Source organism: Lolium perenne, chromosome 1 (assembly GCF_019359855.2).
Source record: "Lolium perenne isolate Kyuss_39 chromosome 1, Kyuss_2.0, whole genome shotgun sequence".
Classification (NCBI taxonomy): domain Eukaryota; kingdom Viridiplantae; phylum Streptophyta; class Magnoliopsida; order Poales; family Poaceae; genus Lolium; species Lolium perenne.
The window spans coordinates 84,625,636-84,913,993 of record NC_067244.2 but is presented as its reverse complement, the minus strand read 5'-3'; the positions used below and the strand labels follow the sequence as shown (position 1 = coordinate 84,913,993).

The following is a 288,358-nucleotide window of genomic DNA, read 5'->3' as shown; positions in this document are numbered from 1 at the left end:
CGTGCAGCCTCTCAAACGGTGATACCGCTGCTGCAAAATGGGACCCGCATGTCATCTTCTATGTACAATCAAGTTTCTTTTCTTGAATATTTTTGGCTCCTAATATTTGGTTACTTGCCTTTTTCTTGCGATCTCATGCCACGTTTGAAACGTTGAGGAACCTGCAGGCTCATGGGACCCGCATGTCATCCTCTATGTACTATAAAACTTTCTTTTCTTGGATTTTTTTGGCACCTCATATTTGGTCACTTGCCTTTTTCTTTCGATCCCCTGCCGCCTCTCAAACGGTGATACCGCTGCTGCAAAATGGGACCCGCATGTCATCCTCTATGTACAATCAAGTTTCTGTTCTTGAATTATTTTTGGATCCTGATATTTGGTCACTTGCCTTTTTATTTCGATCTCATGCCACGTTTGAAACGTTGAGGAACCTGCTGGCTCATAGGTCCCACATGTTAGCCTGTATGAACGATGAAGCTTTCCTTTTTTGGAGTTTTTTTACCCCCAATTTCTAGATACTTTCTTTTTCTTTTGATCTCAAGCCGCATTTCAACATTGAGACCGCTGCTGCAAAATGGGACCCGCATGTCATCCTCTATGTACAATAAATCTTGGATTGTTTTTGGCACCTCATATTTGGTCACTTGCCTTTTCTTTCGATCTCATGCCTCCTTTGAAACGCTGAGTAAGCTGCTGGCTCATGGGTCCCGCATGTCATCCTCTACGAGCAATAAAAGTTTCCTTTCTTGGAGTTATTTTTGACCCCTAATTTCTGGCTATTTGCCTTTTTCTTTTGATCCCCTGCCCCCTTTTTAAACGTTGAGGACTCTGTCGGTAGGTCGGTCCCACATGTCATCCTCTATGAACAATACAAGTTTCCTTTGGTGGATTTATTTTTGACCCCTAATTAATATCTGGCTATTTCCTTTTTTTTCTTTTGATCCCCTGCCGCCTTGGAAACGTTGAGGATGCTGCTACCTCATGGGTCCCGCATGTCATCCTCTCAGAACGGTAAATGTTTTCTTTTCCTGGATTTTTTTACCAACTGATTTTTGGTTTTTTTTTCGATCCCCTGCCGCCTTTGAAACGTTGACGACGCTGTTGGCTCATGGGTCCCCGATGTCAGCCTCCCCGTACAACAAACCTGTGATATCTTGAGTATTTTGCAGACAATAAACAGTGTATTTCGCTCTGAGCTATTGCAAACGGATAAATTAAATCTTTATTTTTACAAATTATATGTTGAATCTCCTTGTTTTTTTGTTTTTGCGAAGCATAGGACTTTCCTGTTTTTTTTTGAGAAAAATCCGAACTTTCATGTTTTGGAGTGGGCTGAAATTGTACGAGTCAAAAGGCCCAGCAGGATAGTTCGAAGGCCCAGATGTCCAGATGCAGCCCAATTGAAATCTTTCTTTTCTTTGATTTTTTTCACCCCCTGATTTCTGGCTACTTCATTTTTCTCTTGGTCCTGTGCCGCCTTGGAAACGTTGAGGCTGCTGCTGCAAAATGGGACCCGCGTTTCATCCTCTATGTACAATAAAGTTTCTTTTCTTGGATTATTTTTGGCTCCTGATATTTGGTCACTTGCCTTTTTCTTTCGATCTCATGCCACGTTTGAAACGTTGAGGAACCTGCTGGCTCATGGGACCCGCATGTCATCCTCTATGTACAATAAAAGTTTAATTTCTTGGATTTTTTTTCACCCTCTGATTTTTGGCTATTTCCTTTTTCTTTTGATCCCCTGCCGCCTTTGAAACGTTGAGTAAGTGATACGTCTCAAACGTATCTATAATTTCTTATGTTCCATGCTACTTTTATGATGATACTCACATGTTTTATACACACTTTATATCATTATTATGCATTTTCCGGAACTAACCTATTAACAAGATGCCACAGTGCCAGTTCCTGTTTTCTGTTGTTTTTGGTTCCAGAAAGGTTGTTCGGGCAATATTCTCGGAATTCGACGAAACAAAGACCAAACATCTTATTTCACCGGGAAGGTTCCAGAAGTCCGAAGGGGAGACGAAGATGGGCCAGGGGGCCCCACACCACACCTGGGCGCGGGTCCAGGCCTGGCCACGCCACCAGGTGGGGAGGGCGCCCTGGTGCCCTTCCGACTCCGCCTCTTCGCCTATAAGATCCCTCGTGACCTAAAAACTCGATACCAATTGACGAAACTCCAGAAAGACTCCAGGGACGCCGCCGCCATCGCGAAACTCCGTTTCGGGGGACAGAAGTCTCTGTTCCGGCACCCTGCCGGGACGGGGAATTGCCCCCAGAGCCATCTCCATCGACACCACCGCCATCTTCATCGCCGTTGCTGTCTCCTATGATGAGGAGGGAGTAGTTCTCCCCCGAGGCTGAGGGCTCTACCGGTAGCTATGTGGTTCATCTCTCTCTCTCCCATGTACTTCAATACAATGATCTCATGAGCTGCCTTACATGATTGAGATCCATATGATGATCTTTGTAATCTAGATGTCATATGCAATTCAAGTGCTTAATTTTGTGAACTTTGGGGTTACTGTGACCTCGGTGTAATGGTGACAGTGTGTGCGCCGTGTGTAACTCCCTTATGAATTGTGGTGTGTTAGTACCTCCTATGAATGCTCACGGTGATGGTGTGGGGTGTTTATTAGTACTTGGAAATACGCCTTTGAGGTGTGCTTTTGCACACTTGCCCAATGAATTTGAGTTCTCTATCCAATAAGAGAGTAGTATGATGAAGTGCTTATATTTATATTCAATTATGATTGCAATGTTGAGAGTGTCCACTAGTGAAAGTATGATCCCTAGGCCTTGTTTCTAAGCATTGAAACACCGTTTATTTACTGTACTACTGCATGTTTACTTGCTGCCATATTTATTTCAGATTGTTATTACCACTCATAATCATCCATATCACTTGCATCTTACTATCTCTTCGCCGAACTAGTGCACCTATGCATCTGACAAATGTATTAGGTGTGTTGGGGACACAAGAGACTTCTTGTATCGTGATTGCAGGGTTGCTTGAGAGGGATATCTTTGACCTCTACCTCCCTGGGTTCGATAAACCTTGGGTGATTCACTTAAGGGAAACTTGCTGCTGTTCTACAAACCTCTGCTCTTGGAGGCCCAACACTGTCTATAGGAAAAGAAGCGTGCGTAGACATCAGTAAGCTGCTGGCTCATAGGTCCCACATGTCAGCCTGTATGAACGATAAAGCTTTCCTTTCTTGGAGTTTTTTACCCCCTAATTTCTGGCTACTTTCTTTTTTCTTTTGATCTCAAGCCGCATTTGAAACGATGGGACCGCTGCTGCAAAATGGGACCCGCATGTCATCCTCTATGTACAATCAAGTTTCTTTTCTTGGATTATTTTTGGCTCCTGATATTTGGTCACTTGCCTTTTTCTTTCGATCTCATTCCACGTTTGAAACGTTGAGGAACCTGCTAGCTCATGGGACCCGCATGTCATCCTCTATGTACTATAAAAGTTTCTTTTCTTGGATTTTTTTCACCCTATGATTTTTGGCTATTTCCTTTTCTTTTGATCCCCTGCCGCCTTGGAAACGTTGAGACCGCTGCTGCTAAATGGGACCCGCATGTCATCCTCTATGTACAATAAAGTTTCTTTTTTCTTGGATTATCTTTGGCTCCTGATATTTTGTCACTTGCCTTTTTCTTTCGATCTCATGCCGCCTTTGAAACGTTGAGTAAGCTGCTGGCTCATGGGTCCTGCATGTCATCCTCTACGAACAATAAAAGTTTCCTTTCTTGGAGTTATTTTTTACCCCTAATTTCTGGCTACTTCCATTTTCTTTTGATCCCCTGCCGCCTTTGAAACATTGAGGATTCTGCTGGCTCATGGGTCCCACATGTCAGCCTATATGAACAATAAACCTTTCCTCTCAGAACGAAAAATGTTTCTTTTTTTGGATTTTTTACCAACTGATTTTTGGTTTATTTTTTCTTTCGATCCTCTGCCGTCTTTAAAACGTTGACGGCCCGGCTGGCTCATGGGTCCCCGATGTCAGCCTCCCCATACAAGAAACATGTGATATCTTGATTATTTTGCAGACAATAAACAGTGTATTTCAATCTGAGCTGTTGCAAACGGAAAAAATAAATCTTTATTATTAAATAAACAAACTTATATGTTGAATCTCCTTGTTTTTGTTTTTGCGAAGCATAAGACTTTCCTGTTTTGGAGTGGGCTAAAATTGTACGAGTCCAAAGGCGTCCAGCAGGATAGTTCGAAGGCCCAGACGGCCAGATGCAGCCCAATTGAAATCTTTCTTTTCTTGAATTTTATTGACCCCCTGATTTCTGGCTACTTCCTCTTTTTTTGTTGGTCCTGTGTTGCCATGGAAACGTTGAGTATGCTGCTACCTCATGGGTCCCGCATGTCAACCTCTATGTACAATCAAGTATCTTTTCTTCGATTTTTTTACCCCCTTATTTTTGGTCACTTGCCTTTTTCTTTCGATCTCATGCAGCCTCTGAAACGTTGAGGAAGCTGCTGGCTCATGGGACCCACATGTCATCATCTGTACTATAAAAGTTTCTTTTCTTGGATTTTTTTCACCCTCTTATTTTTGGCTATTTCCTTTTTCTTTTGATCCCCTGCCGCCCTCGAAACGTTGAGTAAGATGCGGACTCATGGGACCCGCATGCCATCCTCTATGTACAATCAACTTTCTTTTCTTGGAGTTTTTTTACCCCTTAATTTCTGGCTACTCTTTTTCTTTTGATCTCAAGCCGCATTTGAAACGTTGACACCGCTGCTGCAAAATGGGACCCGCATGTCATCTTTTATGTACAATAAAGTTTCTTTCTTGGATTATTTTTGGCTCCTGATATTTGGTCTCTTGTCTTTTTCTTTCGATCTCATGCCGCCTTTGAAACGGTGAGGAGGCTGCTAGCGCATGGGTCCCGCATGTCATCCTCTATGAACAATAAAAGTTTCCTTTCTTGGAGTTATTTTTGACCGCTAATTTCTGGCTACTTCCTTTTTCTTTTGATCCCCTGCCGCCTTGGAAACGTTGAGTAAGCTGCTGACACAAGGGGCCCGCATGTCATCCTCTATGTACAATCAACTTGCAAGATCTTGGAGCGAAAGAGCTTGTATAAGTGGGACCCATATGTCATCCTCTATGTACAATAAAAGTTTCTTTTCTTGGATTATTTTTTTCTCTTGATATTTGGTCACTTTCCTTTTTCTTTCGATCTCATGCCGCCTCTGAAACGTTGAGTAAGGTGCTGGCTCATGGGACCCGCATGTCATCCTCTATGTACAATAAAGTTTCTTTTCTTAGATTTTTTTACCCCCTGATTTTTGGTCACTTGCCTTTTTCTTTCGATCATATGCCGCCTTTGAAATTGAGGTCGCAGGTGGCTCATGGGTCCCACATGTTAGCATCTATGAACAATAAACCATTCCTTTGTTGGATTTATTTTTACCCCCAATTTCTGGCTATCTGCCTTTTCTTTTGATCCCCTGCCCCCTTTGAAACGCTGCAGGCAGGTCGGTCCCACATGTCATCCTCTATGAAGAATAAAAGTTTCTTTTTTTGGATTTATTTTTGACCCCTAATTTCTGGCTATTTGCCTTTTTATCTGATCCCTGCCGACTTCGAAATGATGAGGATGCTGCTGGCAGATCGGTCCCACATGTCAGCCTCTATGAACTATAAATGTTTCCTTTCTAGGATTTATTTTTTACCCCTATTTTCGGGCTACTTGACTTTTTCTTTGAAACGTTGAGGACGCTACTGTCTCATGGGTCCCACATGTTGGGGGATGACCCCCGGTATGCCAAAGGCATGCCAAACCGGATGGTTTAGGCCATCAAAGTACCGGTTTAAAGGTTGTTCCGGATAGCGAAGGTTGATTCAGGGAATCATACCGGTATCCCAAGAAGGGGGATACCGGAACTAGCTAAGAGCGTACCGGAATACCGAAACAGGCTACACTGTAGCACATCGGCAAAGATCATTCAAAGATGCTCTCCAGAGCTAGAAGACAAAGATGAGCGAAGCACTTCAGCTTTAATCGAAGCCATGACGCCAAAGGTAGAGGATGACGTAAAAGGTGCCGGAGGATGTCACGGCTTCTGATTAAAGGCGTACCGGCATCACCGGTAGCTAAAGTAGCTTTGTAAAGTAGTTTGTCTAGTCAAAGATCCCATTAGGGTTTCTAGGGTTCCTTCCCTTGTAAGCCACCCTCTCCCCTATATAAGGAGAGGGGGCACAACCCTTCGCGGACACGACGATGAGAGGTATGATTAAACATGTATGCACTTGTGATGAAGAAATAGAGAGATCTAGTGCTGTCCTTGTTCTTGAGTTCATCATATTCTTCCTTCGGCCAAGGCCAAGTTCTTGAGGAATCCATCCGGAAACCTCACCATCCACATCAAAAACCCTCCCCCGAATCCTCTAGCGTCCATTCGGCCCCAAGATAAGCCATCCCATGGCATCTGTCTGTTCACCACGACGACAGTTGGCGCCCACCGTGGGGCCAGCAGCGGCGCTTGCTGGAGTTCATATTCGGGTGGGCCTCCTCACCGTCGGCGGCGAGCGTGTCATCACCGCGCTCGTCAACCGCATCCGCGACATGCGCTTCATCAACGACAACACGGGCTGCTTCTCCAACGGAGGTAAGTTCCCCAAGAACGGCCGCGTCATTGAGTTCGGGAGCATCCTCGTCTACTACGACACCGTCCCCGAGCACCAGTGCCTCTCGCCGGTGCTGGTGGCTCCGGACCCGCCAAGATCTGCGCTTCGCAGCGACCGCGCCGCCGGCAACATCGAGGTGCTGGTCATTGGCGCGGGCGACGCCGGCAAGGGAGCTGCGGCGGAAGGCGCTGGCCGGACGAAGTCCGCGCGCATGGCCAAGCCGCCGACCGAGCGCGACCAGGAAGCTGCGGGAGCTTCCACACCACCATCGGAGACTCCACTCCAAGCGGCCATGAGTGTCCTCGCTACGCCCATCGCGCAGAACATCGACCCAGCAGTGGCTCAGGCGGAGCTGGAGGCGCAACGCCAGAAGCTGCTCGCGAACGGCGCCGATATCGTCCGGGCGCAGCGTGAGCTGAACCTAACCCTACGTGAGTATAACGCTGCCCATGGCTTTGCTTCTGTTAGCGCTCAGGCTGCAAGGATACCGGAAAATCGGCTTAGAGCTCGCAACCTAGATCAGGATCTGCGTAAGGATATTCTTACCGGAAAGAGCACTTCTGCATCATTGAGCATGGTAGAGAAACCTAAGTATAGCAGTCCGGATAAAACCATAAAAGCTGCTAAGGCTGCAGTAGAGCTGTGTGAATTTCTTTCCGGAGATGCTTTGGCAAAACAGCAAGAGCGTGTCAGGGAGTTGCTTGATACCATCGAGCAGCAAAATGCTGAGCAGCTGGCCAAGTTGAACAAGGCTACGGCTTCAAAATCTGTGCGTTCAACAAAGAATGCCAGAAGCAAGTCCCAGGGGCAGGCATCGTCCCCCCATCCGGACAAAAGAAAAGAAAAAGAGGTGAATGCGCAGCAGATGACTGTGTACGATCCGGTTCTTGCCGGAAAACAACAAGCTGGGCGACATGAGGCCGGTAGAAAAAGCCAAGGGGCAGATCGTGGCTACGCCAGATACGGCTATGCCAGAGATGAGTATGCCGGTAAAGGTGAAACCGGGCAAAATTATCGCGTACCAAGAACTGCTTATGCACAGGAGGAAATGCCTCCACCAAGGTACCGGCAGGCAAGGGCCGCGGTACCGGAAAGATACGATGAAGCTGATTCAGTAACCGAAAGAGTCGGAGCCGACCGGAACCCTTTAGGGGAAAGGCTGGGAGAAAGGTGCCTACCAGACCGGGATGCGAGGCACAGGCTGGATAGGATGTATTTGTCTGAGATGGTTGAGGCAGAAGGTCCTCCGGGTCCCAAGTGTTTTGGCCCGCGGATCATGAAAGAGGAACCACCGGTTCGCAACTTCACGTTGCCCCGCGATACAAAAACATACGATGTTAGCACTAAGCCGGAAGACTGGCTTGCGGATTACGTGACCGCGGTGTACGTTGCCGGCGGCGGAGGAACCGTCGCTGGTGGAGGAAACCGGCGTTGGGCCATGAGAATTGTACCGTCTTTCCTGGTAGGACCAGCGCGCATCTGGCTAAACAACTTGCCGGCAGGAAGCATAAACGGCTGGTTAGACTTTGAGGAAGCTTTTGTGAGCAACTTCAGCAGTACCTACCGGAGGCCAAACAGGCCACAAGAGCTTGCCCTATGCACGCAGCGTTCGAACGAAACAGACCGGGATTACCTGACCCGATGGAACTCCACAAGGAATTCCTGTGAAGGGGTAATCGAAGCGCAAGCCATAGCTTGGTTTTGCAACGGGTGCAGAAGAGGTTCACCTTTGTGGCAAAAGCTACAGAGGAACATGCCGGCAACTTTGTCGGAAATGATACGTGTGGTGGATAGCTACGCATTGGGAGACTGATGTCTACGGGAGCTTCTATTCTTGTAGACAGTGTTGGGCCTCCAAGAGCAGAGGTTTGTAGAACAGCAGCAAGTTTCTCTTAAGTGGATCACCCAAGGTTTATCGATCTCAGGGAGGAAGAGGTCAAAGATATCCCTCTCAAGCAACCCTGCAACCACAAAGCAAGAAGTCTCTTGTGTCCCCAACACACCTAATAGGTGCACTAGTTCGGCGAAGAGATAGTGAAATACAGGTGGTATGAATAAGTGTGAGCAGTAGTAACGGTGCCAGAAAAGTGCTTTGCTGCCCAGGACTGGCGTGTGGTTGATGGTGGTAATATAGCGGACAGTACAGATGCAGTAGAATAGTAAACAAGCAGCGATAGCAGTATTTAGGAACAAGGCCTAGGGATCATACTTTCACTAGTGGACACTCTCAACATTGATCACTTAACAGAATAAATAAATAGATGCTAGACTCTACACTCTCTTGTTGGATGATGAACACCACTAACTGTGTAGGGCTACAAGAACCCTCAATGCCGGAGTTAACAAGCTCCACAATATTCGATGTTCATATTTAAATAACCTTAGAGTGCACGACAGATCAACACAACCAAACCAAGTACTAACATAGCATGCACATTGTCACCTTCACGCTACGAAAGGAGGAATAGATCACATCAATACCATCATAGTAATAGTTAACTTCATAATCTACAAGAGATCACAATCATAATCTACGCCAAGTACTACACGATGCACACACTGTCACCATTACACCGTGCAGGAGGAATAGACTACTTTAATAACATCACTAGAGTAGCACACAGATAAATTGTGATACAAAACACATTGCAATCATAAAGAGATATAAATAAGCACTTCACTATGCTCTTCATAACAGTGAATAAGTATTCTGTGAAATATAGCCTAAGAGACCCACACGGTGCACACACTGTCACCTTTACACACGTGGGACAAGGAGTCTTCGGAGATCACATAAGTAAAATCCACTTGACTAGCATAATGACATCTAGATTACAAGCATCATCATATGAATCTCAATCATGTAAGGTAGCTCATGAGATTATTGTATTGAAGTACATAGGAGAGAGATGAACCACATAGCTACCGGTACAGCCCTTAGCCTCGATGGAGAACTACTCCCTCCTCATGGGAGACAACAGCGTTGATGAAGATGGCGGTGGAGATGGCAGCAGTGTCGATGGAGAAGCCTTCCGGGGGCACTTCCCCGTCCCGACGGCGTGCCGGAACAGAGACTCCTGTCCCCCAGATCTTGGCTTCGCGATGGCGGCGGCTCTGGAAGGTTTCTCGTACCGTGCCTTTTTCGTCTCGAAGTTTTAGGTCGAGGACCCTTAAATAGGTGAAGAGGCGGCGTCGGAGGGTCAACGAGGCGACGACACCACAGGGGGCACGGGCCACCCCTGGGCCGCGCCGGCCTACCTCCTGGGGGGCCTGTGTCCCCTCTCTGGCGGCTCTCGGGTGTTCTGGATGCTTCCGGGGATTCTAAGATGCTGGGCGTTGATTTCGTCCGATTCCGAGAATATTTCCTTACTAGGATTTCTGAAACCAAAAACAGCAGAAAACAGCAACTGGCCCTTCGGCATCTCGTCAATAGGTTAGTTCCGGAAAACGCATAAATATGACATAAAGTATACATAAAACATGTAGATATCATCAATAATGTTGCATGGAACATAAGAAATTATCGATACGTCGGAGACGTATCAGCATCCCCAAGCTTAGTTTCTGCTCGTCCCGAGCAGGTAAATGATAACAAAGATAATTTCTGGAGTGACATGCCATCATAACCTTGATCATACTATTGTAAGCATATGTAATGAATGCAGCGATCCAAACAATGGTAAATGACATGAGTAAACAAATGAACCATATAGCAATGACTTTTCATGAATAGTACTTTCAAGACAAGCATCAATAAGTCTTGCATAAGAGTTAACTCATAAAGCAATAATTCAAAGTAAAGGTATTGAAGCAACACAAAGGAAGATTAAGTTTCAGCGGTTGCTTTCAACTTGTAACATGTATATCTCATGGATAGTTGTCAACATAGAGTAATATAACAAGTGCAATATGCAAGTATGTAGGAATCAATGCACAGTTCACACAAGTGTTTGCTTCTTGAGGTGGAGAGAGATAGGTGAACTGACTCAACAATAAAAGTAAAAGAAAGGTCCTTCAAAGAGGAAAGCATCGATTGCTATATTTGTGCTAGAGCTTTGATTTTGAAAACATATAGAGAGCAATAAAAGTAAAATTTTGAGAGGTGTTTGTTGTTGTCAACGAATGGTAGTGGGTACTCTAACCCCCTTGCCAGACAAACCTTCAAAGAGCGGCTCCCATTTTATTTTTATTTTTGGGTGGCACTCCTTCCAACCTTTCTTTCACAAACCATGGCTAACCGAATCCTCGGGTGCCTGCCAACAATCTCATACCATGAAGGAGTGCCTTTTTATTTTAGTTTTATTATGATGACACTCCTCCCCACCTTTGCTTTCTCAAGCCATGGCTAACCGAATCCTTCGGGTGCCGTCCAACAATCACATACCATGGAGGAGTGTCTATTTTTGTTAATTAATTTGGGACTGGGAATCCCATTGCCAGCTCTTTTTGCAAAATTATTGGATAAGCGGATGAAGCCACTAGTCCATTGGTGAAAGTTTCCCAACAAGATTGAAAGATAAACACCACATACTTCCTCATGAGCTATAAAACATTGACACAAATCAGAGGTGATAAATTTTGAATTGTTTAAAGGTAGCACTCAAGCAATTTACTTTGGAATGGCGGAGAAATACCATGTAGTAGGTAGGTATGGTGGACACAAATGGCATAGTGGTTGGCTCAAGGATTTTGGATGCATGAGAAGTATTCCCTCTCGATACAAGGCTTAGGCTAGCAAGGCTATTTGAAACAAACACAAGGATGAACCGGTGCAGCAAAACTCACATAAAGGACATATTGTAAACATTATAAGACTCTACACCGTCTTCCTTGTTGTTCAAACTCAATACGAGAAATTATCTAGACCTTAGAGAGACCAATTATGCAAACCAAATTTTAGCAAGCTCTATGTATTTCTTCATTAATAGGTGCAAAGTATATGATGCAAGAGCTTAATCATGAGCACAACAATTGCCAAGTATCAAATTATCCAAGACATTTTAGCAATTACTACATGTATCATTTTCCGTTTCCAACCATATAACAATTAACGAAGCAGTTTCAACCTTCGCCATGAACATTAAAAGCTAAGAACACATGTGTTCATACGAACCAGCGGAGCGTGTCTCTCTCCCACAAAAGCATGAATTTATTCAAACAAAAAACAAAAACAAAAATAGACGCTCCAAGTAAAGTACATAAGATGTGACCGAATAAAAATATAGTTTCAATGGAGGAACCTGATAAATTGTCGATGAAGAAGGGGATGCCCAAGGCATCCCCAAGCTTAGATGCTTGAGTCTTCTTGAAATATGCAGGGATGAACCAACGGGGCATCCCCAAGCTTAGAGCTTTCACTCTCCTTGATCATAGTATATCATCCTCCTCTCTTGACCCTTGAAAACTTCTTCCACACCAAACTCGAAACAAACTCATTAGAGGGTTAGTGCATAATCAAAAACTCACATGTTCAGAGGTGACACAATCATTCTTAACACTTCTGGACATTGCCTAAAGCTTCTGAAAGTTAATGGAACAAAGAAATCCATCCAACATAGCAAAAGAGGCAATGCGAAATAAAAGGCAGAATCTGTCAAAACAGAACAGTCCGTAAAGACGAATTTTATTGAGGCACCAGACTTGCTCAAATGAAAATGCTCAAATTTAATGAAAGTTGCGTACATATCTGAGGATCACTCACGTAAATTGGCATAATTTTATGAGTTACCTACAGAGAATTAGGCCCAGATTCGTGACAGTAATAAATCTGTTTCTGCGCAGTAATCCAAATCTAGTATGAACCTTACTATCAAAGACTTTACTTGGCACAACAATGCACAAAACTAAGATAAGGAGAGGTTGGTACAGTAGTAAACAACTTCCAAGACACAAATAAAAAACAAAGGTACTGTAGCAAAATAAACACATGGGTTATCTCCCAAGAAGTTCTTTCTTTATAGCCATTAAGATGGGCTTAACAGATTTAATGATGCACTCGTAAGAAATAGTATTTGAAGCAAAAGAGAGCATCAAGAAGCAAATTCAAACACATTTAAGCCTAACATGCTTCCTATGCATAGGAATCTTGTAAATAAACAAGTTCAAGAAGCATAATGTAACAAGCATAGAAAGATAAAACAAGTGTAGCTTCAAAAATTTCAGCACATAGAGAGGTGTTTTAGTAACATGAAAATTTCTACAACCATATTTTACTCTCTCATAATAATATCCAGTAGCATCATGAGCAAACTCAACAATATAACTATCACATAAAGCATTCTTATCATGAGTCTCATGCATAAAATAATTTCTACTCCCAACATAAGCATAATCAATTTTATTAGTAATAGTGGGAGCAAATTCAACCAAGTAGCTATCATCAAATATAGGAGGCATATTGTAATCATAATCAAATTTATCCTCCATAACAGGCGGTACCAAGAGGCTACTATCATTATAATCATCATAAATAGGAGGTAAATTATCATCAAAGAAAATTTTCTCCTCAATGCTTGGGGGACTAAAAAGATCATGCTCATCAAAACCAGCTTCCCCAAGCTTAGAATTTTCCATATCATTAGCAACAATGGTGTTCAAAGTGTTCATACTAATATGTTCCATGGGTTTTTTAATTTTCGGATCAAACCATCCATGTCTTAAATCAGGAAATAGAATAAGAAGCTCATTGTTGTCCATTATGCCTAACTAGTGTAAACAAGAAACAAAAAGATGCAATTGCAGGATCTAAAGGAAATAGCTTCGAGTACTTACAACGGCGGAAAATAGCTTGGTAGCCGAGATCCGGAGTGTGAGTACCTTTTACCTTTCCTCCCCGGCAACGGCGCAAGAAAAATGCTTGATGTCTACGGGAGCTTCTATTCTTGTAGACAGTGTTGGGCCTCCAAGAGCAGAGGTTTGTAGAACAGCAGCAAGTTTCCCTTAAGTGGATCACCCAAGGTTTATCGATCTCAGGGAGGAAGAGGTCAAAGATATCCCTCTCAAGAAACCCTGCAACCACAAAGCAAGAAGTCTCTTGTGTCCCCAACACACCTAATAGGTGCACTAGTTCGGCGAAGAGATAGTGAAATACAGGTGGTATGAATAAGTGTGAGCAGTAGTAACGGTGCCAGAAAAGTGCTTTGCTGCCCAGGACTGGCGTGTGGTTGATGGTGGTAATATAGCGGACAGTACAGATGCAGTAGAACAGTAAACAAGCAGCGATAGCAGTATTTAGGAACAAGGCCTAGGGATCATACTTTCACTAGTGGACACTCTAGACATTGATCACATAACAGAATAAATAAATAGATGCTAGACTCTACACTCTCTTGTTGGATGATGAACACCACTAACTGTGTAGGGCTACAAGAACCCTCAATGCCGGAGTTAACAAGCTCCACAATATTCGATGTTCATATTTAAATAACCTTAGAGTGCACGACAGATCAACACAACCAAACCAAGTACTAACATAGCATGCACACTGTCACCTTCACGCTACGAAAGGAGGAATAGATCACATCAATACCATCATAGTAATAGTTAACTTCATAATCTACAAGAGATCACAATCATAATCTACGCCAAGTACTACACGATGCACACACTGTCACCATTACACCGTGCATGAGGAATAGACTACTTTAATAACATCACTAGAGTAGCACACAGATAAATTGTGATACAAAACACATTGCAATCATAAAGAGATATAAATAAGCACTTCACTATGCTCTTCATAACAGTGAATAAGTATTCTGTGAAATATAGCCTAAGAGACCCACACGGTGCACACACTGTCACCTTTACACATGTGGGACAAGGAGTCTCCGGAGATCACATAAGTAAAATCCACTTGACTAGCATAATGACATCTAGATTACAAGCATCATCATATGAATCTCAATCATGTAAGGCAGCTCATGAGATTATTGTATTGAAGTACATAGGAGAGAGATGAACCACATAGCTACCGGTACAGCCCTTAGCCTCGATGGAGAACTACTCCCTCCTCATGGGAGACTGCAGCGTTGATGAAGATGGCGGTGGAGATGGCAGCGGTGTCGATGGAGAAGCCTTCCGGGGGCACTTCCCCGTCCTGGTGGCGTGCCGGAACAGAGACTCCTGTCCCCCAGATCTTGGCTTCGCGATGGCGGCGGCTCTGGAAGGTTTCTCGTACCGTGGCTTTTTCGTCTCGAAGTTTTAGGTCGAGGACCCTTAAATAGGCGAAGAGGCGGCGTCGGAGGGTCAACGAGGCGAAGACACCACAGGGGGGCGCGGGCCACCCCTGGGCGGCGCCGGCCTATCTCCTGGGGGGCCTGTGTCCCCTCTCTGGCGGCTCTCGGGTGTTCTGGATGCTTCCGGGGATTCTAAGATGCTGGGCGTTGATTTCGTCCGATTCCGAGAATATTTCCTTACTAGGATTTCTGAAACCAAAAACAGCAGAAAACAACAACTGGCCCTTCGGCATCTCGTCAATAGGTTAGTTCCGGAAAACGCATAAATATGACATAAAGTATACATAAAACATGTAGATATCATCAATAATGTGGCATGGAACATAAGAAATTATCGATACGTCGGAGACGTATCAGAGACCCAATGCAACCGGAAGTGCAGGCAGAGCCAGCACAAACAAGCCAACCACGCCAAGATCAGTACCGGGATAACCGGCACAACAAAAGAAGGGAGGAATTCCCGGATCAAAGGTACGGTTCGCAGCAAGTTGCTGCTGTGCAAGATAACTCTGGGGCCAGCGGCAGCCAGAGGGAAAAAACCGGATCGCAGCCGTGGGCGGGTCCTAAAAGACAATGGGTCGAAAAGAAACCTTGGGGACAGAAAAAGAACTAGCAAGAACATGCGAAGTACACCATGGAAGCAGCTATGGACCAACCATGCCGGTGGCACACACCGAATCCGGCTAATCCGTCTAACCATTTAACGAAGGATTGTTCTTGGACTAAGTACCTGATGCTAAAAGGTGCGGTAAAAGATGCGCAAGCACAAGGCTGTACCACGATACTACCACCATCGCAAGATATGCTGCATCAGCATCCCTTACCACCACCACCACCGCTTACCGAAGCAAATGCTCTACCGGTACAGCCTCAGCCAAACCGGCAGCAGCACCAGCAAGTTCATCAGGTGGGTGATGGCAATGGCCAACCGCCACCGCCGGCACCTTTGGGCCGGAATGTTTACCAAGATTCGGACTTGTGCTGTGTTGTGTTCGTTACTGAGCCAACTGACAAAAAAATCTTGTACCGCCGTTCCATGGAAGTGAAAGCAGTGATGCCGGCAGTACCAAGGTACATGCTGTGGTCAGATCAGGAAATCACCTGGTCGTTCAAGGATCATCCGAAAATCATGCCCAATCCGGGTGGTTATGCTCTTGTTGTGGACCCTATCATGCATGGGCCAACGGCTCGAGTGCGGTTCAGCAAGGTGCTGATTGACAATGGAAGCAGCATAAACATTATGTACCGGAACACCATGCGTACGCTGGGGATCACTGAAAACATGCTGCAACCAACTCACACTACGTTCCATGGAATCGTTCCGGGCTTGTCCTGCTCGCCCATGGGAAAGGTCCGGGTGGATGTGCCGTTTGGTGGATGCGACAATTGCCGGGTGGAAAACGTTCTGTTCGAAGTGGTGGACTTAGACAGTCCTTACCATGCGTTGCTGGGGAGACCGGCGTTGGCATCGTTTATGGCCTCAACTCATACGGCGTATCTCAAGATGAAGATGCCGGCACCATCTGGACCCTTGACCGTAGTGGGAAACTACAAGGTCTCGCTGGAAACCGCTTCCGTCGGATCAAATCTGGCTGAATCGCTGGTGATTGCAGAAGAAAAAAGGAGAATGCAAACTGCCGTTGCACTGGCTCAGTCCTCACAGTTGAGCTTAGCTGCAATGAGTGGCAACCTTGGCACACCGGCATTCAAGCCAACCAACATGCTGGACCCGGCTTACCCTGAGCGCACCGTTCGTATCGGTGCCGGTCTTAGTGAGGCATAGGAAAGCGCGCTCATCAACTGCCTCCGTGAGAATTGGAATATCTTTGCCTGGTCTACTGATGACTTGGTAGGTGTTCCGAGGGAGTTGGCTGAGCACTCTCTGAACGTCCGGAAGGATGCAAAGCCGGTAAGGCAACCATTGCGCCGGTTTGCTGAAGACAGGAGAAAAATTATTGGAGAAGAGGTGACAAAGTTGTTAGTTGCCGGATTCATTGTGGAGGTACTGCATACTGAGTGGCTAGCCAATCCGGTGCTGGTCGAGAAGAAAAAAGAGGAGAACCTTGAAGCAAAAGGTCCAAAGGTGTGGCGCATGTGCATTGACTACACCAACCTGAACAAGGCTTGCCCGAAAGATCCTTTCCCTTTACCCCGGATCGATCAAGTGATTGATTCCACTGCTGGATGTGAACTGCTGTCATTCCTGGATGCCTATTCCGGTTTCCACCAAATTCCCTTGAAAAAGGAAGATCAAATAAAAACTGCGTTTATCACCCCGCACGGGGCTTATTGCTATCTTACTATGCCTTTCGGTTTGCGCAACGCTGGTGCAACGTACCAGCGCTGCATACAAAAGTGTTTGTTTGATCAAATCGGTAAGAATGTGCAAGTCTATGTGGATGACATTGTGATAAAAACAAAGGTCAAGGAAACCTTGATCGATGATTTGAGGCAAACGTTTGATAACCTAAGAAGGTTCCGGATGAAACTCAATCCGGCAAAATGCACCTTCGGTGTGCCAGCCGGCAAATTGCTTGGCTTTCTTGTGTCTAGTCGGGGCATTGAGGTTAATCCGGTAAAGATCCGGGCCATAGAAAGAATGGCAATACCACAAGAGCTCAAAGATGTGCAAAAGTTTACCGGAAGCTTGGCATCGCTAAGCCGGTTCATAAGCAGGTTGGAGGAAAAGGCCCTACCGCTCTATGCTTTGATGAAAAAGTCCGATACCTTTGTCTGGACTCCTCAGGCAGACGCAACGTTCAAAGAGCTAAAAACAATGCTAGAAATTGCGCCGATATTGGCTTCGCCTCTAGAAAGAGAGCCCATGCTGTTGTACATAGCAGCAACGAACCGGGTTGTGAGTGTGGTAGTTGTCGTTGAAGGAGAAGAGGAAGGAAAAACCGTGCAGAGACCGGTATACTACCTGAGCGAGGTGCTCTCCCTCTCAAAACAAAACTACCCTCACTTCCAGAAAATGACTTACGGCGTGTTCATGGCTGCCACAAAGCTTAAGCACTAATTTGAAGAGCATCCCATGAAGGTAGTGAGCGAGGCACCAATTTCTGATATCATGGGAAACAAGGATGCTAGCGGCAGGATTGCCAAGTGGGCAATTCAGGTATCACCATATGTACTGGAGTACGAAAGAAGGGACGCCATAAAATCACAAGCTTTAGCTGATTTCTTGGTTGATTGGGCGGAAATGCAATACAAACCGCCAGAACACAAGGTAGAGTACTCGAAGATGCACTTTGATGGATCCAAACTCAAGGAGGGTCTGGGCGCCGGAGTGGTGCTTACTTCGCCTAAGGGAGATCATCTCCGATATGTTTTACAAGTGCACTTCAGAGCATCGAACAATGTTGCTGAGTACGAAGCTCTGATCCACGGGCTCAAGGTTGCAAAAGAAATCGGTGCCCACCGGATCATTTGCTATGGAGATTCAGATCTTGTGGTGCAGTAGTGTTCCGGAGATTGGGACGCAAAAGATGCCAACATGGCCTCATACCGGTTTCACGTGCAAAAGATTGCCGGCTTCTTCGAAGGTTGTGAGTTTCACCATGTGCCGCGCGCGGAAAACGAAGCCGCGGATACTCTCTCTAAGCTAGGTTCCTCCCGGAGTGGCTTTGGCTCACCTAAGGACTCCATCGATCAAACCAAGTCCGGAATCAGAGTCAATTTTTGTACCGTAATCACACGTGGTGCCAATGGACATTGATGAAGGAAACCCGGGGACTGCAGTGTCAAAACCGGAAGAAGCTATGCTGGTGGATAGTATGGAGATAGACGTACCGGTATTCCTAGTCCGGGAAGCACCAACTTGGGTTGAACCTATTAAGGAATTCCTGATCAATGGTACCTTGCCGGTTGATGAAAACGAATCGAGAAGGATCCAGAGAAGGTACAAGGCCTACACTATCATCAATGGAGAAGTATAGAAAAGAAGTGTTACCGGTGTCCTCCAGAGATGCGTGGAACCGGAAGAGGGAAAAGAGATGTTGGTAGAAATTCACCAAGGAGAGTGTGGACACCATGCTTCATCAAGGGCCCTGGTGGCAAAAGCCTTCCGGCATGGGTTCTATTGGCCCACAACTCAGGAAAACGCTGAGGACTTGGTACGAAAGTGCAACGGATGCCAGCGGTACGCCAAGCAAAATCATACCCCAGCGTCCGGCCTCAAAACTATACCATTGACGTGGCCATTTGCTGTTTGGTGCCTTGATATGGTTGGTCCATTTAAAACCGCAAGGGCCAACATGACACATGTACTAGTAATGGTGGATAAGTTCACCAAATGGTTGGAAGTGAAGCCTATCGCAAAGTGTGATGGGCATACGGCTGTGAAATTCTTAAAAGATGTGATCTTGCGGTATGGATACCCGCATAGCATCATCACTGACAATGGCACAAACTTTGCTGAAGGTGAGTTCAAAAGGTTTTGTGAGGATAATAATATTCGGTTGGATTTGTGCTCCGTCGCACACCCGCAAGGCAATGGCCAGGTTGAAAGGACAAATGCTCTGGTGCTTTCCGGTATCAAGCCAAGGCTGATCGAACCGCTTGAAAAGTCACCAGGATGTTGGCTAGACGAGCTACCATCCGTGCTATGGAGCATCCGAACGACGCCGAACCGGTCTACCGGATACACCCCGTTCTTCATGGTTTATGGGGCGAAAGCCGTAATCCCAACCGATATCATACATGATTCACCAAGGGTTCAACTCTATACCGAAGAAGAGGTAAAAGAGGCCCGAGAAAATGATGTGGACTAGCTAGAAGAAGCAAGAGAGCTGGCTTTGGCAAGAACAGCCATATACCAGCAGAACCTCAGACGCTATCATAGCCGGAAGGTTAACCCGAGGGTTTTCCGGGAAGGAGATCTGGTGTTACGCCTAGTGCAGCGCACTGAGGGACGCCACAAGCTCTCACCCCCGTGGGAAGGACCTTTCATTGTGAGCAAGGCTCTGCACAATGATGCCTACTACTTAATCGATGCACATGAATCAAAGAAGGGCAAGGCGGATAGGTCCGGAGAGGAAACCAAGCGCCCATGGAACATAGCACTGCTGCGTCCTTTCTATTCCTGAAGTTGTGCTGTAAGAAGTTCCTTTTTGTACCTTAATAGTTAATACTATGAATAAAGATGCCGGCACCTCGAATGAAGCTCGGGGACTGCCTCTACCGAAAATTGCATGTAATATGTTTATTTTTTCAGTTTACCGGTTGCTTGGTGAACATTTTTTCTTTCCGGTTTAGTAACGTGCTAAACCTACCGGAGTCTTCGACTATGCTGTTGTCCGCAGACCGACTTCATGGCAAGCAAGATAAACCGGTAGGAACTATGCACGTGAAACACGAAGAGGATGAATGGGAACAATCAATCCGGAAAAGTTTAACTAACCCCGGTTATACCGGTTTTTTGTGAAAAATTTCGAATTTTTTCTAAGTTCAAGAAAATGCTTGCTTGGCAAAAGAACTTTGTGACTCATACGCCAAAAAACCTAGAGAGGTAGGCAGAGGCAAAGCAAAAGAACCAAGTGTGCATCGGATTGGATGCCGAAACAATTCCGGAATCTTCACAGTGCAAGATCAAAGCAAAAGATATGCAAAATGCTAAGTTAGCACGTAAAACTTAACTTAAATAGTTACCGGTACAGAGATATCGGCACAATTGTTGTAGCACAGCAAAAGGCATGATTGTTTTAACTTACATCTCAAACCCCGGCATTCCGGTGTAGAATTTAACAAGCTGAAGTTTTGAAGCAACAGATATAAAGGGGCACAAGATAAGAGGTTCAGGCAATGGGAGGCTGCTCGCCAGCCGCAGGAGCTTCCGGAGGAGCGTCGTCTTCTTCCGGATCAGCCGCGTCCTCTTCGACATCCTCATCCTCCTCGTCCTCGATGGCTCCTTCGTCATCGGAAATTGCATCCTTGACATCGGGAGGAGGAGGGATGAAGGTGCGCACGTGAGCGAACTCGGCAATGCGGTAGGCACGGTCCTGGCGCTTGGCGACGCGAATCGGATCCTTGTCAGCTGGCGAGTCGCCACGGAGGGCGTGGAAGGCGTCCAGGTCCAGGTCATCATACCAGGAGCATGCGATGCGCAGCGCCGCATCCGCTCCGACACGAGCAGCTGAGCACCTCCACTCGCGGATCCTCCAGCCTGCGTCCTTCAGGCGCTCAGCAACAAGCGTGACGTTGTCAGGCACCGGCTCCCCAGGCCACATCACTTTGAAAATTTGGAGCGCAGCATCCGGAAGATCGTTCATGTGCTGGTCGACGGAGCGCATGTGCTGGATCCAGGCGGAGAGCGCAACCAGATAGTCGTAGCCGTCCCAGGGCGCATCCGTGCTTGGCAAAGTTTGCTTGGCCCTGTGCTCTGTGACCTTGGCAACCGCATGCGTCTGGGAGTCCGGGAAGATCCCTACAAAGAAAAAAGAGAAGAAAGAGCAGCCGGTGTAAGAACATACCGGTATAAACTAAAAGCTTCTAAGCAAGAGAAAAAAAGAGAGGAATCACTTACTGCAGGCGAGGGAGTCGATCTGCATCACCATCTGATCATAGTCAGCTTTATCAGCGCTGAGCTGGGCGATCTTGTCCTGCGCAGCCTTCCGCGCGGCCGCCTCCTCCTCCAGCTCCTTCCGCAGCCCAGCAGTGGAGTCTGTATACTCCTTCAGAGTTTAGTCCAGTTTGACCTCTGCTGCGGCTTTGGCCTCCTTGAGCTCACGCGCATGCCGGAGCTCAGCCTGCATGGCCTGCTCCTTCAACTCGCGGTGCGCGGAGGTGAGCTGCTCCTTTTCAGCTGAATCGGGAAAAGTTTTGTTAACAAACGGAAAACCGATACGATGAAACATGAAAAACGAGTAAAAAAAAGAAGAGATAGTACCTTTGAGGGCGGCGAGCTCGGCGGAAAGATCCTCAAAGGAGACTTCCAGAAGCGCTGAAATGCAAAAAGTTATGCAAGTGCTGGAAAGCAAAAGCAACCGGTAAAAAGAAGCCGGAGGAGCAAGGACTAACCTTGGCACTTGCTGTGCGCTTCAGACAACTCCCGGTGCTCCCACAACAGCTCCTCAAAGAGCTGCTTCCGGGTGTCCGCCGTGCTCTGTTCAAGTTGAGAAGGTTTTCGGTAAAAAAGATGCCGGCAAGGAGAACAAAGTTTCGCGCTAAGTGCTGCGCTCTCAACCCGAAACTCGGGGACTTGCTATGCCGGTTTTTTTCATTTTTAACAAAGTTTCGCGCTAAGTGCTGCGCTCTCAACCCGAAACTCGGGGACTGGCAATGCCGGTTTTTTGCATTTTTAACAAAGTTTCGCGCTAAGTGCTGTGCTCTCAACCCGAAACTCGGGGACTGGCTATGCCGATTTTTTGCATTTCTAACAGAGTTTCACGCTAAGAACTACGTTCTCAACCCGAAACTCGGGGACTGGGAGGATATACATAATCTTCATATTTTGGGAAAGAAAACCGACAAGGATGTAAAAAAGTTAAGGTTGTGTGGCTTACCGTCACGTTGCTGCTGGCATCGTGCCAAGCGTTGTCAAACTCCTTAGCCGCACGCCGCAGTCGGCCAAAGTGTTGGACGGTGCTGCGGGGGCCGGAGGGGTCGACCGCTGGAAGCTTGTCCTTGCCAAGGCCCCGCATCGCCGGCGTCAGATCCGCCCGATTCCACTTCTCAGCGTAATCGAGCAAATGGCCCAGTTCGGCTCCTTGGCGTTGGAACTCCGTCATCCGGCCAATCTGGGCGGAGGCCGCCTCGGAGGCCACCACGGCGGCACGCCCGGTATGCAGGACCATCGTCCGCGAACCGGAAGAGGGATCCGTAGCCGCAGTCACCACCGCAGCAGGTTGCTGGGCAATAAGCTTACCGCTCTCTGGCGGCGTGGGCTTGGCAGAAGCCGGCTTCTCGATGGAGGTTGCCGGAGGAGGGGTTGGCGTAGCCTTGGCAGGCTCGGGAGCTTCTAGAGCGTCCTTCGCCGGAGAGGAGCTGGCCGGCCCGGAAGAATCCGGCACGGCCTTGGAGGGGGAGGAAGAGGTCTTCTTCTTCTTCTGGGCAGGAGGAACAAGAGGTTCCGCCTGCCCGGCGTCTTCGGTGCTGGCGCCGGTGTTGCTGGCGCCGGTGTCTTTGGTCTCTGGAGGGGTGATACGTCTCCAACATATCTATAATTTCTGATGTTCCATGCTTGTTTTATGATAATACCTACATGTTTTGTTCACACTTTATGATAATTTTATGCGTTTTCCGGAACTAACCTATTGACGAGATGCCGAAGTGCCAGTTCCTGTTTTCTGCTGTTTTTGGTTTCAGAAATCCTAGTAAGGAAATATTCTCGAAATTGGATGAAATCAACGCCCAGCATCTTATAATTCCACGAAGCTTCCAGAACACCCGAGAGGGACCAGAGGAGGGCCCTGTGGGCCCCACACGTGTGGCCGGCGCGGCCAAGAGGGGGGCCGCGCCCCCCTACTGTGTGGCGGCTCTGTAACCCTTCCGACTCCGCCTCTTCGCCTATAAGAAGCCCCTTGACCTAAATCTTTGATACGAATAAGCCACGGTACGAGAAACCTTCCAGAGCCGCTGCCATCGCGAAGCCAAGATCTGGGGGACAGGAGTCTCTGTTCCGGCACGCCGCCAGGACGGGGAAGTGCCCCCGGAAGGCATCTCCATCGACACCACCGCCATCTTCATCACCGCAGCTGTCTCCCATGAGGAGGGAGTAGTTCTCCCTCGAGGCTAAGGGGCTGTACCGGTAGCTATGTGGTTAATCTCTCTCCTATGTACTTCAATACAATGATCTCATGAGCTGCCTTACATGATTGAGATTCATATGAGTTTTGTATCACTATTCATCTATGTGCTACTCTAGTGATGTTATTTAAGTAGTCTATTCCTCCTCCATGATGTAATGTTGACAGTGTGTGCATCATGTAGTACTTGGTATATGCTATGATTGTGATCTCTTGTAGATTATGAAGTTAACTATTACTATGATTGTCAACACCAGGATTTTTAAGTCCGGATGCCTATTATGTCATACATCGCAATCACAGGAATATTGTTGTTGCGAGACATAATAGTTAAGTATCACAGTCATCATTCATCACAAACCATATTGTCTTACAATTTGGAATCACATCATCCATATTACACGAATAGTTGATCTATTGATCAACGAACAAACACAAGTTCATAGCGGAAGCGTAAGATACAAGGACTCTCTAGTCCACAGGCCAACGCTTGACGTCGGAAGACTCCTAGTTGTCGTAGGCGTCCTGCTGGTCATCTCCTTGTTCATCTTCATACTCTGGCCATTTGAATAGCCAGGGACAAAGCCGTGAGTACTTCAATTACTCGCAAACTAATACTAGTGTAAGTGCTAGACAATTCTAGTAATGTTTGCTAAGCTCTAGTTTATTTGCATAAATCCAATTTTAGTTCACAAGTATTTGAGAAAAGCTTATTCAAGTGCTAACTAACTCAAGTGGGAACATTAGTGTCATTCCCACCATTCAAGTGGTGATTTCAATTCAATTCACCACTTCACCATTCCTTTCACCCATTTCATTTCAACATCATTTTCAAGAATTTGACATCGGAAACTGTATGGCCTTTCCAACCGTCCGTAACTGTGGACGCGGCTATTCGAATAGATTGACACTCTGCAGAGGTTGCACACTTGTGCCACAACATTTGATTTCATCCGTCGGGATTACCCCGAATCATCGTAACACAGTACGCGGATCATCAACCATAACCTTTCACTTACAAATCCTAGTATGAGCACCTCTCCCCATGAGCTTGGCCTCCCAGTGAAGACCAACTGTCAACCTGGGAACTGCACAGGGCTTGGCCGTACAATTCACCTCAATTCACATCATTTCTCAACAACGGAGGCAGCCTCAAGCATAACCCCTATGATGTGTGTTCAGAGGGAACCCGTACTAAGATGCATAAACTTCCAGTTAAGCCCTACCCATAATCAGGTATTGTGGGGGTACTCAATATTGGAAAGGTATCGCATTCAAACCAATATCATTTTTATCAAAAATCACCATCTTCTCTTTGTCATATTCACCTTCAAAAATCATTCAATGGAATGCTTCCTCATTCCAAGGTTTCAAAATTCAGTTCAAGTCACATTGTTCCCATCTAGAGTAGTCAAGTTTTAAATAATTAGCACTAGCTCTAATCATGCGGGGTGCTATCTTGCTTTGCTAGTTTGAGACTAACTTTGCTACTCTAGTAACCATTTTAACTTAGACCAAAGTTAACTATAAAAGTCACTCTTTGAATAAACAAGTAAAAACTTGTAAGGTAGAAACTTGGTATAGGCTTATGGTAAGAAAGGTAAGACTATGGTGCCTTGCCCCAAAGGGGCTTTGCACTTTGCAAGAATATTAGCTTGCCTTGGTAGTTCTCAAAGTTCTCCTCCTCCTCTTCTTGGTAGCAACTTTCTTCTTCCGGGTATTCTCCGGTGCTAGCGTCTAAATTTGAATACGAGTATAATTACTCAACTAATTCAATGGCTATTCCATACATCACATATATTCACACAAACTATTCTAAGCACACAATTAATCTAATTGGGGTGCATTGGTGGTGTTTCTTGAGGAGAAATAATTTCCTCTCATTTAATATGTAAATGATAGTTTCCATAGGATTCTTGAGAAATAATTTCCTCTCATTGAAATCTTCTTAAGATTTAATTTCTCAAACAATCATGCATGAATTTATGTTGACCTAAGTCAACCATTCATTATCATCATTTGAGAAAATGATTTAAATGAGGTAGACCACCTCATACTATTTAATAACTCTACAAATGATTTAAATCTCCAAGTATTTCATATAAGAGTGTTTGGACCAGGGGTTCAAACATCACATGAATTCATTTGGGACAAGATTTAAATGAAGTAAAATACTTCATATGATTTACATAATAGTTTTGGACAATATCAATTAAACTAGCCTTATTGTCCATTAATTAAACTAGGGCATGATCATGCAAAGTGACCACACCATTTTCTTGCAGAAACAATTAGTGTAAGTCAAATGTGAGCTATTGGAGTTGGAATTAACTTAATATCCATTTTGGTTGATTTTTAATAATTATTTGAATATGAAAAAGTCTCTGCCTCCATCTTTTTATCAGATTAATTCTACAACAGATCTTGAGATGGGACCAGTGGCATATTGTAGATCTTTTCATTGGCTTTCTAACAACATCAAATTTGCTAAATTTGGCCCAGCCCAACAAATTCTATTTAATTTCAAAGTCAGGGCCAGTATTGAAATTTAAATGGATTTGGAAAATCGAGTTTGAATTAAAAGGGCCGGCGGGAAACGAAACTGGGCCGAAACGGTTTGAATTAATGAAACACGGCCCAGCAACGCATCCAGTGCGCATGGGCTTGCTGACAAGGTGGGGGCCACCCGTCAGCGTCTATTTAAAACCCAAAACTGTACGGGGGCTAACAGGCGTTGGATTAGATCCAGATCGGACGGCGCACAGGCGTCGTCTTCTCCAGCGAGAACCCGAGGGTCTGGCGGCGAGCCTAGGGGGTCGGAGGGCTCACCGAGGCTCCAGCAAGGGTTGGCAGTGTGCGCGAGGAAGTTGTAGTCGACGGCGATGCTCCTGGTACCGGCGGCAGCTCCAGGGGCGGCTCCAATCTACGGCGGCGAGATGAGGTACTGGCGGGCTCCGGCGGCTAAATTGGTGAGCTACGGTGGTGAATCGAGAAGGTGGAGTGGTCGAGGAGATCGAGGGGAGAGTGGGGATGCTGCTGGTGTGCTTCGTTTGGTCCGGGGAGCTCTCTATTTATAGAGGCGCAAGGGTGCTGCGGGGCAGTGAAGAAGTCGACATGCTCGCGGCGATTCCGGTGAGCGGTTGGGCTAGGCGAGGGTGCAGCGACGTTCTCCTCGTCCAGGCGAAGCTAGAGGTAGCGACAGCATGGTCGGGCGGCGTCTGTGGCGCTCGCATTGCTTCTGTGTCTGCGGGCGGCATCTACGGGATCGCGTCGTCGTCTCCGGTGGTGGCGGTCCAGGGTCGCGGTTCCGAGTGTGTCTGGTGGCATCGTGGTGTCACGGCGGTGCTCAACGCGTTGCTAGCGGGGCCATAGCGAGAGGGAGACGGTGGGGTGGCGCGTGGCCAGGGTGTGTCCGCGGCGTGTCCACGCGCGACGCGAGCGGCATCACTGCGCCTACTGGACGCGCGTTCTCCGGCGTTGGTCTGCGTCGAGCTGGACCGTGGCTTGGCTAGGGAGGTGTAGGGGAGTGCGGTGGCGACGTTCGGCACCAGGGCCAGAGCTGGCGAGGAAGGGAGAGAGGGGAGGTGCGTCGGGGTGGCGCCATGGCCGACATGGTGTGCATGCTTGCTATGCATGGCCATCCCTAGGGTTGCTGTGGGGCATTAAGTGTGAGAGGGAACCAGGGGACCAAGTAGAGGGGTTTAGGGCAGGTTAGGGTAGTGTAGATCACTATTTGACATAGTGTCAAATAGTTCCATATTTGGAATTTGTAATTTTTGTCCAAATTTGAGTGAGTTCAAAAGGTTGCACAATTTGAAATGTGTGTGTTTAGTTTAGTTGTAAATGACCAGAGAAGATGAGAGGTGGTGGTGGCATTGTCAAATTCAAAGAAATGCAAAAATGGCTAAGTGTGAGATTGTTCCACTTAATAAAAAGTTGCAACTTTACATGAGCATAGCATCTGATCCAAAATGAATTTGGCATGGTGATCTTTACAAAAGTTGTTCACCTTGATGTGCTCTTGGATGAGGTGCAAAGAGTTGACAAAGTTTAGTTTGAAAATTTTGAATTGCAAGGGCTCAAAGTAGTGACCAGACTAAAAATGGCAGATTTGACCATTATCATATGTGATCCAAATTTGAGTTTGAAATTCATTTGATTTGTGTTTCTTTGATTACAAAAGTTGTAATAAGTGTTTAGTAACATTTTTCAACTAATGGTGAAGACCAAAATGGTCTAGGGTCAAAATTTATAAAAAATGGCATAAGCCATATGTGAGGGTTTTAGGGTTTTTCTTTTATTTGATTTCTTTCTCTTTTTGATTTATTGGGTTGGTGATCTTCACATGATCACATTAGGGTTTTAAAGTATAGCACATACACATAATAACAATCATCATGGCATATCACTCAAATGCACAAGTCCTATGCATGGCACTATATGCAATTTAAAAGTTTTTGTTGGTTTGAAATTTTGCTCTCTGGAATTCTTCTAACTTTCTTTTTATTGAAATTTGGGATGTTACAATGATGTTATTGATGCAATCTATCCCCCTTTCATAGTCTGTCGGTGACGGTGTGCATGCTATGTTAGTACTCGGTATAATTGCGTTGGTCTATCATGCACTCTAAGGTTATTTAAATATGAATATCGAATGTTGTGGAGCTTGTTAACTCCGGCATTGAGGTGCTCTTGTAGCCCTACACAATTAGTGGTGTTCATCATCCAACAAGAGAGTGTAGAGTGGTTTTATTATGTGATCAATGTTGAGAGTGTCCACTAGTGAAAGTATGATCCCTAGGCCTTGTTTCCAAATACTGCAATCACTGCTGGTTTACTGTTTTACTGCATCTCTACTTCCTGAAATATTACTACTGCACGCCAGCAAGCTATTTTCTGTCGCCGTAGACAGTCAAGTATTTTCTGGCACCGTTACTACTGCTCATATACATTCATACCACCTGTATTTCACTATCTCTTCGCCGAACTAGTGCACCTATACATCTGACAAGTGTATTAGGTGTGTTGGGGACACAAGAGACTTCTTGTATTGTGGTTGCAGGGTTGCTTGAGAGGGATATCTTTGTCCTCTTCCTCCCTGAGTTCGATAAACCTTGGGTGATCCACTTAAGGGAAAACTTGCTGCTGTTCTACAAACCTCTGCTCTTGGAGGCCCAACACTGTCTACAGGAAAAGAAGCGTGAGTAGACATCAAGGGGAGACAAAGTCCCCCTCCGCGTGGTGATCAGAAGGTTTTGGGGCCGCGCGCCCCAAATTTGTGTTGCCCCCCAGGGGGGAGGCAGAAAGGTTGCCGGCACCAGATGGTACCGGACTTTGCTGAGGAGGAGGGGAGCCCCTGGCGACGTCCCTTGAGGTCTCCGGCTTCATGCCAGAGGCGCTCTTGGAGATCTTCAAGGGAGGCCTGGAAAGATGAAAAAGGAAAAAAGTTCAGAAAGGCAACCGGAAAAAGAGAGTCCAGAAACAAAAGAAAATCCGGAAACAAAAAGAGTCAAGAGACAAAAAAGTGAAAGCGGAAACTCACCCGGTAGCCACCGGCATCTCCCGTTTCCGGTAGCGCTTGGTGGTCACCGTCTTCCTGGCGATCTCAATCCGGGAGCGCTTGGCCGGAGGGATCTCGCTGGAGCTGGCCTCAGGCGTGGTCGCCTTCTTCTTGCGGCCCTCGGAGGCGAGCTTCTCCATAAACTCGGCCCCGCATTCGGCCTGAAGTGGGGTGGCGCGCTCCACAACCTGTGGGTTGGCGTTGGCTGAAGGAGAGGCTACAGAAAGATGTGATACATGAGAAAACGGAAAGAGAAAGATACCTCAAGTATAGTAACCTCATCATCGGAACCGGAGTCCTTGCCAGAAAAGTTACCGGGACGCGGAGTTTGGGAGCGGCTCATCTTGCTCTTGGTCTAGATCACGTAAGGATCCGAATCAACCTTGTCCAGATCGCGCCTCCGGAAAGGAGCACGCACCTCCTCAGCGATGCGAGGGAAGCGCTCGCAGGCCTGAAAAAGAGAAGAATCGGTTAGTTATGCGTTGAAAAGTTACCGAAAAACAACCCGGATTACTCGAGTTCTTACATCAGCTGTTGGAGGGTTCATGGCGCTAAGAGGAAGGAGGTCCCATTTCCAATCCGAGGGCATGTCCGTATTACAAATTTGCCTGGCCTTGAGCGCTACATCCTCTGTGCTCAGGGCCAAGCCGGTGATTTTCGTGGGATCACGGGGGCCGCACATCTGGCTCATCTTATGAGCTCGGCGCTGGAGAGGAAGCATCCGGCGTGAGATAAACGCACGGATGATATCGTCGGAGCAGATCCTCGTATCTTTCTTGAGGCTCTCCAGGAACCGGACTATCCGGTTAGTCTCGATATGATTGGTCCCCAGATGGTAGCCCCAGTTGGTCTTTGTGGGCGTCGCCGGATTGTAAGCCGGCAAGTTGATAAAATCCGAGCAACCTCTGTTCCTGATAAGGGCTAAGCCCAAGGTTGTGCCCGATCTTCACGGATTTGGGTGGAATTCGTGGGGGAGGTGGATGAACGCGATGAACACGAGGAACACGGTGGGGAATCGTGGGGATACAACACACACACGCACACAAATCGGTTTTCCCTCGTTGGCCCGAACCACCAACTCGATAGAGGTTGCGAGAAAAGACCTTCCGGTAGAAGTCCCGCAAAGAGATCGACAAATCGAAGCTCGAGAGATCTAGAAGGGTGAAAAGACCGGAAGGTTGATAGAAGTGCAAGCAAAAGACCAAATAGGTAGAAGTGCAAGCAAAAGATCAAACAAACAGTAGAAGTCACCAAAGTGATCTTCATGAGTCGATAAGGAGCCCGGGTGGGTACAAGATCAAAGATCTAGGTAGGGTTCCCACAAGGGTGAGCTAAGCTCAGGTTTAATTTCACATCAAGTCTAATCTCAGTCTGAGCCAACAATGCTATTTATAGGTGGGGGGCGAAGGGATAAGTTACACGCTGAAAAGTGCTATTGTGCTGAAGTTCAATGGGGCGGAAGTTCCGGTCATCTTGGGCGGAAGTTCCGGTCAGGGGCGGAAGTTCCGGTCTTGTGCGGCGGAAGTTCCGGTCGGGGCGGAAGTTCCGGCCAACTTCCGGCCTTGTTCCGGAAATTGGCGATTTCCTTGCAGCACTATCCAGTGTTGTTTTCGCGCATTTCCGGAAGTAGAGCGGAACTTGGGCGGAAGTTCCGGTGGGCAGAAGTTCTGGTCCCTCGGGGCGGAAGTTCCGGCCTGATCCATTTCTCTGGGCGCTGGAAGGCATCTGGAAGGCATCTGGCCGGAAGTTCCGGTCCTGGGGAGCGGAAGTTCCGGCCTGGGCGTTGTAGCTCCATCTTCATCATTTCCAGCTCCCTCTCCATTGGCTTGGTCTCCATGGCTCGCGTCTTGGTCGATGTACCTGATTGAACATAGGGTATTTGCATGAAGTAGCAAGCCATCCAAAGGGGTATCAAAAGCATACGTGGAGAGGAGCGAATTCACCTCTTGGTGTAGGGCTTGGGCTCGAGCTCGTGTCATTGGACCACGAGGAGGGCTTGTCGGTCTTGAGGCGGCGGTGTCCGAAGGCCACCCCGTATCATCTCCCCCCTTGGGAAAGAGTCGTCCTCGACTCGATGTTCTCTTCATCGCCATGATAGGGTGAGAGGTCGGACACATTGAATGTGTTGCTCACCAAGTACTTGGATGTTGGTATGTTGATGACGTAGGCGTTGTCGTTGATACGCTTGAGGACCTTGAATGGACCATCGCCTCGGGGCTTGAGCTTGGAGTTCCTTTCTTGAGGGAAACGGTCCTTGCGAAGATGTATCCACACTAGGTCTCCTTCATTGAAGATCCGTGCCTTTTTCATCATGTTGAGGCGTGTTGCTTGGCGAAGAACTTGTTGCTCGATTGTTGCCCTTGTATCTTCATGTAGCTTCTTCATGTATTGTGCTCGCTTGTCGATGTTCATGTTTACTTGCTTGTGTAGCGGGAGAGGAAGGAGATCAATCTCCGTAGGTGGTTCAAACGCGTAGATAACCATGAATGGGCTTCTCATTGTTGTAGAGTGCTTGGCGCGGTTGTAGGCAAACTCCGCATGCGGAATGCAATCTTCCCATGACTTCAAATTCTTCTTGACAAGGAAGCGGAGTAGTGTGGAGAGGCTTCGATTCACCACTTCGGTTTGCCCAACGGTTTGTGGGTGCGAGGATGACGAGAACAAAAGCTTGACGTTGAACTTGGCCATTAGTGTCTTCCAAAGGTAACTCATGAACTTGACATCTCGATCCGACACAATGCTTCTTGGTACACCGTGGAGTCTCACAATTTCCCTAAAAAACAAGGAGGCAATGTGTGAAGCATCATCCGTTCGGGAGCATGGTATGAAATGAGCCATTTTAGAGAATCGATCAACCACTACAAAAATTGAATCATGCCCATATTTGGTTCTAGGCAATCCTAGTACAAAATCCATACTTATATCAGACCAAGGAGCATGAGGAATAGGCAATGGTGTATAAAGACCATAGGGGTTGGAAGTTGATTTAGCTTGTAAGCATGTTGTACACCGTCGGCAAAGGCGCTCCACGTCGCGGTACATTCTTGGCCAATAATAGTGAGTGGAGAGCATGGCATATGTCTTCTCTCGTCCAAAGTGTCCCATAAGACCACCACCATGTGATTCTTGTAAGAGCAAAAGGCGAAGCGAAGACATGGGAATACAAAGTTTGTTGCCCTTGAACAAGAATCCTTGGTGCAAATAGAAATCATCGATGCCCTTCTCACTAGAACACTTTGCAAAGATTGGGCCAAAGAAAGTATCGGAGGCATATAAGTCTTTGATTTCATCAAGACCCAAACATGGACATCCAAACGAGTGAGTAAAAGGGTGAGCTTGCGGGAAAGAGCATCCGCAACTACATTGTCCTTGCCCTTCTTGTATTTGATTACATATGGAAAGGACTCAATGAACTCAACCCATTTTGCATGACGTTTGTTCAAATTGTGTTGACTTTTCAAATATTTCAAAGACTCATGGTCGGAGTGGATAACAAACTCTTTTGGCCAAAGATAGTGTTGCCAAACTTCAAGAACACGAACCAAAGCATAAAGTTCCTTATCATATATAGGATAGTTGAGGCATACGCCATCCAACTTCTCGCTATAGTATGCCACGGGTTTTCCATCTTGCATAAGAACTCCACCAATACCGAGTCCACTCGCATCACATTCAATCTCCAAAGTTTTGGAAAAGTTCGGAAGAACAAGGAGTGGAGCCTCGGTAAGTCTCTTCTTCAACTCATCAAAAGCTTTTTGTTGGGCCTTGCCCCACACAAATGGAACATTCTTTTTGGTAAGTTCATTCAAAGGGCAAGCAATGGTGCTAAAATCTTTCACAAAGCGGCGGTAGAAACCGGCAAGTCCATGAAAACATCGAACTTGACCAACATTGGTAGGAGTGGGCCAATTGTGGATGGCCTCAACCTTGGAAGAATCAACTTCAATACCATTAGCGGAAACCACAAATCCAAGGAAAACCAACTTGTTTTGTGCAAAGGTGCACTTTGGAAGATTTGCATAAAGCTTCTCATGACGCAAGATGCATAAGACTTCTCTCACACGTTGCACATGGTCCTCGAGATTTTTGCTATAAATGAGAATATCATCGAAATAGACAACCACACTCTTTCCAATGAGAGGTCGCAAGATGTGATTCATGAGTCGCATGAAAGTAGATGGAGCTTTTGAAAGACCAAATGGCATGACAAGCCATTCATAGAGACCAGGTTTGGTCTTGAATGCCGTCTTCCATTCATCACGTATTGCCATGCGAATTTGGTGGTAGCCACTACGCAAATCAATCTTAGAGAAAATCGTGGCACCACTCAATTCGTCAAGCATGTCATCTAAACACGGAATGGGATGGCGGTATCGAACGGTAATGGCATTGATGGGGCGACAATCCATACACATTCGTTGCGTCTCATCCGGTTTAGGAACAAGAATCACGGGAACCGCACAAGGGCTTAAGCTTTCACGAACATACCCTTTTTCGAGGAGGTCTTGTATTTGGCGTTGGATCTCCTTTGTGTCTTCGGGGTTGGTGCGGTAGGCGGCGCGGTTTGGTAGAGGGGCACCCGGTATGAGGTCGATGCGGTGCTCAATTCCTCTAAGCTGTGGGAGTCCATGAGGAAGCTCGTCGGGGAAGACATCTTGGAACTCCTTCAAAAGAGTTTGCTTCGTAGCTTTGCTCAACACACGCACACCCTCACGGTCGGGACGCTTGCTGATACGTCTCCAACGTATCGATAATTTCTTATGTTCCATGCTTGTTTTATGACAATACCTACATGTTTTGTTCACACTTTATAATGTTTTTTATGCATTTTCCAGAACTAACCTATTGACGAGATGCCGAAGTGCCAGTTCTTGTTTTCTGCTGTTTTTGGTTTCAGAAATCCTAGTAAGGAAATATTCTCGGAATTGGACGAAATCAACGCCCATCATCTTATAATTCCACGAAGCTTCCAGAACACCGGAGAGGCACCAGAGGGGAGCCCACACGTGTGGGCGGCGCGGCCCAGGGGGGGCATGCCCCCCTATTGTGTGGAGCCACCAGACCCCCTCCGACTCCGATTCTCCGCCTATTTAAGCCGTCCTGACCTAAAAACTTCGGGGGAATAAGCCACGGTACGAGAAACCTTCCAGAGCCGCCGCCATCGCGAAGCCAAGATCTGGGGAACAGAAGTCTCTGTTCCGGCACGCCGCCGGGACGGGGAAGTGCCCCCGGAAGGCATCTCCATCGACACCACCACCATCTTCATCACCGCTGCTGTCTCCCATGAGGAGGGAGTAGTTCTCCATCGAGGCTAAGGGTTGTACCGGTAGCTATGTGGTTAATCTCTCTCCTATGTACTTCAATACAATGATCTCATAAGCTGCTTTACATGATTTAGATTCATATGAGCTTTGTATCACTATTCATCTATGTGCTACTCTAGTGATGTTATTAAAGTACTCTATTCCTCCTCCATGGAGTAATGGTGACAGTGTGTGCATCATGTAGTACTTGGCGTAGTTTATGATTGTGATCTCTTGTAGATTATGAAGTTAACTATTACTATGATGGTATTGATGTGATCTATTCCTCCTTTCATAGCTTGATGGTGACAGTGTGCATGCTATGTTAGTACTCGATATAATTGCGTTGGTCTATCATGCACTCTAAGGTTATTTAAATATGAACATCGAATGTTGTGGAGCTTGTTAACTCCGGCATTGAGGTGCTCTTGTAGCCCTACACAATTAATGGTGTTCATCATCCAACAAGAGAGTGTAGAGTGGTTTTATTATGTGATCAATGTTGAGAGTGTCCACTAGTGAAAGTATGATCCCTAGGCCTTGTTTCCAAATACTGCAATCACCGTTTATTTATTGTCTTACTGCATCTTTACTTCCTGCAATATTACTACCATCAACTGCACGCCAGCAAGCTATTTTCTGGCGCCGTAGACAGTCAAGTATTTTCTGGCACCGTTACTACTGCTCATATTCATTCATACCACCTGTATTTCACTATCTCTTCGCCGAACTAGTGCACCTATACATCTGACAACTGTATTGCGTGTGTTGGGGACACAAGAGACTTCTTGTATCGTGATTGCAGGGTTGCTTGAGAGGGATATCTTTGACCTCTTCCTCCCTGAGTTCGATAAACCTTGGGTGATCCACTTAAGGGAAAACTTGCTGATGTTCTACAAACCTCTGCTCTTGGAGGCCCAACACTGTCTACAGGAAAAGAAGCGTGAGTAGACATCAAGCTATTTTCTGGCGCCGTTGCCGGGGAGGAAAGGTAAAAGGCACTCACACTTCGGTCCCAGGTAACTAAGTTATTTTCTGGTTTCATTGTAAGTGCTCGAAGCTATTTCCTTTAGATCCTGCAATTGCATCTTTTTGTTTCTTGTTTTTATTTTTCACTAGTTAGGCATAATGGAAAGCAACATGGAGCTTTTTAATCTATTTCCTGATAAGACATGGATTGTTTGCTGCGAAAATTAAAAAACCTATGGAACCTTATTTGCATGCTAGTAGCAATGATATTAGTATGAACGCTTTGAACACCATTGTTGCTAATGATATGGAAAATTCTAAGCTTGGGGAAGCTGGTTTTGATGCGCTTGATATTTTTAGTCCCCCAAGCATTGAGGAGAAAATTTTCTTTGATGATACTTTGCCTCCTATTTATGATGATTATAATGATAGTAGTCTTTTGGTGCCACCTACTATGGAGAGTAAATTTGATTATGATTACAATATGCCTCCTATATTTGATGATAGCTACTTTGTTGAATTTGCTCCCACTACAATTAATAAGAATGACTATGCTTATGTTGGGAATAGTAATAATTTTATGCATGAGAATCATGATAAGAATGCTTTATGTGATAATTATATTGTTGAGTTTCCTCATGATTCTACTGGATATTATTATGAGAGAGGAAAATATGGTTGTAGAAATTTTCATGTTACTAAAACACCTCTCTATATGCTTAAGATCTTGAAGTTGCGCTTGTCTAGTTTTCCTATGCTTGTTGCATTATGATTACATGACTTGTTTATTTACAAGATTCCTTTTCATAGGAAGCATGTTAGGCTTAAATTTGTTTTGAATTTGCCTCTTGATGCTCTCTTTTGCTTCAAATACTATTTCTTGCGAGTGCATCATTAAAACTGTTGAGCCCATCTTAATGGCTATAAAGAAAGGACTTCTTGGGAGATAACCCATGTTTTTATTTTACTACAGTAATTTTGTTTTATATTTGAGTCTTGGAAGTTGTTACTACTGTAGCAACCTCTCCTTATCTTTATTTTATTGCATTGTTGTGCCAAGTAAAGTCTTTGATAGTAAGGTTGATACTAGATTTGGATTACTGCGCAGAAACAGATTTCTTGCTGTCACGAATTTGGGCAGTGTTCTCTGTAGCTAACTCAGAAAAATCTGCCAATTTACGTAAGTGATCCTCAGATACGTACGCAACTTTCATTCAATTTGATCATTTTCATCTGAGCAAGTCCGGTGCCTCTAAAAAATTCATCTTTACGGACTGTTCTGTTTTGACAGATTCTGCCTTTTATTTCGCATTGCTTCTTTTGCTATGTTGGATGGATTTGTTTGTTTCATTGACTTCCAGTAGACTTGGGCAATGTCCAGAAGTGTTAAGAATGATTGTGTCACCTCTGAACATGTGAATTTTTATTATCCACTAACTCTCTAATGAGTTTGTTTTGAGTTTGGTGTGGAGGAATTTTTCAAGGGTCAAGAGAGGAGGATGATATATGATCAAGAAGAGTGAAAAGTCTAAGATTGGGATGCCCCGGTGGATCATCCCTGCATATTTCAAGAAGACTCAAGCGTATAAGCTTGGGGATGCCCAAGGCATCCCCTTCTTCATCAACAATTTATTAGGTTTCTTCTCTTGAAACTATATTTTTATTCGGTCACATCTTATGTACTTTACTTGGAGCGTCTGTTTATTTTTATTTTTGTTTTGTTTGAATAAGCTCATCCTTGTGTGGGAGAGAGACACGCTCCGCTGGTTCATATGAACACATGTGCTCTTAGCTTTTAATGTTCATGGCGAAGGTTGAAACTACTTCGTTAATTGTTATATGGTTGGAAACAGAAAATGCTACATGTGGTAATTGGTATGATGTCTTGAATAACTTGATACTTGGCAATTGCTGTGCTCATATAGATTATGTTTAAGCTCTTGCATCATATACCTTGCACCTATTAGTGAAGAAATACATAGAGCTTGCTAAAATTTGGTTTGCATGATTGGTCTCTCTAAGGTCTAGATATTTTCTAGTAAGGGTTTGAACAACAAGGAAGACAGTGTAGAGTCTTATAATGCTTGCAATATGTTCTTATGTAAGTTTTGTTGTACCGGTTCATACTTGTGTTTGTTTCAAATAACCTTGCTAGCCTAAGCCTTGTATTGAGAGGGATTACTTCTCGTGCATCCAAATCCTTGAGCCAAAAAATATGCCATTTGTGTCCACCATACCTACCTACTACATGGTATTTCTCCGCCATTCCAAAGTAAATTGCATGAGTGCTACCTTTAAATTTCTATCCTTTATCCTTGCAATATATAGCTCATGGGACAAATAGCCTAAAAACTATTGTGGTATTGAATATGTACTTATGTATCTTATTTCTTATTAAGTTGCTTGTTGAGCGATAACCATGTTCCTGAGGACGCCATCAACTACCCTTTGTTGAATATCATGTGAGTTGCTATGCATGTTCATCTTGTCTGAAGTAAGGGTGATTTATCATGAGTTGAATGGTTTGAGTATGCATATTGTTAGAGAAGAACATTGGGCCGCTAACTAAAGCCATGATCCATGGTGGAAGTTTCAGTTTTGGACAACTATCCTCAATCTCTTATGAGAATATTATTTGTTGTTGAATGCTTATGCATTAAAGAGGAGTCCATTATCTGTTGTCTATGTTGTCCCGGTATGGATGTCTAAGTTGAGAATAATCAAAAGCGAGAAATCCAATGCGAGCTTTCTCCTTAGACCTTTGTACAGGCGGCATAGAGGTACCCCTTTGTGATACTTGGTTAAAACATATGTATTGCGATGATAATCCATGAAAATCCGAGCTAATTAGGACAAGGTGCGGGCACTATTGGTAATCTATGCATGAAGCTTGCAACTTGTAGGATATAATTTACATAATGCATATGCTTTATTACTACCGTTGACAAAATTGTTTCTTGTTTCCAAAATAAAAGCTCTAGCACAAACATAGCAATCCGTGCTTCCCTCTGCGAAGGGCCATTCTTCTACTTTTATGTTGAGTCAGTTTACCTATTTCCTTCTATCCTAGAAGCAAACACTTGTGTTAACTGTGCATTGATTCTTACATGCTTGCTTATTGCACTTATTATTTTACTTTATGTTGACAATTATCCATGAGATATGCATGTTGAAAGTTGAAAGCAACCGCTGAAATTTAATCTTCCTTTGTGTTGCTTCAATGCCTTTATTTAGAATCTATTGCTTTATGAGTTAACTCTTATGCAAGACTTATTGATGCTTGTCTTGAAAGTACTATTCATGAAAAGTCTTTGCTATATGATTCAGTTGTTTAATCATTGTCTTTACCATTGCTTTGAATCGCTGCATTCATCTCATATGCTTTACAATAGTATGATCAAGATTATGTTGGTAGCATGTCACTTCAGAAATTATTCTTTTATCGTTTACCTACTCGAGGACGAGTAGGAACTAAGCTTGGGGATGCTGATACGTCTCCAACGTATCGATAATTTCTTATGTTCCATGCTTGTTTTATGACAATACCTACATGTTTTGTTCACACTTTATAATGTTTTTATGCATTTTCCGGAACTAACCTATTGACGAGATGCCGAAGTGCCAGTTCCTGTTTTCTGCTGTTTTTGGTTTCAGAAATCCTAGTAAGGAAATATTCTCGGAATTGGACGAAATCAATGCCCAGCATCTTATAATTCCACGAAGCTTCCAGAACACCGGAGAGGCACCAGAGGGGAGCCCTGGGGGGCCCACATGTGTGGGCGGCGCGGCCCAGGGGGGCGCGCCCCCTATTGTGTGGAGCCACCAGACCCCCTCCGACTCCGATTCTCCGCCTATTTAAGCCGTCCTGACCTAAAAACTTCGGGGGAATAAGCCACGGTACGAGAAACCTTCCAGAGCCGCCGCCATCGCGAAGCCAAGATCTGGGGGACAGAAGTCTCTGTTCCGGCGCGCCGCCGGGACGGGGAAGTGCCCCCAGAAGGCATCTCCATCGACACCACCGCCATCTTCATCACCGCTGCTGTCTCCCATGAGGAGGGAGTAGTTCTCCATCGAGGCTAAGGGTTATACCGGTAGCTATGTGGTTAATCTCTCTCCTATGTACTTGACATAGGCATCCCAAATGGGCCTGCCGAAGATGGTACCCGGGGTTTACTGGAGGCCCAATACCCGAAGAATAAGAAGATTCGGGAGCCCAAGATTTACTAAGGAAAGATAGAGTTGTAATAGGAAGTGTTGTTTGTAATCTGGCGGGATGAGTTAGAAACCGTCCCGGACTCTGTAAACTTGTATAGCACGAATCCCTCGGCTCCACCTCCTATATAAAGGGGGGGTCGAGGGACGAAGAATCAATCAAATCATTGTCTGCAAACCCTAGTTTTCATATTCATCGAGTACTTTCCGGCTGAAACCTTCGAGATCTACTTACCCTCTACTTCCAACTAAACCCTAGCCTACAATCCATAGGCATTGACAAGTTGATACCTTGTCAATTGGCGCCGTCTGTGGGAACTAGAGGCGTAAGGAGCTGATCTCGATGGCACGCTCAAGATCTTCGACATCGTCAACCGCAAGCAACACAATGGATCGAGGTAAACAGATCGCTGCTGGTCTTGTCGATTTTGTTCCTCACCCACCCTCCCGTTTGGATGCATATGCGTATCTGGCGGAGCCCATGGAGATGACGTTCGGAAGGTTTCACTTTCGCGTCGAGAAGGAAGGATCGTATCGTGTCGAGATTCCGATTTCGTCGGGATCGTCGGTGGTCGATTCCGATTTTTCAAACTATGCATCGTCAACCGAGTCAGGAGAAGAAGAAACCTCGGCGACACGTTACGTCAGCACCAGAGCAAGAGAGAAACTCGCCAAGATCTTCAACGACATGTCGTTCGAGTCATCTGCGGACTCATATATAAGCGATGGCTCAAGCGATGTCGACAGTTACGACTTCATCGACAAATCTCTCACAGTGGGCAAGGTCTTCATCAATCTCAACGATGATGTCACCAAACCCAACGTAGATCTGAGTACAAAGTATCATCAGATTTACGCCATTGAAGATCAAGAGGAGACATCCGAGGCTTTCGACGCTTTGGGAAATCCATACGTCGATCCCTCCAATCTGCGACAAGGCCTGGGCAACAAATACGTCGGGCCGAGCCGCGAGATAGAGTTCAACTTTCACAAGCAGCGTGGGACAGAGCCGCGAGAGCTATGAACGGCACAGAACCAATGGCTACCACAGCCACACCAGAAGAATTGCAAGCATATCAATATAGGCTCGCACGAGCTGCCAGGGAATTGGAAAAACAGACAGCTGAGTTGAACAGGAGAAAGGAGGCAGCTTCTGCATCCAGCAGGAGAAGGGCAGATCTAAGTCGACAATCTAGAACTACGGGTGATAGCCACCGGGAGGCGCGGAACAGAGCAAGATCAAGGCTGCAACATATACCCGAAGCAGAAAGAGAGCACTTGGTCCAGAACCTCGACATGTCCTTCATGTCGATAGATACAAGAGGAAACATCATCCCTAAGACACCAGAGGCTGGGTATATGGCGACACATGCTTTTATCCTTGCGTCTAAACCACCTCCAGGTGATCCAAGGGAAACATTGTACAATATGGCGGTAGCAGGAGTTGGAGCTATGGGGACAGCGTTTGTATCAACGCCTCCCGAAGGAGTGGCAAGGCAAAATAGTCCACGACCTGCAGCGACAACAGCCGGCAGCACTCGAAGGGGCCAAGTGGAGCAAGAGACACGAAGCAGCACGAGGCAAGAGTCGACGAGAGCGCGGCAAAGCAGAAGGGATCATCGGCAATCTCCGGAATTGACCGACGAAGATATGTGTGGCTTGCCATGCTTTACGAGGAGAGTCCGGAAAACTCGAGTCCCCTCAGGATTCAAGTTACCCGACAATTTCAAGAAGTTCGACGGCCTTCAAGATCCAGAGGATTGGCTAGTCGACTATCCTGGAGACGGTGAAGCTCACAGAGGAACTAGGGCAACAGCCATGCAAAGTATCCAGGTGCATTTGAGTGGAGCCGCACGATCTTGGATAAAGAAACTCGCTCCAGGATCCATCGACAGCTGGGAAAGTTTCGAGGATGTGTTCGTCAAGAACTTTAGATCCACGTGTAAAAAACCCGCATCGTTAGAGGAGTTGAGAGCGTGTCGACAGAAGCCAGATGAGCCAATGAGGAAGTACATCCAGAGGTGGAATATCATTAAAAACTCAGCGTAAAATATATCCGACGAGAGAGCAATAGATGCGTTTGTCGCGAGAGTCGCGTGGAGATTTCGTCGAAGATTTGGGAAGGACCAATCCAAAGACAGTATCCGCGTTAATGGAGATAGCAAATAAATGGGCAGACGGAGAAGACGCCGTCCACAACAAACGACACAGGTCGCCAGAGGAGGACCGCGGTCGAAACTATCAACCGAGGCGAAGATTTCCTCGGACGTACCAGAACTACGACGCTCCAGGACAAATTTCGGCAGGTTTTCGGACAAACACAGGAGGAAGCAACAGAGATGATTACCAGAGAAGCAGTGAGCAGCGAGGTGATAACAGGGATGATTCACGCAACAGGCAAAATAGCGGGCCTAGGTTCCCAAGACCTTTCGTGTCCCCTGAAGAGATGATGAACGGACCGTGCCAGATGCATTTTTTCCTCGACAGCAACGGAAAAAGACAGTCAGGGCACTTGCAGAAGGATTGTCGAAATTTTCAAGCAATGTTGCGGTATGCAGAGAACGCTAATGCGCGGGCAGCACAGAGAAATCCTCGAGAACCCAGAAGCGAGATTCACTTGCCGCCTCCTCCCGCGATTACGAGACGACAATCGGCATCAGCTCGAGAATAGCGGCAGCTTTGCACCACCACCTTATGTTGATCCTAATTCCAATGGAGCAGTGTTGATGATTCAGAAGGGAAGGCCGTCCAATAGAGCTCAGAAAGTAATCTCACGACAGGTGTTTATGGCAGAGAAAATGCCGCCACCAACAGTTGAGTACCTTAATTGGTCAGGACAAGATATCGGCTTCACAATAGCAGATCATCCGTAGCAAGTTCCTCGACCAGGGCAGTCAGCACTTATTCTGCCAGCAGTTATCGCGGGATTTGATGTCTCTCGAGTGTTCATAGACGGCGGCAGCAGCTTAAACCTTATGTATGCGGATACATTGAGGAAGATGAACATATCCTTAGCAAACTTGAAACCAATACACAAGGTTCCACGGCATCACACCGGAGAAACCAAGTTATCCATTGGGAAAGATCAATCTCGACGTTCAGTTTGGGACCCGAGAAAATTATAGAATCGAGAGGCTCGAGTTTGAAGTCGTGGATTTTCCGTCGCAATATCACGCTCTGTTGGGACGACCAGCATATGCTAGATTTATGGCGGTGCCACACTATACATACTTGTTGTGGAGGTTGCCTGGACCAAAGGGACCAATCACGCTTAAAGGAAGCTTTGCCTTAGCAGATAAGTGCGACAAGGATTTCCACCGGTTGTCAGAAACCTTCGGGATGCAAGCTGAGTACTTGGCGTCAAAAAGCATGACTGATTACGACGTACTGCCAGACGTTGGAAGGCCAAACAAAGAATCAACTTTCAGTACCGAGAAAAATTCAAAAGAGGTGCAGATTCACCCGACAGACCCAAAAAAGACGACATCTATCGCAAACGACATGGATATCGCATAGGAAAGCGCGCTCGTCGAGTTCCTCCGTGAGCACTGGAAAATCTTCGCATGGTGTCCAGCTGACATGCCAGGAGTACCCAGGGAACTTGCCGAGCACCACCTAAACTTGGATCCACTAGCGAGACCAATCAAACAACCTTTGCGACGTTTTTCGGAACCAAACCGCAAAGCCATGCTGTCAGAAATTAATCGACTACAAGAAGCTGGTTTTATCAAAGAGATATTCACAGAAGCCACATGGGTAGCAAATCCCGTGCTGGTGCCGAAGAAAAACACTAAGGTCCTTCGCATGTGCGTCGACTTTACGTGTGTCAATAAACATTGTCCAAAGGATCACTTTCCCCTCCCGAGGATCGATCAAATTATCGACTCCACGGCTGGATGTGAACGTCTTTCCTTCCTGGATGCATATTCTGGTTATAACCAGATCAGATTGAAAGAAGATGATGAAGTAAAGACCGCGTTTATTACACCTTACGGCGTGTTTTGCTACAGAACAATGCCCTTTGGTCTAAAAAATGCGGGAGCAACATATCAAAGGATGATGCAGAAGTGTTTGGCGACACAGATTGGGAAGAACGTGCAAGTATACATTGATGATGTCGTCATAACATCAAAAAAGGGGGCAACGCTGATCGAGGATCTCAAGGAAACCTTCGACAACCTTGATAAATTCTGCCTCAAACTGAACCCGACGAAGTGTTCCTTTGGCGTCCCAGCAGGAGAACTTTTGGGGTTTCTAGTATCAGCAAGAGGGATTGAAGCAAATCCCGACAAAATACAGGCTATCGTAACAATGAGGAAACCAACAAAGTTGAAGGAGATACAATAGCTAATGGGGCGAGTCGCAGCTTTGAGTAGATTCGTCGCTAGGCTGGGAGAAAAGGCACTGCCGTTCTACGCTTTGATAAAACAAGGAGATAAATTTCAGTGGAACGAAGAAGCCGACAGAGCTTTCGAGGATTTGAAGCGCACAATTTCGACACCGCCAATTCTGGTGGCACCAAAAGAAAGGGAACCCCTCCTGCTATATATCGCAGCCACACCCCAAGTGGTGAGCACGGTGCTAGTTGTCGAAAGGGAAGAAGAAGGAAAACTCCACGGCGTGCGAGAGGCGATATACTTCGTCAGCGAAGTTCTATCACCATCTAAACAAAGGTATCCGCAGTACCAAAAGATAGCATATGGAGTATTCACGACAGCACGAAAATTGCGCCACTATTTTTCGGCACATCCGATCATAGTGGTCAATGAAGCTCCCTTGTCAAATATACTGAACAACCCAGAAGCTACGGGTCGTGTCTCCCTTTGGGGAATAGAACTTTCCCTCGGGACATCACGTATGAAAAAAGAAAAGCAATAAAATCGCAAATCTTGCCGGACTTCATCGCAGAGTGGATGGAGTTGCAAAATACAGGACCTCCGGATTTATCGAGAACTTGGACCATGAACTTCGACGGGTCCAAAAGATCGGAAGGAGTCAGCGCAGAGTAGTACTCATATCACCCGAAGGCGACAAGTTGAAGTACATCCTCCGGATGACGTTCCCTAACGCATCTAACAATGAAGCTAATACGAGGCTCTCATACATGGAATGAAGATGGCGAAAGCCTGCGGAGCAACTCGACTAAAAATCTTTGGCGACTCACAGCTGGTGGCACAGCAAGTTATGAACCAATGTGATGCAGTCAATGATAGCATGATGGCATACAAGGAGGTATACAACGAACTCGAGAAGTTGTTCGATGGATGCGAAGTAAACCATATTAGCAGATTGAGCAACGACGAAGCCGATGTTCTTGCAAACATCGGGTCGCAATGCCTTGCAGTCCCGCCAGGTGTATTCTGGGAAGAAATAACAGAGAGATCCACTAAGTCGACAAAATCAAAAAAGAAGGAGAAGAAACCCTCGGGGGCTACCAAGGAAAAGCAAGAGGACGAAGAAGAAGATCGGGACCTGGTCATGGTGATACGGATACCGTGGATGCAGCCGTACATATCATACATCCCGAGGAAAGAAATACCCGACGATCCAGCTTGAGGCAAGGCGAGTAATTCGACGCTCCAAAGCTTTCACGGTGGTCAAGGGAGAATTGTATAAGCGAAGTATTTCAGGCGTCTTGCAAAGGTGCGTCACACCGAGAGGAAGGAAGAATAATTCTGAAGGATGTACACGAGGGAATATGTGGCCACCACGCAAGTAGTCGAGCTATCGCAGCCAAAGTTTTTCGAGCAGGATTCTCTTGGTTGACAGCAATCGAAGACGCCAAGGACATAGTAAGAACTTGCGACGCGTGTCAAAGGTTTGCCGCAAAACCTCACTCTCCAGCAGCAGAGCTAGCACCAATACCATTGTCATGGCCCTTTGCTCAATGGGGACTTGATATGGTGGGTAAGTTACACAAATCCTGGCCAGGAGGAAAGGAGTACATGCTAGTAGTCACGACAAGTTTACAAAATGGATAGAAGCGAAGCCGATAAATTCACCAGATGGAGCATCCGCAGTAAAATTCGTAAAAGGCCTCGTCTTCAGATTTGGAGTGCCCCATAGCATCGTCACAGACAACGGCAGTAACTTCACATCCCATGAATTCAAAGATTATTGCGAAGAGGTGGGTATCAAGCTGAACTTTGCGTCGCTTGCACATCCTCAAACCAATGGGCAAGTCGAGAAAGCCAATGGTATCATCTGCAATGGCATTAAGAAGCGCTTGTTAGGACCACTGGAAAAAGCTCGACATACCTGGCCAGAAGAACTACCAAGCGTGTTGTGGAGCATCCGAACAACACCAAACACAGCAACACAGGAAACTCCGTTTTTTCTGGTTCATGGAGCAGAAGCAGTACTACCAATCGAGATAGAGCACAACTCTCCACGTGTCGCTGAATATGATGAAGAAACGTCGAGAAGAGCGCTAGAGGACGACGTCGACGCACTTGATGAAGCTCGAGATGAAGTATTATCTCGGGTAACCAAATATCAACAGGACTTGAAGAATTACCACAGTCGACGTTTGCGGCCAAGATCTTTTCAGGTGGGCGACCTAGTTCTTCGGCTCACGCAAAAAAGTCATGAAAAACTCGAGTCACCATGGCTTGGCCCTTACATCGTCACGGAAGTAATCGGAGGAGGAGCATATAGGATAAAGGACAAGAAGACAGGGGTGGAGGAGCCAAACCCCTGGAACGTGGCGCAACTTAGGCGGTTCTACGCCTAGAGTCGAAATATAGTCCTTGTAAAACTTCAATGTACCGAAACGCCCGCGAGTTTTCAGACGCACTCTTTTCCTTTTTCGGGGCACCGAGTGGGGCCGGAGAAGGTTTTTAATGAGGCGGGCTCGCGGTGCTGCAATATAATAAAGATAGTGACAATATAACTTTTCTTCTTTATCGACACGACCAAAATCTTTGCTTCGACGAATTTCAATATAGTTCATCGACAAAAGAAAAACCTTGCCTTGGTATTCAAATACCTCGTGAGTCAATAAAAATACAAAATAGTACTCAGTAAAAAGCTCGGGGGCTCATATTCACCTTAAGTATATATATGCCTTGGTTTAAAACCTCGCAAATATACAAATATAATAAAGAGTCACCGAAACACTCGGGGGCTAGACAAACAGAGAAATATAATGATTGCTTTACAATATAGTCATGGATTACAAAGAAGAAGTATCTACAAGAAGAAAATAACTAGTCTTGATTCAGTATGTCATCAAGAGTAACTCTGTTTTCCTCAGGAGCAGCACCAAGAAAATCGGCATAATGGCCATCGGCAAAAAAGTCGGCATCCATCCGAAGCAGGTCCTCAATCATTTCTTCGGCTATGGGCGTAACCTTCGTGTTAATCCTGTCAACACCAACTCTCCGACGTTTTACCTTTTGGTGAACCTTCTCGACAACCTGGGTAAGGTCAAGTTTCGAGTGGCAGATCTGGAGCATGATAAGAGCAAATCTGGCGCCAGCTACTAGTTGAGCTCTGACAAAGTCATGGATACTGCGAGCATCCTTAAACCTTTCCATCAATTCAGGAAGAGTTTTTGGTTGGACGTTCCGAGGAAACATGGAGTTGTAAACCATGGACAAGGTCTTGGTACAGAAGTCAAGGAAATCACGAGTCTGAGAGGTGCGATCTTGAAATCTGACAATTTGGCGGGTCCTCTCCGGGGTAGCCCAAAACAAAGAACCATGGTCCAGGGAAAGATTAACAAGGAGGTTTGTCCTAGCACTTACTCTCTCTTCCTCGGCAGCAGCATCAGTAAAGGCACCTATCAGAACAAAGACGTGGAAACCTTTAAGAGACAATAGCATGAAGATGAAAGATATCAGAGGATGAAACGAGGCATACCCGACATATATCGCACTGGCTTCATTCATTAATTCGAGCATGAAATTTTCTCGAGTAGTCGCCTTTTCAGCCTCGGAAGCAGCAAACTCCTTGGCAGCCACGGCCTCGCGAGCTTGCCGGAGAGCAACTTTTTGGCTTCAGATGACTTGCGAGATTGTTCCATCATCACAAGTGTTTGCTTCTTTGCATACCGAAGCTGTCGAAGTTCGTCCAGTTCTTGCGACAAGGTATCGTCGACAGTGCGATATCAGCAAAAGTTCTCCTCGCGTGAGCAGAAGAAGGCGACACATTGGAAGGAGCGGAAGTTGGAGTATAATTATCAAATATCAACTGAAATATAAACAGGATAAAATCAAACGACAAGCAAAGATAGAATTTTTCATTAATCTCTTGGAATAATTACAAGGGCATTACAGTGGAGCTAAGGAAATACGTGTCGCTAAACGACTACTTTGGCGACAAAAGCAAAAGAAACAAAGAAAAAGAGGCATGCAACTAGACCTCCGGCCTTGACGAGCTAGGAGTCGACGCTGGCTTAATCCCGAGATAGGCCAAGATCTTCTTCGTGTTGGGCTTGGCTGCCTTGATCAGCGACTTCTACCTTGATTGTTCTATTTGCTCGGTGTCGCCAGCTTTCATCCGATCGATAGTCCTGTCGACTGTCAGCAACCAAGGCGACAGTGTTTTCAACGGCAACCTTCATATTCTCTTGGCGCATCTTCAGTCCAAGGTCTTCCGGTGTATTGAACATCTTGGCAAGGTTGAGGAAAGTCGCAGGCTCTTCCTTCTTCGGGAAGAAGTAGGGGAACAATGCCGACAATACTGCATTAGCATTCGATACACCTTCCCGAATCTCGGACCCATGAAGCTCCAGATAGGAAAGTGCGTCAAGGACCGGATCATCGACAGGATTCGTCAGGTCAAAATCCTGGTTTGTTTGGACTGTCAAGGAAACAAAGTATTAGTGAAAAGACAAGAAACAAAGATTCTCCTAAAAATAGAAGGGAGCAGTAAAAATTACCGAAAGTACGGCGACTCTGAGTCTTCAGGCGCTTGAGGATTCCTTCTTCACGAGAAGCTTGCGCAGCTTTGTGCTCATCTAAAGCAGCTGTAGCATCCTTAAGCTTTTTCTGCAGTTCCTCGACACCAGCAGCTTTCGCCTTGGCTTCATCAGCTTCGGTCTTGGCTTTGCTAGCAGCGAGGTCCGCTTTCTTGCGAGCCGCCTCACTTTGCTCAAGTTTTCGAGAAAGTGCGTCGACGCGTTCGTTAGCCTCTGCAAGTTTCTCTGTCGAGATATGAAAAAAGAGAGGAGAAAGATCAAAAATCGCGACAAGCACCAAGAGTAAAAAATCAAGGAAAAACAGCAAGTACAAAAGTCGTTACCTTCGGCTCTATTAGCATATTCACGGTACCCAACAAATTGGGAACCGATGCGGAGAAGATCCTTGATCATAGGCTGTTCAACGTGAACACAGAAAGAAAAACATCGGCATGAAAAAGAGAAAAGGTGTGAAAAAACAAAATAAGGAAAATATAGATGTCGACAAGCTTACATCATCTAGGAGCAGAGTCGACGAACTGCCCAACTGAGGGGCAGGTTCAATAATCTTTTCAACCCTTGTCCTTTTTGGCGAAGGAGCAAGGGGGCTTGATGGCGGAGTAGTGGTGACGACGTTTTGTTGAGGAGGCGAGGTTTCTTCTCCTTCAACTAGCGTGTCTGAGGCAAGTACAGTACGTGACGTGCTTGTCCGAGGAGCCACGTCAATAGTTGGAACTTCTTCCTCGTCATCGCTAATACTCAAAAAATCGGCAGCATGAAAAGCAAGACAAGCTAAATATTTCGAGTACAAAAATAGAGAGAAATAAAGACGACTTACGAGCTGATGAGGGATTCAGCATAAAGATCGTAAGTTGCCTTCGGATGAGAAGGAACAACTTCTTCAGCCTTAGAGGTGCCAGAATCTTCAACATCAGTCCTCTTCCTTTTGTTCTTGGGAGAAACAGCAGGAGGAAGGGATTGCGTCGATTCACTGGCTTCAGACTCAACTTCTTTTTCATGAGAAGCCACAGATTTGTGAGAACCCGCGATTTCACTTCCACGAATAGAAGAAGCTTGAGTATCTTCGGCAACGATGGCCTGTTCTTCGACTTCTCCACCCTCCGGAAGAGGAGGAAGGGAAATCATGGTAGGATGGTTCTGTAAAAATTAGTGACCAGAAGGAACATTAAAAGAGATGACAATATAATGAGGTGCAGAGAAAGTGCAAAATAAGGTAAAAGCTCGGCAAGACAAAATACCTTGGGGAGTGGATTGGCGGCGCTGTACGGTTCCACGCGACAAGAGGAAGGAATTGGGTCTTTACCCAGACGAGAAAGTCTTCGAATCAACTTCTCCAAGTCCTTGGTAGAAAGATCACCGGAGATTCTGTTGGCGTCATTTTTACCACAATACGTCCAAAGGGGATTTTTGCGAGCCTGAAGAGGCTGCACTCTAATCCTAAGGAAGTAGGCTGTGATTTGAACACCAGACAGCTCTTGGCCTCGAGTGTTTTGAAGTTGGCGAATACGGGACATGAGTGCCTCTGTCGCCTTTTTCTCTTCCTCGGAAGCTTCGGCATCCCAGGAGCGGCGGCGCTGGATTCTGGCACTTCCGTCAAAAGGAACTATGTTGTGCTCAACAGAGTTGGCGCTTTCTTCGTGAATATAGAGCCACTTTTTGCGCCATCCTTGGACAGAATCAGGAAATTTGACGTCGAAATAGTCAACGTCAGTACGAACACAGATAACAACGCCACCTATGTTATAAGTGACGTTGTGGGAGCCATTGCGGCGGAGGCAGAAAATACGTTTCCACAGAGCCCAATTGGGAGGGATTCCGAGGAAACATTCGCAAAGAGTGATGAAGATGGAAATGTGAAGGATGGAATTGGGGGTCAACTGGTGCAGTTGAATCCCATAAACAAAAAGAAGACCGCGGAGGAAATCATGGATTGGGGTCGAGAGGCCGCAGATGAGATGATCAACAAAACTAACCCGATACTCCATTGGAGGCTTGGGGTAGCTTTCTTCGCTAGGAAAGCGGATGGCGTCCTCCTTCTTCATGAGGCCAAGCCTCTTCAGCATATTGGTGTCTTGATTGGAGATTTTGGATCTCTCCCACTCAAGATCCTCGGCGGCCATCTTGGATTCCGGAGTGCTGTGGCGAGTCAGACGCGTGCGCGGTGGCATCAACGGCAATGGCAGAGTAATGTGTGTGCGTGCGGAAGATCAGAGAAAGATTGGGCGCAGGAGAGGTTTTGCGAAGAGGAACAGGTGAGCGGCGCAAGCAAGGGGATGAACGGAGGTTGAAGAAAGGTTTATATAAGAATCGGGTGAAGCAGTGTGCCGTTGGATGAAGAGATCGTGTGGTGAGAATAGATCTTCTAGATACAAGGGTAAAAAGGTATTTTTACTGAGATAGGCGTTACTGTACGTGCGCCAGAAAAAGCGGAGGACGTGTGTCCCCCACTTGTACGACGTGTCAACATGGTGGAAGCAATGGACCCACAGGGCAGAAAAATCACGACTATTCGAGAAGGATGAAGTAAATTTGGTTAAGGGAAGCATGTCGACAAGAAAAGTTAAAAAAGATTGGCGACAGGAAGAATTATTCAATACTTCGGAAGCCTTTGATCAAAAACAAGTTTTTCCCCAAATGCTCGGGGGCTACTTCGACAAAAAGTAAAATTTCGACTATGGCAATATAGAAATTGCGGGAGCCTACAACCAAGCACAAGTTCTTGGCTGTAGCCTCGGGGGCTACTCCCATCGGGAGCGCTGTTCGCGCACCCGAGAGATAAAAAAAGAGAGAGAAGAAGAAAGAGATCATATTGGGAAGTAATGAAAATATAGCGACAAGGTGGATTAAAATGTTGAGCCTACAACCAAGCACAAGTTCTTGGTTGTAGCCTCGGGGGCTACTCCCATCGGGAACGCTGTTCGCGTGCCCGATGAAATTAACAAAGGAAAAATAGAAAAAGCAAGAGAGTATATTTCGAGTTATAGTTAACTCTACATATACTCCCATCGGGATAGCAATATAAGTCATATTTGACTCGATAAAATGTGCCATTCCAGCAGCCGGAAAAGCACTCGACAATATATTCTCAGAACGCCGAAGTTGCGATCAATTTCTGAATGCCGCAAAATTGCGAAGGTAAGACCCCAGATCCGTTCTGCTGGGCGTGGCATCGCCAAAGACTGCGCTCTGCTGCTTTTATCCGTATCAACAGATGCGAAGAAAAATCCTAACGGACGCGTTAGGTACCCGATAAATTCGACTGGGACTCGACAGAATGGTAAGACCTTAAGCGGCACCTGTCGAAGTTTACACCAGTATCCCGAGATCATGTCCAGGGACGTGATTTTGAAGTAGGTTTTTGCGGATTGCCACTAGAGCAGTTAACTAGTACCTGATCCGTCAGATGAACTAGCCCCAACTACCATTATCCCTGTACAATATAGAATTTTATGTGAAGAAGTATAAGAAAGTTAAAGCTTCCGAATAAAAGTAAACAGTGGAGATTTTCCCTGACTCTACGATTCAAGCAAAATCTCGGGGGCTACTGACATAGGCATCCCAAATGGGCCTGCCGAAGATGGTACCCGGGGTTTACTGGAGGCCCAATACCCGAAGAATAAGAAGATTCGGGAGCCCAAGATTTACTAAGGAAAGATAGAGTTGTAATAGGAAGTGTTGTTTGTAATCTGGCGGGATGAGTTAGAAACCGTCCCGGACTCTGTAAACTTGTATAGCACGAATCCCTCGGCTCCACCTCCTATATAAAGGGGGGGTCGAGGGACGAAGAATCAATCGAATCATTGTCTGCAAACCCTAGTTTTCATATTCGTCGAGTACTTTCCGGCTGAAACCTTCGAGATCTACTTACCCTCTACTTCCAACTAAACCCTAGCCTACAATCCATAGGCATTGACAAGTTGATACCTTGTCAGTACTTCAATACAATGATCTCATGAACTGCTTTACATGATTGAGATTCATATGAGCTTTATATCACTATTCATCTATGTGCTACTCTAGTGATGTTATTAAAGTACTCTATTCCTCCTCCATGGTGTAATGGTGACAGTGTGTGCATCATGTAGTACTTGGCGTAGTTTATGATTGTGATCTCTTGTAGATTATGAAGTTAACTATTACTATGATGGTATTGATGTGATCTAGTCCTCCTTTCATAGCTTGATGGTGACAGTGTGCATGCTATGTTAGTACTCGGTATAATTGCGTTGGTCTATCATGCACTCTAAGGTTATTTAAATATGAACATCGAATGTTGTGGAGCTTGTTAACTCCGGCATTGAGGTGCTCTTGTAGCCCTACACAATTAATGGTGTTCATCATCCAACAAGAGAGTGTAGAGTGGTTTTATTATGTGATCAATGTTGAGAGTGTCCACTAGTGAAAGTATGATCCCTAGGCCTTGTTTCCAAATACTGCAATCACCGCTTATTTACTGTTTTACTGCATCTTTACTTCCTGCAATATTACTACCATCAACTGCACGCCAGCAAGCTATTTTCTGGCGCCGTAGACAGTCAAGTATTTTCTGGCACCGTTACAACTGCTCATATTCTTTCATACCACCTGTATTTCACTATCTCTTCGCCGAACTAGTGCACCTATACATCTGACAAGTGTATTGGGTGTGTTGGGGACCCAAGAGACTTCTTGTATCGTGATTGCAGGGTTGCTTGAGAGGGATATCTTTGACCTCTTCCTCCTTGAGTTCGATAAACCTTGGGTGATCCACTTAAGGGAAAACTTGCTGCTGTTCTACAAACCTCTGCTCTTGGAGGCCCAACACTGTCTACAGGAAAAGAAGCGTGAGTAGACATCACTTGCGCAATGCTTCGCAACACTAGAAAGCCACCCTCGATAGGAAAGGTACGCAAAAGAGGCTAGGGTTACAAGTTAGGAGCAAGTTATACCACTTGATGATGGTGGCCGACGATCTGGAACTTGCTATGGTGGTGGAAGGTGTCAAATGAACCACTTGGATCCTCGGGGTGCCGTCGTCGTTGTCGATGTTGCGGAAGCTTTGTGGTAGCTGAAATGGCACTCAAACCGAAGTCCAAACACAAGGGGGTTAGTGCCAAAACGAAAAATGAAGGTAGCTGTGAAAAATTCGGCCAGCCGGAACTTCCGGTCCTGAGGGGCGATACTTCCGGTCCCGGGCGGAACTTCCGGTCCTGCCGGGCGGAACTTCCGGTCGCAATCAGATCTGCGGGCTGTTCATCGATTTGGGCGGAAATCCGGTCCGAAATCCTTCGAATTCGAGGAAAATCATGAAGGTAGCTGTGGGAAGGTGGGGGAATTGCAGATCAACACCTAAGACAAGTTTCTATTGGAGCAAAACCACCAAAAACTCAACAAATCGCGAGATCGATCCAAGGCCAATTTGGGGCTATTTTTTGGGAAAAAAATTTGGATTTTTTTGGGCGAAATTGGTGGAATTGGGTGATTTGGGGGTCAAATCCGTGGCAACCAAAGAGCTGATGATACCATATGATAAGGGCTAAGCCCAAGGATGTGCCCGATCTTCACAGATTTGGGTGGAATTCGTGGGGGAGGTGGATGAACGCGATGAACACGAGGAACGCGGTGGGGAATCGTGGGGATACAACACACACACGCACACAAATCGGTTTTCCCTCGTTGGCCCGAACCACCAACTCGATAGAGGTTGCGAGAAAAGACCTTCCGGTAGAAGTCCCGCAAAGAGATCGACAAATCGAATCTCGAGAGATCTAGAAGGGTGAAAAGACCGGAAGGTTGATAGAAGTGCAAGCAAAAGACCAAATAGGTAGAAGTGCAAGCAAAAGATCAAACAAACGGTAGAAGTCACCAAAGAGATCTTCACGAGTCGATAAGGAGCCCGGGTGGGTACAAGATCAAAGATCTAGGTAGGGTTCCCACAAGGGTGAGCTAAGCTCAGGTTTAATTTCACATCAAGTCTAATCTCAGATCTGAGCCAACAAGGCTATTTATAGGTGGGGGCGAAGGGATAAGTTACACGCTGAAAAGTGTTGTTGTGCTGAAGTTCGATGGGGTGGAAGTTCCGGTCATCTTGGGCGGAAGTTCCGGTCAGGGGCGGAAGTTCCAGTCTTGTGGGGCGGAAGTTCCGGCCAACTTCCGGCCTTGTTCCGGAAATTGGCGATTTCCTTGCAGCACTATCCAGTGTTGTTTTCGCGCATTTCCGGAAGTAGAGCGGAACTTGGGCGGAAGTTCCGGTGGGCGGAAGTTCCGGTCCCTCGGGGCGGAAGTTCCGGCCTGATCCATTTCTCTGGGCGCTGGAAGGCATCTGGCCGGAAGTCCCGGTCCTGGGGGGCGGAAGTTCCGGCCTGGGCGCTGTAGCTCCATCTTCATCATTTCCAGCTCCCTCTCCATTGGCTTGGTCTCCATGGCTCGCGTCTTGGTCGATGTACCTGATTGAACATAGGGTATTTGCATGAAGTAGCAAGCCATCCAAAGGGGTATCAAAAGCATACGTGGAGAGGAGTGAATTCACCTCTTGGTGTAGGGCTTGGGCTCGAGCTCGTGTCATTGGACCACGAGGAGGGCTTGTCGGTCTTGAGGCGGCGGTGTCCGAAGGCCACCCCGTATCAGTTCCTCACATAGAAGAAAGTCTCCTGCCAGGCCCGGCAAGAATCCAGGCCGGAGAACTTGAAAAAGGGGCTCCCTTGGCGGGAACCCACGATGCAGGACCCGCACTGCACCAGAGGTTTTGGCTTGGGGATGTCTTTGCCTTGGACCGAGTTGATCTGAAGGCAGAAGAAGCGGGTGAAAGCTTCTTTGGTGGGAAGGAGGCCAACGTAGGCCTCCATGAAAGAAACATAGCAGGAGAGGTAGAAGATGGCGTTGCCAGGAAGGTGATGAGGTTGGAGTTTATAAAAGTCAAGGAACTGACGAAAGAAATCGGAGGCAGGAAGGCCGAAGCCGCGCTCAAAATGAGAGACGAAAACAACAAACTCTCCGGGCTCGGGCTTGGGTTCCACCTCCTCACGTGGAATCCGGCAAGATACCCGTGCCGGTATCCTCCGGGAGCGGTACAGCCAATCAATGTCTTTTTGGGTTACGTCAGAGCCTTTCCAAGCTCCCCGAGTGATGCTGGCCAAGTCCACACCGGAAGCTTGGCGGGAGCTGCTGGCTTCCTGGCCCCTCCTAGAGCTAGAATCCGGAACGGATGAGGAACCTCCCATCCAGTCCAGCTCAGCTTCAAGCTCGCCGGAAGCCTGACTGTGGCGGCTGCTGGAAGCCGAATCGGAAAGATAAAGGTCGGTAGACATGCGTCTCGATAGATGTCGGAATCTACCTATAAACAAATTTCCCAAGATCAAGCCCCTCTCGAAGATCTACGAGTAAGAGGAAAATCGAAAGAAAAGAGGAAGTAAATACCCTACCGGCCCAAGAACTGAAAAGCGAAAGGAAGAGGGGCAAACGTGCATCGGGGCTAACGTGAGGCGGCGGAGGCGCTGACGAAGAAGGTCGCCGAAGGAGCGACGGGCTCGAGGTCGATGGAGAAGGCCGGTGTTGACGCGTAAAGCACACGCCCGTTGGGAACCCCAAGTGGAAGGTGTGATGCGTACAGCAGCAAGTTTCCCTCAGTAAGAAACCAAGGTTTATCGAACCAGTAGGAGCCAAGAAGCACGTTGAAGGTTGATGGTGGCGGAGTGTAGTGCGGCGCAACACCAGGGATTCCGGCGCCAACGTGGAACTTGCACAACACAACCAAAATACTTTGCCCCAACTTAACAGTGAGGTTGTAAATCTCACTGGCTTGCTGTAACAAAGGATTAGATGTATAGTGTGGATGATGATGTTTGCAGAAAACAGTAAGAACGAGTATTGCAGTAGATTGTATTCGATGTAAAGAATGGACCGGGGTCCACAGTTCACTAGTGGTGTCTCTCCAATAAGAAATAGCATGTTGGGTGAACAAATTACAGTTGGGCAATTGACAAATAAAGATGGCATGACAATGCACATACATGTTATGATGAGTAGTGTGAAATTCAATTGGGCATTACGACAAAGTACATAGACCGCTATCCAGCATGCATCTATGCCTAAAAAGTCCACCTTCGGGTTAGCGTCCGCACCCCTTCCAGTATTAAGTTGCAAACAACAGACAATTGCATTAAGTATGGTGCGTAATGTAATCAACACAAATATCCTTAGACAAAGCATTGATGTTTTATCCCTAGTGGCAACAACACATCCACAACCTTAGAACTTTCTGTCACTGTCCCAGATTTAATGGAGGCATGAACCCATTATCGAGCATAAATACTCCCTCTTGGAGTTACAAGTAACGACTTGGCCAGAGCCTCTACTAATAACAGAGAGCATGCAAGATCATAAACAACACATAGATGATAGATTGATAATCAACATAACATAGCATTCCATATTCATCGGATCCCAACAAACGCAACATGTAGCATTACAAATAGATGATCTTGATCATGTTAAGCAGCTCACAAGATTGAACAATGATAGCACATGAGGAGAAGACAACCATCTAGCTACTGCTATGGACCCATAGTCCAGGGGTGAACTACTCACACATCACTCCGGAGTCGACCATGGCGGTGAAGAGTCCTCCGGGAGATGATTCCCCTCTCCGGCAGGGTGCCGAAGGCGATCTCCTGAATCGCCCGAGATGGGATTGGCGGCGGCGGCATCTCTGGAAGGTTTTCCGTATCGTGGCTCTCGGTACTGGAGTTATTATCGACGAAGGCTTCTTATAGGCGGAAGGGTAGGTTTAGGGGCGACGCGAGGGACCCACACACCAGGGCCGCGCGGCCAAGGGGTGGGCCGCGCCGCCCTGTTGTGTGGCCACCTCGTCGCCCCACTTCGTTTCCCTTTCGGACTTCTGGAAGCTTCGTGGAAAAATAAGACCCTGGGCGTTGATTTCGTCCAATTCCGAGAATATTTCCTTACTAGGATTTCTGAAACCAAAAACAGCAGAAAACAGCAACTGGCTCTTCGGCATCTTGTTAATAGGTTAGTGCCGGAAAATGCATAAATATGACATAAAGTATGTATAAAACATGTAGGTATTGTCATAAAACAAGCATGGAACATAAGAAATTATCGATACGTTGGAGATGTATCAGCATCCCCAAGCTTAGTTCCTACTCGTCCTCGAGTAGGTAAACGATAACAAAGATAATTTCTGAAGTGACATGCTATCATAATCTTGATCAATACTATTGTAAGTACATGTAATGAATGCAGCGATTCGAAGCAATGGTAAAGACAATGAGTAAACAACTGAATCATATAGCAAAGACTTTTCATGAATAGTACTTTGAAGACAAGCATCAATAAGTCTTGCATAAGAGTTAACTCATAAAGCAATAAATTCAAAGTAAAGGCATTGAAGCAACACAAAGGGAGATTAAGTTTCAGCGGTTGCTTTCAAGTTGTAACATGTATATCTCATGGATAGTTGTCAATGCAGAGTAATATGATGAATGCAAATATGCAAGCATGTAAGAATCAATGCACAGTTAACACAAGTGTTTGCTTCTAAGATGGAAGGAAATAGGTAAACTGACTCAACATAAAAGTAAAAGAATGGCCCTTCGAAGAGGGAAGCATTGATTGTTATATTTGTGCTAGAGCTTTTATTTTGAAAACAAAGAAACAATTTTGTCAACGGTAGTAATAAAGCATATGTATTATGTATAAGATATCCTACAAGTTGCAAGCCTCATGCATAGATTACCAATAGTGCCCGCACCTTGTCCTAATTAGCTCGGATTTACATGGATTATCATTGCATACATATGTTTTAACCAAGTATCACAAAGGGGTACCTCTATGCCGCCTGTACAAAGGTCTAAGGAGAAAGCTCGCATTGGATTTCTCGCTTTTGATTATTCTCAACTTAGACATCCATACCGGGACAACATAGACAACAGATAATGGACTCCTCTTTAATGCATAAGCATTCAACAACAAATAATATTCTCATAAGAGATTGAGGATTGTTGTCCAAAACTGAAACTTCCACCATGGATCATGGCTTTAGTTAGCGGCCCAATGTTCTTCTCTAACAATATGCATGCTTAACCATAAGGTGGTAGATCTCTCTTACTTCAGACAAGATGGACATGCATAGCAACTCACATGATATTCAACAAAGAATAGTTGATGGCATCCCCAGGAACATGGTTATCGCTCAACAAGCAACTTAATAAGAAATAAGATACATAAGTACATATTCAATACCACAATAGTTTTTAGGCTATTTTTCCCATGAGCTATATATTGCAAAGACAAAAAATGGAATTTTAAAGGTAGCACTCAAGCAATTTACTTTGGAATGGCAGAGAAATACCATGTAGTAGGTAGGTATGGTGGACACAAATGGCATAGTTTTTGGCTTTAGGATTTTGGATGCACGAGAAGTAATCCCTCTCAATACAAGGCTTAGGCTAGCAAGGTTGTTTGAAGCAAACACAAGTATGAACCGGTACAGCAAAACTCACATAAAAACATATTGCAAGCATTATAAGACTCTACACTGTCTTCCTTGTTGCACAAACCCTTACTAGAAAATATCTAGACCTTAGAGAGACCAATCATGCAAACCAAATTTTAGCAAGCTCTATGTATTTCTTCACTAATAGGTGCAGAGTATATGATGCAAGAGCTTAATCATGATCTATTTGAGCACAACAATTGCCAAGTATCAAATTATTCAAGACATTATACCAATTACCACATGTAGCATTTTCTGTTTCCAACCATATAACAATTAACGAAGCAGTTTCAACCTTCGCCATGAACATTATGAGTAAAGCTAAGGACATATTTGTCCATATGCAACAGCGGAGCGTGTCTCTCTCCCACACAATGAATGCTAGGATCCAATTTTATTCAGACAAAACAAAAACAAAAACATACAGACGCTCCAAGTAAAGCACATAAGATGTGATGGAATAAAAATATAGTTTCACTAGAGGAACCTGATAATGTTGTCGATGAAGAAGGGGATGCCTTGGGCATCCCCAAGCTTAGATGCTTGAGTCTTCTTGAAATATGCAGGGATGAACCACGGGGGCATCCCCAAGCTTAGAGCTTTCACTCTCCTTAATCATATTGTATCATCCTCCTCTCTTGATCCTTGAAAACTTCCTCCACACAAAACTCAAAACAACTCATTAGAGGGTTAGTGCATAATCAAAATTCACATGTTCAGAGGTGACATAATCATTCTTAACACTTCTGGACATTGCACAAAGCTACTGAAAGTTAATGGAATAAAGAAATCCATCAAACATAGCAAAACAGGCAATGCGAAATAAAAGGCAGAATCTGTCAAAACAGAACAGTCCGTAAAGACGAATTTTTTAGGTGCACCAGACATGCTCAAATGAAAATTCTCAAATTGAATGAAAGTTGCGTACATATCTGAGGATTACTCACGTAAATTGGCAGATTTTTCTGAGTTACCTACAGAGAATACTGCTCAAATTCGCGACAGCAAGAAATCTGTTTCTGCGCAGTAATCCAAATCTAGTATGAACCTTACTATCAAAGACTTTACTTGGCACAACAATGCAATAAAATAAAAATAAGGAGAGGTTGCTACAGTAGTAACAACTTCCAAGACTCAAATATAAAATAAAAGTGCAGAAGTAAAATCATGGGTTGTCTCCCATAAGCGCTTTTCTTTAACGCCTTTCAGCTAGGCGCAGAAAGTGTGTATCAAGTGTTATCAAGAGATGAAGCATTGGCATTCTTACCAGGGGCTTTGCGCCTTCCCTTCTTACTCTTATTCTTACTCTTTGGTTTAGAGAATATATGACCACATCCAGGTATGGAGGAATTTAGAGTGCCTTTCCCCACATCTATGGTTACTCCCAAGAGCTTCAGCAGGGATCTTCCAAGTGTGATTTGTCCTGTCCCTACACATTCAATAACGAGATAATCAGTGGATGCCGTTCTTCCAAGAAAGGTTGTGAATACTCCTTCAGCTATTCCTTTAGGAATTATAACAGAGTTATCAGTGAGAGTTATTCCTTCTCCACCTTCAGTATGTCCCCAGAGTGTCAAAGATTCATAAATACTTTCAGGCATAAGGCAAAATTCAGTCATAATATCACAACGAGCATCAAAAAATTTACCATCAATAGTAACTTTAATAGTGGGGTCCCACATTAAAGGTTCAGAGTTTATTGGAACATAATCAAAATGCTCATGAATCCGACCATATCCTTCTTTTAAGCAAGATACACTTGTCTCAAGAGTGTTCAATCTATTATAAATACTAACAAGGGATGGATCAAAATTATTAGTGGAGCTAGATGATGTAACCAATTTTTTTATAGCATTAAAAGCTTGATCCCCATCATAGTGAAGGAAATCTCCTCCCACTACAGCATCTAAGGCATATCTATAACGAAGAATAAGCCCAAAATAAAAATTACTAAGAAGCAAACTTAGCGTCATTTTAGGTTTAGTTTTACTATAAGAATCAAAAACTCTAGACCAGGCTTCTTTAAAACTCTCCTCACCCCCTTGTTTAAAAGTAAAGATTGATTCCTCGGGTGATAGAGTAACAACTACGGGACTAGTCATGATAACAAAAATAAAGTAAATGCAATTAACTAATTTTTGTGTGTTTTTAATATAGAGAACGCAAACAAGATAGTAAATAAAGTAAAACAAGTAACTAATTTTTTTGTATTTTGATATAATGCAGCAAACAAAGCAGTAAATAAAGTAAAGCAAGACAAAAACAAAGTAAAGAGATTGGAAGTGGAGACTCCCCTTGCAGTGTGTCTTGATCTCCCCGGCAACGGCGCCAGAAATTTAGCTTGTTGACGCGTAAAGCACACGCCCATTGGGAACCCCAAGTGGAAAGTGTGATGCGTACAGCAACAAGTTTCCCTCAGTAAGAAACCAAGGTTTATCGAACCAGTAGGAGCCAAGAAGCACGTTGAAGGTTGATGGTGGCGGAGTGTAGTGCGGCGCAACACCAGGGATTCCGGCGCCAACGTGGAACCTGCACAACACAACCAAAATACTTTGCCCCAACTAAACAGTGAGGTTGTCAATCTCACCGGCTTGCTGTAACAAAGGATTAGATGTATAGTGTGGATGATGATGTTTGCAGAAAACAGTAAGAACGAGTATTGCAGTAGATTGTATTCGATGTAAAGAATGGACCGGGGTCCACAGTTCACTAGTGGTGTCTCTCCAATAAGAAATAGCATGTTGGGTGAACAAATTACAGTTGGGCAATTGACAAATAAATATGGCATGACAATGCACATACATGTTATGATGAGTAGTGTGAAATTCAATTTTGCATTACGACAAAGTACATAGACCACTATCCATCATGCATCTATGCCTAAAAAGTCCACCTTCGGGTTAGCGTCCGCACCCCTTCCAGTATTAAGTTGCAAACAACAGACAATTGCATTAAGTATGGTGCGTAATGTAATCAACACAAATATCCTTAGACAAAGCATTGATGTTTTATCCCTAGTGGCAACATCACATCCACAACCTTAGAACTTTCTGTCACTGTCCCAGATTTAATGGAGGCATGAGCCCACTATCGAGCATAAATACTCCCTCTTGGAGTTACAAGTAACGACTTGGCCAGAGCCTCTACTAATAACGGAGAGCATGCAAGATCATAAACAACACATAGATGATAGATTGATAATCAACATAACATAGCATTCCATATTCATCGGATCCCAACAAACGCAACATGTAGCATTACAAATAGATGATCTTGATCATGTTAAGAAGCTCACAAGATCGAACAATGATAGCACATGAGGAGAAGACAACCATCTAGCTACTGCTATGGACCCATAGTCCAGGGGTGAACTACTCACACATCACTCCGGAGGCAACCATGGCGGTGAAGAGTCCTCCGGGAGATGATTCCCCTCTCCGGCAGGGTGCCGGAGGCGATCTCCTGAATCCCCAGAGATGGGATTGGCGGCGGCGGCGTCTCTGGAAGGTTTTCCATATCGTGGCTCTCGGTACTGGAGTTATTATCAACGAAGGCTTCTTATAGGCGGAAGGGTAGGTTTAGGGGCGACGCGAGGGGCCCACATGCCAGGGCCGCGCGGCCAAGGGGTGGGCCGCACCACCCTGTTGTGTGGCCGCCTCGTCGCCCCACTTCGTTTCCCTTTCGGACTTCTGGAAGCTTCGTGGAAAAATAAGACCCTGGGCATCGATTTCGTCCAATTCTGAGAATATTTCCTTACTAGGATTTCTGAAACCAAAAACAGTAGAAAACAGCAACTGGCTCTTCGGCATCTTGTTAATAGGTTATTGCCGGAAAATGCATAAATATGACATAAAGTATGTATAAAACATGTAGGTATTGTCATAAAACAAGCATGGAACATAAGAAATTACAGATACGTTGGAGACGTATCAGCCGGCGGCGTAGATGAGCAGAAGGTGCCTGTGGGAACCCGATGCAGCAGCGCAGAAGGGGCTTCGAAGATCCTCAGCGCGGCGGAGAGTCCCGATGCAGTGCGAGGAACGGCTGGACTTCGTCGGAGCAGCAACTCGGCGGAGAATGGCGGCGACGGGAGCGCAACGGGCGAGATGGCTTAGAGCGCAGGGAAGGGGGCAAATGCGGAGAAGAGACGAAGAGGAACCGCACCCCCCTTATATAGGAAAGAAGAGAAGTGGGCCGGAAACCGCTGGGCCGCGGCGGTTCAGATCGTGGGCCGCCACGTGGCCCGAAGATACACGCGCCAAAAATACAAAGACACAGGGAGGCCACACGGATCCGGAACGGCAGCGTGGATCCGGTGCGGCGCCATAAATGCTGGCACAGAAGACGAACCGAAGTGACCACTGACACTATCGTGCGCCAGGAATAGTGCGCATGTCACTGACAGGCACGGTACTCGAGATATTCTCGACTTCATCGAGGAGAGGTTTAATGACAAGAGATGCCGGAGAAAACCGGTACAGAGACATAAATTCGGCAAGGACGCCGAAGAGTTTGATCCAGATTCCGGAAGGGTTAAACCGGTACCTTGAGAAAGGAAAACCTGGCATGGTCCGTTGGATAGGATCCACCGGACTATACCAGCTTCGGGGACTAATGTTGGGGGGATGACCCTCGGTATGCCAAAGGCATGCCAAACCGGATGGTTTAGGCCATCAAAGTACTGGTTTAAAGGTTGTTCCGGATAGCGAAGGTTGATTCAGGGAATCATACCGGTATCCCAAGAAGGGGGATATCGGAACTAGCTAAGAGCGTACCGGAATACCGGAACAGGCTACACTGTAGCACGTCGGCAAAGACCAGTCAAAGATGCTCTCCAGACCTAGAAGACAAAGATGAGCGAAGCACTTCAGCTTTAATCGAAGCCATGACGCCAAAGGCAGAGGATGACGTAAAAGGTGCCGGAGGATGTCACGGCTTCTGATTAAAGGCATACCGGCATCACCGGTAGCTAAAGTAGCTTTGTAAAGTAGTTTGTCTAGTCAAAGATCCCATTAGGGTTTCTAGGGTTCCTTCCCTTGTAAGCCACCCTCTCCCCTATATAAGGAGAGGGGGCACAGCCCTTTGCGGGCACGGCGATGAGAGGTACGATTAAACCTGTATGCACTTGTGATGAAGAAATAGAGAGATCTAGTGCTGTCCTTGTTCTTGAGTTCATCATCTTCTTCCTTCGGCCAAGGCCAAGTTCTTGAGGAATCCATCCGGAAACCTCACCATCGACATCAAAAACCCTCCCCCGAATCCTCTAGCATCCATTCGGCCCCAAGATAAGCCATCCCATGGCAGGTCGGTCCCACATGTCATCCTCTATGAAGAATAAAAGTTTCTTTTTTTGGATTTATTTTTGACCCCTAATTTCTGGCTATTTGCCTTTTTCTTCTGATCCCTACCGACTTCGAAATGATGAGGATGCTACTGGCAGATCGGTCCCACATGTCAGCCTCTATGAACTATAAATGTTTCCTTTCTAGGATTTATTTTTTACCCCTATTTTCGGGCTACTTGCCTTTTTCTTTGAAACGTTGAGGACGCTACTGTCTCATGGGTCCCACATGGCATGGAGCGATCTAGGATATGTTTTAAATTTCAAATCCACTTTATGAATTTTTAAAAATACCGTTATCCATGTGGGTATGGAGCGATCAAGGATTTTCATATTGGGCATGAGCAGTTTCAAAAATTGGAACCCAATAATCCAAAATAAATAAAAACAACTTTTATGTAGAATCTCCGTGTTTTTTTGCCAATCATAGGATCTGTGTTTCATTAGAAAAGGGGCCAAAATTGCATGAGCAGAAAGGCCCATTTGTAGTTATTGGGCTTCGACAGCCGGAGCAAGTAGATCGATAACAATTACCATGTAGATGTTCGTTGGCAACCCAAAAGTGAAATATTGGGCCCAACAGGGGAAGGTTGAACAGTACTTTTTCCATTGGGAAGGTGGTACATGGGGTTATCCTGACAAAAAAATGGAACATGGGTTACTGAAGGTTGCTCATTTATGCCTAATATGTTTGTCAGCAGGAGCTTTACCTTCCGCCGCCGCCGCTCCGCTTCCGCCGCCGCTCCGCTTCCGCCGCCGCTCCGCTTCCGCCGCCGCCGCCATGGTCGAGCTAGCGGTACGGCGGCGTCTCAAGCTCGGGGTAGCGTAGCGTCCGTGCGCGCCCCAAATTAAGGTACCTATTAAGCGGAGATACGTACCAGCGACGAGCACATCGGCCTCGCGACGACACCTACGATAGGCTCGGCTGGCATTGGGGAATTTACCCCTAGCCTCTTCCATGCTCAAGTTTTAGAAATGTTTCTGGCTCTGTTCAACACTGGATCAAATTTGTCAACATGACCATTTTTATGGAGTAGCAACGAGTTGAATCTCTCAAAACTCTTTAAGTTCTGCAATATAACGACTAATTGGTACTATCTTATACAAAATGATTACATATCCTTATTTTGGAAGCAAGCAATCACACACTTATAGTTTGCTAGTCAGCTGCACGTAACGTTAAAAATCGGCAATTATAATGAATAAACCTGTAATTTTCACTTAAAAATGCATTAAGGAGCATCAAATTTGACAAATCAAACCATGTCTTACTGAAAATTGACATGTCTTTCTTATGCAGAAATGTAAAATTATCCATGCATGTGCGTTTATACAGGTTAAGTTTTGCACGTATTATTTTTGTAACTTTTCTGACTACCTTCAAAGCTCCAATCCTTCTTCATCATCTTTGTTGTACCGCACTGATGCAAGTGAATGCGAGCTGCTCGCCAGACACGACTTCGTGTCCGATATGTGTACTATGCCTTCTCCATCTAGTGCTAGTTACACCTCTGTGCTAATTAATTCTAGGGATTTCTATTTTCGTGCCCCTGCTTCGTTAGTTGTACTCAGTTTTCCCCAGCTCGTTAGTTTTTCCTCAGCTTTCCCCTCCCTCTAGTTTGAAACCCCTCGAAGACGCGGGTTGCCGTCAGGTCAGAGGCCTTACCGTTACCGTTAATCTGACGGGTGGGGCTGCACAGAGGTGGGGCTGCATAGAGGGCAATTCCTCTCTGACCGTCTCGTGCTGACGGGTAGCCATCCATCTACCGTTGACGCGTGGATCATTTTATTTCCTGATTGTATACACGGTGCTGCCAATGACAAATGGGGCCGCTCTATGGGGCTGCCGCAGCCAATGACCAGTGGGTCGTCTATTTATTTATAGAAAATTATATTGCCGCTCTGTGGGGCCTCCGCAGCCAATGACCGCTGTGGCAGGTGACTATTTTCGCAGCTTAATCTAAAGTGACTCTTATGCTAAACATTGTGCATCCCGACGTTGACCTAGCAGTGGCGGCGAGCATAGCCATTCTGACCATGCCGATATCGGCATCGGCATCGGCATCGTTTGGAGGATGTGGTGCTCGAATAATAGTGGAAATGCGACATTATCTTTTACATGTGCATAATATATAGAAAATAGTTAGATCTCTAAATCGATGCATATGAAGCTACATATATATTCTTGGTCATAATCCCCTTATCTAAAGGGGATGGATGCATGGCTTCACGTCGTCGTCGCTTTCATCGTCAGTATCTTCGTCGTCCGAGTAGTAGTACTTCCTGCACATTGTTCCGTCGAGCACCTTCACTGTGAGCACATCATCACCTTCATATTTGAAGTGTACGAAGCAGCCAAAATCCACACCGTGCGCGATGGCAAATTTCTCCCAGCCCTTGTCGAGGTACATCCGACCTTGACCGTCAAATAGGACCTCCACGGTCCAGAGACGAGGACCACAGTCAGCTGCTCGCAGATACACCTTAGCTGGCTCCTGGCCGTCAAGATAGTCCGCAAACTTTTTTGGGAGAGCCTGCAAAGAGATCGAGCACCGATCGTTTGAAATTAAAGGTTTTTTAGAACATGCCCATAATTAATCACATGCATCATATATGTGGGAACGCGTACGTACCTTCTTGACCAAAGGGTCTTCATAGACGACGATGAAGAACTCCTCTATGATCAATGGCAGTGTTGACGGTGGTGGTGGCAATGATGATGATCCACTTCCCCTTCCCCTTCCCCTTCCGGTCCGCGTCCGAGACGTGGAAGCCATGGCAATGGATCAAGTGTATGTGAACGAAGAAGAGAGAGGCAGAACCTATTGACAGAAGGGATGGCCGTGTGGGTGTTTATAAGGGAGAGATGACCGTTGTAGGGGTTTACACAATAAAATAAGGAGGAGGTGAACGTTGGTGGGGGTTTACACAATAAATTAAGGAGGAGATGACCGTTGTGGGGGTTTACACAATAAATTAAGGAGGAGACGACCGTTGTGGGGGTATATATCTCAACAAAATTAAAAAGTAATGCGGACTATCTTGATGGAAATGGAACTTCGTGATATAGTTTATCATTTTACCGTGAAAAATAATGCCTAAAAGAAATGGTAATTTGTGATAGTTTATCATTTACCGTAATGGCTACAACAAATCGTTGATGGTTTATCATTTTTTGCGTGAAAAGTAAAGGCTACAAGAAATGGGTGATGGTGTATCATTTTTTGCGTGACAAGTAATGGCTACAACAAAATCGGTGATGGTTTATCGATTTTTGCGTGAAAAGTAATGGCTACAAGAAATGTGTGATGGTGTATCATTTTTTGCGTGAAAAGTAATGTCTACAACAAAATCGGTGATGGTTTATCTTTTTTTGCGTGAAAAGTAATGGCTACAAGAAATGGGTGATGGTGTATTATTTTGCGTGAAAAGTAATGGCTACAACAAAATCGGTGATGGTTTATCGTTTTTTGCGTGAAAAGTAATGGCTACAAGAAATGGGTGATGGTGTATCATTTTTTGCGTGAAAAGTAATGGCTACAACAAAATCGGTGATGATTTATCGTTTTTTGCGTGAAAAGTAATGGCTACAACAAATCGGTGATGGTGTATCATTTTTTTGCGTGAAAAGTAATGGCTACAACAAATCGGTGATGGTTTATCATTTTTTGCGTGAAACGTAATGCCTAAAAAGAGTTTATAATTTAGCTCGTGAAAAATAATGCAGAAAACCAAACTTTGCGTGAAGCTAACCGACGACAGAGAGAGAGAGGGTGGTGGCCCCGACCAGAGAGAGATAGGGGTTATCCTGCCCGTTAGATCATACGATCAACGGTCGGCGGGCACGATCCGCGTGACATGGGCTAGACCAATCAGGGCAATGTTGGGCGTCTGTGAGAGTTTGTGAAGGGAGAGGGCAAAACTGAGTAGTATCAAGAAACCAAGGGCAAGTGAGTAGTAAACAGACTAAGGGATTCAAATATGAGATTTAAAAAATGGAAAATGCGTGTTTTGTACAATGAAACCCATCTTGGCCTACCTCAAACTATTTTCAATACAAATCTACATGAGTGTGAAAATTATGGCCTCATTCAGACAAAGTATGTTTTGGGGAAAGCTGTTTTGGGTAGGGCTTATTATGGAAAACCATGCACCTTCATAGCTACTAGGTGATTTGAGAAGTGGCAATTTGTGGTGAAACTTGATTTATCTATGATTTGAGAAGTGGCAATTTGTGGTAAAGACTCAATGAGTAAGTGCCACTCTTTTTCGGAATTTTTTGCACATTAAATAACTCATTTAACTAGTTAATCCCATTTGTTGACTCTCTGTTGACCAGCCACTTGAGGGTAAAACTGAGTATATTGCACTAGCCAGTATTAGCACTCAAGGGGAAAACTGAGCACACAAAAAATGCTAGTATAAGACTCGAGGGTATACCTGAGTATATCTAAATTTCCAGGGTTAGACCCGAGGACGCGTGTTGCGATGCAGAAGTGGAAGACGTGCCATTGTTGACGCGTGTCGCGGTGCAGACGTGCAAATAGTGGACGCGTAGGACGCGTGTCGCATTTAGGACGCGTAAGCCCCTCCCTCCCTCCCTCTGCACACAGTCGTCTCATTCTCGCTCACGCACGAAACCACCCCTCTCACGTCCCATCAACTTCTCCAAATCGAAAAAACCCCAACCGCCGTACGCACGCTACCCTGCCGGCGATGGAGAAGAAGAATGCGCCGGCGGTCGTCGCCTCCGAGCCCGTCGCCTCCGCGCCCGTCGCCTCCGAGCCCGTCGCCGCCGAGCCCGTCGCCGCCGAGCGCGGCGCATCCAAGCGAGGCGCCTCCGTGAACTGGGCCTCTCTCTCGGCTGATGGACCACTTCACAAGATCGGCGAATGCCATCGGCGAACGAGGAGTACGCCGACACCTACTCTGCTATGAGGCAAGTCTGCAGAAATTGGCGCTCAGGTTTGCACGAGCCCGACGTGCACCTGGATGAATGGATCATGCTAGACCACGCCCTTCCACGCGTCGCTGAGTTCACCTTCCTCCAACTCGGCACATCACGCTACGTCACCATAGATCTATCGGAAGTTCATACAAGGTTCAAATTCCTCCATATCTACCTTTTTATTTTCAATCTTAAACATCTTAGTGCTGAATGTTATCTTCATCAATATATTTTAGATACTACTTCGTCGGCTTTTGCCGTGGCGTCATCGTGCTTGCCCAGAAGAACCCGCCGCACAAGATACGGCTGCTGAACCCACTCACAAAGAAATCGAACACTATGTTTGAGGCGCAGATGCCATCTGTTTTTCTGAAATCAGTCGCTGTTATCAAATCCCCGACTATGGTCTTCGTTGCCGCACATTACCCGCCGGAAATTGGTTGGGTCGATGAGAGCACTCCAACTAAGGATATAAATGAAGATTGGGGAGAAGGAAGATTTTCGATCAAGAACCATTGTTTGCGTTGCATTACCCCGTTCAATGGTGAACTGTATGCAATAGCTGCGGACAATTTTGAGATCGGAAGAATAGTGTGCACCAATGTACAGTTGCAGCAGCGCGCGAGCACTGTCAAGATGGAGACACTAATTTCATTTCCAGAACTTGGACGTCAGAAGTTCTACCTTGTGAAGTCGGATGGTGATCTGCTGCTTGTGTTGTTGGTCAGCGAGGCTTTGGCGGGCAAACCATTGGTGTACCGTGTGGACACTCAGAGCCGCTCTCTCCATCCGGTCAGTAACATTGGCAGTAATGCCTTCTTCGTGAATTATATCCGGTGTATCTTCGTCGACACCAGAGTGTACCCGACACTTCAACCTGGCAGCATCTACTACACGGATTTGGGTTATATCAGAGAGTACTCTCATGATACAAATGCCTGGGATGAGTGGCCACTACGTGTGGATAGAATAGGACTCTACGGTTTGAGAAATGAACACAGGCCATACCGTTTGGAGGATGTATTGGCCTCACACTGCAGACGGAAGGAGTTCAATGCATATTTCCTTGTGGTAATGCACGAATGGAGGGAGGAAGAAATATATGGGGAGGAATGAAGAACAAATTCATTCATCCTGGGGTCCCTATCCTAATCTTCTTGTTGTCCATACATTGCGTGCGTCTTGTATATTTTTCAGTTTAGTTTGTCGTTAGCATTAACAACGTTATTGGCTGCTTTTGGCTGCTGTATGCAGTTTATGTATTATACTTAGTTTTCTGATTATGCTGTTGTGAATTTATCATATACTAGCTTCTAGATTTGCTGCCATATTGGGCAAAAAACGAGGGCCAAAAGGCATAAATAACCCCAGAGATTTGCTACTAGATTTGCTGCCATATTGAAGAAAGACAGAAATAGAAGCTTCTCTAGATTTGATACTAATTTAGTGAAAAATACAGAGAGAGAAAGAGGGGAAAAGGTGCTCTTAAAAATGCCAATTTGGGCTGAGAGAGACAAAACCCAGCTCCTGCTCACGTGCAACCAAACGCTTCTCGTCCTGTCCCACGCGGTCCCTTTCTACCAGCCCCACGCGACGCGGCCCCATGCGGCCCCACAGACGACGTGGCGCAACACGTCAGCACAGAACGTCCAAATAGACGGATTCCTTCCGTCTGAGCTCCTTCTGCGGGTTTCAGACATAGGCTTGGGGAAAACTCAGGAAAAACTAAGGGGCTGGGGAAAACTGAGTACAACTAACGAAGCGGGGGCACGAAAATAGAAATCCCTTAATTCTATCCCAGTGCCTACATCCAGCACAAACCTCTGTCATTGCAGCTGTGACTCACCTCGACCATTGGAGCCCAATCACAAGAGCGAGCTCAGTTATCTCAACCAGAGAGGCATGTGTCTCATGGTTAGCTATCTACAACTTGTTGTCTTACTAAAACCGTGCCCATCATAGAGATCACCTCGCTGGTGTAGCAATGGCTGCAAGTAGCTGCTAGCATGAGCGAAGGGGATAAGGAAGAAAAGATTAAAAAAATGGGGTGGGGCCAACAAGCAGGAAAGCTATCTACAACTTTATGGATGTTTCTGGAATTGGGTAGAAAATAGTAGATGACACTGTAGAGGCGAATCCCAGAGACCAAGGCCGTTGGATGATGTCTAATGAACGGCAGAACTGTGTTCAAGAAAAAAATGGCAGAACAAAATAGGCGAAATTAGCTTGAATTTTGATAATAAATCTTGGGCATTTTCCCTCGAACATGATGTACTACTACTACTGTACTCAACTTTGGGTAGTCTCTGGACTGGACTAGTCTCCCTCATCCACCAATTATTATTATTATACTACTGCGGAAAGTTGAGGGGAGTTCCTAGTCCCGAGCACTTCGCCCACTTCCCTGGCCTCATCCCAGAGATCTCACACCAACCACCTCACCGTCGACTAGCCGCCAGTCTACACCCCTCCGAAGAATCCCCAATGGCGGCGACGCCCCTACTAGAGCGCTCCTCACGCGAGCGCATCATCGAGTCTAGCCCACATGTCTTCCGTGTCTGCCGTGTGTCGGCAAGCACGACCGACTTCTCCGTCGGCGAGCCGCCGGCCGTGGGCGAGGGCGAGGCGTCCCCGTACACTATGACAGTGCACATCTTCTTCTCGAGGACGTACGAGCTCAGGAGGATGGCCGGCCCCCTCCCTGCCCCACTGGATGAGGATGATATCACCACTACACCCTGCGAAGAGGTGGTGCTGGATCTTTGCTTGCCTCCGAGGGAGCTGCGTAGTGGGGGCTATGTCGTGCGAACTATGCGCGAGATTCTTGCCCGTGTATGGCTGCTCAAGAACCTGAACCTCACGGAGGAGGAGTGGGACATCATCATGCCTTATGATGTTATGCACCTGATGTGGCAGCAGGCGTGTCGTCGGGTCGGTGGCCTCCACTTCGACCTCACCCTTAGGGTGGACCACCGGCTCATCGTCAACTTGCCGGCGCTGCAAGACAGTTGGGTCCTAGTTGCGCCGGAGGACGGCCACTGCAGCATATGCATGCTGGGGCTGTCGCGGCACACAACGGTGCGTCTCCGGGGATGCAAACACCCGTTCCATAGGAAGTGCATCTTCTCCTGGTTTGTAACGAATGCCAGCTGCCCTATCTGCCGCGATAAAGTGCTGACCCATCTTATTTTCGATTTGTAGCATAGTATGAATAAAAACCTTGTATGATAGGGATGCCATGCCAACTTGAATCCTATGTCAAGAGAAATTCTATTTGATTGTGGTTATAAGATATTTTGCATTAGTTTGATCTATTATCATTCTATTTTCCTATGGGATATGACCCTATGAATCAAACAGCCTGGGATTACTTCCACACAATTAAGTTTGACCAACTTTTAGTAGGACAACAAACATAAATAATTAGTCACAATGGGATTACAATCCAATAGATAATTGTCTTCAGGACTCATACATTTTCCAAATAGAAAAATCAAAACAAATCATGGTTCTTCATATCACAGCATGATACAGAGACAAGAGTCTAATCATCATCATCATCAGCATCATCATCACCTCCATCTTCATTCTGATATTCGTGCATGGTCTCATCCTGCTCATCGTGTCCATTCTCTTCCTGAGATTCACCAGGTAGCTTCAGTTTATCCATCTCTTTGTCGACTATACTAACCTTAACAGTGAAATCTACTTCTCCATCATGTCCAGGGATACCTGTATCCAACGAGGTTTCATCAATGTCAGTAACTTTAGTTTGCCTAGAACCAGCGAAATCATCTTGTTGGACTCCAATTATTGGATCTGCATTATCATCCAAATCATATATGTTCCTTGCCACAAACTTTTGCACATACTGCCATCCTTTTCTAGATCTGTCTTCCAAGAAAAGTACCTTGGCTGCTTGAGGTACCAAAATATAAGGATCATCCTTGTACCACTGAGCAGTAGTATTGACTGATATGAAATACCCATCATTTATGGCACCTTTTCCCTTGTTTGGATCTTGGTTGTACCAGTAACACTTAAATAGAACCACAGATCGGACAGTAACCTTATCACTATAGAACAACTGAATAACCTCTTCTATGTGACCATAATGGTCAAATGACTCTGATCTCTTCTTTCTGGTTGTCAAGTGATCTCCACTGGTTGTGATGCCACTATTTCGTGTCTTCAAATGTTGTTCACGCTCATAGGAGCTGTAATGGACACCATTGGCATTGCAAGCTGCAGCTACCAACACCCTCTTATCTGGACCACGTGATAGGACAAGGAGATCAGCACTAACAGCGCCTGGATTCTCCGCATGGAGTTTCGAGATCTACGATTACAAAATAGACAAGAGGTCATCTCATGTGAAAACACATAGACAAGTCAGAGTGCAATTCAACATCTTACATGTTTCTCAAACTAGTCCTGAAACCCACTCCCACGTGCCGATAGCTTTCCATTCGTTTCCATGTACAACCTGCAAAACATAGCCAAGTCAGCTGAATATATTTCATTTTGATACAAGTTCATAGTATATGCGAGGAACTGAGGATTTCGTGTGCATAGTACTAACTTAACATATTCATCAGCCTCTGCAGCATTATTCAGCACATACCAAGACAGCTGTTCAAATTCAGACTGCTCTAATGTTTTTTCGGTCCTCTTTCCTATTAGCTCAACACCATGATTAAAAATAGATCCTCCAACTTCCAAAATTCTACGACCCCGATTGAATTTGGTCTCAATATCAGGAATATATCTTGATGCAAATGTATATGCTTCAGCAGCAATATACGCCACTGCAATGCAAGCCTCCGGTCTAGCTTTGTTCCTAACTGTATTCTTGAAAGTGCACAATCGACGTTCTATAGGGTACATCCATCCATACTGTACCGGACCTCTTAAAAGTGCCTCATCAGGTAGATGAACAGCCAAATGCACCATCACATCAAAGAACGCTGGGGGATATATCAGCTCCAGCTTGCACAGGATTACTGCTATGTCCACCACTAGTAGGAAAAGCCTCATCAGTGGCGCACCAAAAATGGATTCTATGGCGCATGGGAGCTGCGCCACAGAAACGTCGCCACAAAAATAAGGTTTCTGTGGCGCACCTTCCCGTGCGCCACAGAATTAAGGTTTCTGTGGCGCACTTGTTCTTAGGTGCGCCACAGAAACGCGTGCGCCACAGAATTGGTTTTTAGTGCGCCACAGAATTTGCTTGTATTATACACGATTTTGTTCTGCCTGCTATACACATGCAGTTTATAGACAGCAATACAGATACACAGGTTATATACAGCAACATTCAGATATAATATAAATATCATGTACATTGCACAGATATAACATAGACATCATCATCACATTACTTAGAACCCGATCGAGATACATATATAGTGGCAAGTGTCAAATGTTTTGCATACAACTCTTAATTCATACAAAATTCACAATTTCAAGATACAAAGTAGTCTTCATCCGGTTCCTCCTTTGCTCCGTCATCTCTACCCACCAGGCTCGCTTGCATCGGGGTCCTTCATCCAGTTCCTACTATGATGAAAATGGAAGAAAGTGAGACCAACAAGTCCGATGCACAAGAGAAATGGAATAAATGCCTCATACATTGTTGGTCAACACAAATATTAACATTCAGGGACGGTGTAAGTGAGACCAAGTCCGATGCACAATAGATTGATATTTGTGCTATCTTACCAGGCTCACTTACGCCGCCCCCGAGTGTACGGTGACCAAACATTTTAATCATCGGCATTTTGAAAATCTCAAAGCAAATGGAATGACAAAATGGAATAAGTGCCTCATACATTGTTGGTCAACACAAATATTAACATTTAGAGATGGCGTTAGTGAGACCAAGTCCGATGCACAAGAGATTGATATTTGTGCTATCTTACCAGGCTCACTTACGCCACCCCAAGTGTACGGTGACCAAACATTTTAATCATCGGCATTTTGAAAATCTCAAAGCAAATGGAATGACAAAATGGAATAAGTGCCTCATACATTGTTGGTCAACACAAATATTAACATTTAGGGATGGGGTAAGCGAGGCCAGGTAGGATGCACAAGAGATTGATATTTGTGCTATCTTACCAGGCTCACTTACGCCACCCCCAAGTGTACGGTGACCAAACATTTTAATCATCGGCATTTTGAAAATCTCAAAGCAAATGGAATGACAAAATGGAATAAGTGCCTCATACATTGTTGGTCAACACAAATACTATGGTCAGAAACCATAGTTGCAGTATACACCGCCGTATACTTTGCAGAAGGGCCCCCTTTCCCCGGTTGGCGTTCCGTCAACGGGTGCTTGACGACACAACAACGCCGATCTGCATCTCCGGCGCAGAACCACGCCGGGCCTCGCTGTCCAAAGACGTGAACGAGTCCTTGATGCAAAGACCGTGCCGGCCTGCCCAGCATTATGCCGGGCCGTGTTGCCGCGCTTCAAACCGTGTGTCCACGGATCGACACGGCCTGAAGCACGACAACAGGGGTCGGCATGATGCTAGGGAGGCTGGCACCGTCTTCGCATTACGGAGTCGTTCACGCACTGACGGCGAGAGAAGAAAAGTGGTGCTGCGCCGGAGAGGCATGTCGGCGTTGTTGTCTCGTCAAGGACTCATTCACGGAACGGCGGCTAGGGAAAGGGGAGCTCGTCTACAAAGTATATTGCGGCGTATAGGTGACCAAAGAAATATTAACATTCCGGGATGGGGTCAGTGAGGCCAGGTAGGATGCACAAGAGATTGATATTTGTGCCATCGCACCAGGCTCACTTGCCCCCACCCGAGTGTACAAGTGACCAAACAATTTAATCATCGGCACTAGCTAGAATGGAAGAAAGGCCAATGCAATTAAGAAGTAGCTAGTATGAACTAAATGGAATGCCTCATACTTTGTTGGTCGAAACAAATATGAACATCCCGGGATGGCGTTAGTGAGGCCAGGTAGGATGCACAAGAGATTGATATTTGTGCCATCACACCAGGCTCACTAGCGACACTCCAGTGTACAGATTGACCGAACATTCTAATCATCGGCACTAAAATGGAAGAAAGAGCCAAGTGGTATCAACTAAATGGAATGCCTCATACTTTGTTGGTCGAAACAAATATTAACATCCAGGGATGGAGTAAGTGAGGCCAGGTAGGATGCACAAGATATTGATATTTGTGCCATCACACCAAGCCTCACTTGCTCCACCCCCGAGTGTACGAGTGATCGACCAACCATCTAATCATCGACAAGTAAATCACTTGGGGTAATGTTAAAATGTTTGTCTCCATATTTGGGAGACATTTTTAATATTGGAGTCTAGCTAATGGAAATCAAGAACTAGTCTTGATCTCCAAATGGTGATTAGAGGGAATTTATTCATCTTAAGCAACATTAGGGACAAATGGGATCATGCAAGGGACTTGGGTCATTTGGATCATAAGGCATCAATTAAGGAGGCAACCAGGGACAAAGGGAAACATTTGATGATCCATTATCATAGGCAACAAAGCAGCAACTTTTTCCCCTCTAATCTAGCTAGAGTCCTTAAAAGAAATCCATCATAAGCATGGTCAAATACACATATATAGCAGGGCGAGATGCTCCAAAGGGATTATATATTCATCACTTGGTAATTTGGAGAGCAAACAAGCAGTAGCCATATCACTCAATCCAATAATATAGTAATTTGGATCATAAGGCATCAATTAAGGAGGCAACCAGGGGACAAAGGGAAACATTTTATGATCCATTATCATAGGCAACAAAGCAGCAACTTTTTCCCCTCTAATCTAGCTAGAGTCCTTAAAAGAAATCCATCATAAGCATGGTCAAATACACATATATAGCATGGGGCAGATGCAGCCAAACAGCTCACCGGGCGGTGTGCATGCCCAACAAAGACACACAAAGCCGGTGAGTCACCACATGCTTGCCAGGCCAAAATGGGTAGAATACCCGGTTGTATCATCATCTGGCTACTAAGCCATTTGGTGGAAGCAAACCGAAGATCAGCCAGAAGGAAATCACCAAGGGAACATTGGTATGTCGGTATGGTGACACTACCAGAGAAATCCAACATGGATTAATCCCTAACTAGCCATCCAAACTCACCTAGCACCACACAACTAGTTATACCATCGAGAATATAGACATTTAAATGTCTATTTTGTTTTCAACGGCAAAAGCTACTGGTAATCTAGTCATGGATCAACCAGATAGCATGAGAGAGTCACAACAACAGCCACAGTAAAGGGGAGCCACCCTTGGACAACATAAAGGCTGTCAGGGCTACCTCAAACCCATAGGAACATTCACTAAGCCACTGCATCATAACCCAATAGGGCTCAGCATGAGCTAGGGTACCCAATCAATGATTGGCAACCCTCTAGCTACATCCGATCCATCCATGAGATCATTATCGCTCAGCGAGTTCATCTCATTTATCTAATCAGTCAAGTTAAACTAACCAGATAAATGAAATGCATAATTAACGATTGCACCAGACTATTGCAAATGATCCGGAGGATACCACGGTAGCATACCATAGTAGCATTTCATGCATTTAAATTAACCAGTATCATCAATACCAACCAAATGTCCAACTAGCAAGCAATACCAAGTGAGCAAGTCTTCATTACCTTGTACGAGATTCAGACAAGGATTTATAGAACAAGTACAGAGAGGCAGAGGCAGAGGCATAGACAATTTCTATAAGCATATAGAACACTCCAATTTCTATAAGCATAGACAATTTCATTGTCACATCTTTCTATAAGCATCACTAGCAGCAGCAGCAATGCATATGAACACCATATACAGGTACGGTTCAGAACAATTTCATTGTCACATTGTACAGGTTCAGAACAACATATAGAACACTCCAATAAGCATCACTAGCAGCAGCAGCAATGCATATGAACACCATATGAAGCAAAACGATTAGGGGCAATGCATCCAGAGCAACAGCAGCAATACATCCAGAGCGAGCATTTCGTCGAGCACGTTGTGCTCGCGCGGGGGAGGAAGAGGGAGGGGAGGGGAGGAAGAGGGAGGGAGCTCACCGACGACAACAACAGTTGTGGAGGAGCTCACCGACGACGACGGCAAGGGTGGAGGTCGCGGCGGCTCCTCCACCTTGACGCGACGGCGGCCCCTCCTCGCGGCGGCCCCTCCTCGCCGTAGCGGCAGCTTGTGCTGCAGGTGGCGGGGATGGGAGGAGCGTGGCGGCAGGCGGCCCTCGCGTAGGAAGGCGGCGGCGACGGCGACGGCGATGGCGACGACCATGGCGGCGCGCGGTGAGGAGAGGGGAGAGGGGAGAGGCGCGCGGTACGGATCAGAGGTGAACAGGCGTGGGCGGGGGAGGGCACAGGATGATATAGCTAAGTTCCCTTAGTTCTGTGGCGCACCAGAACAAGTGCGCCACAGAATCAAATACTTCTGTGGCGCACCAAAGAAAGTGCGCCACAGAAACAGTAATTTCTGTGGCGCAGCGCACCGCGTGCGCCACAGAAATACGTACACTGATAATTGGGGGTGACAGGTTGTGGGGCCCGCCAAGTTTTTGTGGCGCATGGTCGGCTGCTGCGCCACAAAATTAAGCTATTTCTGTGGCGCACCTTGCTTGGTGCGCCACAAAAACAGTTTCTGTGGCGCATTTTTAGTGGTGCGCCACAGAACTAAGCTTTTGCCTATAAGGGTTTTCCTACTAGTGCACCTTAAGACGTTTCACAATAGCTCTGCTTAGAGTTTTACTACATATTTCCCTAAAGAACCTTCCCAACTCTGCAATCACGTTGTACATATTTGGCTTCACTAAATCTTTAATGCCAATAGCTAAAAGCCTTTGCAGCAGGATGTGACAAACGTGAGTTTTCAACCCTTGGAGCTTGTTTCCTTCAGCATTGAGACAATTTGCAATGTTGGAAGCAAATCCGAACGGGAACATCACACCTCGGAGGTACTCACAAAATAATCTCCTTTTAGGCATCGGCAATGTGAATTCCGCGCTTCAAAATTTATAATGTTTTTCCTTGCCTTTGTTCACTTTGTCATTACGATCCAGTTGCAAGTGCCTGTTAACATTCAATGTTGCACAATCAATCCTAGCATTTGAGCTATCTTTTGTCTTGGATGGAATGTTGAGTAATGTGCCAACAATGCTGTCACATATATTTTTCTCCATGTGCATGATATCAATATTATGCCGAAGCTTCTTACCATCCCAATACGGCAAGTCCCAAAGAGTGGCCCTGCGCTTATAAAATATTCTCGGTCTATCATTTTCCATTTCCTTCCTCTTGGTACATGATGCTATTTCACCTCCCATCTTCCTTTTGGTAGCTGCTAGACTCAGTTCATCTCCTCTCTTCTTCCTTTTTCTACCTGCTACTACTGCTGCTGCATCTTCTGTATTCTTCTCTGCTGTACCTGCTGTGGTGGCTGGTGGTTTTCCTGGTTTAACATTTCTGACCGCTTCTAGGTGCGCCTCCAACTCGTGACTCGTAAAGTGCTGCGGTTCAGTCTTTGCACAGGCCTGATCACCAATAAATTGCAATTTTTTATTATTTTTTCGGAAACTGTGACCTATTGGAAGGAAACGGCGATGGCCCATATAGCATATCTTGTTTATTATCCTCACTGCCAGCTGATTTGTATCACAGTGAACACATGCATTATAACCTGATGTTACTCTGCCTAACATAGTGCCCAAAGCTGGATAATCATGGGTGCAATACAGTACAGCAACACGTAATAGAAATTTTTTTTCTTTAGGTTGACACACATCCCGTGTAGGGACACCCTCCCATAATGTTTGCAAGTCTCTAATAAGAGGCTGCATGAACACATCAAAATCCTTCCCAGGAGATTTGGGACCTGGGATGAGTAAGGCCATCATACAGTTCGACTGATCGGTGCATGTCCAGGGAGCCTGGTTGTATGGTGTAACTAGTACTGGCCACATGCTATACGAGTTGCTCATGTTGCCAAATGGGTTGAATCCATCTGTAGCAAGGCCAAGTCTCAGGTTCCTTGGATCTGCAGCAAAATCTGGATGATCCAGGTCGAATTGCTTCCATTCATCGCCATCAGCCTGATGCCTCAGTAAATCAGGGTCGGGCGTGAGAATCTCTTTGTGCCATCTTGTTTCCCGAGATGTTTGTTCTGAAGCAAACAACCTCTGCAATCTTTGTACAAGTGGAAAGTATCTCAGAACCTTCCAAGGAATCTTTTTCTTACCACCAGCTCCATCATGTTTCCATCTTGATTCATTACATACTGGACATTCATCGAGGTCATTATACTCCATCCAAAACAGTGCACAGTTATTTTTGCAAAAATCAATCTTCTCATATCCAAGTCCCGGTACCTTGATGTACTGCTTCACCTCATAAAAGGATTTTGGCAGTCCAGCCCCAAGGAGTGCATCGCTGTATGTCTTCGCCACTGCATTGAAGGCTTTATTGGTAATCCCCTGGTATGACTTATCATGAAGTAATTTCACAATTAATTCGAATCTTGACACAACAGAACCAGGGGCCACTAAGCGCTTAGCATCTTCTATCAGGTCATGGAAAAGAGGCTTTTTGTGATAACCATGGGGCTGTTGGCTTGCATATGGATACAAATCCCGTAACAAATTAGCAGTAGCCTCATCCTGGACGAGATCTTCAGGCTGATAACCATCAGAATAAAGAGGATCAATAATCTCAGGCTGATCATAGTGTTCACCATGGTTAATCCACCTGATATATGTCTGGTCCATCCCATAAACGAATAAATGATCTGAGACTACATGTTGAGGCTTGGACCCAATATTCAAACATACTCGGCATGGACAAATCACTTCCTTTGTTGAGTCGCCGTCAGTAAAATCACTAACTTGCTTCATGAAGTCTTCAATACCACTCAAATATGTTGGTGTGTTTAATGAGTGAAATAATATCCAAGTTCTGTCCATTTGTTGAGGGAATAGATGGTCAAAGAAGCGATAAGCTATTTCAACAAACAGGTCACCTACGAATGTAAGCAAACATACCTGAGCAAACAGGTCGAATATAAAACTATAAATGCTACATTATTTGAGCCGATTTCAGCAAACGAACTGAGTGCAAAACTACGACTACCTAGTGAACAGATTTTTTTTAGGCTGACCACTGGGTTTCCCCACTTTGTATTTTTTTCTTTTTATTAATAAAAAGAGGGAAATATGTACAAAAGTTGCTGGAGAGCAGCAACTAAAAGGATCATAGATCCCAAACAGCAAAATATATATAAAATGTTCTACCCATGATATGATTTCCTCTTTGCCTTATGAACAACGAGAGCAATTTCATCCTTGAATCTCTTGTGCCATCTGTAAATGCTTGGGGGGGGGGGGGCGAACTGATATATCGAAAGCAATACAATACCAAAACATTCTTTCTTCTTTTTTGCCGTAATTCTGCCGATCTATTAGCAGTGCAAAGAAGTCAAAAGTAATAAGATTACAAACAGGTCCATAGACCACCAGGGCCGTACCTGAGAATACGGAGGGCCTGAGCAAAACAAGAAATAGAGGACCTCAACATGATCATTGGCAACTAAAATGATTTTATATATACTACTCCCTCCATTTCAATAAACAATGCACCCTTGTTTTTCGTATTTTATCTTCGAAAAAATATTAATCTATATCTCTCTATTTAAAAATGATGTTTCAATTTTATGTAGATATACATGTATTTAGATGAGTTTAGTTTGCAGATACATGCAAGTTTTGATGAAGTTGAAACATATTTTTCAGGATGAAGTATATAAAAAAATTGATGTAAAGCTGGTATCATTAGAAAGTATTTTCCATCATGATTCTAATAATGCTGCTTATGTATTATATGATCGTGATATTGTTGTCTTATTTATTTGGTCAAGGTTCACATTGAAATGTGGTAAAATAAATTAAAAGAAGTGCATCGTGTGAAAAAGCAATATAAGAATTCAAAAGTGCTAATTGTTAGTCGAAACATGACATCTTTCAAAAATGAATCTTCAATTAGTACTTCATAAAAATCATTGAGACAAAATATTAATATTCATTGGAAGACTAACTGAATTAGCTGCACTCGCGATGAAAGAGAAAGAGAAGATACGGGTAAGAGCAAGTACAATAAGGTACAGTCTTTTTGTTTGTTTGTTTGGGTTGCTCATCAAGCTTATCGCTCGATACAATAAGTTACAGTCAGCGGGAGTGGTGTGATACGTCTCAAACGTATCTATAATTTCTGATGTTCCATGCTAGTTTTGTGACAATACCTACATGTTTTGTTCACACTTTATATCGTTTTGTTGCATTTTCCGGAACTAACCTATTAACAAAATGCCGAAGAGCCAGTTGTTGTTTTCTGCTATTTTTGGTTCCAGAAATCTTAAACAGGAAATATTCTCGGAATTGGACGAAATCAACGCCCAGGGTCCTATTTTCGACGGAAGGTTCCAGAGCACCGAAGAGGTACCAGAGGGGAGCCAAGGGGGCCCCACCCCACATGGCGGCGCGGCCAAGGGGGGCGTGCCCCCCTAGTGTGTGGGTCCCCCAGGACCCCTCCGAGGCTTCCCTTTCGCCTATAAAGTCTCTCCGTCGCGAAAACCCTAAAGAGATAAGCCACGATACGGAAAACCTTCCAGAGCCGCCGCCATCACGAAACTCCAATTCGGGGGACAGAAGTCTCTGTTCCGGCACGCCGTCGGGACGGGGAAGTGCCCCCGGAAGCCATCTCCACCGCCATCTTCATTGCCGTTGCTGTCTCCCATCATGAGGAGGGAGTAGTTCTCCCCCGAGGCTAAGGGCTCTACCGGTAGCTATGTGGTTCATCTCTCTCTCCCATGGTGTGATCTTTATGTGATCATGAGCTTTGTATCACTATTAATCTATGTGCTACTCTAGTGATGTTATTAAAGTAGTCTATTCCTCCTCCATGATGTAATGTTGACAGTGTGTACATCATGTAGTACTTGGCGTAGGTTATGATTATAATCTCTTGTAGATTATGAAGTTAACTATTACTATATTATAGTATTGATGCAATCTATTCCCCCTTTCATAGCTATTGTTGACAGTGTGTATGCTATGTTAGTACTCGGTCTAAATTGCAACGGTCTATTATGCACTCTAGAGGTTACTTTAATATGAACTCCGGATGTTGTGGAGCTTGTTTACTCCTGCTTGAGGTGTGCTTTTATAGCCCTACACAATGAATGGTGTTTGTTATCCAACAAGAGAGTGTAGAAAGTAGCATTTATTTATTTAGTTATGTGATCAATGTTGAGAGTGTCCACTAGTGAAAGTATGATCCCTAGGCCTTGTTTCTAAAGCATTGAAACACCGTTTCCAACAAGTTCTGTTACATGTCTGCTTGCTGCCATCTTTATTTCAGATTGCAATTACTACTTACAATCATCCATATTACTTGTATTTCACTATCTCTTCGCCGAACTAGTGCACCTATACATCTGACAAGTGTATTAGGTGTGTTGGGGACACAAGAGACTTCTTGTATCGTAATTGCAGGGTTGCTTGAGAGGGATATCTTTGACCTCTACCTCCCTGAGTTCGATAAACCTTGGGTGATTCACTTAAGGGAAACTTGCTGCTGTTCTACAAACCTCTGCTCTTGGAGGCCCAACACTGTCTACAGGAATAGAAGCGTGCGTAGACATCAAGCTATTTTCTGGCGCCGTTGCCGGGGACGTGAAGGAAAATTACACCACAGAGATTTCTAACTCCCACGTCAACTGCACGCCAGCAAAGCTATTTTCTGGCGCCGTTGCCGGGGAGGTAAGGTAAAAGGTATTCACATCCTCCAACTACTAAGCTATTTCCTAGCACTGTTGCCGGTGTGTGAGTGCTCGAAGCTATTTCCTTTAGATCCTGCAATTATATCTTTTTGTTTCTTGTTTTTATTTGCACTACTTAGGCTTAATGGAAAACAACAAAAAAATTAGAGATCTTTATGAAATTTATATTGAGTTAGGACATGAGGTGTTTGAAGAGAAAATTAAAAAACCTATGGAACTTTATATGCATGCTAATGGCAATGTTATTAGTATGAATGCTTTGAACACCATTGTTGCTAATGCTATAGAAAATTCTAAGCTTGGGGAAGCTGGTTTTGATGAGCATGATATTTTTAGTCCCCCAAGTTTTGAGGAGAAAATTTTCTTTGATGATACTTTGCCTCCCATTTATGATGATTATAATGATAGTGGTATTTTGCTGCCACCTACTATGGAGGATAAAGTTTATTATGATTATACCATGCCTGCAATTTATGATGGTAACAATGATGGTTGTGATAGTTTTACTCCCACTATTACTAATAAAATTGATTATGCTTATGTGGAGAGTAATGATACTTTTATGCATGTGAATAAGAATGCTTTATGTGATAGTTATATTGTTGATTTTGTTCATGATGCTACTGAAAGTTATTATGAGAGAGGGAAACATGGTTATATGCATCTTAATAATATTAAGTTTCCCCTCTTTATGTTGAGAATCTTGAAGTTACTCGTGTTTTATCTTCTTATGCTTGTCACTTTGCTCCTCATGAATTTATTTGTGTACAAGATTCCTTCTCATAGGAAGTGGGTTAGGCTTAAATTTGTTTCATACTTGCTTTTTGATGCTCTCTTTGCTTCAACTCTCGTTCTTATGTGAGCATCATTAAAATTGCTAAGCCCATCTTAATGGCTATAAAGAAAGCACTTCTTGGGAGATAACCCATGTTTTTATTTTTGCTACTGTTTTGTTGTGTATTGGAAGTTGTTACTACTGTAGCAACCTCTCCTTATCTTTATTTTATTGCATTGTTGTGCCAAGTAAAGTCTTTGATAGTAGGGTTGATACTAGATTTGGATTACTGCGCAGAAACAGATTTCTTACTGTCACGAAATTGAGCAGCCCCGTCTTTAGGTAATTCAGAAAAATCTGCCAATTTACGTGCGTGATCCTCAGATATGTACGCAACTTTCATTCAATTTGAGCTTTTTCATCTGAGCAAATTAACTTCCCCAGAAAAATTCGTCTTTACGGACTGTTCTGTTTTGACAGATTCTGCCTTTTATTTCGCATTGCCTGTTTTGCTATGTTTGATGGATTTCTTTGTTCCATTAACTTCCAGTAGCTTTGAGCAATGTCCAGAAGTGTTAAGAAAGATTGTTTCACCTCTGAATATGTGAATTTTTGATTATGCACTAACCCTCTAATGAGTTTGTTTTGAGTTTGGTGTGGAGGAAGTTTTCAAGGGTCAAGAGAGGAGGATGATACAATATGATCAAGAAGAGTGAAAAGTCTAAGCTTGGGGATGCCCCCGTGGTTCATCCATGCATATTTCAAGAAGACTCAAGCATCTAAGCTTGGGGATGCCCAAGGCATCCCCTTCTTCATCGACAACTTATCAGGTCACCTCTAGTGAAACTATATTTTTATTCTGTCACATCTTATGTACTTTACTTGGAGCATCTGTGTGCTTTTATTTTCATTTTGTTATTTTCATTCTCTGAATAAATCTGATCCTATCATGCTTGTGTGGGAGAGAGACACGCTCCGCTTTTTCATATGAACACTGGTGTTCTTCGTTTTACTTTTAATGTTCATGACAAAAGTTGGAAGCTATTGCACTTATTGTTATTTGGTTGGAAACAGAAAATGCCTCATATTGTCTTGGATAATTTGATACTTGGCAATTGTTTTGATCTCTCAAGTAGATCATGATTAAGCTCTTGCACCATGTAGTTTAAACCTATTAGTGGAGAACTACCGTAGAGCTTGTTGAAATTGGTTTGCATGATTGGTCTCTCTAAGGTCTAGATATTTTCTGGTAAAAGTGTTTGAGCAACAAGGAAGACAGTGTAGAGTCTTATAATGCTTGCAATATGTTCTTATGTGAGTTTTGCTGTACCGGTTCATACTTGTGTTTGCTTCAAACAACCTTGCTAGCCAAAGCCTTGTATTGAGAGGGAATACTTCTCGTGCATCCAAATCCTTGAGCCAAAACTATGCCATTTGTGTCCACCATACCTACCTACTACATGGTATTTTTCTGCCATTCTAAGTAAATACTTCATGTGCTACCTTTAAAGAATTCAAAAGTTATTATCTCTTATCTGTGTCAATGTTTTATAGCTCATGAGGAAGTATGTGGTGTTTTATCTTTCAATCTTGTTGGGCAGATTTTCACCAATGGACTAGTGGCTTCATTCGCTTATCCAATAATTTTGCAAAAAGAGCTGGCAACGGGGTTCCCAGCCCCAATTAATTAACTTTCATTAATAATTCTCTTCACATGTTTTGCTCTGATTCATCAGTAAGCAACTTAATTTTGCAAATAGACACTCCTCCATGGTATGTGAAATGTTGGAAGGCATCCGAGGATTCGGTTCGCCATGGCTTGAGAAAGAAAAGGTTGGGAGGAGTGTCATCCATAAATAAAACTAAAATACATAGATACTCCTTCATGGTATGTGAATGATTGGAAGGCACCCGAGGATTCGGTTAGCCATGGCTTGTGAAAGCAAAAGGTTGGAAGGAGTGTCATCCAAAAATAAAATAAAAACTAAACTAAAGTACATGTGTAAATAAAAGAGAAGAGGGATGATCTACCTTGCTGGTAGAGATAACTGATGGCGTGTAACTCACACGTTCGTTGGGAACCCCAAGAGGAAGGTATGATGCGCACAGCAGCAAGTTTTCCCTCAGAAAGAAACCAAGGTTTATCGAACCAGGAGGAGCCAAGAAGCACGTTGAAGGTTGATGGCGGCGGGATGTAGTGCGGCGCAACACCAGGGATTCCGGTGCCAACGTGGAACCTGCACAACACAACCAAAGTACTTTGCCCCAACGAAATAGTGAGGTTGTCAATCTCACCGGCTTGCTGTAACAAAGGATTAACCGTATTGTGTGGATGATGATTGTTTGCAGAAAACAGTAGAACAAGTATTGCAGTAGATTGTATTTCAGTAAAGAGAATTGGACCGGGGTCCACAGTTCACTAGAGGTGTCTCTCCCATAAGACAAACAGCATGTTGGGTGAACAAATTACAGTTGGGCAATTGACAAATAAAGAGGGCATGACCATGCACATACATATCATGATGAGTATAGTGAGATTTAATTGGGCATTACGACAAAGTACATAGACCGCCATCCAACTGCATCTATGCCTAAAAAGTCCACCTTCAGGTTATCATCCGAACCCCCTCCAGTATTAAGTTGCAAAGCAACAGACAATTGCATTAAGTATGGTGTGTAATGTAATCAACAACTACATCCTTAGACATAGCATCAATGTTTTATCCCTAGTGGCAACAGCACAACACAACCTTAGAACTTTCACATCCGTCCCGGTGTCAATGCAGGCATGAACCCACTATCGAGCATAAGTACTCCCTCTTGGAGTTACAAGCATCTACTTGGCCAGAGCATCTACTAGTAACGGAAAGCATGCAAGATCATAAACAACACGTAGATATAACTTTGATAATCAACATAACAAGTATTCTCTATTCATCGGATCCCAACAAACGCAACATATAGAATTACAGATAGATGATCTTGATCATGTTAGGCAGCTCACAAGATCCGACAATGATAGCACAATGGGGAGAAGACAACCATCTAGCTACTGCTATGGACCCATAGTCCAGGGGTAGACTACTCACACATCACACCGGAGGCGACCATGGTGGCGTAGAGTCCTCCGGGAGATGATTCCCCTCTCCGGCAGGGTGCCGGAGGCGATCTCCTGGATCCCCCGAGATGGGATCGGCGTTGGCGGCGTCTCTGGAAGGTTTTCCATATCGTGGCTCTCGGTACTGGGGGTTTCGTCATGGAGGCTTTAAGTAGGCGGAAGGGCAAGTCAGGAGGGGGCACAGGGGCCCCAGATGACAGGGCGGTGCGGCCAAGGGGGGGCCGCGCCGCCCTAGGGTTTGGGCTCCCTGTGGCCCCACTTCGTTTCGTCTTCGGACTTCTGGAAGCTTCGTGGAAAAATAGGCCCCTGGACGTTGATTTCGTCCAATTCCGAGAATATTTCCTTACTAGGATTTCTGAAACCAAAAACAACAGAAAACAGCAACTGGCACTTCGGCATCTTGTTAATAGGTTAGTTCCAGAAAATGCACGAATATGACATAAAGTGTGCATAAAACATGTAGATAACATCAATAATGTGGCATGGAACATAAGAAATTATCGATACGTCGGAGACGTATCAGCATCCCCAAGCTTAGTTCTGCTCGTCCCGAGCAGGTAAAACGATAACACAGATAATTTCTGGAGTGACATGCCATCATAATCTTGATCATACTATTTGTAAAGCATATGTAGTGAATGCAGCGATCAAAACAATGTATATGACATGAGTAAACAAGTGAATCATAAAGCAAAGACTTTTCATGAATAGCACTTCAAGACAAGCATCAATTAAGTCTTGCATAAGAGTTAACTCATAAAGCAATAATTCAAAGTAAAAGCATTGAAGCAACACAAAAGAAGATTAAGTTTCAGCGGTTGCTTTCAACTTGTAACATGTATATCTCATGGATATTGTCAACATAGAGTATTATAATAAGTGCAATAAGCAAATATGTAGGAATCAATGCACAGTTCACACAAGTGTTTGCTTCTTGAGGTGGAGAGAAATAGGTGAACTGACTCAACATTGAAAGTAAAAGAATGGTCCTCCATAGAGGAAAAGCATCGATTGCTATATTTGTGCTAGAGCTTTGATTTTGAAAACATGAAACAATTTTGTCAACGGTAGTAATAAAGCATATGCATCATGTAAATTATATCTTATAAGTTGCAAGCCTCATGCATAGTGTACTAATAGTGCCCGCACCTTGTCCTAATTAGCTTGGACTACCGGATCATCACAATGCACTGTTTTAACCAAGTGTCACAAAGGGGTACCTCTATGCCGCCTGTACAAAGGTCTAAGGAGAAAGCTCGCATTGGATTTCTCGCTATTGATTATTCTTCAACTTAGACATCCATACCGGGACAACATAGACAACAGATAATGGACTCCTCTTTTATGCATAAACATGTAACAACAATTAATAATTTTCTCATTTGAGATTGAGGATATATGTCCAAAACTGAAACTTCCACCATGGATCATGGCTTTAGTTAGCGGCCCAATGTTCTTCTCTAACAATATGCATGCTTAACCATAAGGTGGTAGATCTCTCTTACTTCAGACAAGATGGACATGCATAGCAACTCACATGAAATTCAACAATGAATAGTTGATGGCGTCCCCAGTGAACATGGTTATCGCACAACAAGCAACTTAATAAGAGATAAAGTGCATAATTACATATTCAATACCACAATAGTTTTTAAGCTATTTGTCCCATGAGCTATATATTGCAAAGGTGAATGATGGAATTTTAAAGGTAGCACTCAAGAAATTTACTTTGGAATGGCGGAAAATACCATGTAGTAGGTAGGTATAGTGGACACAAATGGCATAGTGGTTGGCTCAAGTATTTTGGATGCATGAGAAGTATTCCCTCTCGATACAAGGTTTAGGCTAGCAAGGCTTATTTGAAACAAACACAAGGATGAACCGGTGCAGCAAAACTCACATAAAAGACATATTGAAAACATTATAAGACTCTATACCGTCTTCCTTGTTGTTTAAACTCAATACTAGAAATTATCTAGACCTTAGAGAAACCAAATATGCAAACCAAATTTTAGCATGCTCTATGTATTTCTTCATTAATGGGTGCAAAGCATATGATGCAAGAGCTTAATCATGAGCACAACAAGTGCCAAGTATCACATTACCCAAGACATTAATAGCAATTACTACATGTATCATTTTCCAATTCCAACCATATAACAATTTAACGAAGAAGAAACTTCGCCATGAATACTATGAGTAGAAACCAAGGACATACTTGTCCATATGGTACAGTGGAGCGTGTCTCTCTCCCATAAAGTGAATGCTAGGATCCATTTTATTCAAACAAAACAAAAAACAAAAACAAACCGACGCTCCAAGCAAAGCACATAAGATGTGATGGAATAAAAATATAGTTTCAGGGGAGGAACCTGATAATGTTGTCGATGAAGAAGGGGATGCCTTGGGCATCCCCAAGCTTAGACGCTTGAGTCTTCTTAGAATATGCAGGGGTGAACCACCGGGGCATCCCCAAGCTTAGAGCTTTCACTCTCCTTGATCATGTTGCATCATACTCCTCTCTTGATCCTTGAAAACTTCCTCCACACCAAACTCGAAACAACTCATTAGAGGGTTAGTGCACAATATAAATTAACATATTCAGAGGTGACACAATCATTCTTAACACTTCTGGACATTGCATAATGCTACTGGACATTAGTGGATCAAAGAAATTCATCCAACATAGCAAAAGAGGCAATGCGAAATAAAAGGCAGAATCTGTCAAAACAGAACAGTTCGTATTGACGAATTTTAAAATGGCACCAGACTTGCTCAAATGAAAATGCTCAAATTGAATGAAAGTTGCGTACATATCTGAGGATCATGCACGTAAATTGGCTTAATTTTCTGAGCTACCTACAGGGAGGTGGACCCAGATTCGTGACAGCAAAGAAATCTGGAACTGCGCAGTAATCCAAATCTAGTACTTACTTTACTATGAAAGACTTTACTTGGCACAACAAAACACAAAACTAAGATAAGGAGAGGTTGCTACAGTAGTAAACAACTTCCAAGACACAAAATAAAAACAAAGTACTGTAGGTAAAAACATGGGTTGTCTCCCATAAGCGCTTTTCTTTAACGCCTTTCAGCTAGGCGCAGAAAGTGTGTATCAAGTCTTATCAAAGGGTGGTGCATTCTCAGCGGGGTGCGGAGTTTTCTCAACTATACATATTATCTTTTCTATGTGAGTTTCAGAGGCTCCCTTTTCATTAGTCTTGGGCTTGCTACCCTCATCAAACAAATCTTCAGGAACAATCCAATCAAAATTCTTTTCTAATGCCTCACACATTCCCAAGAGCTTACAAGGTATTGATGTTTTAATATCCCCCTCATAATTAACTTTATTAGTGTACTTTTGTCTATCCTTTTCCATCTTCTCAAGGGTACTGGCAAAGTTGGTATGAGAGCCTAGCATACTATATTTAGTGAAAACTTTCCTAGCTTCTCTCGCTATTCCCCCAAATTCTTTAAGAAGGGTTTCTAATACAAAATCTTTCTTTTCTCCTTCTTCCATATCACTGAGTGTAAGAAACATATGTTGAATCACAGGATTAAGATTAACAAATCTAGCTTCTAACGCATGTACTAAAGAAGCAACAGCAATTTCATAAGTGGGGGCAAGTTCTACCAAGTGTCTATCTTCAAAATCTTCGACCGTACTAATATGAGTGAAAAAATCTTCAATATTGTCTTTCCCAAGGATAGACCCTCGGCCTACCGGTACATCTTTAAGAACAAACTTAGGAGGAAACATGATGAAATAAGTAAAGTAAATGCAAGTAACTAATTTTTTGTGTTTTTAATATAGCAAACTAGATAGCAAATAAAGTAAAGCTAGCAACTAATTTTTTTGTATTTTGATTTAGTGCAGCAAACAAAGTAGTAAATAAAACTAAGCAAGACAAAAACAAAGTAAAGAGATTGAGAAGTGGAGACTCCCCTTGCAGCGTGTCTTGATCTCCCCGGCAACGGCGCCAGAAAATATGCTTGATGGCGTGTAACTCACACGTTCGTTGGGAACCCCAAGAGGAAGGTATGATGCGCACAGCAGCAAGTTTTCCCTCAGAAAGAAACCAAGGTTTATCGAACCAGGAGGAGCCAAGAAGCACGTTGAAGGTTGATGGCGGCGGGATGTAGTGCGGCGCAACACCAGGGATTCCGGCGCCAACGTGGAACCTGCACAACACAACCAAAGTACTTTGCCCCAACGAAACAGTGAGGTTGTCAATCTCACCGGCTTGCTGTAACAAAGGATTAACCGTATTGTGTGGATGATGATTGTTTGCAGAAAACAGTAGAACAAGTATTGCAGTAGATTGTATTTCAGTAAAGAGAATTGGACCGGGGTCCACAGTTCACTAGAGGTGTCTCTCCCATAAGACAAACAGCATGTTGGGTGAACAAATTACAGTTGGGCAATTGACAAATAAAGAGGGCATGACCATGCACATACATATCATGATGAGTATAGTGAGATTTAATTGGGCATTACGACAAAGTACATAGACCGCCATCCAACTGCATCTATGCCTAAAAAGTCCACCTTCAAAGTTATCATCCGAACCCCTCCAGTATTAAGTTGCAAAGCAACAGACAATTGCATTAAGTATGGTGCGTAATGTAATCAACAACTACATCCTTAGACATAGCATCAATGTTTTATCCCTAGTGGCAACAGACAACACAACCTTAGAACTTTCTGTCACTGTCCCAGGTGTCAATGCAGGCATGAACCCACTATCGAGCATAAGTACTCCCTCTTAGAGTTACAAGCATCTACTTGGCCAGAGCATCTACTAGTAACGGGCTACTAGTAACGGAAAGCATGCAAGATCATAAACAACACGTAGATATAACTTTGATAATCAACATAACAAGTATTCTCTATTCATCGGATCCCAACAAACGCAACATATAGAATTACAGATAGATGATCTTGATCATGTTAGGCAGCTCACAAGATCCGACAATGATAGCACAATGGGGAGAAGACAACCATCTAGCTACTGCTATGGACCCATAGTCCAGGGGTAGACTACTCACACATCACACCGGAGGCGACCATGGCGGCGTAGAGTCCTCCGGGAGATGATTCCCCTCTCCGGCAGGGTGCCGGAGGCGATCTCCTGGATCCCCCGAGATGGGATCGGCGTTGGCGGCGTCTTTGGAAGGTTTTCCGTATCGTGGCTCTCGGTACTGGGGGTTTCGTCACGGAGGCTTTAAGTAGGCGGAAGGGCAAGTCAGGAGGGGGCACAGGGGCCCCAGATGACAGGGCGGCGCGGCCAAGGGGGGGCCGCGCCGCCCTAGGGTTTGGGCTCCCTGTGGCCCCACTTCGTTTCGTCTTCGGACTTCTGGAAGCTTCGTGGAAAAATAGGCCCCTGGACGTTGATTTCGTCCAATTCCGAGAATATTTCCTTACTAGGATTTCTGAAACCAAAAACAGCAGAAAACAAAGAATCGGCACTTCGGCATCTTGTTAATAGGTTAGTTCCAGAAAATGCACGAATATGACATAAAGTGTGCATAAAACATGTAGATAACATCAATAATGTGGCATGGAACATAAGAAATTATCGATACGTCGGAGACGTATCAATAACGTCCTTCATGGGAGCCGCTCTTTGAAAGTCTGTTTGGCAAGGGGGTTAGAGTGCCCACTACCATTCGTTGACAACAACAAACACCTCTCAAAACTTTACTTTTATGCTCTCTTTATGATTTCAAAACTTGAAAAGCTCTAGCACATGATTTAATCCCTGCTTCCCTCTGCGAAGGGCCTTTTTTTACTTTATGTTGAGTCAGTTTACCTACTTCCTTCCATCTTAGAAGCAAACACTTGTGTCAACAGTGCATTGATTCTTACATACTTGCTTATTTGCACTTATTATATTACTTTGTGTTGACAATTATCCATAAGATATGCATGTTGAAAGTTGAAAGCAACTGCTGAAACTTATATCTTCCTTTGTGTTTCTTCGATGCCTTTACTTTGAATTTATTGCTTTATGAGTTAACTCTTATGCAAGACTTTTGATGCTTGTCTTGAAAGTACTATTCATGAAAAGTTTTGCTAAATGTTATCTATTTGTTAGCAAATATAGATCGTTGCCTTGAGTCAGTTCATTCATTTCATATGCTTTACAATAGTATGATCAAGATTATGTAAGTAGCATGTCACTACAGAAATTATTATTTTTATCGTTTACCTACTCGAGGGCGAGTAGGAACTAAGCTTGGGGATGCTTGATACGTCTCAAACGTATCTATAATTTCTGATGTTTCATGCTAGTTTTGTGACAATTTTGTTCACACTTTATATCGTTTTGATGCATTTTCCGGAACTAACCTATTAACAAGATGCCGAAGAGCCAGTTGATGTTTTCTGCTGTTTTTGGTTCCAGAAATCTGACACAGGAAATATTCTCGGAATTGGACGAAATCAACGCCCAGGGTCCTATTTTCCATGGAAGGTTCCAGAGCACCGAAGAGGGACCAGAGGGGAGCCAAGGAGGCCCCACCCCACATGGCGGCGCGGCCAAGGGGGGGCGCCCCCTAGTGTGTGGGTCCCCCAGGACCCCTCCGAGGATGCCCTTCCGCCTATAAAGTCTCTCCGTCGCGAAAACCCTAAAGAGATAAGCCACGATACGGAAAACCTTCCAGAGCCGCCGCCATCGCGAAACTCCAATTCAGGGGACAGAAGTCTCTGTTCCGGCACGCCGCTGGGACGGGGAAGTGCCCCCGGAAGCCATCTCCACCGCCATCTTCATCGCCGTTGCTGTCTCCTATGATGAGGAGGGAGTAGTTCTCCCCCGAGGCTGAGGGCTCTACCGGTAGCTATGTGGTTCATCTCTCTCTCCCATGGTGTGATCTTTATGTGATCATGAGCTTTGTATCACTATTAATCTATGTGCTACTCTAGTGATGTTATTAAAGTAGTCTATTCCTCCTCCATGATGTAATGTTGACAGTGTGTGCATCATGTAGTACTTGGCGTAGGTTATGATTGTAATCTCTTGTAGATTATGAAGTTAACTATTACTATTATAGTATTGATGCGATCTATTCTCCCTTTCATAGCTATTGTTGACAGTGTGCGTGTATGCTATGTTAGTACTTGGTCTAAATTGCAACGGTCTATTATGCACTCTAGAGGTTACTTTAATATGAACTCCGGATGTTGTGGAGCTTGTTTACTCCGGCTTGAGGTGTGCTTTTATAGCCCTACACAATGAATGGTGTTTGTTATCCAACAAGAGAGTGTAGAAAGTAGCATTTATTTATTCAGTTATGTGATCAATGTTGAGAGTGTCCACTAGTGAAAGTATGATCCCTAGGCCTTGTTTCTAAGCATTGAAACACCGTTTCCAACAAGTTCTGTTACATGTTTGCTTGCTGCCATCTTTATTTCAGATTGCAATTACTACTTACAATCATCAATAATACTTGTATTTCACTATCTCTTCGCCGAACTAGTGCACCTATACATCTGACAAGTGTATTAGGTGTGTTGGGGACACAAGAGACTTCTTGTATCGTAATTGCAGGGTTGCTTGAGAGGGATATCTTTGACCTCTACCTCCCTGAGTTCGATAAACCTTGGGTGATTCACTTAAGGGAAACTTGGTGCTGTTCTACAAACCTCTGCTCTTGGAGGCCCAACACTGTCTACAGGAATAGAAGCGTGCGTAGACATCATGGTGTTTTGGAACATGGGTGCATAGTGGGTGGTATCATGGAGTACTATCATAGATATGCTATATTTATTATAGTGGAGTATTGAAAACGGCATAGAAGGGGATATTGAGAATTGAGAGTGGCATAAACACAACTTCAGTTTTTGTAATGGCATAAACACAACTTGTGAATTGAGGAGTGGCATAGAACCAATTAACCGTTGTGTCAATAACAGCCATCAAAAGCCGATCGAACGCACGAGAATGGATCCAAAATTTACCCATTTTTTGTTTCACGAGAAAATTTTAAACTTAAAATTCGTACTGCCTAGAAGTATTTGAAACAAAAATCCAGTAAATCTTATATGTTGGGTTATGCATTCTGGGGGAGTTTCATCAGATTCAGCCATATTGTTTATCAATAAACCTCATTTTATGTTTTACAACCAACTTTAAACTTAAAATTCAAACTGTCCAGAAAAAAGAACAACATTCCAGTAAATCTTATATATTTCTTCTGCATTCTGGGAAAGATTGGTCGGATTCAAAAAAATAGTTTGGGAATAAACATTGTTTTAGTCTGGAAACGACTTATTGTAGAGTGATTTTTGGTTGGATACATTTATGTGCGTTCGATTGGCTTTGGATGGCTGATATTGAACCAAAGTCAACGCTGGACTTCTGACCTGAACGTCACTGGAGCTGCGTCAAAAGTCCAGCCATCACTTTATCTCAATAACAGCCATCAAAAGCCGATCGAACGCACAGGAATGGATCCAACCAAAAATCACTCAACCGCTGGAATTTTGACCTGAAAGTCACTGAAGCTGTGTCCATACTTGCCCAACAGGTTACGTATGAATGTAAACCAACATATCTGAGCAAACAGGTCGAATATAAAACTATATAACTAAATGCCACGTTATTTGAGCCGATTTCAGCAAACCAACTGAGGTCTATTTTTTTAGGCTGGATAGTGGTTTCCTCGCTGTGTATTTTTCAATGTAATGAAAAAGAGGGAAAAGGTTACTGGAGAGCAGCAACTAAAAGGATCATAGATCCCAAACAACAAAATCTAGCTAAAAAAGTTCTACCCATGATGATAAGCCATGATATGATTTCCTCTTTGCCTTACAAACAAGGAGAGCCATTTCATCCTTGAATCCTCTTGCGTCTTCTGTAAATGCTTGGGGGCCAACAGATCAATCGAAAGCAATATAATACCAACAATTTTTTCTTCTTTTTGGCCGTAAATCCACTGATGTATTAGCAGTGCAAAGAACCCAGAAGTAATAAGATTACAAACAGGTCCATAGAGGACTGACACCAAGCGACGACTACAGACATTGGGCAATGGTGAGCAAGATACGATGGCCGATACGAATGAATTCGAGCAAATAGGTAAAGCGGAAAACAATGTCAAACAAACACATCGAGAGGAAAACAATATCAACCGATCGATTCGAACGAACTAATGAACTTATAAGGGCTGGGCGACGGTGACTGACTTTGATTGAGCTATAATGAATCGTACTTGCCCAGGCCTGAAGATAGCATGCATACCGTGAGGATCTACCAGCTGACCACGCCTGCCGGTGCGGCTGGAGAAGAACGGCGCCACCAGCAGTCGCCGGCTGACGCGGCTGATAGACAACATGGGGAAGTTTTGGTGCGTGGCCTGGTTCACCGAGGGTGTGTCTAGAGAAGAACAGGGCGCCGAAGGAGGTGTCTAGAGAAGAACAAGGTGGGCTGGGTGCTGGATTAAAGGCGAGCGTTCGAAATATTGGGCGCGCGTTCGAAAGTTTAGGTGTACGAGGGAGGTGTCGGCTGGTGAAAATTTCCCCGTCCTCTACTTTTTTTTCCTTTTGAGAACACAGTACAACGTAGACGCTCACAAACACGCACGTACAAACACCCCTATGAACGCACGCACGCACACCCTACCCCTATGTGCACCTCCGAGGGACTGAGCCGGCATATCTTGAGGTTGACGAAATCACCACTGGCGCCTCCTTTCTTTTTTGGGCTAATCTATTTATCTATAATATCTATCTATACTTCTATCTATACCTCTATCTATCTACATGTTTTTTAATTTTTTTTCTATTCTATACATGAGTTTTTGAATTTGAATTTTTTCACTCTGTCAGCCTTCCGGCCAATGCTCATTTGAAGTAATTGAAGCCGTTGATTTGTAGCTTAAAGGTGCTATCTATCGCTCATCATACAAGGACTCTTCAGATCTAACGGCTGTGAATGCACGGATTTGTCACCCATGCTTCCCCTTGGACTGGCGATGCTGAAAGCCTGAAACACTGGAACCCTCTAGATACTTCGGGGTACCTCACTGCTCCACATTATTAAACATGCCTTTTCCGACATGGGAAGTCAAAAGTTGGGGGCTCCATGCAGTACATATGAATGCTCGCTAGCTGCATGGTCTAGAAGCAGACTAGAGTAAATCATCAATTCATCAAATCAATTGGTGTATAATTTTTTTAGGATCTAAGACGCCGGCATGAACCATTTTCAAGCGTTTAAATTCCTCCTACCTGAAAAATGATTCTTTAGATTGACATCAACAAGAGAACTCTTTTAGAAAGAGTGAGAGAAAGGGAGATATGATTGTATACACTATTCTTAGAAGGGAAATCATGTACTTGTTCATGGAGAGATACAAGTATATCGACTATCTACACTACAATTTCGAAATAAAAGAAACAAAATTGCAAATGTCTATTCTAACTAGATATGTTGATATTTCTAAATAGTACCAAAGCAATACTTATTCTAACTAGATATGTTAATATTTCTAAATAGTACCAAAGCAATACTTATTCTAACTAGATATGTTAATATTTCTAAATAGTACCAAAGCAATACTTATTCTAAGCTGGGCACTCAACTTCTGAAATGCGCGAGTATTCATAGGTCGATTTTTTTACGTTATTATTATTATTACTAGGCAGCACATGTGTTTGCCCGTCCAGTGAAACTCTTTCATTTCATTTTTCTTTTCCGCAAGGTCGGGAGTCGGAGGAAGAGGGATCACACGGGAGGAGACAAAGGGAGAGCAGTCACGGGGCCCCACTTATTTATGGTGTCTAGATTTTTTCGGGTGATGCTGACTGTTGTGCAGGGTTGTCAGTGCGCACGGGGTGCGAGCGAGTGAGGCCGAGAATGAGAGAGATGTTTTTTTCTTAGAGGGACAACCGAACGATCCTGAAGGACCCAGATTTCCAATACGCATCAGAGCACAGTTTACAGCAGGACACAAAATAAACAGGAAATTACGTCTAAATACCTAAGATTTACATGGCAGACCCCAGGCTGAAAGCAAGAAATGCAATCGGGTCCTTAACAGCCACCGTCCGGATTGATCCTCGTCGCAGCCGGGGACGAACTACTTGGCGCGACCAAATCACCATGGCTACAGAGCCTGCACACCATGGCCTACGAGCTGAGCTAGAAACGCCCTACCAAAACCGGCAGCCAACGGAGGTGGATAATTGGAGATATGGAGAGAGAGAGTGTTGATGCCTCTCTCTTGACAAAGAAGATGGATGGGAGTTTGCCTACCTAGCGTACGTGACTTGTGCTCACTGAAGTGTGGGACCTCACGCATGGGAACCACACGTAAGTGACACACTTGTTGCTCTAATAACTCGGGTGATTATTATACTGTATTAGTACATAGTTTCCTATGGATCCTTCTTAGTCACTCCAAAATGAAGCTCTTGAGAGGGTTTTTGAAATTTCCATGTTTGAAACCAAAAACCACTTCTCTTCATGCTTGACTTCATAACACAGAGTTTAGGGTTATGGGGTAGATAAATGATTTTTCTGGTTTGAGTATGTCTAGATCGACCTTGTTTATCAACTTGAATGCTTACTATATGACATACGAAGACTATGTGCTTTGGTTTTTCATTTTTTGATTTTTTTTGAATTTTTATACCCATTTGAATCTTGGTCAAATCATAGGTTTGACCAAGATTTAAACAAGTTAAAAACATGAGTATGAAAAACTAAGCCTCTATCCATTTTAGTCACTCCAAAATGAAGCTCTTGGGAGGGTTTTTGAAATTTCCATGTTTGAAACCAAAAACCACTTCTCTTCATGCTTGACTTCATAAGACAGAGTTTAGGGTTAGGGGTAGATACATGATTTTTTTGGTTTGAATATGTCTAGACCTTGTTTATCAACTTAATTGAATGCTTACTATATGACATAATTAAAAAGACTATGTGCCTTGGTTTTTCATGTATTTTGATTTATTTTGAATTTTTATGCCCATTTGAATCTTGGTTAAATCCTAGGTTCGACCATGATTTAAACAAGTTTAAAACATGAACATGAGAAATTAAGCATCTATACTTCTTAGTCACTCCAAAATGTAGCTCTTGGGAGGGTTTTTGAAATTTCCATGCTTGAAACCAAAAACCACTTCTCTTCATGCTTGACTTCATCAGACAAAATTTAGGGTTAGGGGGTAGATACATGATTTTTCTGGTTTGAATATGTCTAGACCTTATTTATCAACTTAATTGAATGCTTACTATATGACATAAGAAGACTATGTGCATTGGTTTTTCATTTTATTGGTTTTTTGAATTTTATGCCCATTTGAATCTTGGTCAAATCCTAGGTTTGACCATGATTTAAACAAGTTTAAAACATGAATATGAAAAATTAAGCATATATCCTTCATACATTCACTCCAAAATGAAGCTCTTGGGAGGGTTTTTGAAATTTCCATGTTTGAAACCAAAAACCACTTCTCTTCATGCATGCTTGACTTCATAAGACAGAGTTTAGGGTTAGGGGTAGATATATACATGATTTTCTGGTTTGAATATGTCTAGACCTTGTTTATCAACTTGAATGCTTACTATATATATGACATAAGAATGCTATGTCCTTTGTTTTTTCATTCTTGTGATTTTTTTCTGAAATTTTATGCCCATTTGAATCTTTTGGTAAAATCCTAGGTTTGACCAAGATTTAAACAAGTTTAAAACATGAAAATGAAAAGGGAAGCATGTATCCTTCTTAGTCACTCTAAAATGAAGTTTTTTGGGAGGTTTTTGAAATTACCATGTTTGAAACCCAAAACCACTTCTCTTCATGCTTGACTTCATAAGACAGAGTTTAGGGTTAGGGGTAGATACATGATTTGTATGGTTTGAACATGTCTAGACCTTGTTTATCAACTTGAATGCTTACGATATGACATAAGAAGACTATGTACATTTGTTTTCATTTTTCAGATTTTTTTAAATTTTGTGTCCATTTGAATCTTGGTCAAATCCTAGGTTTGACCAAGATTTAAACAAGTTTAAAACATGAAAATGAAAAGGTAATCATGGATCCTTCTTAGTCACTCTAAAATGAAGCTTTTGGGATGTTCTTGAAATTTCCATGTTTGAAACCCAAAACGACTTCTCTACATGCATGCTTGACTTCATAAGACAGAGTTTAGCTAGGGTTAGGGGGTAGATACATGATTTTCCTAGTTTGAATATGTCTAGACCTTGTTTATCAACTTAGTTGAATGCTTACTATATGACATAAGAAGACTATGTGCCTTGGTTTTTCATTTTTTGATTTTTTTAAAATTCTTATGCCCATTTGAATCTTGGTCAAATCCTAGGTTTGACCATGGTTTTAACAAATTTAAATCATGAATATAAAAATTAAGCATCTATCCTTCTTAGTCACTCCAAAATGTAAATCTTGGGAGGGTTCTTGAAATTTGCATGTTTGAAACCAAAAACCACTTCTCTTCATGCATGCTTGACGTCATAAGACAGAGTTTAGGGTTAGGGGTAGATATATACATGATTTTCTGGTTTGAATATGTCTAGACCATGTTTATCAACTTGAATGCTTACTATATATATGACATAAGAATGCTATGTCCTTTGTTTTTTCATTCTTTTGATTTTTCTGAAATTTTATGCCCATTTGAATCTTTTGGTCAAATCCTAGGTTTGACCAAGATTTAAACAAGTTTAAAACATGAAAATGAAAAGGGAAGCCTGCATCCTTCTTAGTCACTCTAAAATCAACTTAATTGAGAATGCTTACTATATGACATAAGAAGACTGTGTGCCTTGGTTTTTCATTTTTTGATTTTTTTAAAATTCTTATGCCCATTTGAATCTTGGTCAAATCCTAGGTTTGACCATGGTTTAAACAAATTTAAATCATGAATATAAAAATTAAGCATCTATCCTTCTTAGTCACTCCAAAATGTAAATCTTGGGAGGGTTCTTGAAATTTCCATGTTTGAAACCAAAAACCACTTCTCTTCATGCATGCTTGACTTCATAAGACAGAGTTTAGGGTTAGGGGTAGATATATATACATGATTTTCTGTTTTGAATATGTCTAGACCTTGTTTATCTACTTGAATGCTTACTATATATATGACATCAAAAAATTATGCCCATTTGAATCTTTTGGTCAAATCCTAGGTTTGACCAAGATTTAAACAAGTTTAAAACATGAAAATGAAAAGGGAAGCATGCATCCTTCTTAGTCACTCTAAAATCAACTTAATTGAGAATGCTTACTATATGACATAAGAAGACTTTGTGCCTAGGTTTTTGATTTATTTTATTTTTAATGCCTATTTGTATCTTGGTCAAATCCTAGGTTTGACCATGATTTAAACAAGTTTAAAACATGAATATGAAAAATTAAGCATCTATCCTTCTTAAGTTGTTTTTTTTGTTTTTATTATTATTACTAGGCAGCACATGTGTTTGCCCGTCCAGTGAAACTATTTCATTTCATTTTTCTTTTCTGCAAGGTCGGGAGTCGGAGGAAGAGGGATTACACGGGAGGAGACGAAGGGAGAGCAGTCACGAGGCCCCACTTATTTATGGTGTCTAGATTTTTTCGGGTGATGCTGACTGTTGTGCAGGGTTGTCAGTGCGCAGGGGGTGCGAGCGAGCGAGGCCGATAATGAGAGAGATGTTTTTTTAGAGGGACAACCGAACGATCCTGAAGGACCCAGATTTTCCAATACGCATCAGAGCACAGTTTACAGCAGGACACAAAATAAACAGGAAATTACATCTAAATCCCTAAGATTTACATGGTAGACCCCAGGCTGAAAGCAAGAAATGCGATCGGGTCCTTAACAGCCAACGTCCGGATTGATCCTCGTCGTAGCCGGGCACGAACAACTTGGCGCGACCAAATCGCCATGGCTACAGAGCCTGCACACCATGGCCTCCGAGCTGAGCTAGAAACACCCTGCCAAAACCGGCAGCCAACGGAGGTGGATAATTGGAGAGATGGAGAGAGAGAGTCTTGATGCCTCTCTCTTGACAAAGAAGATGGCTGGGAATTTGCCTACCTAGCGTACGTGACTTGTGCTCACTGAAGTGTGGGACCTCACGCATGGGAACCACACGTAAGTGACACACTTGTTGCTCTAATAACTTGGGTGATTGTTATACTGTATTAGTACATAGTTTCCTATGGATCCTTCTTAGTCACTCCAAAATGAAGCTTTTGGGAGGTTTTTTCAGTTTCCATGTTTGAAACCAAAAACGACTTCTCTTCATGCATGCTTGACTTCATAAGACAGAGTTTAGCTAGGGGTATGGGGTAGATACATGATTTTCCTGGTTTGAATATGTCTAGACCTTGTTTATCAACTTAATTGAATGCTTACTATATGACATAAGAAGACTATGTGCCTTGGTTTTTCATTTTTTTAATTTTTTCTAAAATTTGTATGCCCATTTGAATCTTGGTCAAATCCTAGGTTTCCCCAAGATTTGAATAAGTTTAAAACATGAATATGAAAAAGTAAGCATGTATGCTTCTTAGTCACTTCAAAATGAAGCTCTTGGGAGGGTTTTTGAAATTTCCATGTTCGAAACCAAAAACCACATATGTTCATGCTTGACTTCGTGAAACAGAGTTTAGGGTTAGGGGGAAGATACATGAGTTTTCTTGTTTGAATATGTCTAGACCTTGTTTATCATCTTAATTCAATGCTTACTATATGTAATAAGAAGACCTTGGTTTTTCTTTTCTTTTTGTTTTTCTTTTTGAATTTTTATGCCCATTTGAATCTTGGTCAAATCCTAGGTTTGACAAAGATTTAAACAAGTTTAAGACATGAAAATGAAAAGGGAAGCCTGCATCCTTCTTAGTCACTCTAAAATGAATTTTTAAGAGGTTTTTGAAATTTCCATGTTTAATTTGAAACCAAAAACCACTTCTCTTCATGATTGACTTCATAAGACAGAGTTTAGGGTTAGGGGTAGATATATACATGATTTTTTCTAGTTTGAATATGTCTAGACCTTGTTTATCAACTTTAATGCTTTACTATATGATCGACATAAGAATGCTATCTGCTTTGGTTTTTCATTCTTTTGATTTTTTTATGAATTTTTATGCCCATTTGAATCTTGGTCAAATCCTAGGTTTGACAATGATTTAAACAAGTTTAAAACATGAATATGAAAAATTAAGCATCTATCCTTCTTAACTCACTCCAAAATGTAACTCTTGGCAGGGTATTTGAAATTTCCATGTTTGAAACCAAAAACCACTTCTCTTCATGCATGCTTGACTTCATAAGACAGAGTTTAGGGTTAGGGGTAGCTAGATACATGATTTTTTTGGTTTGATAATGTCAAGACCTTGTTTATCAACTTAATTGAATGCTTACTATATGACATAAGAAGACTATATGCTTTTGTTTTTCATTTTTCTGTTTTTTTTATTTTATGCCCATTTGAATCTTTTGGTCAAATCATAGCTAGGTTTGACCAAGATTTAAACAAGTTTAATACATGAAAATGAAAAGGGAAGCCTGCATCCTTCTTAGTCACTCTAAAATGAATTTTTTATGAGGTTTTTAAAATTTCTATGTTTGAAACCCAAAACCACTTCTCTTCATGATTGACTTCATAAGACAGAGTTTAGGGTTAGGGGTAGATATATACATGATTTTTTCTGGTTTGAATATGTCTAGACCTTGTTTATCAACTTTAATGCTTACTATATGACATAAGAATGCTATGTGCTTTGGTTTTTCATTCTTTTGATTTTTTTCTGAAATTTTATGCCCATTTGAATCTTTTGGTCAAATCCTAGGTTTGACCAAGATTTAAACCAGTTTAAAACATGAAAATGAAAAGGTAAGCATGCATCCTTCTTAGTCACTCCAAAATGTAAATCTTGGGAGGGTTCTTGAAATTTGCATGTTTGAAACCAAAAACCACTTCTCTTCATGCATGCTTGACTTCATAAGATAGAGTTTAGGGTTAGGGGTAGATATATACATGATTTTCTGGTTTGAATATGTCTAGACCATGTTTATCAACTTGAATGCTTACTATATATATGACATAAGAATGCTATGTCCTTTGTTTTTTCATTCTTTTGATTTTTCTGAAATTTGATGCCCATTTGAATCTTTTGGTCAAATCCTAGGTTTGACCAAGATTTAAACAAGTTTAAAACATGAAAATGAAAAGGGAAGCCTGCATCCTTCTTAGTCACTCTAAAATCAACTTAATTGAGAATGCTTACTATATGACATAAGAAGACTATGTGCCTTGGTTTTTCATTTTTTGATTTTTTTAAAATTCTTATGCCCATTTGAATCTTGGTCAAATCCTAGGTTTGACCATGGTTTAAACAAATTTAAATCATGAATATAAAAATTAAGCATCTATCCTTCTTAGTCACTCCAAAATGTAAATCTTGGGAGGGTTCTTGAAATTTCCATGTTTGAAACCAAAAACCACTTCTCTTCATGCATGCTTGACTTCATAAGACAGAGTTTAGGGTTAGGGGTAGATATATATACATGATTTTCTGTTTTGAATATGTCTAGACCTTGTTTATCAACTTGAATGCTTGCTATATATATGACATAAAAAATTTATGCCCATTTGAATCTTTTGGTCAAATCCTAGGTTTGACCAAGATTTAAACAAGTTTAAAACATGAAAATGAAAAGGGAAGCATGCATCCTTCTTAGTCACTCTAAAATCAACTTAATTGAGAATGCTTACTATATGACATAAGAAGACTTTGTGCCTAGGTTTTTGATTTATTTTATTTTTAATGCCTGTTTGTATCTTGGTCAAATACTAGGTTTGACCATGATTTAAACAAGTTTAAAACATGAATATGAAAAATTAAGCATCTATCATTCTTAAGTCGATTTTTTTGTTTTTATTATTATTACTAGGCAGCACATGTGTTTGCCCGTCCAGTGAAACTGTTTCATTTCATTTTTCTTTTCTGCAAGGTCGGGAGTCGGAGGAAGAGGGATCACATGGGAGGAGACGAAGGGAGAGCAGTCACGGGGCCCCACTTATTTATGGTGTCTAGATTTTTTCGGGTGATGCTGACTGTTGTGCAGGGTTGTCAGTGCGCAAGGGGTGCGAGCGAGCGAGGCCGAGAATGAGAGAGATGTTTTTTTAGAGGGACAACCGAATGAACCTGAAGGACCCAAATTTTCCAATACGCATCAGAGCACAATTTACAGCAGGACACAAAATAAACAGGAAATTACATCTAAATCCCTAAGATTTACATGGTAGACCGCTGGCTGAAAGCAAGAAATGCGATCGGGTCCTTAACAGCCACCGTCCGGATTGATCCTCGTCGCAGCCGGGCACGAACAACTTGGCGCGACCAAATCGCCATGGCTATAGAGCCTGCACACCATGGCCTCCGAGCTGAGCTAGAAAAGCCCTGCTAAAACCGGCAGCCAACGGAGGTGGATAATTGGAGAGATGGAGAGAGAGAGTCTTGATACCTCTCTCTTGACAAAGAAGATTGCTGGGAATTTGCCTACCTAGCGTACGTGACTTGTGCTCACTGAAGGGTGGGACCTCACGCATGGGAACCACACGTAAGTGACACACTTGTTGCTCTAATAACTCGGGTGATTATTATACTGTATTAGTACATAGTTTCCTATGGATCCTTCTTAGTCACTCCAAAATGAAGCTTTTGGGAAGTTTCTGAAATTTCCATGTTTGAAACCAAAAACGACTTCTCTTCATGCATGCTTGACTTCATAAGACACAGTTTTGCTAGGGGTATGGGGTAGATACATCCTGGTTTGAATATGTCTAGACCTTGTTTATCAACTTAATTGAATGCTTACTATATGACATAAGAAGACTATGTGCCTTGGTTTTTCATTTTTTTTAATTTTTTCTAAAATTTGTATGCCCATTTGAATCTTGGTCAAATCCTAGGTTTCACTAAGATTTGAATAAGTTTAAAACATGAATATGAAAAAGTAAGCATGTATGTTTCTTAGTCACTTCAAAATGTAGCTCTTGGGAGGGTTTTTGAAATTTCCATGTTCGAAACCAAAAACCACATATGTTCATGCTTGACTTCGTGAAACAGAGTTTAGGGTTAGGGGGTAGATACATGATTTTTCTTGTTTGAATATGTCTAGACCTTGTTTATCATCTTAATTGAATGCTTACTATATGTAATAAGAAGACCTTGGTTTTTCTTTTCTTTTTGTTTTTCTTTTTGAATTTTTATGCCCATTTGAATCTTGGTTAAATCCTAGGTTTGACAAAGATTTAAACAAGTTTAAGACATGAAAATGAAAAGGGAAGCCTGCATCCTTCTTAGTCACTCTAAAATGAATTTTTAATAGGTTTTTGAAATTTTACATGTTTAATTTGAAACCCAAAACCACTTCTCTTCATGATTGACTTCATAAGACAGAGTTTAGGGTTAGGGGTAGATATATACATGATTTTTTCTGGTTTGAATATGTCTAGACCTTGTTTATCAACTTTAATGCTTTACTATATGATCGACATAAGAATTCTATGTGCTTTGGTTTTTCATTCTTTTGATTTTTTTGATGAATTTTTATGCCCATTTGAATCTTGGTCAAATCCTAGGTTTGAAAATGATTTAAACAAGTTTAAAACATGAATATGAAAAATTAAGCATCTATCCTTCTTAAGTCACTCCAAAATGTAACTCTTGGGAGGGTTTTTGAAATTTCCATGTTTGAAACCAAAAACCACTTCTCTTCATGCATGCTTGACTTCATAAGACAGAGTTTAGGGTTAGGGGTAGAGATATACATGATTTTCTGGTTTGAATATGTCTAGACCTTGTTTATCAACTTGAATGCTTACTATATATATGACATAAGAATGCTATGTCCTTTGTTTTTTCATTCTTTTGATTTTTTCGGAAATTTTATGCCCATTTGAATCTTTTGGTCAAATCCTAGGTTTGACCAAGATTTAAACAAGTTTAAAACATGAAAATGAAAAGGGAAGCCTGCAACCTTCTTAGTCACTCTAAAATAAAGTTTTTGGGAGGTTTTTGAAATTACCATGTTTGAAACCCAAAACCACTTCTCTTCATGCTTGACTTCATAAGACAGAGTTTAGGGTTAGGGGTAGATACATGATTTGTATGGTTTGAACATGTCTAGACCTTGTTTATCAATTTGAATGCTTACGATATGACATAAGAAGACTATGTACTTTGGTTTTCATTTTTATGATTTTTTTAAATTTTGTGTCCATTTGAATCTTGGTCAAATCCTAGGTTTGACCAAGATTTAAAAAAGTTTAAAACATGAAAATGAAAAGGTAATAATCATGGATCCTTCTTAGTCACTCTAAAATGAAGCTTTTGGGATGTTCTTGAAATTTCCATGTTTGAAACCCAAAACGACTTCTCTACATGCATGCTTGACTTCATAAGACAGAGTTTGGCTAGGGTTAGGGGGTAGATACATGATTTTCCTTGTTTGAACATGTCTAGACCTTGTTTATCAACTTAGTTGAATGCTTACTATATGACATAAGAAGACTATGTGCCTTGGTTTTTCATTTTTTGATTTTTTTAAAATTCTTATGCCCATTTGAATCTTGGTCAAATCCTAGGTTTGACCATGGTTTTAACAAATTTAAATCATGAATATAAAAATTAAGCATATATCATTCTTAGTCACTCCAAAATGTAAATCTTGGGAGGGTTCTTGAAATTTGCATGTTTGAAACCAAAAACCACTTCTCTTCATGCATGCTTGACTTCATAAGACAGAGTTTAGGGTTAGGGGTAGATATATACATGATTTTCTGGTTTGAATATGTCTAGACCTTGTTTATCAACTTGAATGCTTACTATATATATGACATAAGAATGCTATGTCCTTTGTTTTTTTCATTCTTTTTATTTTTTCTAAAATTTTATGCCCATTTGAATCTTTTGGTCAAATCCTAGGTTTGACCAAGATTTAAACAAGTTTAAAACATGAAAATGAAAATGGAAGCTTGCATCCTTCTTAGTCACTCTAAAATCAACTTAATTGAGAATGCTTACTATATGACATAAGAAGACTATGTGCCTTGGTTTTTCATTTTTTGATTTTTTTTAAATTCTTATGCCCATTTGAATCTTGGTCAAATCATAGGTTTGACCATGGTTTAAACAAATTTAAATCATGAATATAAAAATTAAGCATATATCCTTCTTACTCCAAAATGTAAATCTTGGGAGGGTTCTTGAAATTTGCATGTTTGAAACCAAAAACCACTTCTCTTCATGCATGCTTGACTTCATAAGACAGAGTTTAGGGTTAGGGGTAGATATATACATGATTTTCTAGTTTGAATGTGTCTAGACCTTGTTTATCAACTTGAATGCTTACTATATGACATAAGAAAACTATGTGCTTTCGTTTTTCATTTTTGTGATTTTATTTTTATTTTTGATGCCCATTTGATTCTTGGTCAAATCTAGGTTTGACCAAGATTTAAACAAGTTTAAAACATGAAAATGAAAAGGGAAGCATGTATCCTTCTTAGTCACTCTAAATGAAGTTTTTGGGAGGTTTTTGAAATTTCCATCTTTGAAACCCAAAACCACTTCTCTTCATGCTTGATTTCATAAGACATAGTTTAGGGTTAGGGGTAGATACATGATTTGTATGGTTTGAATATGTCTAGACCTTGTTTATAAACTTTAATGCTTACTATATGACATAAGAAGACTATGTGCTTTGGTTTTTCATTTTTCTGATTTTTTTAATTTTCCGCCCATTCGAATCTCTGTCAAATCCTAGGTTTGACCAAGATTTAGACAAGTTTAACATGTGAAAACGAATAAGTAAGCATGGATCCTTCTTAGTCACTCCAAAATGTACCAATTGATAGATGTGTTAACTTTTCTTCATGGAAAAAATAATGTTATGTAAATGAGTTAACTTGGATTTGCTACCCTTGAATCCATAGGAAACTTTGTTCTAATGCACTATAATAATCAACCGAGTTTTTACACCAACAGGTCTGTCACTTACGTGTGGTGCCCATGCGTGAGGTCCTGCACTTCAGTGACCACAAGTCACGTGCAATAGGTACGCAAACTCCCAGCAATTTTCTTTGTCAAGAGAAGACGCATCAGGATGCATATTGGAAGTCTCTGGGTCCTTTAGGATCCTTCGGTTGTCCCTCTCACAAAAAGAACAAATCTCTCTCATTCTCGGCCTCGCTCGACTCGCTCGCTCGCTCGCACCTCCTGCTCACTGACAAACCCTGCACAACAGTCAACATCATCACCCGAAAAAGGGGAGACACCATAATTCTCTCCCTTCTTCTCTCCTTCCGAGTGATCCTTCTTCCTCCGAGTTTCACTCGACGGGCAAACACATATGTGTTGCATAGTAATAATAAAAAGGTAGAAAAATCGACATACGAATCTATAATTAAATAGGTTAAACTAGGGTTTTGCCCAGTAATACAGATCAAGGTTCAAAAAAATCCAACTACAGGGTTCGAACAACCCCACTTCTAATCAAATATTTTTTCGACGTCATCCAAATGGCCTCAAACTATAGCATGGGCGGATCCAGACTATAGCCAAGGGGGGCAGCTGCCCCCACTCAATTTTCTGAAATCTTGTAATATGTTAAGCTTAAGGCTGGTTTGCCTGCACATAGAAATGATATTTGCATCACTTATCGTATGTTTGCCCATTTGAATCTTGTCAAATCCAAGATTTGACCAAGATAATTTAAACAAGTTTAAAACATGAACATGAAAAGGGAAGCTTGTATCCTTCTTAGTCACTCTAAAATGAAGTTTTAGGAGGTTTCTGAAATTTCCATGTTTGAAACCCAAAACCACTTCTCTTCATGCTTGACTTCATAAACATGAAAATGAAGACTATTTGCTAACGGAGGGAGTAAGCACTCTTGCTATCAAAAGTACCAAAGCAATACTTATTCTAACTAGATATGTTAATATTTCTAAATAGTACCAAAGCAATACTTATTCTAAGCTGGGCACTCAACTTCTCAAATGCGCGAGTATTCGTAGGTCGATTTTTTTACGTTATTATTATTATTACTAGGCAGCACATGTGTTTGCCCGTCCAGTGAAACTCTTTCATTTCATTTTTCTTTTCCGCAAGGTCGGGAGTCGGAGGAAGAGGGATCACACGGGAGGAGACGAAGGGAGAGCAGTCACGGGGCCCCACTTATTTATGGTGTCTAGATTTTTTCGGGTGATGCTGGCTGTTGTGCAGGGTTGTCAGCGCGCAGGGGGTGCGAGCGAGCGAGGCCGAGAATGAGAGAGATGTTTTTTTTAGAGGGACAACCGAACGATCCTGAAGGACCCAAATTTTCCAATACGCATCGAGCACGCTTCTGACGAGGACACAAAATAAACAGGAAATTACGTCTAAATCCCTAAGATTTACATGGTAGACCCCATGCTGAAAGCAAGAAATGCGATCGGGTCCTTAACAGCCATCGTCCGAATTGATCCTCGTCGCAGCCAGGCACGAACAACTTGGCGCGACCAAATCACCGTGGCTACAGAGCCTGCACACCATGGCCTCCGAGGTGAGCTAGAAACGCCCTGCCGAAACCGGCAGCCAACAGAGGTGGATAATTGGAGAGATGGAGAGAGAGAGAGTCTTGATGCCTCTCTCTTGACAAAGAAGATGGCTGGGAGTTTGCCTACCTAGCGTACGTGACTTGTGCTCACTGAAGTGTGGGACCTCACGCATGGGAACCACACGTAAGTGGCAGATTTGTTGCTCTAATAACTCGGGTGATTATTGTATTGTATTAGTACATAGTTTCCTATGGATCCTTCTTAGTCACTCCAAAATGAAGCTTTTGGGAGGTTTTTGAAATTTCCATGTTTGAAATCAAAATGACTTCTCTTCATGCATGGTTGACTTCATAAGACAGAGTTTAGCTAGGGGTATGGGGTAGATACATGATTTTCCTGGTTTAAATATGTCTAGACCTTGTTTATCAACTTAATTGAATGCTTACTATATGACATAAGAAGACTATGTGCCTTGGTTTTTCATTTTTTTAATTTTTTCTAAAATTTGTATGCCCATTTGAATCTTGGTCAAATCCTAGGTTTCACCAAGATTTGAACAAGTTTAAAACATGAATATGAAAAAGTAAGCATGCATGCTTCTTAGTCACTTCAAAATGAAGCTCTTGGGAGGGTTTTTGAAATTTCCATGTTCGAAACCAAAAACCACATATCTTCATGCTTGACTTCGTGAAACAGAGTTTAGGGTTAGGGGGTAGATACATAATTTTTCTTGTTTGAATATGTCTAGACCTTGTTTATCATCTTAGTTGAATGCTTACTATATGACATAAGAAGACCTTAGTTTTTCTTTTTTTTGTTTCTTTTTTAATTTTTTTGCACATTTGAATCTTGGTCAAAACTAGGTTTGACCAAGATTTAAACAAGTTTAAGACATGAAAATGAAAAGGGAAGCCTGCATCCTTCTTAGTCACTCTAGAATGAATTTTTAAGAGGTTTTTGAAATTTCCATGTTTAATTTGAAACCCAAAACCACTTCTCTTCATGATTGGCTTCATAAGATAGATTTTAGGGTTATGGGTAGATATATACATGATTTTTTCTGGTTTGAATATGTCTAGACCTTGTTTATCAACTTTAATGCTTAACTATATGATCAACATAAGAATGCTATGTGCTTTGGTTTTTCATTCTTTTGATTTTTTATGAATTTTTATGCCCATTTGAATCTTGGTCAAATCCTAGGTTTGACAATGATTTAAACAAGTTTAAAACATGAATATGAAAAATTAAGCATCTATGCTTCTTAAGTCACTCCAAAATGTAACTCTTGGGAGGGTTTTTTAAATATCCATGTTTCAAACCAAAAACCAATTCTGTTCATGCATGCTTGACTTCATAAAACAGAGTTTAGGGTTAGGGGTAGATATATACATGATTTTATGGTTTGAATATGTCTAGACCTTGTTTATCAACTTGAATGCTTACTATATATATGTCATAAGAAAGCTATATCCTTTGTTTTTTCATTCTTGTGATTTTTTTCTGAAATATTATTCCCATTTGAATCTTTTGGTCAAATCCTAGGTTTGACCAAGATTTAAACAAGTTTAAAACATGAAAATGAAAAGGGAAGCCTGCAACCTTCTTAGTCACTCTAAAATGAAGTTTTTGGGAGGTTTTTGAAATTACCATGTTTGAAACCCAAAACTACTTCGCTTCATGCTTGACTTCATAAGACAGAGTTTAGGGTTAGGGGTAGATACATGATTTGTATGGTTTGAACATGTCTAGACCTTGTTTATCAACTTGAATGCTTACGATATGACATAAGAAGACTATGTACATTGGTTTTCATTTTTCAGATTTTTTTAAATTTTGTGTCCATTTGAATCTTGGTCAAATCCTAGGTTTGACCAAGATTTAAACAAGTTTAAAACATGAAAATGAAAAGGTAATCATGGATCCTTCTTAGTCACTCTAAAATGAAGCTTTTGGGATGTTCTTGAAATTTCCATGTTTGAAACCCAAAACGACTTCTCTACATGCATGCTTGACTTCATAAGACAGAGTTTAGCTAGGGTTAGGGGGTAGATACATGATTTTCCTGGTTTGAACATGTCTAGACCTTGTTTATCAACTTAGTTGAATGCTTACTATATGACATAAGAAGACTATGTGCCTTGGTTTTTGATTTTTTGATTTTTTTAAAATTCTTATGCCCATTTGAATCTTAGTCAAATCCTAGGTTTGACCATGGTTTAAACAAATTTAAATCATGAATATAAAAATTAAGCATCTATCCTTCTTAGTCACTCCAAAATGTAAATCTTGGGAGGGTTTTTGAAATTTGCATGTTTGAAACCAAAAACCACTTCTCTTCATGCATGCTTGACTTCATAAGACAGAGTTTAGGGTTAGGGGTAGATATATACATGATTTTCCGGTTTGAATATGTCTAGACCTTGTTTATCAACTTGAATGCTTACTATATATATGACATAAGAATGCTATGTGCTTTGGTTTTTCATTCTTTTGATTTTTTTAATAATTTTTATGCCCATTTGAATCTTGGCCAAATCCTAGGTTTGACAATGATTAAAACAAGTTTAAAACATGAATATGAAACCCTTCTTAAGTCACTCCAAAATGTAACTCTTGGGAGGGTTTTTGAAATTTCCATGTTTGAAACCAAAAACCACTTCTCTTCATGCATGCTTGACTTCATAAGACAGAGTTTAGGGTTAGGGGTAGCTAGATACATGATTTTTTTGGTTTGATAATGTCAAGACCTTGTTTATCAACTTAATTGAATGCTTACTATATGACATAAGAAGACTATATGGTTTTGTTTTTCATTTTTCTGTTTTTTTAATTTTATACCCGTTTGAATCTTTTGGTCAAATCATAGCTAGGTTTGACCAAGATTTAAACAAGTTTAAGACATGAAAATGAAAAGGGAAGCCTGCATCCTTCTTAGTCACTCTAAGATGAATTTTTTATGAGGTTTTTGAAATTTCCATGTTTGAAACCCAAAACCACTTCTCTTCATGATTGAGTTCATAAGACAGATTTTAGGGTTAGGGGTAGATATATACATGATTTTTCTTGTTTGAATATGTCTAGACATTGTTTATCAACTTTAATGCTTACTATATGACATAAGAATGCTATGTGCTTTGGTTTTTCATTCTTTTGATTTTTTTCTGAAATTTTATGCCCATTTGAATCTTTTGGTCAAATCCTAGGTTTGACCAATATTTAAATCAGTTTAAAACATGAAAATGAAAAGGGAAGCTTGCATCCTTCTTAGTCACTCTAAACTCAACTTAATTGAGAATGCTTACTATATGACATCACAAGACTATGTGCCTTGGTTTTTCATTTTTTGATTTTTTTTTAATTCTTATGCCCATTTGAATCTTGGTCAAATCCTAGGTTTGACCATGGTTTAAACAAATTTAAATCATGAATATAAAAATTAAGCATTTATCCTTCTTAGTCACTCCAAAATGTAAATCTTGGGAGGGTTCTTGAAATTTCCATGTTTGAAACCAAAAACCACTTCTCTTCATGCATGCTTGACTTCATAAGACAGAGTTTAGGGTTAGGGGTAGATATATACATGATTTTCTGGTTTGAATATGTCTAGACCTTATTTATCAACTTGAATGCTTACTATATATATGACATAAGAATGCTATGTCCTTTGTTTTTTCATTCTTTTGATTTTTTTCTAAAATTGTATGCCCATTTGAATCTTTTGGTCAAATCCTAGGTTTGACCAAGATTTAAACAAGTTTAAAACATGAAAATAAAAAAGGGAACCTGCAACCTTCTTAGTCACTCTAAAATGAAGTTTTTGGGAGGTTTTTTAAATTACCATGTTTGAAACCCAAAACCACTTCTCTTCATGCTTGACTTCATAAGACAGAGTTTAGGGTTAGGGGTAGATACATGATTTGTATGGTTTGAACATGTCTAGACCTTGTTTGTCAACTTGAATGCTTACGATATGACATAAGAAGACTATGTACATTGGTTTTCATTTTTTTGATTTTTTTAAATTTTGTGTCCATTTGAATCTTGGTCAAATCCTAGGTTTGACCAAGATTTAAACAAGTTTAAAACATGAAAATGAAAAGGTAATAATGGATCCTTCTTAGTCACTCTAAAATGAAGCTTTTGGGATGTTCATGAAATTTCCATGTTTGAAACCCAAAACGACTTCTCTACATGCATGCTTGACTTCATAAGACAGAGTTTAGCTAGGGTTAGGGGGTAGGTACATGATTTTCCTGGTTTGAACATGTCTACACCTTGTTTATCAACTTAGTTGAATGCTTACTATATGACATAAGAAGACTATGTGCCTTGGTTTTTCATTTTTTGATTTTTTTAAAATTCTTATGCCCATTTGAATCTTGGTCCAATCCTAGGTTTGACCATGGTTTTAACAAATTTAAATCATGAATATAAAAATTAAGCATCTATCCTTCTTAGTCACTCCAAAATGTAAATCGTGGGAGGGTGCTTGAAATTTGCATGTTTGAAACCAAAAACCACTTCTCTTCATGCATGCTTGACTTCATAAGACAGAGTTTAGGGTTAGGGGTAGATATATACATGATTTTCCGGTTTGAATATGTCTAGACCTTGTTTATCAACTTGAATGCTTACTATATATATGACATAAGAATGCTATGTGCTTTGGTTTTTCATTCTTTTGATTTTTTTTATGAATTTTTATGCCCATTTGAATCTTGGTCAAATCCTAGGTTTGACAATGATTAAAACAAGTTTAAAACATGAATATGAAAAATTAAGCATATATCCTTCTTAAGTCACTCCAAAATGTAACTCTTGGGAGGGTTTTTGAAATTTCCATTATTTTAAACCAAAAACCACTTCTCTTCATGCATACTTGACTTCATAAGACAGAGTTTAGGGTTAGGGGTAGCTAGATACATGATTTTTTTTGGTTTGATAATGTCAAGACCTTGTTTATAACCTTAATTGAATGCTTACTATATGACATAAGAAGACTATATGCTTTTGTTTTTCATTTTTTTGTTTTTTTTAATTTTATGCCCGTTTGAATCTTTTGGTCAAATCATAGCTAGGTTTGACCAAGATTTAAACAAGTTTAAGACATGAAAATGAAAAGGGAAGCCTGCATCCTTCTTAGTCAGTCCAAGATGAATTTTTTATGAGGTTTTTGAAATTTCCATGTTTGAAACCCAAAACCACTTCTCTTCATGATTGACTTCATAAGATAGAGTTTAGGGTTAGGGGTAGATATATACATGATTTTTTCTGGTTTGAATATGTCTAGACCTTGTTTATCAACTTTAATGCTTACTATATGACATAAGAATGCTATGTGCTTTGGTTTTTCATTCTTTTGATTTTTTTCTGAAATTTTATGCCCATTTGAATCTTTTGGTCAAATCCTAGGTTTGACCAATATTTAAATCAGTTTAAAACATGAAAATGAAAAGGGAAGCCTGCATCCTTCTGAGTCACTCTAAACTCAACTTAATTGAGAATGCTTACTATATGACATCACAAGACTATGTGCCTTGGTTTTTAATTTTTTGATTTTTTTTTAAATTCTTATGCCCATTTGAATCTTGGTCAAATCCTAGGTTTGACCATGGTTTAAACAAATTTAAATCATGAATATAAAATTAAGCATTTATCCTTCTTAGTCACTAAAAAATGTAAATCTTGGGAGGGTTCTTGAAATTTCCATGTTTGAAACCAAAAACCACTTCTCTTCATGCATGCTTGACTTCATAAGACAAAGTTTAGGGTTAGGGGTAGATATATACATGATTTTCTGGTTTGAATATGTCTAGACCTTGTTTATCAACATGAATGCTTACTATATATATGACATAAGAATGCTATGTCCTTTTTTCCATTCTTTTGATTTTTTTTTTAAAATTGTATGCCCATTTGAATCTTTTGGTCAAATCCTAGGTTTGACCAAGATTTAAACGAGTTTAAAACATGAAAATTAAAAGGGAACCTGCAACCTTCTTAGTCACTCTAAAATGAAGTTTTTGGGAGGTTTTTGAAATTACCATGTTTGAAACCCAAAACCACTTCTCTTCATGCTTGACTTCATAAGACAGAGTTTAGGGTTAGGGGTAGATACATGATTTGTATGGTTTGAACATGTCTAGACCTTGTTTATCAACTTGAATGCTTACGATATGACATAAGAAGACTATGTACATTGGTTTTCATTTTTTTGATTTTTTAAATTTTGTGTCCATTTGAATCTTGGTCAAATCCTAGGTTTGACCAAGTTTTAAAAAAGTTTAAAACATGAAAATGAAAAGGTAATCATGGATCCTTCTTAGTCACTCTAAAATGAAGCTTTTGGGATGTTCTTGAAATTTCCATGTTTGAAACCCAAAACGACTTCTCTACATGCATGCTTGACTTCATAAGACAGAGTTTAGCTAGGGTTAGGGGTAGATACATGATTTTCCTGGTTTGAACATGTCTATACCTTGTTTATCAACTTAGTTGAATGCTTACTATATGACATAAGAAGACTATGTGCCTTGGTTTTTCATTTTTTGATTTTTTTAAAATTCTTATGCCCATTTGAATCTTGGTCCAATCCTAGGTTTGACCATGGTTTTAACAAATTTAAATCATGAATATAAAAATTAAGCATCTATTCTTCTTATTCACTCCAAAATGTACATCTTGGGAGGGTTCTTGAAATTTGCATGTTTGAAACCAAAAACCACTTCTCTTCATGCATGCTTGACTTCATAAGACAGAGTTTAGGGTTAGGGGTAGATATATACATGATTTTCTGGTTTGAATATGTCTAGACCTTGTTTATCAACTTGAATGCTTACTATATATATGACATAAGAATGCTATGTGCTTTGGTTTTTCATTCTTTTGATTTTTTTTATGAATTTTTATGCCCATTTGAATCTTGGTCAAATCCTAGGTTTGACAATGATTAAAACAAGTTTAAAACATGAATATGAAAAATTAAGCATATATCCTTCTTAAGTCACTCCAAAATGTAACTCTTGGGAGGGTTTTTGAAATTTCCATGTTTGAAACCAAAAACCACTTCTCTTCATGCATGCTTGACTTCATAAGACAGAGTTTAGGGGTAGGGGTAGCTAGATACATGATTTTTTTGGTTTGATAATGTCAAGACCTTGTTTATCAACTTAATTGAATGCTTACTATATGACATAAGAAGACTATATGCTTTTGTTTTTCATTTTTCTGTTTTTTTTAATTTTATGCCCGTTTGAATCTTTTGGTAAAATCATAGCTAGGTTTGACCAAGATTTAAACAAGTTTAAGACATGAAAATGAAAAGGGAAGCCTGCATCCTTCTTAGTCACTCCAAGATGAATTTTTTATGAGGTTTTTGAAATTTCCATGTTTGAAACCCAAAACCACTTCTCTTCATGATTGACTTCATAAGACAGAGTTTAGGGTTAGGGGTAGATATATACATGATTTTTTCTGGTTTGAATATGTCTAGACCTTGTTTATCAACTTTAATGCTTACTATATGACATAAGAATGCTATGTGCTTTGGTTTTTCATTCTTTTGATTTTTTTCTGAAATTTTATGCCCATTTGAATCTTTTGGTCAAATCCTAGGTTTGACCAATATTTAAATCAGTTTAAAACATGAAAATGAAAAGGGAAGCCTGCATCCTTCTGAGTCACTCTAAACTCAACTTAATTGAGAATGCTTACTATATGACATCACAAGACTATGTGCCTTGGTTTTTAATTTTTTGATTTTTTTTTAAATTCTTATGCCCATTTGAATCTTGGTCAAATCCTAGGTTTGACCATGGTTTAAACAAATTTAAATCATGAATATAAAATTAAGCATTTATCCTTCTTAGTCACTCCAAAATGTAAATCTTGGGAGGGTTCTTGAAATTTCCATGTTTGAAACCAAAAACCACTTCTCTTCATGCATGCTTGACTTCATAAGACAAAGTTTAGGGTTAGGGGTAGATATATACATGATTTTCTGGTTTGAATATGTCTAGACCTTGTTTATCAACATGAATGCTTACTATATATATGACATAAGAATGCTATGTCCTTTTTTCCATTCTTTTGATTTTTTTTTTAAATTGTATGCCCATTTGAATCTTTTGGTCAAATCCTAGGTTTGACCAAGATTTAAACGAGTTTAAAACATGAAAATTAAAAGGGAACCTGCAACCTTCTTAGTCACTCTAAAATGAAGTTTTTGGGAGGTTTTTGAAATTACCATGTTTGAAACCCAAAACCACTTCTCTTCATTCTTGACTTCATAAGACAGAGTTTAGGGTTAGGGGTAGATACATGATTTGTATGGTTTGAACATGTCTAGACCTTGTTTATCAACTTGAATGCTTACAATATGACATAAGAAGACTATGTACATTGGTTTTCATTTTTTTGATTTTTTTAAATTTTGTGTCCATTTGAATCTTGGTCAAATCCTAGGTTTGACCAAGTTTTAAAAAAGTTTAAAACATGAAAATGAAAAGGTAATCATGGATCCTTCTTAGTCACTCTAAAATGAAGCTTTTGGGATGTTCTTGAAATTTCCATGTTTGAAACCCAAAACGACTTCTCTACATGCATGCTTGACTTCATACGACAGAGTTTAGCTAGGGTTAGGGGTAGATACATGATTTTCCTGGTTTGAACATGTCTATACCTTGTTTATCAACTTAGTTGAATGCTTACTATATGACATAAGAAGACTATGTGCCTTGGTTTTTCATTTTTTGATTTTTTTAAAATTCTTATGCCCATTTGAATCTTGGTCCAATCCTAGGTTTGACCATGGTTTTAACAAATTTAAATCATGAATATAAAAATTAAGCATCTATTCTTCTTAGCCACTCCAAAATGTACATCTTGGGAGGGTTCTTGAAATTTGCATGTTTGAAACCAAAAACCACTTCTCTTCATGCATGCTTGACTTCATAAGACAGAGTTTAGGGTTAGGGGTAGATATATACATGATTTTCTGGTTTGAATATGTCTAGACCTTGTTTATCAACTTGAATGCTTACTATATATATGACATAAGAATGCTATGTGCTTTGGTTTTTCATTCTTTTGATTTTTTTTATGAATTTTTATGCCCATTTGAATCTTGGTCAAATCCTAGGTTTGACAGTGATTAAAACAAGTTTAAAACATGAATATGAAAAATTAAGCATATATCCTTCTTAAGTCACTCCAAAATGTAACTCTTGGGAGGGTTTTTGAAATTTCCATGTTTGAAACCAAAAACCACTTCTCTTCATGCATGCTTGACTTCATAAGATAGAGTTTAGGGGTAGGGGTAGCTAGATACATGATTTTTTTGGTTTGATAATGTCAAGACCTTGTTTATCAACTTAATTGAATGCTTACTATATGACATAAGAAGACTATATGCTTTTGTTTTTCATTTTTCTGTTTTTTTTAATTTTATGCCCGTTTGAATCTTTTGGTCAAATCATAGCTAGGTTTGACCAAGATTTAAACAAGTTTAAGACATGAAAATGAAAAGGGAAGCCTGCATCCTTCTTAGTCACTCCAAGATGGATTTTTTATGAGGTTTTTGAAATTTCCATGTTTGAAACCCAAAACCACTTCTCTTCATGATTGACTTCATAAGACAGAGTTTAGGGTTAGGGGTAGATTTATACATGATTTTTTCTGGTTTGAATATGTCTAGACCTTGTTTATCAACTTTAATGCTTACTATATGACATAAGAATGCTATGTGCTTTGGTTTTTCATTCTTTTGATTTTTTCCTGAAATTTTATGCCCATTTGAATCTTTTGGTCAAATCCTAGGTTTGACCAATATTTAAATCAGTTTAAAACATGAAAATGAAAAGGGAAGCCTGCATCCTTCTGAGTCACTCTAAACTCAACTTAATTGAGAATGCTTACTATATGACATCACAAGACTATGTGCCTTGGTTTTTAATTTTTTGATTTTTTTTTAAATTCTTATGCCCATTTGAATCTTGGTCAAATCCTAGGGTTGACCAAGATTTGAACAAGTATAAAACATGAATATGAAAAAGTAAGCATGTATGCTTCTTAGTCACTCCAAAATGAAGCTCTTGGGAGGGTTTTCGAAATTTCCATGTTTGAAACCAAAAACCACTTCTCTTCATGCATGCTTGACTTCATAAGACAAAGTTTAGGGTTAGGGGTAGATATATACATGATTTTCTGGTTTGAATATGTCTAGACCTTGTTTATCAACATGAATGCTTACTATATATATGACATAAGAATGCTATGTCCTTTTTTCCATTCTTTTGATTTTTTTTTTAAATTGTATGCCCATTTGAATCTTTTGGTCAAATCCTAGGTTTGACCAAGATTTAAACGAGTTTAAAACATGAAAATTAAAAGGGAACCTGCAACCTTCTTAGTCACTCTAAAATGAAGTTTTTGGGAGGTTTTTGAAATTACCATGTTTGAAACCCAAAACCACTTCTCTTCATGCTTGACTTCATAAGACAGAGTTTAGGGTTAGGGGTAGATACATGATTTGTATGGTTTGAACATGTCTAGACCTTGTTTATCAACTTGAATGCTTACAATATGACATAAGAAGACTATGTACATTGGTTTTCATTTTTTTGATTTTTTTAAATTTTGTGTCCATTTGAATCTTGGTCAAATCCTAGGTTTGACCAAGTTTTAAAAAAGTTTAAAACATGAAAATGAAAAGGTAATCATGGATCCTTCTTAGTCACTCTAAAATGAAGCTTTTGGGATGTTCTTGAAATTTCCATGTTTGAAACCCAAAACGACTTCTCTACATGCATGCTTGACTTCATACGACAGAGTTTAGCTAGGGTTAGGGGTAGATACATGATTTTCCTGGTTTGAACATGTCTATACCTTGTTTATCAACTTAGTTGAATGCTTACTATATGACATAAGAAGACTATGTGCCTTGGTTTTTCATTTTTTGATTTTTTTAAAATTCTTATGCCCATTTGAATCTTGGTCCAATCCTAGGTTTGACCATGGTTTTAACAAATTTAAATCATGAATATAAAAATTAAGAATCTATTCTTCTTAGTCACTCCAAAATGTACATCTTGGGAGGGTTCTTGAAATTTGCATGTTTGAAACCAAAAACCACTTCTCTTCATGCATGCTTGACTTCATAAGACAGAGTTTAGGGTTAGGGGTAGATATATACATGATTTTCCGGTTTGAATATGTCTAGACTTTGTTTATCAACTTGAATGCTTACTATATATATGACATAAGAATGCTATGTGCTTTGGTTTTTCATTCTTTTGATTTTTTTATGAATTTTTATGCCCATTTGAATCTTGGTCAAATCCTAGGTTTGACAATGATTAAAAAAAGTTTAAAACATGAATATGAAAAATTAAGCATCTATCCTTCTTAAGTCACTCCAAAATGTAACTCTTGGGAGGGTTTTTGAAATTTCCATGTTTGAAACCAAAAACCACTTCTCTTCATGCATGCTTGACTTCATAAGACAGAGTTTAGGGTTAGGGGTAGCTAGATACATGATTTTTTTGGTTTGATAATGTCAAGACCTTGTTTATCAACTTAATTGAATGCTTACTATATGACATAAGAAGACTATATGCTTTTGTTTTTCATTTTTCTGTTTTTTTAATTTTTGTGCCCGTTTGAATCTTTTGGTCAAATCATAGCTAGGTTTGACCAAGATTTAAACAAGTTTAAGACATGAAAATGAAAAGGGAAGCCTGCATCCTTCTTAGTCACTCTAAGATGAATTTTTTATGAGGTTTTTGAAATTTCCATGTTTGAAACCCAAAACCACTTCTCTTCATGATTGACTTCATATGACAGAGTTTAGGGTTAGGGGTAGATATATACATGATTTTTTTTGGTTTGAATATGTCTAGCCCTTGTTTATCAACTTTAATGCTTACTATATGACATAAGAATGCTATGTGCTTTGGTTTTTCATTCTTTTGATTTTTTCCTGAAATTTTATGCCCATTTGAATCTTTTGGTCAAATCCTAGGTTTGACCAATATTTAAATCAGTTTAAAACATGAAAATGAAAAGGGAAGGCTGCATCCTTCTTAGTCACTCTAAACTCAACTTAATTGGGAATGCTTACTATATGACATCACAAGACTATGTGCCTTGGTTTTTCATTTTTTGATTTTTTTTAAATTCTTATGCCCATTTGAATCTTGGTCAAATCCTAGGTTTGACCATGGTTTAAACAAATTTAAATCATGAATATAAAAATTAAGCATTTATCCTTCTTAGTCACTCCAAAATGTAAATCTTGGGAGGGTTCTTGAAATTTCCATGTTTGAAACCAAAAACCACTTCTCTTCATGCATGCTTGACTTCATAAGATAGAGTTTAGGGTTAGGGGTAGATATATACATGATTTTCTGGTTTGAATATGTCTAGACCTTGTTTATCAACTTGAATGCTCACTATATATATGACATAAGAATGCTATGTCCTTTGTTTTTTCATTCTTTTGATTTTTTTTTAATTTTATGCCCATTTGAATCTTTTGGTCAAATCCTAGGGTTGACCAAGATTTAAACAAGTTTAAAACATGAAAATGAAAGGGAAGCCTGCAACCTTCTTAGTCACTCTAAAATGAAGTTTTTGGGAGGTTTTTGAAATTACCATGTTTGAAACCCAAAACCACTTCTCTTTATGCTTGACTTCATAAGACAGAGTTTAGGGTTAGGGGTAGATACATGATTTGTATGGTTTGAACATGTCTAGACCTTGTTTATCAACTTGAATGCTTACGATATGACATAAGAATACTGTGTACTTTGGTTTTCATTTTTCTGATTTTTTTAAATTTTGTGTTCATTTGAATCTTGGTCAAATCCTAGGTTTGACCAAGATTTAAACAAGTTTAAAACATGAAAATGAAAAGGTAATCATGGATCCTTCTTAGTCACTCTAAAATGAAGCTTTTGGGATGTTCTTGAAATTTCCATGTTTGAAACCCAAAACGACTTCTCTACATGCATGCTTGACTTCATAAGACAGAGTTTAGCTAGGGTTAGGGGGTAGATACATGATTTTCCTGGTTTGAATATGTCTAGACCTTGTTTATCAACTTAGTTGAATGCTTACTATATGACATAAGAATACTATGTGCCTTGGTTTTTCATTTTTTGATTTTTTTAAAATTCTTATGCCCATTTGAATCTTGGTCAAATCCTAGGTTTGACCATGGTTTTAACAAATTTAAATCATGAATATAAAAAATTAAGCATCTATCCTTCTTAAGTCGGTTTTTTTTTCGTTTTTATTATTATTACTAGGCAGCACATGTGTTCGCCCGTCCAGTGAAACTCTTTCATTTCATTTTTCTTTTCCGCAAGGTCGGGAGTCGGAGGAAGAGGGATCACACGGGAGGAGATGAAGGGAGAGCAGTCACGGGGCCCCACTTATTTATGGTGTCTAGATTTTTTCGGGTGATGCTGACTGATGTGCAGGGTTGTCAGTGCGCAGGGGGTGCGAGCGAGCGAGGCCGAGAATGAGAGAGATGTTTTTTTAGAGGGACAACCGAATGATCCTGAAGGACCTAGATTTTCCAATACGCATCAGAGCACAGTTTACAGCAGGACACAAAGTAAACAGGAAATTACATCTAAATCCCTAAGATTTACATGGTAGACCCCAGGCTAAAAGCAAGAAATGCGATCGGGTCCTCAACAGCCACCGTCCGGATTGATCCTCGTCGCAGCCGGGCACGAACAACATGGCGCGACCAAATCGCCATGGCTACAGAGCCTGCACACCATGGCCTCCGAGCTGAGCTAGAAACGCCCTGCCAAAACCGGCAGCCAACGGAGGTGGATAATTGGAGAGATGGAGAGAGAGAGAGAGTCTTGATGCCTCTCTCTTGACAAAGAAGATGGCTGGGAGTTTGCCTACCTAGCGTACGTGACTTGTGCTCACTGAAGTGTGGGACCTCACGCATGGGAACCACACATAAGTGACAGACTTATTGCTCTAGTAACTCGGGTGATTATTATATTGTATTAGTACATAGTTTCCTATGGATCCTTCTTAGTCACTCCAAAATGAAGCTTTTGGGAGGTTTTTGAAATTTCCATGTTTGAAACCAAAAACGACTTCTCTTCATGCATGCTTGACTTCATAAGACAGAGTTTAGCTAGGGGTATGGGGTAGATACATGATTTTCCTGGTTTGAATATGTCTAGGCCTTGTTTATCAACTTGAATGCTTACGATATGACATAAGAAGACTATGTACTTTGGTTTTCATTTTTCTGATTTTTTTTAAATTTTGTGTCCATTTGAATATTGGTCAAATCCTAGGTTTGACCAAGATTTAAACAAGTTTAAAACATGAAAATGAAAAGGTAATCAACTTGAATGCATACTATATATATGATATAAGAATGCTATGTCCTTTGTTTTTTCATTCTTTTGATTTTTTCTGAAATTTTATGCCCATTTGAATCTTTTGGTCAAATCCTAGGTTTGACCAAGATTTAAAAAAGTTTAAAACATGAAAATGAAAAGGGAAGCCTGCATCCTTCTTAGTCACTCTAAAATCAACTTAATTGAGAATTCTTACTATATGACATAAGAAGACTATGTGCCTTGGTTTTTCATTTTTTGATTTTTTTAAAATTCTTATCCCATTTGAATCTTGGTCAAATCCTAGGTTTGACCATGGTTTAAACAAATTTAAATCATGAATATAAAAATTAAGCATCTATCCTTCTTACTCCAAAATGTAAATCTTGGGAGGGTTCTTGAAATTTCCATCTTTGAAACCAAAAACCACTTCTCTTCATGCATGCTTGACTTCATAAGACAGAGTTTAGGGTTATGGGTAGATATATACATGATTTTCTAGTTTGAATATGTCTAGACCTTGTTTATCAACTTGAATGCTTACTATATGACATAAGAAAACTATGTGCTTTCGTTTTTCATTTTTCTGATTTTATTTTTATTTTCGATGCCCATTTGAATCTTGGTCAAATCCTAGTTTTGACCAAGATTTAAACAAGTTTAAAACATGAAAATGAAAAGGGGTGCATGTATCCTTCTTAGTCACTCTAAATGAAGTTTTTGGGAGGTTTTTGAAATTTCCATCTTTGAAACCCAAAACCACTTCTCTTCATGCTTGACTTCATAAGACATAGTTTAGGGTTAGGGGTAGATACATGATTTGTATGGTTTGAATATGTCTAGACCTTTTTTATCAACTTTAATGCTTACTATATGACATAAGAATGCTATGTGCTTTGGTTTTTCATTCTTTTGATTTTTTATGAATTTTTATGCCCATTTGAATCTTGGTCAAATCCTAGGTTTGACAATGATTAAAACAAGTTTAAAACATGAATATGAAAAATTAAGCATCTATCCTTCCTAACTCACTCCAAAATGTAACTCTTGGGAGGGTTTTTGAAATTTCCATGTTTGAAACCAAAAACCACTTCTCTTCATGCATGCTTGACTTCATAAGACAGAGTTTAGGGTTAGGGGTAGCTAGATACATGATTTTTTTGGTTTGATAATGTCAAGACCTTGTTTATCAACTTAATTGAATGCTTACTATATGACATAAGAAGACTATATGCTTTTGTTTTTCATTTTTTGCTTTTTTAATTTTATGCCCGTTTGAATCTTTTGGTCAAATCATAGCTAGGTTTGACCAAGATTTAAACAAGTTGAAGACATGAAAATGAAAAGGGAAGCCTGCATCCTTCTTAGTCACTCTAAAATGAATTTTTTATGAGGTTTTTGAAATTTCCATGTTTGAAACCCAAAACCACTTCTCTTCATGATTGACTTCATAAGACAGAGTTTAGGGTTAGGGGTAGATATATACATGATTTTTTCTGGTTTGAATATGTCTAGACCTTGTTTATCAACTTTAATGCTTACTATATGACATAAGAATGCTATGTGCTTTGGTTTTTCATTCTTTTGATTTTTTTCTAAAATTTTATGCCCATTTGAATCTTTTGGTCAAATCCTAGGTTTGACAAAGATTTAAACCAGTTTAAAACATGAAAATGAAAAGGTAAGCCTGCATCCTTCTTAGTCACTCTAAAATCAACTTAATTGAGAATGCTTACTATATGACATCACAAGACTATGTGCCTTGGTTTTTCATTTTTTGATTTTTTTAAAATTCTTATGCCCATTTGAATCTTGGTCAAATCCTAGGTTTGACCATGGTTTAAACAAATTTAAATCATGAATATAAAAATTAAGCATCTATCCTTCTTAGTCACTCTAAAATGTAAATCTTGGGAGGGTTCTTGAAATTTCCATGTTTGAAACCAAAAACCACTTCTCTTCATGCATGCTTGACTTCATAAGATAGAGTTTAGGGTTAGGTGTAGATATATACATGATTTTCTGGTTTGAATATGTCCTTGTTTACCAACTTGAATGCTTACTATATATATGACATAAGAATGCTATGTCCTTTGTTTTTTCATTCTGTTGATTTTTTTCTGAAATTTTATGCCCATTTGAATCTTTTGGTCAAATCCTAGGTTTGACCAAGATTTAAACCAGTTTAAAACATGAAAATGAAAAGGGAAGCCTGCATCCTTCTTAGTCACTCTAAAATCAACTTAATTGAGAATGCTTACTATATGATATCACAAGACTATGTGCCTTGGTTTTTCATTTTTTTTTATTTTTTTTAAATTCTTATGCCCATTTGAATCTTGGTCAAATCCTAGGTTTGAACATGGTTTAAACAAATTTAAATCATGAATATAAAAATTAAGCATCTATCCTTCTTAGTCACTCCAAAATGTAAATCTTGGGAGGGTTCTTGAAATTTCCATGATTGAAACCAAAACCACTTCTCTTCATGCATGCTTGACTTCATAAGACAGAGTTTAGGGTTAGGGGTAGATATATACATGATTTTCTAGTTTGAATATGTCCAGACCTTGTTTATCAACTTGAATGCTTACTATATGACATAAGAAAACTATGTGCTTTCGTTTTTCATTTTTCTGATTTTATTTTTATTTTTGATGCCCATTTGAATCTTGGTCAAATCCTAGGTTTGACCAAGATTTAAACAAGTTTAAAACATGAAAATGAAAAGGGAAGCATGTATCCTTCTTAGTCACTCTAAATGAAGTTTTTGGGAGGTTTTTGAAATTTCCATCTTTGAAACCCAAAACCACTTCTCTTAATGCTTGACTTCATAAGACATAGTTTAGGGTTAGGGGTAGATACATGATTTGTATGGTTTGAATATGTCTAGACCTTGTTTATCAACTTTAATGCTTACTATATGACATAATAATTCTATGTGCTTTGGTTTTTTATTTTTCTATTTTTTTTGAATTTTATACCCCCATATATTTGAATCTTTGTGAAATCCTAGGTTTGACCAGGACTTAAACAAGTTTAGAACATGAAAATGAAAAGGTAATCCTGGATCCTTCTTAGTCACACTCTAAAATGAAGCTTTTCGGAGGTTCTTGAAATTTCCATGTTTGAAACCCAAAACCACTTCTCGTCATGATTGACTTCATAAGGCAGAGTTTAGGGTTAGGGGTAGATATATACATGATTTTTCTGGTTTGAGTATGTCTAGACCTTGTTTATCAACTTGAATGCTTACTATATGACATCAGAAGACTATATGCTTTTGTTTTTCATTTTTCTGTTTTTTTTATTTTATGCCCTTTTGAATCTTTTGGTCAAATCTTAGCTAGGTTTGACCAAGATTTAAACAAGTTTAAGACGTGTAAATGAAAAGGGAAGCCTGCATCCTTCTTATTCACTCTAAAATGAATTTTTAAGAGGTTTTTGAAATTTCCATGTTTGAAACCCAAAAGCACTTCTCTTCATGATTGACTTCACAAGACAGAGTTTAGGGTTTAGGGTAGATATATACATGATTTTTTCTGGTTTGAATATGTCTAGACCAAGATTTAAACAAGTTTAAAAAATGAATATGAAAAAGTAAGAATGTATCCTTCTTAGTCACTCCAAAATGAAGCTCTTAATTAGTAGGGTTTTTGAAATTTCCATGTTTGAAACCAAAAACCACTTATCTTCACCATGCATGCTTGACTTCATAAGACAGAGTTTAGGGTTAGGGGTAGATACATGATTTTTCAGGTTTAATATGTCTAGACCTTGTTTATCAACTTAATTGAATGCTTACGATATGACATATATAAGAAGACCTTGGTTTTTCATTTTTTTTTGAATTTTTATGCCCATTTGAATCTTGGTGAAATCCTAGGTTTGACCAAGATTTGAACAAGTTTTAAACATGAATATGAAAAGGTAAGCATGTATGCTTCTTAGTCACTCCAAAATGAAGCTCTTGGGAGGGTTTTTGAAATTTCCATGTTTGAAACCAAAAACTAAAACCACATCTCTTCATGCTTGACTTCATAAGACAGAGTTTAGGGTTAGGGGTAGCCACATACATGATTTTTCTGGTTTGAATATGTCTAGCCTTGTTTATCAACTTAATTGTATGCTTATTATATGACATAAGAAGACTATGTGCATTGGTTTTTCATTTTATTGATTTTTTTGAATTTTATCCCCATTTGTTGAATCTTGGTCAAATCCTAGGTTTGACCAAGATTTAAACAAGTTTAAAACATGAATATGAAAAGTAACATGTATCGATCCTTCTTAGTCACTCCAAAATGAAGCTCGCGGGAGGTTTTTGAAATTTCCATGATTTTTCTGGTTTGAATATGTCTAGACCTTGTTTATCAACTTGAATGCTTACTATATGACATACACAGACTATGTGCTTTGGTTTTTGATTTTTTTAAAATTTTTATGCCCATTTGAATCTTGGTCAAATCCTAGGTTTGACCATGACTTAAACAAGTTTAAAACATGAATATGACAAAGTAAGCATGTATCCTTCTTAGTCACTCCAAAATGAAGCTCTTGGGAGGGTTTTTGAAATTTCCATGATTGAAATCAAAAACCACTTCTCTTCACCATGCATTCTTGACTTCATAAGATAGAGTTTAGGGTTAGGGGTAGATACATGATTTTTCAGGTTTAATATGTCTAGACCTTGTTTATCAACTTAATTGAATGCTTACTATATGACATAAGAAGACCTTTGTTTTTCATTTTTTATTTTTTTTAAATTTTTATGCCCACTTGAATCTTGGTCAAATCCTAGGGTTGACCAAGATTTGAACAAGTATAAAACATGAATATGAAAAAGTAAGCATGTATGCTTCTTAGTCACTCCAAAATGAAGCTCTTGGGAGGGTTTTCGAAATTTCCATGTTTGAAACCAAAAACCACATCTCTTCATGCTTGACTTCATAAGACAGAGTTTAGGGTTAGGGGTAGATACATGATTTGTATGGTTTGAATATGTCTAGACCTTGTTTATCAACTTTAATGCTTACTATATGACATAATAATTCTATGTGCTTTGGTTTTTTATTTTTCTATTTTTTTTGAATTTTATACCCCCATATATTTGAATCTTTGTGAAATCCTAGGTTTGACCAGGACTTAAACAAGTTGAGAACATGAAAATGAAAAGGTAATCCTGGATCCTTCTTAGTCACACTCTAAAATGAAGCTTTTGGGAGGTTCTTGAAATTTCCATGTTTGAAACCCAAAACCACTTCTCGTCATGATTGACTTCATAAGGCAGAGTTTAGGGTTAGGGGTAGATATATACATGATTTTTCTGGTTTGAGTATGTCTAGACCTTGTTTATCAACTTGAATGCTTACTATATGACATCAGAAGACTATATGCTTTTGTTTTTCATTTTTCTGTTTTTTTTATTTTATGCCCTTTTGAATCTTTTGGTCAAATCTTAGCTAGGTTTGACCAAGATTTAAACAAGTTTAAGACGTGTAAATGAAAAGGGAAGCCTGCATCCTTCTTATTCACTCTAAAATGAATTTTTAAGAGGTTTTTGAAATTTCCATGTTTGAAACCCAAAAGCACTTCTCTTCATGATTGACTTCACAAGACAGAGTTTAGGGTTTAGGGTAGATATATACATGATTTTTTCTGGTTTGAATATGTCTAGACCAAGATTTAAACAAGTTTAAAAAATGAATATGAAAAAGTAAGCATGTATCCTTCTTAGTCACTCCAAAATGAAGCTCTTAATTAGTAGGGTTTTTGAAATTTCCATGTTTGAAACCAAAAACCACTTATCTTCACCATGCATGCTTGACTTCATAAGACAGAGTTTAGGGTTAGGGGTAGATACATGATTTTTCAGGTTTAATATGTCTAGACCTTGTTTATCAACTTAATTGAATGCTTACGATATGACATATATAAGAAGACCTTGGTTTTTCATTTTTTTTTTGAATTTTTATGCCCATTTGAATCTTGGTGAAATCCTAGGTTTGACCAAGATTTGAACAAGTTTTAAACATGAATATGAAAAGGTAAGCATGTATGCTTCTTAGTCACTCCAAAATGAAGCTCTTGGGAGGGTTTTTGAAATTTCCATGTTTGAAACCAAAAACTAAAACCACATCTCTTCATGCTTGACTTCATAAGACAGAGTTTAGGGTTAGGGGTAGCCACATACATGATTTTTCTGGTTTGAATATGTCTAGCCTTGTTTATCAACTTAATTGTATGCTTATTATATGACATAAGAAGACTATGTGCATTGGTTTTTCATTTTATTGATTTTTTTGAATTTTATCCCCATTTGTTGAATCTTGGTCAAATCCTAGGTTTGACCAAGATTTAAACAAGTTTAAAACATGAATATGAAAAGTAACATGTATCGATCCTTCTTAGTCACTCCAAAATGAAGCTCGCGGGAGGTTTTTGAAATTTCCATGATTTTCCTGGTTTGAATATGTCTAGACCTTGTTTATCAACTTGAATGCTTACTATATGACATACACAGACTATGTGCTTTGGTTTTTGATTTTTTTAAAATTTTTATGCCCATTTGAATCTTGGTCAAATCCTAGGTTTGACCATGACTTAAACAAGTTTAAAACATGAATATGACAAAGTAAGCATGTATCCTTCTTAGTCACTCCAAAATGAAGCTCTTGGGAGGGTTTTTGAAATTTCCATGTTTGAAATCAAAAACCACTTCTCTTCACCATGCATTCTTGACTTCATAAGATAGAGTTTAGGGTTAGGGGTAGATACATGATTTTTCAGGTTTAATATGTCTAGACCTTGTTTATCAACTTAATTGAATGCTTACTATATGACATAAGAAGACCTTTGTTTTTCATTTTTTATTTTTTTTAAATTTTTATGCCCACTTGAATCTTGGTCAAATCCTAGGGTTGACCAAGATTTGAACAAGTATAAAACATGAATATGAAAAAGTAAGCATGTATGCTTCTTAGTCACTCCAAAATGAAGCTCTTGGGAGGGTTTTCGAAATTTCCATGTTTGAAACCAAAAACCACATCTCTTCATGCTTGACTTCATAAGACAGAGTTTAGGGTTAGGGGGAGATACATGATTTTTCTGGTTTGAATATGTCTAGACCTTGTTTATCAACTTAGTTGAATGCTTACTATATGACATAAGAAGACTATGTGCCTTGGTTTTTCATTTTTTTTGATTTATTTTGAATTTTATGCCCATTTTTATGCCTATTTAAATAAGTTTAAATCATGAATATGAATAATTAGTCACTCCAAAATGTAGCTCTTGGGAGGGTTTTTGAAATTTCCATGTTTGAAACCAAAAACGACTTCTCTTCATGCATGCTTGACTTCATAAGACAGAGTTTAGCTAGGGGTATGGGGTAGATACATGATTTTCCTGGTTTGAATATGTCTAGGCCTTGTTTATCAACTTGAATGCTTACGATATGACATAAGAAGACTATGTACTTTGGTTTTCATTTTTCTGATTTTTTTAAATTTTGTGTCCATTTGAATATTGGTCAAATCCTAGGTTTGACCAAAATTTAAACAAGTTTAAAACATGAAAATGAAAAGGTAATCCACTTGAATGCTTACTATATATATGACTGTTGATCGCCAAAACCCACCGGCGGGCAGCGGCCTGTCAACACGGTAGAGCCGGGAAGAGCCTAGAGCTGCGGCTGGCTGAGACCCCTCCGAGCGACGGCCCGCAATGCTCTTCTGGTCACACGCGGCGATGCGAAGTGCAAGGGCGTGCCACCTGACCTATACCTGGTCAGGAAGGTGATAGGGATGCCTCGCTTAGTTCCTGCATGGCATACACGTAAACATTAAATCAGTAGCCTCGATCGGCTCTCGGGCTATCTCCGTGAATCGGCTCAACGAGCCGATCCACCCATGATCCGTACGGGGTGCACGAATACTTGGTGATCCTGCTTGATCAAGATAAAGCTAATGAGATCTACGACGATTTAGGGTTTTCACCGCATAATCGGATCATCCTACTCCAGGTTGGGCCTCGCGGCCACGCACGGTGCTCGTAAGCCGATCCTAAACAAGGCCACACAACCAACGTGACGTTGATCATCGGAACATCCTGTTTAGGACTTGCGAACGCCACCCTACGTGCCGCTGGATCCTCCCCCCCTTCGTAAGGCCTAACTATTGCAGATATTAAACTAATCCTTGCGGAGCAAGGAGCAATCGTAACGGATCAGATCTACTAGATGATGAACAAGCAGGGTGCCGCCCCACGCCCGAGATAGGCGTGAGGGCGGCTAGACATGCGAGGTTGCACTACGTAAACATGTTTATACGAAGAGCTATGCTAACCCTAACACATCTATGATAACTACGTTGCCCGCCATCAAAGACGCTTCAAGACGGCAACGCATGAACAACGTGGGGCTTGTGCTGCCTAGATCGCAAGATGCGATCTAGGCAGCATGTCGCTTACCTGATTGAAACCCTCGAGACGAAGGAGTTGGCGATGCGCCGAGATTGGTTTGTTTTGGGGTGAACGTTGTGTTGTTGTTTATTCCATAAACCCTAGATACATATTTATAGTCCGGCGGACTTTCTAATTCGGACGTGCACCTAACCGTGCACGAGTAAAACTCTAACTTTTAATCTAAAGATACGATCCACTAAATTACAGATACAATGGGCAATTCAGCCCAACTTCGTGTATAAGGCCAATTCTTGTTTTTCCTTCCATGTATATCTTCAAGTCTTTCTCAATCGTGGCCCACCTCTGACTCGGTCAAATTCTGGTGATAACAATGACATAAGAATGCCATGTCCTTTGTTTTTTCATTCTTTTGATTTTTTCTGAAATTTTATGCCCATTTGAATCTTTTGGTCAAATCCTAGGTTTGACCAAGATTTAAACAAGTTTAAAACATGAAAATGAAAAGGGAAGCCTGCATCCTTCTTAGTCACTCTAAAATCAACTTAATTGAGAATTCTTACTATATGACATAAGAAGACTATGTGCCTTGGTTTTTCATTTTTTGATTTTTTTAAAATTCTTATCCCATTTGAATCTTGGTCAAATCCTAGGTTTGACCATGGTTTAAACAAATTTAAATCATGAATATAAAAATTAAGCATCTATCCTTCTTACTCCAAAATGTAAATCTTGGGAGGGTTCTTGAAATTTCCATCTTTGAAACCAAAAACCACTTCTCTTCATGCATGCTTGACTTCATAAGACAGAGTTTAGGGTTAGGGGTAGATATATACATGATTTTCTAGTTTGAATATGTCTAGACCTTGTTTATCAACTTGAATGCTTACTATATGACATAAGAAAACTATGTGCTTTCGTTTTTCATTTTTCTGATTTTATTTTTATTTTTGATGCCCATTTGAATCTTGGTCAAATCCTAGTTTTGACCAAGATTTAAACAAGTTTAAAACATGAAAATGAAAAGGGGTGCATGTATCCTTCTTAGTCACTCTAAATGAAGTTTTTGGGAGGTTTTTGAAATTTCCATCTTTGAAACCCAAAACCACTTCTCTTCATGCTTGACTTCATAAGACATGGTTTAGGGTTAGGGGTAGATACATGATTTGTATGGTTTGAATATGTCTAGACCTTTTTTATCAACTTTAATGCTTACTATATGACATAAGAATGCTATGTGCTTTGGTTTTTCATTCTTTTGATTTTTTATGAATTTTTATGCCCATTTGAATCTTGGTCAAATCCTAGGTTTGACAATGATTAAAACATGTTTAAAACATGAATATGAAAAATTAAGCATCTATCCTTCTTAACTCACTCCAAAATGTAATGCTTGGGAGGGTTTTTGAAATTTCCATGTTTGAAACCAAAAACCACTTCTCTTCATGCATGCTTGACTTCATAAGACAGAGTTTAGGGTTAGGGGTAGCTAGATACATGATTTTTTTGGTTTGATAATGTCAAGACCTTGTTTATCAACTTAATTGAATGCTTACTATATGACATAAGAAGACTATATGCTTTTGTTTTTCATTTTTTGGTTTTTTAATTTTATGCCCGTTTGAATCTTTTGGTCAAATCATAGCTAGGTTTGACCAAGATTTAAACAAGTTTAAGACATGAAAATGAAAAGGGAAGCCTGCATCCTTCTTAGTCACTCTAAAATGATTTTTTTATGAGGTTTTTGAACTTTCCATGTTTGAAACCCAAAACCACTTCTCTTCATGATTGACCTCATAAGACAGAGTTTAGGGTTAGGGGTAGATATATACATGATTTTTTCTGGTTTGAATATGTCTAGACCTTGTTTATCAACTTTAATGCTTACTATATGACATAAGAATGCTATGTGCTTTGGTTTTTCATTCTTTTGATTTTTTCTGAAATTTTATGCCCATTTGAATCTTTTGGACAAATCCTAGGTTTGACAAAGATTTAAACCAGTTTAAAACATGAAAATGAAAAGGGAAGCCTGCATCCTTCTTAGTCACTCTAAAATCAACTTAATTGAGAATGCTTACTATATGACATCACAAAACTATGTGCCTTGGTTTTTCATTTTTTGATTTTTTTAAAATTCTTATGCCCATTTGAATCTTGGTCAAATCCTAGGTTTGACCATGGTTTAAACAAATTTAAATCATGAATATAAAAATTAAGCATCTATCCTTCTTAGTCACTCTAAAATGTAAATCTTGGGAGGGTTCTTGAAATTTCCATGTTTGAAACCAAAAACCACTTCTCTTCATGCATGCTTGACTTCATAAGACAGAGTTTAGGGTTAGGTGTAGATATATACATGATTTTCTGGTTTGAATATGTCTAGACCTTGTTTACCAACTTGAATGCTTACTATATATATGACATAAGAATGCTATGTCCTTTGTTTTTTCATTCTGTTGATTTTTTTCTGAAATTTTATGCCCATTTGAATCTTTTGGTCAAATCCTAGGTTTGACCAAGATTTAAACCAGTTTAAAACATGAAAATGAAAAGGGAAGCCTGCATCCTTCTTAGTCACTCTAAAATCAACTTAATTGAGAATGCTTACTATATGACATCACAAGACTATGTGCCTTGGTTTTTCATTTTTTTTATTTTTTTAAAATTCTTATGCCCATTTGAATCTTGGTCAAATCCTAGGTTTGAACATGGTTTAAACAAATTTAAATCATGAATATAAAAATTAAGCATCTATCCTTCTTAGTCACTCCAAAATGTAAATCTTGGGAGGGTTCTTGAAATTTCCATGATTGAAACCAAAACCACTTCTCTTCATGCATGCTTGACTTCATAAGACAGAGTTTAGGGTTAGGGGTAGATATATACATGATTTCTGGTTTGAATATGTCTAGACCTTGTTTATCAACTTGAATGCTTACTATATGACATAAGAAAACTATGTGCTTTCGTTTTTCATTTTTTTGATTTTATTTTTATTTTTGATGCCCATTTGAATCTTGGTCAAATCCTAGGTTTGACCAAGATTTCAACAAGTTTAAAACATGAAAATGAAAAGGGAAGCATGTATCCTTCTTAGTCACTCTAAATGAAGTTTTTGGGAGGTTTTTGAAATTTCCATCTTTGAAACCCAAAACCACTTCTCTTAATGCTTGACTTCATAAGACATAGTTTAGGGTTAGGGGTAGATACATGATTTGTATGGTTTGAATATGTCTAGACCTTGTTTATCAACTTTAATGCTTACTATATGACATAATAATTCTATGTGCTTTGGTTTTTTATTTTTCTATTTTTTTAAATTTTATACCCCCATATATTTGAATCTTTGTGAAATCCTAGGTTTGACCAGGACTTAAACAAGTTTAGAACATGAAAATGAAAAGGTAATCCTGGATCCTTCTTAGTCACACTCTAAAATGAAGCTTTTGGGAGGTTCTTGAAATTTCCATGTTTGAAACCCAAAACCACTTTTCGTCATGATTGACTTCATAAGGCAGAGTTTAGGGTTAGGGGTAGATATATACATGATTTTTCTGGTTTGAGTATGTCTAGACCTTGTTTATCAACTTGAATGCTTACTATATGACATCAGAAGACTATATGCTTTTGTTTTTCATTTTTCTGTTTTTTAAATTTTATGCCCTTTTGAATCTTTTGGTCAAATCTTAGCTAGGTTTGACCAAGATTTAAACAAGTTTAAGACATGAAAATGAAAAGGGAAGCCTGCATCCTTCTTATTCACTCTAAAATGAATTTTTTAAGAGGTTTTTGAAATTTCCATGTTTGAAACCCAAAAGCACTTCTCTTCATGATTGACTTCACAAGACAGAGTTTAGGGTTTGGGGTAGATATATACATGATTTTTTCTGGTTTGAATATGTCTAGACCAAGATTTAAACAAGTTTAAAACATGAATATGAAAAAGTAAGCATGTATCCTTCTTAGTCACTCCAAAATGAAGCTCTTAATTAGTAGGGTTTTTGAAATTTCCATGTTTGAAACCAAAAACCACTTATCTTCACCATGCATGCTTGACTTCATAAGACAGAGTTTAGGGTTAGGGGTAGATACATGATTTTTCAGGTTTAATATGTCTAGACCTTGTTTATCAACTTAATTGAATGCGCTTACTATATGACATATATAAGAAGACCTTGGTTTTTCATTTTTTTTTGAATTTTTATGCCCATTTGAATCTTGGTGAAATCCTAGGTTTGACCAAGATTTGAACAAGTTTTAAACATGAATATGAAAAGGTAAGCATGTATGCTTCTTAGTCACTCCAAAATGAAGCTCTTGGGAGGGTTTTTGAAATTTCCATGTTTGAAACCAAAAACTAAAACCACATCTCTTCATGCTTGACTTCATAAGACAGAGTTTAGGGTTAGGGGTAGCCACATACATGATTTTTCTGGTTTGAATATGTCTAGCCTTGTTTATCAACTTAATTGTATGCTTATTATATGATATAAGAAGACTATGTGCATTGGTTTTTCATTTTATTGATTTTTTTGAATTTTATCCCCATTTGTTGAATCTTGGTCAAATCCTAGGTTTGACCAAGATTTAAACAAGTTTAAACCATGAATATGAAAAGTAACATGTATCGATCCTTCTTAGTCACTCCAAAATGAAGCTCGCGGGAGGTTTTTGAAATTTCCATGATTTTTCTGGTTTGAATATGTCTAGACCTAGCTTGTTTATCAACTTGAATGCTTACTATATGACATACACAGACTATGTGCTTTGGTTTTTGATTTTTTTGAATTTTTATGCCCATTTGAATCTTGGTCAAATCCTAGGTTTGACCATGACTTAAACAAGTTTAATACATGAATATGACAAAGTAAGCATGTATCCTTCTTAGTCACTCCAAAATGAAGCTCTTGGGAGGGTTTTTGAAATTTCCTTGTTTGAAACCAAAAACCACTTCTCTTCACCATGCATGCTTGACTTCATAAGATAGAGTTTAGGGTTAGGGGTAGATACATGATTTTTCAGGTTTAATATGTCTAGACCTTGTTTATCAACTTAATTGAATGCTTACTATATGACATAAGAACACCTTTGTTTTTCATTTTTTTTATTTTTTTTTAAATTTTTATGCCCACTTGAATCTTGGTCAAATCCTAGGGTTGACCAAGATTTGAACAAGTTTAAGACATGAATATGAAAAAGTAAGCATGTATGCTTCTTAGTCACTCCAAAATGAAGCTCTTGGGAGGGTTTTCGAAATTTCCATGTTTGAAACCAAAAACCACATCTCTTCATGCTTGACTTCATAAGACAGAGTTTAGGGTTAGGGGGAGATACATGATTTTTCTGGTTTGAATATGTCTAGACCTTGTTTATCAACTTAGTTGAATGCTTACTATATGACATAAGAAGACTATGTGCCTTGGTTTTTCATTTTTTTTTGATTTATTTTGAATTTTATGCCCATTTTTATGCCTATTTAAATAAGTTTAAATCATGAATATGAATAATTAGTCACTCCAAAATGTAGCTCTTGGGAGGGTTTTTGAAATTTCCATGTTTGAAACCAAAAACCACTTCTCTTCATGCATGCTTGACTTCATAAGACAGAGTTTAGGGTTTGGGGTAGACAGCACGCGCCGACGCGTGGACGCAATTTATTCTCTGTCCCCCTGACATGCACTTGCTAGTGTCTTCAATAGTCTGACATGAGCAGTGAAGCTTTTATTGGAGCCTAGCGGAGAGGGGCTCCATTTCTCGAGCGGTAGCGAGGTGACATGCACCCCGTGTGACATGCGGCCTAAATCCAAATTTAAACATTGCGAAAAAATCTGAAAAAAATCATGCACGTTCACAGCACGTATTAAGATAACCCCTAAAAATTTCAGTTCAAAATTCGAAACATACATCGAGAAACAAAAAAGAGAAACTCAGATGTGAATAGTCTACATCTGAGTTTCTCTTTTTTGTTTCTCGATGTATGTTTCGAATTTTGATCTGAAATTTTTAGGGGTTATTTTAATATGTGCCGTGAACATGCATGATTTTTTTCAGATTTGTTCGCAATGTTTAAATTTGAATTTAAACCGCATGTCACACGGTGACATGCAATAGGTGCATGTCACCTGATCTGCGGTGACGCTGGGGCTAAAAAGAAGACCTTTTTTTTCTCCATCAAGTCAATGAAAAAATACCCCTTTTTTCACCTTGCACGACATGCGGAGCAGTTCGACCGGGGGGAGTACTGTTATCGGGTCTGGTCGTCGCCCTCCTCCTCCCCACCTCATTTCCTCCACGGTTTCACATATTTTCGCTTCTATTTATGCGGTGTCGTGGAGGTGGGGGTCTGGTCGTCACCCTCCTCCTCCCCACCTCATTTCCTCAACTGTCTCGCAACTCCTTGATCTACTACTCCTATCCATATACATGCCACTCAAATGGATGTATTTGTAGATACATCCATTTTAGTGGCAGTTAATATGGACCGGAGGAAGTACTAATAATATGAGGCATGTTTTTGAGTTGGCCCTGTTTAGTAGAGTTTACATTTAAGAGTTTACATCTTTCTACCACCATTATTTTTGATTTAGCTTGTCTTTTGTGCCCACCATTTTATCGAGCAGGGTTAATGCAAGATCCATAGCAAACTAGCTTGTCATGACATTTTTTTGGCGGAGTGCATCGTCTCTTGGAGAGCTAGCGACTTTGCCTAGTAGAGTTTTTTTTTTGTTGAACTACATTTTTTGGATTTTCCCATTTTATTTGTGCACAAGCTATGAGCCGCCCGCAATTCAGCACCATATATTGGCGGGATTTTCTAGTTCAATTGTTTTGTACTAGGATATTAGCAGGATGCTATCTTCTAGGGCTTTCATTTCCCCTATATCCAGCCCCACCCACGGACAAGCACGGGCCTCTCTCCCTACCTCGCTCCTAGTCCATCTCGCTCCCTCTCAGTCCTCCATCCGTAGTCGACATCCACCGTGCCGGAGCCAGCTCAGCGACGCCATCAACCACACTCCGTCCGCTTCGTCGGATCTGCTTCCCCGACTCACTTGTTCATCATACCGGCCGGCGAGATCGGTACACAAAGCGCCACCATGATCCACCGAACCAAACCGAACGGCCAACGCGCCACCTCCCCAGTCGACCAAGGTTGAAGACTTTGTCCGGTAGCTTTTGTTATGTATTTGATTTCCGAGACTAGTTTATTGCTTGCTTCCACTTCTTGTTATTAGCATCTGTTTTTTTGTAATGCCTGCTAGATATTCCACTCGAGAATGCCTACGAAGAATCTCGGAGGCAAAATATCTTGCAGAATAAGATAATTGCAGCCTCGATCGGCATACTGTGGAATGGGACAAAATCACCGCACCCCAAGTCGTTGCCGAGATTTTTCACTCGTGTGATGTGCCGCCAAAAGGACGATCCCGTGGGGCTGCTGCTGAAGAAGGTATTTAGCCGCACTGCTCAAATTTCATATGTGTTGTTTGCTGATTGATTTGATGAACTTTGATTTACAGCAGCTAGCCACTGCTCATGTTCCTAACAAAGACAATGAGCGCGCCAGTGATGCAGACATTGGTAGAAAGGAGGCGGGATTTGGTCCTATTGTTCTAGCAAGCAATCATTTGAGGGGCCACCTAGGATCAGCACATCTGGATCCTCCTGAGCTCAACATTAAGGAGGTAATTTTATAATAGTGTTTTAAACATGACATAATCTAATGTACTGAAAGAGATCAAACTGTCAACAGGAGTGGAGTGGTATAGATGGTAGAGATATAGATATAGATTTCAGATTTCCTAATTTTTTCTTCAAAATAGGGTCGCCCCGGCCTCTGCATCCAAATGATGCACCCACCCTTTTATTGCAATGTTTTAGACTCCATTTAAGGTTTAGAAACTCATGGGTTGCTCAAAGTGGTGACATGAATCAACCAACATATTTCCTTTTAATCTGATGATTGATTTAATGCATGGCAAATCGCAGAAGCAAGTGACTGCTCATGTCCCTGCCAAGCAGCATTGTAGCACAGATGTCCAGAGTTCCAGTGATGCAAACGTTTGTAGGAACAAAACATAAGGATGTGGCACTGGGAAGCTAAGATTAGGCGTCTTCAAAAGGACTTGGATGTGGCCACTTGGCGGAACAAAGAAATGAACCGAGGATGGAATTCTACAATTCAAGATGGCCTACATGTTGTTGCTGATCTGTAGAAGCTAGTGGCTGGCAACTTGGTTACCGCTTTGGTTGATGCTGATGTCCATGAGATCAACTGGACGATCTTGGAACAGGTGAAAGCACGAGGAGAAACTCTGCACTCATCTTTGCAGGTAGATGATTTTCAAAGGGTGATGCAAGAGCCGCTATATGAATAGATTGTTGTTTCAGTTGATGATGTCCCTGGTTCTTTTGTTTACTTATGTGCTGGTAGTACTTAGGGGAACTAGCTTGTATAAGTAATTTTTTTCCGATAATGTTGTACAAGTAAATGGCACATGCTTCGCATGTTTGACCAATTAAGTTAAAAAGCTTCACACAATCCTGCTATCATGTAGGCGGGCTTGCATTGGCTTTCAACCCAAGTGACTGTTGACTGCAATCTGTAATATGTACCCCTCTGTTGCACTTAATGGTATCCAAGCCCTTGGGCCCCCCTCCTTTGTTAAAAAAATATCGAATTCTTATTGCATCGAAGTTGTTTCACTAAAAAAGAGCTCTCACGTGCAAGGCACGTGCAATTTACTAGTATATACTACTAGTAGAGATGGTACACCTAGACATTAGAGATTTGTTTGTTTTAAAGATATTTTTAATTGTGTACAAGATGGAAAATATAACTTTAGCAAATTCCTAGTATTTTTCGTGGTCGATGTAAAAAAATATTTTTCATGGTTGATGTAAAAAAACGAGTTTTTTTCATGGTCGATGTAAAAAAAGAGAGAAAACATGTCTCATAAAAAGCCTTATGGTTAGCACAATTTTTTACGGAGTAACTCTTTTTTACATAGCCCAAATTACTATTCGATTTTCCATTGAAATATTTTATGTGTATATAGCAAGCGAAGAAGTACACATGCATTTTTCGTTTTATTCTTTTTTGACATTTCAAAATGTATAGAAGATGAATTTCGAAATAAAGAGATCATATGCACCCAAGAACCAACAAGCATATCCCCTTGACCCCGAACCTACTCAGGGCCCTTTTGTTGTGGCTTTTTTTGGCTTTTTGGCTTTTCGATTTTGGAAGCCAAAAACAAAGAACCTATTATTTTGGCTTCCAAAATCCAAAAAAGCACCTATTTAGGTGTTTTTTTTTTTGGCTTTTGCCAAAGCCAAAAAGCCAAAAAAAACCACAACAAAAGGGCCCTCAGCTTCAGACCTGGGATTTCGTAGGCTAGGGTTCCACAATTTTCCACCAACCAGTAATAATTTCAACTCTGCCCCAAAATTCACGCATAAATCCCCCCCCCCCCCCCCCCCGCTTCCAAAATTCAAAGTGATGTGAAATAAGTACAGTGCCGATCTTATCCCCCCGGACCGCTCAATTAAGACCTATCACCGGCGGCGCCGAACCCCGCATCTCTCTCTCACGCTTCCACCTTGCATGACCCACCGGATCATCTCACACGCCGGCGCCGGCCCACTGTCCCACTCCCACACCAGCACTATTGCCTTCTCATCGGCCACCGTAGTGACCGACGACGTTCCACCGTCTCCCTTGCTTTTTAGCAAGCCGTAGTAGCTTCCACCTCCCCCCCACCGACGACCACTGTACCATATGAGCTCCTCCGTAGCCGACTTCCACCGCCGCCTTGTCAGCAACATTCACCATCGCCGGGTTCTCGTATCTTAATCCCCGACTCCTTCCGTCCACCGGACTGGAGAGATGGGTACACAAAGCGCCTCCATGGTCCACGGCAGGAAACCAAAGCGTACACGCGCCCACTCCCAAGAAGGTTGATATGGCCGCTTTCGTTATGTAGGTGATTTCGAAAAGTATTTTTTTGCTTACTTGCACCACCATCTCATTAGCATTTTTTTTGTAATGCATGCTAGATATTATTGCACTACAGAATGAATTAAAAGAGGAACGGAGACGGAAGATATGTAGTAGATATGCAAGCCGTGTGGGCACAAACATCTGAAACGCTATTGCCTCTAGTGCAAACCTGAACAAAATTGGAGAAGAACCCTTTCCCCTCCCCAAAGATAAAGAACAATGTTATGATTCACAATTTGATCCTGCTGAGCCTCTTGGAGAGCTGACTCAGGAAGATGCCTTGCCTGACCATTCTCCTCAACCCCACCAGGTGATTTCTGTTTTTTTACTTTGAGATATCTGTTGCAACTTCCATGTGTTGTATACTTGTATCCTGAATCCCACCAAACATGTTCCCATGCCACCTCTAGGTCTCCTTAACGCATCATATATATGTTTCAGCATGCACGTCATCCTTTACTATTCTTCATTCTATTCCATTTGCATATCATCATATATGGGACTTCTGTAGACTGAAATATCGTTTATGTGTGCTAGGAATCTGCAGCTTCAAGTAAGAAATTTGCAGGAACCACCAATGAGAAGAAGACCTTTCAACAGTCGGTGATAGAACAGCTACAACCAAAAAAGAAATCTGCTTCTGCTACTAAACAGTCTCAGCGATTCATGGCACTAGTTGAAGAAAATAACGCAAATGCTAAGAGTACTGAAATAAAAAAAAACGTGGTGAACACCCCAAGCGGTCGAATCAACCACCTGTTACCAATCCAGTCAACCAGTGACAATCGGCAGCAGAACCAGTTTCCACAGCAACTTCTCAGCCACAATTGGCAGCGGAACTAGTTTCCAGAGCAACTTCTCAGCCACAATTGGCAGCAGAACCAGTTTCCATAGCAACTTCTCAACCACAATTGGCAGCAGAACCAGTTTCCACGGCAACTTCTCAGCCACAATTGGGATCAGCAGTAGCTGTGGTAGGAAATACTGCCCAAGGACACACTGTACCAGTCCCAGCTGACACAACCACAACTGGCCAAACACTGCTAGCACATCAACAAACTGTTGATGATCTCCCACTGACCCATATTAGTCCTGCCATAGACAACTCCCCTGAGGATGAGCCCCACACCGAAGAAGGTACATTTTCCAATGCTTATAGTTTCATTCTCCGTTATAAAGTTATACTTTATAGATAAATATATATATATATATATCTACCTTGATAGCTTGATGTAATGCTTAACTTTGTAGTTGCACCACACGATCAAGAAAAACGAGGGGCCCAACAGTAGGGAAAATGTTTGTAGCTAAGCTTGCTGGGATGGAATCAAGATTTCGCCTTTCATTTATCGTAGGTGGCAGAAGGCCACTGAACCCAAAAGAATCTTGTAAATTAGCATTGGATGTAGGAATTTTCATCAGGAATGAAATTCCTATCTTCCCAACATGGAAAGAGCACGTAGACACCTCTGCGCATTTTGAAAAATTAGTGCACAGGTTACACGTAAGTCATCTTTCTCTTGGTAATGTTACTCATACTAGTATACCACATTGGCACGTCCCATTCCTTCTAGCTTGTTGTTGGCTCTATGTATATCGCACCAACGGTTTATATTGTTGTGAACAGTTAAGGTTCGAGTTCGATGAGGACCAACAGGAAGTAAAGCATGTTCTCGATACGTCTCAAACGTATCTATAATTTCTTATGTTCCATGCTACTTTATTGATGATACTCACATGTTTTATACACACTTTATGTCATATTTATGCATTTTCCGGCACTAACCTATTGACAAGATACCGAAGAGCCAGTTGTTGTTTTCTGCTGTTTTTGGTTTTAGAAATCCTACAAAGGAAATATTCTCGGAATTGGACGAAATCAACGCCCAGGGTCTTATTTTTCCACGAAGCTTCCAGAAGACCGAAGGAGATACGAAGTAGGGCCACGAGGTGGCGCCACACTAAGGCGGCGCGGCCAAGGAGGGGCCCGCGCCGCCCTGTTGTGTGGGCCCCTCGTGACGCCCCTAAACCTACCCTTCCGCCTACTTAAAGCCTTCATCGAGAAAACCCCAGTACCGAGAGCCACGATACGGAAAACCTTCCAGAGACGCCACCGCCCATCCCATCTCGGGGGATTCAGGAGATCGCCTTCGGCACCCTGCCGGGGAGGGGAATCCTCTCCCGGAGGACTCTTTGTCGCCATGATCACCTCCGGAGTGATGAGTGAGTTGTTCACCCCTGGACTATGGGTCCATAGCAGTAGCTAGATGGTTGTCTTCTCCTCATTGTGCTATCATTGTTAGATCTTGTGAGCTGCCTATCATGATCAAGATCATCTATTTGTAATGCTACATGTTGCGTTTGTTGGGATCCGATGAATATGGAATACTATGTTATGTTGATTATCAATCTATCATCTATGTGTTGTTTATGATCTTGCATGCTCTCCGTTGCTAGTAGAGGCTCTGGCCAAGTTGATACTTGTAACTCCAAGAGGGAGTATTTATGCTCGATAGTGGGTTCATTCCTCCATTTAATTTGGGACAGTGACAGAAAGTTCTAAGGTTGTGGATGTGATGTTTCCACTAGGGATAAAACATCAATGCTATGTCTAAGGATATTTGTGTTGATTACATTACGCACCATACTTAATGCAATTGTTTGTTGTTTGCAACTTAATACTGGAAGGGGTGCGGATGCTAACCCGAAGGTGGACTTTTTAGGCATAGATGCATGCTGGATAGCGGTCTATGTACTTTGTCGTAATGCCCAATTGAATTTCACACTACTCATCATAATATGTATGTGCATTGTCATGCCATCTTTATTTGTCAATTGCCCAACTGTAATTTGTTCACCCAACATGCTATTTCTTATTGGAGAGACACCACTAGTGAACTGTGGACCCCGGTCCATTCTTTTACATTGAATACAATCTACTGCAATACTTGTTCTTACTGTTCTTTGCAAACATCATCTTCCACACTATACATCTAATCCTTTGTTACAGCAAGCCGGTGAGATTGACAACCTCACTGTTACGTTGGGGCAAAGTACTTTGATTGTGTTGTGCAGGTTTCACGTTGGCGCCGGAATCCCTGGTGTTGCGCCGCACTACACTCCGCCACCATCAACCTTCACGTGCTTCCTTGACTCCTACTGGTTCGATAAACCTTGGTTTCTTACTGAGGGAAACTTGCTGCTGTACGCATCACACCTTCCACTTGGGGTTCCCAACGGGCGTGTGCTTTACGCGTCATCAAGCTAAATTTCTGGCGCCGTTGCCGGGGAGATTGTGGGGCCCCGGACTTACCAGTCCAGAACTCCTGTTATGCATACAATTTCACGATCCCAAGATCATTCCATCGTGAATACATAACCGAACTGATACCAGATTACATCTTCAATTACAGTACCGAAATAATATTAATACGGAAGTCTTACATCATAGGCCATCAAGGCCGAAGTTCAACAAGTAGCAGCGGAATTTATTTGACTTCAAACAGCGGTGGAACCCCACGTCAGGCCTTTACCCTACAGGCGGCTGACTGGGAGAGCGACCTAGTTCGCATCTTCGGCGTCGTACTCCTCTTCTTCGTAGTACTCCTCTTCAAAGTCTGGCCAAGTAAATAGCCAGGACAACAATGCCAATGAGTACATTTGAATGTACTCGCAAACCACCTTAGAGAGAAGTAAAGGATATGCAATATGGCAGTAGCAAGGAAAAGACACTAAACTAGGGCGACAAGGAGCGAGAGGTGGTTCCTCTCGAGAGTTTGACATATCTATATCTTTGTTGAAAACTTTTTGTAAACCATTTTATTTTGCAGACTAATAGGTAAGGATGACCCCATTTCTTTCCCGGCCATCTCATATGGCCAACACAAAACATTTCAGCTTTCCACCGTACCTCCCAGGTACACTTCCACCAGTCCCACTGGCATCACTTTTCCAAAACAATATTTGAGAAAACACTTTTGTAAAACCAAAAACTCTTCAGGCTAAGCAACAGCCTTCCCGACCGTCCATAACCGCGGACACGGCTATTCGAATAGTTTTCACTCTGCAGAGGTTGTACACTTTCCCCACAAGATCCGAATACTCATCGTGTGGGCATCATCCCTGCATAATAACATATGCCACGACAAGTACCCGATCGTAGTTTTTCGCCTGCTCGCCTTAGCCTAAGACATGCCGCCTAGAGTTGTATCTCCCAACACCAGAGTCCGAGGGGTCGTTTACCCAGGAGTAGCAAATTCCCCGACCAGCTCGACCCTCCGGAATGCCGTGACCAACTGCGGGGCATTATTCAATGGGAGCTCATAGGTTGTACCCCGCGTACCTGAAAAGGCAAATGGGTTGCGTCCCTTCTCATGGGAAGAACCCCGGTCGAAGCGTCCATGGTCGGACTGCCACTACATTTGTAGGACTCAAACTTAAGGCGAGACAAACTACTACGCTACGCCCCGTGCCCACTTTGGGGTAATGTGGTTGCACTGTCTTTCAGTCCGGGTGAGTACTTAGGCGCTAAAGTTTTCGAAAATATTTTCTTTCCTCCACTTGCCTCCAACAAATCTTCTTTTTAGAAACTTTTGCCTTTTGATAAACCACACTTGGGCAGGGCTACCCCATTCCAAGGTTTTCGAAAAGCTCATTTTCAGGAAAACATTTTCATAATCATTTTTCCAGGGCTCCCAACCTATAGTCCAATTCTTCTTCAAAAAAAATGGCGACAAGGATGACAAGGTGATAAGCACCATATCACTAATAGAGGTGTGATCAGTAGGTACCAAGGAGGGCTGCACCCTAAGGGTGGATTAATAAAAACTCCGGGTGGCACTAACCACCAAAATGAAAATAAAAAGACATGCACTTTCTAAAACCTACAATAATGCAAGAGTAAGATATATAGGATCAGAGATGCATCAAGAGGTGGCTTGCCTTTGTTGGCTATATGTCCCTGGACTTCATCTTCATGAATCATCAGCTCTTCCTTCCTCTTCGAAATCCTCACCAAGATCCTCTCCTTCTCCGATAGCGTTTGCATTCTAACGTCGCAAAAGAAAAGGGAGAACAATCAACACATGGCCATAGTATCAACCACTCATACAAAATCAGTATCAAACCACTCAATTAGAGGCACTAAACACACAAAATAAATAGCACCTAGGGCCAGATGGTCATTTTATTTATAAAGGGGCTGATTTTACCGCTACTCGAAAAGGCCTTAACATAACAACTATAAGTTAAAAAGGATCTAGCTCACGCCAAAATTTAATCTGCACTAATACTGTTAGGTAATGAATCTTGGAAACCACCATAAAGGGTTTGGTGCCAAAGTTCATTTCAAAACATTTTAAACAAAAGCAACCCAATTGCCTTCTGGGTAAAATAAGCACCAACATCAATTTAACCAGCCACTCCAGGATAATGCACACAAATTTTTGGTAAAATCATAGAGGGTAAAGCTTGATTTTATAAAGCTACAGAAATTGGATTCACTAAATTTGGGTTTTTAAAACAAAAGTTATGATTTTTATAAAACCAGAAATGACTTAGGGACCAATTAAATGGTCTAAATCTTTCTATGAGTCACAAAAATTCATGAGGCATACCTACTGAAAGCTAACCACATTTATAATACACTTGCACAAGAATCACATGCAAATAATTTTTTAAATAATTTAGAAAATTTAAACAAGACAGTAACCAGAGAAATTCAAAAACTAAGACTACCAGTATCAGAGCATAATCAACCAGATCCAATCATACCCCTGGATAGCTAATACTATATGTGATCCAACCCCACTGGTTTGATATTTTTATGATTTGTAAAAGAATTTACAAAAATCAGATACTGAAAAGGTATCCTGTTTCAGAATTAAAATCCCCAGAATTAAACTACCACTCGTAAAAATATTTCCTTTGGCACAAAAGTACCCTAACATGATATCTACCAGTGTCCCTTGGGTTTGATCCAAAATCATTTGTAGTTTTCAAATTAAAAATCACAGAATAGCTCTCTGGTTGATATTTGATTTGTGAACCAAACAATAACCAGCAAGCTTCTGCAAGTGGGACCAGTGCCAAAAGAAAGGTACTCACATCTACAGCACAACAAAATTGACCACATGCATAAAGGATCAGTACAACTACCACATAAAATAAAATACCCATACAGTAACATTTCAGAACAAGATTTATCTAGCCAGATCTACCTACAAAAAGCACATGCATGCAATTATTTGCGGTTAGGATTTTGTTAGCGAGAACACAGCAATTTTAATCATCAAATTTGGGCCATCGAGGAATTTATAACATTTCAAAACCTACTGAGCTATTTACTGGAGGGAAACTTGGAGTTTAAATCCTAAATCTAATTGGGCCGGAAGTGAATGGGACGGCCCAGTCGGGCTCGCTGGCTAGCCCAGTAGCGGCCAGACGCGCGGGAGCCGCGGCTTTAAACGGAGGAGGATGTGGCGTCCGAGCTGGCACGCGGGCCAGCGTCAGGAGCGCATGCAACCGTTGGATGAGATCCAACGGTCACCACGTCTCCTCCTTCCTCCCGACGCGGACGGGTTCTGGGAACCCTAGGATCTAGCGGGCGTGGGTGTGCTCACCTCCGGGTGCTGTCAACGGCGGGACCTGGTGCGTTTGGACCTGCAGAGCAAGGGCTATCGGACGGTGGTGGACTGGGCCGAAACAGCGGTGGTGCTTCCGGCGGACGTCGACGGCGACGGGTTTGCTGTTCGGTGCGGCGTCGCCTACGGGTAGTCCTGATAAGAGATGGGTAGCGCATTAGAACAAGGAGAGGGAGGAGCATCCAGTGAGAGACGAGAAAGGGAGAAACGGCGGCGTTTTCTGAGACGGCAACCTTCACCGTTTCGCCGACGTTGAGCAGGCGTACGGGCAGCAGGGAGGAGCTGAGCTCTTATCCGCTTAGGAGGTGCTCTGGTGGTGAATGAGGGGTACGGTGGCGAGACGGTTTGAGCGGAGGGGGTCTATCCCAATTTATATCGGAACGGGCGGGTGCACGGTGGACACGGTGCGGCGAGGCGGGGCACGGTGGGCGGCATCACGGGATAGGCCAAGCGGGGCGGTGCTTCTGCGCTGCCAGACCGTGGCAAGGTGCGTTGGAAGGAGGCGGGCGTCCGGAGCGCGAGGGAACCGTCCAGGTGCGGAGAAGTCGCGTCTCTGCCAGTTGTTCGACGAATTGACAACGCATGGCATCGACGCAGGCGTGCACGGGGGAGCTAAAAGGCCGGCGGGGAGTTTGTCTCTGAGGCGCATGACGCTTCCCAGAACAACTCTAGGTCGTCCAGGGGCACGGATACAAGGAGATGAGGTCGCCACCGTGGCCGTGTCCATGCCGGCGTGCATGGTGGCCATTGGGGGTGCGCGGCGTGTGTCTGTGACAGGGAGGGTACAGGGGATGGCCTAGGAGAGGTAGAGGGATGCAGCGACAGCCTCTAGCTTGCTGGCCTCGTGCATAGAGCAGCAGGGAAAAAGAGAGGGAAGTTGTCTCCCGTGAGGTGTGTACAAATGGGAGAAGTGATGGGAGAGAGATCTAGGGGGATAGGGGAGGAACAGAAGGGAGGGATAGGGATGGTGTAGCTCTGGTTTGGCTGCATCAGAGTGGAGGCATGCCATATTGGCAGCAAGTGAACTCCAGACCCCGGCCACCTCTATCTCTCTCTTTCTTGCATAATCACTCGATGGTACAAGGTAATGCATGTGTACATGCGTGTGTGGATAGTGAGTCAGGGGTGAGAGTGAGATGACCAGGCAGAAAAATAAAAGTGGAGAAAAGAGAGGGAGAGAGAATCAGATCGAGCTGGCTCGATCAATGAATCGAAAAAGTCTCAGGCTGCAGAAATTTGAGGAGCCTCACTTCACACCTAGCTACAGCTTGATGCAAAAGCATTCGCTAAAAAAGATGAACATCAAAGATGTAGAGGGGAGTGCCAGCTTTACCGGTAAATTTTCATAGAGTCAAACGGTTGCCAAACGAGGGAGAAAAAGAGTGCCAATGTCGAGGAAAAAATACTACTGCGAAAGTGTTAACTGAATTTCAGAGATGATAGCTTCACCGGGTCGAGTTTGCCGAATTCCTGCTAACACCTCAGAGCTTGATTTGATGTAAAACTTATTGCATGGCGAAGAGGAAGGTACCAAGTTTATCAAGAATTTTACGAATGAATTAATGGTGGAGAAATGAGGGCAGGAGGAAGGCTCAAAGTCGAGGCTGTAGATGAACCCGAAGGTCATTTTCTGAAGTTCGATGAGATCAACCGATTTTCACATTTTCCCCAGGAGCACATGGTTGCACCGAATGAGCTGAATTTTCTTCTCAGCTGTTGAGGATACATTCAAGAACACAAGGAATTTTGGACATAAAAATTTGGTGGAGAAATGAGGGTAAGGGAGAGGTCGAAAGTGGGGCTGAAAACAGATTACGAATGTCTTAACTGAATTTCGACACTTGTTCCACAATAGATGCCAAACTTCACAAAATTTCAGAATTAAGATAGAGAGGGCTGGGGTTTAGGGATTGAGGCCATGCAGGTGTAAGAGTAGATATGCCATGATCATAAGGTCGTGGTTGACCAATTATTTTCTTGTGTTTGTTATCTTTGACTAAAATTGACTTAGGTCAATTTAGTACACACATGCCAAATTTGCAAAGTTCAACCAACATTATTTTCAACCAAGAGAAGATTGTGATTTTATAAATAGAGGCATGAGAGGGTAATACACCAATCACCAAGTCACACACAATCACACAACCACTAAAATGCACTCAAGCAATAATCAAGCAATGCCAAACTCAAGGTTGAGATACAAGCCTCGGATGAAGGAGTGATTTGTAGATACAAGATTGATATCAGCAAGATGGTGGGTCAAAGAAATAAATAGAAGGGTTCAGGACACACATCCACTACCTATGTAGCCACAAAATAGCGGGGTTAACAAGATAAACTAGGTGATCAGATCCCTCTTAGAAAATGAAAAATGAGGTGTTGATCAAAGCAGTATGCATGCTTAGGAAAGATATGAGTGATGCTAAGAATAAGAGGTGAAAATGGAGATTAATCATTTGTTACACAAATGACCATCTACCAAGATCATGATTGGGTCAAGATAGGGATTTTAACAAGATTGATCAGAGAGGTATTAATGGCAATAACAATGCCATGGACATTTGATCACAGATCAAAGAGTCATAAGATTTAGATTTTGTGTCAAAGACTTTTATTTGAAGTAGAAAATTGAGAGAGGGTTTAGAAGAGTGGAATGATCCACAGTTGAAAAAGAATAAAATATGGATCATTCCATTTTATTTTAGGCAACCAAACTGCATACAAAAGTTTTTATAAAATTTTGAAGTAACACAAAGTAAGGGCGAGACATTTGGCAAATACTTTATGTTAGAACAAAATAACTTGGCAATCCCTTTTTGTGATACTATGATCTGAGGTGACCATAGCTACTTAAAAAAAAGATCTTTTGAATTAGAAACCTTGAGTCATGAGACAAAACAAAAGAGGTTTTTGTTATTTGACAAAAGGTTCAATGTTTTTGAAGATAGGGATTAAGGTGATACAAGAGTGACCATAGCATGAGTATTTTTCTTGAGACTTGTAGTTCATGGGTTGAATTATTTCACTGAATAAAATTTAGCAAACATCACTCATCAAACAAAGTTAGCAGACATTCACAATCAAAAATAAATCAGTGCATGTAGAACATAAAAAGTTTTTTGTTCCCCCTGATTTTTGCACTCTGGACAAACAAACAAGGTTGCAAAAGTTGGGGCGTTACAGACCTTCCACCCTTAAAATAATCTCGTCCCGAGATTACTAAGCGTAGTACTAGAGAAGTTGTCAGAAGTTAAATTAATCTAGACTCCATCCTTTGGTAGACGTATCGTTGTTGGAAAGTCACAGCTTCAGCTTCTGAGGGAGTCGGCAAATTTTTCCTCCGAGAGCAAGCTTCGTGAAGAGGTTGACTTCTCTACGTCGGTGTTAGATCAGTAGCTTCTTAACAATCTTCGAGGGGTCCATGATCCTTAGAGAGTTAGAGCATCCTAACGGTGCTTTCGAAGGGTCGAAAGTTTTAGGGTTAGCTTCAAATTTTAGTGGAAGACGAAGTCTTCCACCCTTAAGATTGTTCAATGGGGGATTCAAAAAAAATCAGAGCTTCTGTCACGGGGTCCTGTCGGGCGCTTTTGAAGAAGTCATCGATCTCCCATCTTGAGTTGAAGAATCTTCAGGGGCGACATGCAGTCTACAGCTTCAAAAGGCACACGTGGTGTTTACTGCTTTGCAAGGTGCTCGTTAAGTTAGTATGTCAGTGGAAATCCTCGTTAGTCTCCACATAAAGTAGCAATAGGAGTCGTTGAAAACAGCCTTCGCCCTACGGGTTGGCGCTGACTCCTACCAATTAAGGAATGAGTGGGGAAAGTACTCCTAATTTTGAGTCTTGAATTTTCTTCAAAAGCTTTCACTTGATGACTAGACGCACCATGTAGAATATCTTGGCTTCGATACGACTTCTCGCTTGGCTGCTTTGCTGGGCAGATGGTACCCTACGGTTCAATGTTAAGAAGGTTTTCTTTAGGGCTAGCGGTGTTCTATCCTATGGTTAGACCCTGTTAGTAGGCTTCATCTTCTTGCAGGGTTGACGTCAATTTTGAAAGCACTGGCTTATGATTCGTTGGCGTCGCAGGGTGTCTTGAGTTGGATGCCGTACTTGATGTTGGGTATGTTAGGGAAAATAGGGTTGCATCTAGTTGTCACTTAAGTTGGAGTTAGGGTTTCCTGTTAACTTTGCAAACTAAGCGTTAGAGCTCCTACTAGAAGTTTGAGCAGATGCGGGGGAAAAAACATCTTAGTGGGTTTCCTAGATGGGGTTGTCACACAAAAAGTGTTTTTCAGGGCGAAAAGCCAAACAAACACACACACAACAAGCAATCACAAGCACTCAAGCAGCAAATTCAGATCACCACAAGCAATCATGAAAACCACACGAGGTACTTTAAGTATCTAGGGATGCCTGATACGCTGGGGTAGCTCAATCAAAAACAATTGAGATTGTCCTATCCATCCTATAGGCTTGGGTTGATCACCGACGTTGACGTCCTCATCTTGCTTACATTGACTCCATTAAGGATCCTCTGAGTAGGTGGTGGTGAAGCAGGTCTATGGTTGGGTCGTAGATGTTGAGGCGGAGGCGAAAGTTGCGTAGAACTTCTGGTCCCAACATTAAGGGGATGTGAGGTCTTCGGAGGTGTTCCGAGGGGTAGTTGTTGGGGTACTCCCAGAGTTGAGATCTTCTTGTAACTGGCCTAAAAATTACTAGTCGAGGAGTGAGGACTTGATCCTTGACGACTACAAAAGTGCAAGTCCTTGGAGGAACAAGGTCAGCTCCGTGATAGACTTTGGTGACAACCAAAGACATGATCTTAAGATCCCTATACGCGTACTGCTGATTCGGCTGAAATCTTCAATAGTTTGCAGGCAGAGATTCTTGAGACTTCCTCAAGGTTGATCCATCTTCGGCTTCGAGTCCGAGTCTGAGTTGGGACATCGTCCAATATGTTGATTGGGAAGAGGATGAGGTAGTAAAATCAAAAGCTTTCGAAGTCTTTGGAAATCAGAAAGTGAGGTAAGAATTGTGAAGTTTTTGAAAAGATAAGAAGATAGAAGCTAAGCTTCTAGTTACTTAGGAAAATAAGTTTTGGAAATAGTTTTACCAAAGTAGTATTTTCCTAACTAACGTCCATGCTAACTAGGGTCTCCTACAGTCAGGATGGCTCTGATACCAGCTCTGTGGGGCCCCGGACTTACCAGTCCAGAACTCCTGTTATGCATACAATTTCATGATCCCAAGATCATTCCATCGTGAATACATAACCGAACTGATACCAGATTACATCATCCATTACAGTACCGAAATAATATTAATACGAAAGTCTTACATCATAGGCCATCAAGGCCGAAGTTCAACAAGCACCAGCGGAATTTATTTGACTTCAAACAGCGGTGGAACCCCACGTCAGGCCTTTACCCTACAGGCGGCTGACTGGGAGAGCGACCTAGTTCGCGTCTTCGACATCGTACTCCTCTTCTTCGTAGTACTCCTCTTCAAAGTCTGGCCAAGTAAATAGCCAGGACAACAATGCCAATGAGTACGTTTGAATGTACTCGCAAACCACCTTAGAGAGAAGTAAAGGATATGCAATATGGCAGTAGCAAGGAATAGGCACTAAACTAGGGCGACAAGGAGCGAGAGGTGGTTCCTCTCGAGAGTTTGACATATCTATATCTTTGTTGAAAACTTTTTGTAAACCATTTTATTTTGCAGACTAATAGGTAAGGATGACCCCATTTCTTTCCCGGCCATCTCATATGGCCAACACAAAACATTTCAGCTTTCCACCGTACCTCCCAGGTACACTTTCCACCAGTCCCACTAGCATCACTTTTCCAAAACAATATTTGAGAAAACACTTTTGTAAGACCAAAAACTCTTCAGGCTAAGCAACAGCCTTCCCGACCGTCCATAACCGCGGACACGGCTATTCGAATAGTTTTCACTCTGCAGAGGTTGTACACTTTCCCCACAAGATCCGAATACTCATCGTGTGGGCATCATCCCTGCATAATAACATATGCCACGACAAGTACCCGATCGTAGTTTTTCGCCTGCTCGCCTTAGCCTAAGACATGCCGTCTAGAGTTGTATCTCCCAACACCAGAGTCCGAGGGGTCGTTTACCCAGGAGTAGCAAATTCCCCGACCAGCTCGACCCTCCGGAATGCCGCGACCAACTGCGGGGCATTATTCAATGGGAGCTCATAGGTTGTACCCCGCGTACCTGAAAAGGCAAATGGGTTGCATCCCTTCTCATGGGAAGAACCCCGGTCGAAGCGTCCATGGTCGGACTGCCACTACATTTGCAGGACTCAAACTTAAGGCGAGACAAACTACTACGCTACGCCCCGTGCCCACTTTGGGGTAATGTGGTTGCACTGTCTTTCAGTCCGGGTGAGTACTTAGGCGCTAAAGTTTTCGAAAATATTTTATTTCCTCCACTTGCCTCCAACAAATATTCTTTTTAGAAACTTTTGCCTTTTGATAAACCACACTTGGGCAGGGCTACCCCATTCCAAGGTTTTCGAAAAGCTCATTTTCAGGAAAACATTTTCATAATCATTTTTCCAGGGCTCCCAACCTATAGTCCAATTCTTCTTCAAAAAAAAGGCGACAAGGATGACAAGGTGATAAGCACCATATCACTAATAGAGGTGTGATCAGTAGGTACCAAGGAGGGCTGCACCCTAAGGGTGGATTAATAAAAACTCCGGGTGGCACTAACCACCAAAATGAAAATAAAAAGACATGCACTTTCTAAAACCTACAATAATGCAAGAGTAAGATATATAGGATCAGAGATGCATCAAGAGGTGGCTTGCCTTTGTTGGCTATATGTCCCTGGACTTCATCTTCATGAATCATCAGCTCTTCCTTCCTCTTCGAAATCCTCACCAAGATCCTCTCCTTCTCCGATAGCGTTTGCATTCTAATGTCGCAAAAGAAAAGGGAGAACAATCAACACATGGCCATAGTATCAACCACTCATACAAAATCAGTATCAAACCACTCAATCAGAGGCACTAAACACACAAAATAAATAGCACCTAGGGCCAGATGGTCATTTTATTTATAAAGGGGCTGATTTTACCGCTACTCGAAAAGGCCTTAACATAACAACTATAAGTTAAAAAGGATCTAGCTCACACCAAAATTTAATCTGCACTAATACTGTTAGGTAATGAATCTTGGAAACCACCATAAAGGGTTTGGTGCCAAAGTTCATTTCAAAACATTTTAAACAAAAGCAACCCAATTGCCTTCTGGGTAAAATAAGCACCAACATCAATTTAACCAGCCACTCCAGAATAATGCACACAAATTTTTGGTAAAATCACAGAGGGTAAAGCTTGATTTTATAAAGCTACAGAAATTGGATTCACTAAATTTGGGTTTTTAAAACAAAAGTTATGATTTTTATAAAACCAGAAATGACTTAGGGACCAATTAAATGGTCTAAATCTTTCTATGAGTCACAAAAATTCATGAGGCATACCTACTGAAAGCTAACCACATTTATAATACACTTGCACAAGAATCACATGCAAATAATTTTTTATATAATTTAGAAAATTTAAACAAGACAGTAACCAGAGAAATTCAAAAACTAAGACTACCAGTATCAGAGCATAATCAACCAGATCCAATCATACCCCTGGATAGCTAATACTATATGTGATCCAACCCCACTGGTTTGATATTTTTATGATTTGTAAAAGAATTTACAAAAATCAGATACTAAAAAGGTATCCTGTTTCAGAATTAAAATCCCCAGAATTAAACTACCACTCGTAAAAATATTTCCTTTGGCACAAAAGTACCCTAACATGATATCTACCAGTATCCCTTGGGTTTGATCCAAAATCATTTGTAGTTTTCAAATTAAAAATCACAGAATAGCTCTCTGGTTGATATTTGATTTGTGAACCAAACAATAACCAGCAAGCTTCTGCAAGTGGGACCAGTGCCAAAAGAAAGGTACTCACATCTACAGCACAACAAAATTGACCACATGCATAAAGGATCAGTACAACTACCACATAAAATAAAATACCCATACAGTAACATTTCAGAACAAGATTTATCTAGCTAGATCTACCTACAAAAAGCACATGCATGCAATTATTTGCGGTTAGGATTTTGTTAGCGAGAACACATCAATTTTAATCATCAATTTTGGGTCTTCGAGGAATTTATAACATTTCAAAACCTACTGAGCTATTTACTGGAGGGAAACTTGGAGTTTAAATCCTAAATCTAATTGGGCCGGAAGTGAGTGGGACGGCCCAGTCGGGCTCGCTGGCTAGCCCAGCAGCGGCCAGACGCGCGGGAGCTGCGGCTTTAAACGGAGGAGGACGTGGCGTCCGAGCTGGCACGCGGGCCAGCGTCAGGAGCGCATGCAACCGTTGGATGAGATCCAACGGTCACCACGTCTCCTCCTTCCTCCCGACGCGGACGGGTTCTGGGAACCCTAGGATCTAGCGGGCGTGGGTGTGCTCACCTCCGGGTGCTGTCAACGGCGGGACCTGGTGCGTTTGGACCTGCAGAGCAAGGGCTATCGGACGGTGGTGGACTGGGCCGAAACAGCGGTGGTGCTTCCGGCGGACGTCGACGGCGACGGGTTTGCTGTTCGGTGTGGCGTCGCCTACGGGTAGTCCTGATAAGAGATGGGTAGCGCATTAGAACGAGGAGAGGGAGGAGCATCCCGTGAGAGACGAGAAAGGGAGAAACGGCGGTGTTTTCTGAGACGGCAACCTTCACCGTTTCGCTGACGTTGAGCAGGCGTACGGGCAGCAGGGAGGAGCTGAGCTCCTATCCGCTTAGGAGGTGCTCTGGTGGTGAATGAGGGGTACGGTGGCGAGACGGTTTGAGCAGAGGGGGTCTGTGCCAATTTATATCGGAACGGGCGGGTGCACGGTGGACACGGTGCGGCGAGGCGGGGCACGGTGGGCGGCATCACGGGATAGGCCAAGCGGGGCGGTGCTTCTGCGCTGCCAGACCGTGGCAAGGTGCGTTGGAAGGAGGCGGGCATCGGGAGCGCGAGGGAACCGTCCAGGCGCGGAGAAGTCGCGTCTCTGCCAGTTGTTCGACGAATTGACAACGCATGGCATCGACGATGGCGTGCACGGGGGAGTGAAAAGGCCGGTGGGGAGTTTGTCTCTGAGGCGCGTGATGCTTCCCAGAACAACTCTAGGTCGTCCAGGGGCACGGATACAAGGAGATGAGGTCGCCACCGTGGCCGTGTCCATGCCGGCGTGCATGGTGGCCATTGGGGGTGCGCGGCGTGTGTCTGTGATAGGGAGGGTATAGGGGATGGCCTAGGAGAGGTAGAGGGATGCAGCGACAGCCTCTAGCTTGCTGGCCTCGTGCACAGAGCAGCAGGGAAAAAGAGAGGGAAGCTGTCTCCCGTGAGGTGTGTACAAATGGGAGAAGTGATGGGAGAGAGATCTAGGGGATAGGGGAGGAACAGGAGGGAGGGATAGGGATGGTGTAGCTCTGGTTTGGCTGCATCAGAGTGGAGGCATGCCATATTGGCAGCAAGTGAACTCCAGACCCCGGCCACCTCTATCTCTCTCTTTCTTGCATAATCACTCGATGGTACAAGGTAATGCATGTGTACATGCGTGTGTGGATAGTGAGTCAGGGGTGAGAGTGAGATGACCAGGCAGAAAAATAAAAGTGGTGAAAATAGAGGGAGAGAGAATCAGATCGAGCTGGCTCGATCAATGAATCGAAAAAGTCTCAGGCTGCAGAAATTTGAGGAGCCTCACTTCACACCTAGCTACAGCTTGATGCAAAAGCATTCTCTAAAAAATATGAACATCAAAGATGTAGAGGGGAGTGCCAGCTTTACCGGTAAATTTTCATAGAGTCAAACGGTTGCCAAACGAGGGAGAAAAAGAGTGCCAAAGTCGAGGAAAAAATACTGCTGCGAAAGTGTTAACTGAATTTCAGAGATGACAGCTTCACCGGGTCGAGTTTGCCGAATTCCTGCTAACACCTCAGAGCTTGATTTGATGTAAAACTTATTGCATGGCGAAGAGGAAGGTACCAAGTTTATCAAGAATTTTACGAATGAATTAATGGTGGAGAAATGAGGGCAGGAGGAAGGCTCAAAGTCGAGGCTGTAGATGAACCCGAAGGTCATTTTCTGAAGTTCGATGAGATCAACCGATTTTCACATTTTCCCCAGGAGCACATGGTTGCATCGAATGAGCTGAATTTTCTTCTCAGCTGTTGAGGATACATTCAAGAACACAAGGAATTTTGGACATAAAAATTTGGTGGAGAAATGAGGGAAAGGGAGAGGTCGAAAGTGGGGCTAAAAACAGATTACGAATGTCTTAACTGAATTTCGACACTTGTTCCACAATAGATGCCAAACTTCACAAAATTTCAGAATTAAGATAGAGAGGGCTGGGGTTTAGGGATTGAGGCCATGCAGGTGTAAGAGTAGATATGCCATGATCATAAGGTCGTGGTTGACCAATTATTTTCTTGTGTTTGTTATCTTTGACTAAAATTGACTTAGGTCAATTTAGTACACACATGCCAAATTTGCAAAGTTCAACCAACATTATTTTCAACCAAGAGAAGATTGTGATTTTATAAATAGAGGCATGAGAGGGTAATACACCAATCACCAAGTCACACACAATCACACAACCACTAAAATGCACTCAAGCAATAATCAAGCAATGCCAAACTCAAGGTTGAGATACAAGCCTCGGATGAAGGAGTGATTTGTAGATACAAGATTGATATCAGCAAGATGGTGGGTCAAAGAAATAAATAGAAGGGTTCAGGACACACATCCACTACCTATGTAGCCACAAAATAGCGGGGTTAACAAGATAAACTAGGTGATCAGATCCCTCTTAGAAAATGAAAAATGAGGTGTTGATCAAAGCAGTATACATGCTTAGGAAAGATATGAGTGATGATAAGAATAAGAGGTGAAAATGGAGATTAATCATTTGTTACACAAATGACCATCTACCAAGATCATGATTTGGTCAAGATAGGGATTTTAACAGGATTGATCAGAGAGGTATTAATGGCAATAACAATGCCATGGACATTTGATCACAGATCAAAGAGTCATAAGATTTAGATTTTGTGTCAAAGACTTTTATTTGAAGTATTTGAAAATTGAGAGAGGGTTTAGAAGAGTGGAATGATCCACAGTTGAAAAAGAATAAAATATGGATCATTCCATTTTATTTTAGGCAACCAAACTGCATACAAAAAAATTTATAAAATTTTGAAGTAACACAAAGTAAGGGCGAGACATTTGGCAAATACTTTATGTTAGAACAAAATAACTTGGCAATCCCTTTTTGTGATACTATGATCTGAGGTGACCATAGCTACTTTAAAAAAAGATCTTTTGAATTAGAAACCTTGAGTCATGACACAAAACAAAAGAGGTTTTTGTTATTTGACAAAAGGTTCAATGTTTTTGAAGATAGGGGATTAAGGTGATACAAGAGTGACCATAGCATGAGTATTTTTCTTGAGACTTGTAGTTCGTGGGTTGAATTATTTCACTTAATAAAATTTAGCAAACATCACTCATCAAACAAAGTTAGCAGACATTCACAATCAAAAATAAATCAGTGCATGTAGAACATAAAATTTTTTTTGTTCCCCCTGATTTTTGCACTCTGGACAAACAAACAAGGTTGCAAAAGTTGGGGCGTTACAGAGATCAAGACACGCTGCAAGGGGAGTCTTCCACTTCCAATCTCTTTACTTTGTTTTTGTCTTGCTTTATTTTATTTACTGCTTTGTTTGCTTTCTTATATCAAAATACAAAAAAAATTATTTACTTGTTTTACTTTATTTATTATCTTGTTTGTGTTCTCCATATTAAAAACACAAAAAAATTAGTTACTTGCATTTACTTTATTTACTATTGCTAAAATGGGTACCCCTGAGAATACTAAGTTGTGTGACTTCACTAGCACAAATAATAATGATTTCCTATGCACACCTATTGCTCCACCTGCTACAACAACAGAATTCTTTGAAATTAAACCTGCTTTACTAAATCTTGTTATGAGAGAGCAATTTTCTGGTGTTAGTTCTGATGATGCTGCTGCCCATCTTAATAATTTTGTTGAACTTTGTGAAATGCAAAAGAATAAGGATTTAGATGGTGACATTATAAAATTAAAATTGTTTCCTTTCTCCTTAAGAGGAAGAGCTAAAGATTGGTTGATATCTTTGCCTAAGAATAGTATTGATTCATGGACTAAATGTAAGGATGCTTTCATTGGTAGATATTATCCTCCTGCTAAAATTATATCTTTGAGAAGTAGCATAATGAATTTTAAGCAATTGGATAATGAGCATGCTGCCCAAGAATGGGAAAGAATGAAATCTTTGGTCAAAAATTGCCCTACCCATGGACTGACTACTTGGATGATCATCCAAACCTTTTATGCAGGATTGAATTTTTCTTCACGGAACCTATTGGATTCAGCTGCTGGAGGTACTTTTATGTCCATCACTCTAGGCGCCGCAACAAAGCTCCTTGATAATATGATGATTAATTACTCTGAATGGCACACTGAAAGGGCTCCACAAGGTAAGAAGGTAAATTCTGTTGAAGAAACCTCCTCCTTGAGTGATAAGATTGATGCTATTATGTCTATGCTTGTGAATGATAGATCTAATGTTGATCCTAATAATGTTCCTTTAGCTTCATTGGTTGCTCAAGAAGAGCATGTTGATGTGAACTTCATTAAAAATAATAATTTCAACAACAATGCTTATAGGAATAATTCTGGTAACAACTATAGGCCATATCCTTCTAATAATGGTAATTCTTATGGGAATTTTACAACAATAATAGGAATGTACCCTCTGGTCTTGAAGCCATGCTTAAAGAATTTATTAGTACACAAACTGCTTTTAACAAATCTGTTGAAGAAAAGCTTGGTAAAATTGATATTCTTGCTTCTAAAGTTGATAGTCTTGCTGCTGATGTTGATCTTTTAAAATTGAAAGTTATGCCTAATGAAACTAAAGATATTAATTCATTTGCTACAGCAAACGCCATCCAAGTTTGAATTAATGAGAATATTAGATTGATGGCTGAATTGCGTGCTAGGTGGGAAAAAGAAGAAAATGCTAAAGAGAACAATGTAGCTAATGTTTGGACTATTACCACCACTAGTAATGAAAATGCTTCACATTTTGCTACACCTCCTACTATCAATGGTAAAATAATTGGTGTTGGCAATGTTTCTACTCCTAATGCAAGGCTTGCAAAACTGCCTGAAACTGCTAAAACTGCTGAAATTGCTTGTGATAAAACTGCTGAAAATTTTCAAAATATTGGGGACAATGATCCCATTGCTTTAGATCATAATGGTTTAGATTTTTATGATTGTCACATCTCTGAAGTTATAAAGTTCTTACAAAAACTTGCTAGAAGTCCCAATGCTAGTGCTATAAATTTGGCCTTTACAAAACATATTACAAATGCTCTTATAGAAGCTAGAGAAGATAAATTAAAACTTGAAACTTCTATTCTTAGGAAGTTGGAAGATGGTTGGGAGCCCATCATTAAGATGAAGGTCAATGATTTTGATTGTAATGCTTTATGTGATGTTGGTGCAAGTATTTCCGTTATGCCTAGGAAAATCTATAATATGCTTGACTTGCCACCATTGAAAACTTGTTATTTGGATGTTAATCTTGCTGATAATTCTACAAAGAAACCTTTGGGGAGGATTGATAATGTTCGCATTACGGTTAACAATAACCTTGTCCCCGTTGATTTTGTTGTCTTGGATATTGAATGCAGTGCATCTTGTCCCATTATATTGGGAAGACCTTTTCTTCGAACTGTTGGTGCTATTATTGATATGAAGGAATTATGATGTTGATGATTCATCTCTTGATAATACTTGATTCACACTTCCTGCGCCTAGCTGAAAGGCGTTAAAGAAAAGCGCTTATGGGAGACAACCCATGATTTTACTTCTGCACTTTTATTTTATATTTGAGTCTTGGAGTTGTTACTACTGTAGAAAACTCTCCTTATCTTTATTTTATTGCATTGTTGTGCCAAGTAAAGTCTTTGATAGTAAGATTCATACTAGATTTGGATTACTGCGCAGAAACAGATTTCTTGCTGTCACGAATTTGAGTAGTATTCTCTGTAGGTAACTCAGAAAAATCTGACAATTTACGTGAGTAATCCTCAGATATGTACGCAACTTTCATTCAATTTGAGCATCTTCATCTGAGCAAGTTAAGTGCCCCAGAAAAATTCGTCTTTATGGACTGTTCTGTTTTGACAGATTCTGCCTTTTATTTCGCATTGCCTGTTTTGCTATGTTTGATGGATTTCTTTATTCCATTAACTTTCAGTAGCTTTGTGCAATGTCCAGAAGTGTTAAGAATGATTATGTCACCTCTGAACATGTGAATTTTTGATTATGCACTAACCCTCTAATGAGTTTGTTTTGAGTTTGGTGTGGAGGAAGTTTTCAAGGATCAAGAGAGGAGGATGATACAATATGATCAAGGAGAGTGAAAACTCTAAGCTTGGGGATGCCCCCGTGGTTCATCCCTGCATATTTCAAGAAGACTCAAGCATCTAAGCTTGGGGATGCCCAAGGCATCCCCTTCTTCATCGACAAATTATCAGGTCACCTCTAGTGAAACTATATTTTTATTCCGTCACATCTTATGTGCTTTACTAGGAGCGTCTTTATGTTCTTGTTTTTGTTTTGTTTGAATAAAATTGGATCCTAGCATTCATTGTGTGGGAGAGAGACACGCTCCACTGTTGCATATGAACACATATGTTCTTAGCTTTATTCTTAATGTTCATGGCGAAGGTTGAAACTGCTTCGTTAATTGTTATATGGTTGGAAACAGAAAAATGCTACATGTGGTAATTGGTATAATGTCTTGAATAATTTGATACTTGGCAATTGTTGTGCTCATGTTTAATCTCTTGCATCATGTACTTTGCACCTATTAGTGAAGAAATACTATAGAGCTTGTTGACATTTGGTTTGCATGATTGGTCTCTCTAAAAGTCTAGATATTTTCTGGTGAGGGTTTGAACAACAAGGAAGACAGTGTAGAGTCTTATAATGCTTGCAATGTGTTCTTATGTAAGTTTTGCTGTACCGGTTCATACTTGTGTTTGCTTCAAATAACCTTGCTAGCCTAAGCCTTGTACTGAGAGGGAATACTTCTCGTGCATCCAAAATCCTTGAGCCAAAAACTATGCCATTTGTGTCCACCATACCTACCTACTACATGGTATTCTCTGCCATTCCAAAGTAAATTTCTTGAGTGCTACCTTTAAAATTTCATTCCTTTGTCTTTGCAATATATAGCTCATGGGAAAAATAGCTTAAAAACTATTGTGGTATTGAATATGTACTTATGTATCTTATTTCTTAATAAGTTGCTTGTTGAGCGGTAACCATGTTCCTGGGGACGCCATCAACTATTTCCTTTGTTGAATACCATGTGAGTTGCTATGCATGTTCGTCTTGTCTGAAGTAAGGGTGATTTATCATGAGTTGAATGGTTTGAGTATGCATATTGTTAGAGAAGAACATTGGGCCGCTAACTAAAGCCATGATCCATGGTGGAAGTTTCAGTTTGGACAACAATCCTCAATCTCTTATGAGAATATTATCTGTTGTTGAATGCTTATGCATTAAAGAGGAGTCCATTATCTGTTGTCTATGTTGTCCCGGTATGGATGTCTAAGTTGAGAATAATCAAAAGCGAGAAATCCAATGCGAGCTTTCTCCTTAGAACTTTGTACAGGCGGCATAGAGGTACCCCTTTGTGACACTTGGTTAAAACATATGTTATGCAATGATAATCCATGTAAATCCAAGCTAATTAGGACAAGGTGCGGGCACTATTGGTAATCTATGCATGAGGCTTGCAACTTATAGGATATCTTATACATAACACATATGCTTTATTACTGCCGTTGACAAAATTGTTTCTATGTTTTCAAAATAAAAGCTCTAGCACAAATATAGCAATCCATGCTTCCCTCTTCGAAGGGCCATTCTTTTACTTTTATGTTGAGTCAGTTTACCCACTTCCTTCCATCTTAGAAGCAAACACTTGTGTTAACTGTGCATTGATTCTTACATATTTGCTTATTTGCATTCATCATATTACTTTGTGTTGACAATTATCCATGAGATAAACATGTTGAAGTTGAAAGCAACCGCTGAAACTTATATCTTCCTTTGTGTTGCTTCAAAACTTTCTACTAAGAATTTATTGCTTTATGAGTTAACTCTTATGCAAGACTTATTGATGCTTGTCTTGAAAGTACTATTCATGAAAAGTCTTTGCTATATGATTCAGTTGTTTAATCATTGTCTTTACCATTGCTTCGAATCACTTCATTCATTACATATGCTTACAATAGTATTGATCAAGATTATGATAGCATGTCACTTCAGAAATTATCTTTGTTATCGTTTACCTACTCGAGGACGAGTAGGAACTAAGCTTGGGGATGCTTGATACGTCTCAAACGTATCTATAATTTCTTATGTTCCATGCACTTTATTGATGATACTCACATGTTTTATACACACTTTATGTCATATTTATGCATTTTCCGGCACTAACCTATTGACAAGATGCCAAAGAGCCAGCTTGTCGTCATGCTGTTTTTGGTTTCAGAAATCCTACAAAGGAAATATTCTTAATTGGACGAAATCAACGCCTGTGGTCTTATTTTTCCACGAAGCTTCCAGAAGACCGAAGGAGATACGAAGTGGGGCCACGAGGTGGCGCCACACTAAGGCGGCGCGGCCAAGGAGGGGCCCGCGCCGCCCTGTTGTGTGGGCCCCCCGTGACGCCCCTAAACCTACCCTTCCGCCTACTTAAAGCCTTCGTCGAGAAAACCCCAGTACCGAGAGCCACGATACGGAAAACCTTCCAGAGACGCCGCCGCCGCCAATCCCATCTCGGGGGATTCAGTAGATCGCCTCCGGCAATCTGCCGGGGAGGGGAATCATCTCCCGGAGGACTCTTCATCGCCATGATCGCCTCCGGAGTGATGAGTGAGTAGTTCACCCCTGGACTATGGGTCCATAGCAGTAGCTAGATGGTTGTCTTCTCCTCATTGTGCTATCATTGTTAGATCTTGTGGGCTGCCTATCATGATCAAGATCATCTATTTGTAATGCTACATGTTGCGTTTGTTGGGATCCGATGAATATGGGATACTATTTTATGTTGATTATCAATCTATCATCTATGTGTTGTTTATGATCTTGCATGCTCTCCGTTGCTAGTAGAGGCTCTGGCCAAGTTGATACTTGTAACTCCAAGAGGGAGTATTTATGCTCGATAGTGGGTTCATGCCTCCATTTAATCTGGGACAGTGACAGAAAGTTCTAAGGTTGTGGATGTGCTGTTGCCACTAGGGATAAAACATCAATGCTATGTCTAAGGATATTTGTGTTGATTACATTACGCACCATACTTAATGCAATTGTCTGTTGTTTGCAACTTAATACTGGAAGGGGTGCGGATGCTAACCCGAAGGTGGACTTTTTAGGCATAGATGCATGCTGGATAGCGGTCTATGTACTTTGTCGTAATGCCCAATTGAATTTCACACTACTCATCATAATATGTATGTGCATTGTCATGCCATCTTTATTTGTCAATTGCCCAACTGTAATTTGTTCACCCAACATGCTATTTCTTATTGGAGAGACACCACTAGTGAACTGTGGACCCCGGTCCATTCTTTTACATCGAATACAATCTACTGTAATACTTGTTCTTACTGTTCTTCGCAAACATCATCTTCCACACTATACATCTTATCCTTTGTTACAGCAAGCCGGTGAGATTGACAACCTCACTGTTACATTGGGGCAAAGTACTTTGATTGTGTTGTGCAGGTTCCACGTTGGCCCCGGAATCCCTGGTGTTGCACCGCACTACACTCCGCCACCATCAACCTTCACGTGCTTCCTTGACTCCTACGGGTTCGATAAAACTTGGTTTCTTACTGAGGGAAACTTGCTGCTGTACGCATCACACCTTCCACTTGGGGTTCCCAACGGGCGTGTGCTTTACGCGTCATCAGTTCTCAACAGTCTATTCTCAGACTGTCTGCGCCAGTATCACAGCAGGCTAAAGAAGAAATACTTCACTGGAAAGATTACTGGGAGTGTTCCAACTAGATCTCCTCTTAAGCAAATGACTGAAACAGTGGGGAGATCTTGTGAAGCACTGGTCTGATCCAAAGAATATGGTCTGATTTGTAAGACTGAGACCAGATCACATCTTGGATTCTTATTTATAGCAGTGTCTCACTAGTCTCCTTTTTGCAGAATTTGGCTAAACAGAATCAGATAAACCGCGGTAAACTACTTTTACCTAGCCGTACGGGATCTCGTAACCTTATAGTGCACATTCGGCAAAAAGTAAGGACAAGTTGTTTTATACTACTATTTAGAAATATTTTAGTAAAAGATCATGCAGAGTATATACACCAGTGTGCAGCTTATATTATGATCCTCCATTTCAACCACGTTATTCGATTTATAAATGGTAGTACTAAAATACAGATGTTACATAATACAAGTAAAAGGGAACCAAACAAAGAGATGACTCTGCCAGAGATTTTTGAAGCATGCCAGAAGAACAAACTTGAAGTGATTGGAGAAGTCGCACAGAGTGTTCTTGTAAGTCTTCTCTAAGATTGAAATTTTGTGACGACTCACATCCCAACTTGTAGGAATAGTAAAGTACATGTCAATATGATATTATAGATGTTTATTAAAATTCATGTGATGTGAATCAGACATGCCAAACTGTAGGAATAAAAGTAGGTCATACACATGATAAATCTACTATCAGCAAGTTTCTCTGTAGTAACTATCATTTTTACCCATGCGTACGAACTGAATTTTTTGCAGGAAGATATGAAATTAGAGATGGCAAAACCCGGTAAAAAACGGTCTGGAAAAAACCGATGAAGAATGTCTGAAGGCATTTTCCATGGCAATAAAAAAGAAAGGCATTGCCAAAAACACTTTCTTACGGAATGCTGGACTGGTGAAGTGCAAGTCCATGTCCAAGTCAAAGTATTTGCATGCTCAAGTTCTAGAGGAGCAACTCCAAGTAGAACGAGCTGCATCAGCTGCGCTAAGACTAGAAGTCGACAATTTTAGAACGATAGCAGCACAGAAGGAGGCCCTACTGGAGCAGGTTAGGAATGCTAGTAAGTAGTAAGAAGAGTATCTGCTAGATAATTGGAGATGAACGGGGACAAGTGATGTGTCAAGATATCTTGGTCTTGTAAAATGGTTCCTCAGTCTGAGCATATTTCGTATGTGCATTTATCTGCAATTGCTATGATCTTGGTGGTCGTTTCCTTGTTGTGATGTGGATTTTTTTTGAATCGGAACCCTGCTGATTGTTAATACTACCTCTATCCATAAATAGATGCCAAAAATTTGTCTAAATTTGAATGTATCTAGACATGATTTAGTGTATAGATACATCCAAATTTAAATAAATCTTTGGCATCTATTTATGGACGGAGGGAGTATTATAAGTGGATTACCTAGCCCTTTCCATCAGTTCTGACTTGTGGTTCCGTTGGCTTGTGGATGAAGTTTTGACATGGTATCAGAGCCCATAGTCTCAAGTTCGAGTCATCGCTTTCGCAAACCTTCTCTTCTCTTCTCCCGGTCTAGCCCTTTCTGTCAGTTTGGACTTTTTGTTGTGTTGGCTATGTTGAGATGTATAAAGTGGATTGCCTAGCCCTTTCCATCAGTTCAGACTTTTGGTTGCGTTGGCTAATGCATTAAAGCTTGACACTGATGATTTTTTGTGATCCATTGATTTCCAGCTTTCTACATATAGCCCAGGTCTAGAAGCTTGTCAACTGGTCTGGTTCATTCATAGCTGTATTGAGTGCAATGAATGGAACAGTGGCTTCTCCTTTGTGTTGTGCTGCAACTCAACAGCTGTTCCTGCTTCTGTAGAGGCGAGTTGTGAACAGAGATACTTATGTTCTACCAAATTTCGACTCCATATAATCAATAGCTTAACAACCGTCTAATTCAAAATCTCAACACTGTAGCATTTACCTCCTGCCTATCGAATACAATTATTTCACACACTGAAATATTTTGTACGCGTTTTGAATTTGAGAACATGGGAACCGACTTTGGTTCTGATTATGACTTGATGTGACCCTAGACTCGTTTTGGCGCGCGCAGTTGATACGTCTCAAACGTATCTATAATTTCTTATGTTCCATGCTACTTTTATGATGATACTCACATGTTTTATACACACTTTATGTCATTATTATGCATTTTCCGGCACTAACCTATTGACAAGATGCCGAAGAGCCAGTTGCTGTTTTCTGCTGTTTTTGGTTTCAGAAATCCTACAAAGGAAATATTCTCGGAATTGGACGAAATCAACGCCCAGGGTCTTATTTTTCCACGGAGCTTCCAGAAGACCGAAGAGCATACGAGGTGGGGCGATGAGGCGCCGACACCACAGGGCCGCGCGGCCTGGGTGGGGCCCGCGCTGCCCTATGGTGTGGGGCCCTCGTGCCTCCACCGACGCTGCCCTTCCGCCTATTTATTCCCTCCGTCGCGAAAACCCTATTACCGAGAGCCATGATACGGAAAACCTTCCAGAGACGCAGCCTTCGCCAATCCCATCTCGGGGGATTCAGGAGATCACCTCCGGCACCCTGCCAGAGAGGGGAATCATCTCCCGGAGGACTCTTCATCACCATGATCGCCTCCGGATTGATGTGTGAGTAGTTCATCCTTGGACTATGGGTCCATAGCAGTAGCTAGATGGTTGTCTTCTCCTCATTGTGCTATCATGTTAGATCTTGTGAGCTGCCTATCATGATCAAGATCATCTATTTGTATTGCTACATGTTGTGTTTGTTGGGATCCGATGAATATGGAATACTATGTCAAGTTGATTATCAATCTATCATATATGTGTTGTTTATGTTCTTGCATGCTCTCCGTTGCTAGTAGAGGCTCTGGCCAAGTTGATACTTGTAACTCCAAGAGGGAGTATTTATGCTCGATAGTGGGTTCATGCCTCCATTGAATCTGGGACAAAGGATGAAAAGTTCTAAGGTTGTGGATGTGCTGTTGCCACTAGGGATAAAACATCGATGCTTTGTCTAAGGATATTTGTGTTGATTACATTACGCACCATACATAATGCAATTGTCTGTTGTTTGCAACTTAATACTGGAAGGGGTGCGGATGCTAACCCGAAGGTGGACTTTTTAGGCATAGATGCATGCTGGATAGCGGTCTATGTACTTTGTCGTAATGCCCTGATTAAATATCATAGTAGTCATCGTGATATGTATGTGCATTGTTATGCCCTCTTTATTTGTCAATTGCCCAACTGTAATTTGTTCACCCAAGATGCTATTTATCTTATTGGAGAGACACCACTAGTGAACTGTGGACCTCGGTCCATTCTTTTACATCTGAATACAATCTACTACAAACATTGTTCTTTACTAGTTCTTCGCAAACAAACATCATCTTCCACACTATACATTTAATCCTTTGTTTACAGCAAGCCGGTGAGATTGACAACCTCACTGTTACGTTGGGGCAAAGTATTTTGATTGTGCCGTGCAGGTTCCACGTTGGCACCGGAATCCCTGGTGTTGCGCCGCACTACACTCCTCCACCAACAACCTTCACGTGATCCTTGACTCCTACTGGTTCGATAACCTTGGTTTCTTACTAAGGGAAAACTTGCTGTTGTACGCATCACACCTTCCTCTTGGGGTTCCCAACGGGCGTGTGCTTGACGCGTCATCAAGACTGTTTTCTGGCGCCGTTGCCGGGGACGTGAAGGAAAATTACACCACATAGATTTCTAAGTCCCACGTCAACTGCACGCCAGCAACTATTTTCTGGCGCCGTTGCCGGGGAGATCAAGACACGCTGCAAGGGGAGTCTCCCACTTCCAATCTCTTTACTTTGTTTTTGTCTTGCTTTACTTTATTTTATTTACTGCTTTGTTTGTTCTCTATATAAAAAATACAAAAAAAGTTAGTTACTTGCATTTACTTTATTTACTATCTTGTTTGCGTTCTCTATATTACAACAACAACAACAACAACAACAACAACCAAGCCTTTCAGTCCCAAACAAGTTGGGGTAGGCTAGAGTTGAAACCCATAAGATCTCGAAGCAAAGTCATGGTTCCGGAACGTGGATAGCTAACTTCCACGCACCCCTATCCATGGCTAAATCTTTGTCGATATTCCAAACCTTCAGGTCTCTCTTAACGGACTCCTCCCATGTCAAGTTTGGTCTACCACGACCCCTCTTAACATTCTCATCACGCTTTATCCATCCGCTATGCACCGGTGCTTCCGGAGGCCTCCGTTGGATATGTCCAAACCATCTGAGACGATGTTGGACCAGCTTCTCTTCAATCGGTGCTACCCCAACTCTCTCCCGTATATCGTCGTTCCGTACCCGATCCTTTCTTGTGTGGCCACATATCCATCTCAACATGCGCATCTCTGCTACACTTAATTGTTGGATATGTCGTCTCTTCGTTGGCCAACACTCAGCGCCATACAACATCACAGGTCGGATAGCTGTCCTATGAAATCTGCCTTTTAGCTTTTGTGGCACTCTCTTGTCACAGAGTACGCCAGAAGCTTGGCGCCACTTCATCCAACCAGCCTTGATTCGGTGGCCCACATCTTCATCGATATCGCCATCCTTCTGCAACATGGACCCCAAATATCGAAAAGTGTCTCTCTCCGGTACCACCTGCCCATCAAGGCTAACCTCTCCCTCCTCGTGCCTAGTAGAACTGAAACTGCACCTCATGTATTCAGTTTTAGTCCTACTAAGCCTAAAACCTTTCGATTCGAGAGTTCGCCTCCACAACTCTAACTTTCTATTAACCCCCGTCCGGCTATCATCGACTAGCACCACATCGTCCGCAAAGAGCATACACCATGGGATGTCTCCTTGTATATCCCTTGTGACCTCATCCATCACCAGATCAAAAAGATAAGGGCTCAAAGCTGACCCTTGGTGTAGCCCGATTCTAATTGGAAAGTCATTAGTGTCGCCATCGCTTGTTCGAACACTTGTCACAACATTATCATACATATCCTTGATGAGGGTAATGTACTTTATTGGGACTTTGTGTTTCTCCAAGGCCCACCACATGACATTCCGAGGTATCTTATCATAGGCCTTCTCCAAATCAATGAACACCATATGAAGGTCCTTCTTTTGCTCCCTGTATCTCTCCATCAGCTGTCGTACCAAGAAGATGGCTTCCATGGTAGACCTCCCAGGCATGAAACCAAATTGGTTTTTGGTCACGCTTGTCAACCTTCTAAAGCGGTGCTCAATGACTCTCTCCCATAACTTCATAGTATGGCTCATCAGCTTGATTCCACGGTAATTAGTACAACTTTGAACACCCCCCTTGTTCTTGAAGATTGGTACTAAAATACTCCGCCTCCATTCTTCGGGCATCTTGTTTGACCGAAAAATGAGGTTGAAAAGCTTAGTTAGCCATACTATCGCTACGTCTCCAAGGCCTCTCCACGCCTCGATGGGGATACCATCAGGACCCATCGCCTTTCCGCCTTTCATCCTCCTTAACGCCTCCTTAACCCCAGACTCCTGGATACGTCGCACAAAGCACATGCTGGTATCATCAAAGGAGTCGTCTAGCTCAATGGTAGATCTCTCAGCCTCTCCATTGTAAAGGTTGTCAACGTACTCCCGCCACCTACGCTTGATCGCCTCATCCTTCACAAGAAGCTGATCATCTCCGTCCTTGATGCATTTGACTTCGTTGACATCCCTCGTCTTCCTCTCCCTAAACTTGGCCATCTTATAGATGTCCCTTTCGCCTTCCTTCGTGTTTAAACGTTGGTAGAGGTCCTCATACGCCCGACCCTTGCTTCACTCACCGCCCGCTTTGCAGCCTTCTTCGCCACCTTGTACTTCTCCATGTTAGCTGCACTCCTGTCCAGATATAGGCATCTGAAACAGTCCTTTTTCTCCCTAATAACCTTCTGGACCTCATCGTTCCACCACCAGGTATCCTTAGCTTCCCTTCTACTTCCCTTAGTCACCCCAAGCTCCTCTACAGCGACCTTCCGCAAGCAGGTCACCATACTCGTCCACATCATGTTTGCATCGCCTCCTTCCTCCCAAGGGCCCTCCTTAATAACCCTCTCCCTGAAAGCCTGGGATGCCTCACCCTTGAGCTTCCACCACTTCGTTCTAGCGACTTTGGCGCGCTTACCCCGCTGGACACGGATCCTAAAGCGAAAGTCAGCAACCACCAGCTTATGTTGAGGGACAACACTCTCTCCAGGTATCACCTTACAATCAATGCAGGCTCGTCTGTCTTCTCTTCTAGAGAGGACAAAATCAATCTGGCTAGAGTGTAGACCACTACTGAACGTCACTAGATGGGATTCTCTCTTCCTAAAGAGGGTGTTAGCTACGACCATGTCATAGGCTATAGCGAAGCTCAGGACATCTTCTCCTTCTCGGTTCCTGATGCCATAGCCAAAGCCCCCATGCACCCTTTCAAAACCTGTGTTAGATGTACCTGATGTCTACGGGAGCTTCTATTCTTGTAGACAGTGTTGGGCCTCCAAGAGAAGAGGTTTGTAGAACAGCAGCAAGTTTCCCTTAAGTGGATCACCCAAGGTTTATCGAACTCAGGGAGGAAGAGGTCAAAGATATCCCTCTCATGCAACCCTGCAACCACAAAGCAAGAAGTCTCTTGTGTCCCCAACACACCTAATAGGTGCACTAGTTCGGCAAAGAGATAGTGAAATACAGGTGGTATAAATAAGTATGAGCAGTAGCAACAGCGCCAGAAAAGTGCTTGCTGGCGTGTAGTTGATGGTGGTAATATTGCGGACAAAGACAGATGCAAGAGAACAAGAAACAAGCAGCGATAGCAGTATTTAGGAACAAGGCCTAGGGATCATACTTTCACTAGTGGACACTCTCAACATTGATCACATAACAGAATAAATAGATAGATGCTATACTCTACACCCTCTTGTTGGATGATGAACACCACTAACTGTGTAGGATTACACGAACCCTCAATGCCGGAGTTAACAAGCTCCACAATATTCGATGTTCATATTTAAATAACCTTAGAGTGCATGACAGATCAACACAACCAAACCAAGTACTAACATAGCATGCACACTGTCACCTTCACGCTACGAAAGGAGGCATAGATCACATCAATACCATCATAGCAATAGTTAACTTCATAATCTACAAGAGATCACAATCATAGCCTACGCCAAGTACTACACGATGCACACACTGTCACCATTACACCGTGCAGGAGGAATAAACTACTTTAATAACATCACTAGAGTAGCACATAGATAAATTGTGATACAAAACACATTGCAATCATAAGGAGATATAAATAAGCACTTCACTATGCCATTCATAACAGTGAATAAGTATTCTGTGAAATATAGCCTAAGAGACCCACACGGTGCACACACTGTCACCTTTACACACGTGGGACAAGGAGTCTCCGGAGATCACATTAGTAAAATCCACTTGATTAGCACAATGACATCTAGATTACAAGCATCATCATATGAATCTCAATCATGTAAGGCAGCTCATGAGATTATTGTATTGAAGTACATAGGAGAGAGATGAACCACATAGCTACCGGTACAGCCCCGAGCCTCGATGGAGAACTACTCCCTCCTCATGGGAGACAGCAGCGGTGATGAAGATGGCGGTGGTGTCGATGGAGAAGCCTTCCGGGGGCACTTCCCCGTCCCGGCGGCGTGCCGGAACAGAGACTCCTGTCCCCCAGATATTGGCTTCGCGATGGCTGCGGCTCTGGATGGTTTCTCGTACCGTGGCTTTTTTCGTATCGAGGTTTTAGGTCGAGGGGCTTCTTATAGGCGAAGAGGCAGCGTCAGAAGGTCAACGAGGTGACGACACGCTAGGGGGGCGCGGGCCACCCAGAGGCCGCGCCGGCCTACCATCTGGTGGGCCTGTGGCCCCCCTCTGGCCTCTCTCGGGTGTTCTGGATGCTTCCGGGGATTCTAAGATGATGGGCGTTGATTTCGTCCGATTCCGAGAATATTTCCTTACTAGGATTTCTGAAACCAAAAACAGCAGAAAACAGCAACTGGCCCTTCGGCATCTCGTCAATAGGTTAGTTCCGGAAAACGCGTAATAATGACATAAAGTATGCATAAAACATGTAGATATCATCAATAATGTGGCATGGAACATAAGAAATTATCGATACGTCGGAGACGTATCAGCATCCCCAAGCTTAGTTCCTGCTCGTCCCGAGCAGGTAAACGATAACAAAGATAATTTCTGGAGTGACATGCCATCATAACCTTGATCATACTATTGTAAGCATATGTAATGAATGCAGTGATCCAAACAATGGTAAATGACATGAGTAAACAACTGAATCATAAAGCAAAGACTTTTCATGAATAGTACTTCAAGACAAGCATCAATAAGTCTTGCATAAGAGTTAACTCATAAAGCAATAATTCAAAGTAAAGGTATTGAAACAACACAAAGGAAGATTAAGTTTCAGCGGTTGCTTTCAACTTGTACCATGTGTATCTCATGGATATTTGTCAATGTAAAGTAATATAACAAGTGCAATATGCAAGTATGTAGGAATCAATGCATAGTTCACACAAGTGTTTGCTTCTTGAGATGGAGAGAGATAGGTGAACTGACTCAACATAAAAGTAGAAGAAAGGCCCTTCAATGAGGGAAGCATCGATTGCTATATTTGTGCTAGAGCTTTGGTTTTGAAAACAAGAAACAATTTTGTCAATGGTAGTAATAAAGCATATGTGTTATGTAAATTATATCTTACAAGTTGCAAGCCTCATGCATAGTATACTAATAGTGCCCGCACCTTGTCCTAATTAGCTCGGATTACCTGGATTATCATCGCAATGCATATGTTTTAACCAAGTGTCACAATGGGGTACCTCTATGCCGCATGTACAAAGGTCTAAGGAGAAAGCTCGCATCGGATTTCTCGCTATTGATTATTCTCAACTTAGACATCCATACCGAGACAACATAGACAACAGATAATGGACTCCTCTTATATGAATAAGCATGTAGCAACAATTAATTTTCTCATATGAGATTGAGGATATTTGTCCAAAACTGAAACTTCCACCATGGATCATGGCTTTAGTTAGCGGCCCAATGTTCTTCTCTAACATTATGCAATGCTCTAACCATTCTAGCGGTAAATCTCCCTTACTTCAGACAAGACGAACATGCATAGCAACTCACATGATATTCAACAAAGAGTAGCTGATGGCGTCCCCAGGAACATGGTTATCGCACAACAAGCAACTTAATAAGAGATAAAGTGCATAAGTACATATTCAATACCACAATAGTTTTTAGGCTATTTGTCCCATGAGCTATATATTGCAAAGGTGAAGAATGGAAATTTAAAGGTAGCACTCAAGAAATTTACTTTGGAATGGCGGAGAAATACCATGTAGTAGGTAGGTATGGTGGACACAAATGGCATAGTGGTTGGCTCAAGGATTTTGGATGCATGAGAAGTATTCCCTCTCGATACAAGGCTTAGGCTAGCAAGGCTATTTGAAACAAACACAAGGATGAACCGGTGCAGCAAAACTCACATAAAAGACATATTGTAAATATTATAAGACTCTACACCGTCTTCCTTGTTGTTCAAACTCTTTACTAGAAATTATCTAGACCTTAGAGAGACCAATTATGCAAACCAAATTTTAGCATGCTCTATGTATTTCTTCATTAATGGGTGCAAAGTATATGATGCAAGAGCTTAAACATGAGCACAACAATTTCCAAGTATCACATTATCCAAGACATTATAGCAATTACTACATGTATCATTTTCCAATTCCAGCCATATAACAATTTAACGAAGAAGAAACTTCGCCATGAATATTATGAGTAAAGCCTAAGGACATATTTGTCCATATGCAACAGCGGAGCGTGTCTCTCTCCCACACAAGCATTTATTCAAACAAAAACAAAAACACACAGACGCTCCAAGCAAAGTACATAAGATGTGGGCGAATAAAAATATAGTTTCAAGAGAAGGAACCTGATAATTTGTCGATGAAGAAGGGGATGCCTTGGGCATCCCCAAGCTTAGATGCTTGAGTCTTCTTGAAATATGCAGGGATGAACCACCGGGGCATCCCCAAGCTTAGAGCTTTCACTCTTCTTGATCATATTGTATCATCCTCCTCTCTTGACCCTTGAAAACTTCCTCCACACCAAACTCAAAACAACTCATTAGAGGGTTAGTGCATAATCAAAAACTCACATGTTCAGAGGTGACACAATCATTCTTAACACTTCTGGACTTTGCCCAAAGCTACTGGAAGTTAATGGAACAAAGAAATTCATCCAACATAGCAAAAGAAGCAATGCGAAATAAAAGGCAGAATCTGTCAAAACAGAACAGTCCGTAAAGACGAATTTTAAAGAGGCACCAGACTTGCTCAAATGAAAATGCTCAAACTGAATGAAAGTTGCGTACATATCTGAGGATCACTCACGTAAATTGGAATAATTTTCTGAATTACCTACAGAGAATTAGGCCCAGATTCGTGACAGCAAAGAAATCTGTTTCTGCGCAGTAATCCAAATCTAGTATGAACCTTACTATCAAAGACTTTACTTGGCACAACAATGCAATAAAATAAGATAAGGATAGGTTGCTACAGTAGTAACAACTTCCAAGACACAAATATAAAACAAAATACTGTAGTAAAATAAACACATGGGTTATCTCCCAAGAAGTGCTTTCTTTATAGCCATTAAGATGGGCTCAGCAGTTTTAATGATGCACTCGCAAGAAATAGTATTTGAAGCAAAAGAGAGCATCAAGAGGCAAATTCAAAACACATTTAAGCCTAACATGCTTCCTATGCATAGGAATCTTGTAAATAAACAGGTTATGTAGGCATAATGCAACAGGTATAGGAAAACTAGACAAGCTCAACTTCAAAATTTTAAGCATATAGAGAGGTGTTTTAGTAACATGAAAATTTCTACCACCATATTTTCCTCTCTCATAATAATTTCCAGTAGTATCATGAGCAAACTCAACAATATGACTATCACATAAAGCATTCTTATCATGAGTCTCATGCATAAAATTATTACTACTCCCAACATAAGCATAATCAATTTTAGTAGTTGTAGTGGGAGCAAATTCAACAAAGTAGCTATCATTATTACTCTCATCATCAAATATAGGAGGCAAAGTATCATCAAAGTAAATTTTCTCCTCAATGCTTGGGGGACTAAAAAGATCATGCTCATCAAAACCAGCTTCCCCAAGCTTAGAATTTTCCATATCATTAGCAACAATGGTGTTCAAAGTGTTCATGCTAATATGTTCCATGGGTTTTTAAATTTTCGGATCAAACCATCCATGTCTTAAATCAGGAAATAGAATAAGAAGCTCATTGTTGTCCATTATGCCTTACTAGTGTAAACAAGAAACAAAAAGATGCAATTGCAGGATCTAAAGGAAATAGCTTCGAGCACAAACACAATGGCGCTAAAAGCATCAAGTACTGGAACCGGAGTATGAGTGCCTTTTACCTTTCCTCCCCGGCAACGGCGCCAGAAAAGTGCTTGATGTCTACGGGAGCTTCTATTCTTGTAGACAGTGTTGGGCCTCCAAGAGCAGAGGTTTGTAGAATAGCAGCAAGTTTTCCTTAAGTGGATCACCCAAGGATTATCAAACTCAGGGAGGAAGAGGTCAAAGATATCCCTCTCATGCAACCCTGCAACCACAAAGCAAGAAGTCTCTTGTGTCCCCAACACACCTAATAGGTGCACTAGTTCGGCGAAGAGATAGTGAAATACAGGTGGTATAAATAAGTATGAGCAGTAGCAACAAATGCTTTAAAAGTGCTTGCTGGCGTGTAGTTGATGGTGGTAATATTGCGGACAAGACAGATGCAGAGAACAAAGAAACAAGCAGCGATAGCAGTATTTAGGAACAAGGCCTAGGGATCATACTTTCACTAGTGGACACTCTCAACATTGATCACATAACAGAATAAATAGATAGATGCTATACTCTACACCCTCTTGTTGGATGATGAACACCACTAACTGTGTAGGATTACACGAACCCTCAATGCCGGAGTTAACAAGCTCCACAATATTCGATGTTCATATTTAAATAACCTTAGAGTGCATGACAGATCAACACAACCAAACCAAGTACTAACATAGCATGCACACTGTCACCTTCACGCTACGAAAGGAGGCATAGATCACATCAATACCATCATAGCAATAGTTAACTTCATAATCTACAAGAGATCACAATCATAGCCTACGCCAAGTACTACACGATGCACACACTGTCACCATTACACCGTGCAGGAGGAATAAACTACTTTAATAACATCACTAGAGTAGCACATAGATAAATTGTGATACAAAACACATTGCAATCATAAAGAGATATAAATAAGCACTTCACTATGCCATTCATAACAGTGAATAAGTATTCTGTGAAATATAGCCTAAGAGACCCACACGGTGCACACACTGTCACCTTTACACACGTGGGACAAGGAGTCTCCGGAGATCACATAAGTAAAATCCACTTGACTAGCACAATGACATCTAGATTACAAGCATCATCATATGAATCTCAATCATGTAAGGCAGCTCATGAGATTATTGTATTGAAGTACATAGGAGAGAGATGAACCACATAGCTACCGGTACAGCCCCGAGCCTCGATGGAGAACTACTCCCTCCTCATGGGAGATAGCAGCGGTGATGAAGATGGCGGTGGTGTCGATGGAGAAGCCTTCCGGGGGCACTTCCCCGTCCCGGCGGCGTGCCGGAACAGAGACTCCTGTCCCCCAGATCTTGGCTTCGCGATGGCGGTGGCTCTGGATGGTTTCTCGTACCGTGGCTTTTTTCGTATCGAGGTTTTAGGTCGAGGGGCTTCTTATAGGCGAAGAGGCGGCGTCAGAAGGTCAACGAGGCGACGACACGCTAGGGGGCGCGGGCCACCCAGAGGTCGCGCCGGCCTACCATCTGGTGGGCCTGTGGCCCCCCTCTGGCCTCTCTCGGGTGTTCTGGATGCTTCCGGGGATTCTAAGATGCTGGGCGTTGATTTCGTCCGATTCCGAGAATATTTCCTTACTAGGATTTCTGAAACCAAAAACAGCAGAAAACAGCAACTGGCCCTTCGGCATCTCGTCAATAGGTTAGTTCCGGAAAATGCATAATAATGACATAAAGTATGCATAAAACATGTAGATATCATCAATAATGTGGCATGGAACATAAGAAATTATCGATACGTCGGAGATGTATCAGTACCCACATGGCCATTGAGGTCTCCTCCTATGAAGAGCTTCTCACCAATAGGTACCTTCCTAACCAAGTCCTCCAGGCCTTCCCAGAACTCCCTCTTGGTGCTCTCATTGTGGCCTACTTGTGGGGCATACGCGCTGATAACATTGAGGACTAAGTCCCCAACAACCAGCTTGACAAGGATCATCCGGTCCCCTTGCCTCTTGACGTCCACAACTCCATCCCTGAGGCTCTTATTGACCAAGATGCCTACTCCATTTTTGTTTTAAGTTGTCCCCGTGTACCACAACTTGAAACCGGTATCCTCTGTAACGGCCCAGAAAAATACCCATATTAGTATTGTTTGTTCTTTTTATTTTATGCATCATGGCATCATGCATATATTTTCAACCTCATAAATATTTCATTAAACCCTATTTTATTTGTATTATAATCCCTTCTCTTACTTCAAACTATACATCCCTTTTCTTCCATTTATTTTCATTGCTAAAATCTATTTAGAAATGAGTTTAAAACAAATAACAAAAGAATAAAAGAAACTGTTTTTTTAAAAAAAGGGAGAAGACCTCCCAGCCGACCAGGCCAAACCCAGGCCCAGTCGGCGGCTCAGCAAAGGCCATCCGGCCCGGCCGGCAGGAACCCTAGGGTTCCCCCCGACAGCCCCCTGGGCATTTTGCAGTCCACCCCCCGCCGCCGGCTTCTTTCCTCCCCCTGGCTTCTTTTCTTTGTCGTTCCTGGTCCTCCCACCTCAGCCTCTCCCCCTTGCTCGAACCCGACCCGACGCCCCGCTCGCCTCCTTTCCTCTCCCGCACAGGCCCCGCCTCCTCCTCCCCGAGCTCCGGCCATGGCGCCGCCCTGCAGACGTCCCGCACCGCCGTCGCTGCTCCCCACCTCCGCCACGCACCGTCTGCGGCCTGCGCCCGCGTCTGTCTTCTCCCAACGTTGAGCCCGGCACCCTCTGCTCGCCCCCGATGTCACCCTGCTTCCGCCGCTCTACCTCGCCGCCGCGTGGCCGCCGCCATGCGCACGTCCTCGACCTCATCGACCAGGACCGTCACGCTCGAGCACGCCGTCCGCCGCCTCAAGTTCTGCGACCGCCGCGCCATCTGCTTCGACCTCCCGTGCCTTGTACGCCACGTTGCGCGCATGCCTCTGCCGCCTCGTTCCCGTGCCGCCTCGCAGCTGCTCCCTGCCTCTGGTCTCGCCGCCAAGGACGCCGTGGCCATGTCCGCAGCGCCTGCCTGTCCGTAGGTTGCAACATGCCTGTCGTCGTGCTGCTTCGCTCCAGCTTCCCATCGCACGGTAGCCAGCTTCCTCTGTTTCGGTTGCGCACAGTGGTTGGCCCGTTGCATTCGTATCCTTCAGTTCGCTCGTCTTTACACTGCAGATTCACCCAGGTGGATTCGCGTTTGGTCTTGTTCACAGCAACAAACAGAGCAGTTGGTTGCATCACACCGACGCCTCCACAAGTCCGCCACCGAACCAAGTTCTTCCTCATGGGACCGAAGTCCGAGACCTCGCTCATCTTCTTCCTCTTCGAACCCGAATCCGACGACCGCCTATGTTCCGATACCGTGAGACCCCGACCCTAAGCCAACCTATTTTATAAATGTGCCATCTATAATTTGTTGCATTTGCCATATCATCATGTGCTGCATCGCATGTCATATCATGGGGTTGTTCGGGTTGATAGCGATTCACTTAATAATTAAATATGGAATTGTGCGGGATTGTTATCTTATCCCGGTTCCATTTAATTTTGTGTAGCGCACTTATGCCATGTTTATGCCATGCTAATGACATTTAATTTGCGGGGTAGATAAACAACCCGAACCTAATAATTGTTTGTCGGAATTCCAATTCCGTTTAAATTGGATATAAGTTGCATCGCCGCATCATGTTTGCCATGCCATGCACGCATACCATATCATGAGCATGCCGATTCTTCTGCCGTAGTAGTAAGATTTGCATCCGATGTGTGTTCCAGCATTTGCTTCTTCCCGGATAGGATCGCGAAGTGGTGTTGTGAGATACGGCAAGTTCTCCGGATGTTCCTCGGGGAGCTTTAACAGGCAAGCATTTCCCCTATACTTCTGCCCCTGCAGAAGTCGCTTACCTATTTTATTTTGCCTTCTCCCTCATGCTATCCTTAAGTTGCGTTCTTGTCACATGTCCTTTCCACTTGTTACCTCAAGCAGCCCATATTGCCACCACCACCTCCTACGGCTATTGTTTGGTTATCGAGTCTGCCCTTGCGAGTCGTAGTGCATGCTAGTGCTGTTTTATCTTGTTACCGTTATTGTTATCTTATCGGGTTATATGTTGGGAAGAATCATGGTTACTTTAGTTGTTGATAATTATTTAGCGGAGGCATCGGTGGGTCAACTGCTCGTTTTGTGATGGCTCACTTGTGTTTCCTAAATAACCTAGGATCCCGAGTTCTTGTTATCTGTTCTGAGATTAAGCGCTCTAACCACACGTGGGTATGCTTACCGGGTCTCCCCTCGACCACTGCCGGAATCTACAGCTTTGTCCAGTGGCCACAACTAGTTTGGATGTTTGTTTTGTTTCTCCCGGGCGTGCAAGCTTGTTTCTTTGTGGTCAGATGATATGATGTTACTCTTGGGGAAGCCATGTTGCCTTGTAACCCCGTTGTCTCTTGCACGCTCGTAGGATGCGGTACGTATTGCTGAAGATGGATTCACTGCGCGGCAATCGTTTCCATCCGAAAGCCATAGACGCAAACAGCTAAGTCCGCGTCGGAGTTTCGATCGGGCTCCGAAACGGGTTAACTTAGTTAGGTGGCTTCCTGGACATTGTTGTAGTGAAGGAGAGTGCGTGTCGTGATATCCACCTGTCGTAAGTGGGTTGATCGTGCGTGTGGGCACATTTGGGCACCCCTGCAGGGTTACAATCTTATCGATAAGCCGTGTCCGCGGTTATGGACGACTTGGAGCTGTATGACTCGACCATAGACAACTTACACCTGTTGTTTCAATACTATTAACTTGCATAGTAAGATAGAACAACTTAAATAATAACTGGTTAAAACTTGTCCACAGTGTGAGTGCCTTTGTAAGTACCTCTTTGCGAAGGGGGAACGCATCGGCTGTGTTATGTTTGCAGAGTATAGAACTGTTAGTTTATGCGCTCTCTCACCTTCTCTGTTTAGACGAATGTTGTAGAGTGTCTCTATAGGTTTTTAGTGCTTGCGCGTTGCCGCTTAACCCCACCATATTGTCTATGACGTTCCTCTTGCGTCCTCTAAGTCCCCTGAGTGCCTCAAGTACAAAGGATGACTGGTTGACGAATGCTTATACGTCTTGAAGTCTTGTTAAGTACGAACCCGTACTTATTGCTGCTTCTACGGGATATAACCGGGCAGGTATGAAGATATGTTCGAGGAAGACGACGTTAGCAAGGTTACCCTTCCGGCTTGGCCTGGGCAGGGTTATGGACGCCACTGGTTATCTTCAGGACTCTTAGTCCAATTTGTATCTTGTCCGTACTCGGATGTATTCGCTCTTCTGTATGATATGGATCTTTGTATGTATCTATTTGTATCTTGACTCGTTGGAGTCGTTGTTTAATATATCTGTATCTTGTGGGCTCTATTGTAATCCTGTTTTAATGTTACCGCTCGTGTTAATTCCTCTGGCACCACGTGTGTGATTTGTCGCTCACGTCGTGTCGGAGGGCGTCTCTGAATCGATATCCTGCGGATTTCGACGGGATCGCTGGAATCCTCATGGTACCGGTTCCGGGGCGTCACAAGTTGGTATCAGAGCCTCAGGTTGACGGTACCCCACTAGTCCAGCCTGTAGGATAACCTTGCCAACGGTCGTTGAGTTTAGAGAGTTCAAACTAAAATTCGTTGGATAGATCTGATTAGCTCTATTTTTCTCCTTACCTCTATTCTTTCTCCTCTTATCTATGCGAGTTTTGAGTCTTCTCTCTTATCTGAGTTCTCTGAATCTTAGGTTCGACGCGGGTTGGACGATCTTTGCCTTATCCTAATAGGTCCGATCTTCGGAGGATTCCGATGGAAGCGCATCATCAACACCGGAACAACGACTCCTTGTTAGTGGTGTGGCCGATCTACGTGGAGCAAGAATTCTTGTTAGTGGTGTCGAGGAGATCGACACGTCACCTGAAGATCCTCTAGTTCACCTCTCTCCCCCGTACCTGGGCGTGGAACCTCGGGGCGAGGTTCCTTGTTAGTGGTGTCGATTGTAACGGCCCAGAAAAATACCCCTATTAGTATTGTTTGTTCTTTTTATTTTATGCATCATGGCATCATGCATATATTTTCAACCTCATAAATATTTCATTAAACCCTATTTTATTTGTATTATAATCCCTTCTCTTACTTCAAACTATACATCCCTTTTCTTCCATTTATTTTCATTGCTAAAATCTATTTAGAAATGAGTTTAAAACAAATAACAAAAGAATAAAAGAAACTGTTTTAAAAAAAAAGGAGAAGACCTCCCAGCCGACCAGGCCAAACCCAGGCCCAGTCGGCGGCTCAGCAAAGGCCATCCGGCCCGGCCGGCAGGAACCCTAGGGTTCCCACCGACAGCCCCCTGGGCATTTTGCAGTCCACCCCCCGCCGCCGGCTTCTTTCCTCCCCCTGGCTTCTTTTCTTTTTCGTTCCTGGTCCTCCCACCTCAGCCTCTCCCCCTTGCTCGAACCCGACCCGGCGCCCCGCTCGCCTCCTTTCCTCTCCCGCACAGGCCCCGCCTCCTCCTCCCCGAGCTCCGGCCATGGCACCGCCCTGCAGACGTCCCGCGCCGCCGTCGCTGCTCCCCACCTCCGCCACGCACCGTCTGCGGCCTGCGCCCGCGTCTGCCTTCTCCCAACGTTGAGCCCGGCACCCTCAGCTCGCCCCCGATGTCGCCCTGCTTCCGTCGCTCTACCTCGCTGCCGCGTGGCCGCCGCCATGCGCACGTCCTCGACCTCGTCGACCAGGACCGTCACGCTCGAGCACGCCGTCCGCCGCCTCAAGTTCTGCGACCGCCGCGCCATCTGCTTCGACCTCCCGTGCCTTGTATGCCGCGTTGCGCGCGTGCCTCCGCCGCCTCGTTCCCGTGCCGCCTCGCAGCTGCTCCCCTGCCTCTGGTCTCGCCGCCAAGGACGCCGTGGCCACGTCCGCAGCGCCTGCCTGTCCGTAGGTTGCGACATGCCTGTCGTCGTGCTGCTTTGCTCCAGCTTCCCATCGCACGGTAGCCAGCTTCCTCTGTTTCGGTTGCGCACAGTGGTTGGCCCGTTGCATTCGTATCCTTCAGTTCGCTCGTCTTTACACTGCAGATTGACCCAGGTGGATTCGCGTTTGGTCTTGTTCACAGCAACAAACAGAGCAGTTGGTTGCATCACACCAGCGCCTCCACAAGTCCGCCACCGAACCAAGTTCTTCCTCATGGGACCGAAGTCCGAGACCTCGCTCATCTTCTTCCTCTTCGAACCCGAATCCGACGACCGCCTATGTTCCGATACCGTGAGACCCCGACCCTAAGCCAACCAATTTTATCAATGTGCCATCTATAATTTGTTGCATTTGCCATATCATCATGTGCTGCATCGCATGTCATATCATGGGGTTGTTCAGGTTGATAGCGATTCACTTAATAATTAAATATGGAATTGTGCGGGATTGTTATCTTATCCCGGTTCCATTTAATTTTGCGTAGCGCACTTATGCCATGTTTATGCCATGCTAATGACATTTAATTTGCGGGGTAGATAAACAACCCGAACCTAATAATTGTTTGTCGGAATTCCAATTCCGTTTAAATTGGATATAAGTTGCATCGCCGCATCATGTTTGCCATGCCATGCACGCATACCATATCATGAGCATGCCGATTCTTCTGCCGTAGTAGTAAGATTTGCATCCGATGTGTGTTCCAGCATTTGCTTCTTCCCGGATAGGATCGCGAAGTGGTGTTGTGAGATACGGCAAGTTCTCCGGATGTTCCTCGGCGAGCGTTAATAGGCAAGCATTTCCCCTATACTTCTGCCCCTGCAGAAGTCGCTTACCTATTTTATTTTGCCTTCTCCCTCATGCTATCCTTAAGTTGCGTTCTTGTCACATGTCCTTTCCACTTGTTACCTCAAGCAGCCCATATTGCCACCACCACCTCCTACGGCTATTGTTTGGTTATCGAGTCTTCCCTTGCGAGTCGTAGTGCATGCTAGTGATGTTTTATCTTGTTACCGTTATTGGTATCTTATCGGGTTATATGTTGGGAAGAATCATGGTTACTTTAGTTGTTGATAATTATTTAGCGGAGGCATCGGTGGGTCAGCTGCTCGTTTTGTGATGGCTCACTTGTGTTTCCTAAATAACCTAGGATCCCGAGTTCTTGTTATCTGTTCTGAGACTGAGCGCTCTAACCACACGTGGGTATGCTTACCGGGTCTCCCCTCGACCACTGCCAGAATCTACAGCTTTGTCCAGTGGCCACAACTAGTTTGGATGTTTGTTTTGTTTCTCCCGGGTGTGCAAGCTTGTTTCTTTGTGGTCAGATGATATGATGTTACTCTTGGGGAAGCCATGTTGCCTTGTAACCCCGTTGTCTCTTGCACGCTCGTAGGATGCGGTACGTATTGCTGAAGATGGATTCACCCTGCGGGCACTGTTTCCATCCGAAAGCCGTAGACGCAAACAGCTAAGTCCGCGTCGGAGTTTCGATCGGGCTCCGAAACGGGTTAACTTAGTTAGGTGGCTTCCTGGACATTGTTGTAGTGAAGGAGAGTGCGTGTCGTGATATCCACCTGTCGTAAGTGGGTTGATCATGCGTGTGGGCACATTTGGGCACCCCTGCAGGGTTACAATCTTATCGATAAGCCGTGTCCGCGGTTATGGACGACTTGGAGCTGTATGACTCGACCATAGACAACTTACACCTGTTGTTTCAATACTATTAACTTGCATAGTAAGATAGAACAACTTAAATAATAACTGGTTAAAACTTGTCCACAGTGTGAGTGCCTTTGTAAGTACCTCTTTGCGAAGGGGGAACGCATCGGCTGTGTTATGTTTGCAGAGTATAGAACTGTTAGTTTATGCGCTCTCTCACCTTCTCTATTTAGACGAATGTTGTAGAGTGTCTCTATAGGTTTTTAGTGCTTGCGCGTTGCCGCTTAACCCCACCATATTGTCTATGACGTTCCTCTTGCGTCCTCTAAGTCCCCTGCGTGCCTCAAGTACAAAGGATGACTGGTTGACGAATGCTTATACGTCTTGAAGTCTTGTTAAGTACGAACCCGTACTTATTGCTGCTTCTACGGGATATAACCGGGCAGGTATGAAGATATGTTCGAGGAAGAGGACGTTAGCAAGGTTACCCTTCCGGCTTGGCCTGGGCAGGGTTATGGACGCCACTGGTTATCTTCAGGACTCTTAGTCCAATTTGTATCTTGTCCGTACTCGGATGTATTCGCTCTTCTGTATGATATGGATCTTTGTATGTATCTATTTGTATCTTGACTCGTTGGAGTCGTTGTTTTAATATATCTGTATCTTGTGGGCTCTATTGTAATCCTGTTTTAATGTTACCGCTCGTGTTAATTCCTCTGGCACCACGTGTGTGATTTGTCGCTCACGTCGTGTCGGAGGGCGTCTCTGAATCGATATCCTGTGGATTTCGACGGGATCGCTGGAATCCTCATGGTACCGGTTCCGGGGCGTCACAAGTTGGTATCAGAGCCTCAGGTTGACGGTACCCCACTAGTCCAGCCTGTAGGATAACCTTGCCAACGGTCGTTGAGTTTAGAGAGTTCAAACTATTTTCTAAAATTCGTTGGATAGATCTGATTAGCTCTATTTTTCTCCTTACCTCTATTCTTTCTCCTCTTATCTATGCGAGTTTTGAGTCTTCTCTCTTATCTGAGTTCTCTGAGTCTTAGGTTCGACGCGGGTTGGACGATCTTTGCCTTATCCTAATAGGTCCAATCTTCGGAGGATTCCGATGGAAGCGCATCATCAACACCGGAACAACGACTCCTTGTTAGTGGTGTGGCCGATCTACGTGGAGCAAGAATTCTTGTTAGTGGTGTCGAGCAGATCGACACGTCACCTGAAGATCCTCTAGTTCACCTCTCTCCCCTGTACCTGGGCGTGGAACCTCGGGGCGAGGTTCCTTGTTAGTGGTGTCGATTGTAACGGCCCAGAAAAATACCCCTATTAGTATTGTTTGTTCTTTTTATTTTATGCATCATGGCATCATGCATATATTTTCAACCTCATAAATATTTCATTAAACCCTATTTTATTTGTATTATAATCCCTTCTCTTACTTCAAACTATACATCCCTTTTCTTCCATTTATTTTCATTGCTAAAATCTATTTAGAAATGAGTTTAAAACAAATAACAAAAGAATAAAAGAAACTGTTTTAAAAAAAGGGAGAAGACCTCCCAGCCGACCAGGCCAAACCCAGGCCCAGTCGGCGGCTCAGCAAAGGCCATCCGGCCCGGCCGGCAGGAACCCTAGGGTTCCCACCGATAGCCCCCTGGGCATTTTGCAGTCCACCCCCCGCCGCCGGCTTCTTTCCTCCCCCTGGCTTCTTTTCTTTTTCGTTCCTGGTCCTCCCACCTCAGCCTCTCCCCCTTGCTCGAACCCGACCCGGCGCCCCGCTCGCCTCCTTTCCTCTCCCGCACAGGCCCCGCCTCCTCCCCGAGCTCCGGCCATGGCGCCGCCCTGCAGACGTCCCGCGCCGCCGTCGCTGCTCCCCACCTCCGCCACGCACCGTCTGCGGCCTGCGCCCGCGTCTGCCTTCTCCCAATGTTGAGCCCGGCACCCTCTGCTCACCCCCGATGTCGCCCTGCTTCTGCCGCTCTACCTCGCCGCCGCGTGGCCGCCGCCATGCGCACGTCCTCGACCTCGTCTACCAGGACCGTCACGCTCGAGCACGCCGTCCGCCGCCTCAAGTTCTGCGACCGCCGTGCCATCTGCTTCGACCTCCCGTGCCTTGTACGTCGCGTTGCGCGCGTGCCTCCGCCGCCTCGTTCCTGTGCCGCCTCGCAGCTGCTCTCCTGCCTCTGGTCTCGCCGCCAAGGACGCCGTGGCCACGTCCGCAGCGCCTGCCTGTCCGTAGGTTGCAACATACATGTCGTCGTGCTGCTTCGCTCCAGCTTCCCATCGCACGGTAGCCAGCTTCCTCTGTTTCGGTTGCGCACAGTGGTTGGCCCGTTGCATTCGTATCCTTCAGTTCACTCATCTTTACACTGCAGATTCACCCAGGTGGACTCGCGTTTGGTCTTGTTCACAGCAACAAACAGAGCAGTTGGTTGCATCACACCGGCGCCTCCACAAGTCCGCCACCGAACCAAGTTCTTCCTCATGGGACCGAAGTCCGAGACCTCGCTCATCTTCTTCCTCTTCGAAACCGAATCCGACGACCGCCTATGTTCCGATACCGTGAGACCCCGACCCTAAGCCAACCTATTTTATAAATGTGCCATCTATAATTTGTTGCATTTGCCATATCATCATGTGCTGCATCGCATTTCATATCATGGGGTTGTTCGGGTTGATAGCGATTCACTTAATAATTAAATATGGAATTGTGCGGGATTGTTATCTTATCCCGGTTCCATTTAATTTTGCGTAGCGCACTTATGCCATGTTTATGCCATGCTAATGACATTTAATTTGCGGGGTAGATAAACAACCCGAACCTAATAATTGTTTGTCGGAATTCCAATTCCGTTTAAATTGGATATAAGTTGCATCGCCGCATCATGTTTGCCATGCCATGCACGCATACCATATCATGAGCATGCCGATTCTTCTGCCGTAGTAGTAAGATTTGCATCCGATGTGTGTTCCAGCATTTGCTTCTTCCTGGATAGGATCGCGAAGTGGTGTTGTGAGATACGGCAAGTTCTCCGGATGTTCCTCGGCGAGCTTTAACAGGCAAGCATTTCCCCTATACTTCTGCCCCTGCAGAAGTCGCTTACCTATTTTATTTTGCCTTCTCCCTCATGCTATCCTTAAGTTGCGTTCTTGTCACGTGTCCTTTCCACTTGTTACCTCAAGCAGCACATATTGCCACCACCACCTCCTACGGCTATTGTTTGGTTATCGAGTCTGCCCTTGCGAGTCGTAGTGCATGCTAGTGCTGTTTTATCTTGTTACCGTTATTGTTATCTTATCGGGTTATATGTTGGGAAGAATCATGGTTACTTTAGTTGTTGATAATTATTTAGCGGAGGCATCGGTGGGTCAGCTGCTCGTTTTGTGATGGCTCACTTGTGTTTCCTAAATAACCTAGGATCCCGAGTTCTTGTTATCTGTTCTGAGACTGAGCGCTCTAACCACACGTGGGTATGCTTACCGGGTCTCCCCTCGACCACTGCCGGAATCTACAGCTTTGTCCAGTGGCCATAACTAGTTTGGATGTTTGTTTTGTTTCTCCCGGGCGTGCAAGCTTGTTTCTTTGTGGTCAGATGATATGATGTTACTCTTGGGGAAGCCACGTTGCCTTGTAACCCCGTTGTCTCTTGCACGCTCGTAGGATGCGGTACGTATTGCTGAAGATGGATTCACCCTGCGGGCACTGTTTCCATCCGAAAGCCGTAGACGCAAACAGCTAAGTCCGCGTCGGAGTTTCGATCGGGCTCCGAAACGGGTTAACTTAGTTAGGTGGCTTCCTGGACATTGTTGTAGTGAAGGAGAGTGCGTGTCGTGATATCCACCTGTCGTAAGTGGGTTGATCGTGCGTGTGGGCACATTTGGGCACCCCTGCAGGGTTACAATCTTATCGATAAGCCGTGTCCGCGGTTATGGACGACTTGGAGCTGTATGACTCGACCATAGACAACTTACACCTGTTGTTTCAATACTATTAACTTGCATAGTAAGATAGAACAACTTAAATAATAACTGGTTAAAACTTGTCCACAGTGTGAGTGCCTTTGTAAGTACCTCTTTGCGAAGGGGGAACGCATCGGCTGTGTTATGTTTGCAGAGTATAGAACTGTTAGTTTATGCGCTCTCTCACCTTCTTTGTTTAGACGAATGTTGTAGAGTGTCTCTATAGGTTTTTAGTGCTTGCGCGTTGCCGCTTAACCCCACCATATTGTCTATGACGTTCCTCTTGCGTCCTCTAAGTCCCCTGCGTGCCTCAAGTACAAAGGATGACTGGTTGACGAATGCTTATACGTCTTGAAGTCTTGTTAAGTACGAACCCGTACTTATTGCTGCTTCTACGGGATATAACCGGGCAGGTATGAAGATATGTTCGAGGAAGACGACGTTAGCAAGGTTACCCTTCCGGCTTGGCCTGGGCAGGGTTATGGACGCCACTGGTTATCTTCAGGACTCTTAGTCCAATTTGTATCTTGTCTGTACTCGGATGTATTCGCTCTTTTGTATGATATGGATCTTTGTATGTATCTATTTGTATCTTGACTCGTTGGAGTCGTTGTTTTAATATATCTGTATCTTGTGGGCTCTATTGTAATCCTGTTTTAATGTTACCGCTCGTGTTAATTCCTCTGGCACCACGTGTGTGATTTGTCGCTCACGTCGTGTCGGGGGGCGTCTCTGAATCGATATCCTGCGGATTTCGACGGGATCGCTGGAATCCTCATGGTACCGGTTCCGGGGCGTCACATCCTCCACCTCCTTTGCCTTCTGTCCCTTCCATTTGGTCTCTTGGACACATAGGACATCAACACGCCTCCTCACCGCTGTATCAACTAACTCCCGTAACTTACCCGTCAGGGACCCTACGTTCCAGCTACCTAAGCGTATCCTCCTAGGCTCGGCTAACTTCCTTACCCTCCGCACTCGTCGAGTCAAATGCGGAGACCCTTGCTCATTTTTCACTACACCGGGGCGTCGGTGCAGCGCGCCACTAAGGATGCGGCGACCCGACCCTTGCTCACTTATCACCGTATCCAGATCAAGATACGGCGTGCCACCAAGGGGGTGACGGCCCGGCCCTTGCCCATTTGACACCACACCCGGGTTCCGATGTGGCGCGTCGCTAAGAGGGTTACGCCCCAACGAGGTTCCTTTGGGTTTCATCTCCATAAGAGTGGCTGGGTTTTTTACGTTGGCTCGCCTCGCCTATCACAACCCTCCTCCTTTACCCGGGCTTGGGACCGGCTATGTTGAGACAACATAGGCGGAGTTAAAAAAACACAAAAAAATAGTTACTTGCATTTACTCTACTTTATTTAGTTTGCTTTATTTACCACTGCTAAAATGGGTACTCCTGAGAATACTAAGTTGTGTGATTTCACTAGCACAAATAATAATGATTTCCTATGCACACCTATTGCTCCACCTGCTACTACAGCAGAAGTTTTTGAAATTAAACCTGCTTTACTAAATCTTGTTATGAGAGAGCAATTTTCTGGTGTTAGTTCTGATGATGATGCTGCCCATCTTAATAATTTTGTTGAACTTTGTGAAATGCAAAAGTATAAGGATGTAGGCATTATAAAATTAAAATTGTTTCCTTTCTCCTTAAGAGGAAGAGCTAAAGATTGGTTGCTATCTTTGCCTAAAAATAGTATTGATTCATGGACTAAATGTAAGGATGCTTTCATTGGTAGATATTATCCTCCTGCTAAAATTATATCTTTGAGAAGTAGCATAATGAATTTTAAGCAATTGGATAATGAGCATGTTGCCCAAGCATGGGAAAGAATGAAATTTTTGGTAAAGAATTGCCCTACCCATGGACTGACTACTTGGATAATCATCCAAACCTTTTATGCAGGATTGAATTTTTCTTCGCGGAACCTATTGGATTCAGCTGCTGGAGGTACTTTTATGTCCATCACCTTAGGCGCCGCAACAAAGTTTCTTGATAATATGATGATAAATTACTCTGAATGGCACACGGAAAGAGCTCCACAAGGTAAGAAGGTAAATTATGTTGAAGAAACCTCCTCCTTGAGTGATAAGATTGATGCTATTATGTCTATGCTTGTGAATGGTAGATCTAATGTTGATCCTAATAATGTTCCTTTAGCTTCATTGGTTGCTCAAGAAGAGCATGTTGATGTGAACTTCATTAAAAATAATAATTTCAACAACAATGCTTATAGGAATAATTCTGGTAACAACTATAGGCCATATCCTTCTAATAATGGTAATGATTATAGAAATTCTTATGGTAATTCTTACAAAAATAATAGGAGTGTACCCTTTGGTCTTGAAGCCATGCTTAAAGAATTTATTAGTACACAAACTGCTTTTAACAAATCTGTGAAGAAAAGCTTGGTAAAATTGATATTTTTGCTTCTAAGGTTGATAGTCTTGCTGATGTTGATCTTTTAAAATTGAAATCTATGCCTAATGAAACTAAAAAAATTAAGTCATTTGCTACAGCAAACGCTATCCAAGTTCGAATTAATGAGAATATTAGATTGATGGCTGAATTGCATGCTAGGTGGGAAAGAGAAGAAAAATTTGCTAAAGAGAATAATGTAGCTAAAGTTTGGACTATTACCACCACTAGTAATGTTGATGCTTCACATGTTGCTAAACCTCCTACTATCAATGGCAAAATAATTGGTGTTAGCAATGTTTCTGCTCCTAATGCAAAGCGTGCAAAACTGCCTGAAACTGCTAAAACTGTTGAAACTGCTTGTGATAAAACTGCTGAAATTTTTCAAAATATTGGGGACAATGATCCCATTGCTGTAGATCATAATGGTTTAGATTTTGATGATTGTCACATCTCTGAAGTTATAAAGTTCTTACAAAAACTTGCTAGAAGTCCCAATGCTAGTGCTATAAATTTGGCCTTTACAAAACATATTACAAATGCTCTCATAAAAGCTAGAGAAGATAAACTAAAACTTGAAACTTCTATTCCTAGGAAGTTAGAAGATGGTTGGGAGCCCATCATTAAGATGAAGGTCAATGATTTTGATTGTAATGCTTTATGTGATCTTGGTGCAAGTATTTCTGTTATGCCTAAGAAAATCTATAATATGCTTGATTTGCCACCATTGAAAAATTGTTATTTGGATGTTAATCTTGCTGATAATGCTACAAAGAAACCTTTGGGGAGGATTGATAATGTTCACATTACGTTTAACAATAACCTTGTCCCCGTTGATTTTTTTGTCTTGGATATTGAATGCAATGCATCTTGTCCCATTATTTTGGGAAGACCTTTTCTTCGAACTGTTGGTGCTATTATTGATATGAAGGAAGGTAATATTAAATATCAATTTCCTCTCAAGAAAGGTATGGAACACTTCCCTAGAAAGAGAATGAAGTTACCTTATGATTCTATTATTAGAACAAATTATGATTTTGATGCTTCATCTCTCGATAATACTTGATTCACACTTTCTGCGCCTAGCTGAAAGGCGTTAAAGAAAAGCGCTTATGGGAGACAACCCATTATTTTACTTCTGCACTTTTGTTTTATATTTGAGTCTTGGAAGTTGTTACTACTGTAGCAACCTCTCCTTATCTTTATTTTATTGCATTGTTGTGCCAAGTAAAGTCTTTGATAGTAGGGTTGATACTAGATTTGGATTACTGCGTAGAAACAGATTTCTTACTGTCACGAAATTGAGCAGCCCCGTCTGTAGGTAATTTAGAAAAATCTGCCAATTTATGTGCGTGATCCTCAGATATGTACGCAACTTTCATTAAATTTGAGCTTTTTCATCTGAGCAAGTTAAGTGCCCCAGAAAAAATAGTCTTTACGTACTATTCTGTTTTGACAGATTCTGCCTTTTGTTTCGCATTGCCTGTTTTGCTATGTTTGATGGATTTCTTTGTTCTATTAACTTTCAGTAGCTTTGTGCAATATCCAGAAGTATTAAGAATGATTATGTCACCTTTGAATTTGTGAATTTTTGATTATGCACTAACCCTCTAATGAGTTTGTTTTGAGTTTGGTGTGGATGAAGTTTTCAAGGGTCAAGAGAGGAGGATGATACAATATGATCAAGAAGAGTGAAAAGTCTAAGCTTGGGGATGCCCCGTGGTTCATCCCTGAATATTTTAAGAAGACTCAAGCATCTAAGCTTGGGGATGCCCAAGGCATCCCTTCTTCATCGACAACTTATCAGGTCACCTCTAGTGAAACTATATTTTTATTCCGTCACATCTTATGTGCTTTATTTGGAGCGTCTGTATGTTTTTTTTGTGTTTGAATAAAATTGGATCCTAGCATTCTTTGTTTGGGAGAGAGACACGCTCCGCTGTTGCATATGAACACAGGTGTTCTTAGCTTTACTTTTAATGTTCATGGCGAAGGATGAAACTGCTTCGTTCATCATTATTATGGTTGGAAACAGAAAATGCTTCATGTGGTAATTGGTATAATGTCTTGAATAATTTGATAATTGGCAATTTTTGTGCTCAAATAGATCATGTTTAAGCTCTTGCATCATGTACTTTGCACCTATTAATGAAGAACTACATAGAGCTTGTTAAAATTTGGTTTGCATGATTGGTCTCTCTAGAGTCTAGATATTTTCTGGTGAGGTGTTTGAACAACAAGGAAGACAATGTAGAGTCTTATAATGCTTGCAATATGTTCTTATGTAAGTTTTGTTGTACCGGTTCATACTTGTGTTTGCTTCAAACAACCTTTCTAGCCAAAGCCTTGTATTGAGAGGGATTACTTCTCGTGCATTCAAAATCCTTGAGCCCAAAAACTATGCCATTTGTGTCCACCATACCTACCTACTACATGGTATTTCTCTACCATTCCAAAGTAAATTACTTGAGTGCTACCTTTAAAATTTCATTCCTTGTCTTTGCAATATATAGCTCATGGGAAAATAGCCTTAAAAACTATTGTGGTATTGAATATGTACTTATGTATCTTATTTCTTATAAGTTGCTTGTTGAGCGGTAACCATGTTTCTGGGGACGCCATCAACTATTACACCTTTGTTGAATATCATGTGAGTTGCTATGCATGTTCGTCTTGTCTGAAGTAAGGGTGATTTATCATGATCAAATGGTTTGAGTATGCATATTGTTAGAGAAGAACATTGGGCCGCTAACCAAAGCCATGAATCATGGTGGAAGTTTCAGTTTGGACAATCAATCCTCAATCTCTTATGAGAATATTATTTGTTGTTGAATGCTTATGCATTAAAGAGGAGTCCATTATCTGTTTTCTATGTTGTCCTGGTATGGATGTCTAAGTTGAGAATAATCAAAAGCGAGAAATCCAATGTGAACTTTCTCCTTAGACGTTTTTACAGGCGGCATAGAGGTACCCCTTTGTGACACTTGGTTGAAACATATGTTATAAAATGATAATCCATGTAAATCCAAGCTAATTAGGACAAGGTGCGAGCACTATTGGTAATCTATGCATGAGGCTTGCAACTTATAAGATGTCTTATGCATAACACATATGAATTATTACTACCGTTGACAAAATTGTTTCTATGTTTTCAAAATGAAATGCTCTAGCACAAAAATAGTAATCCATGCTTCCCTCTGCGAAGGGCCTTTCTTCTACTTTTATGTTGAGTCAGTTTACCTACTTCTTTCTATCTTAGAAGCAAACACTTGTGTCAACTGTGTGCATTGATTCCTACATACTTGCTTATTTGCATTCATCATATTACTTTGTGTTGACAATTATCCATGAGATATACATGTTGAAGTTGAAAGCAACCGATGAAACTTATATCTTCCTTTGTGTTGCTTCAAAGCTTTCTACTAAGAATCTATTGCTTTATGAGTTAACTCTTATGCAAGTATTATTAATGCTTGTCTTGAAAGTACTATTCATGAAAAGTCTTTGCTATATGATTCAATTGTTTAATCATTATCTTTACCATTGCCTCGAATCACTGCATTCATCTCATATGCTTTACAATAGTATTGATCAAGATTATGATAGCATGTCACTTCAGAAATTATCTTTGTTATCGTTTACCTACTCGAGGGCGAGTAGGAACTAAGCTTGGGGATGCTTGATACGTCTCAAACGTATCTATAATTTCTTATGTTCCATGCTACTTTTATGATGATACTCACATGTTTTATACACACTTTATGTCATTATTATGCATTTTCCGGCACTAACCTATTGACGAGATGCCGAAGAGCCAGTTGCTGTTTTCTGCTGTTTTTGGTTTCAGAAATCCTACAAAGGAAATATTCTCGGAATTGGACGAAATCAACGCCCATGGTCTTATTTTTCCACGGAGCTTCCAGAAGACCGAAGAGCATACGAGGTGGGGCGACGAGGCGCCGACACCACAGGGCCGCGTGGCCTGGGTGGGGCCCGCGTCGCCCTATGGTGTGGGGCCCTCGTGCCTCCACCGACGCTGCCCTTCCGCCTATTTATTCCCTCCGTCGCGAAAACCCTATTACTGAGAGCCACGATACGGAAAACCTTCCAGAGGCGCAGCCGCCACCAATCCCATCTCGGGGGATTCAGGAGATCGCCTCCGGCACCCTGCCGGAGAGGGGAATCATCTCCCGGAGGACTCTTCATCACCATGATCGTCTCCGGATTGATGTGTGAGTAGTTCATCCTTGGATTATGGGTCCATAGCAGTAGCTAGATGGTTGTCTTCTCCTCATTGTGCTATCATGTTAGATCTTGTAAGCTGCCTATCATGATCAAGATCATCTATTTGTAATGCTACATGTTGTGTTTGTTGGGATCCGATGAATATGGAATACTATGTCAAGTTGATTATCAATCTATCATATATGTGTTGTTTATGTTCTTGCATGCTCTCCGTTGCTAGTAGAGGCTCTGGCCAAGTTGATACTTGTAACTCCAAGAGGGAGTATTTATGCTCGATAGTGGGTTCATGCCTCCATTGAATCTGGGACAAAGGATGTAAAGTTCTAAGGTTGTGGATGTGCTGTTGCCACTAGGGATAAAACATCGATGCTTTGTCTAAGGATATTTGCGTTGATTACATTACGCACCATACTTAATGTAATTGTCTGTTGTTTGCAACTTAATACTGGAAGGGGTGCGGATGCTAACCCAAAGGTGGACTTTTTAGGCATAGATGCATGCTGGATAGCGGTCTATGTACTTTGTCGTAATGCCCTGATTAAATCTCATAGTAGTCATCGTGATATGTATGTGCATTGTTATGCCCTCTTTATTTGTCAATTGCCCAACTGTAATTTGTTCACCCAACATGCTATTTATCTTATTGGAGAGACACCACTAGTGAACTGTGGACCCCGGTCCATTCTTTTACATCTGAATACAATCTACTACAAACATTGTTCTTTACTGTTCTTCGCAAACAAACATCATCTTCCACACTATACATTTAATCCTTTGTTTACAGCAAGCCGGTGAGATTGACAACCTCACTGTTACGTTGGGGCAAAGTATTTTGATTGTGTTGTGCAGGTTCCACGTTGGCACCGGAATCCCTGGTGTTGCGCCGCACTACACTCCTCCGCCAACAACCTTCACGTGATCCTTGACTCCTACTGGTTCGATAACCTTGGTTTCTTACTGAGGGAAAACTTGCTGCTGTACGCATCACACCTTCCTCTTGGGGTTCCCAAAGGGCGTGTGCTTGACGCGTCATCAGCAGTTCCCGAGCGAATCAAATGAATTTTGACCGTTCTCTTAAAAAAGGGAACTTTGACCGTTGGATCAAGCGTGGGAGAACTGGTGTGCCAACGGCCAATAATTGCTTGTGCATCATGGTGATGGCTTAGCTGATTTCAAAAACTGAGATTTCTTTATATATTGTGGATAGGTGGACAGATATAGATATAGATGGACAGATACAGATATAGCTTCGACTGTAGCCACACTCAAACTCAAAATCAGTTGAGCTGCAAAACCACTAGCCAATTAAGTCTGAAATATTTCAGAGGAATTTTTTAATTGCAGTTCGAGGACATGGGAGTAACTGATTTTGTTTGTGATAATGGCTTGATACGACCACTGGGAATAAATGCCTGAGCAGAGCTACTTCGCATGGTCTACCATTTTTATATTAAACTAGTCATAGTGGTAAGTACTACCTCCGTCCCAAGGAATAAGGCCCACGCGTGTACTTGGCTATTTTCAGGAATAAATAACAAACGGTGGGGTTTTCCCCTCCGTCCACCTCCAAAAATAATATTAGTATTATATTACTTGGACCATAGTCATAATCAAAATCAAATTTCAGTCCGTCGGCAAAATGTCCCGCCAATCCTGAAATATTTCAGACGCGTTTTCAATGGGATTTTGAAGATAGATAGTGATCATTGTAACCGATATTCAAGGTGATGATGATTTGATGTGTAACTCGGCCTTGAACATAGTACTAGTACGGTCTTACAATTTATTGTTATTATATTTGGTCCTTAGCCAAATGCAATATCTCATTCATGTTGTAAAACTTCCCACCCACTAAATACAAATGTTTCAGACGCTTCCAAATTCCCATTCTACCCTCATAAAATGACATCAATGTCCATGTATAAGTCGGTTGGTGGGGGGTCTGCACGTCATTTTTTCTATCACCGCATCCCTTGCCAAGGAAACTCCTCGAAAATCCAAAATTCAAAATCTCTGTCAAGCGCTACAATCTCCCGCCAATAAATTCCAAAATATTCGCTACGCGTTTTTAAATTTAAGTTTTTTAGGAGATAGTACATGGGAACTGATTTCGGTTGTGATTATGACTTGATGTGACCGTAGGCCTTGGATTCTTGAACAGAGGCACTACGCCGGTCTACCATTTTTCTAGTACTAATATTGCTTCTACTGTAGCAAAGTTCAAAGTTCAAAATCTCAGTCGAGAGGCAACCCCCCCCCCCCCCCGCAAAATGAATCCGGAATATTTCAGACGCGTTTTTGATATGAACTTTGGAGAACTTGGGTGTAAATGATTTTATGATGATGGCTTGATGTGACCCCTAGCCTTTTTTTTGCTGAACAGGGCTACAAAGTAGCATGGTCTACCCCTGGCCTTATATATTACAATCACGAGTATATTACTTGCACCATAGCCGTATTCAAAATCAATTTTCAGTCAAGCTGCAAAATCTCCAACCAATCCTGAAATATTTCGGAAGGGCTTTTCAAAATGGATTTTCAAGATACATCATGATTATGATCGTGGTAACCGATTTTCAACGTGATGTTGACTTGATGTGACATTTGGCCGTACTAGTACGGTCTCAGATTTTTGTATTACTTGCACTATAGCCAAATTTGAAATCTCATTCCAGCGGCAAAACTTCCCGCCCGAAAAATACAAATATTTCACACGCTTCTAACTTCCCATTCTACCCTCGTAAAGATGACAACAATGTCCATGTATAAGTCGGTTGGTGGGGGGTCTACCCGTCATTTTTTTTCGATCACCACCTCCCTAGGTCCGGAAACTCCCCGAAAAAAAATTCATTTCCCTCAGTCTCTCCTCTGAGACCACCCACCGGAACTTCCTAAGTCCCTCTCTCTCCCACCTCCACGACCACCGCACCGGAACATCCCCGCCGGACTTCCCTGGCCTACCCGAGGCCTCGCGATCCTCGTCATCCACCACATCGGATCTTGCTCACCGACACCGTTGTGCATGAACCGGATCTGCTTCACCAGCACCGTGCAAGATCTAAACTCTTCTACTGTCGCTTTTGTATTGCTTGCCTGCAAGTTCTTTTTTAATCTTGGGGGAACCTGTTTGTGCTAACGACGCGCCGTTACGTTTTTGCAGATGAGATGAGTAACCATGAAGTGTAATGGCCGTCTCTCCAACCCCAAGTAGCACATGTAGATCTGCTGTGACTCCCACAGAGTGCTTCTCCTAATGTTAGTCCCTTGTTTTAGCGCCATGTTCTGGGTTCAGATGCTTGTTTGTCTGAAGCTCTTTTAGTTCATTCCTAGCTATGACCGTAACACGTTGCTATTTTCTAGTTCATTGCTAACTTTAAGCGATTGAACATTTTGGTTTGCATTCCCTGATCTGTAGATGTAGCCATCATAGCTTCTATCTTGCTCAGTCGTTGTTACAAAAATTATAGGCTACTACTATTTTGTTCATGTCAATCTTGTTCTCCCTGAACATGTTGGTTTGCATTCCCTGTACTACAGGTGATGCCATTGTTATTTCTATCTACTTCGTCGTAAGCTAACAAAGTAACTGCCTGCTATTAGTTCCTGCATGCTATCGCTCTGCGATCCTGCAGTACAAATTTATTTGAACTCGTCACAGCAGCTACTTCCGTCATAATTTTGTCTGCCATCTGATTCTTCAAAAGCTGCAATATTAACTTGTTTATCTTAATTGGCATGGCACTCACATATAGAATGGTTAACATATTGGTGTGCATTCCCTCTTCTAATAGTTCACAAGTGATCCCACTATATTCCATTTCTGGTCCATCCTAAGTCGTAGCATTAACTATCCTCTATGTGTTGCTCATTACAACTTTATATCCCTAAACAAATTGATTTGTTTCCCTTATCTACAAGTTTATGAGTGATGCCATTATAACTTCTATCTGTTTTATTCCTAGCTATTATAGTAACATCCTGCTATTATTTAGTTCATGGCCAATTTTAAGTAATTGCACATGTTGGTTCGCATTCCCTGCTCTATAGCTTTTGGCATCGTAACTTCTATATTTGGTTTACATTCCCTGCTCTGTAGATCTAGCCATCATAACTTTATCTTGCTCAGTTGTTGTTACAAAAATTATGGCCTGCTACTATGTTGTTTGTGCCATTTTTTTACTCCATGAACATGTTGGCTTGCATTCCCTGTACTACAGGTGATGCCATTGTTTTGTATCTAGTTCATTGTAAGTTAACAAAGTAAGTATTTAGTTTGGCATGCTATCACTCTGCTATCTAGCCTGTAGTACAAATATACTTGTCATACTACTAGATAATAATTTTGTGTGCCATCTTGTTCTTCAAAAGCTGCATTATTGACTTGTTTCTCTGACTTGGCATGACGCTCACATATGGAATGCTGAACATATTGGTTTGCATTCTCTCTTATACAAGTTCACAGGTGATCCCACTATATTCTGTATCTGGTCCCTTCTAAGCTCTAGCATTAACTATCCTCTATGTGTTGCTCATTACAAGTTTATATCCCGAAACATCTTGATTTGCATCCCCTTCACTATAAGTTCAGGAGTATTATTTAGTTCACGGTCCATTTGAAGTAATTGCACTTGGCACTTGTTGGGTCACATTCCCCCCTCTTTAGCTTTTGCCATCGTAACTTCTATTTTTGGTTTACATACCCTGCTCTGTAGATGTAGCCATCATAACTTCATCTTGCTCAGTCGTTGTTACAAAATTTATAGCCTGCTACTATGCTGTTCATGCCAATTTTGTACTCCCTGAACATGTTGGTTTGCATGGGACTCGACAGTAGTAAGTCTGTTGTTTCATTCTAACGTGCTCTGTTATATTGGCTGTTGGTATGCGGCATGCACTCTTTGTTTGCTTATTGTGCGCATTACAATGATCTTGTTATAATGACGAAATGATGAGTTCCAAATTCTTTGGCAAACAATATTGTAGTGTCTTTGCCTTTCCATTGTTGCTGTCTTAACTTGTAATGTCTTTGTTTCAGATATAGGTGCTGCATGGACAACTTAAAAGATTGCCGAATCACTTCATTGTATTGCTAGGTTTAATTACCATTCAATTTCTCTGGGTTCTGTAATATTTTTTCAAAGCCTTGCAGCTGATGTAATATTTAGTTAGTTTTATAGTTCTTTCGCGCATTTTTTCTATAGTGCTTGTGGTATGTGAGGCTATCCGACAGAAATCATGTGCTGCGTAAATATTCTCAGTATCTAAATCACAAATTCCCATCCCTTAAACGGCCCAATTAAGCGAAATCACATATGTGCCGGCCCGCAAAATCCTAAAGCGCCTATTATGCCGGCATATAAACAGCAACTAAACGGGATGGCCCACTTACTTATTGGGCCAGCCCACTTGATTTATGGTGGACCCCACACTCTAATTGGGCCGGCCCACTTGCTTTAAGGTGGACCCCACCCACTTCTGGGCCGGCCCTGTAACAGAAAAGTGGGCCCCACAAGCTTATTGGGCCGGCCCGCTAACTCATCGGGCTAGCCCACCTGATTTACCGTGGACCCCAGATACTAATTGGGCCGGCCCACTAACTTGTTGGGCCAACCCAATTGCTTTTGTGGTGGGCCCCACATACTAAATGGGCCGGCCCTTTAACAGGATAGTGGGACCCACCTGTGTTTTTGGCCCGGCCACCATCTTGTTGGGTCGGCCCACTTGCTATATGGTGGACCCCACATACTACACGGGTCGGCCCTTTAACAAGAAAGGGGGACCCACCTGTGTTTTTGGCCCGGCCCACTGTCTTGTTGGGCCGGCCCACTTGCTATATGGTGGACCCCACATACAAAAACGGCTTGCCCTTTAACAGGAAAGTGGGACCCAGCTGTGTTTTTGGCCCGGCCCACTTGCTATAAGGTGGACCCCACATACTAAATGGGTCGGCCCTTTAAAAGGAAAGTGGGACCCACCTGTGTTTTGGCCCTGCCCACTATCTGTGTTTTTGAGCTTTTTCATCTGAGCAAGTTAAGTGCCCCAGAAAAAATCATCTTTACGTACTATTCTGTTTTGACAGATTCTGCCTTTTGTTTCGCATTGCCTGTTTTGCTATGTTTGATGGATTTCTTTGTTCCATTAACTTTCAGTAGCTTTGTGCAATGTCCATAAGTATTAAGAATGATTATGTCACCTTTGAATTTGTGAATTTTTGATTATGCACTAACCCTCTAATGAGTTTGTTTTGAGTTTGGTGTGGAGGAAGTTTTCAAGGGTCAAGAGAGGAGGATGATACAATATGATCAAGAAGAGTGAAAAGTCTAAGCTTGGGGATGCACCCGTGGTTCATCCCTGAATATTTTAAGAAGACTCAAGCATCTAAGCTTGGGGATGCCCAAGGCATCCCTTCTTCATCGACAACTTATCAGGTCACCTCTAGTGAAACTATATTTTTATTCTGTCACATCTTATATGCTTTACTTGGAGCGTCTGTATGTTTTTTTGTGTTTGAATAAAATTGGATCCTAGCATTCTTTGTTTGGGAGAGAGACACGCTCCGCTGTTGCATATGAACACAGGTATTCTTAGCTTTACTTTTAATGTTCATGGTGAAGGATGAAACTGCTTCGTTCATCATTATTATGGTTGGAAACAGAAAATGCTTCATGTGGTAATTGGTATAATGTCTTGAATAATTTGATAATTGGCAATTTTTGTGCTCAAATAGATCATGTTTAAGCTCTTGCATCATGTACTTTGCACCTATTAATGAAGAACTACATAGAGCTTGTTAAAATTTGGTTTGCATGATTGGTCTCTCTAGAGTCTAGATATTTTCTGGTGAGGTGTTTGAACAACAAGGAAGACAATGTAGAGTCTTATAATGCTTGCAATATGTTCTTATGTAAGTTTTGTTGTACCGGTTCATACTTGTGTTTGCTTCAAACAACCTTTCTAGCCAAAGCCTTGTATTGAGAGGGATTACTTCTCGTGCATTCAAAATCCTTGAGCCCAAAAACTATGCCATTTGTGTCCACCATACCTACCTACTACATGGTATTTCTCTGCCATTCCAAAGTAAATTACTTGAGTGCTACCTTTAAAATTTCATTCCTTGTCTTTGCAATATATAGCTCATGGGAAAATAGCCTTAAAAACTATTGTGGTATTGAATATGTACTTATGTATCTTATTTCTTATAAGTTGCTTGTTGAGCGGTAACCATGTTTCTGGGGACGCCATCAACTATTACACCTTTGTTGAATATCATGTGAGTTGCTATGCATGTTCGTCTTGTCTGAAGTAAGGGTGATTTATCATGATCAAATGGTTTGAGTATGCATATTGTTAGAGAAGAACATTGGGCCGCTAACCAAAGCCATGAATCATGGTGAAAGTTTCAGTTTGGACAATCAATCCTCAATCTCTTATGAGAATATTATTTGTTGTTGAATGCTTATGCATTAAAGAGGAGTCCATTATTTGTTTTCTATGTTGTCCTGGTATGGATGTCTAAGTTGAGAATAATCAAAAGCGAGAAATCCAATGCGAACTTTCTCCTTAGACCTTTGTACACGCGGCATAGAGGTATCCCTTTGTGACACTTGGTTGAAACATATGTTATGCAATGATAATCCATGTAAATCCAAGCTAATTAGGACAAGGTGCGAGCACTATTGGCAATCTATGCATGAGGCTTGCAACTTATAAGATGTCTTATGCATAACACATATGAATTATTACTACCGTCGACAAAATTGTTTCTATGTTTTCGAAATGAAAAGCTCTAGCACAAAAATAGTAATCCATGCTTCCCTCTGCGAAGGGCCTTTCTTCTACTTTTATGTTGAGTCAGTTTACCTACTTCTTTCTATCTTAGAAGCAAACACTTGTGTCAACTGTGTGCATTGATTCCTACATACTTGCTTATTTGCATTCATCATATTACTTTGTGTTGACAATTATCCATGAGATATACATGTTGAAGTTGAAAGCAACCGCTGAAACTTATATCTTCCTTTGTGTTGCTTCAAAGCTTTCTACTAAGAATCTATTGCTTTATGAGTTAACTCTTATGCAAGTATTATTAATGCTTGTCTTGAAAGTACTATTCATGAAAAGTCTTTGCTATATGATTCAGTTGTTTAATCATTATCTTTACCATTGCCTCGAATCACTGCATTCATCTCATATGCTTTACAATAGTATTGATCAAGATTATGATAGCATGTCACTTCAGAAATTATCTTTGTTATCGTTTACCTACTCGAGGGCGAGTAGGAACTAAGCTTGGGGATGCTTGATACGTCTCAAACGTATCTATAATTTCTTATGTTCCATGCTACTTTTATGATGATACTCACATGTTTTATACACACTTTATGTCATTATTATGCATTTTCCGGCACTAACCTATTGACGAGATGCCGAAGAGCCAGTTGTTGTTTTCTGCTGTTTTTGGTTTCAGAAATCCTACAAAGGAAATATTCTCGGAATTGGACGAAATCAACGCCCAGGGTCTTATTTTTCCACGGAGCTTCCAGAAGACCGAAGAGCATACGAGGTGGGGTGACGAGGCGCCGACACCACAGGGCCGCGCGGCCTGGGTGGGGCTCGCGCTGCCCTATGGTGTGGGCCCCTCGTACCTCCACCGACGCTGCCCTTCCGCCTATTTATTCCCTCCGTCGCGAAAACCCTATTACCGAGAGCCACGATACGGAAAACCTTCCAGAGGCGCAGCCGCCGCCAATCCCATCTCGGGGGATTCAGGAGATCGCCTCCGGCACCCTGCCGGAGAGGGGAATCATCTCCCGGAGGACTCTTCATCACCATGATCGTCTCCGGATTGATGTGTGAGTAGTTCATCCTTGGACTATGGGTCCATAGCAGTAGCTAGATGGTTGTCTTCTCCTCATTGTGCTATCATGTTAGATCTTGTAAGCTGCCTATCATGATCAAGATCATCTATTTGTAATGCTACATGTTGTGTTTGTTGGGATCCGATGAATATGGAATACTATGTCAAGTTGATTATCAATCTATCATATATGTGTTGTTTATGTTCTTGCATGCTCTCCGTTGCTAGTAGAGGCTCTGGCCAAGTTGATACTTGTAACTCCAAGAGGGAGTATTTATGCTCGATAGTGGGTTCATGCCTCCATTGAATCTGGGACAAAGGATGAGAAAGTTCTAAGGTTGTGGATGTGCTGTTGCCACTAGGGATAAAACATCGATGCTTTGTCTAAGGATATTTGCGTTGATTACATTACGCACCATACTTAATGCAATTGTCTGTTGTTTGCAACTTAATACTGGAAGGGGTGCGGATGCTAACCCAAAGGTGGACTTTTTAGGCATAGATGCATGCTGGATAGCGGTCTATGTACTTTGTCGTAATGCCCGGATTAAATCTCATAGTAGTCATCGTGATATGTATGTGCATTGTTATGCCCTCTTTATTTGTCAATTGCCCAACTGTAATTTGTTCACCCAACATGCTATTTATCTTATTGGAGAGACACCACTAGTGAACTGTGGACCCCGGTCCATTCTTTTACATCTGAATACAATCTACTACAAACATTGTTCTTTACTGTTCTTCGCAAACAAACATCATCTTCCACACTATACATTTAATCCTTTGTTTACAGCAAGCCGGTGAGATTGACAACCTCACTGTTACGTTGGGGCAAAGTATTTTGATTGTGTTGTGCAGGTTCCACGTTGGCACCGGAATCCCTGGTGTTGCGCCGCACTACACTCCTCCGCCAACAACCTTCACGTGATCCTTGACTCCTACTGGTTCGATAACCTTGGTTTCTTACTGAGGGAAAACTTGCTGCTGTACGCATCACACCTTCCTCTTGGGGTTCCCAACGGGCGTGTGCTTGACGCGTCATCAGCAGTTCCCAAGCGAATCAAATGAATTTTGACCGTTCTCTTAAAAAAGGGAACTTTGACCGTTGGATCAAGCGTGGGAGAACTGATGTGCCAACGGCCAATAATTGCTTGTGCATCATGGTGATGGCTTAGCTGATTTCAAAAACTGAGATTTTTTTATATATAGTGGATAGGTGGACAGATATAGATATAGATGGACAGATACAGATATAGCTTCGACTGTAGCCACACTCAAACTCAAAATCAGTTGAGCTGCAAAACCACTAGCCAATTAAGTCCGAAATATTTCAGAGGAATTTTTTAATTGCAGTTCGGAGGACATGGGAGTAACTGATTTTGTTTGTGATAATGGCTTGATACGACCGCTGGGAATAAATGCCTGAGCAGAGCTACTTCGCATGGTCTACCATTTTTATATTAGACTAGTCATAGTGGTAAGTACTACCTCTGTCCCAAGGAATAAGGCCCACGCGTGTACTTGGCTATTTTCGGGAATAAATAACAAACGGTGGGGTTTTCCCCTCCGTCCACCTCCAAAAATAATATTAGTATTATATTACTTGGACCATAGTCATAATCAAAATCAAATTTCAGTCCGTCGGCAAAATGTCCCGCCAATCCTGAAATATTTCAGACGCGTTTTCAATGGGATTTTGAAGATAGATAGTGATCATTGTAACCGATATTCAAGGTGATGATGATTTGATGTGTAACTCGGCCTTGAACATAGTACTAGTACGGTCTTACAATTTATTGTTATTATATTTGGTCCTTAGCCAAATGCAATATCTCATTCATGCTGTAAAACTTCCTGCCCACTAAATACAAATGTTTCAGACGCTTCCAAATTCCCATTCTACCCTCATAAAATGACATCAATGTCCATGTATAAGTCGGTTGGTGGGGGGTCTGCACTTTTTTCTATCACCGCATCCCTTGCCAAGGAAACTCCTCGAAAATCCAAAATTAAAAATCTCTGTCAAGCGCTACAATCTCCCGCCAATAAATTCCAAAATATTCGCTACGCGTTTTTAAATTTAAGTTTTTTTAGGAGATAGTACATGGGAACTGATTTCGGTTGTGATTATGACTTGATGTGACCGTAGGCCTTGGATTCTTGAACAGAGGCACTACGCCGGTCTACCATTTTTCTAGTACTAATATTGCTTCTACTGTAGCAAAGTTCAAAGTTCAAAATCTCAGTGGTGTGGCAAACCCCCCCCCCCCCCCCCCCCCGCAAAATGAATCCGGAATATTTCAGACGCGTTTTTGATATGAACTTTGGAGAACTTGGGTGTGAATGATTTTATGATGATGGCTTGATGTGACCCCTGGCCTTTTTTTTGCTGAACAGGGCTACAAAGTAGCATGGTCTACCCCTGGCCTTATATATTACAATCACGAGTATATTACTTGCACCATAGCCGTATTCAAAATCAATTTTCAGTCAAGCTGCAAAATCTCCAACCAATCCTGAAATATTTCGGAAGGGCTTTTCAAAATGGATTTTCAAGATACATCATGATTATGATCGTGGTAACCGATTTTCAACGTGATGTTGACTTGATGTGACATTTGGCCGTACTAGTACGGTCTCATATTTTTGTATTACTTGCACTATAGCCAAATTTGAAATCTCATTCCAGCGGCAAAACTTCCCGCCCGAAAAATACAAATATTTCACACGCTTCTAACTTCCCATTCTACCCTCGTAAAGATGACAACAATGTCCATGTATAAGTCGGTTGGTGGGGGGTCTACCCGTCATTTTTTTTCGATCACCACCTCCCTAGGTCCGGAAACTCCCCGAAAAAAAATTCATTTCCCTCAGTCTCTCCTCTGAGACCACCCACCGGAACTTCCTAAGTCCCTCTCTCTCCCACCTCCACGACCACCGCACCGGAACATCCCCGACGGACTTCCCTGGCCTACCCGAGGCCTCGCGATCCTCGTCATCCAACGCATCGGATCTTGCTCACCGACACCGTTGTGCATGAACCGGATCTACTTCACCGGCATCGTGCAAGATCTAAACTCTTCTACTGTCGCTTTTCTATTGCTTGCCTGCAAGTTCTTTTTTAATCTTGGGGGAACCTATTTGTGCTAACGACGCGCCGTTACGTTTTTGCAGATGAGATGAGTAACCATGAAGTGTAATGGCCGTCTCTCCAACCCCAAGTAGCACATGTAGATCTGCTGTGACTCCCACAGAGTGCTTCTCCTAATGTAAGTCCCTTGTTTTAGCGCCATGTTCTGGGTTCAGATGCTTGTTTGTCTGAAGCTCTTTTAGTTCATTCCTAGCTATGACCGTAACACCTTGCTATTTTCTACTTCATTGCTAACTTTAAGCGATTGAACATTTTGGTTTGCATTCCCTGATCTGTAGATGTAGCCATCATAGCTTCTATCTTGCTCAGTCGTTGTTACAAAAATTATAGGCTACTACTATTTTGTTCATGCCAATCTTGTTCTCCCTGAACATGTTGGTTTGCATTCCCTGTACTACAGGTGATGCCATTGTTATTTCTATCTACTTCATCGTAAGCTAACAAAGTAACTGCCTGCTATTAGTTCCTGCATGCTATCGCTCTGCGATCCAGCAGTACAAATTTATTTGAACTCGTCACAGCAGCTACTTCCGTCATAATTTTGTCTGCCATCTGATTCTTCAAAAGCTGCAATATTAACTTGTTTATCTTAATTGGCATGGCACTCACATATAGAATGGTTAACATATTGGTGTGCATTCCCTCTTCTACAAGTTCACAGGTGATCCCACTATATTCCGTTTCTGGTCCATCCTAAGTCGTAGCATTAACTATCCTCTATGTGTTGCTCATTACAACTTTATATCCCGAAACAAATTGATTTGTTTCCCTTATCTACAAGTTTATGAGTGATGCCATTATAACTCCTATCTGTTTTATTCCTAGCTATTATAGTAACATCCTGCTATTATTTAGTTCATGGCCAATTTTAAGTAATTGCACATGTTGGTTCGCATTCCCTGCTCTATAGCTTTTGGCATCGTAACTTCTATATTTGGTTTACATTCCCTGCTCTGTAGATCTAGCCATCATAACTTTATCTTGCTCAGTCGTTGTTACAAAAATTATGGCCTGCTACTATGTTGTTTGTGCCAATTTTTTACTCCATGAACATGTTGGCTTGCATTCCCTGTACTACAGGTGATGCCATTGTTTTGTATCTAGTTCATTGTAAGCTAACAAAGTAAGTATTTAGTTTGGCATGCTATCACTCTGCTATCTAGCCTGTAGTACAAATATCCTTGTCATACTACTAGATAATAATTTTGTGTGCCATCTTGTTCTTCAAAAGCTGCATTATTGACTTGTTTCTCTGACTTGGCATGACGCTCACATATGGAATGCTGAACATATTGGTTTGCATTCTCTCTTATACAAGTTCACAGGTGATCCCACTATATTTTGTATCTGGTCCATTCTAAGCTCCAGCATTAACTATCCTCTATGTGTTGCTCATTACAAGTTTATATCCCGAAACATCTTGATTTGCATCCCCTTCACTATAAGTTCAGGAGTATTATTTAGTTCACGGTCCATTTGAAGTAATTGCACTTGGCACTTGTTGGGTCACATTCCCCCCTCTTTAGCTTTTGCCATCGTAACTTCTATTTTTGGTTTACATACCCTGCTCTGTAGATGTAGCCATCATAACTTCATCTTGCTCAGTCGTTGTTACAAAATTTATAGCCTGCTACTATGCTGTTCATGCCAATTTTGTACTCCCTGAACATGTTGGTTTGCATGGGACTCGACAGTAGTAAGTCTGTTGTTTCATTCTAACGTGCTCTGTTATATTGGCTGTTGGTATGCGGCATGCACTCTTTGTTTGCTTATTGTGCGCATTACAATGATCTTGTTATAATGACGAAATGATGAGTTCCAAATTCTTTGGCAAACAATATTGTAGTGTCTTTGCCTTTCCATTGTTGCTGTCTTAACTTGTAATGTCTTTGTTTCAGATATAGGTGCTGCATGGACAACTTAAAAGATTGCCGAATCGCTTCATTGTATTGCTAGGTTTAATTACCATTCAATTTCTCTGGGTTCTGTAATATTTTTTCAAAGCCTTGCAGCTGATGTAATATTTAGTTAGTTTTATAGTTCTTTCGCGCATTTTTTCTATAGTGCTTGTGGTATGTGAGGCTATCCGGCAGAAATCATGTGCTGCGTAAATATTCTCAGTATCTAAATCACAAATTCCCATCCCTTAAACGGCCCAATTAGGCGAAATCACATATGTGCCGGCCCGCAAAATCCTAAAGCGCCTATTATGCCGGCATATAAACAGCAACTAAACGGGCTGGCCCACTTACTTATTGGGCCAGTCCACTTGATTTACGGTGGACCCCACACTCTAATTGGGCCGGCCCACTTGCTTTAAGGTGGACCCCACCCACTTCTGGGCCGGCCCTGTAACAGAAAAGTGGGCCCCACAAGCTTATTGGGCCGGCCCGCTAACTCATCGGGCCAGCCCACCTGATTTACCGTGGACCCCACATACTAATTGGGCTGGCCCACTAACTTGTTGGGCCAACCCAATTGCTTTTGTGGTGGGCCCCACATACTAAATGGGCCGGCCCTTTAACAGGATAGTGGGACCCACCTGTGTTTTTGGCCCGGCCCACCATCTTGTTGGGTCGGCCCACTTGCTATATGGTGGAACCCACATACTAAATGGGTCGGCCCTTTAACAGGAAAGGGGGACCCACCTGTGTTTTTGGCCCGGCCCACTGTCTTGTTGGGCCGGCCCACTTGCTATATGGTGGACCCCACATACTAAAAGGGCTTGCCCTTTAACAGGAAAGTGGGACCCAGCTGTGTTTTTGGCCCGGCCCACTTGCTATATGGTGGACCCCACATACTAAATGGGTCGGCCCTTTAAAAGGAAAGTGGGACCCACCTGTGTTTTGGCACTGCCCACTATCTTGTTGGGCCGGCCCTTTAACAGGAAAGTGGGACCCACCTGTGTTTTTGGCCCGGCCCACTGGCTTGTTGGGCCAGCCCATTTGATCTATTGTGGACCCCACGAACTAAATGGGCCGGCCCGATAGCAGGAAAGTGGGACCCACATGCTAATTGGGTCGGCCCAATAACTTCTTGGGCCGGCCCACTTTCTTTAAGGTGGACCCCACTTGTTAAATGGGCCGGCCCGATAACAGGAAAGTGGGTCCCACATGTCTTGTGGGCCGGCCCTTTTGCCTGTTGACCGGTCAAACGAGTGCGTTCGGCCCGGCCCACATGCTTAGTGGGCCGGCCCATTAAAGTTTTGACCAGTCAACCTTAGAGGTTAGGCCCGACCCACGTAAATAATGGACCAGCCCAGCTATATAGTTGACCGGTCAAACTAAGTCAGCTGGCCCAGCCCGCAAACTTAATGGGTCGGCCCGCTTAAGACGTGGCAGGCCTTGTGTGGGCCTACCATCTACCACGGGGTTTCAGCCGGTTAACGCCGTTAACTGCCAGTTAACGGCGTCTGCCACGTGTCAGTTTGCATGACGTCAGCAGTCAACGGGATCCTGGAAACACTTCTGCAACGGTCCGATTTTCCGTGGCGGAAGGGCACCGAAGCGCGACGGACCGAAAAAAACGTGGTAGGACTTTGCCTGACGCAGTTTCGACAACAGAACCCATATCATCGGGTTAGGCCCATAGGCGATGAAAAATGCCCCTTAGCGGACGATTTTGGGATGTTGTCTATCAGAACTTTTCTTGTAGTGCAATGATGTTGCACATCAAAGTCTTGCTTTGAACCAGGAGACGAGGAGGCGCCAAAATGAGTTTATGGCTGCTAGGAATGCACTTGTTCCTCCTCCTGGCCCTGAGTTGGAGCCTGTACATGCACCTAACTGGGAGATGCCTCCCATTTCTGATGAGATGTTCCAGAACTTTGATCCCTCCTTGTACACTTTTGGTGGTCATCCTCCCCGCTTTGCTCAGGATCCTGATACTTCTGGCCGTCGAAACGATGATTATGAAGACGAGGATCAGTATGGTGATGATGATGATGAAGAGGAGAATGATGATGATGATGATGATGATGGCAGCTCTCCAGCCACCGGGACCGAGTTCTATTGATGGGAACGCTAGCATCCCTACTCTTCTCTTCGCCTTTTTGGTGTTCCGATGCCAAAGGGGGAGAAGAGAGTAGAGTCTAGGATTACGGGGTTCTTTGGTTGTCACAAGCCATGGGTGTTGCTTTATTTGATTCTTATATGGCTTGTGCTTATTTTCTTTTATCATTCCAAGAACCATTTGCTACTTTAAGTAATTCGTGTATGGACATGTACCTATATGCTTAATCTCTATGTTAGGATGATTATGTGTGCTATGCTTATATATCTTGATATGCACATCTCCATACCATGCTTGTTTCCTAAAGATATTGGGGGAGCTTCCCATGTTCCACAAAAGTTGCACTTTGCATTAAAACGCAAATTCTCCAAGTGCACACTTTATGGGGGAGCCGTCTCAATATCTTATATGGAATCAAGGTTTAAAGCTTATCATAATATCTATATGTGACTCTAGCTCGGTTTGTCATCGTATACCAAAAAGGGGGAGATTGTAAGGGTATTTTACCCTTATCGATTATTTTGGTAACTATGACACCGTGCTAGTTTATTTGGACTAATACATGTCTACAAGATGATTCCCAGGTATTAGCCAAAGAGGTATAATGGTGTATCAATGGAACAAGAAGGCAATGAGATACCCCCCACTTCGATGAAAATCAACAAGGATTTTCCAGAGCCTGGCCGGTCCCAGACCCGGTCAGACCGGCCCTGGCACCGGACAGCCCGGCGCCGACCGGCCCCAGCGCCTGTGCCATCCGGGAAGGGTGGGCGACCACCCGGTCTGTGTCCGGTCGCCAGCCCGGTCTGGACCGGCCAATCCGGTCCATGGCCCATTCCGACCAGGTTCCAGACCGGCTGCCCCGGTGCTCAACCGGCCTACGCGCTTGTGCCATCCGGGCGTGATCCAGTAAGCTCAGAAGCTCGTCCGGTCAAGACCCAGTCCTAGCTCCGGTTGAAACCGGCCGGTCTGAACAGTCTGGTCTAACTGTCTGTGCGCCGCGATCCGGCGCCAAATCCGGTCGACCGGGTTCCTCGAGGAATCTGATGAGGTGTCAAGTGAGCAACGGCCAGATTTCGAAGAACACTATAAATACCCCTTCACCTACCTCTGAAGGGGTGGGCACTACACTACAAGCTGTTCTTGAGCTCTCTCTCACATACTCCATTGCTAGAAACACCAAAAGCCTCAGATCTCCCTCCTCCTCCACCCAAACTCAAATCCCTCCGGGGAAACAATAAAGGAGGACCCGATCTACTGTTCTACCAAGCCAAATCTCATTCCCCCTTGTATTCATCAAGAAGCTTGCTCTCTAGGGTTCCTTGGAAACCCTAGGTGGGCAAGAGTGGTCCGGAAGCATCCGGGCTGTGGATTTGCTCCTCACAAGATTGTGAAGGTTTGGAGGCTACCTCAAAGTCTACCACAAGTGAGTGAGCTATTCCTTCGTGGGATAGGCTCCGGAGAATAGGGTGAGCCTTCATGGCGTGGGGAATCCTTCGTGGGACCTTGATACGTCCATTTTGCATCACTATTTTATATCATAATTTACTGTTATTCATTGATATATTTCATATTTAGAGGTGATACTTATGTTATTTCATCTATTTTGCATGTTTCATGATTGTTGGAGAATCGCGCACCGGAGTCAGGATTCTGCTAGAAAAAGCACCGTCAGAATGCAATATTTCGGAAGATCAACAATTGACGGAAATTACACGAAAAATCTTATTTTTCCAGAAGACGGAGATAGCCAAAAGGAAGATCCGAGGAGGGCCGCCATGGGCCCCCCATAGGCCGGCGCGGGCCCAGGCCTGGCCGCGCCGCCTTGTGGGGAGGGGGCCCACAGCCCCCTCTGGCCACCTCTCCTTCGCGTACTTCTTCGTCCCGAAAACATAAGCTCCGGAGGATAGTCGCGAAGAGTCACAGCTGCCTCTGCGGGGCGGAAAACACCAGAGAGAAAAGAGCTCTCCAGGAGGCTGAAATATGTCGGGAAAATTCCCTCCCGGAGGGGGAAATCGACGCCATCATCACCGTCATCGAGCTGGATATCATTGGGATCATCATCACCATCATCTCCATCATCATCGCCGCCATCTCCACCATTGCACCTCGTCACCGCTGTAACAATTAGGGTTGAATCTTGATTGTTTGATAGGGGAAACTCCCCTGGTATTGATTTCGACTTGTTATTGATGCTATTGAGTGAAACCATTGAACCAAGGTTTATGTTCAGATTGTTATTCATCATCATATCACCTCTGATCATGTTCCATATGATGTCGCGTGAGTAGTTCGTTTAGTTCTTGAGGACATGGGTGAAGTCTAAATGTTAGTAGTGAATTATGTTGGGTAATATTCAATGGTTTGATATTTAAGTTGTGGTGTTATTCTTCTAGTGGTGTCATGTGAACGTCGACTACATGATACTTCACCTTTATGGGCCTAGGGGAATACATCTTGTACTCATTTGCCAATTGCGGGGTTGCCGGAGTGACAGAAACCTAAACCCCCGTTGGTATATCGATGCAGGAGGGATAGCAGGATCTCAGAGTTTAAGGCTGTGGTTAGATTTATCTTAATTACTTTCTTGTAGTTGCGGATGCTTGCAAGGGGTATAATCACAAGTATGTATTAGTCCTAGGAAGGGCGGTCCATTAGCATAGGTTCACCCACACAACACTTATCAAAACAATGAAGATTAATCAGCTATATGAAGCGAAAGCACTAGACTAAATTCCCGTGTGTCCTCAAGAACGTTTGGTCATTATAAGTAAAAAAACCAGCTTGTCATTTGTGTTAAAAAGGATTGGGCCACTCGCTGCAATTATTTCTCTCGCATTTTACTTACTCGTACTTTATTTATCTGCTATATCAAAACCCCCTGAATACTTGTCTGTGAGCATTTACAGTGAATCCTTCATCGAAACTGCTTGTCAACACCTTCTACTCCTCGTTGGGTTCGACACTCTTATTTATCGAAAATACTACGACACACCCCCTATACTTGTGGGTCATCAAGACTATTTTCTGGCGCCGTTGCCGGGGAGTGAAGCGCTATTGGTAAGTGGAATTGGTAAGGGAAACTTTTACTGTCCGTGGTGATTTTATTTCTGCATGCTGCTATAATTCATTATGGAGAGATCTTCTCTTGAATTTTTATTTGGAAAATCTACTACTACTGCAAAGGTAGTGGATGAGGCGCCAGGTGAGAAAGAGGTTCCATACAAAATACCTATGAAAATTATTGAACGTGTTGTGGATAACCGCTATGAAGGGGATGGAACTGTCCATCCTGGAGATCATTTACTGTTCTTACATGAATTATGCGGTTTATTCAAGTGTGCAGGTATTGCTATGGATGAAGTTAGGAAGAAACTATTCTCTATATCGTTGTCTGGTAAAGCGGCGCATTGGTATAAATTACTGAAGAATGGGGATTCTCTTGATTGGAATGATATTGTGCCTCTATTTTATTCTAAATTCTATCCTCCAAGTGAAATTCACAAAGACCGGAACCGCATATATAATTTTTGGCCTCATGATGGAGAGAGTATTGCCCAAGCATGGGGGAGATTGAAGTCTTTAATGCTCAAATGCCCCATTCATGAGCTTCCTGGTAATATTATCATTGATAATTTCTATGCAAGACTTTCTTTTCAAGATAAGACCTTGCTGGATACTTCTTGTTTTGGATCATTTACACGCAACAAAGAAGAGTTTAAGAGGGACCTTCTTGATCGGATTCAGGAGAATACTGAAGGATGGGAGAACGACAAAGATAGAGAGTCAGGTATAAACTATGATTATAAATGCATTGAAGTTTTTATGGATACTGATAAATTTTGTAATATGAGTGCTACTTATGGTCTTGATTCTCAAGTCATTGCAAATCTTTATAAAGCTTTTGCCTCTCATTTTGAATTGCCTCGGAAGAATTTTGATAAGTATCATGAACCGTATAAAGATAAAATTGATTCATCTATAAATAAATGTGTTGTAATTGAAACTGTTGATCATATTCTTCCTGAAGCTTATATTGAAAAAACTCCTTTCCCTGCTAAAATGAAGGAGTATTCTGTTATAAATAGTGCTATTAATAAAAGTGCAAAGAAACCTATAGAACCTGAAGAGCAAATAAAGGTTGAACCTGCTATTGCAATAGTTAAAGATCTTGTGACTGAAAATGTGGAAGATGGTCATATTATTTTTTGTGAAGATGCTTCTAATATTGTTTCGCATCCTAATAAATCTAGGAAAACCAGTGTTCCTATGCTCTCTGTTAGAATTGGTGATCATTGCTATTATGGTTTATGCGATATTTGTGCAAGTATTAGCGCTATTCCTTATGAGCTTTACACGGAGATTATGCATGAAATTGGTTCTTGTGAACTTGAAGATATTGATGTGGTTATTCGACTAGCTATTAGAAACTATCTCTCCAATTGGTATTGTTCGAGATGTGGAGGTTCTATGTGGTAAGATTAAATATCCTGCTGACTTTTTGGTACTTGGTTCTGCTGCTAGTAAGTCTTGTCCTATCATTTTTGGTAGACCTTTTCTAAATACTTGTGGAGCTGTTATAGATTGCAAGAAAGAGAAAATTGTGACTAAATTTGCTGGTGAATCTTATGAGTTTAATTTCTCTAAATTTACCAAAACCCCTTATAAAGCTGATTTACCTAATAATGATTTTAGAGTTGAACAGTGTGCGTCTATTGCTCTTGCTCCTAATAATCCTTTGCAGCAACATTTGGAGGATAGTGACAGTGAAGTCTTTAGGGAAAGAAAGGAATGAGCTTGATGAAATTTTCCTTTGTCAACCTATTCTTAAACATGATTTACCTGTTGAAGATCTAGGTACAACACCACCACCAAAGGAAGATCCTGTTTTTGATTTAAAACCATTGCCTGATAATCTTAAATATGCTCATATTGATGATAAGAAAATATATCCTGTTATTATTAGTTCTAAGCTTTCAGAGTTCGAGGAAGAAAGGTTATTGGAAATATTGAAGAAACACCGAGGAGCTATTGGCTACACTCTTGATGACTTGAAGGGGATTTCTCCCTCTATTTGCCAACATGCCATTAATATGGAAGATGATGCAAATCCTGTTGTTGAACATCAGCGTCGTCTAATTCATAAGATGAAGGATGTGGTAAGAAATGAGGTATTAAAACTTCTTGAAGTTGGTATTATATATCCTATTGCTGATAGTAGATGGGTTAGTCCTGTGCATTGTGTTCCTAATAAAGGAGGAATGATTGTTGTACCTAATGATAATGATGAGCTCATCCCTTAAAGAGTAGTTGTAGGGTATAGAATGTGCATTGATTATCGAAAAGTTAATAAAGTTACTAAGAAAGATCATCACCCTTTACCTTTTATTGATCAAATGTTAGAAAGGCTGTCTAAAAATACTCATTTTTGCTTTCTTGATGGTTATTCTGGGTTTTCACAAATTGCTGTTAAAACTAAAGATCAAGAGAAAACCACTTTCACTTGTCCCTATGGAACTTATGCTTATAGACGTATGCCTTTTGGTTTATGTAATGCTCCTGCTACTTTTCAAAGATGCATGTCTGCTATTTTTCATGGCTTTTGCGAGAATATTGTAGAGGTATTCATGGATGATTTTTCTGTCTATGGGAATTCTTTTGATAATTGCTTGCGAAACCTTGATAAAGTTTTGCAGAGATGTGAAGAAACTAACCTTGTTCTTAATTGGGAGAAATGCCACTTTATGGTTAATGAAGGAATTGTATTGGGACATCAAATTTCTGAGAGAGGTACTGAAGTTGATAGAGCTAAAGTTGAAGCAATTGAGAAGATGCCCTATCCTAGGGATGTTAAAGGTATTCGTAGTGTTCTTGGTCATGCTGGGTTTTCTAGGAGATTTATTAAAGACTTTTCCAAGATTTCAAAGCCTCTTACTAATCTTATTCAAAAAGATGTACCTTTTGTTTTTGATGATGATTGTAAGGAAGCTTTTGAAACTCTAAAGAAAGCCTTAACAACTGCTCCTATAGTTGAACCTCCTGATTGAAACTTACCTTTTGAAATTATGTGTGATGCTAGTGATTTTGATGTAGGCGCTGTTCTTGGACAGCGAGTAGATAAAAAATTGAATGTTATTCATTATGCTAGTAAAACTCTTGATGCTGCTCAAAGAAATTATGCTACAACTGAAAAAGAATTGTTAGCTGTGGTTTTTGCTTGTGACAAGTTTAGATCCTATATTGTTGATTCAAAAGTTACAATTCATACTGATCATGCTGCAATTAGATACCTAATGCAAAAGAAAGATGCTAAGCCAAGGCTTATTAGATGGGTGCTTTTGTTGCAAGAATTTGATTTGCATATTATAGATAGGAAAGGTGCTGATAATCCTGTTGCTGATAATTTGTCTAGATTGGAAAATATTGCTTATGATCTTGTTCCTGTTAATGATAGTTTTCCAAATGAACAATTGGTTGTAATAAAGGTGAGCTCGCGAGATAGTCCTTGGTATGCTGATTATGCTAACTTTATTGTTTCCAAGTACTTGCCTCCAACCTTTTCAGCTCAGCAAAGGAGGAAATTCTTTTATGACTTGAGGCATTATTTTGGGATGACCCACACTTATATAAAGAAGGAGTGGATGGTATTCTGCGAAGATGTGTTCCCGAATATGAACAACAAGTGATATTGAGTAAGTGTCATGGTAGTGCTTATGGAGGACATCACGCCGGAGATAGAACCGCGCAAAAGGTTCTACAATCGGGTTTTTATTGGCCAACTCTCTTCAAAGATGCAAGAAAGTTTATTTTATCTTGTGATGAATGTCAAAGGGTTGGTAATATCTCCAGACGCAATGAAATTCCTATGAATTATACTCTTGTTATTGAACCATTCGATTGTTGGGGATTTGACTTCATGGGACCTTTCCCTTCTTTAGAAGGTAACACTCATATACTTGTTGTTGTTGATTATCTTACTAAATGGGTGGAAGCCATACCCACAAAAAGTGCTGATGGGTGAGACCTCTTTAAGAATGCTTTTAGATATTATTTTTCCTAGATTTGGAGTTCCTAGATATCTTATGACTGATGGAGGTTCTCATTTTATTCATGGTGGTTTTAGAAAAACTCTTGCTAAATATGGTATTAATCATAGAATTGCTTCCGCTTATCATCCTCAAACTAGTGGGCAAGTAGAATTATCAAATAGAGAGATTAAATCTATCTTGCAAAAGACTATTAATAAATCTAGAAAGAATTGGGCTAGTAAATTGAAGGAAGCACTATGGGCTTATAGAACTGCTTACAAAAATCCCAGGGGTATGTCACCTTATAAAATGGTTTATGGGAAAGCTTGTCATTTACCTTTAGAACTAGAGCACAAAGCTTATTGGGCTGTAACAGAACTAAATAAAGATCCTAAACTAGCTGGTAAGAAGAGATTGCTACAATTGAGTTCTCTAGATGAATGGAGAAGTGAAGCTTATGAAAATGCTAAACTCTTTAAAGAGAAAGTTAAGAAATGGCATGATAGAAGAATTATCAAAAGAGAATTTAATGTTGGGGATAAAGTCCTATTGTATCGGTCTCGCCTCAGATTTTTGCAGGGAAATTACTCTCAAAATAGGAAGGACCATATGTCATTGTGGAGGTGTATCGTTCAGGAGCAATTAAAATTAGTTCTCTGCAAGGCGATGCCACACAAGTGGTGAATGGACAAAGACTCAAGCATTATATTTCTGATTCTTATAATGAAGATGTTGATATTATTCGAGTGGTGACACCGGAAGCTTTCATCAAAGGCCAAATTGACAGTCCGGCAGAGTTCGACTTTGAATAGGTAACAGCAAAAAGTCCGCGTTTAACTTTCCGAACAATGTTTTTGCTGTTTTTGGAAAATATGAAAAATTACGAGATCGAAACGGAGTGGAGGAGACGCACGAGGGCGTGCCCCCATAGGCCGGCGCGGGCCCCAGCCTGGCCGCGCCGCCCTATGAGGAGGGCTCCTCGTTGCCCCTCTCCGACTCTGGTTCGACCTGGTACTTTCCTTTTGTCGTAAAAATTTCTTCTATATAATCCCCCGGACCCCTGGAGGTCCGTATATCGTTTTCTCGATGTGTTTTGTTTCGAGCTGTTTTCTGCCAGGATCTGTTTTCGATCTAGAAGCACCATGGTCTCCAACAACAAGGGCAAGGGGCTTTCGGAGGAAGGAGCGAAGAAGATGTCGTCAAAACGAGAGCAACAAGTTGTTGGGAGTAAGCAAATCTTGGTGGGATCTGTTGACACTCGACGTTCTTTTTCTCATAACTTGCAGGGACCCTTACCACCTGCTGCTAGCCTCGACTCTTTCCCTGTTTTGGAAGAAGCTTTACAGGTTACCGATGAGTTTTGTGATCAATACCGTGCTCTGAGAAGGGAAGTGGAGATACTTCAGGAGGAGAATCACCGACTTCGAAGAATGCTAGAGCGGTTCCTCACTCCCATCGAGGTTGTCCCATCATCACCACCACCGTCGAAGGAGTAATTCATCATCGGTATTGGCACCCCCTTGGTTTGTTCCAAGCTTGGGGGAGTGCCGCGGTATCACATCATCACTATCTTTTACTTTTTATCAAGTAGTGTCATATCATGAGTAGGGAAGTTATCATATAAGATGGGTTGCAGTGTGGAAGTATCTCTCTTTTAGTTGGTTGTCTATGTATCCCTTGGTGTGAGTTATCGTTATGGAATATTAATGAGAAGTCTTATCATTTACATATTGCACATCTTATTTTAGTTTGCAATCTCTATTATATGATTGATCTTGTTGTTAGTATTGGTATCACTTTGGGAGCATTGAGTAAATCTATTTGGTTTTGGCAAACTTAGCATTGGTCAACAGCAACAACACTTTGAGGTTTAAGTAGAAAAGAGAAATACATGTAGATATGTTATTTCATTGTCTTTCTTTCTTGTTAGCTAATGAGCTTAGTATTCTGAAGTTAAAATTGTTTGTGCTTACAAGGAAAATGCATGATTGTTTCTATCACATGTGTATTTGTTTGTTTCCCTCAACTCTTATGCTTGCTAATCAACCTTGCTAGCCAAAGACATGTACTGAGAGGGAATGCTTCTCGTGCATCCAAACCTTAACCCAAACCTATGCCATCAGTGTCCACCATAACTACCTACTATGTGGTATTTCCTGCCATTCCAAGTAAATACTTCATGTGCTACCTTTAAACAATTCAAAAGTTATTACCTCTTATTTGTGTCAATGTTTTATAGCTCATGAGGAAGTATGTGGTGTTTTATCTTTCAATCTTGTTAGGCGGACTTTCACCAATGGACTAGTGGCTTCATCCACTTATCCAATAATTTTGCAAAAAGAGCTGGCATCAGGGTTCCCAGCCCCAAATAACTAAACTTCATTAATAATTCTCTAGACACTCCTCCATGGTATGAGATTGTTGGAAGGCACCAGAGGATTCGGTTAGCCATGGTTTGAGAAAGCAAAGGTTGGGAGGAGTGTCATCTCTAAAATTAAAGTAAAATAAATAGACACTCCTTCATGGTATGTGAATGATTGGGAGGCACCCGAGGACTCGGTTAGCCATGGCTTGTGAAAGAAAAAAGGTTGGAAGGAGTGTCATCTTTAAATAAAAATCATGGGAGCCGCTCTTCGAGAGTCTGTCTGGCAAGGGGGTTAGAGTACCCACTACCATTCGTTGACAAGAACAAACACCTCTCAAAACTTTACTTTTATGCTCTCTATATGATTTTAAAACTGCAAAAGCTCTAGCACATGATTTAATCCCTGCTTCCCTCTGCGAAGGGCCTATCTTTTACTTTATGTTGAGTCAGTAAACCTATTTCCCTCCATCTTAAGCAAGCAATTGAGTTGTTGTGATCAAACCATTTATATTGTGATCTGCTTAATCATGCCTTCTACTCTTCCTTGTTTAGTACAAGTTTTATCTGAATGAATATAGCTTTGAAAGTTATCAATGATTATGAGGAGATTATTATGATTGAGTATGCAAGTTTACTATAAGCTTTAACATAAGAGCGTTGCTCGATAGATAAGTACAATCTGTTAACTATTCTCTGACCAAGAACGAAGTTTGCCATTACCAATTATGATTTCTTATGCACCTTTATTTGTGATTACTTTCTACTTGTTTCAAGTTGAATTATATGAGGAAGTTCTTCACTAGAATGTCTTGTGTGAATTAATATGATGCTTCTTGTCCGTATTTGGTTTATCGACTCGTCACTCCATAAACATGTGGTCTTGTTTACCGAGTTCAGTTTCGCTTGGGGACAAGCGAAGTCTAAGCTTGGGGGGAGTTGATACGTCCATTTTGCATCACTATTTAATATCATAATTTACTGTTATTCATTGATATATTTCATATTTAGAGGTGATACTTATGTTATTTCATCTATTTTGCATGTTTCATGATTGTTGGAGAATCGCGCACCGGAGTCAGGATTCTGCTGGAAAAAGCACCGTCAGAATGCAATATTTCGGAAGATCAACAATTGACGGAAATTACACGGAAAATCTTATTTTTCCAGAAGACGGAGATATCCAAAAGGAGGAGCCGAGGAGGGCCGCCATGGGCCCCCCATAGGCCGGCGCGGGCCCAGGCCTGGCTGCGCCGCCTTGTGGGGAGGGGGCCCACAGCCCCCTCTGGCCGCCTCTCCTTCGCGTACTTCTTCGTCCCGAAAACCTAAGATCCGGAGGATAGTCACGAAGAGTCACAGCCGCCTCTGCGGGGCGGAAAACACCAAAGAGAAAAGAGCTCTCCGGCAGGCTGAAATCTGCCGGGGAAATTCCCTCCCGGAGGGGGAAATCGACGCCATCATCACCGTCATCAAGCTGGACATCTTTGGGATCATCATCACCATCATCTCCATCATCATCGCCGCCATATCCACCGCTGCACCTCGTCACCGCTGTAACAATTAGGGTTGAATCTTGATTGTTTGATAGGGGAAACTCCCCCGGTATTGATTTCTACTTGTTACTGATGCTATTGAGTGAAACCATTGAACCAAGGTTTATGTTCAGATTGTTATTCATCATCATATCACCTCTGATCATGTTCCATATGATGTCTCGTGAGTAGTTCATTTTGTTCTTGAGGACATGGGTGAAGTCTAAATGTTAGTAGTGAATTATGTTGGGTAATATTCAATGGTTTGATATTTAAGTTGTGGTGTTATTCTTCTAGTGGTGTCATGTGAACGTCGACTACATGATACTTCACCTTTATGGGCCTAGGGGAATACATCTTGTACTCATTTGCCGATTGCGGGGTTGCCGGAGTGACAGAAACCTAACCACAACCTTAAACTCTGAGATCCTGCTATCCCTCATGCATCGATATACCAACGGGGGTTCAGGTTGCTGTCACTCCGGCAACCCCACAATTAGCAAACGAATACAAGATGCATTCCCCTAGGCCCATAAAGTTGAAGTATCATGTAGTCGACGTTCACATGACACCACTAGAAGAATAACACCACAACTTAAATATCAAACCATTAAATATTACTCAACATAGTTCACTACTAACATTTAGACTTCACCCATGTCCTCAAGAACTAAATGAACTACTCACAAGACATCATATGGAACATGATCAGAGGTGATATGATGATGGATAACAATCTGAACATAAACCTTAATTCAACGGTTTCACTCAATAGCATCAATAACAAGGAGTAATCAACACCGGGAGAGTTTCCCCTATGAAATAATCAAGATTCAACCCTAGATGTTACAGCGGAGTCGAGGTGCAGCGGTGGAGATGATGGTGTCGGTGGTGGAGATGATGGTGATGATGACCCCAGTGAAGTCCAGCTCGATGACGGTGACGATGGCGACGATTTCCCCCTCTGGGAGGGAATTTCCCCGGCGGATTTCAGCCTGCTGGAGAGCTCTTTTCTCTCTGGTGTTTTCCGCCCCGCAGAGGCGGCTGTGTCTATTCTCGATCCTCCCCCGCACCTTAGGGTTTTCAGAAGATGAAGTACGCTGATACGTCTCCGACGTATCGATAATTTCTTATGTTCCATGCCACATTATTGATGATATCTACATGTTTTATGCATACTTTATGTCATTATTATGCGTTTTCCGGAACTAACCTATTGACGAGATGCCGAAGGGCCGATTCTTGCTGTTTCTGCTGTTTTTGGTTTCAGAAATCCTAGTAAGGAAATATTCTCGGAATCGGACGAAATCAACGCCCAGCATCTTAGAATCCCCGGAAGCATCCAGAACACCCGAGAGTCGCCAGAGGGGGGCCACAGGCCCACCAGATGGTAGGCCGGCGCGGCCTGGGGGTGGCCCGCGCCCCCCTAGCGTGTCGTCGCCTCGTTGACCTTCTGACGCCGCCTCTTCTCCTATAAGAAGCCCCTCGACCTAAAACCTCGAGACGGAAAAGCCACGGTACGAGAAACCATGCAGAGCCGCCGCCATCGCGAAGCCAAGATCTGGGGGACAGGACACTCTGTTCCGGCACGCCGCCAGGACGGGGAAGTGCCCCCAGAAGGCTTCTCCATCGACACCACCGCCATCTTCATCAACGCTGTTGTCTCCCATGAGGAGGGAGTAGTTCTCCATCGAGGCTAAGGGCTGTACCGGTAGCTATGTGGTTCATCTCTCTCCTATGTACTTCAATACAATAATCTCATGAGCTGCCTTACATGATTGAGATTCATATGATGATGCTTGTAATCTAGATGTCATTATGCTAGTCAAGTGGATTTTACTTATGTGATCTCCGGAGACTCCTTGTCCCACGTGTGTAAAGGTGACAGTGTGTGCACCGTGTGGGTCTCTTAGGCTATATTTCACAGAATACTTATTCACTGTTATGAATGGCATAGTGAAGTGCTTATTTATATCTCTTTATGATTGCAATGTGTTTGTATCACAATTTATCTGTGTGCTACTCTAGTGATGTTTTTAAAGTAGTTTATTCCTCCTGCACGGTGTAATGGTGACAGTGTGTGCATCGTGTTAGTACTTGGCGTAGGCTATGACTGTGATCTCTTGTAGATTATGAAGTTAACTATTGCTACGATGGTATTGATGTGATCTATGCCTCCTTTCGTAGCGTGAAGGTGACAGTGTGCATGCTATGTTAGTACTTGGTTTGGTTGTGTTGATCTGTCGTGCACTATAAGGTTATTTAAACATGAATATCGAATATTGTGGAGCTTGTTAACTCCGGCATTGAGGGTTCGTGTAATCCTACACAGTTAGTGGTGTTCATCATCCAACAAGAGGGTGTAGAGTTTAGCATCTACTCCCTCCGTTCCATTCTATAGTGCCTATAGTTTTTCTGCACGGAAATTAGCACATGAGTGTTTTTTACACAAGACCCCATAGATTAACGATTTGATATCAGAGTAAAATGAGGGAAATCGGTAACTTCCTAAATTAACATAACAAATCCCACAAATCTCTCTGGTTGACTCTCCATATATGTGCAGCCAGGTTATATTAAGGAAATAAAAACATTGCTTCCTAAATCTAAGGAATCGTTGGGATCATGCATTAGGAATCTCAATTAATTGTTTCCTTTTTGTATGGATTTTTTTCACGCATGTAGAGGGGGTAATTGAAAAAGAGCCAAGCTACAACCTTATATTCTGAAACAAATGCCAAAAATCTATAGGCATTATAGAAAGGAACGGAGGGAGTATTTATTTATTCTATTATGTGATCAATGATTGAGAGTGTCCACTAGTGAAAGTATAATCCCTAGGCCTTGTTTCCTAAATACTGCTATCGCTGTTTGTTTACTGTTCTACTGCATCTGTACTTCCCGCAATATTACCACCATCAACTACACGCCAGTCCTGGACAGCAAAGCACTTTTCTGGCGCTGTTACTATTGCTCATACTTATTCATACCACCTGTATTTCACTATCTCTTCGCCGAACTAGTGCACCTATTAGGTGTGTTGGGGACACAAGAGACTTCTTGCTTTGTGGTTGCAGGGTTGCATGAGAGGGATATCTTTGACCTCTTCCTCCCTGAGTTCGATAAACCTTGGGTGATCCACTTAAGGGAAACTTGCTGCTGTTCTACAAACCTCTGCTCTTGGAGGCCCAACACTGTCTACAAGAATAGAAGCACCCGTAGACATCAAGCACTTTTCTGGCGCCGTTGCCGGGGAGGAAAGGTAAAAGGCACTCATACTCCGGTTCCAGGTAACAGTACTTTTCTGGCGCCATTGTGTTTGTGCTCGAAGCTATTTCCTTTAGATCCTGCAATTGCATCTTTTTGTTTCTTGTTTACACTAGTTAGGCATAATGGAAAACAACAAAAATATGAGAGATCTTTATGAACTTTATCTTGAATTAGGACATGATGTGTTTGAAGAGAGAATTAAAAAACCCATGGAACTTTATATGCATGCTAATGGGAATGTTATTAATATGAATGCTTTGAACACTATTGTTGCTAATGCTATGGAAAATTCTAAGCTTGGGGAAGCTGGTTTTGATGAGCATGATCTTTTTAGTCCCCCAAGCATTGAGGAGAAAATTTACTTTGATGATACTTTGCCTCCTATTTATGATGATTATAATGATAGTAGTCTTTTGGTACCGCCTGTTATGGAGGATAAATTTGATTATGATTACAATATGCCTCCTATATATAATGATAGCTACTTTGTTGAATTTGCTCCCACTACAACTAATAAAATTGATTATGCTTATGTGGAGAGTAATAATTTTATGCATGAGACTCATGATAAGAATGCTTTATGTGATAGTTATATTGTTGAGTTTGCTCATGTTGCTGCTGGACATTATTATGAGAGAGGAAAATATGGTTGTAGAAATTTTCATGTTACTAAAACACCTCTCTTTTTGCTGAAAATCTTGAAGCTGCACTTGTTTTATCTTTCTATGCTTGTTGCATTATGCTTCTTGAAATTGTTTATTTACAAGATTCATATGCATAGGAAGCATGTTAGACTTAAATTTGTTTTGAATTTGCTTCTTGATGCTCTCTTTTGCTTCCACTACTGTTTCTTGGGAGTGCATCATCGAAATTGCTGAGCCCATCTTAATGGCTATAAAGAAAGAACTTCTTGGGAGATAACCCATGTGTTTATTTTACTACAGTACCTTTGTTTTATATTTGTGTCTTGGAAGTTGTTACTACTGTAGCAACCTCTCCTTATCTTAATTTTGTTGCATTGTTGTGCCAAGTAAAGTCTTTGATAGTAAGGTTCATACTAGATTTGGATTACTGCACAGAAACAGATTTCTTTGCTGTCACGAATCTGGGCCAAATTATCTGTAGGTAACTCAGAAAATTCCGCCAATTTACGTGAGTGATCCTCAGATATGTACGCAACTTTCATTCAATTTGAGCATTTTCATTTGAGCAAGTCTGGTGCCTCTTAGAAATTCGTCTTTACAGACTATTCTGTTTTGACAGATTCTGCCTTTTATTTCGCATTGCCTCTTTTGCTGTGTTGGATGGATTTCTTTATTCCATTGACTTCCAGTAGCTTTGGGCAATGTCCAGAAGTGTTAAGAATGAATGTGTCACCTCTGAACATGTGAATTTTTGATTATGCACTAACCCTCTAATGAATTTTTGGTGTGGAGGAAGTTTTCAAGGGTCAATAGAGGAGGATGATATACTATGATCAAGTAGAGTGAAAGCTCTAAGCTTGGGGATGCTCCGGTGGTTCATCCCTGCAAATTTCAAGAAGACTCAAGCATCTAAGCTTGGGGATGCCCAAGGCATCCCCTTCTTCATCGACAAATTATCAGGTTCCTTCTCTTGAAACTATATGTTTATTCGGCCACATCTTATGTACTTTGCTTGGAGCGTCTGTGTGCTTTTGTTTTTGTTTTTGTTTTAATAAATGTTGTGTGGGAGAGAGACACGCTCCGCTGGTTCATATGAACACATGTGTTCTTAGCTTTTAATTTTCATGGCGAAGGTTGAAACTGCTTCGTTAATTGTTATATGGTTGGAAACGGGAAATGCTACATGTAGTAATTCTAAAATGTCTTGGATAATTTGATACTTGGCAATTGTTGTGCTCATGTTTAAGCTCTTGCATCATATACTTTGCACCTATTAATGAAGAAATACATAGAGCTTGCTAAAATTTGGTTTGCATAATTGGTCTCTCTAAGGTCTAGATAATTTCTAGTATTGAGTTTGAACAACAAGGAAGACGGTGTAGAGTCTTATAATGTTTACAATATGTCTTTTATGTGAGTTTTGCTGCACCGGTTCATCCTTGTGTTTGTTTCAAATAGCCTTGATAGCCTAAACCTTGTATCGAGAGGGAATACTTCTCATGCATCCAAAATCCTTGAGCCAACCACTATGCCATTTGTGTCCACCATACCTACCTACTACATGGTATTTCTCCGCCATTCCAAAGTAAATTGCTTGAGTGCTACCTTTAAACAATTCAAAATTTATCACCTCTGATTTGTGTCAATGTTGTATAGCTCATGAGGAAGTATGTGGTGTTTATCTTTCATTCTTGTTGGGCAACTTTCACCAATGGACAAGTGGCTTCATCCTCTTATCCAATAATTTTGCAAAAAGAGCTGGCAATGGGATTCCCAGTCCCAAATTAATTAACAAAAATAGACACTCCTCCATGGTATGTGATTGTTGGATGGCACCCGAAGGATTCGGTTAGCCATGGCTTGAGAAAGCAAAGGTGGGGAGGAGTGTCATCATAATAAAACTAAAATAAAAAGGCACTCCTTCATGGTATGAGATTGTTGGCAGGCACCCGAGGATTCGGTTAGCCATGGTTTGTGAAAGAAAGGTTGGAAGGAGTGCCACACAAAAATAAAATAAAATGGGAGCCGCTCTTTGAAGGTTTGTCTGGCAAGGGGGTTAGAGTACCCGCTACCATTCGTTGACAACAACAAACACCTCTCAAAACTTTACTTTTATACTCTCTTGATGTTTTCAAAATCAAAGCTCTAGCACAAATATAGCAATCGATGCTTCCCTCTGCGAAGGGCCATTCTTTTACTTTTATGTTGAGTCAGTTCACCTATTTCTCTCCACCTCAAGAAGCAAACACTTGTGTGAACTGTGCATTGATTCCTACATACTTGCATATTGCATTTGTTATATTACTCTATGTTGACAATATCCATGAGATATACATGTTACAAGTTGAAAGCAACCGCTGAAACTTAATCTTCCTTTGTGTTGCTTCAATACCTCTACTATGAATTATTGCTTTATGAGTTAACTCTTATGCAAGACTTATTGATGCTTGTCTTGAAGTACTATTCATGAAAAGTCTTTGCTATATGATTCATTTGTTTACTCATGTCATTTACATTGTTTGGATCGCTGCATTCATTACATATGCTTACAATAGTATGATCAAGGTTATGATGGCATGTCACTCCAGAAATTATCTTTGTTATCGTTTACCTGCTCGGGACGAGCAGAAACTAAGCTTGGGGATGCTTATACGTCTCCGACGTATCGATAATTTCTTATGTTCCATGCCACATTATTGATGATATCTACATGTTTTATGCATACTTTATGTCATTATTATGCGTTTTCCGGAACTAACCTATTGACGAGATGCCGAAGGGCCGATTCTTTGTTTTCTGCTGTTTTTGGTTTCAGAAATCCTAGTAAGGAAATATTCTCGGAATCGGACGAAATCAACGCCCAGCATCTTAGAATCCCCGGAAGCATCCAGAACACCCGAGAGTCGCCAGAGGGGGGCCACAGGCCCACCAGATGGTAGGCTGGAGCGGCCTGGGGGTGGCCCGCGCCCCCCTAGCGTGTCGTCGCCTCGTTGACCTTCTGGCGCCACCTCTTCGCCTATAAGAAGCCCCTCGACCTAAAACCTCGAGACGAAAAAGCCACGGTACGAGAAACCATCCAGAGCCGCCGCCATCGCGAAGCCAAGATCTGGGGGACAGGACTCTCTGTTCCGGCACGCCGCTGGGACGGGGAAGTGCCCCCGGAAGGCTTCTCCATCGACACCACCGCCATCTTCATCAATGCTGCTGTCTCCCATGAGGAGGGAGTAGTTCTCCATCGAGGCTAAGGGCTTTACCGGTAGCTATGTGGTTCATCTCTCTCCTATGTACTTCAATACAATAATCTCATGAGCTGCCTTACATGATTGAGATTCATATGATGATGCTTGTAATCTAGATGTCATTATGCTAGTCAAGTGGATTTTACTTATGTGATCTCCGGAGACTCCTTGTCCCACGTGTGTAAAGGTGACAGTGTGTGCACCGTGTGGGTCTCTTAGGCTATATTTCACAGAATACTTATTCACTGTTATGAATGGCATAGTGAAGTGCTTATTTATATCTCTTTATGATTGCAATGTGTTTGTATCACAATTTATCTGTGTGCTACTCTAGTGATGTTATTAAAGTAGTTTATTCCTCCTGCACGGTGTAATGGTGACAGTGTGTGCATCGTGTTAGTACTTGGCGTAGGCAATGATTGTGATCTCTTGTAGATTATGAAGTTAACTATTGCTATGATGGTATTGATGTGATCTATGCCTCCTTTCGTAGCGTGAAGGTGACAGTGTGCATGCTATGTTAGTACTTGGTTTGGTTGTGTTGATCTGTCGTGCACTCTAAGGTTATTTAAACATGAATATTGAATATTGTGGAGCTTGTTAACTCCGGCATTGAGGGTTCGTGTAATCCTACACAGTTAGTGGTGTTCATCATCCACAAGAGGGTGTAGAGTCTAGCATCTATTTATTTATTCTATTATGTGATCAATGATTGAGAGTGTCCACTAGTGAAAGTATAATCCCTAGGCCTTGTTTCCTAAATACTGCTATCGCTGTTTGTTTACTGTTCTACTGCATCTGTACTTCCCGCAATATTACCACCATCAACTACACGCCAGTCCTGGACAGCAAAGCACTTTTCTGGCGCTGTTACTACTGCTCATACTTATTCATACCACCTGTATTTCACTATCTCTTCGCCGAACTAGTACACCTATTAGGTGTGTTGGGGACACAAGAGACTTCTTGCTTTGTGGTTGCAGGGTTGCATGAGAGGGATATCTTTGACCTCTTCCTCCCTGAGTTCGATAAACCTTGGGTGATCCACTTAAGGGAAACTTGCTGCTGTTCTACAAACCTCTGCTCTTGGAGGTCCAACACTATCTACAAGAATAGAAGCACCCGTAGACATCATACGCGAAGGGGGAATAGCCGAGGGGGGTCGTGGGCCCCCTCCCCACAAGGCGGTGCGGCCAGGGTGGAGCCCGCGCCGGCCTATGGGGGGGCCATGGCGGCCCTCCTCGGCCTCCCCTTTTGGCTGGCTCCGTCTTCTGGAAAAATAAGAGCTTCGGTATATTTTCCATCAATTGTTGGTCTTAAGAAATATTGTATCCTGACGGTGCATTTTCCAGCAGAATTCTGACTCCAGTGAATAATTCTCCAATAATCATGAAACATGCAAAATAGGTGAAATAACATAAGTATCATCTCTAAATATGAAATATATCAATGAATAACAGTAAATTATGATATAAAATAGTGATGCAAAATGGACGTATCAACTCCCCCAAGCTTAGACCTCGCTTGTCCCCAAGCGAAACTGAACTCGGTAAACAAGACCACATGTTTATGGAGTGAAGAGTCGATAAATGAAATACGGACAAGAAGCATCACATTAATTCACACAAGACATTCTAGTGAACAACTTCCTCATATAACTCAACTTGAAACAAGTAGAGGGAAATCACAATTAAAGGTGCATAGGAAATCAATATTGGTAATGGCAAACTTCGTTCTTGGTCAAGGGTCAATTAACAGATTGTACTTTAGCTTTCGAGCATAGATAACCTTCAAAATCATATTCATTCAGATAAAATTTGTACTAAACAAGGAAGAATAAAAGACATGATTAAATAGATCACAATATAAATTGTTGGATCACAACAACTCAATTGCTTGCTTAAGATAGAGGGAAATAGGTTTACTGACTCAACATAAAGTAAAAGATAGGCCCTTCGCAGAGGGAAGCAGGGATTAAATCATGTGCTAGAGCTTTTCAAGTTTTGAAATCATATAGAGAGCATAAAAATAAAGTTTTGAGAGGTGTTTGTTGTTGTCAACGAATGGTAGTGGGCACTCTAACCCCCTTGCCAAACAGACTTTCAAAGAGCGGCTCCCATGAAGGACGTTATCTCTACCAGCAAGGTAGATCATCCCTCTTCTTTTTTGTTTACACATGTATTTTAGTTTTATTTATAGATTACACTCCTCCCAACCTTTTGCTTTCACAAGCCATGGCTAACCGAATCCTCGGGTGCCTTCCAACATTTCACATACTATGGAGGAGTGTCAACTTGCAAAATTAAGTTGCTTACTGATGAATCAGGGCAAAACATTTGAAGAGAATTATTAATGAAAGTTAATTAATTGGGGCTGGGAACCCCGTTGCCAGCTCTTTTGCAAAATTATTGGATAAGCGGATGTGCCACTAGTCCATTGGTGAAAGTCTGCCCAACAAGATTGAAAGACAAAACACCACATATTTCCTCATGAGCTATAAAACATTGACACAAATAAGGAGTAAAAACTTTTGAATTGTTTAAAGGTAGCACATGAAGTATTTACTTGGAATGGCAGAGAAATACCACATAGTAGGTAGTTATGGTGGACACAAATGGCATAGGTTTGGTTTAAGGTTTTGGATGCAAGAGAAGCATTCCCTCTCAGTACAGGTCTTTGGCTAGCAAGGTTAGTTAGCAAGCATAAGAGTTGAGGGAAACAAACAAATATACATGTGATAGAAACAATCATGCATCTTCCTTGTAAGCACAAATAATTTTAACTTCAGAATACTAAGCTCATTAGCTAACAAGAAAGAAAGATAATGAAATAATATATCTACATGTATTTCCCTCTTTTCTACTTAAACCTCAAAGTATTGTTGCTATTGACCAATGCTAAGTTTGCCAAAACCAAATAGATTTACTTGATGCTCCCAAAGTGATACCAATACTAACAACAAGATCAATCATATAACAGAAATTGCAAACTAAAATAAGGTGTGCAAAAAGAAAATGATAAAACTTCTCATTAATATTCCATAACGATAACTCACACCAAGGGATACATAGATAACCAACTAAAAGAGAGATACTTCCACACTGCAACTATCTTATATGATAACTTCCCTACTCACTATATGACACTACTTGATAGTAAAAAGGTAAAAGATAGTGAAGATGTGATACCGCGGCACTCCCCCCAAGCTTGGAACAAACCAAGGGGGTGCCAATAACAATGATGAATTACTCCTTTGGTGGTGGTGGCGAATTCTTGATAAGCTTCTTTAGCTCATCAATCTCGTAAGTGAGGTTGCGGATCAGCTCCGAATTGTGCTCGACGCGGTTAAGAAGTATGTCAGACGGTGAGTCCCAACTCTTAGAGTTGTTTCCCCACTCCTCAGCTTCAGGTTTCATCCTTCCTGCAGTGTTAGAACGATCCATATCCCAACTGTTAGGCAATACTGCCTTGGGAATCCTTTCAATTTTACTATTGTGAATTAGAGTGTGGAAGGGGTTGTCGATGCCTGGAGGAGATGTTCTTGGAGCTAGGAAGCGACGTGGAACTTTTCCTCCGGTGCTAATTTGTGCGCTTCTCTTGGGGTTGAAAGGATTTGCCACCACCCCGATGCTTGCGACGGTGGCACGCGGGTATACATGCGGGTCTTCCTCCACTTCTCCTTCATCTTCACTCTTGACTTCTTCTTTGAACTCGGGGTCTTGAATATCTTCCTCAAAAGGCCCCTTGTCCTTGTTGTTGGAGACCATGGTGCTTCTAGATCAAAACAGATCCTGGCAGAAAACAGCTCGAAACAAAACACGACCAGAAAATGATATACGGACCTCGGAGGGTCCGGGGGATTATATAGCAAAAAATTTCACGACAGAAGGAAAGTACTAGGTCGAACCGGAGTGGGAGGGGGATTCCGAGAAGCCGTCTCCGTATGGCGGCGCGGCCAGGGTGGGGCCCGCGCCGGCCTATGGGGACACGCCCTCGTGTGTCTCCTCCGCTCCGATTCGATCTCGTAATTTTTCATATTTTCTAAAAATAGCAAAAACATTGTTCGGAAAGTTAAAGGCGGACTTTTTATTACCATAACTGTTACCTATTCGAAGTCGAACTCTGCAGAACTATCAATTTGATCTTTGATGAAAGCTTCCGGAGTCATCACTTGAATAACATCAACATCTTCATTATAAGAATCTCTAGAAATATAATGCTTGAGTCTTTGTCCATTCACCACTTGTGTGACATCACCTTTCAGAGAACCAATTTTAATTGCCCCTGAACGATACACCTCCATAATGACATATGGTCCTTCCCATTTTGAGAGTAATTTCCCTGCAAAAAATCTGAGACGAGACCGATACAATAGGACTTTATCTCCAACATTAAATTCTCTTTTGATAATTCTTCTATCATGCCATTTCTTAACTTTCTCCTTAAAAAGTTTAGCATTTTCATAAGCTTCACTTCTCCACTCATCTAAAGAACTCAATTGTAGCAACCTTTTCTTACCGGCAAGTTTAGGATCTTTATTAAGTTCTCTTAAAGCCCAATAAGCTTTGTGCTCTAGCTCTAAAGGTAAATGGCAAGCTTTTCCATAAACCATTTTATAAGGAGACATACCCATAGGATTTTTATAAGCAGTTCTATAAGCCCACAGTGCTTCCTTCAAATTACTAGCCCAATTTTTTCTAGATTTATTAACAGTCTTTTGCAAGATAGATTTAATTTCTCTATTTGATAATTCAACTTGCCCACTAGTTTGAGGCTGATAAGCGGAAGCAATCCTATAATTAATACCATATTTAGCAAGAGTTTTTCTAAAACCACCATGAATAAAATGAGAACCTCCATCAGTCATAAGATATCTAGGTACTCTAAATCTAGGAAAAATAACATCTAAAAGCATTTTTAAAGAGGTCTCACCATCAGCATTTTTTGTGGGTATGGCTTCCACCCATTTAGTAACATAATCAACAACAACAAGTATATGAGTGTTACCTTCTGAAGAAGGGAAAGGACCCATGAAGTCAAATCCCCAACAATCAAATGGTTAAATAACAAGATTATAATTCATAGGCATTTCATTGCGTCTAGAGATATTACCAACCCTTTGACATTCATCACAAGATAAAATAAACTTTCTTGCATCTTTAAAGAGAGTTGGCCAATAAAAACCTGACTGTAGAACCTTTTGCGCGGTTCTATCTCCGGCGTGATGTCCTCCATAAACACTACCATGACACTTACTCAATATCTCTTGTTGTTCATTTTCGGGAACACATCTTTGCATAATACCATCCACTCCTTCTTTATATAAGTGTGGGTCATCCCCAAAATAATGCCTCAAGTCATAAAAGAATTTCCTCCTTTGCTGAGCTGAAAAGGTTGGAGGCAAGTACTTCGAAACAATAAAGTTAGCATAATCAGCATACCAAGGACTATCTCGCGAGCTCGCCTTTATTACAACCAATTGTTCATTTGGAAAACTATCATTAACAGGAACAGGATCATAAACAATATTTTCCAATCTAGACAAATTATCAGCAACAGGATTATCAGCACCTTTCCTATCTATTATATGTAGATCAAATTCTTGCAAAAGAAGCACCCATCTAATAAGCCTTGGCTTAGCATCTTTCTTTTCCATAAGGTACCTAATTGCAGCATGATCAGTATGAATTGTGACTTTTGAATCAACAATATAGGGTCTAAACTTATCACAAGCAAAAACAACAGCTAATAATTCTTTTTCAGTTGTAGCATAATTTCTTTGAGCAGCATCAAGAGTTTTACTAGCATAATGAATAACATTCAATTTTTTATCTACTCGCTGTCCAAGAACAGCACCTACAGCAAAATCACTAGCATCACACATAATTTCAAAAGGTAGATTCCAATCAGGAGGTTCAACTATAGGAGCAGTTGTTAAGGCTTTCTTTAGAGTTTCAAAAGCTTCCTTACAATCATCATCAAAAACAAAAGGTACATCTTTTTGAAGAAGATCAGTAAGAAGCTTTGAAATTTTAGAGAAATCTTTAATAAATCTCCTATAAAAACCAGCATGACCAAGAAAACTACGAATACCTTTAACATCCCTAGGATAGGGCATCTTCTCAATTGCTTCAACTTTAGCTCTATCAACTTCAATACCTCTCTCAGAAATTTTATGTCCCAATACAATCCCTTCATTAACCATAAAGTGGCATTTCTCCCAATTAAGAACGAGGTTAGTTTCTTCACATCTCTGCAAAACTTTATCAAGGTTTCGCAAGCAATTATCAAAAGAATTCCCATAGACAGAAAGATCATCCATGAATACCTCTACAATCTTTTCACAAAAGCCATGAAAAATAGCAGACATGCATCTTTGAAAAGTAGCAGGAGCATTACATAAACCAAAAGGCATACGCCTATAAGCATAAGTTCTATAGGGACAAGTGAAAGTGGTTTTCTCTTGATCTTTAGTTTTAACAGCAATTTTTGAAAACCCAGAATAACCATCAAGAAAACAGAAATGAGTATTTTTAGACAATCTTTCTAACATTTGATCAATAAAAGGTAAAGGGTAATGATCTTTCTTAGTAACTTTATTAACTTTTCGATAATCAATGCACATTCTATACCCTACAACTACTCTCTGAGGGATGAGCTCATCATTATCATTAGGTACAACAGTTATTCCTCCTTTCTTAGGAACACAATGCATGGGACTAACCCATCTACTATCAGTAATAGGATATATAATACCAGCTTCAAGAAGTTTTAATACCTCATTCCTTACCACATCCTTCATCTTAGGAATTAGACGACGCTGATGTTCAACAACAGGCTTTGCATCATCTTCCATGTTGATTGCATGTTGGCAAATAGAGGGAGAAATCCCCTTCAAGTCATCAAGAGTGTAGCCAATAGCTCCTCGGTGTTTCTTCAATATTTCCAATAACCTTTCTTCCTCAAAATCTGAAAGCTTAGCACTAATAATAACAGGATATGTTTTCTTATGATCAATATAAGCATACTTAAGATTATCAGGCAACAGTTTCAAATCAAAAATAGGATCTTCCTTTGGTGGTGGTGTTGTACCTAGATCTTCAACCGGTAAGTCATGTTTAAGAATAGGTTGACGAAGGAAAATTTCATCAAGCTCATTCCTTTCTTCCCTAAAGACTTCACTCTCATGATCCTCCAAATGTTGCTGCAAAGGATTATTAGGAGCAAGAGCAATAGATGCACATTATTCAACTCTAAAATCATCATTAGGCAATTCAACTTTATAAGGAACTTTGGCAAATTTTGAGAAATTAAACTCATAAGATTCACCAGCAAATTTAGTCACAATTTTCTCCTTCTTGCAATCTATAATAGCTCCACAAGTATTTAGAAAAGTTCTACCAAAAATGATAGGACAAGTCTTACTAGCAGCAGAACCAAGTACCAAAAAGTCAGCAGGATATTTAATCTTACCACATAGAACTTCCACATCTCGAACAATACCAATAGGAGAGATAGTTTCTCTATTAGCTAGCCGAATAACCACATCAATATCTTCAAGTTCACAAGAACCAATTTCATGCATGATTTCCTCGTACAGCTCATAAGGAATGGCAGTAATACTTGCACCAATATCGCATAAACCATAATAAAAATGATCACCAATTCTAACAGAGAGCATAGGAACACTTGCTTTCCTAGATTTACTAGGATGTGAAACAATATTATAAGCATCTTCACAGAAAATGATGTGACCATCTTCTACATTTTCAGTCACAAGATCTTTAACTATTGCAATAGCAGGTTCAACATTTATTTGCTCCTCAGGTTCTATAGGTTTCGTTGCACTTTTATTAACCACACTAGTTATAACAGAATACTCCTTCATTTTAGCAGGGAAAGGAGTTTTTTCAATATAAGCTTCAGGAAGAATATGATCAACAGTTTTAATTTCAACACATTTACCTATAGGTGAATCAATTTTATCTTTGTAAGGTTCATGATACTTATTAAAATTCTTCCTAGGCAATTCAAAATGAGAGGCAAAAGATTTATAACAATTTGCAACAACTTGAGAGTCAAGACCATAAGTAGCACTCATATTTCGAAATTTATCAGTATCCATAAAAGTTTCAATGCATTCATAATCATAATTTATACCTGACTCTCTACCTTTGTCGTTCTCCCATCCTTCAGTATTCTCCTGAATCCGATCAAGAAGGTCCCATTTAAACTCTTCTTTGTTGCGTGTGAATGATCCAGAACAAGTAGTATCCAGCAAGGTTTTATCTTGAAAAGAAAGTCTTGCATAGAAATTATCAATGATGATATTACCAGGAAGCTCATGAATGGGGCATTTGAGCATTAAAGACTTCAATCTCCCCCATGCTTGGGCAATACTCTCTCCATCATGAGGCTAGAAATTATATATGCGGTTTCGGTCTTTATGAATTTTACTTGGAGGATAGAATTTAGAATAAAATAGAGGCACAATATCCTTCTAAACAAGAGAATGCCCATTCTTCAGCAGTTTATACCAATGCGCCGCTTTACCAGACATCGATATAGAGAATAGTTTCTTCCTAAATTCATCCATAGAAATACCTGCACACTTGAATAACCCGCATAATTCATGTAAAAACGGTAAATGATCTCCAGGATGGACAGTTCCATCCCCTTCATAGCGGTTATCCACAACACGTTCAATAATTTTCATAGGTATTTTATATGGAACCTCTTTCTCACCTGGCGCCTCATACACTACCTTTGCAGTAGTAGTAGATTTTCCAAATAGGAATTTAAGAGAAGATCTCTCCATAATGAATTATAGCAGCAGGCAGAAATAAAAACAGCACGTACAGTAAAAGTTTTCCTTACCAATTCCACTTACCAATAGCGCTTCAATCCCCGGCAACGGCGCCAGAAAATAATCTTGATGACCCACAAGTATAGGGGTGTATTGTAGTACTTTCGATAAATAAGAGTGTCAAACCCAACGAGGAGCAGAAGGTGTTGATAAGCAGTTTCGATGAAGAATTCACTATAAATGCTCACAGACAAGTATTCAGGGGGTTTTGATATAGCAGATAAATAAAATACAAGTAAGTAAAATTCGAGAGTAATAATTGCAGCGAGTGGCCCAATCCTTTTTAGCACAAAGGACAAGCCGGTTTGTTTACTTGTGATGACCAAACGTTCTTGAGGACACACGGGAATTTAGTCTAGTGCTTTCGCTTCATATTGTTGATTAATCTTCATTGTTTTGATAAGTGTTGTGTGGGTGAACCTATGCTAATGCACCGCCCTTCCTAAGACTAATACATACTTGTGATTAAACCCCTTGCAAGCATCTGCAAATACAAGAAAGTAATTAAGATAAATCTAACCACAACCTTAAACTCTGACATCCTGCTATCCCTCATGCATCGATATACCAACGGGGGTTCAGGTTGCTGTCACTCCGGCAACCCCACAATTAGCAAACGAATACAAGATGCATTCCCCTAGGCCCATAAAGGTGAAGTATCATGTAGTCGACGTTCACATGACACCACTAGAAGAATAACACCACAACTTAAATACCAAACCATTAAATATTACTCAACATAGTTCACTATTAACATTTAGACTTCACCCATGTCCTCAAGAACTAAACGAACTACTCACAAGACATCATATGGAACATGATCAGAGGTGATATGATGATAGATAACAATCTGAGCATAAACCTTAATTCAACGGTTTCACTCAATAACATCAATAACAAGGAGTAATCAACACCGGGAGAGTTTCCCCTATGAAATAATCAAGATTTAACCCTAGATGTTACAGCGGAGTCGAGGTGCAGCGGTGGAGATGACGGTGTCGGTGATGGAGATGATGGTGATGATGATCCCAATGAAGTCCAGCTCGATGACGGTGACGATGGCGACGATTTCCCCCTCCGGGAGGGAATTTCCCCGGCGGATTTCAGCCTGCCGGAGAGCTCTTTTCTCTCTGGTGTTTTCCGCCCCGCAGAGGCGGCTGTGTCTATTCTCGATCCTCCCCCGCACCTTAGGGTTTTTGGAAGATGAAGTATGCGAAGGGGGAATAGCCAAGGGGAGTCGTGGGCCCCCTCCCCACAAGGCGGCGCGGCCAGGGTGGAGCCCGCGCCGGCCTATGGGGGGCCCATGGCGGCCCTCCTCGGCCTCCCCTTTTGGCTGGCTCCGTCTTCTGAAAAAAATAAGAGCTTCGGTATATTTTCCGTCAATTGTTGGTCTTCGGAAATATTGTATCCTGACGGTGCTTTTTCCAGCAGAATTCTGACTCCGGTGAATAATTCTCCAATAATCATGAAACATGCAAAATATGTGAAATAACATAAGTATCATCTCTAAATATGATATATATCAATGAATAACAGTAAATTATGATATAAAATAGTGATGCAAAATGGACGTATCATTCCTTCGTGAACGCTGGGAAATATTTGCATGGGAGCCATCCGACATGCCAGGTATTCCCAGGGAACTCGCTGAGCACGCCCTCAACGTTGACCCCAAAGCCAAACTTGTACAACAGACGATGCGTCGCTTTTCAGAACCAAAAAGAAAAGCTATTGGCGAAGAAGTTAATCGACTCCGTAAGGCAGGATTCATTCGGGAGCTCAAGGAAGCCGAGTGGGTAGCTAACCCAGTCATGGTGCCAAAGAAGGATACGACAGCTCTTCGCATGTGTATCAATTACACAAGCCTTAACAAGCATTGCCCAAAGGATCACTTCCCGCTGCCCCGTATCGACCAGATAGTCGACTCCACAGCAGGCTGCGATCGTCTCTCCTTCCTCGATGCGTATTCAGGATATAATCAGATCAAGATCAAGAAAGAAGATCAAGAGTTAACCGCGTTCATAACCCCCCACGACATTTACTGTTACAACGTTATGACTTTCGGGTTAAAAAACGCAGGTGCAACTTATCAACGGTGTATGCAAGCTTGTTTCGGGGAGCAAATTGGTTAGAATATCGAAGTCTATATCGACGATATCGTGGTTAAAACCAAAAATGCGGTCACCCTCATCGACGATGTGCGCGAAACTTTCGATAATCTCGACGGATACAAAATAAAGTTGAACCCGAAGAACAAAATCGGGGTGCCAGGAGGACAGGTGCTCGGGTACTTCATCTCAGCTAGAGGAATAGAAGCCAATCCTCTGAAAAACAAAGCTATCTTTGACATGGAACCGCTGAAGAATTTGCACCAAGTGCAACAGTTGGCAGGACGATTGGCAGCACTTAGCAGATTTATCGCCAAGTGGGAGAAAAAGCTTTGCCCTTTTATCAGTTGATGAAGAAATCGGAACAATTCGAGTGGAAAGCCTAGGCGCAGGAATCCTTCGATAACCTAAAGAAGATTCTGTTGATACCTCCAATACTTGTGACTCCACATGAAAAAGAACCAATGCTCATGTATATAGCTGCAATGGTGCAAGTCTTCGGCATGGTTTTAGTCGTTGAGAGAGAAGAAGCAGGGAGAGTTCATGGTGTACAACGACCTGTTTACTACCTTAGCGAGGTACTCGCGCCAGCAAAGCAACGATATCCTCATCACCAGAAGTTAGCATATGTCGTATGGAGGACAGCACGAAAGCTACGCCATTATTTCACAGAGCACCCGATCATTGTGGTAAGCGAAGCACCATTGAAGATTATACTCACCAACCCGGAGGCAACGGGTAGAGTATCTCAATGGGCTATCGAGATAGCACCACATGATATAACTTATGTCAATCAGACATCAATCTAATCTTAGGTTCTCCCAGATTTCTTAGCTGATTGGATTCAATCGCAAACTCAAGCAGCACCCGACATGTCTGGATCCTGGAAAATGCACTTTGACGGATCAAAACGGAGTACAGGTGCAGGCGCAAGAGTAATATTAATCTCACCACAGGGAGACAAGATGAGATATATTCTGCGGATGAACTTTTCGCTGCCGACAAATAATGAAGCAGAATATGAAGCAGTGTTGCACGGGATGCGAATGGCTAAGGCATGGAGAGCAACCCGCTTGGAAATTTATGGAGATTCAAATCTTGTGGTACAGCAGTCGATGAATCTATGTGATGCAGTTAGTGACAACATGATTGCGTACCGTCAACTATACTATACCAGTCTATGGAAGCCAAATTTGAAGGATGCGAGCTAAAACACATCGGGAGAGCCAGCAATGAGGAAGCCAACGCTCTAGCAAATATAGGGTTCACATGTTCCCCTATTCCAGATGGAGTCTTTTATGAAGTTATTGCTCAAAGATCGATTAAAGAAAACGTGTCGGCACCTCTGGAAGTGTCGACTGATGGTTCAGAAAATAAAGAGGACGCTGAAGGTCCCACAATGCAATCCACAGAGCAAGTTCTTCTTCTTGAACCTCTTTGGACTGAGCCTTTTTTTAGCATACTTGATGGAGCAAAAACTACCATATGACCCAACGGAAGCCAAGTGTATCGTATGCCGATCTAAGGCCTTTACTATAGTTGATGGCAAACTTTACAAGTGCAACATCTCTCGTATATTTCAAAGGTGTATCGCCATCGACGATGGAAAGCTCTTCTGCGGGAAATACACGAAGGAACTTGTGGTCATCATGCAAGCAGTAGGGCCCTCGTAGCCAAAGCTTTCAGAGCAGGGTTTTATTGGCCAACGGCCGCGTCTGATGCCCGGGACTTGGTAAAAAAGTGCGATCCTTGTCAACGTTTTGCACCAAAACCACACGCACCTACAACGGACTTGATGACAATACCTTTGGCCTGGCCTTTTGCACAATGGGGACTCGATCAAGTTGGTCCACTGCCGAGATCATCGCCAGGAGGGCACACATACCTATTGGTCGCAGTCGACAAGTTCACTAAATGGATTGAAGCCGTACCAGTCAGAGATCAAATAGCTAAAACTGCTGTTAAGTTCTTCGAAGGAATAATTTGTTGTTTCGGTATGCCTCATAGCATCATTACATATAATGGAAGTAATTTTGATTCCAAGGAATTCCGCAAATTCTGCGATGATGGTGATATCAAGCTTAAATTTGCCTCGGTTGCACACCCTCAAACCAATGGTCAAGTCGAAAGGATAAATGGCTTAATATGCGACGGCATTAAAAAGCGTCTGGCAGGCGCAACTGGAGCTTGGGTCGAATAATTACCATCTGTGTTATGGAGCCTACGGACTACACCAAACAGGTCAACCAAGTATACTCCGTTTTTCCTCGTGTACGGAGCCGAAGCTGTTTTACCAGCCGATGTTTGTTTTGAAGCTCCACGGGTGACTGCGTACACAGAGACAACTTCCAATATTGCACTACAAGATGATGTAGACCTTGTTGACGAAGCTCGAGACATTGCTTTAGTCAGGACGGTTGTATATCAACATGAAATTCAAAATTACCACATTTGAAGAGTTCGCAACTGTGGTTTCAGCATTGGTGACATGGTGTTACGACTAAAGCAAGAAAGAACTTTGAAACTTGAGTCTCCATGGCACTACTAGGAATAAGCTTATAGCCAGACTTATTACCGCCGACAAGTTCACTTCGAGATGGCCGGTGGCAATTTACCGTCGGCGAGCTCGTTTGAGGTCGCCAGGGATAGGCCATTTACCGCCATCGAGTTAGGACTGAAACCTCCGGGGGTAAGTTGGGCCAAGAGCACCCGGATGGACCTCCCCTTACCGCCGACGTTTTGGTCTAGGAGATGCCGGCGCTAATCTAATTACCGCAGGCAAAATCTATTCGCATGCGACGGGGATACAGTGGGATCCTATAAGTCATTTGGGCCAAAATTACGGCCGGCGTCTATGATTCATTTTCGCCGGGGGGAAAAGAGACCACGACCCAGGGGGAAAAGGAGATCACGAGTCAATCCAACCAACCGAGTCACTCCCTCTCCTTCGGTCGCAGACACCGCCGCTCCTCCCCGTCTCTTCCTCCTCGCCATGACCCACGACCTCTCTCCCTCCCTCCCGATCTGATCTCCTTTCCCCCCTGGGTAAGCCACCGCACTCTCTCACTCCCTCCCGATCCGTCCGTCCGCGACCTGCCTGGATCTGCGTTGACTCGACCCGCTTCCGCTTCTACCAGGAGGCGAGCCACATCGGCCGCTCCGCTACCGCCGGCGCCGACCTCGACATCGTCACCACCATGGAGGTAACCCCGCCCACCCTCCTCCCTCTCCCCTCTGCCTAGATCTGGCCCTCCGCAAGGAGACGGCCCCAGCCCGGCCGCCGGCGACCTCGCCACAACAGCACATGTACCCAGGCTCCCATGGGCGGATCCAGCTTGTTGGCAAGGGGGGCAGCTGCCCCCACCCCTCACTTGGTAATTCTCCTTGTAATAGTACTCCTAAGGCCTTGTTTGGCAAAAGTGTTTTACGGAGTATTTGAGAGTATTTCTTGGAGGGGATTGGGTGAAAACACTCCTATCACCAAAAACACTTTGTTACACCAAAATTCCCTCACTCGTCAATACTCTTCATTGATTTTGTATTTGGAAGACAGGGATACGAACTTGAATTTCAGCAGACTTGACTTCACAGTTCAGACAAGTTACGAAGTGAAATCTCTTCGACTTAGAAGTATATGCTCCAAGAGCAATCACTAGTACTTGATACATTCAGGAATCAAAGTTGACAAAGAATCAGCTAAACAAAGAAGCAATTTTCGAGTACTAGTTCAGGTCTGCTAGTGTGGCTCATTCGGTTGAAAAGTAGAAACTCGAATCAGTACTAGCTAAGCAAGTCCAGATCAAGTAAAACATATTGTAGATTCGATTGAGCATGGTTGATGGGGCGGAGCAGCTGGAATCCGGCTGTGGCCTTCCAGGTTGCAGACGGGCCGGAGTGGCGGTCTTCACGGACGCACATGGAGCGTCGCCCCGAGCGTCAGCGCCGCCAGACAAAAACGCGAGGGACCGGGAGCGTCTGGAATACACGTCACTCCGGCGTGTATCGGCGAGTTTTCTGGACTTGAGCCCGGCGTAAACCGGCCCGCCAAACGGCAAACTCACGATTTCACGTGTAATGATATTGCGCCGGGATAATACACAGAAAACTTGGCTAATACTCCTGTACCAAACAAGGCCTAAAGAGTGATTTGCCCCCACTTAAAAAGAAAATTTACACCTATAAGCATATTTTTTCCCCTCTCAATTTTGATCCTGGGTCCGCCACTGCCGGCTCCCCTCGAGCTCCAACGCCAATCCCTCCACACTGCAGCACATGTACCCTCACGGCAACTCCTACACGAACCCCTTGAATCAACGGCAATTGTTCTCTGCGTATTTTATTCCAGTTTGCAGCACTTGGTAATTGCCTGATTCAGTATACCCGATGGTACAAGTAGAGTTCAGCTAGCCATAGTCTGATTCACTTTGCCCAAATCTGAAACTAGCTACACTAGCAGTATTGCAGTCTAGCAAAACTGAGATATCAATGGATTAAAAAGCACTCCTAATGAGTACTTTTTTGTGTAAGATAATTTAGGACTAGACGTTGTCTTGATTTAATATTTAGAACGAAGGAGTATTTCTCAATTACAAACTAATCAGCTATGGAGTACTTGAAAAATGCAGCATCCAATAGATTAGGTAGCTGGTCGTAATTGAAGAACAAAAGCAAGGCTTGCTGTTATCTTATTGCCAGATATTGACCAAGTGATTTTTGTCCAATCTTTCTGATATGTATTCTACTCCATTCCAGCAGAGTTGTAATATGCTCGTGAATTATGCTATTTGTAATAGGAGGCCAATGTGTACCCCTGTAACCGATGGCTTGCTAAGATTTGGGCAGCAGCAAATTCCTAGTAGTGTTATGTTCCAGACATCTATTGGCCCTACTGGTCTTTGTGTGGGGTAAGAATATTAGCATTCACCACCTAATCATGTGTTTTCGTGTAGATTTCCAAAAACCCTCCAGTCTGTGTGAACACACAGGTATATGAGACCAGAGACTGCGCAAGGTATTTTTGTGAACTTTAAGGACTTGTACTAGTACAATGGTCAAAAGCTCCCCTTTGCGGCAGCTCAAACCGGTCAAGCATTCCGTAACGAGGTCTGTTTTAGGTCACTATTTTTCTAGGCATTCATTGGACTGCCATTTCACTTGTAACATACTTTGCATACTTTTCGAACAGTATGTTCAGTAACTAGTTGAACTTTATGTGATGATTCAGCAGATAAAGTTTGCTTCCTGAATTTAATCAGATGTTCAATCTAGACTATTCTTGGAATGCATTGTGCTTTTGTCCTGGACTACTGCTTTCTTAATATTTATGAACATTCCTTTGAATAAATTATTGGCGATCTTAGTGTTGCAAACACAAGATGAAAGATACTTCTAGACCTTTTTCTTATATAGAGAATCTATTATGGTGCTGTTAAACTACTTTACTTGCTGTTAAGCCACTGATAGCTGAGAAGCTGAATCCATCTTCTCTTGGCTTGTTACATGTGCGTGTATGCTTCTGCTTGAGCTGTGCTGCAGCAAGGCTTATGCGAACGTCGGCAAATCAGCAAGACTCCATTTTGTTTCTTGTTTTATTATTACTACTGCATTTTGGATCCTGGATCGGACAAGTGCTCTAGCTTCTAACTACTCTAGTCGCTTGGTTCTGAATCGGTTTCCCGTATATGCAAAATGAGCCTTTGATGTAGTATAGCTTCGTTAAGATATCTGTGCATATGCATTTTGGAGTTAGAACCTAGATACTGTAATAATTTGCTTGACTCAAATGCCAACTGTTTCCAATTTCCGTTGTTTAAGCTAAATAATGCTCTTTTTTGATGCAATTTTCACTAGTATTATGTTTCCAATTCCTTTCTGCCATGTTCTTGCAAAAAACTAACAAAGAGCATGTGATTTGGTGCTGGTTAATCATTTTAATCAAAGTTGCATCAACGGTACTCTTCCTTCTGGTTATTTGGAGGTCGGAGAGTCTGCAGTAGAGGGAGCCTCCAGGGAAACTTTGGAAGAAGCTTGTGCAGATATAGAGATATATAGTCTCTCCTTTTGCTCAGTTGGACATTCCACTGATTGTGTGTTGTAATATAATACGTGTTTTGTTTAAATAAAATAAAGAGACAACTTGGCCTTTACGTAGACTGTGTGGACTTGCTGTTTTTTTTAATCCTATACAAACTTACCGCCGGCGAATTGGCCTGTGTGCCAGGGGTAGTTCAAGGTAGTGCTGGTGAATAGGCTAGGCGCCAGGGGTAACAAATACCGCCGGCGAATACAAGAAAGCGCCGGGAATAACGTCACGTTACCGCTGGCGAAACGGAAGGTGCCGGCGGTAACCACATACCACCGGCGTGGTGATCGTCGGTGAATGCGAAGGCGCCGGTAGGCCTTTATGGTGCGCCGACGGTAAGATTATTCCTAGTAGTGTGGGAAGGACCGTTTATAGTCACTGAAGTTATACCAGGAGGAGCTTATCGTCTCAGGAATCCTGCTTCAGGCAAGGACGTTAACAATCCATGGAACATCGCACACTTGCGGCGATTCTACGCATAGGACACATCTACTCTTTTTTCGCTACATGAAGGCTTCTTAGCCTGCCACATAGTATGAATAAAATTCTTGATTGGACTCCTATCTTTATTAAATTCATTACTCGAACAATTGTTTGGGTCCTTTTTTATTGGCTAACTACTCCCATCGAGAGCTTCAGCTATAGTTGCATGTTACCCAGCCAAACTCGATAACATTCTAGGGCAACTTACGATACCGATAATTAACTAATACTCCCATCGGGAACTATGGTTATCGATACGCAATAAACCATCCAAGCCTCAAGATAATTCGCGAGTGCTGCAGTCAATGGAAAAAATATTACTTACAAAAAGGCTCATACCGGTGCACCGTGTGATGAAGCCAAATACATAAAGCGCCTAAATCCCTCGTTTATTCGATGGGTGTCGCTCTTACGAAACATACAAATCGACTCTGAAAATAATGCAAAATACAACGGAGTCGCCGGGTGAGCAGGCTGACTTGATCACTCAGCCGCCCTCGATAAAAACTTTTTAATCGAGCTAACAAGTTCAAAAACAAATGATGTGTAAGAAACACATCAAAGTACACACAAGATTACTCCTTGCAGTGCAAGGTTATATATACATAACTTCATGGCATGGCTTCTTGGTTTTCTCAAGCCTTCAAATCTCTTTCGATTCATGTTTCCATTCCATATGCAGGGTGTCTGGTTATGGAATAATACTGGTCTAATCTACTATTGGCATTTGCTATGGCCTCCAAATCTAAGGTCGTGTGGCAAGCTAAAACGGAGGCAAGTGCAAGCTCAGCTCCAGCAAGAAGTTCCTTTCGCACCAGCAACCGAATTCTTTCATGATTCTTAAATCGGGTGAACAAAGCAGACAAAGTCTCGGGTGCTTGGTCCAGTGGAAACATGGTTTTCCATACCATCGAGAGATGAGCGTGGTACTTGTCAAAATAGTAATGCACCTTTTCCACTCGATGCTCAAATTTAGCCACGGCTACAGCTTTTGATCGATTTGACCACAATTCATGTTTTGGGTGAGAGACATCGGTCATCGCTTCGATCTTTTCGTGAATTCTCCTGTTCTCTTTTCTGATTCATTGAAAGCCATGATTGTTGAAATACAAAAGATAGTCAGCATATGATTACTTAGCAAGTAAGTCGATTGAAATTGTAAGGGGATCAGATACTTACAGCTTAAGCTTTCAGTAGCAGCACAGAGGTGATCTAGAGCATGCTGCTCGATTGCGGTAGCAATCTCGCTCTTCCTTTTCACCAATGCTGCCATAGCGTGAAGATTGGTTATGTATTTGTTCAATCGAGATATTTGATCGTGCAAACGACGAACAAGTTCAGATTCATCGATAGCCAAAGAATTCAAAGAAGGATCAGCACGGGAAGAAGTTGAAGGAATCTGCAGCACAGTTTTCAACTCAGAAAAGCATAAATAAAAACTCCCATCGGGAGCGCATATATTACATCCAAAAGATTGTTGGTACTGATAACAGAGCCAGTATGAAGCAGAGCTAGACTAAACTATATCAGGTTTAATTACAATAATGGAGCAAGAGACATTTCAAGGTTGAGCCGATGATGAATCAGGTGCAGCATTAGGCACGGCTTTGGTCTTCTCTTCATCGACTAGCTTGAGGAGCTGGTTAGCACATATCACTGCCGACTGTTTGAAAGGCTCAAGATTGACTAGGAACAGGAAGAGGCATATATAAATCATGTGGATTAAGTCGAGACTTAGCTTTTTGACATGTAGTGCAGCGTGCCACAAATCTCTCAACATCTCGACGCATACGTGGCCAAAAGAAGTGTGCATCAAGTACATCCTCCGTCTTCTTCACGCCAAAGTGACCCATCAATCCTCCTCCATGTGCCTCCTGTAACAACAAAAGTCGAACGGAACTATCTGGGATGCATAGCTTGTTAGCACGGAACACAAATCCATCATTGAGGACGAATTTGTTCCATGTTCTACCATCTTTACAATTCAGCAACACATCTTTAAAATCAGCATCATGCAAGTATTGTTCCTTTATGGTTTCTAATCCAAAAATCTTGAAGTCAAGTTGAGATAGCATAGTATAACAACGCGACAAAGCATCAGCAATAACATTATCTTTACCCTTTTTGTGTTTGATAACATAAGGAAAAGACTCTATAAACTCAACCCACTTGGCATGGCGACGATTCAACTTAGCTTGACTACGAATATGCTTCAAAGATTCATGATCAGAATGTATAACAAATTCTTTAGGCCATAAATAATGTTGCCAAGTTTCCAATGTTCGAACCAGCGCATATAATTCTTTATCATAAGTAGAATAGTTCAGACTAGGCCCACTCAATTTTTCACTAAAATATGCAACAGGTTTGCCCTCTTGTAATAACACACCTCCTAAACCAATTCCACTAGCATCACATTCAAGTTCAAAAGTCTTATTAAAATCAGGAAGTTGAAGTAATGGAGCATGTGTTAACTTATCTTTCAGAATCATGAAGGCTTCTTGTTGTGCATCGCCCCAAACAAAGGGCACATCCTTCTTTGTAAGCTCATTCAGCGGCGCAGCAATGGATCCAAAATATTTCACAAAGCGCCTATAGAAACCAGCGAGACCAAGAAAACTCCGCACTTGTGTGATCGTCTTTGGCTGCGGCCAACTCTCAATTGCCTCAATCTTGGCTGGATCAACTTCAATACCCTGCGCAGTAACAACATAGCCAAGAAACGCAACTCGATTGGTGCAAAAGGTGCACTTCTCAAGATTACCATACAAACGTGCATCACGTAAAGCATTGAAAACAACACGTAAATGATCCAAATGTTCCTCCAAAGATTTGCTATAAATCAGAATATCATCAAAGTATACCACCACAAAACGTCCAATAAAAGCACGTAAAACTTCGTTCATCAGTCTCATGAAAGTACTAGGTGCATTAGTTAAACCAAAGGGCATTACTAACCACTCATATAAGCCAAACTTAGTTTTAAACGCTGTTTTCCATTCATCTCCTAAATGCATACGAATCTGGTGGTAACCACTACGTAAATCAACTTTAGAGAACATAATAGAACCACTCAATTCATCAAGCATATCATCTAAACGAGGTATAGGATGACGGTATTGAATGGTAATATTATTAATAGCTCTACAATCAGTACACATGAGTGAAGAACCATCCTTCTTAGGTACTAAGATAATAGGAACAACACATGGACTAAGAGACTCACGAATGTAACCTTTATCTTGAAGAACTTGAATTTGTCGCTGAATCTCTTTCGTCTCTTCGGGATTAGTACGATATGGTGCACGGTTGGGCAGCGAAGCTCCTGGAATCAAGTCAATCTGGTGTTCTATCCCACGAATAGGTGGTAATCCAGGTGGAACATCTTGTGGGAACACATCAATGAATTCCTGCAAAAGGTTAGCAACCGCAGGCGGCAAAGAAGGAGGCATATCCTCAAATGAAAACATAACTTGTTTGCAAATAATAGCATAGCATTGAGTAGTGTTCACATCAAGTTCAGCAATATCAGATTTGCTAGCAAGCAAACAAGGATTCTTCAAACGAATTTCAGTAGCATGGTTTGAATCAGATTTAGTATTAGTCTTATGAGGCACAAAATCTGCAGCAACAATCTGATTTTCACTCTTATTTTTCTCCTCATTTTTTACTCTACTAGCTCTAGCAAGATCATCTTTTAGTATTTGTTCAGGAGTCATAGGTTTGAGACCAATTTTCTTTCCATCATGCATAAGAGAATACTGATTAGTTCTACCATTATGAACAGATTCTCTGTCAAATTGCCAAGGTCCAAGTAACAAAGAACAAGCTTGCATAGGTACAACATCACAATCAACAAAATCAGAATATGTACCAATAGTAAAATGCACATATGTAGTTCTTGTTACCTTGAGCTTCCGAGAGCTCTCAAACCATTGAATGTAGTATGGATGTGTGCGCTGTCTTGTAGAGAGAGAAAGCTTCTCCACCATGTCAACGCTAGCCAGATTATTGCAGCTCCCTCCATCAATGATGATCCTTATAGCTCGCTCTTTTACAATGCCTCTTGTTTGAAACAGATTGTGAGCGTTGATCATGCTCATCTTTGCTCAATTGCACACTCAACACACGCTGTGCAACTAAGCTCCTGATCAGCAGTGTCAGCTTCCATTACCTCCATCTCTCTCTCAGAATCAGAATTGGCACCATCACGTGCAGCAATAAGGGACAATGTATCTTCATCAAAGTCACTTGCAGAATCATATTCTCCATCTTCACGCACCAACATCACACGCTTGGTTCTGCATTCTCGCTCTATGTGACCAAATCCCAAGCATTTGCGACATTGAATGTCGCGCGTCTTCCCCGTGGAGGCCATGGAATATGAACTCCGAGGAGGACCATCAGATGGTGGTGGAGTAGCAGCAGGTGGTGCTCGTGACGCAAGCGCAGTGTACTTGGAGGTAGTAGGTGCTGGTGTAGTCCCACGAGATGGTGGCGCTGATTGTCGCGGAGACCACGACGATGTACGACCTGCAGAAATATTAGCTCTTCTCCATTGTGGTTGACGATCCTGCACTTCACGTTCAGCTTTGCAAGCAAGATGAAACAAGCAAGTAATAGTGTTGTACTCCTTATAATCTAAAATATGCTGAATCTCTTTATTCAAACCACCAAAGAAACGTGCAAGTATAGCCTCATTATCCTCTACAACACCACAACGAATCATACCAGTTTGCAATTCTTGATAATAGTCTTCTACATAATATTTCTCTTGTTCTAAGCGAGACAATTTCTTAAGTAAATCACGCTGATAATATGGAGGAACAAAACGAGTACGCATAGCAAGTTTCAAACCAACCCAAGTAGTAGGAATATTAGTAGGATGTGCTCGACAATGTTCAGACCACCAAATAGAAGCAAAATCTTTGAACTCACAAGTAGCAGCACTAACACGCAAGTGATCATGGTATTTTAAACATGCAAAACGTTGTTCTACTTCCAATTCCCATGTAAGAAATGCATCAGGATTATATCTACCCTCAAATGGCGGAATATTCAATTTAAGTTTAGCAACATGATCATCATCACGTACCGGGCGTGGAGGTGGGCGAGCGTTGCGGTTCAGTTGGCGTGGCCGACCAGGTGCAGGTTGTTCGACTTCCTCGCCGTCCAGCACGTTCTCATCCACCAACTCGTCCTCATCCCCTTCATAGTCTTCATATCCTTCATCAGAAGGCGCGTCATGTGTGGCTGCTGCTGCAGGAGCGGTACCCGCAGGCACATCCGCACGAGGAACATGGCGCGCGCGTCGACGTATGTTGTCGCGAGGTGGCGGCAACCGAGTCAAGAGGTCCTGGAACTTGGCGTCGAGCTTGGAGTTGAAAGTTGTCTCGAGGCCATCCAGCTTGTCCAGCGCGTCTGTGAGTTTGGCATCCACATCACCAATGCGCGAATCGGTGTCGCGTGCATGCCCGCCCAAAAGGTGGGTGAAGTGAGCACGCAACTGCTCACTCGTCATCTTGGCCGGGTCAACATCGCCCGGTGTAGGTCCTGACATGGTTAGTAATCAAAAAGCACAAATGTATATGCCTACAAACTACGGAATATGGTGGTTCACGTGCAATTCGTCAAGCAAAATACAAAGTTCTTACAAGTTCTTACCAAACAGGAGGAAGGTGATACAACAACCAACAAGGATCAGCGTCTCCAAAGATTGCCAAAGCGATTACCAGGTGTCGATACACAGCACGTGGAGACAATATGTGGAGCTGTAGGATGGCTTATATATGGTAGCAAAACAGCAATTGTCAAAACAGTGATGCAGTATTGAAAGTATGCTCAACAACGGTACTGTGCTGGTCCTAGGCTAGTCCGTACTAGAGACGCGAGCCTAGAACACTAATGAGGTCACGACGTGGCACACAAGCAACTAGCAGCGATGAGGTGGCGATGATGTGGCGATCCGAGGTGCGAAAAATCACTATGATGGCAAGTGCCTCAAACTGATCCCCAAGGTCTAAAAACAGTATAGCCTCAAAAACAAATTTTGTCAGAATTTCTGGAAAGTGCTCCGGAAAGCGCGTAGACGCCAAAAAAATGTCGCTATAACGGCCAGTGGCGAAAAGTGATCACCAAGGGAAAAAACCAATGTAGGCAGAATTTTTTTTCGGAGGTGTTTCCAGACTCTTTTTTTTTTTGCTCTCCTGCACATTTTTTTACCGGCGACCGGAACTTATCTCACGAAATTTTTTCTACAGCGCAGGATGAAATTAGAAGGCAATAGCTATTAAGGAAAACAATAAAACCTAATTCTACACGGACTCTGTTGCGGCAGAGAAACAGCACGAATCTGTGTCGCGGTAGGAAACAGGGTATATGGCAAATGTATATGTCTGTGGCGGAAACGATCTAGTGGGTGTATATGGTGGGTGTATATGGAAGTGGCGGAAGTATATGGTGGGTGGATCTGGCAGTGGCGGAAGTATATGGTGGGTGTATATGGCGGTGATCTGCGTATGGTGCGAGTGGGCGGCGGCGGCGTGACTAATATGACCAGAACTCGAAACTCTAAAGGAACTAGACGCTAAGACCAGCAACTCGACATGAAGATGCATACACAAATTCAACTATGCAAAACCGAAAAGACAATGCAAGGCGTGGCAGGGGGTTATGGGATGATATGATCTAAACCCTAACATTATATTTTTTTTTTTGGCTTTTTCGTGGTTTATGGGATGATGGCAGATGCAATCTATACTAGGAAAATAGTAAAATCTCACCGAGCAACCTGAAATCTGATACCACTTGATAGGGCAAAGATGGCCGATCTTTCGATGAGACGTGGATAGATCGATTTGTTGGTGGAGTTCGTGCTTGACGATCCGACTACACGTGCAAAGCTCGTGCGCCAATGCAATCGCTAGGACAATCTCCGGGAGTTACTGATCTTGCGGATGCGCGATCAGACTGACCAGCGAGGGTCTTAATTCCTACCTGAAATCGAGAACAAGTAAGAACTAATGATGCAATCAGAATATTGCGGATGAAAGATGAAAGCTTTATTGAATAAGGTGGGATTCCGAATAGTCGGTCTTGTTCTGGGCGTTGGCCTCAAAAGAAGTACACGAGAGTTGCAGCAATGGCTAACTTTTAGTCTAATCAAAATCCGAGTCTAAACGTGACGGCTATGGGGGTATTTAAAGGAGGAAAAGGTGGGGTTTCGGCCAACCATACATATGGTGGCCGAACTAAACCCTAAAAGGCATTTCCCCCTTCAATACGGACTCTAAAAAAGTGGCTGATTTAATTCCTGCGAAAATAACATGGGCCTGTGTGGGGACCCCGGACTAGCTGTCCGAAATACCCGTTATGTATACAGTTCACGATCCCATGATCAGTGCGCCGTGAACACATAACCGAACTGATATCAAAATTTCATTATCCTTTACAAAACGGAATAAGAAAATTACAACAAGGTCACATGACCAATCTTTACATACTAGCCTCGAAGGGCCTAATCTAATCATCAGAGTAGCGGAATCACTTCAGCAGCGTAGAGCCCAAGTCATCTGCCTTAACCCTACAGGCAGGCGATCGGGAAGACGTTCCTAGCTCGCATAGACGTCGTCAACTCCTTCTTCACCTGTCGAGTTCCTCCAAGTCTGGCCAAGTAAATAGCCAGGGACAAAGCCGTGAGTACATTGGAATTGTACTCGCAAACCATCAAGAAGGTGATAACAATTCTAACTAAAGAAGACAAGAGAGAAATAATAGTTTCTCTTGTGGATATAGCATGTGGAAGAGAATCAGTTTCTCTTGTGGATATAGCATCCCAACTTCGCAGTTAAAGGGAACACTAAGAGGGTTCTATGACATCTCTATATTTTTGTTGAAGAAGATAATCTAAAAGATATCCTATGACATCTCTATATCTTTGTTGAAGAAGTTACTTCAAAAGAGTTCCACAACATAAAACACTAGGATGGGGTAACCCAATTTTATTTATCCTTCCCGACCATCTCCATATGGTCGACACATCCTTTCCCGTACCCTTCCGGTACTTCAAAACAAGTTCTTTGCTTTCCTTTGTCAAACAATTTTGTAAAACAAAACTCATCAGGCTAAGCAACAGCCATTCCAACCGTCCATGACCGCGGACGCGGCTATTCGAATAGATTTTGCTCTGCAGAGTTTGCACACTTTCCCCACCTCTATCCGGATACCTATCGTGTGGGCATCATCCCCGCATAACAACATATGCCACGACGGATACCCGAACATAGCCTTTCGCCCATTCGACTTAGCAAGAGGTCCTACCCTATGGAGTATGTACCTCCCCGGCACCGTGGCAGCTCACCTCCTCTTGAGCGTGGCTCCACCGCCAAGCCAGGAGACCCATAGTGTCTTCCGGACGGGTCAGCCCCGAAGGCCTCCCGTTATACTATTGTCCCAACAATGACAACCCGGACTCGGGGGTAACCGTACCCTTGTATAGTTGTGCGGTGCCTCATGCTAAGAAGAACAAACGTCAAGCTAAGCTCCGTGCCCACGTTGGAGTAGCTGTGGTTGCGCGGGTTAATTGTCACGGGTGAATACTTAGACGCCAAAGTTTTCATAAACAAGATTCTCTTTCCAACCATCTTTGCCAAGATCCTTTTCTTTCATAAACACACACTTAGGTAAGTCCAACTCACCCAAGGTTTTTCAGAAGTTCTTTTCAACAAGGTATTTTTCCAAGGGGTTCCCAACCTATAGTTTCATGTAAGAACTAAGAGACAACAATGGCGTGATGCTAGCCATCATACCACTAAGGAGATGATAATTGAGGTGTCAAGGGGATCATACATACTTAGGATAAGCATGCATAGGGACATCATAAATAGCATGATTCAACAAGGGTCATGATGTTAATCATCATACCACTAAGAAGATGATAATATAGGTGGTCAAGGGGGCATACATGCTTAGAGTAAGCATGCATAAGATCAACAAGGGGTTCAACACACTCGAGAGTAAGTATGTATAACAGCAACAAGGGGTTCACAAACTTGGGAGTAAGTATGCATGGCATCAACAAGGGGTTTAAGATACGACAAGGGCATGATGCTAACCACCATACCACTATGGGGTGCAAAAAGGGTGTCAAGAGGTCGACACACACAAGACAAGTGGGCGTACCTATCACACTTAGAGGGGTACACCAAGAACATGATGATGAAGACCACCATTTCACTAAAGGGGGTTGTAGGTGAGGTGTCAAAGAGAATAAACATGCTCATGGTGAGCATGCTCCATCAACATAAGTAGAAACAACACAAGATAGATCGAGAGACAAGAATAACAACAAAGTAACCACAATATGTGATTAAATATTCAGAGATCAAGAGATGGCTTGCCTTAGCTTATTTGTCCCTGGACTTCTTCAACTCCATCAATATAAGAATCCCAACAATAAAAATAAAATCCTCGCCCGAACCACTTCTCCTTCTTCTCCGAATTGTTCGCATCTAACGCCGAAAAATATAAAAAGAACACAATCAACACATTGCACCAATCATAACAAGCATGCAACAATCAACAATCAAAAGCTAATCACTCTACTAAGTCTAACATATTAAGTACTTATATATACTACCAAGCAACTAAAAGAGAACCCATTTTATTTACCTAGTAAAGGTATGAGAGTATCACACTTAGCAAATGCCTCTCTCGGCATCACCATGGCCCAACTAAGTATCCCCTGGTAGATAACATTAGAAAGAGGAAAAGTGCATAAGTTTGGAACCACAAACCTTTATATTTTATAATCAAACATTTTTGGAAAAGCACAAATCATTCTTCTTATCTTATTTTGTTACAAAACACTACCAATAAAAAGGAAGTAAACAATTATTCCACACCATTTGAAAACTTAAGCCCGATAATAGAACTAAGGATAAGTTGCAGAGGTTTTGTTTTGCAAGAATAAAACATTGGTTGACCAATTTTTAATGCAAAGAGGTGGTTAAAGTTTTCAAATAAACCAAAAAGTTTTGCTTCAACAACCCATGTCACACATACACATTACTAACAGTAACAAATATACATGAACAGAGACTAACACTATTTTTCCTAGGTGGCCAGTACTCATACAAGACTAACCCAATTGGATTCACTCAAAAATATTAATCCTACAACTTTAAGGAATTTGCTAGAGTTTGCAGTACACATAGAACAAGTTTAATTCACCAAAACTCGTACAAAAATCCTAAAAATATGAGGTTAGTGGCATTGGAAAGATAATAAAATTTCTGATCTAAAGCAATTGGTTTCATTCAATTTGGGGTTGTAAAACTTGAGTTATTCAAATTTTGGTGCCACTGGTTTTGACACAAATAAACAGCAAATATCAATTTTTCAAACGAATTTATTTGGCGGGAAGAGCTCTGGGCCGTGCGGTGGTGATGATTTGGGCCGGCCCAGGTATGTTTCCAGGTGGAGAGGTGGGGGAAAAATAAAAAGAAAGAAGAGGGAGGGGGCCCGGGCGGGCCAGGCCACTTGGGCTGACGTGGCCAAAACGGCCATGCAGTCCCACGATCGGGACGCGACCTGGGGTCGTCGTCTATCCTCGTCTACGCACGCGAGCGGCTCGGGAAAGAAGAATGGGGCGGCCAGAACTCACCTGCGCGGGAGGGCGGCGAGCGTCGGCGTCGTCGGGGCGAGTGGCGGCGGGTCGAGGCCGTCGACGAGCGCCTCCAGCAGCTCCCTTCGCTTCCGCAGTGGCTCCTCCCGACGTGCTCTCCTCGCAGCAGCTCCCGGATGAAGGTGACGAAGGCGGCTATCGGCAGTCCTGGAAGGCGCGGGGCGTCTCATTAGAAGCGGGAGATAAAGGGGAATGCAGGGTAGAGGAACAAGAGGGGCGACGATCGTAGGTGCCGGCGTTTTCTTCCTCGCCACCCGATGGTGACCACGGGCTGGTGGTCTTCTCCGGCGGCAAGGGGCTAGGGGAAGTGCTGCTGATCTCCTGGGCATGAGGGAGAGGGGGTGTATGGCTTCAGAGAGTGGTGTGACGAAGGGGAGTGGCCTGGTGCGGCTTTTATAGCCCTGGGCGGGCGTACGGTGGACATGGTGCATCCGACATGGTGACCACGTCCAAGAGCGGGCATGGCGTGGCTTCTGCAAGGTAGGGAGAGCCTCGGGAGCAAGCACATCGGGGAAGGGAATGCCAGGACAACATCATGGTGCGGCATAGGGGGCTGGGACATTGGGTGTCGTCCTGACCAAGGTTGGGTGTCCACCGGTTGGCATGCTCGGTGGGAGAGATGGGGAGCCTTGGGGTGCGGGGGATCAGCATCATACGACTCCAGGAATCCAGGGAGAGGTGCAGGACAAGGCTAGGGGTGCAAGGGTGCAGCCCTAGGTCGTTTTGTCAAAGGCTATGCCACTAATGGCATTGGGAAGGGAAAGGGAAATGAGAAGTTAGGGCTAGCTAGGTAGGCTTCCTGGGTGTCATGGGGTGGTGAGAGGACTGGCTGGTCGTTGGCATTAAGTGGAGGGAGGATGAGTAGGCTGCAAGAAAGGATCTTCCCAAGATCTTGCCATAAGCATGCTCAAACTTGGCATGATTGCCTCGGGATCTTCTCTCTCACTCTCTTTCCAACGTGGTAAAGATGTAAAGAAGGTGATGCAGGTCTTGGTTGTCCATAATTGAAGCAAGATGGGAGAGAGAGGGAGGTGGGATAGTTTGTGGTCATAAGAAGTAAAGCATGGCATGATCGGCTTATCACTTGTGCCAAGTTTGGATGGTCATGCACATTGCCCGAATGAACTATGGAAATATTCTAGGTGATGTTACTAATAATGGAAAGAGTAGTGATAAGTTTGATCAAGGTAGAGGGAAGTGGAGAGTTGAAATATGTGATAATCAAATATGGATGAAGAGAGAGAAGAGGAGGGGTGAGCATGGTCACAAGCAATAATGCATATGCATTATTAGTTGGGCACCAAGGTTACTTTATAACAATGGCTCAACAACTAAGGTTGGGACCTCTCCTATGGCTATGGCAAATTTTGAAAACAAAGGTAATTTGAAGAAAAAAAATGTTGAGAGAAAAAAAGTGGAATATAGGAGTTCAAAGTTTCCCCCTCACTTGATAAATCAAGGTAGATTTTCTCATATTTAAAAACAAGCAAGAGAAAACAAGAAATGGTATAAGTACCATAAACATGCATTTTGTTAGAAAACAAAACAAGGGGAATAATTATACAGCAAATATTCTTGGGAGGAGATAAGGTGATATGAGATACCACACACATTTCCTATTTTTATTGAGAAAATAAAATTTGAAAAGCTTTGATAAAACTAGGATTAGTTTTGTAGTGAAAATTAGAGAAGAATCTTAAATAGGATTTTTGGCAAATAAAATATTTTGGGAGAAGTGATCTCAAGGGTAGAGGGTGGCTACATGATGTACCCATTATTCCACTCTTGGTTTTGTGGAGATTAAACTTGGAATAAAGATAAACAAAGGATAAGAGAGGAGCAAGCGATCTAGTGCTGAAATAGTGGATAGGGGAGAAGATCAAGTGAAAATAAGAATTGTAAGGGTTGCATGGGACATGCAAGACGTGGAAGTTGTAGAGGATGTTGCATAGATGAGATCAATGCATTGAGGTCACCAATAACAGTTGACGGTGCTTAGAGATCAACTGCCAAAGTTTGGACATTTTAAGCATGCCAAAACATGATATTGACATGGCTTCAAAACCAACAAGGAAAAAATGGGCATAAGAGTGATCTGGTCCAAGAAAAGGGCATGGTTTGGAAGTGCTTATGACAAGGTAGGTCTAGGACCAAGTGCATTGTCTTAGATGGAAAGGGGGTAGCTTAATCCAGGGGCTCCAAAATGGAACCTGTGAATAGCTTTAGGACTTAGTCAAAATTGTGATGTCCTAGAGTTTTTGACTAGGGTACAAGAGAAGGATGTAGAAAGGGGTAGATGATCCCAAGTTTTATATCAAGGATGGTTTTGAGCTAGATTATATCACAAAGAAGAATTTTAAGAAGGCACACACATGTTGCCATAAGTAGAGAAGGTTTGATGTAGTAAAAAGGAAAACAATTTTTCCTAAGACACACATATGTTTTATTAGGTGAGTTGCTTGTCTTACTACTAGAGGTGTTGTTCTTAGGGGTAGCTCAAGACAAAACTCAACAAACCGATCAAGGCAATTCATCCCATTAGTCTTTAAGAAAAAGTTTTTGTTCCCCCTGATTTTTGCACTAAGGACAACTAAACAGGGTTGCAAAAGTTGGGGTGTTACAGATCTTCCACCCTTAAAATAATCTCATCCCGAGATTACTGAGCGTAGAACTAGAGGGTTTGTAAAGTTTAAATAAAGTTAGACTCCATTCTTCTGTAGATGTGCCGTTGTTGAGAGGGTTGCAACTTCAGCTTCTGAGAGACATGGTAACTTCTGGTCAGAGCAAGCTTCAAGAGGGGTTTGTGCAATCCCACGTTTCCAACGGTGTTTTAGAAATGTTAAAACTTTTAGGGTTAGCTCCAATTTTTAGTGGAAGACGAAGTCTTCCACCCTTAAGATTTTTCATCGGGCTTTCGGAAAAACTCGGAGCTTCTGCCTTGTGGTTCCGTCTGGGGCTTCTGAAGAAGTCATCGATCTTCCGTATCCAGTTGAAGGATCTTCAGGGGCGACGTGCAGACCACAACTTCAAGAGGCACTCACGGTGTTATCTAAACCATATGGGTCGCGCGGTGAGTTAGTAAGTTGATGAAACGCCTAGTTGGTACCCATATGAAGCGGCAACAAAAGGCGTCGAAGACAATCTTCAGCTTACAGGTTGGTGCTGACTTATACTCCCTCCATTCCTTTATATAGTGCCTATAGATTTTTGGCATTTGTTTCAGAATATAAGGTTGTAGCTTAGTTTTTTTTTCAATTACCCCTCCCCGTTTAGCTCCCAAATCGTTCAGCTCCCAAAAATTGTTATGGTAAGTTAGAAAGATATGGATTTACCAAATTTTACGTTGATCTCAAATCGTTCAGCAAGGGGTCTTGTGTAAAAAATACTCTTGCGCTAATTTCCGTGCCAAAAAACAATAGGCACTATAGAATGGAACAGAGGGAGTACCAGCTTAGAAGTGAGCGGGTAAATTACACCTAATCTTCAGTCTTGAGGTATCTTCATGAGCTTCACTTGAGCAGGACCGGATGAACCATGTGATGTAGCTTGGCTTTGACGCTAATGGTCTCTCATCTAGTTAGACGGTGTGTTAGGGGTGGTTTTTTTAAAAAGATACCCTCGAGGTTAGCGCGATTATACTCCAGGGTTAGACCAAGTTAGTATGTCTTCTCGCAGAGGTGCAGTCACTCTTGAAGGTAGGGGTTTCTGCCTTCTTGGCGTAGTAGAGATGCTTCACCTGATCTTTGAAAGTAGTCAGCGTAGATAGTGGTCTGGGTTAGTTTTCTCTCACGGTTGCGAAACAACTTTTAACGGGTTTAGAGTTTTCCGGTAACCTATCCAACTAACTAGCAGTCAGCAAAACATCGGCGAGGTAGGTGAGGGTGAAAACATCTTAGGGAGGCTTCCTACGCTGGGTTATCACACTAAGAACGTTTTTCAGACCGAAAGGCCAAGACAATCATACACACAACAAACAAACAAAAGACACTCAAGGCAGCACACAATGGAACTACAAATAGTTAGCATACCAAACAAGGCACTCTAAGTATCTAGGGATACTTAACACGTGGGGGTAGCTCAATCGAAGCGACTGAGTTTTTCCTATCCATCCTATAGGTTTGGGGCTGGTCACCTATATATGTCGACGTCTTCGTCTTGCTGGCATCGACTTCAATAGGGATCCTTATAGCAGTTGGTGGTGACGCAGGCCTGGTGTTGAGTCATTGATGTTGAAGCGAAGGCGAAAACTGCGTAGATCTTATGGTCTCATTATCCCGAGGACGTGAGGTCTTCAGAGGGGTAGTTGACGAGGCACTCCCAAAGTCGGCAACTTCTGGTGGCTGGCCTAAAAATTACTAGTCAAGAACTTAGGACTTGATCCCAGACGACTGCAAAAAGGTGTAAGTCCACGGAAGAACAAGGTCAGGTCCTTGACAGATTTTGGTGACAACCAAATATATGATGTTATCATCCCTACATGAGCACGGCTAAGTCGGCATCCAATCTTCAATAGTTGTTGTTGGAGATACATGAGTCTTCCCGAGGGGTTGATCCATCTTTGAGTTCGAGTCTCCGGGTCTGGGTTGGGGACATCGTCCAATATGTAGGTTTGAAGTGGATGAGACATTAGAGTAAGAATTTTTTAAACATTTGTATAAAGCGGATAGATAAGAACTTAGAAGTTTTGAAGAAATAAGAGGAGTAGAAGCTATGCTTTCGACTAAAGAAAGATTTTGTTTCGTAAATAGTTTTTCCCAAATACTTGTTTCCTAACTAACGTCCATGCTAACTAAGGTCTCCTACAGTCAGGATAGCTCTGATACCAGCTCGGTGGGGACCCCGGACTAGCTGTCCAAAATACCCGTTATGTATACAGTTCACGATCCCATGATCAGTGCGCCGTGAACACATAACCGAACTGATATCAAAATTTCATTATCCTTTACAAAACGGAATAAGAAAATTACAACAAGGTCACATGACCAATCTTTACATACTAGCCTCGAAGGGCCTAATATAATCATCAGAGTAGCGGAATCACTTCAGCAGCGTAGAGCCCAAGTCATCTGCCTTAACCCTACATGCAACTGACTGGGAAGACGTTCCTAGCTCGCATAGACGTCGTCAACTCCTTCTTCACCTATCGAGTTCCTCCAAGTCTGGCCAAGTAAATAGCCAGGGACAAACCGTGAGTACATTGGAATTGTACTCGCAAACCATCAAGAAGGTGATAACAATTCTAACTAAAGAAGACAAGAGAGAAATAATAGTTTCTCTTGTGGATATAGCATGTGGAAGAGAATCAGTTTCTCTTGTGGATATAGCATCCCAACTTCGCAGTTAAAGGGAACACTAAGAGGGTTCTATGACATCTCTATATCTTTGTTGAAGAAGATAATCTAAAAGATATCCTATGACATCTCTATATCTTTGTTGAAGAAGTTACTTCAAAAGAGTTCCACAACATAAAACACTAGGATGGGGTAACCCAATTTTATTTATCCTTCCCGACCATCTCCATATGGTCGACACATCCTTTCCCGTACCCTTCCGGTACTTCAAAACAAGTTCTTTCCTTTCCTTTGTCAAACAATTTTGTAAAACAAAACTCATCAGGCTAAGCAACAGCCATTCCAACCGTCCATGACCGCGGACGCGGCTATTCGAATAGATTTTACTCTGCAGAGTTTGCACACTTTCCCCACCTCTATCCGGATACCTATCGTGTGGGCATCATCCCCGCATAACAACATATGCCACGACGGATACCCGAACATAGCCTTTTGCCCATTCGACTTAGCAAGAGGTCCTACCCTATGGAGTATGTACCTCCCCGGCACCGTGGCAGCTCACCTCCTCTTGAGCGTGGCTCCACCGCCAAGCCAGGAGACCCATAGTGTCTTCCGGACGGGTCAGCCCCGAAGGCCTCCCGTTATACTATTGTCCCAACAATGACAACCCGGACTCGGGGGTAACCATACCCTTGTATAGTTGTGCGGTGCCTCATGCTAAGAAGAACAAACATCAAGCTAAGCTTCGTGCCCACGTTGGAGTAGCTGTGGTTGCGCGGGTTAATTGTCACGGGTGAATACTTAGACGCCAAAGTTTTCATAAACAAGATTCTCTTTCCAACCATCTTTGCCAAGATCCTTTTCTTTCATAAACACACACTTAGGTAAGTCCAACTCACCCAAGGTTTTTCAGAAGTTCTTTTCAACAAGGTATTTTTCCAAGGGGTTCCCAACCTATAGTTTCATGTAAGAACTAAGAGACAACAATGGCGTGATGCTAGCCATCATACCACTAAGGAGATGATAATTGAGGTGTCAAGGGGATCATACATACTTAGGATAAGCATGCATAGGGACATCATAAATAGCATGATTCAACAAGGGTCATGATGTTAATCATCATACCACTAAGAAGATGATAATATAGGTGGTCAAGGGGGCATACATGCTTAGAGTAAGCATGCATAAGATCAACAAGGGGTTCAACACACTCGAGAGTAAGTATGTATAACAGCAACAAGGGGTTCACAAACTTGGGAGTAAGTATGCATGGCATCAACAGGGGGTTTAAGATACGACAAGGGCATGATGCTAACCACCATACCACTATGGGGTGCAAAAAGGGTGTCAAGAGGTCGACACACACAAGACAAGTGGGCGTACCCATCACACTTAGAGGGGTACACCAAGAACATGATGATGAAGACCACCATTTCACTAAAGGGGGTTGTAGGTGAGGTGTCAAAGAGAATTAACATGCTCATGGTGAGCATGCTCCATCAACATAAGTAGAAACAACACAAGATAGATCGAGAGACAAGAATAACAACAAAGTAACCACAATATGTGATTAAATATTCAGAGATCAAGAGATGGCTTGCCTTAGCTTATTTGTCCCTGGACTTCTTCAACTCCATCAATATAAGAATCCCAACAATAAAAATAAAATCCTCGCCCGAACCACTTCTCCTTCTCCGAATTGTTCGCATCTAACGCCGGAAAATATAAAAGAACACAATCAACACATTGCACCAATCATAACAAGCATGCAACAATCAACAATCAAAAGCTAATCACTCTACTAAGTCTAACATATTAAGTACTTATATATACTACCAAGCAACTAAAAGTGAACCCATTTTATTTACCTAGTAAAGGTATGAGAGTATCACACTTAGCAAATGCCTCTCTCGGCATCACCATGGCCCAACTAAGTATCCCCTGGTAGATAACATTAGAAAGAGGAAAAGTGCATAAGTTTGGAACCACAAACATTTATATTTTATAATCAAACATTTTTGGAAAAGCACAAATCATTCTTCTTATCTTATTTTGTTACAAAACACTACCAATAAAAAGGAAGTAAACAATTATTCCACACCATTTGAAAACTTAAGCCCGATAATAGAACTAAGGATAAGTTGCAGAGGTTTTGTTTTGCAAGAATAAAACATTGGTTGACCAATTTTTTATGCAAAGAGGTGGTTAAAGTTTTCAAATAAACCAAAAAGTTTTGCTTCAACAACCCATGTCACACATACACATGACTAACAGTAACAAATATACATGAACAGAGACTAACACTATTTTTCCTAGGTGGCTAGTACTCATACAAGACTAACCCAATTGGATTCACTCAAAAATATTAATCCTACAACTTTTAGGAATTTGCTAGAGTTTGCAGTACACATAGAACATGTTTAATTCACCAAAACTCGTACAAAAATCCTAAAAATATGAGGTCAGTGGCATTGGAAAGATAATACAATTTCTGATCTAAAGCAATTGGTTTCATTCAATTTGGGGTTGTAAAACTTGAGTTATTCAAATTTTGGTGCCACTGGTTTTGACACAAATAAACAGCAAATATCAATTTTTCAAACGAATTTATTTGCCGGGAAGAGCTCTGGGCCGTGCGGTGGTGACGATTTGGGCCGGCCCAGGTATGTTTCCAGGTGGAGAGGTGGGGGAAAAAATAAAAAGAAAGAAGAGGGAGGGGGCCCGGGCGGGCCAGGCCACTTGGGCTAACGTGGCCAAAACGGCCATGCAGCCCCACGATCGGGACGCGACCTAGGGTCGTCGTCTATCCTCGTCTACGCACGCGAGCGGCTCGGGAAAGAAGAATGGGGCGGCCAGAACTCACCTGCGCGGGAGGGCGGCGGGCGTCGGCGTCGTCGGGGCGAGTGGCGGCGGGTCGAGGCCGTCGACGAGCGCCTCCAGCAGCTCCCTTCGCTTCCGCAGTGGCTCCTCCCGACGTGCTCTCCTCGCAGCAGCTCCCGGATGAAGGTGACGGCGGCGGCTATCGGCAGTCCTGGAAGGCGCGGGGCGTCTCATTAGAAGCGGGAGATAAAGGGGAATGCAGGGTAGAGGAACAAGAGGGGCGACGATCGTAGGTGCTGGCGTTTTCTTCCTCGCGACCCGATGGTGACCACGGGCTGGTGGTCTTCTCCGGTGGCAAGGGGCTAGGGGAAGTGCTGCTGATCTCCTGGGCATGAGGGAGAGGGGGTGTAGGGCTTCCGAGAGTGGTATGACGAAGGGGAGTGGCCTGGTGCGGCTTTTATAGCCCTGGGCGGGCGTACGGTGGACATGGTGCATCCGACATGGTGACCACGTCCAAGAGCGGGCATGGCGTGGCTTCTGCAAGGTAGGGCGAGCCTCGGGAGCAAGCACATCGGGGAAGGGAATGCCAGGACAACATCATGGCGCGGCATAGGGGGCTGGGACATTGGGTGTCGTCCTGACCAAGGTTGGGTGTCCACCGGTTGGCATGCTCGGTGGGAGAGATGGGGAGCCTTGGGGTGCGGGGGATCAGCATCATACGACTCCAGGAATCCAGGGAGAGGTGCAGGACAAGGCTAGGGGTGCAAGGGTGCAGCCCTAGGTCGTTTTGTCAAAGGCTATGCCACTAATGGCATTGGGAAGGGAAAGGGAAAGGAGAAGTTAGGGCTAGCTAGGTAGGCTTCCTGGGTGTCATGGGGTGGTGAGAGGACTGGCTGGTCGTTGGCATTAAGTGGAGGGAGGATGGGTAGGCTGCAAGAAAGGATCTTCCCAAGATCTTGCCATAAGCATGCTCAAACTTGGCATGATTGCCTCGGGGTCTTCTCTCTCACTCTCTTTCCAACATGGTAAAGATGTAAAGAAGGTGCTGCAGGTCTTGGTTGTCCATAATTGAAGCAAGATGGGAGAGAGAGGGAGGTGGAATAGTTTGTGGTCATAAGAAGTAAAGCATGGCATGATCGGCTTATCACTTGTGCCAAGTTTGGATGGTCATGCACATTGCCCGAATGAACTATGGAAATATTCTAGGTGATGTTACTAATAATGGCAAGAGTAGTGATAAGTTTGATCAAGGTAGAGGGAAGTGGAGAGTTGAAATATGTGATAATCAAATATGGATGAAGAGAGAGAAGAGGAGGGGTGAGCATGGTCACAAGCAATAATGCATATGCATTATTAGTTGGGCACCAAGGTTACTTTATAACAATGGCTCAACAACTAAGGTTGGGACCTCTCCTATGGCTATGGAAAATTTTGAAAACAAAGGTAATTTGAAGAAAAAAAATGTTGAGAGAAAAAAAGTGGAATATAGGAGTTCAAAGTTTCCCCCTCACTTGATAAATCAAGGTAGATTTTCTCATATTTAAAAACAAGCAAGAGAAAACAAGAAATGGTATAAGTACCATAAACATGCATTTTGTTAGAAAACAAAACAAGGGGAATAATTATACAGCAAATATTCTTGGGAGGAGATAAGGTGATATGAGATACCACACACATTTCCTATTTTTATTGAGAAAATAAAAATTGAAAAGCTTTGATAAAACTAGGATTCGTTTTGTAGTGAAAATTAGAGAAGAATCTTAAATAGGATTTTTGGCAAATAAAATATTTTGGGAGAAGTGATCTCAAGGGTAGAGGGTGGCTACATGATGTACCCATTATTCCACTCTTGGTTTTGTGGAGATTAAACTTGGAATAAAGATACACAAAGGATAAGAGAGGAGCAAGCGATCTAGTGCTGAAATAGTGGATAGGGGAGAAGATCAAGTGAAAATAAGAATTGTAAGGGTTGCATGGGACATGCGAGACGTGGAAGTTGTAGAGGATGTGATACGTCTCCGACGTATCGATAATTTCTTATGTTCCATGCCACATTATTGATGATATCTACATGTTTTATGCATACTTTACATCATATTTATGCATTTTCTGGAACTAACCTATTAACAAGATGCCGAAGAGCCGATTCTTTGTTTTCTGCTGTTTTTGGTTTCAGAAATCCTAGTAAGGAAATATTCTCGGAATTGGACGAAATCAACGCCCAGGGGCCAATTTTCACACGAAGCTTCCAGAAGACCGAAGAGTCAACGAAGTGGGGCCACGAGGTGGCCAGGAGGTAGGGCGGCGCGGCCCAGGTCTTGGCCGCACCGGCCTGTCTCCTGGGCCCCTCGTGTGGCCCCCTGACCTGCCCTTCCGCCTACAAATAGTCTTCGTCGCGAAACCCCCAGTACCGAGAGCCACGATACGAAAAACCTTCCAGAGATGCCGCCGCCGCCAATCCCATCTCGGGGGATTCAGGAGATCGCCTCCGGCACCCTGCCGGAGAGGGGAATCATCTCCCGGAGGACTCTACACCGCCATGGTCGCCTCCGGAGTGATGTGTGAGTAGTTCACCCCTGGACTATGGGTCCATAGCAGTAGCTAGATGGTTGTCTTCTCCTCATTATGCTTCATTGTCGGATCTTGTGAGCTGCCGAACATGATCAAGATCATCTATCTGTAATGCTATATGTTGTGTTTGTTGGGATTCGATGGATAGAGAATACTATGTTATGTTGATTATCTATTTATGTCTATGTGTTGTTTATGATCTTGCATGCTCTCCGTTATTAGTAGAGGCTCTGGCCAAGTTTTTGCTAGTAACTCCAAGAGGGAGTATTTATGCTCGATAGTGGGTTCATGTCTCCGTGAATCTGGGGGAGTGACAGAAACCTCTAAGGTTATGGATGTGCTGTTGCCACTAGGGATAAAACATTGATGCTATGTCCGAGGATGTAGTTATTGATTACATTACGCGCAATACTTAATGCAATTGTCTGTTGTTAGCAACTTAATACTGGAAGGGGTTCGGATGATAACCTGAAGGTGGACGTTTTAGGCATAGATGCATGCTGGATAGCGGTCTATGTACTTTGTCGTAATGCCCAATTAAATCTCACAATACTCATCATAATATGTATGTGCATGGTCATGCCCTCTCTATTTGTCAATTGCCCAACTGTAATTTGTTCACCCAACATGCTATTTATCTTATGGGAGAGACACCTCTAGTGAACTGTGGACCCCGGTCCAATTCTCTATACTGAAATGCAATCTACTGCAATTGTTCTCTTGTTTTTACGCAAACAATCATCTTCCACACTATACATCTAATCCTTTGTTACAGCAAGCCGGTGAGATTGACAACCTCGCTGTTTCGTTGGGGCAAAGTACTTGGTTTGTGTTGTGCAGGTTCCACGTTGGCGCTGGAATCCCTGGTGTTGCGCCGCACTACATCTCGCCGCCATCAACCTTCAACGTGCTTCTTGACTCCTACTGGTTCGATAAACCTTGGTTTCTTACTGAGGGAAACTTGCCGCTGTGCGCATCACACCTTCCTCTTGGGGTTCCCAACGGACGCGTGTCGAACGGAAAGACAATACGTCAACCACGCGCATCAGGATGTTGCATAGATGAGATCCATGCATTGAGGTCACCAATAACAGTTGACGGTGCTTAGAGATCAACTGCCAAAGTTTGGACATTTTAAGCATGCCAAAACATGATATTGACATGGCTTCAAAACCAACAAGGAAAAAATGGGTATAAGAGTGATCTGGTCCAAGACAAGGGCATGGTTTGGAAGTGCTTATGACAAGGTAGGTCTAGGACCAAGTGCATTGTCTTAGATGGAAAGGGGGTAGCTTAATCCAGGGGCTCCAAAATGGAACCTGTGAATAGCTTTAGGACTTAGTCAAAATTGTGATGTCCTAGAGTTTTTGACTAGGGTACAAGAGAAGGATGTAGAAAGGGGTAGATGATCCCAAGTTTTATATCAAGGATGGTTTTGAGCTAGATTATATCACAACGAAGAATTTTAAGAAGGCACACACATGTTGCCATATGTAGAGAAGGTTTGATGTAGTAAAAAGGAAAACAATTTTTCCTAAGACACACATATGTTTTATTAGGTGAGTTGCTTGTCTTACTACTAGAGGTGTTGTTCTTAGGGGTAGCTCAAGACAAAACTCAACAAACCGATCAAGGCAATTCATCCCATTAGTCTTTAAGAAAAAGTTTTTGTTCCCCCTGATTTTTGCACTAAGGACAACTAAACAGGGTTGCAAAAGTTGGGGTGTTACAGCCTGGCTCAAAACTAAAGGTGACACAACACCATAACATGCTATGGACGAAATTATGAAGTGGGAAACTCTATATTTCGTCCATGTCTTCATCTCTTCCTATGGTGGCTTCAAAGTTCTGAAATCTCCACTTGCGGCGTCATCTTCAATCCTCAAATGCTTGCTGCCATCTCCTCCATGCGTGATCATGCTCCAATGCTTGTCCTCCTCATCCATGCTTGGTCCATCATTCCTAAGAGTAACAAACATATCTGATTTAGGCAGCATCATATTCTCATGTATGTGAGGAATAGTTCCAAAAAACGAAAGTACCTGATAGTTAAGTTGTTTGGCACGAGCTTGAGTGATTGGTCCTTGTATTTGTGTAGCTGTAGGTACAACAGTTGTATCAAGAGATGGGATGTCCTCATCACAATAGCGGCCACCTAACTTCTTGAGTCATCTTTGTCATCGTCTTCTTCTTCTCCAGAAGAATACTCCTCACAGGCAATCAACACATAATTTGATGGCTTCTTATTGGAAATGTCATAGCCACTTTTCTTGACAAAGGGCTTCTTGCTTGGAGCCTTTGACTTGTCATTGAGGATGAGCTTTCCACCATGATCTTCTCTATTCTCATATGGGCACTCGGCAATGAAGTGATCTTGATTGCCACAATTGTAGCAAGTTATAACTCTTGGGCCCTTAGCATCTCCTCTTTGGTTTCCCTTTAACTTGTACTTGGAAGGGTCTCTCCAAAAGGATTTAGTGAGAAGAGCAATGTGACCATGTAGATCACGTTTGAGTTCTTCGGAGTGCCCTTCATACTTAGTTTCCCTCAATTCTTCTTCACCCTTAACACACACATGTGCCTTCAATGCTAAGTTTTCACTTCTCTTCATCCCAATGGCCCGAGCACGACTATCAATGGCAATCTTTGACTCAACTTTGAAAGCATCAATTTCTTGCATGACATCATTGGAGGTCATTTGCTCAAAGTTGTTCTTGTTCTTGAGAATCCTTAGATCGGCCGGTTCAAAGGGCAATAGAGCATTGATGTACTTCCTCTTGATCCAATCATCATCAACATAAGTGGCACCAAGATCCCGAAAGGAGATAGCAAGAGCCTTGAGACGGTGGTACATATCCCGATGATGTTCACCATCTTCCATGTAGAATCCTTCGGCTTTATTGCTAACCTCTTGGAACTTATTTTGCCTCATGCTTGAGCTTCCAAGGAATACTTCGGCAAGAATATCCCAAGCATCCTCGGCGGTTGTTGCTTTCTCGATGTAGGGTCTATCATCCTCGCTAACGGATTGTTGAATCATATATAAGGCGGTGGCGTTGAGTTGGCAATCAACCACTTCCCTACGAGACAAACCATTAGGATTGTGAGGCTTGTATCCTTCAACAACAATTCTGCATAGTTCAATAGATGAGGAATTTAAATAAGACTTCATCTTGGTTTGCCACAAAGAAAAAACATTAGGGTTAAGTGACGGTGGATCTCGTCGTGGATTAATGCGAGGGTGAGGAATGGGAGGATTCGGAGAATACACGAGCGGAGGAGGAACCATCGAGTACACTCCGGTGGCATTAGGATCGAACTTGGGAAGAGACTCACCACTACCCTCTCCATCCTTGGTTTCGGCCTCCGTAGAGGCACCAAGGGAGGTTTTATCAACAACAGGAGTGACAACCTCAGTAATGGTGGTAGGAGGGATAGAAGGTTTATTGGCTTACAAAAAGCTCATCATCATCTCCCTTAATTCACTTATAGAGTCATTCACCGAGGAGATTGACGATTTCAATTCCTTGGTGTCTTCCATGGATGCGAGCTCCCCCTCATCGGCCATACTCTCTTAGGCGGTAAAGCCCAAACAAGAGCCGAGGCTCTAATACCAATTGAAAGGATCGTATGACACCTAGAGGGGGGGGTGAATAGGTGTAATATAAAATTTTAATACTTTTTCAAATTAGGCTTGACACAAAGGTAAATTCTCTAGATATGCAACTAAGTGAATTCACCTACATGGCAAGATATCAAGCAACAATACAAGATACACGTAGTAAAGGAGGTGAGAGGATAGAGGTAACCGAGGTGGAGCACACGGAGAGACGATGATATGATTCCCGTAGTTCCCTTCGTTTGCAAGAAGGTACATCTACGTTCGGAGGGGTGTGGTGCCACGAAGTCCAACCAACGCCACGAAGGCTCACCCTATTCTTCTGTGAGCAACGCCACAAAGGCCTAGCCGACGCTCCACTAAGCGGTTGCCTTGAGGTCGCAACCGACACCTTTACACGAAGCTTGGGGCACACATCCACAACCAAACTGGAGGCTCCTAAGATGTAACCACGAAGCTTTACACGAAGAGTAGCTTCGAGGTCACCTCACAAAGATCCACTAAGAATTTTGATGAAACACAAATCCCTTTGGTGGAAGAGTAGATCTAGGTCATCTCTAGCAAATCCTCAAATATAGTGAAGTTTGAGTGGAGGAGTAGAAAGATCTAGGAAAAATGGAGCTCAGCAATGGTGTCTCAGATTTGGGAAAAAGCGTCAACAAATCCATTGGAGAAGAAGGGTATTTATACCCGGAAGAATCCAGCCGTTGGAGGGGACTGGGCGGTAGTACCGTCCAGGTTGGGTCGGTACTACGGGCTGCAGACGATGGTGCGGGCGAACATGAGTCGACCACATGGCCAAGACGGGCCAGCAAGCGCGGGATGGGAGGCGGAGGCCAGAGCCTCCGGCCGAGGTACCGCCGAACTTCCTGAAGACCCTGGAACCATGCTGAGGCACAAGGCCTCTTTTCCGGTACCACGGGCGGTACCTATCCCGGAGGCTCCGGCCGCAGGGTGGCCGGTGGTACCGCCCGCACCTCCGGCGGCGGCCACCCCTCCTCCCATTTTCTCTTTTTCCTTTCCTCTTCTTTTCTTCTTCTTCTTTTCTTCCTTGCTCTTCTTCTTTTCTTTCTTTCAACTAATCTCTCTCCCATTCTTCCTTCCAACAATGACCACACAAGAATATCATATCATATCTTCAAAGCTCTTCAACTTTTGGGCATACCGACCATCGCTACATCCTTCAAATCTTATATAACAAAATTAGTCGTATATATAATTATTGTCATCAACACCAAAACCACTTACTCAAGGAGATATGTTATTTCACATTATACAGTGGAGTGGATTGGATTCAAGAGCCCTAGACCGTGGAGGTGGGAGTTCCTACAACAGTCGAGCGGACAGGTACTGGTGTCGGAGAGCACTTGGATCAATCAAGCTAGGAATACGATGGAGAGCGGCTTGGTGCATCGAGGCCGCCTAGGATCCTGGATGACGCGAAGTTGAGTCCGCCTAGACCCCTGCCCTTGGGGATGGCGACGAGGATAACCACATGCCGACGGGCGAGCTCGGGGTGTGCTAGATGTGCCCACCAAATTCAAACATTTCTCTATTGGCCGGTTGGGGCACAAGCCAAAATTTCTCTATTTGCCACGCTTGGCCCCCTGAGTACCGATTAATCGGATGCTTAATCGTCTAATCGGACGATTTTTTTTAACATTACCGATTCATGATTTTTAGGTATTACAAGTGATCACACACATGTAAGACCACAACAAATAATTTGATATTACAAGTAATCATGATATGTTCAAGTGGTTTCGCTCTCGCCCGCGCGTCGTCCCCTAGGGCGACGCCAGGGCGAACCCTAGCGCCGCCAGCCACCGTCTCCCCTCCGTACCCTTCCGTCCGCCGCTGCCGTCGGCGCTGGCCACGGTGGTGGCGGGCCCCGGCGCCAAAGGGAGTCGGGGGTGGCCGTGGCGATGACCTGATGTGGCGGCTGGGGCGGCTACTGCGAGGAGGCGAGCACGGCATCCGGGGCGGCGATCCCCTGGTGTGCGTCGGCAGCTGCTCCTTCCATGGCTTCCCGGCGATGGGGGGTGGTGGTGGCCGCGGGTCTGGTTCCCACACAAATCCGTTGTCGGTTCTCCTAACGGCGCGAGGAGGGGGCAACGACTTTGCGAGGTGAGGATGGTGTGGTACCGGCGTCCAAGACCGCGTGGCGTGGTAGGCCCGATCTTTGATCTGGGTCGCGTGGGTCTCGGATGGTGTGTTCACCGATTCCTCCTTCGTTTTCGCTGGCTAGCAGATGACGGTGAGGGGGCCTGTTCATCTGTTTCGCAGTTCGAAGGTGGTGGTCCTAGGGTTTCTCTTGCGCGAAGATGGAGACCTTCCTGAGGTCTGCCCTTCTTGATCTAGCCGGAGTGTTGAGTTCTGTAAGGCGCCGCCGGCGAATATAACAGTGCTTCTTTTGCCTGGAGTTTTGCTGGATCGTGTGGTATTCGGTCGTGCGCACCCATGTTTTTATTCCAGCCGTTTGGTTCTGGAGGGAGCGACGCGAAGCTCTGTTCTGTGTTGACACCAAGTGACATTTTGGTCCATGGTGAAGTCAGAAGAAGAGAATATCATGAAGGCCGGATCGGAGGTCTAGCTAATGCGGATTTAAGTCTTCGCGCTGTTGAGGGACTTGCTTGGTGTTCCGGGCTTCGCAACAGTGGTATGCAAGTGGGGGCGGCAATACAAGTGAAGTTCAGAGTCCTACCTTTCAGGGTGAAAATCGAAGGTCTGGCCTTAACTGGTTGTGCCTGACAATAACCTTGTTGGAGGCATTGTTTTTTAGAGTGGGGACTATCTTCAGGATGAAAACCTAAGATCTTTGATCAGGCGACGACGACGCTGATGCACTGTTTTCTTCTTGGAGGCGTCGCTTTTGGAGAGTCTGTATTTCAGGTGTTGTATTGGTGGTGGATGTATTGCTGTTGCTAGGCCTAGAATGCTGTAGCGGGACTTTTGTTTCTTAGTTTTCTTTTTTTCCTTTTTTAGCTGTGTGCATCCGTACTGCCATTAGGGTGTTGTGTTGTTGCAGAGGTCGGGTGTATTTGATATCTTCTGATATTAATATATTCCCTTTATCGAAAAAAATTACTCAATGGTTAAGACCACACACAGCAAATAGATGATCCAACGATGATGTATTCCTCATTTCCTCTAATCTGTACGATTTTATAGACGTTACCCGGACCCGAATCAGACCGCAGTCCATGCGCCAATTCCCTACGTAGGGTTAAATGATCAGGCCTTATACAGCCCAAGCGGGATACCAGCCCAAAACACTACAAACGGGCAATAGATAATCGAGGCCGTCCGTGCATTCCCTAACCTCATCTCAGCCCTCCGCTATAGATTCCACCATCCCCTATATAATCTTCTCCACCCCCGATCTCCCTGCCTTGCACGCTGCGCCTAGAAGAAATCCAAACCCTAACCCCTTAGCACCAGAAGGCCGCGCCGCCACCCTCCCCTCGCAGCCATGGCTGTCGGGAAGAACAAGAGGATCTCCAAAGGTCGGAAAGGCAGCAAGAAGAAGGCGTAAGCACCGCGTGCCCTCCTTGATCTCGAGTTGTTTCCGGTTCTCGCAGTGTGATTCTGATTTGTCGCTCTCTTTGCGTTCGTCTGTGCCTATGCAGCGTTGATCCCTTCACCAAGAAGGACTGGTACTCTATCAAGGCGCCGACGTTGTTCAACACCCGCAACATCGGCATGACCCTCGTCTCCAGGACCCAGGGTACCAAGGTTAGTTTGCTCTGTGGCAGACCGCTTCGTGTTTTCTTGTTTCGACCTGTGGTGGTTCTGTTGGTCTATAAGTAGTTGCGCAGCCTGGTTTTGTTCACTCTTACCCCTACTACATGTTTAGGCGATTATTGTTCCACAGGCCTTGTGATATTCGATCCATATTGTCATCAGTGTACTATTGTTTAGGCCTATCATGACATGCCTTTTCTTCTTCTTCTTGTAGTACATGTATGTTTTTTGTTGTTCTTCAAACTAGATCTCTTGGGAGTTCATGCAGCAGTCACAACCTTCTGTTGTGTATACTAGTTTATGCTGCATAATGTTGAAATGTTATATGTAATCTATAACTTCTGTTATTTACTTCCATTCCTGGTCAGTTTTGACATACTCTTACACCATTGACAAGTTGCACCCTGCTGCATTTGCTTAGATATTGAATCGAACATTATTTTGCATCCTCAACCACTTCAATTTTCGCTGACTACAATATATCTGTCTATTATAGTTACTTCCCCCAGTTCCGATTAGAGTCCTTTTAGCTTGATTCTGATGGGTTAACTGTTACACAGTTTTATTTGTGTTAGTTTTGTCTTATGAGATCCTTAAGTTTTTATCATACAATCTTTCATGAAATCGAACACTTCACTTTGCTCAATTCTAGTTTTTAACCGTTCCGTTTCACTGTCCAGTTGCTCTTTGATATTAGTTGATGATTCATATTTCTTATTAGTTCTCATTATTTGTCTTCAGATTGCATCTGAGGGTCTCAAGCACAGAGTTTTTGAGGTTTCCTTGGCAGACCTCCAAGGTGATGAGGACCAGGCTTTCAGGAAGATCAGACTCCGTGCAGAGGATGTGCAAGGAAAGAATGTGCTCACAAACTTTTGGGTAATAATGACTGCTGATTGTGTATTCCTCTGCTGTTTGTGTTGTCTTGTGTTCTCTGACTAGTTTTCTGTTGCAGGGGATGGATTTCACCACCGACAAGCTTAGGTCACTTGTAAAGAAGTGGCAGACACTGATTGAGGCCCATGTTGATGTTAAGACCACTGACAATTACATGCTCCGGCTGTTCTGCATTGGCTTCACCAAGAGACGTCCCAACCAGGTGAAGCGTACTTGCTATGCTCAGGCCAGCCAGATCAGACAGGTATTTGAATTTCTGTGTGTTTACATATTCTTGAGATGATTGTGCTTTGTCAAGCTTTGCTTACATAATTATCATCTTGTATAATTAGATTCGCCGGAAGATGGTTGAGATTATGGCCAACCATGCTTCAACCTGCGACTTGAAGGAGCTGGTTGCAAAATTCATTCCTGAGGTCATTGGAAAGGATATTGAGAAGGCAACAGCAGGTATATTCCCTCTCCAGAATGTCTATGTCCGCAAGGTCAAGATCCTGAAGGCACCGAAGTTCGATATTGGGAAGTTGATGGAGGTAAATGATCCTGTGACCAATTTCAATCTATGTGAATTTAGCTTTCCTGTTGTGCATCTATTGATGCAATGTGGTTTGTTCACAGGTACATGGTGACTACAACAAGGAGGATGTCGGTGTGAAGGTCGATAGGCCGGCTGAGGGAGATGAGGCGATGGCAACAGAGGAGGTTGCAGCAGCTGCTGAGTAGAGTTTGTGTAGTTTCTTGATTCAGAAGATGTGTCCTGTTCCAATACTTGATTCAGCTTTGATACCTGCTTTTTGATCATCTCTCTGTTGGAGTTGAGTTTCTGAGTAACTAATCAAGGAACTTGTTGGCGACTCTGGTTTCATGACTTCCTGTTTGAATGTTTGAATCCGTTTTAGTTTAGTATATCTTCTGTTATGAGTATCATGCACTGCCAATACGCACCCATCCTCATAGGCTATCATTGTTTTCCTCAGCTTGACTCATGTTGCTTAATTCCTTTTTTCCTGTTGAATCCTGAAAGTGTTATACAGTACTATAGTTCTATATGCTTCACGTTTGGAAAGCAATTTCCCTGGAGTAAAGCAAGATCATTCGATCCAACGTTACTCAGATAAATCGGCCATTTAAAACTGTGTTTCAGTTGGTGGAGTCGAATGCGATGTCAAAGTTGACCTCTGTGCCAGATGTCATCCAGTTGACCTCCATGCCAGATGTCAAAGTTGACGAGTAATCCGCTGGAGTGTACGTGTAATAAAATGCTCCAAGTATGTTAGTAAATGGTACCGTAGTAAAATGTTAACATATCTACACCTTATAGAAAAAGCTTCCCGACTTTTTAAATGTAATAAAATGCTCTAAATATCTAGATTGGAATGTATATAGGCATGCTTTAGCTATAGATTTATCTGTATTCTAGGAACAGAGGTAGTTTTTTTTAGGAACAGCCCCTTCTAGAAAAAGCTTCCCAATTTAGTAAACGTAAAAAATGCTCTAAATATCTGTATATAGCCATGTTTTAGCTATAGATTCATGTTTTCTAGGAACAGAGCTGTTTTTTTTTAGGAACAGAGGGAGTACATACTCTGCAGAGTACATACAATGCTCAGCATAATAGCTGTACTAGCATAATACTCGTGTGTTGCAACGGATTAATAACGAAAGATGACTCTATCCAAAAATAGAATAAATGGAATATAATTACAATGTGCATGTCCAGGATGTGTGGCCACATGGTCCTCATTTTTCTTTAGAATCCGTGGTACAGTCTCATATAATGTGCATTATTTGTTGTCACAGCTGAGACAACTCTGATGCTCGATCGACCGCTCTGATTTGATCAATCGACCGATCTAATTCATATGTTTGAACAACCGATCGAAATAATTTATAGTATTTATTGAATGGTATATCGTAAAAGTTGCCCGTTTTGCACCATCTTTTTTTTTACGAAACACGTACAATATAAATGCTCACTAAGTACATACACTAGGTTCTATGAACGCACATGCTACCTCTATGAACACCTTCGAGATACTTTGTCTGAGAAACTACTTCGTCGAGAACACACGTCGAAACGTGACCCCAACTGAACGGATATTTCTCTTTATTAATGAAACACTCACGCGTGAAACATGATTTTTTTAGCGAGAATGTCACTGCGCTCCTAAACATGTGGTCGATTCTTTTCACTAACCTCTTAAAAGCTGCAGGGTATGAAAGTTTTGTTTTTGAAGGGTTTTTAGTTGCATAAGTGTTGAGATTTGTACGTCCTACGGATTTTAAAGGGAAAAAACATGCACGTGCAAAAATTAGGAAAAGAAACCTAGCGTCAAATATGTTGTCTATGTATGTTTGGGAAAGAAAGAAAAGTTAAAAAATTTAAAGTACCACAACAAGAGGAGCATAATCAATAGATCTCTTTTGGTCTTTTTCTTTTCTGCCGATCGTGTCAATCTAACCGGGATTGCCAGACACGCGTTGTAATATCCCAGGATTCGAGACGATCGAGGGGTAGAATTTAGAAGGGGATGTGCATTACATCGTAAAATCTGGGGAAATTTCGCGCTTTATTGAAAAACTCCATCTTAGGGGGGAACAAGTTTCTCTCTCGACACCAGATAGGGTTAGGGTTTCGAGAGTGCGATAAACTTGGACCTAACTAATCTCAACTTAGGGTTTTGGAGAAGAGAGGGGAACAATCCACTTTTCAACTTAAGTTGCATGATTGAATTCAAACAAGTTATGTTTGAATTTCAAATTCAAACATCAATTAGGCATATTATAATTCAAATTATGGATAATTCATTAAACAATTGGAAAATCAAGAATATAAAAGAATAGAACATATATTAAAAGCTCATTAGGGAAAACTTGAGCTTTATTGATTAACACACAAGATACATTGTCATTTACAATATCCATTTGAATTATAAATATTACAACACATTACAGAAATTGAATAAATGAAAAATAAAATGAAAATTACAAATAATTATAGAATGCTAAACTACATAAGCAAATCTTCATGAATTTCTTGATCAACACTTGATTGAGATCCTCTTGAGCACCCAATTGATCCCTGCATATAAACGCAACAAAATTGATGAGGACATCCCATCTATTGATACAACCACTGTACCTACAACCACACAAATACAAGGACCAATCACTCGAGCTCGTGCCAAACAACTTAACTATCAGGTACTTTCGTTTCTGGGAACTATTCATCACATACATGAGAATATGATGCTGCCTAAATCAGATATGTTTGTCACTCTTAGGAATGATGGACCTAGCATGGATGAGGAGGACAAGCATTAGAGCATGATCACACATGGAGGAGATGGCAGCAAGCATTTGAGGATTGAAGATGACGCCGCAAGTGGAGATTTCAGAACTTTGAAGCCACCATAAGAAGAGATGAAGACGTGGACGAAATATAGAGTTTTCCACTTCATAATTTCGTCCATAGCATAATATGGTGCTGCGTCACCTTTAGTTTTGGGCCAGGCCCATGTCATTTTCGCAGGAATTAAGTCAGCCACTTTTTAGAGTCCGTATTGAAGGGGGAAAGACCTTCTAGGGTTTGGTTTGGCCACCATACATATGGCTGGCCGAAACCCCACCTTTTCCTCCTTTAAATACCCCCATAGCCGTCACGTTTAGACTCGGATTTTGATTAGACTAAAAGTTAGCCATGTTGCAACTCTCGTGTACTTCTTTTGAGGCCAACGCCCAGAACAAGACCGACTATTCGAAATCCCACCTTTTCAAAAACCTTTCATCTTTCATCCGTAATATTCTGATTGCATCATTAGTTCTTACTTGTTCTTGATTTCAGGTAGGAATTAAGACCCTCGCTGGTCAGGCTGATCGTGCATCCGCAAGATCGGTAACTCCCGAAGATTGTCGTAGCGATTGCATTGGCGCACGAGTTTTGCACGTGTAGTCGGATTGTCAAGCACGAACTCCACCAACAAATCGATCTATCCATGTCTCATCGAAAGATCGGCCACCCCTGCCCTATCAAAAATGAAATACAAATTAGGCCAAGTGGCAAAGTGATACGTCTCAAACGTATCTATAATTTCGTATGTTCCATGCTAGTTTTATGACAATACCTACATGTTTTGCTCACACTTTATAGTGATTTTATACATTTTCCGGAACTAACCTATTAACAAGATGCCGAAGTGCCAGTTCCTGTTTTCTGCTGTTTTTGGTTCCAGAAAGGCTGTACGGGCAATATTCTCGGAATTCGACGAAACAAAATCCCAAGGCCTTATTTCCCCCGGAATGTTCCAGAACACCGAAGGAGAGCCGGAGGGGGGCCAAGGGGGACCCACACCATAGGGGGGCGCGGGTCCCACCCTGGCCACGCCGCCATGTGGTGAGGGAGCCCTGTTGCCCCTCCGACTCCGCCTCTTCGCCTATAAAACCCCTCGTGACCTAAAAACCCGATACCAATTGACGAAACTCCAGAAATACTCCAGGGGCACCGCCACCATCGCGAAACTCCAATTCGGGGGACAGAAGTCTCTGTTCCGGCACGCCGCCGGGACGGGGAATTGCCCCCGGAGTTATCTCCATCGACACCACCGCCATCTTCATCGCCGTTGCTGTCTCCCATGATGAGGAGGGAGTAGTTCTCCCCTGAGGCTGAGGGCTCTACCGGTAGCTATGTGGTTCATCTCTCTCTCCCATGGTGTGATCTTTATGTGATCATGAGCTTTGTATCACTATTAATCTATGTGCTACTCTAGTGATGTTATTAAAGTAGTCTATTCCTCCTCCATGATGTAATGTTGATAGTGTGTGCATCATGTAGTACTTGGCGTAGGTTATGATTGTAATCTCTTGTAGATTATGAATTTAACTATTACTATGATAGTATTGATGCGATCTATTCCACCTTTCATAGCTATTGTTGATAGTGTGTATGCTATGTTAGTACTCGGTCTAAATTGCAACGGTCTATTACGCACTCTAGAGGTTACTTTAATATGAACTCCGGAAGTTGTGGAGCTTGTTTACTCCGGCTTGAGGTGTGCTTTTGTAGCCCTACACAATGAATGGTGTTTGTTATCCAACAAGAGAGTGTAGAAAGTAGCATTTATTTATTCAGTTATGTGATCAATGTTGAGAGTGTCCACTAGTGAAAGTATGATCCCTAGGCCTTGTTTCTAAGCATCGAAACACCGTTTCCAACAAGTTCTGTTACATGTTTACTTGCTGTCATCTTTATTTCAGATTGCAATTACTACTTACAATCATCCATATTACTTGTATTTCACTATCTCTTCGCCGAACTAGTGCACCTATACATCTGACAAGTGTATTAGGTGTGTTGGGGACACAAGAGACTTCTTGTATCGTAATTGCAGGGTTGCTTGAGAGGGATATCTTTGACCTCTACCTCCCTGAGTTCGATAAACCTTGGGTGATTCACTTAAGGGAAACTTGCTGCTGTTCTATAAACCTCTGCTCTTGGAGGCCCAACACTATCTACAGGAATAGAAGCGTGCGTAGACATCACAAAGCCACTTGGCAGGTTAGTCAAGGAAAAGAAATTTTGGATGGATAATACCCAAACCAGCCGAGCTGAACCATGCCAAAGCCCAAGTTCCAACCAGGGAACTCACAGGCAGCTCACAAGGCATGCTGCATGCCCAACAGCACACACAAGCCAGGGGAGAGTCACCAAAATGTGTAGGATAACGTTGCATAGAAAACAAAAATTTTCCTACCGCGAACACGCAATCCAAGCCAAGATGCAATCTAGAAGACGGTAGCAACGAGGGGGTATCGAGTCTCACCCTTGAAGAGATTCCAAAGCCTACAAGATGAGGCTCTTGTTGCTGCGGTAGACGATCACTTGCCGCTTGCAAAAGCGCGTAGAAGATCTTGATCACGATCGGTTCCGGCGCCACGAACGGGCAGCACCTCCGTACTCGGTCACACGTTCGGTTGTTGATGAAGACGACGTCCACCTCCCCGTTCCAGCGGGCAGCGGAAGTAGTAGCTCCTCTTGAATCCGACAGCACGACGGCGTGGTGTCGGTGGCGGTGGAGAACTCCGGCGGAGCTTCGCTAAAGCTACGCGGGAGATATGGAGGAGAGGGGGGCGGCTAGGGTTTGGGAGGGGGTGGCCGGCCTCAAGGGGGTGCGGCCAACTTGTGGCTTTGTGGTGGCCGGCCCCCTCCCCTATGCCCCTCATTATATAGGTGGATCCCCAAGTGTTGGTGTCCAAGTCTTCGAATAAGACCCGAACAAAAAACCTTCCATAAGAGGGGGAAACCTAGCCCAACTAGGACTCCCACCCAAAGGTGGGATTTCCACCTCCCATGTGGGGGGTGGCCGGCCCCCTATGGGGGAGTCCACTTGGGACTCCTCCCCACCTAGGGCTGGCCGGCCATGGAGGTGGAGTCCCATGTGGACTCCACCTTCCTTGGTGGTTTCTTCCGGACTTTTCTAGAACCTTCTAGAACCTTCCATAGAACCTTCCGCGACATTTTATTTCACATAAAATGACATCCTATATATGAATCTTATTCTCCGGACCATTCCGGAACTCCTCGTGATGTCCGGGATCTCATCCGGGACTCCGAACAAATATTCGAACTCCATTCCATATTCAAGTACTACCATTTCAACATCCAACTTTAAGTGTGTCACCCTACGGTTCGAGAACTATGCGGACATGGTTGAGTACTCACTCCGACCAATAACCAATAGCGGGATCTGGAGATCCATAATGGCTCCCACATATTCAACGATGACTTTAGTGATCGAATGAACCATTCACATACATTACCAATTCCCTTTGTCTCGCGATATTTTACTTGTCCGAGGTTTGATCTTCGGTATCACTCTATACCTTGTTCAACCTCGTCTCCTGACAAGTACTCTTTACTCGTACCGTGGTATGTGGTCTCTTATGAACTTATTCATATGCTTGCAAGACATTA

The 288,358-nt window shown here is 42.4% G+C and overlaps 3 protein-coding genes across 3 annotated transcripts; 1 reads left to right on the top strand and 2 right to left on the bottom strand.

The window, feature by feature from the left end:
* Positions 1–175,127: 175,127 nt before the first annotated feature.
* Positions 175,128–175,724, bottom strand: LOC139832771 (uncharacterized). The gene has a single exon (XM_071822611.1). It carries the CDS (start codon positions 175,722–175,724, stop codon positions 175,128–175,130), a length of 597 nt encoding a protein of 198 aa, XP_071678712.1.
* Positions 175,725–275,283: 99,559 nt separating this feature from the next.
* LOC127333678 (uncharacterized) lies at positions 275,284–276,696 on the bottom strand. Its single transcript, XM_051360077.1, has 2 exons — positions 276,584–276,696; positions 275,284–276,259 (listed from the first exon to the last, which is right to left on the bottom strand). Exons 1-2 carry the CDS (start codon positions 276,694–276,696, stop codon positions 275,284–275,286), a joined length of 1,089 nt encoding a protein of 362 aa, XP_051216037.1.
* A 3,423-nt stretch (positions 276,697–280,119) lies between these two features.
* LOC127304088 (small ribosomal subunit protein eS1) lies at positions 280,120–282,294 on the top strand. The gene is made up of 6 exons (XM_051334802.2): positions 280,120–280,278; positions 280,377–280,482; positions 281,233–281,370; positions 281,447–281,632; positions 281,721–281,921; positions 282,007–282,294. The coding sequence occupies exons 1-6, from the start codon at positions 280,220–280,222 to the stop codon at positions 282,109–282,111; spliced, it is 795 nt and encodes a 264-aa protein (XP_051190762.1). The 5' UTR covers positions 280,120–280,219; the 3' UTR covers positions 282,112–282,294.
* The last annotated feature ends 6,064 nt before the right edge of the window (positions 282,295–288,358 follow it).

Coding starts and splice junctions, on each gene's coding strand:
- LOC139832771 (XM_071822611.1), bottom strand. CDS start 175,724: ATGGTCGTAGCTAACACCCTCTTTAGGAAGAGAGAATCCCATCTAGTG.
- LOC127333678 (XM_051360077.1), bottom strand. CDS start 276,696: ATGGCCGATGAGGGGGAGCTCGCATCCATGGAAGACACCAAGGAATTG. Junction 276,260..276,583: donor GAGATGATGATGAGCTTTTT/GTAAGCCAATAA, acceptor TGAACTATGCAG/AATTGTTGTTGAAGGATACA.
- LOC127304088 (XM_051334802.2), top strand. CDS start 280,220: ATGGCTGTCGGGAAGAACAAGAGGATCTCCAAAGGTCGGAAAGGCAGC. Junction 281,371..281,446: donor ATGTGCTCACAAACTTTTGG/GTAATAATGACT, acceptor TTTCTGTTGCAG/GGGATGGATTTCACCACCGA. Junction 281,922..282,006: donor ATATTGGGAAGTTGATGGAG/GTAAATGATCCT, acceptor GTTTGTTCACAG/GTACATGGTGACTACAACAA.